The sequence below is a fragment of the Saccoglossus kowalevskii genome, chromosome 7 (assembly GCF_978046115.1).
Source record: "Saccoglossus kowalevskii chromosome 7, keSacKowa6.1, whole genome shotgun sequence".
In the NCBI taxonomy this organism is placed as follows: Eukaryota; Metazoa; Hemichordata; class Enteropneusta; family Harrimaniidae; genus Saccoglossus; species Saccoglossus kowalevskii.
The window spans coordinates 21,768,411-22,020,290 of NC_140647.1; the positions used below are offsets into that span (position 1 = coordinate 21,768,411).

Consider the following 251,880-nt stretch of genomic DNA (forward strand, 5'->3'; position numbering starts at 1 on the left):
ATTGATTTTCTGACATCTTGTTTTCTGTAAAGATTTTATTGGTAGGTTTGCAAATGTGTATCAGACTGTGCAATCTCTCCATGAGTTGGTTTTGAAAACCAGTATGGGATTCTGAGATACATTACCAAAGATATTATTACAAGATAAATCATTTGCTTCATTGAACACATACAACAATGCATATTTCCACTGAGATCAGTGACCTTTGATGTGTATCACCAGTGATCAGTCAGGTAGAAACAGTCAAAATATTTTATCAGATTTTCTCAATTTTTGCATGATATTTTCATACAGGACATCTGTTGTTCAAACTCAGGGAAGACTTTATACTGATGAATAAGGTGACCAAGTTTGATAAAGTTTGGAATAGAATTAGTGAAGTTATTCTGCACACAATAACAATTATTAACGACGACAACAACAACGACGACGACAACGCCGGACAAAATTTTTCCCTTAATATACCTTTCCCTTCCATCTTTGATGGTACGGGCAAGGTAAAAATACAACATGTATATTTCTGTAGTTATGTGTTTTAGGATATATAAATATATATAAAAAGATTTGGAAGACATCCAACAGCTAATAGTAAAACTTTACAAATAATACAAATACATTTTTAAAGTTCCAATTTGAAATCATTCATAGAGCTTTTCTTAGAGTCTTGGGATGGTATACATTTGGTGTTCTAAATTTACACAAATTATGGGAAATATTTGCTAAACATTCAATATTTAATGATTTCAGTACAAACGAATGTTACCGATTTGATTGTTTGTTCAAATTTTATTATCTAATGCTTCCGAGTACTGTTCCGAGGCGTATGGATTCATAGGGATTTGTCTCTGGAGTATACAATTCATGCATTCCATCATAACAGTTCCAATACTTTAACAAAAGCTTTGTAAATGCTCCCAGAATGCAATTTTAAACACTCATAACAAGCAATATAAAAATTGAATCATAAAATACCAATGCTCTCAAATATTAAAATAAGGTAACTCATCATTTCCGATATTTCCAAAAAAAAAATAGCATACATCATTCATTACATGAAACTCAAACCACCATGTCTGGGATATATAAAAGAGGGGAGCCAAGGGGGGTAGCTGGTACGGTTTTACGAGAAATAAAAAGGGCTTTTCACAATTTACGAAGAAAAAAAAGACGTTTTTACAGTGTTAACAAATGGAACATTGAATGGTCCGAAGAGCTCTCCGACTCAAATTCTCCACCATTGCTGCGCCGTGTGAAGAGACGCATGCGCATATTACCCTCGTAATGCTCTTCATTCGGTTAGAGGGCCTTTTACGTCTTGACATTCAATTTTGTAGTGAATTGTGTCATCTAGTCGTTTTACAGTTTCTAAAATGTAATTTCCCTGGATTATTCTTTACGATTTTTTATTTGGATGTGAATTTTTGTACGTACGAGAAAAATGACACATTTTTACAGTGTACGAACAAAATATTTGATTGATTACGTTGTACGTCTAGCCTGTGATTACAGAATTACGGAATTTATTTTTTTTATTTACGTTGTACGAACAAAAAAATATTACAATTACGTTGAACGAAAATAACTCTTGCCTCCCCCCCCCCCTCATAAAACTTACCCTGATGTAATAATGGGAGTTGCAAACTAAGAAACAAGGACACAACTCGCATCACCGGATCAGATTATATACAACTGACACATGGACTAAAATTGACACATGATTATTCTGATTTGGAATCCAACACATTTGCATATAGGAGGTTCACCTGCTAACGAGTCAAAGTTATGTAAACACACAATCACAGATTGATTTTGTTCAAAATTTAAATTAAATAAAAAACTATTAATTATTTAAAAATAGATAATATCACACTAACATTTAGTGGGAAATGTACCAAAGGTTTTTTAAGTAAGAAGCTAGTTGCCGTGTAGTAACAATTAACACAATGCACACTGTTCAGCGGATATTGACTACAATCGCATGTATTATCCAGTCAAATTATACAACACATTTTATTCTCCATTTGTGAAACATGTCTCTGACAATTGTAATGCTCCCAGCCCTACCCCATGAAAATCCACTATTGAAATTAAGTGTTAGTATTCCATATTAGTTTGGAATTTAATTACGTACACATTATTTCATAGCAGTATTTTTATCTTAATATCATGAGTGTTTTTTCTATTTTTTGTTTTCAGGAGCAATTGACAGATACATGTAACATGCTTATATTTCAGGGGAGATCTGCACCCAGCTGCTATGTAGTAAATTTTTTGACAGATTTTAAAATTTTGGCCTAGAAAATGAGCCCCCTCAACCATAATGTGCAAGTCCTGAATTGCCCATCATACAAACTACTTTAGCTAATCCATGCCAAATAAACCACTACACGAGGGCAAATGCAGACAATTTATGGAAATTAGCTAGTTTGATCTGTCCACGAATTTTCGTTATTTACCACAGTCCTCAAAACACAGCTTTCATCTAATATTTGCCTCAAATTATTACTAATCACCTTTACTCTTGAAATCTACGTGAACCTGTAAGAACTTGGGAGCTATAGTATAAACGAATAAATACAAACTTTTTGTTAACATTTGCTTTAGACATGGCATGAGATGTACATCACAATAATAGATTTTACTGTTTACAGGTTTATCCTATCTGGGAATGGGATAGGAATGTTACTTGGACATGAATAGGTACAAAATACTACCATAACTCTACTCAATATATACAACAAGACATTTAAACAGGAAACTAGGTCATGTGACCATGTCACATGACTGGGGATCGATCACAAGATCCACCACTCACAACCACTGTGAACAATGACGAACTTGTAATAAAATATACCATACAAAAATTATAACTGGCAGGCTATGTAGGTGAAATATGAAAAAAAAAAATTAAAAATATTATTGCCTCTATTTACTGCCTGGGGTTGCTAACGCCTTGCGGGCCATGATCTTAAGGTACAGTAGTGCATTGTGGGCAGCTTCTGCACGGCAATCGTCTACAGTTTGACCGGTACCATGACAGACTGCCACAGGAGTGGTGGACAGCTGGACAAGACATTGATGTTGGCCACTCTGGCTTAATTCTTCTATAGGAATATACCGAACTTCAAAATTTTGTTCTTCTGCTAACTCTTGGAGTAGTGTGCAATAATTGGTATCTATAGAATAAAGACAATTATAAGAAATGATGTTTTTAGAATATTATAAATTATTTGTTTTTGTCGTAGAAAAATAACAACCATAGTAGCATACGTAAATACTGTAAAATGACTAATTTTTACTGGGTTTAATTTCACTGATTTACTATTTGAGGCATATTCAGTGGGTTTTAAATTCACGGTTTTATCATTTAGATAATGTGTTCTATGCTCAATTTTATATATATTCACTAGGTTTTAATTTAGTGCATTTATATTGAATACTGGTAGAATAGAATAATTGATGTAATTTTGTGAATTAGTTTCCTGAAAACTATACTAGCCATGATACAACACTTTACCAATCCCTTACCTGGTACACTAAGTGAAGATGATTTCAGCCTGGTTACTTTCTCTCCTGATGGGTTATGAAGTGATCCCCATAATGTTAAACTTTTACTTTTAGATATGTTGCTAGGCACCTATAGTGAGAAACAAACAATCCCTGTAACAACACATCAACCTATGTGATTCACAGTATCACTGAGTAGATATTCAATACTCTGTCTCTATGAGGCCGAGATTAGAAACAAGGACTGAAATCTGGCAGTGATACCAGGATCTGAACCTTAGAGTGAATTTGCTTTCATTCTACTCATAACAATGCGAGAACAGATTGTAATCTTTATTTCTATGTAGCTGAAGATATTAAGTATATTTCTAATCCTGTTCTACAAGCATTTACTCAGCTACGATTCACTTTATACTGGAGTTGAGATGCATTGTTTCACATTTATAATTCACACAATTTGTTATCAGAATCCTGGATGTGAAGACAACTCTGAAAATTTTGCCCCTTCTAAAAATTCAACCAAATAATTATTTAGTAGATTTTCATAATTTATTGACTTCTAAAATTTTGAGCAATCACAGAATTGTGCATTTTTTGTTTTATGTTACTTTTTACGTCTTGTTCTTATCAAATTTAATTTAGGCCTTAATTACTGAGAACAATCGCTGTTTAACTAATAAAAACTGTGAAAGAATCAAAAGCATCTCACAAATGATGATCTACACCTAGACATACGCACAGAAATAACTTACTGAGATTTTAACAGCATTGCTTATTTTCCAGTAATGGTTTGTTAAAAAAATGTTAAATCTTTGAATCAATTTGCTATCTCAAGTGATTACAGCAAATGCATGTCACCTAACATTTTGTAATCTCTGATTTTTTTTCTCTGAAAATCAGTCAAGATTTTAATGTCATTTTAAATTTGTTCTAAAAACCTGGACATTTTTCAAAACTAATTATTAGATTGTGATAAATTTTTTTTGGTAGATCAAGATTTGATACAAGATTGAAAAGTTGTCAAGTATGGGTATGATAGGTATGCATGACTTGACTGCATTTAATGAGACGAGAACAAAGCAAGAAATGTATAAACTGACTTGACTGGAACAAGTGGAAATTACTGATTGAATGATTCAATTTTACTCTTATAAACTAATGAATATGTAACTATAGTAACTATTTCATGTTTGTTTACTGGAAATGGTGCACCACCGTGAACTACATGTTCAACACTGGTGAAATATTTTGTGAATGAATTTTATTGATACACTCAACCATAAACTTGTCAAAGCAAAAGCATGTGATTTTGTCACCATAATTCAAAGACAGAACCTGTTCACATGAATGGTACATGCTGTCACATGGATGGAACATGCTATTCACATGCACAGAACATGCTGTCACATGGATGGAACATGCTAATCACATGCACAGAACATGCTGTCATATGAATGGAACATGCTAATCACATGCACAAAACATGCTGTCATATGAATGGAACATGCTAATCACATGCACAGAACATGCTGTTATATGAATGGAACATGCTAATCACATGCACAGAACATGCTGTTATATGAATGGAACATGCTAATCACATGCACAGAACATGCTGTCACATGAATGGAACATGCTAATCACATGCACAGAACATGCTGTCACATGAATGGAACATGCTATTCACATGCACAGAACATGCTGTCATATGAATGGAACATGCTAATCACATGCACAGAACATGCTGTCATATGAATGGAACATGCTAATCACATGCACAGAACATGCTGTCACATGAATGGAACATGCTAATCACATGCACAGAACATGCTGTTCACATGGGCAGAACATTCATTCAGAACAGCATTGAATTTAAAAAGATCAGAAAACTTACCCCTGCACCTGTGTCAAGTTCATAATCAGCTGGTCCAATTTCAGCATCAGGAGGTAGATCTTGAATTCTTTGCAGCATAGCCCAGGCAGCAGCTCTCTTCGCAATCTTTTTTGACCTTCCTTTACCTGCGAATACACATTACTTGCATCAACTTAAATTTTACATGAACAAGTATCACCATTTTTTTAAAATAAAGTTTACTACAGTATATGTACATATAGTAATATAAATGAGTTTTTTAGTGTAAATTTTATAATCTTTACCTTGTTCTTGGAAACTATGCACTCTACATGCAATGATGAATTCCCGGGAATGTGGGGGACCACATTCACTAATCTGGATATAGTCTGGTCTTCTCCAGTGCCTGGCTACAACAAGCTCCTGTAACTGCCCAACGGGGTTGCCTGGTATGCCATCATTGTACACAGAATTTCCATCAGCCTCTGTGGACCCATTACTGAACATATTTAAATAGTACAAAACAAAGAACATAGTCAAAATACCGAAGTACAAATTGAGAGGTAATTTTTCGGATGCTCAAGGGATACATTTAAGAAAAATATAACTAAGCGTATGAATTATTTCATAGTGAAAATCCAGTGAAGCATGATACTTAGTGGCATATATGTATAAAAAAAAGGTACCTGGCATCTTGTGAAGGTGTTGATGGTTTGGGAACCGATACATTAAATTGCTCTAAAACATTTTCAGCTGCATTATGCTTCGCTTGTTTTTTGCTGGTCCCATCGCCATTTGCTGTGTGCTCTCCAACGGTTACACGATATACAAACTTGGGCTGGTGTGCAGCACCCTCGCAGGCTATAAGGTCATAAATTGGGGTTAAAGAGCGCTTAGTGCACAACTCCTGTAGGATGCTAATTGGAGTTTTCATTGGTTTAATTGGACCATCCATCCTGTTTTACAGAGAAAAATTAAATATAGTTATTGTAACAAATAATTACACATGCTCTGTAATTTATGCATGATTAAGAGTCAGATACATACAAGGTAGAATTTGTTTGAGGGTTGACAAGGAGTATATTCGTAAGCTGTAATCAATTCTTTTTATTTTCGTAACAATGTAATTTAAATACATAAAAAAAAACGTAAGTGTAAAGCTATTTTATGCACTGTAATTTGTACAAAGTACTTATTTTTTGTAAGCGTATAATGCATTTTCCAAATTAAATGTCGTAATTCATACGCAATTTCCAATTTTGATTCTTAAACACAAACTATCAAAATTAAAAAAATGTGATTAGGAATTTGCTTTATCCATTTTTTTACTGTAAATAGAACCTTTATTTAATTTCTTTTAAAAAGGTAAAATGATGTTTTTATTTCCTGTAACCTGTACCAGCTATCCCCCCTTGCCCCACCCCCTTTCTTGATTTTCAATAGCAAATTTTGTTGTGTATATACCAGGGCTTATATGTAAAGTTTTATACATCTAAGCTGACTATTAAATGAAATGATGATAAATACAACATACACTGTAACATAGAGAGAGCATGACAAATTTGTAATACAGATCATTGGAAGGTACAAAACTGACTGCATTGTATTATTGCTAGTGATCTTCCAACGGTGGACCTTAGCATGTACGAGTACCCAGTGAATAAAGTTTTATGGAAAATGAATTACAGTGTCTTGTGTCTACAAACATTGTGACAAAAATCAAACAAATCAATCAATTAAGTAATTAAGCAAAATATTCCAGAGAGTGGATGATGAGAATTGTTTTTAATGTTGAAAATACCAGAACGACTTAATGAAATAGACACATGTATCAATTGTGACGCTTTTAGCAGGTATTAAAAGGTGTAGGAACACTGGGGTTTTGATTCATATCTACTACTACTCCTGGTACTACTAATTTTATTGCATCCTTAAAAATACAGTGTTTCTATCATTTTTTAGCAACAAAGATGAAATACAAACAGCAAATATGATTTGCAAGAAGCTGAAATGTTATAAAACGTAAAAATAAAAACATACATGTCACTATCACTAGAAAATATTTCTAATTGAATGAAAGCTGATGATCTGTAATGATTTGTATTTTTTTATAAATACATTTATAATGGAAAAGTAACATAATGGCAATGTACATAATAAATAATGTGTTTTGATAAGGATTAATAAGATGGAAATTCAAATTGTGTACATTTTTCATTTTTTGAGTGATTAATCTTGACTCTGTTTTCGCAATCAAACCATTCAAGTGTCCACTGAATTCTGTGATGCCATGGTAACTTGATGATTAGGGGTTAGGCTTCGCACTTGTGATTTATAAATATGCCCATTTAACTACATGTAGTACATAAACACTTATAAACACTAACGACATGCACACTGTTTATGCTTCTTCAAGAAGACTGATTTAAATGAATTTTTTAAAAAAAGTATATTTATAAAAATAAAAAAGTTTACGACTCGGTTAGCCTCGCTCAACTCGTTCATAACCAGTCTTGTGATTGGTTGTTGACACATTCTGAATAGGCCACTCCTCCAACTGTGCCGTGCTTTCGGAAAACCGTTAATTATTCGTAAATGGAGTCAATTTTTGTAGTTTTCTTGATTTATTCTAGTGATATCGATAAAATAAAAGTAAGTCTTTGGCGAAATTTGAAAGAGCAACTAATTATTGTTCAAGCTAGTATTTTTCATAGATTTTATTTTTCATTCAACTCGTCTGTTTTTTCGAGTTTAAAACATATGGACTCACTGAAGCCTTCATCCCATTCCCTTGTCTAGCGGTATTTCTTACACTAGATACCAGCCAATACCCCCCCCCCCCCGCAGATAGGGACTGTGTACAGTTGATTGATTATAGTTCCTGGGCTACCTACGAATAAACATGCCTTTGCCGACTTCAGTGTAGCATTATATAAATTATTGTTAGGAGGCAGTAAGATTGAAAATTTGGATGACGCCATAAACGGTAATGCAACATACGATAATATACAATGTACGCTATGTCCATTGCTCGTCTATGGGTATGCATTAGTAATTTTAAATACCCATTGTTGAGCAAACAAACGCGGCGTACACATACCGGTGCCAATCGTACGCTGTCATTTGCAAACTTGCATCTCGGAGGCAGATCGTAAATGAACGCAACCATGATATCTGATGCAATTAATTTACCTGCTTCTGAACTTTAGTGCAGTGTTTTTGTGGATATTCTGCAAAGTTATTCCGTAATATGAGCGGTCGAACAACGCAAATCAATCCAGGATAGTAGTCGCCATTGCTGTGAGATCATTGGTCGATTCACTAACGATGAGGGCAGAATTTACTAAATCAAAATGGCTGCGCCCATGACCCACATTCGCTACTTGACTACTTGAGAAAATAACCGCGTTCTTCCAAAACACCGAAAAATTGCTATAGTTCAAGTGTTGGATCACCTCCGTGCTCAGAGTAATTGCTGTTTTCAAAGAAGAGTATAACGTAGCAAACGCGCAATATAATACAGTTAAAATAACGCCACGCCACGCCACTTCGGTCGACGATCACTACCCATCATGGCTTCACTGACAAGGCTTGTTGTGGGCAGGGTTGCACCGAGAACGAGGATGTGCCAAGGCTATTCCGTATTTCGGCGTTCGATAAACTTTTCATGTCACGTTCAAAGCCGGTTTATTTCGAGAAGAAATAATAACTTTAATACCGTTGATAAACACTTGTTTTGTCAGGAATCATTTTTTGGTTATCAATGTGGAGATAATATGTTAATTAAGTTAAATTGTCGTAGACATTTTTTTAAAAATACTGTGAATACAGCGGGACACAACAAGTGGTCTAAAGTCAAACACGTAAAGGGACCGAAAGATGCAGCCAGGGCTATGGAAATCAGTAAATTACAACCGAAAGTCAAATACGCTGTTCAAAGTGAGTTTTATTGGAATTAAATATTATAGTATCAATCTCTGCGTCTGGTTGGGGTTTTATAATATAAGGGGTTGACCATTATAAACTGTGGGTGAGGTGTTTATTGGGCGTGGTTGAGGAATCGCGACAGGAAAAGATCAGAAAACAATCGCACATATGGGCATTGACGTTTGTTGACACAAGTCTACTTGGAACTTGAAGAATCACACCTTTTCTGTTTTGATAAAACAATAATATTCGAAAATAACATTTTTGAGGACACGAATTGCACCAGATATTGTAAAATGACTAATATTCACTGGGTTTAAATTTCACTGATTGAGCATTTCAGGCATATTCAGTGGGTTTTAAATTCACAGTTTTAATTATCATTTAGATAATGCTCAATTTTACATATTCACTGGGTTTTAATTTAGCAGAAAGATTAAAAAAAGCAAATTGGGCCAGGAAATTGTTCCAGACATTGAATGTCCCTGTTATATTCCTGAAACCATATTCTATGTTTGGAACTGTGCAAAGGGCTGTAAATTACCCTACAGGTTCACAAGCTATAAAATAGCCCTTTGACCCCAACCAAATGCCCTTAAATAACCTTGAAGACTTGCTATTGTATCAATATTACTCTATCATTTATGTGTTTTGGGATTTATATTTTTTGTTGATCCTAAAATTGACAATTTTGGACCATTGTATATAATAAATAAATTTGAGGACACAAATTGTACCAGAAATCACTAAATACAAAAAGAAAGACCAATTCAAAAAAAGCTATGAAGTCCCAGCTATTCATTATAAAGTACGTCATTAGTGGGCATTATATTAAAGCGAAGGAGTCGTCACCTGCGCATGCGTCAGATGGCCATAGCATGTCATTGTTTACAAACAAGCGTTTTTTGCGTGGTTGTTACTGTCGCTTGTGCAGGCGACTCCCTCTCGCTTTAAAATCTTTATTATTATATTTACCTGAAAAGGAATGCCACATTATCTTTACGGTGTTAATAAAGAATTCTATTCTATTCTACTAAAGACGTACAGTATTTATGTATTGGTTTACATAACTGTTTACTCGCCAAGAGACATGTCACTAATGATCAGTTTTGTTATTTTGTTTTTAAGGTAAATTCGCATATTCTTGTCTTTGATTATACTTGCTCGTCATGGCAACAAGTCAAGTCAACTTGATCAGGTTGTTTTCATTTGTCACTTGAAATTTTTAAAACATTTATAAATATTGTATATAAAAAAACTTTCATGCCTTCATGAAATTCACTGTACAATCAATCATTGTGACATCAATGTGACTATGCAGCATTGTCATTTTTTTTTCGAATGCAATTCTGGATTTAAACCAATGATGTAACAGATAAAAAAAAGAATGTCTAGATATTAATTATGTTATTTACGTACATGCTCCCAATTTTCAAATAAAATTTGTAATTTTCTGCAAAACTTATAATAATCACATTTTTATTATTAAATTTCTAGCGGGTGGATCTGATGTAACTAATAATGCCATATTAGCAAGTTTACTAGAATATGCCCATGCAAGAGGAATACCTAGATCTTCTATTGAATCCATGATCAAATCAGCTGTTAGTATATTTTATTTCTTTTCTTATTGTTTAACAACGTTGGTTGCTATGGCTGAAACAAATAAAGCTATGTGGTTTCAATAACACCTACATTTCTGTTAAAAACACACATAAGCCAAACATTGAATTACACGTGGGATCATTCAAATATGACTAGACAAGAGCATGCACTAAAAGGAAAAGAAAAAATTATTTCCCCTTTCTTAGCAGCTACATACATGGTGTATTGGATTGTAGAAACACAACTTACTATAAAAATTACTTTATTTTATTTTACTTATTTTATTAATTTTCGCTGAAAAGACATTTTGGGTGTTTCATTCCTTCAGCAAAAAGTATTTCAACCGGTTGAGACACAACTCTACTATATATTTAAATATGTGTACTTCTAATAAATATGGTACAGCACTATGGTAATTAGTATTCAAGACAATATACCTGTAACAGCCATATCGTTCAGATTATATAATCGTCAATTGTAAATCACGAATCTACAAGAAATAGTTATCTTTACTTTTGTTTCTTTCACTTTGCAGGCTGGTTCCAAGGCAGCACCATCGACATCAATCTTGTGTGAAGTGCGAGGACCAGCGGGTTCCTGCCTCTTAGTTGATGTGTTGTCCGATAACACTAATCGTACAAGAACTGAACTGAAAACCTTGTTACGTAAATTAGGGTAAGCTCAGATTTTTCCATATCAATTTATTATGGTATGATATTTATTGTCATAGTGGGTGAGGTTTATTGTGTTGGTTGTTACCTGGTGACAAATTTTCCATTGGTTACTGACACATAAATATTCAGCACGACATGTTTTTTTGTAATGTCAGATATTCACTTTTCCAATTTGTCACTGTGGGACCATGCTTATTACAAGTCATCTGAAGCTGTTCTTTTAGGACAGTCAGTGTGGAATGGAGTGCTTTTGTTTGTAATGAAGTGGTAAGGTGTTATCAGTGATCTGAGTTTGAATCCTGCATTAGGTATTGTGATCCATCTACATGGACAGCTTTTTTTCATTCAGAAATTGTCATTAAATTTGCGATTTCGAAAAATTAATTAAAAACATGTGACTCGTACCCAACTGACACCAACGCAGTGACCAGAAACATTAATACTATTTTTTCTAAGTATAAGGGTGAGCTACTTTTAATATATCATTTCATTGAATGTTTGTTCTCTTTCAAAAACTAAACATAGATGTTCCTTGGCAGAGCAAGGTTCAGCCTTGTATGCATTCTCACATAAAGGGGTTATCAGAGTACCTCAGTCATCTATACTTGTAGATGAAGTTCTTGATGTTGCCATAGAAGCAGGAGCTGAGGATGTGATGGAGACTGAATACGAGAATGAAGAGCAAGTTTGGATGGTGAGTGATGATGGTCATGAATTGTAGTGTACTTTTTTATAATACCTATTAAAGAACATTTAAATAACGAGGTCCATGAGACTCTGCTCCTGGAATAAGATTTTCGTTACCAGGAAAATTTTAAGTCTTCAAATGGCTATGAAAAGCCTTGTTTGTTGAAATGATGTAAATTATCATAGACAAATACAATGTTGGTCTGATTGCATATCACTGGTGATTTGTAGGCCTTATGTTTTGGTTTGTACAATCTTTTATTTGGATGAAATTATATATTTGAGTAAAAAATTCCTGGTAAAATACAATGTTTTTTTCAAATGATATATATTGATCTGAAAATCATGGTCTTTATCACCCAGTGGTATTTGGAAGGTTATAGTAATTATCAGCGTCTAAGCCAAATTTTTATCTCATTAAAAATATCATATGGAGCCCTATTGTATATATTATAGATGCTTGTAAAAAAAACTTGTGGGAAAAAAAAAAAAAGATGCTTGAGGAATTTGCCATATCTTTCTTGTTAATTATATTCATTTCTTTTGTTACAGTTCATGTGCGAACCAAAAGAATTAAGGAGTGTCTGCAATTCACTAAAGTCGCTTAATTACAAACCAATATCTGTCAGCCTGGAATACATTGCAGAAAACACAGTAATACTCAAAGATTCTGAATTAGAGAATGCAGCTCATATCATATCACAGCTTTCAGATCATCCTGATGTAGTTAAAGTATATGACAATATAACCAGCGAAAGTTAACACATATTCTACAATCCCTTTTTTTTTTATATCATATATTTACTAATGTGACAACATACCATGACTTACTATTCTATAAATATTACTCTTATCATTCGCATGTTTTGAGATTTATCTTTTGTTGGTTGGTGCAAGTTGATCATTAGTTTTGGTCCATTGTGTAGAATAAATATTAGAGTGTGTTTATTTTTGGATTTTATAAAACCCATGGTGACATACAGATTTTAAAATAAAGTGAGATGAATCTGCATTCTTGAAATATACAAAGTGTAATTGTACAGCGTCTGTAGTTTCCCCAATCAAGAATGATATAAATCTATTTAAAATCAGGGTTTGAAATTTGTGGATACCCATTTTAGAAATCACAATGTTTATATTCCAGGGGCATTGCTACTTGCCTCGAGATGCATGTAGAAATACTAGTAGACCAGTGATTTGTAATATTTGTTTATATTAAAAAATCAATGAAAATTATTGAAAACTGGGACTTGTGGATTGACCTCTGTGTGTGCATCTGTGTCAATATCTTAGACATGCCTTGGCCGACTACTATCAAGATGGCAAAATTGTGGCCATTTCTACATTCAAGAACCAGATCTTTGCTATTTGCAGATGGATTATGTTAAAACTTGGTACATACATTAGACATTATGGGACCATTATGGGACCATTATGGGACCTTGATGCACGCCATTTTGTTTTCAGATCGGATTCAAAATAGCCAACTCGCGGCCATATCTCTGAACGTGCTTTGACTGATTATGTTCAAATTTCATAGATTCAAAATGGCAGATTGGTGGCCATTTTGTTTTAATGTTTGCTGTTCCAGAGCAATATCTCATTATGAACAGAATACTGGTATGATGATCAGATACAAGATGACTGAATGTCAAACATTTTAATTTTAAAATATCATAATCAAGCATTTGCTTCTGGATACATGTTTATGATCCAACTATATAACTATATATCTTAAATTTGCTAACTAATGGGACTGCCATGGATGGCTTGTTTTTTAAGTTTTGACCCCTGTAAATCTGAAAAAGTTCAACAGGTAATTACTGAAGATGAGAAAGATTTCACGAAATGTAGTGCAAGTTGTTTGGAAAGTCCGAAAGTAGTTTTCAAAGATTATATTTGGATTCGAGGTCCTTATTGAGATTTTCCTAAACATACCAGAATGGTGTGGTGTAGATCGCCGTCTCTACAGAAAGTGAGCATGTGTATTGCTCTGTGCTAATACACTTGCAGCAGGATTTTTCGAACTAAAGCCAGACACCAGGTCCTACGGAATCCTATATTGTATGATAATGTAACAAATATCCAAAAATGGGTATTCGTTAGCTTTTCTCTATTTTTTTTGTAATTTTTGGTAAACTTATTTTCAACTCTTGAAAACTATTAGGTATGTAGGTACAGTCAGATTCGTCATTTCGAGGAGAGTATTTTTTTTTGACTTCTTGAAAACCAGTTGCTTTTATGTTATATTTAAGCACATTGGGTGCACCTTTATTCTCTATTTTTGGTAAAGAAAGATACATTTCAATACTTGTATTATTTTTGTGAACAATCTTCTCAACAGCCAAAATCAAAATAGTTTTTGTGTGCGTTCTTGTAGAATAGTGGAGCTATTTCAACAGTTTGTTTTTGACTTCCTAACTGGTGGATTTAAATGCCCAAGAATTGAAATTGCATAGTGTTTATAGGCAATTTAACGAAAAGACAAAGGATTTATTATTGATTGATGGTTTAATTTATTTATTTATTTATTCAATAAACTCGCTCATAAAACTTATTCATTCAAATAAGCTAATTTGGTTAACTAATTACAAATCTGGAAACTCCTGTCATTACCTAGAGCTAGATAACTGATTTTTTCAATGAGATGCAAGCCAATGTTGTACATGTGTGGAGGCTAAAGCATGTAGACAGCATATAATGGAACAAAAATGGCACAAAAAAAGGTCCTAGTTTTCTTATCTCGTACCACTGTTCGAGAAGAAGATTTTCTACTTCAAAATAAGTTATTTAAAAATAATAAATTAACAAAACAAAAATGTATTAATAATTAAAATAAACCAATTTAAATGCTTTTAAACATTGTATCTTTCAGAAACAAAATCAAGAGTATGTTTATTCACATTTTGACAAAAGGTATCAGAAAAATTGAATTTAAAATCAATAAAAATAATATTCAATACTGCACAAGTCACAAATAGGTAAAATTTCACAACAAAAATTGCTACATATTTCAGGGGACATTGGAAAAACTTGTAGTTAATGTAATATGCAAATTAGCAAGTAAAACCAATTTGATCTGCAATATTGCTCCTGACAATCCAAAAAATTTATGGTCACATCACCACGATTAGAATGTCGGAAACATGCACAATGAATATACACCTTTATTCCAAGAAAATAATACACAATTCATACTAATTGAAATTACAAGGTTTAAATTTCAGCTAAATGGAAGTTTACTGTGAGCCCAATTTGTTTCTTAGACCCATCCAGCAATATCAGCAGCTTATTGGCTGACAACACAAGCTACATTGCAAGAAATGTGGCCTTCAAATCTGATTATCTAGTGGCTACCTGAGAGCAGCTTGCAACACAGCTGTATTAAATTATAATATTTCTGGTTAGGTGTGCAAAACCATTTCACAGCCACAGAAAATAACATCTGTCCAATATATACAACACTGGTCTGTTTCAATATATAACTCTATATATTATGTAATTTCATGATTTAAGACATGACATATCCCTCACTAAAAGTGGTTATTCTAAAGACTTGCTTTATTTGTTACAAAAATATGTACATACTAAGTAAATTCCCAATCAATTTACATTGTCCATAAACAGCCTTCTGATTTGCATAGGAACTTCTATTTAGTGACGAGTTTCTAAGTCTTAGAGAGCAAGTATGGTAAATATAACAGAAATTTTCAACATCATTAAACTGTCAATAAAACATTGTACGTTTTGCTTGAATACAGATAAAAATACTTATTTACACAATGAATGCATTAGCAGTTGATGACAAATAATACCTATTATTCAATACTCCCCTCACATCAAAACAATATCTTGTAAATGTCAACTAGGGAATTTGATTGCACAGATTATTTTATCCAGTGTCAGCAGTTACCAATTCAAACCACTGTCTCAGAGCATCACTCAAAACAGCTGGCAAAGCATTGATGTCTCGTAATATAATGTAAAACGGGAAAGGGAAGTATTCCATGTATGATCGTATATCCATAATCTGACCACCACTCTTGAAAACTGGTACTTTGATATCCAGGATAGAGTCCTGTAATGCAAATGTTGGAAATGTAGAATTAATTACTGCTTGTTTTTCAGCATCATTAGCATGTGGTTTGTTGCAGGTGTTGTACAGTCAAACATATGTTAGTGACCACATTTATATAAAGATACATGCCTATGGTCACCACTTTTAGGTAGCTTGAGAAGGTTACACGAGTTGCGCACTCCGTAGTGCTCTGAACCCAACACGCACCTGACAGAAAGATGTTTTTGTCAGTACAAATCAAATTTCAAAGAGTAACCATTCAGGGCAGTTTGTTTGTTGACATAAGGTGCTGGTAAATTTCCACCCAATGTTTATCATCTTGTTGAAAACAGTTTGATTTTTGCCGACAATGTAAACACAGCTTTGATTGACGGAGTTACCATGACCACCAAAATAGATTTCATTGACACTCATTGCAAGAACGCGTGAACTTTGCAAATTTTAAATTTGTTCATGCTTGATCAACTCCAATAAATGCACATCTTACAGCAGTACCATCTCATTATTTTATGGACAAATATGCCAAATGTACAAGTTGGTGAACCATAAAAATATAATCCAATCTCTATATGAAGTCTACATTTCTATAATTTTTTTTTTAAATGCATTCCCTTGTGTAGTCGCTATACATACGTTTGACTGTACTAACAAAATAAAAGATTAATGCAAGAATATGAAATGTTCATGAAACTCAAGGATATATAGCATCATCACAATTCGGAGATCCTCTGAAAATGTCAAATTTTTCAAGATCAATCAAATAGAATGTATTGCATCCATCTTGGTTGTCTAAGCATACAACATGATCACTACATTAATACGTACCTTATTATTCGGATTGTCCAGCACAACAAAAACAATAAATATGTGAGCCTCTTTCGCAGCTCTGACAGCCGACTTGACAACTTCAGAACCTTCCAAAAACAGCCCTCTGCCATCAGACACAATCACTAGTAACTGAGAGGTGTCCGGATGAGAAGTGCCGGAGTGTTGTCGACTTCTAGCAGCAAGCATGACCCTAGTAGCATTGTCCAGTAGCTGGGAATATAAACAATATAAAATAAACAATATAAAATGACGGTTTTCTTGTTTTTAATTCACATGTTGTACCTATTTAAAGTCTTATGATTGATACCAACCAATACATCATTGCATTACAACACTTAAAAATCAACATAAATTCCGGCAATGCCGTACCTGTGCTATTTTAGTTTTCTTTTGTTCAAATGTAAATTGCTGCAGAATCCTGGCTCCTGATTGGCTTGTGAACTGTTCATGAAATGGATGCAAAAGTTGCACCGATTCACCAAAGCTGAAAACAAAAATAAAGTTGTCTTGAGTGAGGAGTCAAAAACTTTACTAACAGCAATGAATTTGCAATATGCCTCTGGATTGATTTATTCAGTCAGCTGAGGAAACTGTGAAAGTCTTATTAAACACGTACATACCTACACACAGAAAGCTCTCCTGCTTCGAGCCATGTTAATGCATTACTGATTACAGCCAGAGATTCAAAGGCCAACTGAACAGAGAAACAAATTAATATTAATGATATTTTATACCACATTTACATATTATGAACTGTTTCATGTAAATAAACAATGTATTTTACACGCGTTGTGTACGTCGCTATGAGTCCCATATCGAACAGGTGGCACCGTGATGACTGCCGCCCTTATATAATATATTGTGATCAGCAGACATATAATCCAACTGAAGGACTCAAGAACTTCATATAACTTTAGGTTAGCTTTCCCATTCTGGAGGTACTTTTGGTTGCAGATCTTCATTTTTGGCATTTCACTTTAGTGCCGATAAAGCACATTGTTGTACATGACATAGGAAAGTTGTAAGTAATAGACTTAGTATAAGTTCTACTGGAAAAAAAAGATGACCAAATTGTATGCGTGCACTTTATGATGTAGATTGAAGTAAAAATATAAACCATTTGCCAAAACACCTCACCAACTTGATTCACCATCGTGGTACATTGGTCTGTAGGGAGTGTATGTCTCTAACCTGTTTGGAGTGATTATCGGCCATACTTGATGAATCGTCCACAGCTAGCATTATTTGATAGTTTCTTTTACTTGGTTTAGTTCTCCTGAGCCAGATTTTATCTTTCCGAAACTGACTAGCGATGTACGGAATGACTTTTCTCATATTCAGTCGTTTACCAGTACGATAATCGCCTCTGTCGATGAAAATAAATTACAATGCTTAACAGAGTGCGAATCAGAGAAAGCTTAGAAAACTTGTGTGTGCCGAGGATATTGGATATTGCATACGAAGTAAAAATTATTTAAAAATAGTACAAAATGTAAGACTAGCCTATTGAATAAAAAAGCCTTTTTCGTTAAAAAAAAATATAGCTCAGCTGTTTGAAAAAAATCTGATCTAAAGAATGGTTGATTATAATAACAGAAAACTATAATAGCAGACAAACATTGTCGAAAACTGAATCATCATAATACCTTAGTTTTGTTGCCTGCGAAGGTTCGAGTACCAGCCTCAACTGTTCACATAGCTCTTGTGATAAACTTGTTGTCAGAGACTCGTAGCGATGCCAAGCTTCTTGGGCAAGTTTCTCCTAAAAACATTCAACATTACAAACACATTAACAGAACTAAAATCTATGTTGGCTACGAGAAGAAACCATTTTCCGGAATGCAAATATACAAGATAGAAAAAATCTGAATATATTTATAAAATATTTCATATTTTGAACAAACCTCCTCAGTTGACCCAGGCTTGTAAGTCCAACTTGTGAGCTGTTGTTCCAGATCAGATCTCAGTTTTTCCACATTAAACTCTGATGTACTGTTTTCAATATCAAGTAATGTGTCTCTAGACGTGTGTATGGTAGATTCCATATGCTTTCCTCCAATACCCTCCTCCTCCCTGTCATCCTTCTCTCCATCAATTTTAACATCTGTGTCATCATCTCCATCACCTTGTGCCGATGAATCCTTTTCTTTTTCACTTTTTAGTTTTGTTGATGGCAAGGTGTCTATTTTATCAGCGTTCTGCGTATAGTAAGAGATTTAAAAAATTACTGAAAATGGACGAAAAACCTTTTCACCACCAGTTCCTGATTTTCATCACAAATTCACAAAATAATCCTGTTTATAGTCTGCACTTCCCTTCAGAAGATTGGGACAAAAACAGACACATTTTTTGAGTAAAAACTGAAAATTGACTCAAATTTTGCCTGTTGGCTTCAAAATTAGGGTTCATTTACTGGAATATTGAAGAATATAAGGAGAAAGTGCAGATACATGTATGTTTGATGGGAAAGTCTGGTGGTGAAAAGGTTAAGCAACATAAATACCAAACAAGTCGTAGTTTTATAATTCATGTATACATCGAGTACACAATAAAAATAATATTTCACCAATAGAAATGAAACTGTTGAAATGCATAATAATTTAGTTAGCTCACATAACTTTGAGCTAAGCAAAATAAAAATCCAAGTTAAATAAAATTTAGACTGTGTGCATTTGATGTGGGTCCCATATTACGCATGGCAATCTATATTCATGTGGGTTGAACACAAACTAAAATATTCCCTAAACACAAATTGGAAGGAAATAGGTTAACTTGCTTCACATTTGAGACATAATTTTGTTAAAACTGGTCAGAGCACTAACCTTATCTGGAGTATCCTGCAATGGCTGCATATCATCAACATCATCTTGTTCCATGTCCTCCACGTCATTATCACTTTCTACATTGGGTACAGGTTGTTCTTGTTGTTGCTCCTCTGTCGCTGCGTCTAACGTCTGTTTATCATGATGTACTGCAGGGTCTTTTACATGCTCATACAGATCAGACGACATTTGCTCGTCCTTTGTAAAAAAAAAAAAAACATCAGGAAAGTTTTTATAAGGGTAGGCAACTGGTGAGAATTGCATGTTGAAGTCATGTATGGTAAATAGTGAGGTGATCATGAAATCACAAAGAAACGTTCATTTTTGTCGTAATAACTAAATATGTGTAAATGAGTGAGAATGTCAAAGAATTGGTTAGTGCTCATGTCAGGTGTTTTTTTTTTTTTAGTGTGGTAACCTTTCATGCCTTTCTGTACAGCATGATCAGCTTCACTCATTTTAATGGTGTCACACCACAATCAAAACTTTCAAAGTATTCATTGAATTCTCTGATGCCATCAGAATTAAGTTCAATTGGCATGTGCTTCAACTCAGAATTGATTTTTTTATTAGTTAACAATTCATATATTTATACCTGTTGTTCCTTATTCTCCTGGTTTCTACCCTTCTCTTCATCAACAGTCTGCAACCGTTTCTCTATTCTCTCATCAGCTGATCCCAAACTACGATCCATACTGGATTTTCCTGGCTTCTTTTGATGCTGTAAAAACAAACGTGAGAGCTATTTGATCACATTGTTCACATGATTTTTATAAGGTGCAAAATCTATACGAAAGTACCTTCAACACAATTGGAGATAACATACATATACAAAATGCGTTACAACAAACACATTCAAGCACATTTAGTTGGCACGTCATATAGTAGAGATGCACTAAAATAAATACATACCAATACATTTGATACTACAATACAAATATCTGCTGAGAAAAATACATGTCCATTATAATGTGACTGACCTGTTTTTGTTGGTTGGTGCCTTTCTTTACAATATCTGATATCATATCGCCTTCGTGACCTTCATCATGTTCTTGTTCAGCCGTACCTGTACTGTGTTCCTGTAAAACATAACATGATCAGAGATATCATATCGCCTTCGTGACCTTCATCATGTTCCTGTTCAGCCGTACCTGTACTGTGTTCCTGTAAAACATAACATGATCAGAGATGATACATTTCATAACAGATTAGGACTTAAAAAACAAAATTATGTAAATACTTACCTCCTTCTTTTGATCCTCTTCACTTTTCCCAGCATGCTGTTCTACATCATCGCTGAGCTGAACTGGATCCTGTTGGGTGTGAGTTTTTTCATGATCCTCTGCTGCCTCAGTTGTTTCCTTGGCAGCAGTGATGTCTTCCGGTTTTGATTCTTCATCAGTTGGTGGAGTAGTCTCTTCCTCATCATTCATAGGGTCATCCTAACAAAAAATGTTAATACTTTTAGAATAAATCTAAGAGAACGCATTGGATCTGACCATATAATGAATGATAAGGCAATATTTTACATTAAGTAAAAAAGAGAAAAAGATCCTCAGGCAATCATTCAGTAATACTCACTGATGGATTAATAGAATAGACAATCAAACCATACAACACTGACCTGTGAATGTGTTCCTTTGTCCTTTGGTTCTTCCTCATTCCCTTCATCATCATCATCTGCTTTTTTATCAACGTCCATTTCATTATCTTTTGCCTCCTCATCTTTCTGTTCATCTTCGACATCAGTTGTACTTTCAGGATTCAATTCATCTGCACCTTCTTGTTCCTCATCTTTGCTTTCTTCATCTTTAACTTCTTCCACATTTGGTTTTGTTTCAATATCAAATGGATTTTCTTCACCTGAGGATTATAGATAAAAACTAAAGATTATGCTAATGACTTTGGACATGCATAGAGTTTTTGCATGTCAGTTTACATTTAATTTAATTTAATACCCACTTCAGAAAATAACAAACCTTCATCTTCTCCATCCTGATCGTCTTCATTCTCTTTATCTTTTCCCATCTCTTCATCTAGATTCAGATCCTCAGATAAATCTAAATCATCTGCGGTGTTCTCTGGTGGATCTCTATTAGCTTTGTTTGGATCTATTTCATCATCATTAAACTCACTCTGAAAACAATGGAAGGTTTAAATTGAGGATTAGGCAAGATTTTTTTAAATATGATGGCTGGGAATTCTAATAAGTGAGGAAAATAGATGGTCTATACTGATTATGTTAATAGTAAATATCAATGCGTATTTTTTGCAGACTTTTTAAATTCCTAAGAATTTCCAAATAAAATTACAAAAATTACTGTATTTAAATTTTATTTCCTTGTAATTATAACCCGGCAACTGATTGCAAATGGACCACGATTTGTTAAACATCGACTTACAACAAGACATTTCTGGAAAATTCTGTTTAATTTTTTCCGTCAGATATGGTGTAATAAATCTTTGTCTGATGCATTAACTATGATAAAATCTGAAATATTCGTACCTCATCTTTTGGTTCAAGATTACGTGGTTGAACTTCTTCATTCTTATCATCCTCTTCATTTTCTTGCTCCTTTGAATCTTTATTTCTGTCATCATTGTCATCTCCAGCACCTGAAATGCGCAATATGAAATGGTTAGAACCAAGACATTCTTAGTATCCTGCATACAATATGCACTATTTTCAGCTTATCAAGTTATATTTTTAATATTTGCATGACAAAATTTAATATTTGCTTGGAAATATTTACAATGGACGACTTCTACCTTGATTATCATCCTTAGCAACAAGCTGAGACTCTTCCTCATCCATTCCAGGTCCAAATTCATCTTCTTTCTGCTCTCCATCTTCTTCCTCGTCCTCCTCATCACTCCCCCACATTCTTTCATCTAATTTTTCCTCGTCTTCTCCATCAACTTTACCCAACTGTTTATCTAATTCATTCTCATCATCTCCATCACTTTCATCTGAGCCATCTTTTTGATCTGTGAATATATACAATAAATATTTACCGTAAAAACTCAATCAATTCGACCATGTAAAAAATAAATATTTTTGGGGGTGGGCCAAGTGATTGAATAAATGTAGAAAATATGTTTCCGAAGTGGTCGATTTGTTTGAATAATTTTTCAACGTTTTAAAACTGGGTTTGAAGTGTGTATCACCGGTAACTGAATAAATATATCGTTTTCCCGAGATTAGAGTAAAGGTGTAGTACTAGTCTGAGACTTGACCCAATTTTAAAACAAACTACAAGCGCGTTCAAGAAATCTGACGTAACCAGGCCACCTGCTGTTTTGTTGCCGTGGAGACGACAGTTTCATGTCACGCTCCCCGTAAATGTAAACAAACATGGTAACGTGAAAAACTCACTGGAATAGAATAGAATAGAATTATGCTTTATTGCTAATTGCTGTACTATTTTTTTGAAATTATCTACAATCCAGCAGGTGATTTTATTTGGGTCAACCAAAAAAAAGAAGATATTTTGACGTGCGTAAACAAGACCATGTCCAATAAAAATGACGCTTTCACGCTACACATTGGCGACTTTGTATCGACTTACTGGAAATGCCGAAGACGATACAATTTGCAAGTCGGCATTAATTAATTTCTTACCCCGTTAAAATTAATAATCTACTTGACTTTTAAACAAACAACTCTGCAGGACAATGTTTCGAACATTACTGAAACGACTGTGCTGAAACAATCCAGCAGATAATTTTATTTGGGTCAACCGAAAAAAAGAAGATATTTTGACGTGCTGCGTGACTGTGTAAACAAAACTATGTCCAATAATAATGACGCTTTCACGTAACACATTTGCGACTTTGTATGACTTGCTTGAAATTTCAAAGACGAGAGTCAAGTGTCGGTCTGAATTTTGTTGTCCCTAAACCATGGAGCTTCGTTTCGTCAGTGATTGCTAGCAATGACTTAAAGTATTTGTTCGTTGTCGATATTTTTGGCGTCGTGATGAGAATTTTCTTAGCGATTATTTACAACTGATGTACTGGGTAATTTGTAATGACAATCAACAGAGTATATTTCACCATGGACGTACTAGAGATTTCACACGTCTTTTGTACAACCACGGTTGACACCATGACTGCACATCTGGCGGATATCCCGATTGCTTATACCATGGATGTAAATGCTTATACATGTACATTGTATTTACGTGATAGATGTGTGAAAATATACCTTTGTTGAGAGAGTGGTGTAAAAATCGGGCGGTGTCATCACCGGGCGAACTAATTGAATACAAACATCAGACTGACTGGACAGATGGCCGAACTAAACGGATACATTTTAAAATCAACCACGACGCAAAAAATAGGTGGCCGAACTATTTGAGTGGCCGAATGATTGAGCTTTTACGGTAATAATATTGTGAAAATGTACAAAAATAATGAATTAAAGATACAGAAATCAGTAGTTTTCCAATGTATATTATATTTGTTAATGACATTTTAATAACACTTTACCAGTTTTGTCCATTTCATGCTGCTTCCCTTCAAAATCTTCAGACATTTCTATACCCTCCTCTTCATCTTTGATGTCGGGTTGATTATCAAAGTCATCCTCTTGTGCGTTTTCATCACCAAGCTTTTTTACATCTTGTACCTAAGAAAATAGTAAATTTAGTATTACTGAAACTAAAATAAGCAAAATTTAATTTTAATTACTAGCATTACATCAATTTAGAAATTCAAAGAAAACAAAGATAATACAAGAGATGTAACAAGTAAAGAAAATGTAAATATATATTATACAAGAAAAGATCAGTGTATCAATCCATGTTGAGCACCAGTTGTTCAGATATGTTGCTCTACTATATTGTTCACAAACTGAGCAGAATTCATTCCACATGAAACAGATGATTATACTCTTGACAAGAATGTATTTCTTTGTCTCTCTCCATCTACACAACAACTTTCTGATCATAAAATACATTTCATTTAGCAGATTCTTAAATTACGGTTATTTTACCTGATCTTCATTTTCAATCTGATCACTGACGTCTTTAACGCCTTCACCTTCTCCGATACCACCACCTTCAATGTCCTCAAACTGTGTTGACCCATCACCACCTAACTCATCGCTGAACTCGGCTGGCAGACAAAAACCCTGGTAGCAAGTAAGAAATAGTATGCATAGTTATCAAAAGCACATTTGCTCTATGCACTTATTTAAATGATAGAGGAGAGTGTGTGATCAAATTAAGTTTTATTTTAACAATCCAGTAGACAAATTGGTTAATGTGCACTTCTGAAAATATAAAAAACAATGCACTTATTTTTTTAAACAAATATTTGCAACTAAAATGTTTAGTAATATAAATATGACAAAACCACAGATTGTTGTGGACAGCCATCTTGATTTAAACCAGATTAATTTACATTTTTCAAACTCCTATAAATAGACACAATGTAACAATAAACAAACAATAGTGTCATCGATTGAGTAGTTAATACTTTCACATTGTTTAGTCCTTCAAAGCATATACTATTATATTGATATTGTTTTTTAACTTACCTTTGTCGCTAGCTCTGAAAATATTCCAAGCAGCACTGAGAGCAACTTGGATGTTGTTCGATGAGATGTTAACAATATGACTAAGTGATGATAGACCACACCCATATATTGGTGTATAAGAGGAACCACTTGTAGTAATAGTGACGCACATTTATTGCATATCTGCATCAAGAAATAAATAAAATTAATGTGTCTATTGTACCACGAATATTTAATTGGGGTAACATTTTTGTGTGTGTAGAGAGCTATATGAATAGAAATAGTGACTTTTAAAATTACGAAACTTAATGCATTTCAAAGAAGTGAGATAAAAGTTGTGATGACCTATACAAATGTATGCTTCACGGCAATTTTGCTAAGTTGATCACTGTAACAGATTTTTGAAAGCCAAAAGAAAAAACTTTGGGTACCCAAAAAACTTTTCAAATTATGAGCCTCAATTACATGCATTCTGACCAATTTGAAATTCAAAATGGCCACATTAGTAAGGCTTGACGCTACAAAGAAATTATGATATTACTGCTTCCATGGAATGACTTATTATGTACCCCCCTTTTTTATTTTTTTTGTCTATACTTTTATAAAAAGGTGACAAACAGGGAATGCAAGTTATGTAACATGCCTCTAAATCTTGGCGTGACTGGCAATCATCTCGAAGACTACACAACCTTGTAACCAACCCAGTCAGAATCTTGTTAACATTTGTCAAATCCAATGACGTCTTGTCCACATTCAAACCGCCACATAAAGACTTCACTAAAAGAGCTTCCTGGAGCTGGCTGCCAAGGTCGACTGCCTCTGTATGAAGATTAAAACATAAGATGAAATATAAAAAAAAAATTCTACCTCACCAGTACTATAGTACTTGATATTAGCACAATAAATTGATATAAGCAGCAATTTTGTAACCTGCAATCAGTTATGAAGTTAGAAAAACAGACTGCAATGTTCAAAAGCATGGAAATAAATCCATGTTTAGGATTGAGTTAGCATATCAGGCTAGATATCCACGGAATGTCATTGTCTTTCACAAACTTTTGTCTTTACGAATACATAAAATCTGCAAATTATGAAAATTTGTAGCAGGTAATATTAAACTCTTTCCTGTATACACAACCATAGTACATTTCCCTAGATTTTATTTTTAACAAAGGAGAAAATAATGACAGTCTCACCTTCATTTTTGTCTTCCTTATCTTCATCTTCATCCTTTCCCGCATCTTTGATGTTCGATTTCACCAGCTTCTGAATTGCTACTAACAGCTTAGTTACAAATACCTCTACGTCTTCCTGGAAACCTTCAAGAATGCAAACAGGAGTTTCATCTTGGGCTGATTTATCCACAGCATCCGGTTCAGTTTTTATTTTGTCTGTCCATACCTTGAATTCGTTTGACTTTGAGAAGAGCTTGGTTCTCACACAGACAAGAGGTTCAATAAGCGGAGATGAAGTTTCAACAAAGGACGATACAAAGGACGATACAAAGTAGCTTTCTATATTGCTGAGCAGTGACAATACATTGTCAATCTGTGCAAATGACCCATCCAGTAGTGAAACATGAGACCTGTATTGACATAAAAATTCAGTTTGATGACAAAACAATTACAGTAAAACACCAAAATCCATAAAATTAAATACATGCGATGCAGAAATTCAGAAGCGCATCATGATAATACATTTAATATTTTACTGAATGAAGAGCCTGGCAGGAATGTATGTAGGTCCTTTTTATGTACAAGATCAAAAATTTCGAATTACTCCAGAAGTTCACTTACCATGTTAATATACTAGTTGATTTATTTTCCAATTCTAGTTTCTTCGTCAAAGTGTCTAGGGTTTCTTTTTGACTTACAACCATGGAAATACATTCCTGCATAACATAGGATAAAAAGAAATAGACAACTTCAGATGTTGCGAATACAACTTGTAGATAAGTAACTTGTATTATACATCTCTTTCACTGCAATCATGTAAAAGTTCCACATGAAAAAACCATAATGGGGCAGAAAAACATACCATGATTATACTACAATACCGCAGTGGATCAATTAGAAGCACATCCTCAACAGAAATTAACAAACGAAAAGCTGCATTTAATGTATTCTGGATCATTGAGAATTGGACCATAGACAACTCTAGTCATAACCAAGACATATTGCTACTCAATAGAGTGAATATTCTAAGGTTATTTTAGTCTGCAATCTGATAATACACTAGCTATAGTTGATCAATACTTTCAGTCGATCTTGTTGTAATATGTATATAATTTTGAATGTAATTTCTACAATTACACTTACAAATGAAATACAGTTGGTTGTAAATTCAAATGGTATTAGAATGATTATTCTCAAGAAATGTTAACACCTTTACCTGGAGTAATTCATAGACTTCCTTGTAAGTTTCACTGCCTTGCCTGACAGTCTCAATCTTAGCAAGGTGTTGGGATGGAATGGGTGATGGGTGCACAGCGCCATCTTTGGAGTCGGGACAACAACAGAGAACAAGTTTGAATTGCTGCAGTGCATCAAAAGCTTGGTCAATGATGTCTTTAGCTGTTTCTATCCATTGATACAGCTCAGTCTGTGGTGGTAGAGTGGCAATGTGTTTTACAGTGGCTTCATGGGTAGAAGTCTTCAACTGCTCCAAATTTAGGAGATGATTTCTGAAGAAAAATAACAAGAAGTCAGTACATGATGTTTACTCTGTGGAGGTGTACATAACATTAGAATCAACACAGAAGATTTGTTTTCAATTTTTGACTCCCGTGTGCAAAGCACACAATGGGAGTCTTTGCTGTTACCCTGTCTGTATGTGTGTATCCGTCTGTTCCACTGATATCTCAAGAATCATACATCGGTTTCTGATGAAACTTGGTGCATAGATGCTCTGGGCCAATGCGCAAATTTTGCATGATAATTAGCTCATTTTTAGCTGTTCCATGATTGTTCCACTGATATCTAAAGAACCACTCATTGAATTTTGATGAAACTTGGCACATAGATGCTCTGAACTTGTGCGCAGATTTGATTAGTTTTTAGTAAAAATCCGTACATATTAATTACCTAATTTGCATGATAATTAGCTCATTTTTAGCTGTTCCATGACTGTTCCACTGATATCTAAAGAACCATTCATTGAATTTTGATGAAACTTGGTACATAGATGCTCTGAACTTAAGCGCAGATTTGATTAGTTTTTAGTGAAAATCCGTGCATATTAATTACCTAATTTGCATGATAATTAGCTCATTTTTAGCTGTTCCATGACTGTTCCACTGATATCTAAAGAACCACTCATTGGATTTTGATGAAACTTGGTTCATAGATGCTCTGAACTAAGCCAGGTTTTGATTAGTTTTGGGTGAAAATCTGTGCATATTAATTACTCTCAGCAGACGGGAGTTCTTTCTAAGCTTTCTTTGACTATATTTAGGTTTTACAAATTAGAATTTGTAGCATACGGTTATGCATACTGACATTCTGTAATTCACTCATTTTGGCTTTATGACCTTTTTTTAGGTTTCGATATTGATAATTTTGTGTTCATTTTATTAGGAAATTTGTTAGAAACTTAAGGTATTCATTATAATGAGGCTACAATGTATCATTTTTTTTTATTATTAAGACAGACAATGGTTTAGTAAATTAAGAATACAATATACATACTGAGCCAACAAACACGCATCTCAATTGGCACTACAGACTGCAAATTGTAAGTATATTTACCTGGTGAGTATAGCCCCATATAAAACATCAGAAATATCATATCTTTGCTGATATACTTGTTGTACGAGATGCTCCGAGAATCCTTTGCACCTGTCAATATTACCAACACCCAATTCCTAAAAACAGACCAGACAAAAATAATGAACAATGTGACTTATGTTTTTTAATCGTGTTCACAAGAGCCCAGGGTCCTGAACATGGAAAATTGCCAAAAAATAGGAGTGGGCCAAAAAGTTGGTAAAAAAGTTGACGTGACATTGCAAAAGTTACAACACATTGCCTGCAGACACCAATTTTTCTCTCATTCAAGCTTTCAATGGGTGATGGGGTAAAAATAGATGTTACCTTGGATGGTGTTGTCATGGCAGTGATCATGGCAGCATTTCTAGCGATGCATCGGTAGTAATAATGTCGACAACCGTCCCAAATGGATTTGGCCTCTGTAACGACTGCACTCCTGAAATGAACAAATCAAGTGAAATGAGCTCGAGCATTTCAGAGAAAATGCTGTTCAACTGAGCATGCGACAACTAAGCATGTGACAAATATGCAAATTAGACCACTCACTCTGACTAAAGTTTTGGGTTCAGTAAACTTGGTACGCAGTACACAATGAATGATGAGAAAATTTACACCATCTAGAAAATTTAATTCAATAGCAAAACAAAAAGTGCCACAAAACGGCAATGGTCATTTAATTCAAGAAGAAAAAAGATTTCTATGGTCTTTGTTCAATCCAAACCAAAAAAAATTAATCAGATTATGGTTACTAATATATTTCTGGCAATACAATAACAATGCAATGCAATTGTGCACAGCTACAAACATGTATTTAGTAGACATCACGATTCAAGTTCCAGCTTGATTTGAGAATTTCCAATTGTCATGGTAACGAATATCTCAATACATGTACATATTAGATGTCAATATGGCTTACCTGTCTTCATATCCTTGAAATGCAACACTGATATCCATGGCAACGGTGAATAAGGCATCATGTTGATTACTCAGGTGTATGTTGGTCAACCCCTTTCTGTATGACAACCCAAGTTGACTCAGGTACTTGAACAAATCAGCCAGAGCTTTACGTTTTCTGAGGTTAATGTATTTTGCTTCTGATTTCTGTTTCGCCTTATCAACATCCTGAAAAAGTCACAAACAAAAATATAAGGCTCATATATGAAAGAAAGACTTGTTCTCTCGAAAAAGCTGACATATTTAATAGTAAAAATGTATAAAACTTACAGGGTATTTTTAATAATTGGGAAATATATAAAGTTGAGATAAATTTAAAATGATTAGACATTTTCTCTTCATAGCATACTGTAAAACATGTTGAAAAGTGGCATGCAAACTTAGCGAATTGTGGTAAAATGACGTAATAGCGAAATGTTGATTTAGCGAATTTCTCTTGTCATTGTTGATTTCCGTAATAATATATCAGTATCACTTCATTTATCTATTCATATTGAAATAATGACCACAATGAATAAGTTCATTTTTTTGGGTTAATTTACTTTTCAACAAGTCATTGTCAATGACACGTCCCCGTTCCGTTCATATTTGAGTGACATATACATTCAAAGCAGATGACCGAAATGCACCTGCATATGTACAACACATTGTGCTAAATCTGAACAAAATCCATCCATGCATGACTGAGATCCGGTTCTGGAATTGTGAAAATACGTGATTTTGATGCATTTTCGGCCTTAAAATGGCCATCATTCCGCTATTGTTAAGCAGATCATGAAACAAATGCACATATCTATTTGTGACATGATGTACCATGTGTGTGTGAAGTTTGAACTTGATCAATCCAGACATGTCTTGGATACGGATCCAGAACTGAATTCTTTAACAAAATGGCCGCCAGTCGGCCATTTCGAACTTGATCCGAAAAAAAAAGACGTGCATCAAGGTCCTATTATGTTTAATGTATGTACCAAATTTGAACAAAATCCATCCATGCATAACTGAGATACGGGTCCGGAATGGTGAAAATGTGCGATTTCAATGCATTTTCGGCCTTAAAGCGGCCCCCATTTGGCTATCGTTAATGAGATCATGAAACAAATGCACATACATATTTGTGACATGATGTACCTTGTGTGTGTGAAGTTTGAACTCGATCAATCCAAGCATGTCTCGGATACGGATCCAGAACTGAATTCTTTAAAACAAAATGGCCGCCAGTCGGCTATTTCGAATTTGATCCGAAAAAAAAAATGACGTGCATCAAGGTCCTATTATGTTTAATGTATGTACCAAATTTGAACAAAATCCGTCCATGCATAACTGAGATCCGGGTCCGGAATGGTGAAAATGTGCGATTTTGATGCATTTTCGGCCTTAAAATGGCTGCTATTCGGCTATCGTTAATCGGATCATGAAAAAAATGCATGTGCATATGTCCCATATAATGTGTGATGTATGAGTGAAGTTTGAACTTAATCGGTCCATGCATGTTCGAGATACAGGTGATCACGGACGGACGGACGCACGGACGCACACAGGGCAAAACATAAGTCCTCGTTTTCGGACTGCGTCCGAACGGGGACTAATAAAGTGTATCTATCATGTCAGTACGTTTTTTTGTGTTGTTTACAAAGTGTGTATGGAGAAAAAAGACAATGTTTGGCGGACATTTTGAATTTATAATAAAGTCATTAGTGACATCTTGAATTAGCGAATCAGTTCTCTCGCTACATTCGCGAAAAATACATGCTTTATGAATGTTATCAAAAATTACGTCATGTTATTAATTATTCATTAAGAAACAAGCAATGCAAACACAAATACGAAAGCGATTGATTTAAGACAGCACTGTGGACAAAACAAATTCTCAAAGACTAAATACACTGAATGAAAATCGTATACGAAATGATACACTTTTTGAACTATTTTACAAACCTTGGAGACATCCAATGCCTGCAGTTGATGTACAGTTTCTATCACTTCACCTGTAAAACTATCTAATGTTGACATCAAGTCTGGATACTGACATGATTTAAACATTTTACGACACAGTTTTGTCATCTTGTTGAACAGAGATGGGAGTCGATAAAGCAAAGATTCTTCGCTAGATTCCACACTTGGTTCAAAATACATCTGGTGAAACAAAATGGAATATAAGTGAACTTGAACTAGTGAGTATATTTTACCGACATCAATAGATACAAAGTATAATATAATCCCTGGTAAATACTGTAAAAGGATTAACTATTTACTTGGTTTTAGTTTTGCTTATTTCGCTGACTGGAAAATGTGCTTAATTAAAACCCAGTGAATATGTAAAATTTAGCATAGAACACATTATCTAAATGATAAAACCATGAATTTAAAACCCACTGAATATGCCTGAAATGGTAAATCAGCGAAATTTAAACCCAGTGAAAGTAAGTCATTTTACAGTAATCTCTACAACTATGAATTCACAATCGTATATTGTTGGTTTGAATAATGCCGTTAATTATTGGATTTTTGGACTAGGTAAATGGCTACTTGGGTTGGGTATTAATCTGTTTAGTTCTGATTTACACAGAGTTGCTTCGAAGGAAGCAGTTCTCTGAATACATGATACTATACATTCTTACAACGCCGTTCTGCACATTAACTTCGGCAATCTCTGGAGGCTTACAGCAGGCGTTGTGTTAGGGTAAATATAAATCCAAACAAATCATACTAACCTTCAAAGCATCATGGGATAGACAACTTGTTATCAATGACCCAGAGATGCTGGGAATCCCTTGATGGGTGACGCCGATATTACCGTCTAAAAATGTATTCCTAGCTTGTTCTAACAACGCAGTCTAGAAGAACGACAAAGTGCATAGTTAATAGACGATTATAGAAATTATGAACATAAAGATATTATCGTTATTAAATATTCAATGCTGCACTACTGATGAACTGTTTTATCTATTAAATTTTACAAAGTTTGCATTTCAAACAAAATAACCATACCTTAGTCGCCGGTAAAATTAAAACATAAATTTGGCAACAGACATGATAACATAGATGGCAAAATACCCGGAACAAACGTATTCAATACTTAAGGTGAAAGTGAAGACACGTTTTGACAATTTTTTGTCTATACATTCATACATTATTATTTTAGTCAAAATGTTAGGAATATGCAGCATTACGACACAACCTTATAATGTACGTATTCCTGAGTGTCTGCTACTAAATCCTAACGACATACTCGGGCAACATCTTAGAATTACTGTGATTGACAGCTGTCTGGATATATTGACCTGGCAACACCTCTTTAGATATATATACATCTTGCGTCATTACCATGGCAACATACCAATATATCTCACCTCGTATTTCTTGCTGAATTTATGCAATGTCCTGTGTGATTTCTCTACATACTGCTTCATCGCCCAGAAATTGATATCACTCCATCTAGCTATCTTTACAAAACCCTGGAACCACAAAACAATGACACATTATTGAACTCTGAAATATTAATTTTAAGCTCTTTGTACAACATTTTTCCAACATGATTTTGAAGTGTTAATAAAAGCTTTGAAAAAAAACTAGCACATTCATCCACATGTACATTCAGCACATGTTATTAACATATTGTCCTAATTAAATTAATAATAATATAAGTGTTCATACTTGGGTCCTTCATTCTCTAGTAAGCAAGCAGGAAAATTTAGAGGGCTGATTTAATATATCAGGATGCCTTCTATGGTGGCCACAGAGGGCGCTAGACCCTTTAATGAGCTAAATTTTTATTTAAACCCCTGGGAGATAAATTTGTAAGAATATACTACGCTTGCGTCATACAGGAGTCTGAAGCACTCAAAGAAGCAGTTAAATTTGAAGCTTTTCTATTTGTTTTTCAATGATTTACAATTTTCTCTAATGTGTCAAATAATGCAAAGAGTAGTTCAAGAATTTTTTTTACCTTCAATTCTTTTTCAATTGGACTTCTAAGAGCTTGAAGTCTTGATTTCACGACTGGTAAAAACTGTTGATAATACTGGTGCACATTCCATAATATGTTGGAGACTGAAACTGAAAATGGGAAGAGTTGTTTTGTTATATGTCTGTAATGATTTGAGGCTATGACATTTAGTTTAGTTATTTGCATAATGATATTGATACATTGTATGGAACATCTTGTGAGTATTTAGACTCAGTTCCAGGCCTAGCAGTTGAGCAATAAACACCTTGGCTACAAGTGCTCCTCTCCAATGTGTTATTCTCCTCTCGGATTTGGTGACCAATACTCACTTGGTTCACTCTACCATGAGAAGTCTGTTCTCAGTTTACAATGTCATAATTCTACATAAAAAAGACAGTCTCTACAATAATGTAAATCCCACGTTGAGCACCAGTTGTTCAAGTTACCAAAAAAACCTTGGCTTCCTAATCTGTTATATACATACTATACACTGCGCTTATAGATTTGATTTCAGGTGAGAGAAAGGAAGCAGAGCAATGAGAAGTCACTGTTAACCAATCATATTACCACCATGAACAAAACTTTTAATACCAATGCCATATATATCAGTGTTCTCCCCAGGCCTTTCAAGCACTGCGGGCTCGCGACGCTTAGACAAACAGCCGCGTCGCTTTTGTTTCGCCCGTGATCCTTGAAATCCTGCCTGTCATGCTTATTCACGTTGTATTGTTTACTAGTGTCAGCCTCGTCTAGCACATCTTTAAAACAATAACATGTATTGATCGAAAGGTTATCCCGCCTTTGTACATAGTTAGCCTTACAAAAACAGTGATAAAAACGGAAGTCTACAAGAAGTTACCAAGTCTATCAAGGGTGCGGAGCTGGCAAACCCAAAATACTAGGGTAGTAATAATTTGCCCATTGCGTCGGGATGGTCTATCCCGAGTTGCTGCACTGCAGTTAATTGCGTTTTTACTACTTCATCGCCAGTGACACAAATTACCAAGAATTAAAAAAACAAGTGAAATTAAGTTGCATTGGAAAAAAAAAATGTAAATAAATCGAAGTAAAAATTATTCAACTGCAGACGAGACGGACGAGGAAAAAACAAACCCTGACCTCTAGAAATACCCCATTCATAGTGCGTCATTATCGAGGAACGCCACCCTAAGGCGACGTAACGCATGTAGTGACATCACAACCGATGCATGCTGGGTTACAAAGGAGATTTTGATTGAGGTAACAAAGATGGCGGCGCAGAGTGCATGTTTTTCCGCGATGTTTAAAAACAACATTTCGTTGGTGATTTTGATGTAATTTCTAAGTTAATCATCAATGAATCGTTTTAATTAAGCAAACATTTTAAGTTCGTGTATTTTTAAACAAAAAAGTCAGGGACTGATGATCGCAACAGCAGCGGTGAATACCCGTTCAACGCAATGCCCTCAGCTGACAATGTTACGGTGATCGTAGCGTTACACAAATAATAGATAGATCAATGAAAAATCGCTGACTTTAGTTTTGAAATGCCGTTGTAGAAAAAAATGTCATTGATTTATTAATTTCTTCATATTTTGATAACCCGCAAGTTTGCAGATTTTACAAATTTAACAAACAATTCCCTCCAGTCGTATGAACTGACAGTAACATTGGCACTAAAACTGACTGTACTTGTACACAAAATAATGATGAACCAGTTACCTCCACGGATAAACAATATATTTACTGACTGGCTACAAGTATTTCCATTTCTTTCCTGTTCTATTTCAAACTTTATTTGACATGATGCACACATAAAACACAATGAATGTAAATGATATAAAATATATGAGATATGTATCTCTTCTTTATTTTAGATGTATTGTAAATTAGCCGTGATGCTTGGCTTAGAGTCTGGGGAGAACACTGTATACAATTATATATCATAAAAAAAACAGATGATGCAAAGTATTCCGTCAACTATAAAATACAGTAAAAGAATTAATTTTTACAGGAATTTAATTTCATGATTCAGATTTTATAAAAATAGTCAATGGATTTTTAAATCCACAGAATAACCAGTGAAACAATGAATTCTGTGTACCAGGTTCACATGGATCTAAAACACAAAATCGAAACTTGATAATTCATTATAAAATTAAATTGCCTGCCTCTTTTAGATTTTACCTTGTTCTGGTGTTGGTTCACGATGTACAGTCTGGCAATGGAAGGAGAGCAGCATTTGTAACCGCGTGGAAAATTCTCCAATACCAGAGCCTTCCATGAACTGTTGCAAATTTGTAACAAATTTATTGACGCCAGTTAATTTCTGTTGACTAACTTCATTCGTTTCCATAGAAACAAGTTCAATTTCAATTTCAACTTCAGTCCTCTCTTCGTCATCTTTATGCTGCAGGTAGTACTCCACTAATTGGTACAGCTGATACCACCATTTGGAGGCTTTCTGTGCATATCGGTATTCAACCATATCAAGACACGAGGACCAACAACTTTAAGTAGTAAAAAAAACAAAACATTAAATATATTGTAATATCACGAAAATGACATTCTCTCACAATAATTTTTGCCTGATCAGAAGAGTCTTAGAGTGGTAGATGATGTATATGGATATTCGCAAAGCAATCCCCATTATGGATTCTTGTTTAGTGGTGGTACTTTGTGTAAGCAATACAGGATTTCACAAACCTAAGATGACATCCAATGAGTGAGAAATACACACTCAAGCATGACAATTTCTAGTATAAATTGTTCGTATATGTTATGTGACTATTTGAGCGTTTGAGAGCATAAAATGGACAAATGACTGTTGCTGTTGACTGATCATACATTATTTGTGTTGTATCCCGGAGTGATGTAACAGTTAGTGAAATAACAGTTCTATGCACGTCTTATGCCCATTACTGTATGTAAATACAGATTTGAAATACCCGGTACTCACAATTAGTTCAGAATAATATTTTGTAATCAGATATAATCATAGCGATTCTGATGTAATTATTCATCATTACTAAATGCAAACCTGAAGCAAACTCTATATTGCTAGCAGATTCAAAAAATCATATCAGAAAACAAACTAACAAATTTTAAGTTGTTTCATATTGTACCTTAATTCCAGTTTTCTCCACTGTATTATCATATATGTGACATTCTCACAGTGAGTTTGTAATGACACTGCTCTACATGCATTGGACTCCCATTCCTGTAATAACAATTATGTCATTAATCTTATATTTTAAAAACTCCCAAATATTAATACTACACTTACACCGTTTTGACATTTTAAAATTAATTATATGTGTATACATGTAATCTGGGTGCAACACTGATATTGTTAACAGATCTTGGAAAACTGCTTTTTTGCTTAATGCAAGTGAGGATAACAAAGCACGCTACAATGCAAAGGCTCATGGGTAGACAATGACCTTCTATGGCCACATGTGCAAGTGACATCTGGCTCGCTCTAACAATCTGACACACAGTGACATGGACATGAAATGCAAGTTACTTTTAATATGAGTGGCCGACTTATGATCCACTCTAGATATCTACCCGTTTCTAGTTTACAGTGAGGACCAAAAAATTGCTGGAAATATTACATAGTTGCAATGGAGATTGATTAGTCATCATTTTCTTGATCATTTTATTTTGACTAATGGAAAAAAAACCTATACCATACCTGTGCTTTTAGAAGTAACACTTCTAATCCCGTTATGAATTTCATTAATGGACTGGTAACTGGGAACGCCATAATACGGTTGACCACTTCAATCAGCTACAAATAGAGAATATACTTTGTTAGGATACGAGTTAGAAATATTGCACAATTGCAAATTTAATGCATACCAAATTGCTGGTTTTTCCATTAGACACCGACAAAATTAAATCATTGACGCCAATAATGCTAACACACCCAAGACCACGTAAATATTATCCATTATTCCACTGGATGTGTTAACCCTTTCAGTGCCTTATTATTTTTCCCAAAAATCTTGACAATTTTGATATATTTTTTTTTAGGATAAGGCCAGACTTTTTTTTATTCCTGGTTTCTAGAGTTTTTATAAGGCAATTTTTTTGAGGAGGGCGAAAAATAAATAAAACTAATTCTTTTTAAGTGAGGTCATTGATAGGAGAGAAGAAATGAAATAAAATTTTATTCCATGTCTAACCTCGTTTCTCATCTGCGCGAGACTTCGGTACTTTGATCATGATACTCCCACGAAAATGCAACTTGGGTTTGTTATGCAGCGCGCAGAAAAAAAAATGAAGATAAAAATAAGTCTTTTTAGCAATTTTTTGCACTTACAAGTCGGCAGGCGCGAGAAATTATGCTGAAATAAAATTTTATTTTTATTTCATTTTCGGCTCCTGTTCATTGGGCGGGTTCGCGAAACAAGGGATAATAAAGTCTAGCCTAGATGGGTCAAAGGTTACTGGCATGTAAGCAAGATCTTTGACTGGCCTGCTCCGTGGGCTCCGGTGAAGTTTTACAGGTAATAAGTACAGGACAATTAAGCGAATCACTTTATCTGGGATGTAAAGTTCTGGTCGCCGGATGGAAGTGAGTTTTTGTTGAAATTATGCCGCCGAAGACCGTGAAAAGCAAGGTTTCCAAAACGAAACAACAAAATGTCTTACAGGGTTTTGCGACCCAAACATCACGTGACCAAGTTTCGGGAAAAATCGGAACACGAGAGCAAGGTGAAAGCGATGGTGAATCTCCCAATATGCATGATGAGGTCGATCCGGACTTCCAATCGTATATAAAAAACGCTCTTAGCAGAATTGAGAAGAAGGTGGACGCGCTTAATGAGGAACAACACGCTATAACTGAAAGATTTGAGAATATGGAGAGGAAGCAGGCGGATTTCGAGAGAGCGTTAACTGCGTCATCAGATGAAATGACCACATTGCGCAATAGCCATGAGGCGGTAGAAGGCAGACTCGGTGAATTCGATAGAAAGATCAAGGAGTTGGAAGCCAAGACCAGGGAAAATGAGGAAGAGGCGCTTCGGCTTGCTAGATACTCAAGAGCTTTCAACCTTAGGTTTGGTGGATTCCAGATACAGCAGGGCGAGAACTGCATGGAAATAATTGCGGATTTATTAAAGGAGAAGTTGGGGTTCGAGAGCGCAGCCGCCATGATTGAAAATGCACATCGAGTTGGGATAAATGGTCGCCGGAGCGGTGCGAGGCCTGCACCTCATATAATCGTTAAATTCATGAGGAGAACGGACCGCATCGCTGTTCTACGAAAAGCCAAAAGTTTATTAAAGCAAGGTGAAATATTTGCAACTGAAGATTATACGCAAGCTGATTACAAAAGGAAATGTGAGCTGCGTCCAGTCATGCAGAAAGCGTTTGAACAAGGTAAACGTCCACGTTTTGCCAACGGTAGACTTTTCATTGATGGGAAATTATTTAAGGACTGAAGATATTTCGGCTGACAGGCAGTGTCCCAGATTTGGATGATTTAATGAACGCGGTAGGCTATTCTCGCTTGTCGTGGTGTACGGGGCAGTAGGAAACTTTCGTACGAACTTTTGTTTCTGTACTGTTATTTTGAACTGTTGAACGGAAATATGGTTGGTGAATGGTGAGTTTTGAACTTTTGAACAGTAATGTTATTTTTGATTAATGTTAACCTGAACTTGTAAAGTTATGCGGTTTGAGTGTTGTTGTTTTTGTTTTGTTTTTGTTTGTGAAAAGCGTTTGTTTCTTTTAAAGTTGTTTGGGAGCTCGCGGGGCGGGTGTTTTTTCATGATGCAACAATCCATTGGCTTTATTCAGATGTGGATGCATCCGATATGGGGAAATTTGGGAGTTTTTGTGGCCCACCTTTTACAGGCAAGTTTTTGGCCTGGGGGGCAGATTCCTTTGTTTTGTTTTTTGTTGGATTTTTATGAGAAAAGAGTCAAATTTTATTATAAGTGGTGTACCAGGGAGTATGTTACAATTCAACTGCCATGTTTTCTGAACTTAAAATTTTGTCATTAAATGTGAGGGGCTTGGGTCGTTGCAAGAAAAGGAAAAATGTGTTTAGGTGGGTTAATAATCAAGGCCCTAGTATTGCTTTTTTGCAAGAAACGCATAGCAGTACAGATGTGGTTAAATTTTGGAGTAAGCAGTGTAGGGGAAAGATGTTTTTTAGCCATGGTGTTTCCAACAGTAAGGGGGTGTTGACTATCTTTCGAAACATCGACTATGAGGTTCTAAATACAATATGTGACCCAGGCGGCAGGTATTTAATTCATGATGTTATGCTATATGGGAAACATTTTCTTTTGGTTAATTCATATGCCCCAAATGAAGAAAAACTGTACATAAATTTTCTGAAGAATTTACTCAGTGAGATCAGGGGGAGCATGTCAGACCCAGATATCCAAATTGTGTGGGGGGGCGATCACAACATTGTATTGGACATGGTTAAAGATAGGAAAGGTGGTAACCCCCAGAAATGGGTTCGTGTTTCGGAAATGTTTCATGGCTTTTTGGAGGCGGTTGATCTGGTAGATGTATGGAGAATTGTAAATCCGGAGAAAAGTAGCTTTACATGGAAACGCTTTAATCCTGTATTGATCCAAAGTAGACTAGACTATTTTCTGGTAAGCCAGTCACTTATTAGTGATGTAGTTCAAACAGAAATTGTTCCCTGTGTGCTGTCTGATCATTCGGCGGTCGTCATTAGCTTGAAATATGACGAAACTGTACGTGGTCCCTCATATTGGAAATTGAATACTAGCTTATTGAGAGACACTGATTATATTGAGCTTATTGAAACCCAGTTCCCTAGTTGGCTAAAAGAAGGCGAGGATATTGAGGACCCGCGTATGGTATGGGACTGGCTTAAATATTGTATTAAGAAAACCTCAATAACTTTTAGTAAAGAAAAAACAAACAGTAAAAATAGAAAATCTGGAGCGAAAATTAAAAATTCTAGATGATCAAATTTGCCTAAACCCTTCTGCTGAAGTATTACATGAATTTAGTCAAATAAAACAATCATTACAACAGGAATACGACGAAATAGCAGAGGGGCAGATTGTTAGAGCGAGGGCCAACTGGCATGAAGTTAGGTGAGAAAAATACTAAGTATTTTTTGCAATTAGAAAAAATGAACGCTAGGAGATCTCAAATAAACAAACTTACTAGAGCAAATGGGTTAGAGGTGAGGTCCCAGAAGGAAATAAATAATGAAATTAAAATGTATTATGAAAATTTGTATGCCTCTAAACTTGACCAAAATGAAAGGGTGAGGAAGGAAAATGCTTACTTTTTTGATAATCCAGACATTCCAAAACTCACTGAAGATCAGGCAAACATTTGTGAAGGCCTCATCTCTGTCGAAGAAGCCTGGGAGGTGATTAAAACTTTTGTACCAAATAAAACTCCAGGTAATGACGGTCTGCCAGCAGATTTTTATAAAAAATTTTGGCCATTGGTTAAGAAATTTATGGTGAAGGCTCTAAATACGTCCTTTGAGAAAGGCAGGCTATCCACATCTCAACGACAAGCTGTAATAATATTGCTGGAGAAAAAAGGAAGGGATAATAGCAAGATCCAAAATTGGCGGCCTATATCACTCCTCAATCCAGATTATAAGATTGGTACAAAATGTATAGCTAAAAGATTAGAAAAAAGTCCTTCCACAGTTAATACATATAACCCAATCGGCTTTTGTCAAAAATAGATTTATAGGAGATGTTGTGAGATTGGTTGACTGTGTAATGGAGTACATGGACGAGGAGGACATCCCTGGTTTGTTACTAACAGTAGACTTTGAAAAAGCTTTTGATACTGTGGAGTGGCCTTTCCTCTTTAGAGCATTGGAGACTTATAATTTTGGCCCAAGTTTTATAAAATGGATAAAAGTATTTTACTCTGACATCTCCAGTTGTGTTATGAACAAAAGCACCAGTACAGGATATTTCTCTCTGGGGCGAGGAGTTAGGCAGGGGGATCCAATTTCTCCCCTTTTGTTCATTTTGGGGTTGGAGATATTTCTGTGCTCACTGCGGTCCAATCAGGATATTGAAGGGGTTGTGGTTCCGGGTTTTGGTTCTTTTAAAAGTGCAGCGTTTGCAGACGATCTGACATGCTTCCTTAGTGACCTCCCCTCATGTAGAAAACTGTTTGAAATATTGGGCAATTTCAAAAAAATATCTGGGTTAGCAATTAACCAGGATAAGTGTGAAGCAATGTGGATTGGAAACAAAAGCAAATGTAAAGAGAAACCCCTTGCGGTAAAATGGCCAAATATGATTCAAATTGTTGGTGTTTACTTTTCAAATGACAGAAAAATGGCAACGGATAGAAATGTCACAATCCCCATAGAGAAACTAAAAGTATCTTTACACTTCTGGAAAATGAGAGACCTAACACTGCTTGGCAGAATCCAAATTATTAAAGCTATGGGTATTTCAAGAGTTCAGCATGTTCTTAGTCTCTCAGATTGCCCTAATAGATACCTGAAAGAAATAAACAAAATGCTATTTGCATTTCTTTGGAAAGGGAAAGATAAGGTGGCCAGGAAAACAATGATAGGGGACATTTGTGTAGGTGGCCTAAAAGTACCAGATATTTTTGCAATAGTGAAGGCTCAACGAATAGATTGGCTACGTCGTCTGTTTGACAATGATATAGTCCACCCTTGGAAATGGATTTTGCAGAAGAAACTGTCTCGAGTTGGGGGAATAGAAACTCTTTTAAAGAGTAATTTTAATATTAATGTTCTTCCCATTACTGTGAGGGGTTTCTTTCGTAGTATGTTAGAGTCGTGGCTAGCAGTCACGGCTCCGCCAGATGGTGAAAAGCATCCCCTAAATCAAAGTATTTGGAACAACAAACATATTTTACAAGGAGGCAGAAGTATATTTTTGGGAGATTTCAGTGAGGCTGGTTTCCACTATGTTGGAAATCTTTTTGATAATAAGGGCCAACTTCTTCAGTGGGGTGAAGTGGAAAAAAGGGGAATACCTCGCAAGAGATTTTTGGATTGGTTTGGAATTGTGGCCGCACTACCACGAGAATGGAAAAGGGAAGTAGATATAAACAAATTTGCTAACCCTGAGGATGATATGTTGGGTATCAGATTTGTGGGCGTTCAAATTCATTTGAAACAATGTAAAACTAAGTTGGTGACCCCTGAAGTGATAAAGCAATATTTTATTTCGCCAAGATCTGAAATTTATCATGTTAAAACATTAAACTCCAATATTACTGAATGGGAAAGTATTTACTTAGCACCATTTAGACTTACAATAGAGTCAAAGCTCAGGGAATTTCAATGGAAAATCAGCCACAATATCCTGGTAACCAACTCTGTTCTTTGTAAGATGACCCCACCAAAGATTGAATCTGGAGCCTGTACGTTCTGTAAGGGGCCTGATGAAAATCTGCTTCATCTTTTCTATGAATGTCCAGTAGTAAAATTATTTTGGGATACATTCTTTGAGATATGGGGGACAAAACTGAGTTTCCCTCAGGTGAACGACCCAGAATGCTTCTTGTTTGGTGATAGTCTTCTCCCCCTCCTGTTAAACTTTTTGCTTTTGGTAGCCAGGAGGTTTATTTATATTTGCAGATGTCGGGGTAACAAACCAAAATTTGAGGAATTTAAAGACTTCGTGCAGAGGGTACAGAAAACTGAGTACTTGATTGCAAACAGAAAAGGTAAATTGGGAAAACATTTAAAAAAATGGGGAAAATTTATGAAAATTGTAGCAACGACCCAGCATATCAGCATGAATTCCTGAAAAAATTGTAATATTTTTGTGAAGACTTTGTACTTTGTTGTGCAATGTAATTTTTTTTGGTACACATACATGTAACTACGTAAAGTGCTTAATATGTAAATTGACTCAATAAAAAATGTTTTAAATAAAAAAAAAAAAAGTCTAGCCTAATGTTGAATCGAATTAACAGAATTTCAGACTATGGCTCTAAAACGATAACAGCTATTGAGAGCATGACAATCTCTTGACTAGTATTATAATCTGATTGACAAAATTAATCCCACCTTGCTGTCAGATTTAATAGTATTGATAATGTAGTTTTCTAGGTGAAACATGCAACGTCTTGTAATGAACCTAGTCTAGCGGACACATGCCATAAATGATACATTGAAAACAATAACTTGGCTGTGTCACAGCTCAATTGAAATAAATTGTAGATTCTAAGCATAGTTAAACTATCAGTCTTGTATCAATCATCGAAGTGCAGTATATTTTTACCTGTTTCAGTGTGGGATGATCAGGCCATTCAGCCAATAGTTCATTGACCCTGACAACAATCTTCTCTAAAACTTGTCTACACTGGACACTTTCCTCAACACATGGATCATGGTAGATATCAAATGGCTTGTTGAATAGTATATTAGAGGTAGATTCCACCTCAGATTTATGATGTCCACTGTTACTGATTGTGTTCTTCAGTATATGTGTCATCAGTAAATGCGATCCGACTAATTCCTTGTCTAGAAGATGGTCTGTAATGACAATGATTCACGGCATATCAGAATTGTGCACATATTTTTTAGGAAAAATACATTTATGTGGTCATACCATGTAGATAAAGTGATAAAGTATGAATAACTTTGATTTAATCAAGTTACTTCATTATCACATATTGAATATGCATAATATAAGGTTATTACGAAGATACCTCAAAGTATGCACGAAGACAGTACAGCGGCAGTATCGAACAACGTGCAGCGACAGTGTACTGTCTGAGTGCATACTTTGAGGTATCTTTGTAATAACCTTATTATTATACATCTTTTCCTACCAAGGATACATCATGGGAATGCCAAAATCCAAAAAGTTTAGAACAGAATCAGTGAACTTCTTTGTATGGAGTCTGGTCAATCCCTGGTGGCAGCCATGTTTGTTTTTAGTATTAGAGGACACTTACGCGCATAATCATTCAACATTTGGAATTCGCATTTCCTAATATGGTAGGATGAAAATGCCCTGTAAAATACCGCAAAATTACGGCACACTGTGACTTATGGCGTTACGGCGACAGATGTATAATAAGGTCACTTAATTCTAACAAATGGATCAGCATAATCACAAATTAGAAAGTGATGGACAACTGTGGTGGTATTTTGCGAAATCACGAGAAAAATATGTACGCAGGCAATATGCGTAAACATCAACCTCATCGTCGTTCAATACAAACACCTTAATAGTTATTTTTATAGCCGAACTAGAACCGATGAAACCAATAAGCAGATAAAACTAAATAATACAATTAAGGATGCTGTATAGGTTTTTGGTATTGATTTTCTAAACGGGTGTTTCCATATAAAATATTTACTGAACCATACAAAGCTATATATTGATGGAAAGCTTATTTCACACTGAATGTGAAATCGACAAGATAGTGTGTGTATGGACGTGTAAAGTCACGTGATCTCTGTGTAAACACAGAAGCCATTTTCGGTAAAAGAATTATTGAACCAATGAATAAACGAATTTAGTGGAACATTGGCAACAAAACAGTTTTTCAGACGACGCTCACCACCATTCTGCGTTGATTGAGATATATATCTACATGATAGTTGGAGAAGAAATAATAATTTAGCTATCTTGAAAAAACAATGCGATCTTGTTCTCTTCGGTATTCAGAAATTAGAACGTAATTTCGAAACAAATAGGAAAATAGAAAAATCCCAGCGCCGCTTGAGAGGCAACATATTGAAGAGTGTCTGTGCGAAAAATTAGTATAATTCGTCCACTAGAACTCGAGATCAAAAGCCTGCAGTTGCCGTGAATCGCTGTTTTGTTTAACCGAGAAAACGGCAAAAACAACTTAGCAGCAACGTATCGTCGGCTAACTCAAAATCCGTTTGTCCCTTGGATCAAAACAAACTCATAACGACTAGTCATGGTATCTGTCTGTCATAATCACGCAGATGTTGTGGATATGCGTGGTTGCAATTGGTTATAAAGTACGAAATTATGCTTCCGAATCCAATAGGAAACACTGTTTCACGGCGTGACAAAGTCGCGCCAAAATGACGTCATGATTTACATATTCATTATTAAGTTGTGGGAGGAGACACTCCTTTTCTGGAAGACTCATTACCATACATTGCCCTCTATGGAAGGTCATTCTCTTGCTCCGCTGCTGAACCAGTAACCGTGGCTGAACACACCACCAGAGTCAACTACATGTAGTTTTCTTTCCAAGTTTTGTTTTTACAACGCGAGATGTCTCGACGAAGATCTGTATTATCTGATTTGAATGGCAATGGGGGTGAGAGAAGTCACAGCGAGTACTGAACTGAATCGGGAGTTGCGATCGCTTGGGTTTAAAATTGTCTGTCGACCGGGCGGTGAATTTTCAGTTTGTTTGCTTTTGCGTTATTATTTTGTAGATTTGTGAAATAACCTGTTCGCCATAAATCGAGTTTTCCGTTTTTTAGTTCCCAAAACTGTTGTGACAAAATTAGTAAGAAGATTCTTCTTCCATCTTCAACGCGTAATGCATAGTACCGGAACAACCGCTGGCGGGGACCACTCCCGGTATCTTACATTCAGTTCACTTTCTATATCATGTACAACAAATCTAACTTAATTGAATCCGTCAAGTTATTTATTGAGAATGTGAAGATTAAGAAAAATAAAACAGGTAAAACAAGGATGCTCACACACACAGACGCGTACGTTTTCTTTTACAGCTGCTTGTCTCAGGCTTTACGTGTGGCCACGTGTTGAGGGACGGTGGTGTGGCCACGTGTTTCACTTCCGACTCATTGTGGTCGGAGTCCATGACACGTAATTTGGTCACGAAAACTAAGTCTGCCATGTGCTCAAATTTTCTACATTCTGTTTATACCTCCATGGTCTAGTCGATAAAATCGTGGAAGGTACTAACGTTAGTACCTTTCATGATTAAATTTTAATAATAATCGCTTTACATACTGTCAACGTTCTTCTCCAAATTTCTTTGGATTCGTTTTCTTTCGTCATTGTCATAGTCGACCCCAAGACGGTTTCATAATCGACTGTTTGAAGAGCGAGAAATTCAACGAAATTAATACTTGTATTACTAGTCTGAGCTTGTACTGAATGCAAGAGACTGTTTATATTTGCTATGGGTGGTGACTATTATGCAAATTATCTGTCTATTATGTCTTTGGCTGATTAATTAAAACATAGCTTTCAAAACAATGACATGTGCTTTTGTTTTTAATTAACAAAAATTGATTTTTACACCCTATAAAAACATCCAAATCACTTTTTTTCCTACTGAGTGTTTGCTCCTTGTAGTCAAGCATTGAAAAATACAAAAAAGTAGAATTTTGGGTTTCAAAGCAAAAAAACCTACACAGCATCCTTAAGGGCAGTGGTCAGCACGTGTTCAAATTTTATGTAAACAAACAATTTATTTTACACAAGTTGTATACGTAACTATGGGTTCCATATCAAACCGCCATTTAAATAATGGCCACCAGTATTTGAATACAAACTTGTCAGATTTGTTTCTAAGAACTGAAGAAGACACATACGAAGCTCATATACGTTTTATTGTACTTCTTACCTGTCACTGTGCGAGTATTATTCATCAACTGGGCAGCGATTTTATATCCAACCAGAAATGGTTCCTGGTAGCCAATCATGTCTTGGACAACACTATCACGTGACTGAAACCATACAGTCCTTGTAAGCCCACAGTACACCATTTGATGTAGTTTACAAATATCCATTATATCGTCAATATCTAATTTCTCAGTTACCATGGTATCTGCAATGCCATCATCTTTCTCCTCATCTGACTCCTTGGCTTCCAGGGATGGTGGTTCAGTTAAATCTTCAAAATCCTGAGCAAGATACAAATGAGGATGTTGAAATGCATCAAACAAGGTCTATTACTCTACTTACAAATACATTTCAGATTGCTGTGACGGCAAGTCCTAATAGGGAGGTGTTCAAAATCAAAGCAGTGGTTGTCAGCCCAGTATCCCCGGAGTTATTCAGAGAAATTTAGAAATTCCAAATGCTCAAAGATCAGATTTGAGTTTGCCAGTTTGCTGTTGCCAGATAGCATGTTCACCATCTTCAGGATAAGCATTGAATCACATGTATCGTAGTCTTCTTTCTTCATCGTTGCACAACGGTCTGTCTTTCCCAAGGCAATGTTCTCACTAACAACAGCTGCATACACTGCCATAATATATAGGTTTCTGCGCAGCAATGCTGCCATTGCTGTAGTTGTCATTGACAGTAATGGTGATGTTGCCTGCTTGGTATCTGGTAGTCTCGCACTGAAAGTTGCAGTTTAATGTCAAGAATTTTGTAGTATGTTTGATACCGTTGTGATTATAACCATGTGAGATGATTCTGCCACTGCTGGTAGAACTTTTAAAATGCTTTCATTATTTTTCGGAAAAAAAGTAAAGCATCATTCGGTACAGCAAAACAATTGACATGGGTGTGGTGGTAATGTTCAGTTCCCCAAGTTCCTTTTCTATAAACAATACATCCATTTTCAACACAAGAGTTTGTGGTTCTGATGTATACACTTATCGTGTTTGCAATGGTCTTGTGTTTAAAAAATAAACACAAATGCTGCTGGTATAATAAATTTACCAGTTGAACTTGTTTGTATACTGACAGAACAAATGTAGTTTTCAGGGTGACCTCATTAAAAAACTTGTAAATGAACTTGATAGAGCTCTAGATTGTCCTCAGAGAATAAGGTAAATGTAGCTCCTAGAGAATACTGGGCAGTAAACCATTGGTTTGATTTTGATGGCAATGCTAAAATCTTTCGTAGAGAATGAAAATCAATGCATAAACACCATTTTTTACTTGTATATGGGATACAGAATAAATACTCGTCAACAAATGTTGCTACTGGATAGATAAAGTGACAATTTTAACTTTCAGTCTCCATCTTACCTTATGGAATGTAGGATAACTTTTCTTGAATTCTTTCTCTTCTCGTTCTTCTTCAGTTAATCCATCACCATGGAGTTTACTCTTGTATTTAAATAACTGAGCATCTTCCTCTTCTTTCAATCTTGCCAACTCTTCAGTTTGTTTCCATGACTCCACCAGTGTCCCTAGCAACTGTGTCAGTAGTTCCAATGTCTGTTTATCTAAACGTCCTTTTAGTATTGCATGGTTCTTTGTATGCAGCACTGCAATTTTCAACAATCTAAGAAAAAAACGAGATGCATTTACAATTGTCAGACCTTTCATTTAAGTTGAAATAAGCTGATAAAAACATTGAAAAACAATTATTAAAGAAAGCACTAAAGTCAACTGTTATCACTATTCACAATATTAGAATAATAATTTTTAATTTTTTTTTGCAAAAATGTTGATCAAAATCAGTAGAGTAGACATTGTAAAAATAGGACTACTGTAAAATACTTTATTTTAGCTGGAATTAATTTTCGCTGAAAAGACTTTAGGTATTTTGTATGGAATTTATTTTCACTAATTTTTGACAAGTTGAATGTAAAATACAGGAAAAAAGGTATATTCGCTGGATTTGATTTTCATTTAATCATTCCTTTAAATAAAATAATGAAAATTAAATCCAAGAAAAAATAAAGTATTTTGTCAAAAATTAACATGGAAATTGAAGAAAAATACACAAAAAGAGGCAAAAAGTGGCAACTAAATTGTGGTGGAAAGAATCATGGCACTTCAAAGGTTAAATCACAAAATTATACAGTTAACATCACAATGCATTTATTAAAAGTATGCTATTTTTGTTATTCCATTCATGGAATCTGAATAATTTACTCCCTATCATCACTACCACTCAGTGTAATGAAACAAAACGAAGCCAATTTATATATATCACCCATTTTGAAAAAAACACACATCCCAGATTGCAATGTAGCTTCAATTACACACTTCAGTACACAATGTGCAGTAAACTTACTTGGCCTTGTAATGATATAGGGGAAGTTGTAGCACACCACCACCATCACCAGCAAACTGTCTGATATGTTGTATATTTTCCACTAATTGCATAGTGTTCTCTTCACACAGTGCTTCAGCTATGTGTATACTCTGTGGCAATGTGACTGTGACAAATGGAAATCTACTTAGTGTAACCAATAAATCCTGTGTATCATGAATCTAAGGTGAAACAGATCAGTGTTAATGTATATAGACAAAAATTACATTTACTTTTTTTGGTATGAGAGAAATTGTGCTTCGGCCAATAAACTTTGAATTAGCATGAACGTCGCCGGAGTTTTTTTGTTTTTAATGAATTTTGAAGTACATACCAGCTTGTCAAAGTAACTGGAGTTTTTTGACCCCAGTTGGTAACTTAGTGGCGGCCATTTTTTAATTCAACCAACATTATCAATAGGCATTTATTGAGCTTGGGCTAGTATAACTATGGACCACTGAGTCAATCTGTATTCAATCGATTATGTTTTTTAATAAATGTATGTGAAGAATATATTGAATACCAAGATAGTTTAATAAAATTATGTTGAATATAATTTGGAAATAGTCTGAAATAGATAATGAAGAGTTATGTCCACCCACTAGAAATCAAAAGTCCCTTACATGCCGTTACCAAATGAAATGACAGGCTTACCTTTCCTGTGTCTGATACAGATTTCTCGATCATCGTCATGCGTTCTTTACAGTACACTGCATGTGCTACTAGTCTCATACCATGTGATAATTGGGACACGCCTGACAGAAACGGGAGAATAAGGTCCCGATATAAAGGGTAATCATCCTGTAGTCGCTTCATAAACTGATGCACTGAACTCTGCCAGGATCTCTCCTCGTTGAGAATAGCGTCGATGATGGAGTGTTTTCCTCTACCAAGTTTGCGGCTATTGATTGCCCTGCAAAGTTTTTGTAGAAGCGTGCGTACCGAGTTGGCCGAGCCAATGCTCGATGTGAAATGTTGCACATCTTGAAGTAAAACCTCAAACTGTGAAAAGTGGAGAAAATCAGATGAAAAATGCTACAAGGCGGTCTGTTGGTCTCCAAAGAACAACTAACAATGAATAAGTACAAATGTATTAGTTTACCCTTTGCAATAGCTTATTAACACATCAGAAAGACTTCATAAAAAGGATACAAAATATTAAATATTTTCTTCAAAGGAAATCGCACAAAATATAGTCATTGAGCATTTCCAGATGTTAAGTCTTCCCTTGTGAAATACTGATATTCCTTAAACAAGCAGCATGTCAGCTGAGATAGCTCTACTGTTAGCAATGCACATTTCAATTAAAGAACTGAAGATATCATTAGAAAATGAACAATATGTACAATATCAAAGCAATGTGACTTGCTGTTTTCAACAAGAATTTGAAAATATCACTTTTTACCAAAAATGACAAAAATATTCACCAAAAATCGAAAATTTGAGATTGACATGAACAAATCTGAGAACATTCTGACTCGCGGTTTCGAAGAAGAAGTTGAAATTGTAAAGTTGACGACGACAATCAGTAATATGAACTGCTCCGCTATGTCGACAAAGTCGACAGTGGAGGTAAAAAGAGGGGCAATGTAATTTTACATTACCTTTGATGGTGTTGGTCTGATTGTAGTTTTCTTTGTAAGTTCTGTAGTAATTGTCTTCAAACATTCTTTTCTGTGGTTCAAGTATCCAATCCTGGGTGGCAAGGTGGACTCTCTGTAGTCAGTCAATGATAATCCTGTCAGTAACTGTGATGACTGATTTCTCACTTCAAGTTCATCACTCAGTTCTTTAATCTATGAAATATGTAATATATCTTTCATAAATCTGAAGTGCAAACTGTTGATACCATGCTTTGACAGGCCATAGTTCAAAACCTATTCTTATAAAATTTCACTAAGGCCAAAAGTTGAAAAAATGTCAAAAAGTCAAAAATGAAAGATGCTATGTGAATTTTTGAACAATAACAGTTTTGTTAACCGTTTATTAAATTTCGAGTTACTAACTCGAAGTTTGAATCATCGTTAATTCAAGTTCAAGTTCCAAAATTTGAAAGGTAAACAAATCAACAAAATATATGTTGCCGGTAACTCAAAGTTTGATTAACTGTTATTTAAAGTTTGGGTCACACAATGTGGATGTTCAACAAAAACCAAAATGCATGTTGCTTGTAACTCAAAGTTCTGTTATTTGTTAATTGAACACAATTTGGGCTTATTTTCTCAAAAGTGGGCATGGTTTCACAAAAGTGGGCGTGGTTTCACAAAAGTGGGCGTGGTTTCACAAAAGTGGGCATGGTTTCACAAAAGTGGGAGTGATCATTTTTGTAATCTATGTTATCGTAACTCAAACAAATCAGCATCTCCTGTTAAACAGACCATTGAATGAACCCAACATTAATTACCTCATCAGCTGTATACTGAAGTTGAATGGCAACTTTTTCTGCTGGATCAACAGGTCCCTGAACAGCCAATAACAGTGTTTGTAGCAAGCCAAGTTTGACCCAACCTATCCCACAATTCAACTGGTCAGTCAGGTGATCATGTGACTTGTTCCTACTTCCTGATTGGTTGGAGACGTAATCAGATGCTTGTTGATTGGCTGAAAGTTCAAGCTTCAAACAATCAATGCATTCTGTCAGTAACTCTCTGGCATACACAGGTAGAAGTGGTTTACTTTCCACTGTCTCATCAAGTCTTGAAATAATACTCGGGTCTTCATAATTAAAAGAACCAATAACTTCTTTCAGAATTTCAATTGAGAGATGACAATTTGCTTTGTCACTGTTCAACACCGACACAGCATGTAAATACTCCGGTGTACGCTCTTCTGATACAAATGAAGAGAACGCAGAGAAAAGATTGGCAAAACTTGCAATCAGCATCTCCCAGTTACTACGCCTGCGATAAAGAAAAGAACAAGCATGGTTTGAAACAAGATGTGTGTTTGGTTTTGAACACGACAAGGTCAAATGCGAGGCTACTTTGTAGCTCCAGTTGTCATGCATTCATACATGCCCATATATGGATGCAAGCCAATAATGCAATTGTTTTACTGCTTTCAATGAGCAACATAATTATTTTCATATTCACATCAATATATCTCAGGACTAATGTATATGTCAAGCTGCTTTGAGTGCCAAGTCAGAATTTTTCACCAATTACAAAAAAAATATATATACATCATTTTTTTTCCCCCGCCAATTTCGAACAAAACCTGTAGATTTCAGGAAATTATGTCCATTTGGTTCAAAATTAACAAATAATTCAACAAGCAGCCTCTCTGCTGAGATAGCTCCGCTGTTAGCAATGCACATTTCAATTAACGAACTGAAGACATCATTAGAAAATGAACAATATGTATAGTATCAAAGCAATCGAACTTACAGTTTTTAACAAGTGGAAAATATCACTTTTTACCAAAAATTACAAAAATGTTCACCAAAATTAGAGAATTGAAGATATCATTACAAAATGAACAAATCTGAGAGAGGTCCACATGTAGTACCTATATATGTACCAGTAATATCAAAGCAATTATTGGACTTGCGGTTTTCAACAAGAAGTCGTAAATATCACTTTTTACCAAAAATTACAAAAATATTCATCAAAATTAGAGAATTGAAGATATCATCATGAAATGAACAAACCTAAGAGAGGTCTACCCAAGGTACATATACATCAAGTATCAAAGCATTCAGGCTTGTAGTTTTCAAGAAGAAGTCGAAAAAGTAAAACACGAACGACGGACAATCACTCATATGATAAGCTCCGCTCGACAAAGTCGACAGCGGAGCTAATAAAAATACATATAAATATATTGTGGCACTCGAAGAGTTAAATTGAAAGTCACATGATATTGATACCTATATTCTAGTGTGTTATCACTCAGACAACTTCCATTACACCAAAAGTAGTCAGCCAGATATTGAATCTGATCCAGCTTCTCTTGAAACATTCCAAGATGAAGACCTTCATGAATTCCTGCAGCATCTTTATTTTGAGTCAGTTTTTCTTTATTTCTGGTAGGCTTGCGGCTCTGACACAACAGTTTAAATACAAATGGGGATAACTTTGACAGATACAGTGATCCTGGTCCCTAAAATAAAACCAGTTGAAAAATGATTGTATTTAGGACTTTTTGAGTTATTGTGAACACAAAAATTGTTAACACTGACGTCAAAAATGCCTACATTCCTTCCCCAAAGTATTCTTTCAAATGCTACTGCTACAGGCAGAGGATTGACATTAAATATTTTGTTATGTAAAAAATGAATACAAATATTAAAAACTGCTAGAAATATTATCATCAACCGACCATTTTAAGAAATTGACTTACATTTTCAATGTCAAACGGATGGCTATTTGTCAGGTTCATGGCAACTGTATCCTGCAATGATTTCCATGACAACCATTCCTCAGAATGTTTGGTAACACATGTGAACCACAAATATGACAAGTACTGCAGGACAAGACCAGAAGTATGGCAAGCAATTGAATCCTTATTAAGTGTCTGCAATGCAGTTTGGTATGAAGCGAGATGTTTTGGTTGCGAAGGCAGGAAACGCAGAGAGTAAGCCAAAAATTGATGGATGTATTCTTGTAGGTAATCTTGCGGAGTTCTGTGAAAAAATGAAAAACAATGTCTGTCATACACTAAGGCATGTACATTTATTAAGAACCAAAACATGTATAAACTCTAACAGCAAGTCAGTGGCATAGCTTGTTCATATACATGTACATGTCAGTTGATGCACAAATGCTTCCGGGAAAAGAGAGATGCCTGTCTACCCAATCCAGTCTCATTTGAATTTTAACAAATTTCAAAAGAAAATTAATGGCTTTATAAATTTATAATCATGCCTTTGCTGACTTCAGTGTACATGAAATCAGGTCAGGTGAGGTCAGATCAGGTGAGGTCAGATCAGGTGAGGTCAGATCAGATCAGGTGAGGTCAGGTGAGGCGAGTCAGGTCAGGTCAGGTGAGGTCAGATCAGGCGAGGCGAGGCGAGGCGAGGCGAGGTCAGGCGAGGCGAGGCGAGGTCAGGCGAGGCGAGGTCAGGCGAGGCGAGGCGAGGCGAGGCGAGGTCAGGCGAGGCGAGGCGAGGCGAGGTCAGGCGAGGCGAGGTCAGGCGAGGCGAGGTCAGACGAGGCGAGGTCAGGCGAGGCGAGGTCTGGCGAGGCGAGGTCAGGCGAGGCGAGGTCAGGCGAGGTCAGGCGAGGCGAGGCGAGGTCAGGCGAGGCGAGGCGAGGTCAGGCGAGGCGAGGCGAGGTCAGGCGAGGCGAGGCGAGGCGAGGTCAGGCGAGGCGAGGCGAGGTCAGGCGAGGCGAGGTCAGGCGAGGTCAGGTCAGGTGAGGTCAGGTCAGGTGAGGTCAGGTCAGGTGAGGTCAGGTCAGGTCAGTTTTTATTTAGCTATAATAAAACCATCTTGAATGGTTTTCAAGATTATCGCATTATTTTCTTCATACCTGTTTATCGTCCTCAGCAATGAAACCAATATTCTGTGTTCCTGAAGTAATGAAACATGTTGATATATTGGCCAGAGTTGAACACCGGTTTCTATGGCAACACTTGATTTCACACAAGTCATCTCTGAAGAGGAATCGTCAACATCCATGGCAACAAGCGTACTGTCTGGATCATCATATAGTTGATTCTTGATCAAGCAAGATTCCACTTCAGCAATTTTATCTAGTAGGGTTTCTGTAAATATTTAAAAATTAAATTCAAATATTGTGGAAAAGTGCTCCTGCATAATCTAATGCAGATATTATATTTTTATGCTCCACTTTTTATTGTAAAATTTTTTTAATTAAATCAGAATCATAAAGAGATTGTTATATACATGGGCACTGAATGCAAACAAGTTTTCAAACATTACCTATATTGTCTGATGCTATCTCATTTGAATGGTATGCATCCACTAAAATCTCAACAAGGCTACTGACAACTTTACCGCCATCACTGGAATTCATGAACAGTATTCTTTTATCTTGTTCTTTTTTGATCTTCAGAGAAGCAATATTGTTACTTCCTGCGTACACATCAATGCTGTGACAGAGTCCATACACATGGTGGGTCAAGTCAGCGGCAACAGACGTCTTGTACGGTATCGGCTGTCCTAATATAGAAAATAATAGCTGCTGTGACTGTCCAATTCTGTCATCGGCACCGAGCAGAGGATGAATACGATGCACGATAGTGCTCAACTTTGCTGGCAGTCTAGGAAAAAACATTCAGATTAGTACTGATGATGGGCTAATTTCATGCCAATTTAATTTGAGATATTTTTTCTAAAACTTTATTCAAATTTGTATTTTCGGCAAAATTCCATGCACCATAGTTGAAATCCATTTGCGTGTTACCGTAAAATCTGTATCTCTAATATAAGTCGCACCCATTCCTTTCGAACAATTGAGAACAAAACAATTACCATTTTTCATATGTGTAGATGCTCTAATAGAAACCGCATCCCCTCTGTTGTATTGTACTATTTTAATAGAAGCTTTTAATACAGATTTTACAGTACTGTAGACTAATTGAAACCTGACTTATTGCGCTGATTAATCATATTATCCCGTCATACTATAATGTTCAAATTCTGCTTAGCTGCACACCAAACACAACTAAACCTAAAAAGTATTCAGAGTTCTCTCAAACACAGCAGATGAACTTAATAGCTGTACAGAAAATGACTCAGAGGTCTGGTGTGCATCTCAGAATGAGATTAATCTTAATGAAAAAAGCAAACATTTCTGTCAGTTTTGAACAGAAGCAAAAACAAGTTCACAGTAATTTACAAAATGATTTTTTTTATACTTACTGAGTGTTGTCAACAGTTAATATTGCTGGTATGGTAAACAATGTATTCTTGTAAAACCAGCTCCAGTGGAGCTTCAGCTGGGATAATGAAAACAGTCGCTTATCTTGTATTGTTTGGTTTGCCACATCCCATAATTTATCTCTCCAAAGTAAAGCTTCAAATACCTATTGTAACAAAAGTTAGGAAATGTTCAGTCATTTACATCAATGATGTACGGACAATGTCTGCCATCCTGGATTCTAATCAATGAAACATTTTCCAATTTTTGAGAGTAGAAACGAGATTAACGATGATAAAAGTTTTACCTTTGTCATTTGTCTACATGTCAAAATACTGTCAGACAGGATGCAATCATCAAAATGGTGGTCAAAGGTCACGAAGAAAGGATGAAGATGTGCTAGGACTGGTTCTGGCAAGAACTCCATAGTAACAAAACCTGTTTGATGAAGAAAGTAATTTAATAAAGTTATTATATGCAACATACATACATACATCAATAAAAAGTGTGCCTGCTGGCAAAGGCAGACAATGTTTGAAGGTGACTGACAAACAAGCCAATGGGAATAACTTGTCTGTTAATTATCCTCCAATTACTATAGCACATCATGGGAAGATCCAGAAGTCATGGAATATTGAAAACCGGATGGCAAAGATGTGCAGCAAACTGAAAATACTGAAGATACAACTGTATGTAGGAGTATCTGTAATCTGCTCATAGTGACAATGCACAGATTCAAATGTAAAATGTCGCCTGGGCACCGCCAGTACTGCCAGGACACCGCAACCAAAAGTAATTTTGCCTATCTGTCCCAATCTGGGACACATGAATGTGAATACTCACTTTCTATATAGAACTAGAGACATAGACACACAGCATGTACATTGTACACTTGCTAACCTTTATTGAGTGCATACGATAACTGGATAGCACTGAGTGCTTGTTGTTTCTTATCAACCATTTTATAAACCATATCTTCCATATACTCTCTCAATGATCTCTTCATCACAATGTACAGTCTGAAACAATAAAATCAATAATTAAAAATTAATACCACATTCAATTTAACATGAACTAATAGTTGTGTTAATGCTTAATAGACTTGATTGTATGAAAATAATGTTGATTCCCGATTTGCATGATATACTACCATATATAGGCATGAATACATCAATTTGTGTCACAGCTCACATGTGAGAAAGAAATCAGGCAATACCTGTATGTTATTGTATTGAGTTGACTGACATCAATACTACTGCCAGTAAGCTTAAGCTTCAGTCGTGATTGCATCGATTCCATACTGGTTAGTACTTGCGCATTCCATTGTGAATCGTAAGGAAAACTGTACAGCATATTTAAATCTAAAAAACAAGAAATGCATTATGCATTAAATTCAAGTGCATAGCAGAAAAACTGCAGTGGGGCTGTGTATTTAGGTTTAAAATTACACAATACATAATCAGAACATTTACTGTGACCTCGACTGCAGCATTTTCCAAAGCTGTTAAAAATAGACAGTGGAAGATGTAACTAGATGTAACTAGATGTAACTAGATGTCTGTTGAGATGGACAATTACCTTTTTCAGAAAGCCCTGCTTCTCTGTAGAAACTCCACAACTTCTGCATCAGTGGATGGCCAAATACTTTCTCCATACAAAATACAAAAGCATCAGGGAAGTACTGATGGAATGTGACTTGATTTAAAGAAGTAGCGGGTCTAGTTAATGCTAGTTTGTGTTGTATTGTGTCACTGAAGTACTGTATTCTTAGTTTCCAGTCACTTAATGTAGCCATTTCAAAAAATATCAAAGTCGCTGGAAGTAGAAGCGACTCAAGAGAGTTCTTCTCAGTTTCCGATGTCAACTGTTTTCCGCTTAACTCTGTTAAAGATGTACAATACTTTCTGCAAAATACAAAATATCACAAAGCAATACTTAGATGGAAACATAATTGTTTAATAAAAATTCCAACAGTCAGTATCGGTCAGCGGATGTTCAGCACCAATATATAGCAAATTTGATCAAAATCTGTTCTGAAGTTTTTGAGATTTTGATCACACAGATTTAAATAAGATAATATGTAAATTACCTACTTAATATGCATAGACACAACTCTAAAACTAAACTAATCAGTCTGGACATTAAAAGCCAAGGTACTAAATTTGATCAAAATTCATTCTGAAATTTTTGAGATTTTGCTTAGACAATATTGACAACTGAAATATTACATAATCTTATAATCACAATTTAGTATTAATAGCCATATATGGGCGTTGCACAACGTAGGAAACAAACAGCCATATTAGGGCTACAATATTATATTATATGTCTTTGATGATATACATGTATTCTAGTTTCCAAAACAATTATATACTGTAAAATGACTAATTTTCACTGGGTTTAAATTTCACTGATTTAGCATTTCAGACATATTTAGTGGGTTTTAAATTCACGGTTATATCATTTAGATAATGTGTTCTATGCTAAATTTTACATATTCACTGGGTTTTAATTTAGCGCATTTTCCAGTCAGCGAAATAAGCGAAATTAAAACCCAGTGAATAATTATCCCCTTTACAGTATATCATCAGTTAAAGGGGCACTTCCAGTTAAGCCTAATCTTACAACAAATTTACTTTCTGGATTAAAATAACAATGGATAACAATAGATAGATTAACTTTGTAAACAACGTAAACAATAGTGTCCCATGATTCTTTGGTGCAATCCATGGGCGGGTTTCCCTTTAACAAAATCCAGCCGTTCGTTTTGAGCTCGGGTTTCTGGAAGTGATTTCAACATAGCAGCAATAAATACATGTTTCACTTGCCCACAAAATACCCTTGATGTCCCTATTCTAGATCATGCATGAAATTAAATAAACTTATTTCATAAATGAAGCAATAATGCCTGGTCATAAGTACAGTTCAGAATAATAGTTGATAATCACACGTTGTCATAGCGATTCTGATGTAATACATTCATCATGACTGTACACATATGAACACGAGGGAGATACAGTGGCAGAGAGTAAAATGCCCTCCAAACATCAGGCAAATCAGTACCACAATATCTAGACAGTAATGTTTACCTTTGAGTACATGTCATTGCAAGCTGGTTCATAAGATGAAACACTACCACGCCTTGTCTCTGAATCATGGCCAACTCGGCATTGGTTGCACAGTCTAATACAGATGGTATGAAATCCGGCCACTGACCAGCATCCACTAATGAGGAAGAATTATTCAATTTCTCCATGGAAACGAAATCAACATCGCTGAGATGCTGGTCGATAATTTCCTTAGCAACCTTAAACAAAACAACAAATTATTCAATTGTTTAATAATTGCAGTTCAAATCAAGAAGATATCAAAATGGCACCAATAATAATGTACAATACGATGGTCGGTAATACAATGGTTGGTATAACACTCTTGCATTGTTGTACCTTTACCATTTTTCTTTCAACGAAGGTATGATGCTATAATTCTCATTGTACTACAGATAGATATTTTTACAGATATCCAAAATCTACCATTATATTATTTTCCAGTGCCGTTTCATAGGAACATTGCCGGTGGCGTTTGTTTAGACTTGGCTTTCAAACCCGACAAGCCAAAGCTCCAGGCCACAACCATTTTTAAATGTAATTTACAAATTAAAAATGAAGCATGATTTGAACTAAAAGAAATGTGTGAAACACGAAAATGATCAAATATAATTAGTTCTACAATCATTCTACCATTGAACACAGTAAATTATTATTTGATCACGAGCATGTAATTTCATTTAAAATTGGAACATCCCTGTCGTATATAGCGAGACATAACGCCTGGTCATCAGTACAGTTCAGAATAATATTTGATAATCACGCGATGTCATAGCGATTCTGATGTAATACATTCATCATAACTGTACAAGAGCACAGGTCACATTAATTGCACCACTATATGTTGATTGGTCAGCCAATGTTTATCTCATGGGAACAAACTGTTTAAATACAAATAAACTTGCACAAAACTCACTTTTCTATTTGCATATGACCTTTGACTTCCAACATAAATATTGCTACATGCAGCGACCATTGCAGATGCAGCATCATTTCCTCTCTGGAGTTCCTGCACAGTGAGAGATGCAGCATGTAGAAGATCTAACAACGAACATGGATCTGGGCCTGAAATCAAATCAATTGTAAGATATAGAATGCTATGAGCTTCTGTCAAATTGGATCTAATACAGTACTACATGTATATAAATTGACTAATTCACCATCAGCAATTTTTGATCTATTAAAATGCAGCAAAAACAAACCACCAAAAAACTTACGTTGAGAGCCGAGTGATTATTCCACTTGCTTATCACTTGCCCACATCAAGATCTAGATGAGCTAATTAACACTTTCCCAATGCATACTATTTTGAAGTTTTAATAGCACAGCTTCCCGAATTACTCGACGATTATTAAAAATCAGCAACACAAAGAAATGTTTTTCCGATTAAACTTGTTGCCCACACTTACTCAGATTAGAAAATAAATTGACATGCATATGTGATCTAACCCAATCAATTGGCATTCATTTGTGATCTAACCCAATCAATTGACATGTATATGTGTGATCTAACCCAATCAATTGACATGCATATGTGTGATCTAACCCAATCAATTGACATTCATATGTGATCTAACCCAATCAATTGACATGCATATGTGTGATCTAACCCAATCAATTGACATTCATATGTGATCTAACCCAATCAATTGGCATTCATATGTGATCTAACCCAATCAATTGGCATTCATATGTGATCTAACCCAATCAATTGACATGCATATGTGATCTAACCCAATCAATTGACATGCATATGTGATCTAACCCAATCAATTGGCATGCATATGTGATCTAACCCAATCAATTGGCATTCATATGTGATCTAACCCAATCAATTGGCATTCATATGTGATCTAACCCAATCAATTGGCATTCATATGTGATCTAACCCAATCAATTGGCATTCATATGTGATCTAACCCAATCAATTGGCATTCATATGTGATCTAACCCAATCAATTGGCATTCATATGTGATCTAACCCAATCAATTGGCATTCACATGTGATCTAACCCAATCAATTGGCATTCACATGTGATCTAACCCAATCAATTGGCATTCACATGTGATCTAACCCAATCAATTGGCATTCATATGTGATCTAACCCAATCAATTGGCATTCATATGTGATCTAACCCAATCAATTGGCATTCATATGTGATCTAACCCAATCAATTGGCATTCATATGTGATCTAACCCAATCAATTGACATTCATATGTGATCTAACCCAATCAATTGACATTCATATGTGATCTAACCCAATCAATTGACATTCATATGTGATCTAACCCAATCAATTGGCATTCATATGTGATCTAACCCAATCAATTGACATTCATATGTGATCTAACCCAATCAATTGACATTCATATGTGATCTAACCCAATCAATTGACATTCATATGTGATCTAACCCAATCAATTGGCATTCATATGTGATCTAACCCAATCAATTGGCATTCATATGTGATCTAACCCAATCAATTGGCATTCATATGTGATCTAACCCAATCAATTGGCATTCATATGTGATCTAACCCAATCAATTGGCATTCATATGTGATCTAACCCAATCAATTGGCATTCATATGTGATCTAACCCAATCAATTGACATTCATATGTGATCTAACCCAATCAATTGACATTCATATGTGATCTAACCCAATCAATTGACATTCATATGTGATCTAACCCAATCAATTGGCATTCATATGTGATCTAACCCAATCAATTGGCATTCATTTGTGATCTAACCCAATCAATTGACATGCATATGTGTGATCTAACCCAATCAATTGACATTCATATGTGATCTAACCCAATCAATTGACATGCATATGTGTGATCTAACCCAATCAATTGACATTCATATGTGATCTAACCCAATCAATTGACATGCATATGTGTGATCTAACCCAATCAATTGACATTCATATGTGATCTAACCCAATCAATTGGCATTCATATGTGATCTAACCCAATCAATTGACATTCATATGTGATCTAACCCAATAAATTGACATTCATATGTGATCTAACCCAATCAATTGGCATGCATATGTGTGATCTAACCCAATCAATTGGCATGCATATGTGTGATTTAACCCAATCAATTGGCATTCATATGTGATCTAACCCAATCAATTGACATGCATATGTGATCTAACCCAATCAATTGACATGCATATGTGATCTAACCCAATCAATTGGCATGCATATGTGATCTAACCCAATCAATTGGCATTCATATGTGATCTAACCCAATCAATTGGCATTCATATGTGATCTAACCCAATCAATTGGCATTCATATGTGATCTAACCCAATCAATTGGCATTCATATGTGATCTAACCCAATCAATTGGCATTCATATGTGATCTAACCTAATCAATTGGCATTCATATGTGATCTAACCCAATCAATTGGCATTCATATGTGATCTAACCCAATTAATTGGCATTCATATGTGATCTAACCCAATCAATTGGCATTCATATGTGATCTAACCCAATCAATTGGCATTCATATGTGATCTAACCCAATCAATTGGCATTCATATGTGATCTAACCCAATCAATTGGCATGCATGTGATCTAACCCAATCAATTGGCATTCATATGTTATGAACTAAAGTCTTAATTACCTGATAAGCTAGATTTCATCTGTGTATGCAGGTTTATGAGTAACTCACAGGGCTGTTTACCAACAAGACCAACACCGTGCAATAACGACTTCAAATCCATGGCATCCAAGTTCCCACCTTCATTCTTGTAAAGAAAAAAACGTGCGTTGAATATCATTTTATACTTGCACTGTATATAATAATCCAAGAGCAACAGCTTACACCGATTGTCTGGCCCGAGGGCAACAGTTTACGCGCATTGACTGGTCCTGAGGAAATGTGCGCGACATATGCATTCCCAGATCAAGATTATATTTCATTTGCAGCACAGCAGACCATTAACATATATAAAATGTATAGTACTTATGACTGAAACTCAGAGAATGGAATTGCTTTGTTGTCTGCTGTTGAGTTTAGTATGTATGCGCAGTAGAATTGTTATTGTGCTGTTGTGTGAACTATTTTTGAAGGGATTAGATGACTAGTTTTCCCTGTGTTTTTGTAGTAACAACGCAAGATTGCGTAAACCCCTCTGACCAATCACATTACAGAATCTGTATGTGCGTCTTACAAGTCCATTTGTTTTTGATAAATATTCAATAATTCCAATTATACCTCTCCAAGGATGTATATTTCAACTCCTCTGTTCCTCATTGCTCTAGATATTTCACCATGTCTTGGGTCCATTGCTAATATTAATCTATGTGAAATAAACATCAATTAGATTAAAACAATAAGTCTTTAATTAATTGCAGTAAATCTTGTTAATAATGCCTGGTCATTAGTACAGTTCAGAATAATATTTGATAATCACACGGTATCATAGCGATTCTGATGTAATACATTCATCATGACTGTACCATGTATGAAATCTATGACAAAATATACATGCTGAATCAAGAAGCAACAGCTGGGCCCATGGAAAGAATTTAGTGAATGTGTTCTCACCTAAAGTTTGGATGCGGTTTTATTGTCGGAATTTCACCGTCAATGACACCTCTTTCATTGATACTCAAGACTCCATTTGGTTCTAATAATGCATTCAATCTATCCAGGACAGAAGGACTGCAAAAAACAAATGAAAGAGTGAATTAATAAATAAACAAGTCATTGAAAATGACAGTCCCTGTTAAATATTTGAAAGGTTTTATTGTGCTCGTCATATTAAAGCGGAGGGGTTGTCACAAGCGTGTCCTTGAAACTTGAGTCCCAAGTGGCATATACAACGATTATTTATTCACATCAAATTCAAACAAGTGTTGCGTGACGACCCCTCCGGTTTAAGACAGCAAAGAAAAACATAGATCAAAAGTGAAAGCATGTCCAAGTTATCACATTTTAAACAAACAAGATGGATGCCAGTTGGTCATATTTGATCAAATTGCAAATTGAATTGACATGTACATGTATCCATTTATGACATGCTAAATATCAATGAAAATGATACATGGGTGACAGAGATATATTAATATGGCCAAAAATAAAAACAGCCGTTATTCAGCCATCTTTGCTCTGATTATGAAACAAACTGACATGTATGATGTATGTATCAAATACGAATGAAAATGGTACATAAATCTTTGAAATATAGTAGCAAGGCCAAAAAGTCGATGGCTTTGTCCGAACGGAGACTAACAAGCCATGCATGGCACAGTCCCAGTGAGTTATAAAATTTTGTTTATAGTAATATAGTTGTAATAGGAGTTGTAATAATAAACATTGTGTGGCCTCCAGGGCAGCCACAGGTCACCAGTGGCCTCCAGGGCAGCCACGGTTCACCAGTGGCCTCCAGGGCAGCCACGGTTCACCAGTGGCCTCCAGGGCAGCCACGGGTCACCAGTGGCCTCCAGGGCAGCCACGGGTCACCAGTGGCCTCCAGGGCAGCCACGGGTCACCAGTGGCCTCCAGGGCAGCCACGGGTCACCAGTGGCCTCCAGGGCAGCCACGGGTCACCAGTGGCCTCCAGGGCAGCCACGGGTCACCAGGGGTCTCCAGGGCAGCCACGGGTCACCAGGGGTCTCCAGGGCAGCCACGGGTCACCAGTGTCCTCCAGGGCAGCCACGGGTCACCAGTGGCCTCCAGGGCAGCCACGGGTCACCAGTGGCCTCCAGGGCAGCCACGGGTCACCAGTGGCCTCCAGGGCAGCCACGGTTCACCAGTGTCCTCCAGGGCAGCCACGGGTCACCAGTGTCCTCCAGGGCTAAATTGGTTCAATAGTGCAATATATTTTAACTTAGAAAATGCATACCTGCAGAAATTGACATTATCAATGAGTAACCAATCACCATTCTGTAAGGTCTGTACTAACAATCCATCGATCCATTCAAACTGACCACCACCTTTCCCTTGACCACTGCCTTCTCTTCTAAACCTAGATTTCAATTTTGCATATCTTGCCATCACTGAGACCAATACATCTGGATGACATAACAAGATTGATCAAACAAATTTTGATAGACATTAATATGATTTGACATTGGTTGGTAAGTCCGGGAATCATACTTGTTTTATTCATGGAAATAACAGAAACTGAAATAATGCTGGCCTGAAAAAAAAAAAACGGCTAAACAACAGGATTGTGAATTGATCATTTTACAATACTGCCAGATTACTGCAGCTTTTGTATTTACCAGTATTTATTGGGGTTACAAGAAACTGACCTGGATACAGAACAAAATGATTTTGACATGCTACTTCGTTTAATAAGTAGCTTGTTATTATTATCAAAAAAAAAAAATCATTGACAAGTAAAACATAAGTGATCATTTCTAAAACAGCTTTATTTGGGTCCTTGATGTGCCCGATTTCGCACAAATAACATACAAAATAAAGGAATAATTTAATATACACACCTTCAGTAAAAGTAACATTGAACTTCTGACAACACTTTTCTACAAGACTCAGCATTTTGTCCATTTCCTCAAAACTAGTTTCTGATATACAGTTATATTCACGTTCTTCATCCTGTGATGTCCTTAGTTGGCTTTGGTTGAGACCAATCAATGTAGACCATCTCGTGAGTACATCTTTAGAATATTGTTTAGATTTCTTTTCATTTTTCAGAAGTAACGTTTTCAAGACATCAAATACAACTGACTTCAAAGAGTGTACCAACTGTTCCCAGTGTCGATTCAAATCAGCCTAGAAAAAATTGTCCCAATATTATATTCTCATTTCTGGATTGCATACTAAAGCCCACAAGTCATTGTCAATGACACGTCCCCGTTCCGTTCATATTTGAGTGACACATACATTCAAAGCAGATCATGACTGAAATGCACCTGCATATGTACAACACATTGTACTAAATCTGAACAAAATCCAGCCATGCATAACTGAGATCCGGGTTCGGAATGGTGAAAATACGTGATTTTGATGCATTTTCGGCCTTAAAATGGCTATCATTCAGTTATTGTTAAGTGAATCATGAAACAAATGCACATATCTATTTGTGACATGATGTACCATGTGTGTGTGAAGTTTGAACTTGATCAATCCAGACATGTCTTGGATACAGATCCAGAACTGAATTCTTTAAAACAAAATGGCCGCCAGTCGGCCATTTCGAACTTGATCCGAAAAAAAAAAGACGTGCATCAAGGTCCTATTATGTTTAATGTATGTACCAAATTTGAACAAAATCCGTCCATGCATAACTGAGATCCGGGTCTGGAATGGTGAAAATGTGCGATTTTGATGCATTTTCGGTCTTACAATGGCCGCTATTCGGCTATCGTTAATCGGATCATGAAAAAAATGCACGTGCATATGTCCCATATAATGTGTGATGTATGAGTGAAGTTTGAACTTAATCGGTCCATGCATGTTCGAGATACAGGTGATCACGGACGGACGGACGCACGCACGCACGCACGCACACAGGGCAAAACACAAGTCCACGTTTTCGGACTACGTCCGAACGGGGACTAAAAATGAGCCTGTGTCGTCGACTGCCTGCAAGTGCTGTCCATGTCTATCAAATAGTTGACAATTTGAATCTTTTCTATATGGTAACTGTGTCGTGCAATCCAGAAATAAGTTTTAGTGTCCTTAAACCTTTTCAACATCAGACTTTCTGGCCCAAATTTTTCTGCACTTTTTTTTTATAGTCCTCAAAATTTCTTGAAATGAACCATAATTTTGGGGCCAACCGACAAAATGTGAGTCAATTTTCCATTTTTACGCAAAAAAAATTGTCCCAAACTTCTGAAGGAAAATGCAGACTGGTGGTGGTGAAAAGGTTAATTGCCAAGGCTGAAGTCAAATTCTTTTTTTTTTGACTTAGTTTCCTGTTTCAAAATTGTGTTAGCTGTGACCATTAAAACAGAGCGAAAAATAAATCAACACAAATTACATGTTTGGATCAAGTGACTGACCTGTTCAAACCCTCCCAATAACTCTGTGGTATCCATGGAACTATTCATTGGTATCACTTGCAGCCTGTGTCCTGTTAACTGTGATACAAGCTGTACTAGTGATGTCTTGCCACTTGAATGGGGGCCAACCTGTAAAGACAATATACATTACTACTAATTGTGACTGCTGTGTATACAAGAAAACAATAGATGTTAAGACCCTGGCTGATTAATAAAGTTAGTGATTTAATAACTCTTACCTATCAGGTCGACAGTACATGCAGATAACAGTTGTACTTAATAATATTACAAGCACATGTACTTGTGTAAACATTTAAGAATTGTGAAACAAAAACAATTTTTTCGTCAATTTTACAAACTCTGTATTTAATATTCAATTAATGTGTAATCGACAGAATTTGCTGAAAAACTGCCAAAATTGGTATTTACGAGAGAGACAAATCATAACAAACAACAGCTAGCATAGCATGTGTGTTATGTAGCCCCCAAGGAGTGTTATAGTAATGAGGAATATCTAAAATATAATTATAATTGCATTACTGGTAATCCATCGTTTCACTGTTACGGTATGAGAACATTGGTAAGTCCAAAGCATACAGCATAATTCACCAACATATGAATGTTGCGTTAATTAAATATAAAACCATGCATGGCACAGTCCCCGTTAGTTATCACATTTAAGATATATAGTTTTGTTTATAGTAATATAGCTGGAATATAATCATGTCAGGAATATGATTTTTTAACATTAAAATGATTGACATTTGTATCTGATTGTCAAACAAGTACTTGTCCATATTGAGAGATATTGCTCTGGAACAGTATTCAAAATCAGCCATTTTGAATACATGTATATATATATAACATGATGTATAACGAATATATAAAATTTGAATATAATCAGTCAAAGCATTTAAGAGATATGGCTCTAGAAGCCCAATCAATAAAACAAAATGGCCACCAGTCAGCCATTTTGAATCTAACCTGAAAAATAAAATGATGTGCATCAAGAACCCGAAATGTCTAATGTATGTACCAAGTTTGAACAAAATCCATCCATAAATGCCAGAAATACTTGATATTTGATAATTTTTTAGCACAAAAATGGCTACCATTTGGCCATTTTGAATAGGACCACCAAACCAATATATCTGTCTGTCTTTGACATGATGTATAATGAATATTAAAATTTGAACATAATCAGTGAAAGCAAGTCAGAGATATGGCACAAGAACCACATTCATTAAAACAAAATGGCCGCCAGTCGGCTATTTTGAATCTTATATTAAAAACAAAATTATTTGCATCAAAGTCCCATAACGTCTAATGTATATACTAAGTTTGAACAAAATCCATCTGTAAACAGCCGAGAAATGCTTGATTTTTAGGATTCGACCATCTTGAATCAGATCGTGAAACAAATTGACGTGCATATATGTATAATATCGTGTATGATGTATGTGTGAAGTTTGATTGTGATTGATCCAGGCATTTCTAAGATACAGGTCTGGACGCACACGCACACACGCACACATGCATGCACGGAGGTCAAAACATAAGTCCCCGTTTTCGGACTGCGTCCGAACGGGGACTAAAAAATTACGTACCAAAATTGCCATCCAATTCATTTGAATGCATTTCATCAACGCTTCCATTGGTTCCAACAAATGATGTAATAATTTCAATGATGTGTTCGGCAAGATCGACAAACAGTGAGTGCTTCTTTCAAGAAATGAATATCCAACCTACATAAGGCAAACAAAATATTTATTTTTTTCTACAGTAATTACATTTGTGCAAAGTAACATTGGAATCTGCAGATGCATTTCTGAAAAATGAATTTGTAATAATGCACACAGGAAAATAGCACCTGTTTGGACTTCACCGAAACGAATTTTTTTTTATCAACTATCCATACCTGAAGAACGTCAGCTGTGATATGAAAGTGTCTTGTTGATTGGTACGGCATCAAACCACCTTTCTCCTGACAAAACACATCTTGGAATAGCTGTAATACCTAAGTATAAAATATCCATACATTTGGTGATGATTTGGAATCAAACAAAACTGATAGAGTTGACTATTCAAGTACATTCATACCATTACAGTGAGGTAACTCAACATTTAGCTGGCTTTCAAATCTGCCAGACATCTAAATCTAATCTGCGAAAATATGTCTCGTATAAGTAACATTGATAAATACTACACAGAATACATTAAAAGTATTGATGGCAATGATATTCACTTCAAGTTCAAAAATTTAAAGATTTTATGAAAAAGTGAAGCTAGCTACGAGCCAGCTTGGAACTCTTGAACTGTACTGTACATGCCCAGTGAAAACTGAATCATCGTCATAAAAGTATCAAATGCAACATATACCTTTATCTTATCGTCGTTAGTTCTAAGCCGTTGACTGTATATCAATCCAACGTATTCGCTAGGGTTCCATGATCCGCTGTGTTGGTTCTCTATCATCAGATCACACCATCTGAATAAATCTCTGAGATTGAACTCCCATGGTCCTCCTCTCTGACCCCACAAGCATTCCACCATAGTTTGGTCATATAACTGTAATGCAAGTATTAGTATAGTTATGACGACATGGGTCATACACTAGTATAGGTATTCAGAAATAAAACAACTTACCGGGTACTTTAAATGAGGAATATTTTTTTACCGGCCCTGAACCTGTATAACAAGACAACTAAGTTTGGTGATGAAAAATCCATTCACACAATCAGAATAATATAAATACATTATTAAACACTGTTTTAATAGATTAGGTCGGTCATCTGCAGGTTACTTATAATAACTTAAATTACCATTTTTCAAGCAATTCAAAAACATTCAAATGTGTTATTTGCATACAATACGTTACCTTATTGTTGAACTCAATCATATTACGTATCATATCTACATTTAATACTGGATACATTGTTGACGTAATAAACAACAGATCAGCCGCTGACAAAGGCTCTATATGCACCTGTGAATATTAATGTACAATTCTTAGTTTAGTTTATTCACGATCATAATTTGTTTAACTTCTAAATATGCGCCAAGAAAACACTGCAAATCAGGTTTTATGTAAACATGGATGTCCATCAAAGATGTAAATAAAAAGTAACAAAAATTCAATTCAACTCTGAAATCAAATGATAATGGTTTCACAATTCACGTTACTACTCTGAGTTAAGTATATTAATTACTTCAACTCGCGGCTCATTAAACTTCTGAAAAAAAAAAATTCTTCTGCCCAAACTTTCAGCGACCAACAAGATTGGTTACTATCATCCTACGTACACTAATGGATTTTTCAAATCAGTTTGGATGATGCAACAGTTGTTATGTAGAACAAATTTTGTGTAAACAATGTATTTTAGACACAGTGTAGCTAGTTGCATGGGACCCACATCAAATATACACAGGGATGACAACCATGGCACTTTTAATCGTTCACCGACTATTAAAGTGTGGTAACAGACAATGACATAAAACAACAAATAAAAAATTGTCTGAAGGTGACTGACAAACAAGCCAATGGGAATAACTTGTCTGTTAATTATCCTTCAATTAATATAGCACATCATGGGAAGATCCAGAAATCATGGAATATTGAAAACTGGATGGCAAAGATGTGCAGATACAAATACATGTATAGAGATTTAGAGAAGAAATATTGAAATCCACACTCACCTGAGTAAATCTGTTGAGAAATGAACGTGGCAATCCCTTTCTTCCACCACCCTGATTGAGTGGATTCTGACATGCAAATATGCGGGTTTTCTTATGTTCGATTTGAAATGTCTTGCCTAACTCTGGTACAAACACCTCAGCTCTGTGATCCAGGCAAGCATTGAGTCCTTCTAACACTGATTGTGAGGCTAAGTTTAACTGTAATGAAAAAAACACATAGATCTCACTGTTAACGTCAACATCACAAGTTTCTCGTTTCACATTTCATGCCACATAGTCGGGTAAGTTACATTTCCTCTTTTTTTTTCTTAATTAAATTGTCACTTAATTTTCTGATGCGCAAGTTCAGAGAATGTTGCAGAGTAGCAAATCAATTCTACAATGTCAAAATGGCATCAATGAGTCTAAAAATGATATTCAAATCTAGCTTATAATCTAGTTCTGGTTTATGAAAACTTCTTATAGAGCAAACACAGTATAGACAATTTTTTAAAATATCTTACCGGCAGTATTTTTTGTATTGAATGACTTCTTTAGCTCAAAACATTATCAACACTGAACATCATTACTTCCATCCATTCACATCACAACATCAACATAACTGTATCACTTACCTCGTCTAACACAACCCAATGTCCAGCTTTGAGAGCACTCAATAATGGTCCATCTCTCCAAGCAAAGCGTCCACCTTCCTCTCCTTCCACTGGTAAATCAGCACCAAATAAATCGGTAACATCCTGTGAATGCAAAGAAAGAGCTAGCTCACTATCTGACTATACAATATTAATTTAAAAGCAATACTTCACTTCACAAAGGGTTAGCCATTTTAAATCAGGGGGGGCAGGAGATTTGTGGTTATTTGCAAAAACTTGTTTTATTCAAATTTTCTCCAATTCTTTTTCATTACGATTGAAACAAAATAGTTTTTTTTTGTTTACCCCCAACCCCAACCCCAGAATTTTAAATGGGGATTCCCATTTTTAACACCACAAGAAATTACCCACTGGCAGATTTTTGAATCTATCAAGGTTTTCTATTTTTGGTAACACTTCATAATTAATTTAAAGAATCAGATTAAACTTACGGTTTGTTCTGACAGGTTAATCCTGACATACTGATGTGAAGACGCCTTAGCCATAGCAGTCACCAAGCTCGTTTTACCAACCCCCGGTGATCCTTCCAATAGAATAGCTTTAGGTAACTGCATTGCACGTAGTAGTCTTTGTGCATTCAGTGCAGTGGTTGGCGCATGTAACGCATAATTCTCGACTGTTAAAGCATCCATCAAAGGTCCTAGAATAGGAACAATACACTTGTTATAGCAAGATAAAATCTAAGCTGAAAAGCCAATTTCAACCTAATTTTATACGGTTGTATTATTGCTCTTCTGTTCTTTGATTGGTCTTTATCTACATTGTATACTACACATTCATGCATTTCATTCAAAAGGAATACAACTTTAAGTGGTAAACAAAGATTAGGGTCATGACTAGTACTGCCTGTAAATATCTGTAGCTTCTATCAAAACGATACAATGTAACAGTCTTATTAGAATATCTACACATAAGAGAAATTGTGAATTTTTAGTTTTCAACAATTTTTTTTTAGTCCGGCTTCTATTAGGGATGCGGCCAAATAATTCAACTTTTACTGTACTTCAACTTCTCATCCTGACCCACAACATCATCTGCTGGCGCCAGTTTTCATCAACTACAGAGACTTTTAGCAGGTTATGTTCATTAAATCTTGCTAGTCATTTTTTGTTTGTTTACTAGCTTGCCTGCAGATAGAGACCAAGCTTTTGGCAGCTTTAAAATTTGGTTGCTAGGTAAACATTAAAGATTTTGTGGGTCTCCTGCAATTTAATATGACAATATTCAATTCAAAAACATAACTCTTAAGTAAAATATTTAAAAAAATTGTCTGAAGGTGACTGACAAACAAGCCAATGGAAATAACTTGTCTGTTAATTATCCTCCAATTACTTACTATAGCACATCATGGGAAGATCCAGAAGTCATGGAATATTGAAAACCGGATGGCAAAGATGTGCAGACAACAATAAACCAATACATTGAAATACAGTAGAAAAAAAGTTATGCATGACCCCTAAATGTCACACATCCTGGTACTTTTGTATGTGGTGACAATAATCACTGTCAATTATAATTTCTCAATTATCATTCCAAAAAAACTGGAAGTTGGTCATCGAAATTTCACCAAACACCTTTTAAATCTATGGTTTAACACCACAAAAAATAGGTAGATAATATTGGAAATTATTTTTGTAACAGACAATGCCCATAGGAAGTACCAGGATGTGTGACTTTAAGGGGGTCATGCACACATTTAAACTCACCTTTACGAATAAAGAAAGGATGAATACCAAACTGAGTCTCAGTCAAAACGATGGGATTTGTGGTTTCCATCTTGCCATGCGTAACATTGAGAACTAGACTTGATAGATCAATTTGGATTGCAGCCATTGCATACATCTGTGTTTGTAAATATTTCAGACAAGACCTCCTGGCCTTCTCTGATGTCTGTGATGAACCACTAGTTGTACCTGTGTAAGTATGTCAACAATATTTGTGAACATTCAGTAAACAAATACACATTAGTAGTAGATGGCCAATTAATAGATTTGTATGACAGTGCAGCGAAGAATAAAATAAACAATTATTACAGCAAGTCTCAGAAGTATTGGGGCAGCCAATTTGCAAACTTGCTAGCGAATTGGCTAACTGCTTGGGTTTTGACAAAACATTTGGCTTTCGAACTCAGTGAATATGTAAATTTAGCCATCAAATGAATTTCTTTACAAACCACCAAGTTTAAAACTAAGTGATTATCCTCGCAAATAATAATTAACCCAGCGAATAATTATCTTTCAACAGTAATTCTATTTATTGATCTCAATTTCACTGAAGTTGTGGGCCACCAGAAGCATCTAGAAGTGGTGCATTTTTACCTGCACCAAGACCATCCAGAAATACAAGACAGGCTCCGTGGATATAGGCGACTGCAGGATCAAGGGAATGATTTTCATCTTCTATACTTTCCACACATACGGTATTGACAAACGTCACCCAGGATAAGATATCCCGAATACTGATGGTACATCTGTAATTCAAAAACAATGATATTGAGATGATCTAAAAAACAATTAACTTCGGTAATATCAAAACAATTCATGCGACTAAATAAACACCTGATTGTGTTAAGTAATGACATTCTCCAAGCTTGAACTGATTTCTGCGTTGGTGTGCCGGAGAGTTCAGAATCACCATCTACCAAAGGTGACATTTTACAATTCAAACCAAGGGTTTGCACCTAAGCTAAATTATTCATTGTTTATAATATCATTCATTTATATATTGAAAAAAATAAGTCAAAATTCAGCAAATGCGATAAATACCGCTAAAACATTGTCAAACTGCAAAAAAAGGAGGTTCGTTATTGTGGAATGATCAGCATAAAAATTTTTGAATACAAAAAACAAATGATCTTTTTGACTTTCCACTGTTTTTTAGTATCATTTAGTTTTTATATTAAAAATATTCATTGACAAATATTCAAATTCACCTGTAGCAGACACTGATTTGCCATGTTCAGTCAATATTCGGAGAATGACATAAAATAACAAATGAAAGATTGTTCGAAGGTGACTGACAAACAAGCCAATGGGAGCAACTTGTCTGTTAATTATCCTTCAATTAATAGTATAGCACATCATGGGAAGATCCAGAAGTCATGGAATATTGAAAACTGGATGGCAAAGATGTGCCGACAACAAAAATCTAGTCGTGCTTACCTACAGCTACTGTTTTGTGTAAGTAAACTCTAACAATATTCCACATTATCGGATTCTGTTGAAAATTGGCCCATCCAAAAAATTGCCCTGAGCGATTTCACAGCTGATGGGCCCTTGTTTGGGGTTCAAAATATGATAATTAAATATATTTTTGGGACTTCTATTTCCATTGAAAAATCCACTAATGTTGACTTTCAACACCGACAGTTATACCACCAAATCAAAGGAAGATATTGCAGAAGCTAATTTAAAATTTGATACTTTTTTTCTCATTGCTACAGTTCATGTTCTACACACAACAGGGGTTGCCAGACACCCGAGATGCTGAAAAAACGCCTAAAATTTCATTACAATGTCACAGAGTGTCATCTGAGTAGCAAGACTATTTCAGTGAGTATTGTTTATGATTACGAGTGTACCTTTTACCCACTTCGTTGTTAGCAAACCATTCAATGAAATCCATCATGGCATTTCCAAGTCCACTGCTACCATCTTCTTGATTACATAGCTGTATTCCCGGTGAGATGTTATGTTCAATAATGTTGATTAGATCATCTCTATCATTGGACTGAGGGCACCAGATCTCAGTAAAACGATTTCGCAGTGCTGGGGATAACTGAGTGAACAAGGGACAAAGATGGATGAGTGCTTAGAAAGACAAAAGATATTGTTAATTATCGTTATAGACGGACATGCTACCATATTGTTATTTTGATAGTGCGCCCTCTATCAGTAGTTGATATTTAGGGTCAGGGGTCAGTCTTAAAAGTCAGCCATTTTCTGTGGTATTTACTAGCTTGCCTGCAAATGTGCACTATACTTTTGGAAGCTCTCTGAAAATTGGTTGCTATGCGAAGATTCATGATTTTGTGAGCCTCCTACATGTACATGGCTTGCGCAGTTTCCCATAACAATATTCAATTCAAAAGTCACACAAATATTATAATAGATTGTTTGAAGGTGACTGACAAACAAGGCAATGGGAATAACTTGTCTGTTAATTATCCTCCAATTACTATAGCACATCATGGGAAGATCCAGAAATCATGGAATATTGAAAACTGGATGGCAAAGATGTGCAAAACTACAGAGTTACACAAAACAACTAAATTCCCACCTCTTTCTTTCCGAAATCTCCACCAGGATTCATCGTAGCAACAACTCTAAAAGTATCCATGGCAACAATCTGTTCTACGTCGCTATGAATACTTTCGCCACTGCCCTTCTCAGCTAACAGCAATGTTCTCTCTGGTTCAAGCACACTATTGAGTCGTTCCAGTACGGAGTCATCAGCCAATGAGATCTCATCTACTAGCAATGCTGTACCTTCCCTCATTGCTAAGACGAGGGGTCCATCGCACCACTCAAACAACTTCTGACACTCTTCAGAATCCTGAATAAATGTAAATAATAATTGATTTGTCTTCATTTGATTTGATTTCAAAGATGCCACAGCGAGGCGAGGAGGAAAGCAACAATGAAGATGTTATTCCTAATCAGAATTGAACACATCTTTCAAAGATCTCACAATAGTAATACATTTTCTCTATTAAAAGTACATCCCTGATCAATATACACGCAAGTAGCATTTAATGTATACTGATCAGAAAAATTACTTATTCTGTCCTATCATTTCCATACATGTTATTAAATCACACGTGTTACTAATAAAGTAAAAATACAGTAATGTACCAATTTATGAACCTCATACTAACAATATCAGATTGTCGGTGCCTGACTGGTCGTAGTCCTCCAAGAAAGTCTGACGTCTCGGTGTGTAAATGACAATTGACAGTGTACAACCTTTGTTTGGCGAGGGCAGCAAATATCTGACATACAGTAGTCTTGCCACATCTGCAGGAAAAAAGACGAAAAAACTAAACATGGCAGCTTTAACTTACTAATATCAAACCAAAGTAATTATTAAGTGCATAACAAGAAGGGAAAAATGGCAGACATGGAACATTTACTTTGGATAGTTATAAATTATCATATACACAGGGCCACAAAAAACATTTTTAAACATATTAAAAACGATCATTGAATTATTTAAATCTTGTACATTGCAATTGCATCACATTTAAAGTTCTTCCTAGGTTTACACGAACGCTACAACGAGGTAACACATGAAAGAAATAGAAGACGTTGCTCAAAAATCAACTACATGCATAAGTAAGACAAATTTAAATTTGTCACAATGATAACCCAACATAACAATGGATATCTTCTTCTTACCCAGTCTCCCCAACCAAGAGTACAGGCTCACCAAATCTCAACGCCTGTCCTACCAGCACAGCCAGTCTTCTCATACCAAACGTCCACACGATATGACTGAAACCGTCAGGTGGTGTCTGCAACACTTGTTGTAATATTGGCAATGTTGTGGCCGATGTTTTATCACATAAAGTGAACAGTTTGTTTGGATCAACTCTCCTCTTGATGTGTTTCTCAATTACTTCCTGTATCACCATCTGCTCTTCTGGTCTTCTCACTTTACCAGCAAGTAATAGGTAGCCTGTTGTAGGGATGATAAAATTATTCTAGACTTTATAAGAATTGTTTTTTGAAAAAAAATATATGCCCACAGTTTGAACTATAGACCATAAAGACTTTTAAAGATTCAATGTTTAAACCAATACATTCTCACACAGCACCCTCTTGAGATCAAATGACAAACATCCCATAATAATCAGCTCCTCATCGTGACATGAAGTTAGGAAGTTTCACTTGTGCATGAGCGCAGTAAGTAGTTGGCAAGAACCAAAATCAAAAAATAATGGCAATGACACCTGATGTTGTTATGAAATATATATGTAAGTGCGCCTGTCAAATATCTGACTGACATTGTCGCAGTAGATCATGAGCTCGTGCTGATTAGATACGTGCGATGAAATACAACATACAGACAGGAACGCAAGTTTAAAACTTCACCTTCATCAGCTATGTGTCTGTCCCAGTCGTAAAACTTTTGCGTTGTTGTTTCTTGTGTACTTGCTAATCGGTATCTCTCAGCCCATCTAAACAGATCACGTAACGTAATGTATCCTTGCTTACCAGCAAACACACCAGAACTACGACGTCTTGCCTGAAAAATAATATAAGCGTTTTTAGTGGAATTGATTCAGAAATTGTCAAACATGAATTCAGTATACATGCGATTGTGTTGTTATCTTACCTGTAGTTCTAACATGCAAGACACCATTCGGCTACAATACGACAAGGGGATCAGGCATCGCTCGTGCAAAATAGTTTCCAGTTCGTTACTTGGAATTTCGTCAAAGTGCAATTCCACAAATCGGTTCCTGAACGCCCGAGATAATACCTGAATCACAATCAAACATAATTAAAATAATGAAAAATTTGTTACGACATTATGAATCTGTCCAGTCTGAATATGTCTTATTGCGACTACGAACCTGTCAGAAAGCAGCCATTCTGAATAGGAAAATGTCAGATTGTGATGGCGACAAGTCGAAAAACGACCTGTCAGGATACAGCCTGTCTGAATGATTTCAGATGTAATATACAAGTCACTTGGTGAAAATAAAAGTGTGTATTGCTATAAACCAAAAAAAATGGTAGGTTTGGTAGTCACATGACATACCGCTATATACACAATATATTGTTTCCTCAACTGTTATCTGTATTAGATAATTTAGAGAACACCTTAGTATGAATTTCAAACACTGTATGAAGGTGACTGACCCAGGGTTCTCCCCAGAAAAAATGCATAGCGCCGGGGCTAGTTTGCATAATAATTTGCATATCATTTACATATTTTTCCTTTATTGATTAACAGAACTTATTTACAATTATGGATATTAGTGAGCTCAGTCACAGGGCAAATATTTTTTTTAATGGAATCAACACATTATGTTTCACAATTTAGAAGAGTTTGAAACATTCTCGAAATACAAATGCTACAGACTAAAAACAAACACAAATACATTATTGTTGCAATTTAATTGTTTTGTAAAACGTTGAAGGAAACGCATTCAAAACGTTAAGCCAGATTTATGTTCACGAATCTCATAATTGTATTCACTCCAAAAACATTCTCCTTCAAAAAATCGAACACGTAATTAATTGACGTATTGTTGTAATTTATTATTCGTACCATCAACTTCTAAAACGTTTACAATTACAGTAATGAGCGAACAAATAAAGCTTCAAAACGATCATCAAAGTTACGACGTGACATAACTTACTTGGCCATGTTATACACCAGTTATAGCAATAATTCCTCAACAAATTTTACTTCTTTTTTTTTTGATATGAAATGTAAGTAAAATCCGACTTATTTTTATCGGGAGCGATTATTTTTGATCACTTGATCGCTTCTGTAAAAAAAAACAGACCCGCCATGATGTTTATGAAACATTAGCATGTGTCCTTTGACCCGATGGATCAAGAATTCCATTAACCAATCAAAATGCCGCATGGTAATGCCGGTAGAACCTGAAGTTTTCCGAATGGTAGTGATCATAAAAATTACATTGCGGAAGTAAAGCGATGTCGTAGCACGATGTGTTGGCATCGATTTCAATTGAAAACTGCATGACAGCTTTCGAAAGAGGTGATTTGCACTTTTTAAAAGGTAAATTAGGTCTTGAAAGAAGAGTTTTTACATGATTCGCAATGATAACAGTTCAAATGTATTTTACCAAATCACGCAATAAACACGTTTTTTTCTTGAGTAGCGTGAACTGATCGTGAACTCCGATTTGACCATGTTATATCGAGGTGGAATTGATTTTGAAATAATTTTAGCTTTCAATCTAAAGACTGTGTCTATCGCAGAAAGTATTAACTTACAAACAAAGAGGTGCTAATTCCACAAATTTGACTAGCCACTACCTATCGTGCGACTAGGTCTATTGTTTATAAATTATAATCCACGACTGGCAGGATGCGTGTCGGTAGGTACATATTTATACCAACAATCAGACAATAGTCCTCGTCGGAAGCATTTCCGTGGTGGTCACTAATTTTGAGTGACGGTCGGGGCCGACGGGCGTGGCGAACAAAGCTTTTTCACATCTGATATTGGCATGTCAAATATGAAATCAAGCACCGAGGTGGGAACACATAGCGCCGAGGTCCCAAGTGAAGCGCCGAGATTCACAGGTATAGCGCCGCGAACCTCGGCGCTAAAAAGCCCTGGGGAGAACCCTGGACTGACCACCAAATCGTAGTGATCAACAAGATGTTAATGAATCCTTCAGTTAATATGGCACATCAGGGAAAGATCCAGAAATCACAGTTTTGATAAATGGATGGCAAAGATGTGCATAAACCGGAAATGCAAAGATTTAAACATTAGAATAGGAATTTCCCCACCTCATTGTTGATTATTTGACCCTCAAAAGCAACCGGAGAACAGAAGTATCAAGTCATGGTGAGATGTTAAGTGAAGGACATATTTATTATTATACCGTACTTATCCGGGTAAGAGCCCATGCCTGAACAAACGCCCACCCCCCACTTTTGACACAATAAAGAAGTTGAGGTCATATTCGGGCACACGCCCAGGGGGTCTTTTTCTACACAAAACAAAACAAAAAAACTATTTTCTATTCGTTGACTGTGGTTGTATTAACAGTTGACTTTCTTGAAGTCTGTCGTGATACTTATAAAAATTGTTAATTGCATAAAACAAGGGGTGAACGCAAAATAGCTGTGACAGCTTTCTGCCAGTCAGCAAGTCTATAAAAATAAATATTAAAGCAGAAACGGCATTTCTCTTTTTGAAATATGTCGTGGCCGTAAAAAAGGGCCGGTCGTTTGGTTTGTGCATCTTAAGAAACGATTCAAGCAAATCGTATAAGGAGAGCCGCTAAGCAAGTGTCGCACTCGTTGGGCTTTAGCGTGGTCGACAGTGAAAACAATGTTGCAATATTGTAGCAACCCGTACCTGGGAGAATGGTTGAAATCACGTTATTTTGGCTTTATAAATATTTTGTAGCAGCTTGCAAATCCATAACTGGGGCCAGCAATTTTGCAATGTCACGCCTAAGACTGCCAACTTTTTTACCATCTTTTATCACCGCTATTGCATTTCTGTCATGAAAACTATTCTTCTGTCGTTGGATAAAAAAAAACTTCCTATTTCAAGTCCACCGCGATATCCATATAGCGAGACATTCCAACCGCCGAAACTTGCTGAATGATAAGTTTCACCGTGATTAATAAGCGTCGAGTCTAATAAGAAAGCAATGTCACGATTTGACCTTTATGATGAAATACTAGTAGTGATGTCATTTTTAGCCAATCAGTAAAGCAGATGCATAAAGGTCAAAGATGATTGCTTGACTGTAAACAAAAGCATTGTGTGCCATCGCAGCAGAGCGACCTCATTTTTCTTGTCTCTTTAATTATGATTAGACATGAATGAAAAGTGCCAAGCTGACAGACTGCGAAATCCGTGGATTAAAAGTGCTAAGTCCAAATTGTGTGGGACGACTTGGACATTTGAGGGTTTTGAGTTTGACGTAGATGGCAATGAACGTACAAATAAAGATCTGAGAAGTTTTTTCAAACAGCTACGAATTTTTATAATTTTTACTGTGTAAATTTGTAAATTATTGATCTTGTATGATGGTTGATTCGTAATTTGTCGAACCCAGAAATCATTTTACGCAGTTTAACCCCTGACATTTTAATTCATTTTGAGTTCACGCGTATTGGGCGTGTTTGTCAGCGGGAAAATCCTAATTCAAATGATTCCTCACTGTCGATTTTAATTATTTCTGGTTTATTTGTCACATTATAAGCAATACAATATTTTTGTTTTACTTCTAGTGTTGCATATTGTTCATTTATTTCCGTTGCATGTTTTCATTTGCCGTTCTATTCCCTGCCGCAGTTCGATCTGCGTGTTGTCAATTTTCACGAATTTTCGTTTTTTTTTGCCGGGGATCCCCTGGCAAATGCTCACCCCTTCATTTTGGCAATTTTTCATGTTCAGGACCCTGGGCTTATACCCGGATAAATACGGTAACAATTGAGGAATGTATCAGAAACTGATGTGCAGAATAAATTAAATCAAGTACCTTTCGTCCTCCATATAACCCAGGTGGATTCTGGGTAGCAAACAACATAAATCGTGGATGTGCTTTCACAGTCTCTTGTGTTTCTGGTATGAATAGTTCTCTGTTGTCATCAAGCAGCTGAAATAAAAGATACAAGATTTTATGATATCACCTGACGTAATATAAAGGCTTGGTTTTGCATGAAATGAGCATTTTTTAAATTAACGTTAACGTTATTATAATTTTATTTCAAAATACAAAATCAGAAGAAATACAAAAGAGCTGTTATTTCCTTTAATAAAATTAAGCATGAAAGGCACATCTATTGAATATAAATTAGGATCCATGTTTCTCATAATCTTGTGTAAAAAGCCTTTTGTACATGCAGTTTGTAAACACATAAAATACGGCACACTATATCTCGAGTCTGAGATGTGATTGGTCAATTCACAGAGTCAGGGTTTTACACTGTTACACAGAAGCGAGATAACCCAGTTTACAAACTGTTTCCATAAAGACGTGCATTTATAAACAAATTCATAAAAAATCATCCCATACATTAGGTAAATAACTATATTGTCTTCAAAGAAAGACCAGGTAATAATTTGTTTGAAATATGGACATGGTAGGTGAATTATTACAAAACAAAATGGTGACTAGTGTTGCAAGTCATTTCATTTACTCTGTTCAATGCTTCTAATACATCAGTAGGGGCAAGATTCAACTCGTCTAGTATAATCCAGTGACCTTTCCTCATTGCGTCAACCAGAACTCCTAGGGAATAATTCAATGTATACAGCAATTATTATTTTACATCATACAGCACTGACATAAGGTTGTATTTTTTTGGCTTGTGATTATGACATAATATCTTGGTATCAATTACTTGATTACTTACCAGAATGAATTACTCACTTTACAACTACGGTAAATTTTTCACCGCTATCAATTTTAATGATTTAATAAATTAAGGGCATTGGGAAATTTCAAAGTCAAAATCTTGAACATAGTATCGAAAATTTATAAAGGGTGTGAAACTAGATTGATAAGAATGAAGATCCCATTTGAAGTCACTTTGAAGTCACACAAAATTGAAAACTCTACATTTCCATTTTGTTTATCTAATGTGCTTGCATATTCACAAAACATGTATTACTCGGCTGTTCCCCTGTTGCATTCTGCGATGTCATCGGTTGTTTGAATGATTACCAACACAGAACTCTCTTGGCATTATTATTCTTTTTTTCTAAATTACATATATTCACAACCATTAAGTGGCACTGTTTTCAACACTAGAGGGCAGTATGTTATATTTTCCCCCCGATGACTTCAAAAAGTCACACGTTTAGAATCATCCTAAGTATGTACTGAAACCCACCTTCTTTGAAGACTAATTTCCCGGTTTCATCAGCAGCGTAAAATCCAACATATTCCTGTAGATCGGTGTGTTCATGATTATTAACTCTAACACAATGATTACCAGTGGCATTTGCTAACCAATTAACCAAACTAGTCTTCCCAACTGACGTCTCTCCTTGTAATAAAACTGGATATCTCCTAAGCACAACAACGAAATAAACAAAGCAGGATACCAGTTTATGATCATGGACACACTCAATGGGCATTCTTTAATCGGAAATACTTTGATTTGATGATTAAATTATGTGGCTTACGATTTGACTATTACTGTAAAATACTTTATAATAGCTGGAATAAATTTTCGCTGAAAAGACTTCAAGTGTTTTGCATGGAGTTTATTTCCACTGATTTTTGACAAGTTGAATGTAAAATATAGAAAAAAAGTATATTTGCTGGATTTTATTTTCACTGAATCATTCTTTCAGCGAAATTAGCGAAAATTAATTCCAAGTGAAAATAAAGTATTTTACAGTACTCAGTTACCGTAGTTCAATTTTGAAAGGTTACACCACTGAGATATTTATTTTCCAACTATCTCAAAAAAATAATTTACACATTCAAGTTTATGAGGTTTTACAAGACCGATAAGTGTGACTTATTAACACTATAGTTCCCGAATGAGTATGACAAATAGTCGGCATCACCGACTCTAGTAGGCCAATCTACTTTGTCAAAACTAAAGTTGTCAGTAAATTTGTGAACAAGCATTGAAATTAAATGTAAACAGGTTTTACTGTACCAGGATTAATAACAAGCAGCCTGTGTGCTGAGATACTCTGCTGTTAGCAATACATGTTTCAATTAAAGATATCAATAGAAAATGAACATTACGTATAGTATCAAAGCAATCAGAAGTCGGAAAAGTAAAACATTGACACGGACGCCGACGGACAATCAGTCATATGATAAACTCCGCTCGACAAAGTCGTCAGCGGAGCTAATAAAATCAGTGAATAATGAGGTGCAGCATCAGTGACACTCACCTCATCAGATAATATAAACGCATCAATTCACACATTTTACCCTTAATACTACACCTTAGTTCAGGTAATCAGCTGTAATAGACATGCATATTAACTTACCCAGCAGATACAATCCGAACCAGATCTCTAAGATTGGCTCTTACGGAGGATGTGAGAATGTAATCTTTAGGGGTAACCGGTTCCTTGTCACCCATGGATACCCAGTATGCCTCAATCTTTAAGTAGTGGCCATCTGTCGGTGGCGGCAGGGGCTGTTTGAGAACACTCTTGATATTACTCCGACCAATGATATGTTGGCATATCAGCTGCTCAACGACGGGGTGAGATGATCTGTCCAGCTGAGTCAAGAAACTCAGACAGAAGCTCTGAGAAGGAATAGGAAAGAATATTACGGCAACAGTAGATTTTTGGTCTAAGAATATTTACATTACTAGTATTTGTTACTTCACAAAATATTAAATATTATAAAATATTAATTGTTTAGTGGTTTATATGATGTATACACACAAGTTTCAGTCACTATGAAAATATTACAGCAAATTTAAAATTTGGCAAGATACATCTCAACAGATGTGTTAAACATGAAGACAGTATACAGTATTCGTATTCTTATAATTATCTCGTTGCCATGGTTTTTTTATAGAAATGTTATTCTTTTGATGGGATGATTTTATGTATTTATATATGTGGTTAACGTAAAAATAAGATAAAATTAAAACAGTATACTGTATCTCACCTCGTACAGACATCTTGGTATGTTACCATATGGGTTGGTAGCTGCTTGTCTCAACGCTCGGCAAAGTGTACGTAAGCTGTGTGAAAACAATGATTATTATATTTAAAAAGCATTATTTGGTAGTATTAACAGTGTAAGATGTATGTAACTGCAAAAGTTGTACATTGAAATTATTATGGCAACAGAAGTAAAATTCAATGGGAGGTTGAAACATATGTGAAGTTCATATTGATAGTTGTTACAAGGAATTGTGGGAAATACCATTATAAAGTGGGTTGGTAGACAGCAATACATACATGTAGGGTAATTCACTAATTGTTTGGACAGGTCTTAATGTTAATTCAACACAAATTGAAACGATGTTGTTCAAAATATTTTGTGTCATTTTTCAAGTGTACAATACTAAGGACTGTATACTGTCCTGATCCTGTTTGAAATCGCAACATTTAAAAAAAAAAATACTAAATGTAACTTGAACATTGTGATAAACTACACGTAACTAAACAACAGTTGATATGAATATTTACCTATAGTGTGGTCTATGTCCTGTACCATCTGTCAATTTCTTGATGGCTTCGTGTCTGACTGTCAGGTAAAATCTGGGAAAATATTAAAAATCCAAAATTATGCACACAAACCTAATATATACAATAAAATCACAGTAAATTGTTGAATTGTTACTGCTATCAATTTCCCGAATATGATTGATCATCATGAGGACAAAACTTGACGAAAGTCACCATGACATGCTGTCTTTAGATCCCCATAAATTGCTCACTGCTGCAAAATTGTGATTCCCAGACTAGCACAAATTTTGTTCAGAGTATCTATTTCAATGTAGTGATTTGTGAAATCTTGACTTACTTGACAATGCCTTCGACTTGAGCTGCAGTCAAGGTGAGTCCTTGGAGGTAAGTGTTAACAAGAACATTGAGATCTGAAACTTCCTCTAATTCATCCACAAAGAATTCAGTAAACCTAGAGAAAACAAATCACAATGTCAATGGTGGTACCTAATTCTTTGTTTCCTATCAGTAGCTGGATTCAGGTGTTACCTTACCTGTTTCTTATACCTGGTGGTAAGTCTTTCTTTCCTATATCAGTGGCTGGATTCATACAGGCAAACAATCTGAAGTTGTCATGCCTGACAATAGGCTCTGTATCCCTGGAATTGAAATGTACATAAATACACTGATTTTGATTATCATGACTTCAATACCTGGATAATAGTCTAACATGTACAGGTAAAGGGTACACACACAATAGGTCAGTATCTTTACGAAATACTTCAAACTGATTTTGGAAATTCCATTGGGAGCAGACAAAGTCATTCACTACACTATTTTGCCAGATACTATTGAATTACTTTCGAATGGTATATTTACATCTATTCATATTAATTTAGAGGGAAAAATAATTCTCCAAATCATTGCTAGCAAGTTCTTTTTTTTTTTTTTTTGACAAACTTGTCAAAATTTCTGGTAAACTGTTAAGTTTTAGTAAACTCAATTTTTTTTTACCACTCCTTAATTTGCATACTTTCTTGTACCAATAACTATTCAGCCACTACTATAAATGCTATAGTATATGATATGATATGATATGATATGTGATATGATATGATATGATATGATATGATGTGATGTGATGTGATATGTGATATATGTGATATGATATATGTGATATATGTTTTAGTCATATGGGCCTCTGGCCTAAAAAGACATTAATCAATAAACTTTCAAATAAATGTTACCATAAACGACATTTTCCAAATATCAACTTAGTTTAGCCATTGTTTTCAGGAATAAGTAACACAAGTTCGCAACACTAGGTAAATTGAACTTTATTTTTTACCCACAAATAATAATAAACAAACTCAATGAATACAGCTAAACTAACAAAATAATTAAACTCTTACCCTCTTTCCATCAGAACAACGGATCCTGATTTGCTTTCCAATAAACCACTTAAACATTCCAGTGTTTCGGCAGTGGCTAAATTTATCTCATCTAATAGCACCCATTCCCCATTCCGAAGTGAATTCACCAAAGTACCCTGTAACAGAATATGAAATCAAATTGAATGCTCTGTTTTGAAGTGAATTCACCAAAGTACCCTGTAACAGAATATGAAATCAAATTGAATGCACTGTTCTGAAGTGAATTCATTAAAGTACCCAGTAACAGAATATGAAACCGAATTGAATGCTCTGTTCTGAAGTGAATTCACTAAAGTATTCTGCAACAGTATATGAAAACAAATTGAATGTACTCTTCTGAAGTGAATTAACCAAAGCAATACGAGTATGAAATCAAGTTGAATGCACCATTCCACACCAAAGCATCAGCAATTAAAATGGTATATTTGTTGATACAGAATCTTTTTCAGACTATCAGTATTCTAACATTAAAACCAAATGAACAGGCTAATTTTCTATCAATACCTAAGTAGCCAGGTGTGATTTTATTTTTAATAGTAATTTCAATTTAGTACGAAATTCTGAACACAATTAGGTGTGATTATCCCCAAGTTGCATGCCCTTATACTAATCTACCCTTGAGATAATGTAAAGCAGACACAAAGTGTGCTTTATGTACAATCCAAGTAATTTAGCTTACCTCAATAAATGAAAATGCCAAAGCACTTTCTGCGTATTTAACTTGTGTTTGTAACTGATGAATTCTTTGACAAGTACTGTGCCATTTAGACTTCATAATCTGATCTTCTTCGGTATCTGTGGATAAAAAAAAAAGAAAAAAAAAAAAAAGAAATTGTATAAAATTCAAATAATGAAGTACCGTACAAAGATTTATTTTTTTCTATTAAAATTATTTAATAACACGACATATTCAACTCGTATTAAAGAATGATTTTATATACATGCATTAAAGGTTCTTTAGGATCCACAAAACATTCTCTTTAAAAGATAAAACAAACATTTATCTATTCTCCCATATGTTGGACACTTTACTCATACACAATATAGCAAAAAGAAATATGTGGGACACAGTTTTTAAACATGTTTTGACTCCAGCGTACTGGTCCAATTTTAGAGTGTAGTCATGTAGGAATAAAGAAACTTACTGCACTTTTTTTCAGCTGCTTGTGCAACATGTAGCATTAATTTGAAAAGGTCCTGCCATTTCCTCTTAGCAAAGCATTCTTGCATGTGACCAAGGAATTTTATATTTTGTTTTCTGGAGAATGTCTTACAAAACAGCGTTTCAAACTCTTCCCTGAATGGAGCAACTATTTGTCTCATATCAACAGGCTTGAAACTGAAATGAGAAATTATTCATTAGTCATCATTCTGAATGCCTTAAATACATTTTTTTTTGTCATGGTCAAAGTTATTATAAGTTAACCTTTTCACCACCAGATTTACTAGCCCAAATTTTTCTGCACTTTTTCCTTACATTCTTCAATATTTCTGGAAATGAACCCTAATTTTGAGCCAACAGACAAAATTTAAATCAATTTTAGTTTTTACAAAATTGGGCTATATTTGTCCCAATATTCTGAAGAAAAGTGCAGAAAAATCTGACTATAAATTGGACTATTTTGTGAATTTGTGATGAAAAGAGGGAACTGGCAGTGAAAAGGTTAATCAACATTCAAATATATGATTATGTGTTTAAAATTCCTGACAAATCATCTCTGACTGCCAGGATTTGTTAGCCATCTAGAGAGTGGTTATAGGTAATAGCTTTGACTTGAGTTGTGTCGCGAATATGAACGAGGTTGTTTGATTCTGACAAACAAATTGCGGTAGTGTTGATAATTTTGCAATGTCTGTTCAGGCAGTATACTTCACTGCTATTCATGGAAAATCACTGAAAAAATGCAACAAAATAATGCATTTGCGCACACCATCCACATTTAATCTCTTTCATGTACTGAACAATGTTTTATTGGATATGTAAGTTCTAGTTTTAGCGTAATCTCGTAAGCACGACAAATGCTATGTAGTTAAAAGTGAAATCACTGTTTTTCACAAACTATGAAATACTTTTATCCACTCACCCTCCCAAGAGATCAGCACTGTCACTTTGCTGATTCATGTTGATCACCTGTAACCTATGACCTGTGACCTCTGCAAGGTATTGCACAGACGATGTTTTACCAGTACCCGTCTCTCCAACCAATAGTACTGGCTCGTTATTAGCTACACAGACTGCAACTCTTTCCATCAGAGCCATAGCGTGCCTCGTGTGGGCAAAGGTTGCTGTGGAAACTCTGAAATATAAACAAGTCACTTAATATTATCGTCGTCATATTACATTCAATGTGGGTCCCATGAGATGTTTACAGCATATGTAAAACGCAACATTGTTAAATTGCTACTGATCGAATTTCACAGAAACAAACTGTGATGAATATATCAAAACATCACAGTTTCTTGTCATGTCGGTTTTCAATATGGATTTCATGCGACATGTACAGTATATGTAAAATCAGAGGTACATTACTTGCGGTTTGCAACTCGCATAGTACTGTATGGTGACATCATGTCAAGATCCCATTCAAGTGTCTTCTCGTAGATAGCGAGACTGAGGCTACGACCTTCTGACATGACGCATATCAATGTTCAATGTTTGTAATGAAAAAAATAAACTTTCCTTGTCACTATCATAGTGAAAAATGTAATACATTGAAAATGTACAGAAAATATAGTTCTCGTAATCCGTCATATCGTGGGCAGCTATTTTGATCCACCTGGACATCCCAGTATCCTAGTTACCTCGGGCATGCGCATTCGCATTTTTTCTGAGTTGGAACGCTTATGCGAGAGCGAGATTGAAACGGGATCTTGGTATCATGTCACCATGGTTACAAACCCCAAGTAATGTACGTCTGGTAAAATACAATAAAATTGGAACATACATTGCATGACGACTGTGGTGCCGTAACTAAGTCAACTTTGAATAGTAAAGTTTGAAAATACCTTTGTAGGCTTGCAAACTGTTTTTTAAGCCTCATCAGCTGAGCTCTGCCAACTACCATACTGGTACGCTGAATATCAAGGCTAGGTTTGTATTTCTCACAGTAGAAATCTGCTTTCTCTTTACTAATGTTAATCTTAGAACCAATTGCCTCAGCAACACTTAGCCTCGTGGAAGGTTTTGATAACACAGCACAGAAGCAATCTAAAGCCTGTATTAAAGCATGTGACAGAAGAAAAAGATTGTTACTGTCGGGGCAAGATGCAAATCATAGGTGTGTTTGTTAATTAAGTTGAATTGTCTAGTTAGACATCAAAATGTTTTCTATAATTATTATTCCATTTGCTGTATTATTTCTGTGCAACAATAGCTTTGATGTTTAGTTTAGATTATTTATATCATATTTGATACTTATGACGTTATTACCGCGGTCAGTGATTGGTTTAGAACCGACCTATCACAACTTGATTTTTGTGTCATGTGTCACTTGAGAACCTCGCGGCTCCGCCATTATTATTTTGTTGTTTCAAGCTGATGTACATGTTTCCCGTTTTTGTAGTTCAATAAATGTTAATCCTGACATGAAACTTTCCGACTTCATTAATTGTTCCGACTCAATAGTATACAGCGACTATACTTCGAGCCTAATCACTGCCACATATTGGTTATCCCCATTGGTTTAAAAACAATAGTGCCTAACCAACTAGCGAATCAGGGAACACCTAACATGTGACATAAATCAGAAGACAGTATGTAATCAGGTTCAGAAATTTAATTTTTTAATTACTTGCCTCTTGGAAGACTTTATTAGCAGTTGAAGACAGAGATACATCAAAATCGGTTACAATTCTGGCACACCATTTCATCAAGTCCCTAAAAAGAGCAAAATGATATTGAATATTATACATTTGTTGATGTATCACCATGAGTGTTTGCCATCTATAGGAACATATGTCCACAATCTTATCAGGAAATGCAGATGATGGACATATGGACCTATTCCTTAAAAAGAGGTACTGCAGAAAAGTTGAATAATTTGACTTGTGAGCATCATTCAGACATTCATTTAGAAATGTAAGGATGTTTTTAAGTTTTATCTCACCTTGTTGATATCAGCCTTCCTTCATAATGATGAATGTTGGTACTGCTATTATCATCACTATCTTCAGTGTCAATATTCAAATCATGTCTGCCAGCAGACAACATGCAGTATATGTCAAGTAACTTCTCTACGACTGTTGTCAAACTTGGATATAACTTCACAATTACCTACATTGGACAAATTGAATTTGAAAGTTTGTTGGGTGTGTGGAATTGCAACCTCACTGGTTGTGTAAAATGTTGCAATATCTCATTGATTGCGATACTGTGACCTGATTGGTTGTATGATACTGCCATCTCATTGGTTATGGTCATATTACAATCGCAGTGGCTGCGTGACATTGCAATCTCATTGGTAGAGATATAAGCAATCTCATTGGTAAAGATATAAGCAATCTCATTGGTAGAGATATAAGCAATCTCATTGGTAGAGATATAAGCAATCTCATTGGTGGAGATATAAGCAATCTCATTGGTAAAGATACAAGCAATCTCATTGGTGGAGATACAAGCAATCTCATTGGTGGAGATACAAGCAATCTCATTGGTGGAGATATAAGCAATCTCATTGGTAAAGATTTAAGCAATCTCATTGGTGGAGATATAAGCAATCTCATTGGTAAAGATATAAGCAATCTCATTGGTAAAGATATAAGCAATCTCATTGGTAAAGATATAAGCAATCTCATTGGTAAAGATTTAAGCAAGCTCATTGGTGGAGATATAAGCAATCTCATTGGTAAAGATTTAAGCAATCTCAGTGTTTCTCCCAGCATTCAATTTGTGTGCGGGGCCGCCACGCTGCTTTTCCTGCCCGCCACTGTGGTCTCAAGCTGCCACGGTGATTAGTAAGACCGCCACAGTGCTCTTTTCATTGTTCATCCTGTGAACTGTATTACGAAATTTAGAAAGAAATACGTAGCTATCAGGGATCTTGCCACGCATCCGACCAGGACTATTGTCCGACGTACCGACCGACACGCATCCTGCCAGTCGTGGATTATAATTTGTAAACAATAGACGTAGTCGCACGATGTGGTAGTGGCTTACAAGTTAATTTTGTAAAATTAGCACCTCTTTGTTCATAAGTAAATACTTTAACGATCGACGCAGTCTTTAGATTGAAAGCTAACATTTTTTCAAAAACCCCGATATAACATGGGCAAAGCGGAGTTCACGATCTCTTTACGCTACTCAAGAAAAAAAAACTTGTTTATTGCGTGATTGGGTAAAATACATTTGAACTTTTATCATCGCGAATCATGTAAAAACTCTTCTTTCAAGACTTCTTTTACCTTTTAAAAATTACTTATCACCTATTTCGAAAACCATCATGCAGTTTTCATCTGAAATCCATACCAACACATCGTGCTACGACATCACTTTACTTCCGCAATGTAATTTTTATGATCACTACCATTCGAAAAACTTCGGGTTCTGCCGGCATTACCATGCGGTATTCTGATTAGTTAATGGCGTTTTTGACCCATCGGGTCAAAGGACACATGCCGGTCAACTAATACGTCACAATTATCATGGCGGCCTTTGTTTTTCACCCAAGCGATCGAGTGATCAAAAATAATCGCTCAAATTTTACGTTTATTTCATATAAAAAAATAAGTAACATTTTTTCATGGCATGACTGAGTATGAGGAATTATTGGTATAACCGGTGTATAACATCGCGAAGTAAGTTAAGTCACGTCGTAACTTTGATGATCGTTTGGAAGTTTTATTTGTTCGTTCATTGCTGTAAACGTTGAAGAAGCTGATGGTACGAATAATGAACAATTTTTTGAAGGAGAATGTTTTTGTAGTAAATAAGATCATGGAAGTCGAGAACGTATTCCTGGCTGAAACGTTTCAAATGCGTTTCATTTAGCCTTTTACAATTTATTTGTTTGTTTGTTTTTAATAGTCTGCAGCCTTTCCATTTCGATTCAACAATTTTTCATTTTTAAATTCAAACTCTTCTAAATTGTGAAACGTAATATTTTGACTCCAATAGAAAAAATATTTGCACTGTGACTGAGCTCATTAATATCCCAAAAGAATAGTGTTTATAACACTGTATGAAACAAGTAAACATGTGCCACATTGTTTTTGAAAATATATGTTGTTTGTTATGTGGATGTAAATGTGCTTTGGTCAATCTCTATTATTATGTAAATGATATGCAAATCATATGCAAATTAGTCCACCACAGTGGTTTAAATTCCTGGGGAGAACACTGAATCTCATTGGTGGAGATATAAGCAATCTCATTGGTAAAGATATAAGCAATCTCATTGGTAAAGATATAAGCAATCTCATTGGTAAAGATATAAGCAATCTCATTGGTAAAGATATAAGCAATCTCATTGGTAAAGATATAAGCAATCTCATTGGTAAAGATTTAAGCAATCTCATTGGTAAAGATATAAGCAATCTCATTGGTAAAGATATAAGCAATCTCATTGGTAAAGATTTAAGCAATCTCATTGGTAAAGATATAAGCAATCTCATTGGTAAAGATTCAAGCAATCTCATTGGTAAAGATATAAGCAATCTCATTGGTGGAGATATAAGCAATCTCATTGGTAAAGATTTAAGCAATCTCATTGGTGGAGATATAAGCAATCTCATTGGTAAAGATATAAGCAATCTCATTGGTAAAGATATAAGCAATCTCATTGGTAAAGATATATGCAATCTCATTGGTAATGATTTAAGCAATATCATTGGTGGAGATCTAAGCAATCTCATTGGTAAAGATATAAGCAATCTCATTGGTAAAGATATAAGCAATCTCATTGGTAAAGATATAAGCAATCTCATTGGTGGAGATATAAGCAATCTCATTGGTAAAGATTTAAGCAATCTCATTGGTAAAGATATAAGCAATCTCATTGGTAAAGATATAAGCAATCTCATTGGTAAAGATTTAAGCAATCTCATTGGTGGAGATATAAGCAATCTCATTGGTAAAGATTTAAGCAATCTCATTGGTGGAGATATAAGCAATCTCATTGGTAAAGATACAAGCAATCTCATTGGTGGAGATACAAGCAATCTCATTGGTGGAGATACAAGCAATCTCATTGGTGGAGATACAAGCAATCTCATTGGTGGAGATATAAGCAATCTCATTGGTGGAGATATAAGCAATCTCATTGGTAAAGATACAAGCAATCTCATTGGTGGAGATACAAGCAATCTCATTGGTAAAGATATAAGCAATCTCATTGGTGGAGATATAAGCAATCTCATTGGTGGAGATATAAGCAATCTCATTGGTAGAGATATAAGCAATCTCATTGGTAGAGATATAAGCAATCTCATTGGTAGAGATATAAGCAATCTCAATGCTAAAGATTTAAGCAAGCTCATTGGTGGAGATATAAGCAATCTCATTGGTAAAGATTTAAGCAATCTTATTAGTGGAGATATAAGCAATCTCATTGGTAAAGATATAAGCAATCTCATTGGTAAAGATATAAGCAATCTCATTGGTGGAGATATAAGCAATCTCATTGGTAAAGATATAAGCAATCTCATTGGTAAAGATATAAGCAATCTCATTGGTAAAGATATAAGCAATCTCATTGGTAAAGATTTAAGCAATATCATTGGTGGAGATATAAGCAATCTCATTGGTAAAGATATAAGCAATCTCATTGGTAAAGATATAAGCAATCTCATTGGTAAAAATATAAGCAATCTCATTGGTGGAGATATAAGCAATCTCATTGGTAAAGATTTAAGCAATCTCATTGGTAAAGATACAAGCAATCTCATTGGTTTGGTAAAGATACAAGCAATCTCATTGGTTAACTAAAAACAATCTCATTGGTTGTGTGATATTACAACCTTGTTGGCTGCTTGATGATTTACTAAAATTAGTAAAATACGACAAGCTGAACACATTATTCTACCCACCGTTTGTAACTCATCTCTTGACAAGGGTTCTACGTTTATCTTGCTCCACATTCTCTCTAACAATGATGAGTTGGAATTATGTTGCTTAAAAAGTCCACCGGTTCCACTTAATAGCCTACAAGATTAAAAGTAATAATATAAAGCATTATCGAACATCCGTCACCTGTAACTCCATAAGTTACAGCGTGTCGTAATTTGGCAGTATTGCACTGGGTATTTTCATTCTACCATATTAGGAAATGCGAATTCCAAATATGGAATGATTGCGCGCATAAGAGTCCTCTAATAATAAAAACAAACGTGGCTGGCACCAGGGTTTGACAAGACTTAACACAAAGAAGTTCGCTGAATCTGTTCTAAAATTTTTGGATTTCAGTATTCCCATGATGTATCATTGGGAGGAAAAGTTGTATAAAAAAAGGTTATTATAAGGAAACCTCAAAGTATGCACTCAAACACTACGCCGTAGCATCAACCTCTGCTGCGTGTTGGTCGATATTCGATATTAAGACTGTTATTATACCTCTGGGTAGCAAAGAGTTGAAATCCAGGAGCGGCTTTCACTGTATCACCATGGCCTGGTACGGACAATGTGTTGGATTCTAATAGCGGTACTAACACAGATACCACATCCATAGGTGCATAGTCAATGTCTTCCAGTAAAATCCAATATCCATGCGTAACAGCCTGCACATGGACCAAACAGAAAATATTATCATTGCATTTAAAAACGCATCATTAATATTTAATGTACCTGTCAGAGGCAGATCAAGAATTTTATTTTATTGGCTTCTTTTCAAGAAAAAAATAATAAACCAAAAAAATAAAATCTTCACATTTGAGGTCGTTTGTATGAACCGAACCAACACCTATGTGTCTTTGAGGAGGGCGTATCATCATATCTTACCTGTGTTAGTGCCCCAGGCTGCCATACAAACTCGCCAGGAACATCAGTACACCGATAAGTTCCAAGGAGCGCCTGGAGATATGAACCAAGATGACAACTATGAGTACCACATACTACATGAACATAAACTATGAACACTATATACTCTGAGAACCGAATATTAGTACAAACATAACTATGAAATAGAAAAAAGATCAATTTTAAGAAATAGGAGAAACGATCAAAAGAATGGCTCAAAAGTAAAAAAACAAACCTAGCAACCAGACTACTAGTCGCATTTAAGCAGCATGCAACAAGACCATTACTGGTTGCATCTTACCAGTGTAAAGGGACAAATTAAATTATTGAATACCTTACTATCTGTCTGATCACCAAGCTGTACTTTCAATAAATATGGAGACTTCTGTCTTCCAGTGACCGCTGCCATGAATTCAACTAATGCAGTCTTACCACATCCTACAGGTCCTTCTAATAACACTGGTTGGTTGTTAGCAATGGCCAATGACAAACAGTGCAGGTTTCTTAACATAGATGACACTGGTACAAGATGAGATGGAGTTTCCTGGAAATGAAATACAACATAATGAGGTTATTTGGTTACACTTTTAAACATAGTTATTAATTACTCAAATATGAATGACCCCAAGGGGTCACTCATCCTAGCTCTTCCAAGGGAGTGCAAAAATTATTATGAATCAGAATTTCTCATTTTGTTTTCCAAAGAATGCAAGCAAGAAATTAAAAATTATTTTCGTTTTATAGTTCAGAAGGAAAATTTATGCAATGTTATTTTCATTTTTAATTACCTTGCTTGTACAGGTAATTTCTCCTTGCACACATGTATACTTATGAAAGTTTCTGGTAGAATGGAAACATACAGGGCATACTTTCAAACAAAACCAATACAAACATTGTGTGGTCTGGACAATGGTTGAGAATATATAAACAAATCTTTCAAAAATGTTTTTATCATTTACTAGAAATATGGTACACACGAATTCTTACATACTGTAAAATACTGTATTTTCACTTGGAATTGATTTTCGCTAAGGAATGATTCAGTGAAAATAAAATGCAGCGAAAAAATACCCTTTTTCCTATATTTTACATTCAACACATCAAAAATCAGTGAAAATAAATTCTATACAAAATACCCAAAAAGTCCTTTCTGTGTAAATTCCAGCTAAAATAAAGTATTTTACAGTACTCTTATTACTTACTGTGGTTTGTGATGTAGTGTTGAGAGGCAGGAGAACCCCACATACAGCGGTAATAGTATTCACAAGATCACTACTAACAATACTACCCTGTGTATGAGTTAATATTTCACTATTGTTCAATTCCGCATTCTGTCTCGGATTAGTGAGTAATAATGCATCATGCATGCTGTAATCAGTCATTTCTTTACATCTGAAATGAGAAGTGCAATCTATAACCTATATTTATGATTATATTTATGAAAGATGGATGTCATTTATTCATCTGAAAAATACATTACGAGTAGATGAAACAAATATGACGGGGATTGCAAAAATTTTGCTCAACAAGTTATTCACTGTGACTAGAAATGCGGGACAAACTATTTTGAAAAATTTAAATTTAAATCAACCACCACAGCTCAATGCTATAGGGGGATCACAAAGTCCTTCTTTCCACAGAAACAGAGTTGGGCACTATACTGATGAAGTTTTTTTAGCTTTACAAAATAACAAAAACTGTGCTGTGCTTTTAAATTTTCCTTAATGCATACATTGTCTCACTGACACAAACTGCAATACACATTTAACATATACTTCCTATAAATCAAAAACTTTGTGTCCTACCTCAGCGTATATTTTCTGATTTCTTCATCTTTGAAGATCTTTGTATTGAGTTCTTTAGTTTGTCTATCATTCATTCCCACAACAATAGCAATGCTTTGACTTGCAAACCTGTAAATGTCCAATCAAATTCCTTGTTACAACATTATTTGCAAACCTGTAAACAGCCAATCAAGTTGCTTGATACAACTATACTTGCAAACCTGTAAACAACCAATCAAACTGCTTTTTACAACTATACTTGCAAACCTGTAAACAGCCAATCAAATTGCTTGTTACAACATTATTTGCACACCAGTTAACATTAAATCAATCCCTTTGTCACAACTGTAAATTCCACTGTCTACATTGGATAGTTTTAGATAGTCAACTTCAGAATATTTTGTGAAAATTACTTCAAAACTATTTTAAATCAGCAGAATATCATTTCACTATTTTGACTGTATTCATAGGGTTTTATAATTCACAGATTATGAAACATTAAGGTCTACTGTAGTGAATTTAATTTAGAATATTTCAATTATCAGGAAAAATAAATGAGTTAATTAATTTACAGCATCAATATGCACTACTAACTTAAAATAAGTGGTAACACAGGAAAATGTTTTTAAGAGCGAAGCAAATTGCCAATTATATTTATACTTGCACAAAATCAACTCATCTTAAATGAAGCTGTGGGAATCTGAGCTTCCCTTGGAAAAGCATACAAAAGTGACCTATATAGATACTGTACAATACTGTATTTTAGTTGGAATTAATTTTCACTGAAAAGGCTTTTAGGTGGTTTGTATGGAATTTATTTTCACTTATTTTTGACAAGTTGAATGTGAAATATAGGAAAAAAGGTATATTTGCTGGATTTTATTTTCACTAGATCCTTCCTACAGCAAAGTATTTTACAGTATTAAATTCAAGTAAATTTTTGGAGATATTACCATTTTGTTTCTGTATTATCACTGTGTAGTAGTTGCATAAATGCACTCCAATCCCAGATATCTCGGAAGGTGTTTGGTGCGTAAGTCAGGTACCTATATGCTGTTACTGCCAAGTCATAATGCTGAATAATGTGCATGGATCGACTCTTCTTGCTCTGATAAAACACAATTTGGTACACATGAATACTCCAGTCATACAGTAATAACATTTATTCAACATCTATGTTGCTCTAACAAATTAGTCAAGAAGTCTATGACATGCACTACGCTACAGTCTCATAAATGGACTCTTTGAATGCATACAACAGTGACCATAATGTTACCATGCATTTTGTACTCACCTTTTTCTTTGGTGGTTGACCATCGATATATTTGTCATCAGATAGTGATTGAAATAATGGTGGAGTGGACTGGAAATACTTTACACTAAACCTATAGAGAGAGAATAATTATTTTAATAATGTACATGTATACAATGCAACATTTATATATTAACTCCTGGAAATCCTAATTTTGTGGTCCAATGGCCAGTCAATAGTTGTATACTGTTGCCTTCGTGGCCAGTCAATACTTGTATACTGTTGCCTTCTTGGCCAGTCAATAGTTGTATACTGTTGCCTTCGTGGCCAGTCAATAGTTGCATACTGTTGCCTTCGTGGCCAGTCATTAGTTGTATACTGTTGCCTTCGTGGCCAGTCAATAGTTGTATACTGTTGCCTTATCGGCCAGTCAATAGTTGTATACTGTTGCCTTATCGGCCAGTCAATAGGTATATACTGTCGTCCTAATGGCCAGTCAAGAGTCTATATTGTTGCTCTATGGCCAGTCAATAGGTGTATATTGTTGCTCTATGGCCAGTCAATAGGTGTACACCATTGCCTTCATGGTTACACGTTTGTCATACCTTCATCAATACAATTCATACAATCAGGATAGCGAAAAAGGAAAACCAAAATTAATGTCACCAGACAATTTTTTGAGATACAATAGTTCAAATTTCCAAAGGTTTTTACACTGGTTTCTATGAAAGGATTATTTCTTTATATCTCAACATTTTGGTTGTAGACATTATTATTACTCGTATGAATCCCAATCTGGTGAAAACATTTCATATGTGCAGTGATTTTTACTATGCAGTACATGAGGAATGATTGGATTTATTTAACAGAATCCTACCCTAAGGTGTCCGGTACAATGTACAGTAACTTGCCAAGTGCAATACACAATTGTTCATGGTAATTCAGTTGAATGTGGCCATCTTGAAAAACGGCTTTGGAGGCTCTTTCAAGTAGGTCCAGCACGAGAGGACAAAAAGCTTGACCAATACAGATAGTACAGTCGGGTTGTAGTAAATACTTTGCTAATATATCCAGGAGTTGTGATCGATCGTGGGGTGTCCATATCTAGATAAATTGTAACAATTAGGATTAAATACATTTTATAAAAATTTGAAGAAAAAAAAATTTCAATTGCATATTAATTCAGCATATTGATATTTGCCACACAAACTCAATGAAAATGTGTACAATTTATGTTGGATTGAGTGATACTTGACCATGTCATGGACATCCAGGGTCAAGTTTTTCATGGTGAGGTTATCCAGCTCCTTATTTACATTCCTCCGAGGCAGTAAGTGGGTGTACCCAATTTCAACCAATCACGACTGGCCACTTTGCATAAGTAAACAGTTTACATTTCCCATTGCATTTCATTTATTACAGTAAGCAACTTATTTTTATGCAGTGCCAGCATTTTTGTTCTTAAGCTTTCCTTGGATGGAAGAACGCCTCTTAGATTTAACAACCAACAACTCGTACATGTATCTCCTGGCTACATGCTGTCTGGAACGCCCAGACATCATCTTCAACATTTCGTATTTGTGCAATTACAACTGCAACAATCAGTTGTTTACATATTGCCTGAACCTTTCCCTGTGTTAACTGGTATACAAGACTGCCATACCATTTGCAATGTGTTGCACTCAATTTCAAGTGAACATCAACCACAGGATGATCCTTTGAACAATTCATTTGACAAATTCTACACAAGAACATCTAGAATGTAGTCGGACAATCTTTTTCTGAGCCAGGCTAGTTTTACTCCCAGTTGTCAGCTTCTTTCACCCGGCACAGATAAACATTTCTCCGCTCAAAATCAAACTATGGGCTACAAAAAACGAGCTGTCGTCCAACACCCGCTTCTCACAGCCAGCTAAGATAGCATGTCATTGATGGATCTGCTGCGGGATACAGACAACGCCAAATTAGAAATTTCACTGCTTGGTCAACAACCACGGTTAGAAGAGCTTGTTAAAACATTGAAGGTCAAATTCGCAATTACGCAACAGGATGCATGCCATTAGCTGACTCAACCTCTAAGAGCAGCGATGACTGCTAAAGACATCCACCATTCCCAAAATATCGCCACCAACAACAGCATACGCCAATGCAGTGTTCTCCGCAGGAATTTTTACCACTGTGGCAGCCTAATTTGCATATAATGTGCATATCATTTACATAATAATAGAAATTGACCAAAGCACATTCACACCCACACAATAAACAACATATATTTAAAAAACAAAGTGGCAGATATTTATTTGCTTCACACAGTGTTATAAACACTTTTATTTTGGGCATTTTTGTAATATTAATGAGCTCCGTCACAGTGCAAATATATTTTTTTTTGGAGTCAAAATATTACGTTCCACAATATAGAAGAGTTTGAATTTAAAAATTTAACATTCTCGAAATGTAAATGCTGCAGACTAAAAAGAAACAAATAAATTGTAAAAGGTTAAATGCAACTAATTTAAAACGTTTGAGCCAGGATATTGTTCACGACTTTCATGATCTTAATTACTACAAAATTCTCCTTCAAAAAATCGACCACGTAATTATTTGGCGGATTCCTGGTTATTATTCCGATCATCAGCTTCTACAATGAACAAATAACACTTCCAAACGATCATCAAAATTACGACGTGACATAACTTACTTCGCGATGTTATACACAGGTTATACCAATAATTCCTCTTACTCAGTCATGATGCCATGCAAAAATTAAATACTTTTTTTTTATATGAGAAAAACATAAAATTTGAACGAGTTTTATCGGGAGAAGTTATTTTTGATCACTCGATCACTTCGATGAAAAACACAGACCCGCCATGATAGTTATGACACATTAGTTGACCGGCATGTGTCCTTTGACCCAGTGGGTCAAAAACGCCATTAACGAATCAGAATGCCGCATGGTAATGCCGGTAGAACCCGAAGTTTTCCGAATGATCGTGATCATAAAAATTACATTGCGGAAGTAAAGCGATATCGTAGCACGATGTGTTGGTATGAATTTCAGATGAAAACTGCATGATGGTTTTCGAAAGAGGTGATTAGAAATTTTTAAAAGGTAAAAGAAGTCTTGAAGGAAGAGTTTTTACATGATTCACGATGTAACAGTTCAAATGTATTTTACCCAATCACGCAATAAACACGTTCTTTTTAAATCAATTTTTACATTTCATGTACTTTTATTATTTACTTTATTAATCTGAAAACCTAAAAAGAAATGTTAAATCTTTCTTTACGGTATTAATAAAGCATTATTCTATTCTATTCTATTCTATTCGTTGTTTTTTCTTGAGTAGCGTAAACTGATCGTGAACTCCGCTTTGCCCATGTTGCATCGGGTGGAATTGATTTTGAAAGAATTTTAGCTTTCAATTTAAAGACTGTGTCTATTGTCAGAAAGTATTTACTTACAAACAAAGAGGTGCTAATTTTACAAAATTGACTTGTATTGTTCAATCGCGGGACTATGTCTATTGTTTACAAATTATTATCCACGACTGGCAGGATGCATGTGGATCGGTACGTAAGTATAATAACAATATGGCAATAGTCCTGGTCGGAAGCGTTTCCGTGGTGGTCGCTAATTTTGAGTGCTGGTCGGGCCGACAAGCGTGACGAGATCCCTAATGAAAAAAGCACTGTGGCGGTCTTGCTAATCACAGTGGCGGTGTCAGACCAGTGTGGCGGCAAATCGTAGCACTGTGGCGGGACCGCCACGCTGTTTACATCCTGGGGAGAACACTGCAATGGATCCAACATGGCGGTCCTTACAGATGATGTGATGAGTGAATGGGATGTTTTGAAGAAACAGATGCTTGTCATGAAAGATGTGAAACATATTGATGTGGTAAAGAAGATAGTGAGATTATATCAGTCTGGATATCCAATCATACATAAGCTGGCATGTAAATTATGCCCTAAATTATCTTGCCAACGAGTACTGCAGGTGAGTTTTACATTTTGTTTTGCCATCACTAAATATTATTCATCATCTTAATTTTTACAGCAAATTAGTGACAACTGATACCTATTTTTTATTCAAACAAAATTAATGTTTTACTCAGTAATTTTTTCCTTCAGATTGTGAGAGGTTTCTCAGCATTGAACAGAATAAAGACTACATTTAGAAATAGGCTAAATGAAACTAGATTAAAGCACCTTTTATTTATAGCGTTAGAGGAACCACCAGTAACTGTAGTGTTTGATTTTGACAAGGCAGCAGATTTGTGGAGGAAAAAAACAGAACAGAAGACTAAGCATCATTTAAACTAGTAAAGAATATCATATGTAAACTTGTATATAATGTATAATTTTATGTATTTAAAATTAAATTTCAAAAACAAGAATAACTTACGTCTTGCAGTGTGTTAACATTTTGAAAGCGTGAGCAATTTATGCGAATCATTATGCTAATTAATATGTTAATTAATGCAAATTAGTCCACAACACTGCCATAAAATCTTGGGGAGAACACTGCTACTCTCGTTCCATAATGACAACAATGTGACATCATATTGATTTTGTGATAATGACTGCGTCCAGTGTGAGGTGGTGACCGTGACCCATTGAGAATACTCAAGTGAATTAATGAGCTTAATTTCTTTTATTTTGAATAATTATGTCTCAAACCTTACTATGGCAAGTACTGTAGAATACTTTAATTTTCGCTTGGAATTTATTTTCGCTATTTTCGCTGAAGGGATGATTCCGTAAAAATAAAATCCAGCGAATATACTTTTTTTTCTATATTTCACATTAAACTCATCAAAAATCAGTGAAAATAAATTCCATACAAAACGCCCAAAAAGCCTTTTCAGCGAAAATTAATTCCAGTGAAAATAAAGTATTCCACAGTATTTAATAAATGTACAATCTATCAACTCTAGTTGGGAGTCGTCTTTTCACAAAACAATGCATGATTTTTAATCGTTTATTTACGCTATGATTTCATTGCAGGCATCAACATGGACGGTACTCTATGGCTGTCACCATAGCTCTACTGTGTCGACAATACCATAAGTATTAGTTTATTATACCATCAGATCGACACAAGCAGAGCTCAGGACCCACAGAAAAAAATGGGTCTGTATCATATTCTACCCCATTTGGGAAAGACTTTTCATTATACTCCCATTCCTTCCCGCCCCACATCTATTTTAGATGCCCTAGATAACTAGTGGTGGGGATAAAATGGAAAGATTTTCCTCTATTTGATCTATTATACAGACAGCTACTAGGTAGAGTGACTGTAGTAGTAGCATACCAAATTTGATATTAATTTGACAAATCTGACAGCTTTGAGTAGCCATTTATTGTTTTAATGATAAAAACAACTGTCAGTCTTGTTCACTCTAGACCCAATCCCACAAACAACGCTGTACATTTACCTGTTTTGCTTGATATCTGTTCAAAGCTGAACGGAGAGTATCACTCGTTACTGTTTGTGTGACTCTGTCCAACGCAGACGCGATGTTTATTGTCAGGTTTTCCATGATTTCTTCGTAAAGCAGTTGAATGTGGTATGTCGTACTCTTTTTGTTCTTGAATCAGCATGAAATAGCGACTGCCAATTACCAACAAATGTCCATAATGACTCCTGAATTGTGAAGCATTTCACAACGAAACACATGTTCTCCTCAACACGTGTAAGTGAAAGGTTATGGAGCACGCGCAGTTGAACATCTCCCATGAAGCACTTCCGCCGGACGTAGTCTGCTTCCATAGATCGCCAAATAACAGTGTTCCGTTTCAGGTTTTATTTGCGGCACAGTCTCTTCACCATACGGTGGCCCACAAGTGACAACATATATTTAATTTATTTATCGTGAAATAATAGAGTTTTGCAGTGAAGAAATAGTGTTTTGCCGTGAAGGAAGTAATAGTATTTTGCCGTCAAATTGTGGACCTTTGCCGTAAAGTAATAGTTTTTTGCGAAAAATATAGATTTGCCGCAAAGTAATAAAGTTTTGCCGTGAAATAATAGAGTTTTGCCGTGAAGTAGAAGTATTTTGTTGTCAAATTGTGTAGTTTCGGTAGTTTTGCCGCCAAGTAATAATGTTTTGCCTTGAAAAATAGGGTTTTGCCGTGAAATAACAGTGTTTTGCCGTGAAATAATCGTATTTTGCCGTGAAATAATATAGTTTTAACCGTGAAATAATAGTTTCGCATTGAAGAAATAGTGTTTTGCCGTGAAATAATAGAGATCTGCCGCGATTAATTAAATATATGTTGTAATTTGCGGGCCACCGTACCATCACCACCATACGGTGGCCCACAAGTGACAACATATATTTAATTTATTTATCGTGAAATAATAGAGTTTTGCAGTGAAGAAATAGTGTTTTGCCGTCAAATTGTGGACTTTTGCCGTAAAGTAATAGTGTTTTGCGAAAAATATAGATTTGCCGCAAAGTAATAAAGTTTTGCCGTGAAATAATAGAGTTAGAAATAGTTAGAGTTAGAGTTTGTAAAATAGTTAGAGTTTAGCTATTTTTAATAGTTATTTAGGACTACGATTACCAAATATTATCTTCTATCTATCATATTTATCAGTCCGAGCAGTGTTTATTTATTTACCGTACCATCAGGTGCTTACACGTAGAGTGTGGACAGTCGTCTCGCATACGGAATGCTCGTTTCTGCCAGATTATCGTAAGCGCTGATTGAGTGCCGTACACATAGACACGACACAGTTCCTCAACGTTGAGGGACTGTGGACATGATCATTCCGTAGGCAAGACGACTGTCGACAGTCTAACTCACGGGTGGCCTTTATGTTTCTAGGACAATCTTAAAATAATCTATATCAATAAGAATGTTATAATAGTCCGAATATGTTGTTTCCACATACTAAGAAATAATGGATGGTCCTAAGAAATATCACAAGTACAATCTCAGACAACTAATGAGAAACAATGAACCTACCAAATATGACAAATACTATTACTAGTGATTTTTTTTTTATCAGAAGAAATACGTATTATGAATGTGTTTCTAATAAAAAGATATACATCAAGGGAAATCATAATTTAAGTTTATCTGCCTATGGAAATCCAGAAATGAGAGAATGAGTAATAATTTCCGTTTGATATACACAATAAGTGTGTGTTTTTGTTTTGTTTGTTTTTTTATGTTTTTTTTCGTTCCAAAGTCTAATAAATACTATTATTATCAATTTTAACTAACACAACATAACTCAAATTAAAGACGCTAGAAAAAAGATGCATTTGTCAATATGTAAACATTTTAATTTCATCTCAAAACTGTGTATAGTCTATGACAAAACTGTGTAAAGTTCTACAGAAAAAGTATTCCTCTAAAATAATGATATATAGCGCCAGCTTTGGGCAGCTTTGAAGTTAATTTCGTTTTTTCAGTCGCCACCAATAGGTGCGAGGGTACAAACAAAAGAAACTTTTTGCTGGAAAGAGACTGCATTTTTTGAGGCTCTTTTACACGTTCGCCACGACGGCACCGATAGATTTGATATATTGTGTGGAAAGCATTCACCATGTGTGTTAAGGAACGATGTTGCAGCGTAATATCATGTCCTTTATCAGGTATTTATTTGAATGTAATAAGACAAACCTGAACTTGAATCAACAACAATCTGAACGAGTTCCGATAATTGGAACCATCCATGCCCCATTATCTATGATCCGTGACTTGAAAGTTGTCTACAATCGGTGAGGTAATTATTCGAGTCGACCGTAAGAGCTTTAAATTACCTGACGACATTAATTTGGGAGTTTCGAAAATAAGAGGACTCGAGTGCACCGCCCTCTTGCGACGATTGTTGTGTTCATTACGAAATTCAATAAAGTTGTTTAATTTTTCAATAATGGTGAATCTTTACAACTGAGTAACATCAGCACAGCTTAGGATTCTTAGGGTGTGGTGGGGGTACTCACCTGGATTTTGAGTGGGAGTGCTCCACACCCGGACCCAAAATAATCAATATCAATATTGAGGACGAATTAGGATCCAGTTATAAGCCAGTTGTAGATAATCAGAATGTAAGGTGTACTTTAAATGCACAATGGTTTGTGCTGTTCTAGCTGTTTTAATCTGTGCATGTAGGCATGAAACTTGATGTAGTTTCCGTGCACGTATAAGGAACTTTTAGAAATTTGAGCAATTATCAATGTTTACATATAAATAGATTCCATAAATAAGAAAGAAAAAAAAACTTAGATGAAAAGTGAAAATATACCGGTATGTTCATTTTGTCAATTAGAATCCTTTTACCCAATGACACAGAGAATTCACAGAGAATAGTGGATGTAAGTTTGTGTTTTGATCACGCATAAAAACCCAGTACATATATGGTTCGGCATGGTCTGATGAAATGAAACATTTTCTAAAGATAATATGTTACACTGAGCTTAGTCCTAGTATCCATGGTAACTCTCTAAACCTGCATGTATGCTGTGCAGGCATGATTTGGTTACCGAGGGTAGTTTGTTTATTTCAATCCCTCCCGTATAATAATAACGTGTGAATCCTGTCAGCCTATAAGGTGTCAATGGATTCCGAAACTCCAAAATATATTTATGTTTTGATACTGGTCATGAGGCTTTAAGTCAGTCATTGTCTATCTGCCATTTTAGTCAGTCATTGTCTATCTGCCATTTTAGTCAATCATTTTCTACCTGCCATTTTAGTCAGTTACTGTCTACCTGCCAATTTAGTCAGTCATTCCATATTTAAGACAAGTACAACACTATTTCACTGGATACATTTTAACAAACCTGTAAATTTTTGATTGAAATTTTTTTTCAGTTTTTACAAAATAGCTATGAATAATCAACAAATAAATAAATCTGTGCCTAAAAACCAACAAGTATTTCCATGCATTTTAATTATTATTATTATTATTATTTATTTCAGACAGAGTCCATATAAAGTAAATTACAGAACAAAAAGAGAAAATGAAATAGAGTTACTGTTTATAATAAAAAAAAACAGACATTAGGTTTATGCTACAAAATCAAAAAATCAAATTATTCCAGTACCACACCAACTGTGAGTTCCAATGTATGTCACTACTATATATTACAGAGACAATGCCATTTGTAGATGTATAAACGCGTTCAGTAAATAAAGATACTAGCTTTCTATTAAGACAAGGGAATGTTTGTACTCTATTAACAACACACATTGTACTGACACTACAATCATGTGGATATCCAAAAAAATTCCTGAAAGCATTGTTATAGGAAACCCTCATGGCATTAAGCGTAGACTTTCGAAAACAACACCATAATTGACAGCAATAAAAACTAGAACAATAAGTTTTGAAAAGCAATTGCTTAACCTCAGTGCTACAGTTCACAAATTTTCGCAACAAAAGATTAGCACGAACGCAAAACAAACATCTCTGGTGATCAATGTCAATATTGTCTTTAAGATCGTAAGTAATTTTGTGTCCGAGGTAGTTAAACAATTCAACAAATTCTAATTTATGACTACATAGATAAACCGGTGGTATATTACTCAGTTTATGACGACTTGGAAAATACATACACTTTGTTTTCTTAGTGTAATAAATAATATCATGATTGTTAGCATATAGCTCACATGTATACAAAAGTTTGCACAAGCCTTTGATAGAGGGCGCAATGAGGCACATGTCGTCTGCATAGCTTAAATTATTTACAGTTTTAGCACCAACCAGACAACCACATACAAGCTTATTTAATTCACGACCTAAGTCATCTACATAAAGGTTGAACAGGGCCGGGGACATAATACCTCCTTGACGAACTCCGTTAGTGACCTCAAAGAAACGTGACAGGTTGTTTCCCCATCTAACACAGTAATGTTGGTGTCGATACCAGTTCACTAACAGCCAAGTAATATATGGGGGGGATTTTACGGTGCACAAGTTTTTTAAATAATGTCCAATGGTTTACTCTATCGAAGGCCTTGGAAGCATCAAGAAAACACACAAACATATTACTTCCCATGGTGTTGTAATGACGAATTATTTCTTTGAGAACAAGAATACACAAATCAGTTGAGTGTTTCTTCTTAAAACCAAATTGGTTGTCTATAGTTTCAATGTAGGATTCACACCTCACCAGCAGTACAAGCTCCAAGACTTTCGACAACACTGATGTTATTGCTATTGGACGATAATTGTCCGGGCTGGTGACGTCACCGTTCTTGCTCTTAATTATTGGCACTAAAATTACATCTGTCATATGTTGCGGAGTAGTTCCATGAATTAAAATCCCTGTAATACACATGGACAAGTGTACACTCAGTGTAGGGCTGGCGTATTTCAAATTCTCGGCACAGATCCCGTCGGTACCGCCCGATTTCTGAGGAGGAAGTTTCTTTAATATGTTGTTAATTTCCGAGCTAAATACATGTATAATATTCTCATCCAGATTATTAAGATGGTCCAGCACTTCAGTTTTATGTTTATCAGACTTAATTAACAGAGTTCAGTATACATACAAAGTGGTCAGCCCACATATTTACAATATCGGATTCACCTGTCACACTACCAACCGTGGATGGGAGGAATGTGGCATGTTGGGTCGTGATTTCTTTCCAAAAAGAACGTTCATCTTTATTTAGCAGGTGATACGCAAGTTTCTTAGCAATTATTTGTGACTGTGATCTTTTACAATTACGCAGTGCGAGTTTAAACTTCGCCCTCGATGACGTCATCATTTGAAAAATATAACCCTGCCTCGGTTTTCCTGCGGCACGCCACACCGAAAAACAGTTACGGGCCAAGGTGTGAGCATCCTTAACAATATCGTTCCATCCAGGTACTGGTTTAAAACACTTATAGGAGTTCGTATGTCTAAAAGTGATGTTCGTAGCTTTTTTAAGTGAATTTACAATGTCATCATAATACGCATGTACCCCCCCACTCCCTATACTTAGGGGGGGCCTATGCTTGTTCCCTCATTTTTTTACCCCCCCCCCCTATCTAGGGAAAAGAAGAAAATTTAACCCCCCCTTTCACGGGCTTTTCCGATGAATTTCACCCCCTATCTAGGGAACTTTTCAGTCTAGAACTCCTTTTAAACCCCCCTTTTTTGTATATCTCGGGAAGTGTTTTGAAATACACCCCTTATTTTGAGAATCTCGGGAAAACAAGCAAAAAATACCCCCTTTTCTACGATTTTCTCGGGAAAATGTTCCCGAGACAGATCGTCAAAAAGTACCCTCTTTCCCAAGAAAATGGGAACGCGCATGCGGCCCCCTATGGATCCTGAGTGGGGGGGGGGGGCGCGCATGTATCATAGTATGGTGATCTCGATTTTGACAGTTAATATCAGTACATGCCAATGCATCCACGGGAATATTAAGCCTTCGCATACAAAGTTCGCTATTATGGGTATATTGCTGTATTTTATCAGCGGTTATTTTTGACCAGCTGACACGCTTATTTCTATTAATACCATAGTTATTATTAGTTGTAGTTGTAACCATGTTCATAGCCCGACAGGTAATCGACATGGGCATGCAAGATTTAGATGTTGTCACCATTGTAAACTCAAGTGAAAAAATAATTAAGAAAAATTTAGACTTTATTCATAAAAAAATAAACAAATCATTTGAGAACCAATGGATCTGCATGCATAATGATAATAAAAAACAAACCTTGGCTAAAAACAAACTAAGAACATACAGACTTTTCAAACAAGATTTAAAAATTGAAAATTACCTAATTAATATGCAGAACCAAGGTCTTAGAAGGTTAATTGCAAAATTCAGGACAAGCAACCATGACCTTAAAATTGAGAAAGGCAGACATAATAATGTGCCGCTGGATAAAAGAACATGTGATGTGTGCAGCCAAAATATAGTTGAGGATGAGCAACATTTTGTAATGAAATGTCCAGCTTACAGTCACCATAGGGACAAATTATTCCTGACTGCACAAAATAAAATTCCAAATTTTGATAAAGAAAATAGTCAGAATAAATTCATTTTGATTATGGCAAACCATACTCTAGCACCAGCCTTAGCTGTCTTCTTAAAAAACAACTATGGAACAAACTAGCAACAACTATCAGTGTATTAGGCCACATTTTGTGTTCATTCTATATTCTGTATTCACCATTGGCTGCAAATTGTATTTTTTTGTTTTTGACTTGTTTTATTTTATTTTTTTTAGAAAAGTTTTTATTTTTTGTTTTCTTTTTTAGATTGTAGTTTTTTTTAATTTCTTTCTGTAAGACCCTTTTTATCCTTTTCTAAGGATTTTATGCGTCTAATAAAAAAATAAATAAATAAATATGATCGGACGCAACATAGTCGTAACATATATTAATGTCTGTAATTTACCGATGCGCGCTTACAGTAGAAATACAATGATCTAACCAAGAGGTAGTCTTATGTGCTTCACTCAGGTACGTAAAATTATCATCAGAGTTACCGGGAAATTCAAGATCAGAAATCAGTAACTCTTCCTCGTTACAAAGCTCGCGTAGCTCATTACAATAACGTGAATACGACCGCGGATCTGTATTCCAGTCCCCTATCACAAAGACGTTTGGAGTATCGACCTCCTGGATAATGGCATTTATTTTACCGAGATAGTCAACATACTCGGCTTGGTTCTCAACACTGTTGGTCGGGAGGTACACACACAAGATAATATATATATTTTTTAAATAAGTGCTTTTTTATTTTCTGGCTACAAGTCTGCTGGTCATCATGCACATCAATCAAAAATGCAGTTTTCCTAAAAACATAACAAAATAAAAACATGATTTTAGTGACAATTTTAAAAATAAAAAACTGTACTTCTGTAGATCTTGGACAACTAATTGACCTTTTCATTTTATTGCATGGTTAAATTTTTTGTGCCAGGTTTTTACTCTCATCAGATAAATTGTCTCACAAAAATTTCAGAAATACAAGTGATAATTTAGAAGTGTAAAATAAAATTCACACATAGTGGATGGGTAATTTTCTCATCCTTTCTAAACTAATGTATAATCCTAACCCACATATTTAATTCTTGGTGAGAACACTTTTTATAATCAAAATATGACATGTTTTAATAATACAGTATATAATAAATGTAATTTTTGGTTTATATGCATTTTAATTCAAATAGAGTGAATATGGTACATGTATATCACGGCTCTAACAGGAGCATTTACTGTAGAACACTTTATTTTCGCTTGGAATTAATTTTCGCTATTTTCACTGAAGGAATGTTTCAGTGAAAATAAAATCCAGCGAACATAAATTGTTTCCTATATTTACATTAAACTTGTCAAAAATCAGTGAAAATAAATTCCATACAAAATACCCCAAAAGTCTTTTCAGCGAAAATTAATTCCAGCTAAAATAAAGTATTTTACAGTAACTTTTTTATTCAGCCATATAAAATTACTGCCAGCAGGTTATAAAAATATGCCAAATACCCAACGGTCAGAATAACCAAATATAGTGATTAATTTTTTCATTCAGTGAAAATTTGGCTAGAATTAGAAGAAAAAAAGACAAGTACCGGGTACTGTATTTGGTATTTTCGCTAGATGTTATTTTTACTGAATTTCGAAAATAGCGAAAATTTATTCCAAGCGAAAATAAAGTATTTTACAGTAGATGCACTTTTAATAAAGTGAATATGGTATACCAGTTGTTTGTTATATAGTGATTCTGTAGAATGTAGTGGAGCTCTATAATTCCCGCTTTGGAACTTTACTGTATTCATTTTTTTGTTTTTTCACATTATTTATAAAGTCCTGACAACAATAAAAAAAACTGTGAAGTCAAGCCAAACTTAATATGAGGAGTGAAACAGAGTATACCTACCATTGATCATGAACTTGTGAAATGTCTAGTCTCATATTTTATACAATCGTTTAATCTTGCATAGAACAATTGAATTTCAGATACATTGTCATTTGCTCAATTTCATGAAATTTAAAAATGTACCATTTCAGAATTTTAGTTTTATTAATAAATCATACAGAACTGTAATCTTATTAATAAACCATACAACTGTCATCGGGGAAAATGTGATGAAATTAGCGGTTAATTCAGATGACTACATTGATGATATTCTAGTGGTCACATTCTTGGCATGAACTGGAATAATACCCACTGGAATAACATCAACAAAATTCATAAGCTTAATATTGATTGGGTGCAACCATTTTAAAAGGAAGGGGAGGTCATGCAGTTACAGATATTGTAATAATAGTGTACAAGTTTAAGTATGCATGACATGGAATGATGCAATAATGTGAAGGAAAGTGTGCTCATGCAGTCACCTGAATTGAAAATCACCTACCCATGCACCCCTGCTTGAGAATGGAATAATCAAATTGATTCTTTTGCTTTAAGCTTGTTAGGTTTGGTGCACTGTGTATGAAGTATCGATGGAACCCGGGCATAATTCACAGAACTCTCGACTAAATTGGATGTAAACGTGAGCTGATCAATTGACTGTCGCAATATAGACATCAATAGTAGAATACGTAAGTGCAAACATTTTTTTCAGTTAGACAGGAAACTTTTAATTTGTGATATTGCAGTATGATCATATCAAGTGTGTTATGAAAACTATTTTCAGTTTCTTTTTTGAAAAGAATTTTTTTGGATTATCTTCAGCATTCGTGTGATTTTAGTTTACTGTGAGCCGCTTGATATTCGCCGCTTTTAACTGTCACTACTGGTATATGATAATTTGCGGCTTTCATGGAGACAAAATTGTCACTGTTACCGGTACTCGCTGTCTTAAAGATTGTCACTGTCACTGTCATTTCATAAAAACTTGTCTCACAAAAATATTATTTAAGTATCTGATATCATGGAATATATGTCTGATATATTTTAATGCCTCATAACCGACCGTGTGAATATTATACTGAAAGATAAGAATTGTTTTCCAGTATACATCATGTACTCATGTACTTAAATACAAACATACACATATAACGAATAGATTTAATTATGATGAAAGTGTGAAGCATAGATGCTGTTTAATTAAAGTGAAAAGAGTTTAGTGAATTGAGAGGTATATGCGCAGTTTGCTTTATATCGTTTAAATAATTAAAAACAAGCATCGTTAACGCTTTCCAATTACTAACTGTTAAATAAATGTCGACAATTTATTACTTTTTTTTTTAAATATTTTAAAATCCATTATATCAACCGTTTCATCTACAATTTGTTCGAATTAGTGTCGATCGTGTTATAACAGTAATCAATATAAGTATATATCCAGTGTATATACATTCCAAAGCCCAAACGACACAAATTTTAGTCTAAATATAGTCTATTTAAATTTTGTTTTTTCTTTTAAATTTTGTTTTTGTGGAAAAATTTGCTGGGCAACTTGTCACTTTGTGACAAATAAATCCATCCTCCTAAATATGAGTTAATTTGATGTTCAGGTACTCGCTTTTCTAATCAACGAAATACAATATTATACTGAAGTTGACAACTCTATCAATAATGTCATTTCTCATTATATATTGCAAAAAGAACATAATTCAGTCAGTCTTTCTTACCAAAATATTACAGTAGTTTGCAGTTACCGGTATAAACAGAATGATTCATATTAGTGATCTCCCCATCTAACTGTCTAAGCATGGTGGCTAATATGCATATTATAATATCTAATTTGCATATTTGTTACAATAAAATAATAAACTTATGATATTCATTCGCCCAAGTTTAAGCAATATAGCTTTCTGTGGTGATGCTTGGTAATCAAAAAGCTGGCGGAGAATGTTGCATTTCATACAGTTCTGGAATGAACCATTATTTTGGAGGTGGGGTGCAACGGGATGACGAGGGTATCAGGGAAAAGAAATTAATGTACAGGCAAAACATCAAGTAGTCTGTACAAACAAAGTAATTAACATCAGGGGATAATAAGAAAAATATTAGACTATGGGAAAAATGTCTATAACTCTAGAATAGACCTCCCCTAGCGAAAATAATGGATGGTTCCTTACCTTTATATATACCTAATTAGGAATATAACTGAAATATTAATAATTTATACATGTAGATTAGTAATTAAATATACTTGGTATTTTAAGCCCTAGGGCAAGAGTAGATAGGGATTTAACCGTATGACCCACGAATGGTGTGGTTCACTCATCACCGTGAAATATGACCTGAATAGATGTGGTACCTGCTCAACTGAATAACTGTCAGGCTGACTGTCTTATACTGCTAAATCTTGTGTTTTGGAGGATGGTTAAAATAATTGGTTGGGGATGGGGATGCATGCTGTGTTGGTTATTTTGACGAAAAATTTTTTCATTGAATTTTCTAATTCTTTTTTTCAGTTAAAGATGTTTGAGCACAGTTCAAATATTGCACTATTGAGCACTGCACATGTAGTAGTAAATTATTATTTTTTTCATCCCTTGTCACTGAGAAAAAATATGACGAAATAATTTCACTATTGAAACCAGTGCAAATATCCATGACATTTTTAACTCTAGTTTCCTGAACGATTGTCCGCGGATCCCAGTTGTGAAAAATCATATAATCTTCAAATCAGATCGTTAATTTCCTGTTTTGGAGGTCAATTTCATCACAAAATTATAATCAAGACACCTTCTGATTTAGCAACTGACTTATGAGAACAAATTAAAGCCCCCATGTACAGTCAATGTGTCAACCATATGTTTGATATGGGTCCCATGTGACATAAACAACGTGTGTGGAATACATTGTGTGACTACAGCTTCCATATGGCTGCCTTTAATCCATTTCAATCGTGAGAATTCATTGATAGTCAAGTTATTTCATTTCCATATTTGCATGTGTCCAGGTGATTCAAATATAAGATACTTTATCACTGGCTATAAACAAAACGTACAGTCAAATATAATATTATACAACTAAAAAAAAAAATTGTCATTGGTAGTGTTTCTTAGCATTGCATTAAAGATGCGTTAATTATTTAACTGAATTCTGAGATTAATTAGGACATCAACAACGGGCTTCATCGTGTCTACAATGTCAGAGGTCTCATTGTCCAGGGAGTCTTTGTAGGAAAATTGTTGAGTAACTAAAAGATATAATTTAATTGAATGTCTAATTCCCCAAAGAATATTGGACTCAAATAAGGCTGGGCAGAACCTTGCTTGAGTGTGCAATTACTGTGGAATACTTTATTTTTGCCTTGGATTAATTTTCGCTATTTTCACTGAAGCAATGATTCAGTGAAAATAAAATCCAGCGAATATACCTTTTTTCCTTTATTTTACATTCAACTCGTCAAAAATCAGTGAAAATAAATTCCATACAAAACACCCAAAATGTCAATTCGGCGAAAATTAATCCCAGCTTACATAAAGTAGGTATATTAAAGTACCAGTACTATTAATTGTTCAAACTTTCATAGCTTCAAATGAAACAGTATAACTCAGAATTTTCTTTTTAAATGTATGTGTATTTAAATAGCTTTTACCTTGATACATGGCTTATACTTGGCAAATCGGGAGTTATAAAAAATGGTTATATTTTGCAGATTCCTGCAAATCAAAATATATCCTATTCTGACATAGAATTGTTAAATGAGATAGATATCAGACTTTTCTGGACTTTTCATGTATTTAATTCATTTTATCTTAATAATTATAAAAAATTATTTTAGCCAAAATTAATTTTCCATCGGGAACTGGTGGATGGTTGTAACATCGATATGTAATGAACCCTAATTCAATCTAAGTACCCATGCAGTTTTATGAACCCCACCCATGTCCAATATGAACCCTATAAACCATACAGTCTTATACCATGACTCAAATCATGAACCCTGTGGGAGCAACCACCCATATATATCATAACAACCCAACCTATATATATTACCCGATATATGAACTGCATATCGTAGCATGTAGACTCAACTCGTATTGTGTTGGCCCCAACCCTTACCATATGTACACCAACCCATACCATATAAATTGCAACCCATAACATATACACCCCAACCGATAACATATACATCCCAACCCATAACATATACACCTCGACCCATATCGTATACATACGAACCCCTAACATACACACCCAACCCATGACATATATACCCAATCTGATTAAAATCTGATGTAGTGTACGGGCTTTAATTATTTTGGCTATAAACTTATTTTAATTGTATTTTGTATTACTTTTGTTATTAATGCCTTTTTATTTTATTATTATTTTACTTTGATTTTGATTTTGTGTTTTTTTTAATTTCGCCCTACATACATCTGATCCGACGCCTAAATAAGTTTATAGCCAAATTAATTAAAATAATTATCAGATTGATATATACCCAACCCATAACATATACACCCACATCAATAACGTATACACCCAACCCATAACATATACACCCCAACCCACATCATATATACTCCAACCCATATCATATAAACCCAAACACATAACATATACACCCACATCAATAACGTATACACCCAACCCATAACATATATACCCAAACTCATAACATATACACCCAACCCATAACATATACACCCAACCCATGACATATACACCCCAGCCCACATCATATATACTCCAACCCATAACATATACATCCCAACCCATAACATATATACCCACACCAATAATGTTTACACCCAACCCATGACACCCAAAGCCATTATATATATACCGACATTGTATACTGGACTCAATAATGCGCATAGTGATACAAATAAATAATTCAAACCACCGAGTAAGAACATTTTCCCTATATTTCACTAGTGACATGTACTCGACATCTTTTCAAATTTATTGTTCATACTAAAATGAAAAACATGTATGAACATGTTATTTTTTTAATATTTGTTCCAAAAAAGAAACCAATCAACAATCTGTCGAGCGTTATTGGGAATAAGTAAATACAATTAGTGTTTTTCGTTAAAATTGCCATGCAGCTGCCCACTATGCACACAAATACACGACTTAATAGCAATATAATATTTATATACTGTAAAAAAAAAAAAAAAAAAAAAAAATTTCGTCTACATTTATATCACATGCCTGGATCTATCCCGCAAATGTCTATTTACCAGTTGTTGCTTTTTACTTTTATATTTTTTTTTTCGAAAGTATTAATTAAAGTTCTCTTAAAAACACTTAATAATTGATGGTGTAAACACTTAATAAATGATGGTATCTGAATCTTACCATATTAGGAAATGCACTCCAAATAAAGAATGATAGTATAATCTGGGTATCCGCCTCCAACCTTATTAGAAAATGCAAAAATAATATTACAGAAAATTTGAATATTATGTACAATCATCAAATTAAATTAACTATGTTTTTGCTTCATTACAGTACTTGTCATGTGTTGAGAGCTTGTCTTTTTTGTTGAGGTAAAAATCTACAAAAATATTCATATTGTTAGTGGATTCACGATGGATTCAGAAACCAATTCAGAGCAAGGTGTTGTGAATGCGCTGAAAACTATTCCTGGTAGTGAGAAAGGCGTGGAGTTAGGATTGATGCAGGATGCATCTAAAATGCCTACCTATGACGGCACATATGATGAGGTAAGCCTTGACTATTTTTGTTTGAGAAGTAATCTTATTATTTATTATGGTAGTAGATTTACATCCAATGATGGATACAGAAATAGATAAAAAAAAAAAATTTTCAAATATTGTTGTGTCAGGTGATAGGGTCAAACATTGAATGTCACTTTTTTTTTTAGCAAATTTGCAAGTGTAACTACTGATATATACATGTAGTAGATTTTGCCACAGATACCATAAGTCAGATTTGGATTTGTATAATGTAGGTAGCTGGGTGACTATCTTCCACACATGTAAAGTGACATTATGGCAAGAATTGAGTCCTAAGAAATCATAACAATGCACGCTAAAAATTGCGAAGGCTCATGGGTAGACACATGTTTGTAAAAAAAGACACGATATGGCCGTCTACCATATGTGCAGGTTTTAGCCCAAACTGAAATTGGATTAACCCAGTGAATATTTCTTCTTCTTGAGTATAACACTGAATACTTGTAACAAAAGCTTTGTGTATAAATCTGTGTCTTAAGACAACATAATAAATTAATTACTACATTACCAACAAAAGATTCCGTTAGCGCAGTACGTAAGATCTTCCTAGGTTTTAATAGTACATGTATGTTCATCCTGACAGGAAATTAAGCCAGGTGCCAACAATATAATATGACTAAAAGCTCAGGCTCAACTACGAACATAGTACCTTATATCACTTAGTAGCGTCTGATGTTAATAAAATTTTTACACATAAATTTTCAGAATTTTTTTGCAATTTGATGATTTTATGGCATTTATGAAGACAACATTTTGCAAGCTAGTATATAATTTTGTGTTTTTCAGTGACTCACACAATTCTCAGAAATTTATCTCTCGTTAAATTGATGTGGTTTACTATTTACGCAGGATATATATAATACAGAGTCGGTGAAACTTTCTACTGTCGTTGTATTCTAAGCATGTATATTTAAAAAGGCTTGAAGATATCTTGTTTCATAAATTTGTCCTCTGAAAATTTTTACGAATGCACTGATATTTTTTTTATATTATATGTGCATGTTTAAATTTGTTGTTGCTTTATAAGTCATCTTTCAGATGAAATCCAAAAATGTGCAGACCACTGTATTTACTCTATTAGTAACACATGTGCTTACGCTTATGTTATTGTTATTAGTATTATTACAAATACTATAAGGGTGCATAGAAAATCTCTACACATAGACGACCCTCACAGTACTAATTGAAGATTTGTTTTCATCCAGATTACGACACGATTATTCCATTAACCTTAAATATGTTTTAAACAAGTTTATATGTAATATACTAGTACTGTATTATAAACATGATTTAAAATCAAAATATTGTTGATATTGCTACAAAAAATAAAGATGTGTTTTTCCACATTGAACAGGTTTTCAATAAATGTTTGTAGATTTTGACATAGACCTATTTTATTTGGTTTCTCTTTAAATTGGTGAACACCAAACATTAATATGACTGAGAATTTTTCAGTTTACAGATGTTTTCAAAGTAATATGGTGAAATTTTTCAGTCAAGGGGTTCTACTTTCGTCATATCACATGTATAGTGTTGATTTCTTTCCAGATTGTTTCACTTTATTTTTTTTTTTATCTTCTGTCTGCAGGTTTTTGATTCTCTGACACTAGTAATTTTAGGTGACTCGCGTGTGTGTGAGGTCACACACACGCGAGTGCCGGCCGTACGTGCGTAACATTAAGTGAACTACTAACAATATTCTCACCTGTCAATCTTATTTATTTCACATGGTTTATCAAAGATCTCCCAAAGTGGTGTTTCTCTAAATATTAGCCACAAGACCTAACGATTCCCTGGATGCCGTTGAGTTATTCATGACTACAGTATGACACTGCATAATAATGAACCTTGATTCTTCTGCATGCATCTCTCTCATACCCTTTTGATAACACATTAAATCATGTTGTCAAGTCAGCCGACAAAATTGGGATTTCCTGCTCCAGTCCCAGGGGAATGTTCTTTTTATTTATCACTAAAGTAGACTATAAATTGAATCATTTTACGTCTAATTGAGGTCTACAATTATGTTTTGTATAAATACGAATCAATCACTGTGTTTTCACAGGGCATTGATTTAATTATGTGTGCTTTGCCTTGTACAGGTGCTCTGGATAGTATGATTTGAAATTTCAAGTGCCCTGCCAGCTCTGAAAAATAAAATCTTGATTGCTTGAGTTATGTGTGGAAAACACAGTACTGTAAAACCATTTATTTTCACTATTTTGATGTTTTGAGCATATTCACTGTTTTAATTTCACAAATTTGTCAAGCAAAGAATGAGTTATATTGTTATTTTACATGTTAACGTAGATTGAATTTAGCAAATTTTACTTATCAGCGAAATTAAAACCCAGTGAATAATTAATGCATAAATAAATAAATTTTCGATAGTTTTCCTGTAATTTCATATTTTATAGATTTGACGAAATGTAGGCAATAATTACTTGAAAAGTTGACAATTTTTTGCAATAATTTAAACATTTCTGTGATTAATTTGGACTTTATAATGCTTCTAAATCTGGAATTCCTAAAAACATTGGGCATCTAGATTTGACATGTCTACAAATATCTCAATGTTATTCAAGACAGACATGTGTCTATGTTATTTCAAATTTTAACATGTGTCAATGTTATTTCAAATTTTAACATGTCAACGTTATTTCAAATTTTAACATGTGTCAATGTTATTTCAAATTTTAACATGTGTCAGTGTTATTTCAAATTTTAACATGTCAACGTTATTTCAAATTTTAACATGTGTCAGTGTTATTTCAAATTTTAATATGTGTCAACGTTATTTCAAATTTTAACATGTCTCTATGTTATTTCAAATTTTAACATGTGTCAACGTTTTTTCAAATTTTAACATGTGTCAACGTTATTTCAAATTTTAACATGTGTCTATGTTATTTCAAATTTTAACATGTGTCAACGTTATTTCAAATTTTAACATGTGTCAACATTATTTCAAATTTTAACATGTGTCAACATTATTTCAAATTTTAACATGTGTCTATGTTAATTCAAATATTGACATAATTTTTGTGTCAATGTTAATTTAAGACTGACGTATGTCAATGTTATTTCAAATATTGACATGTCAGTGTTATTTCAAATACAGACATGTGTAAATGTTATTCAAGATTGACATGTGTCAGTGTTAATTCAGAATATCGACATACACGTATGTCCCTGTTCACTGAAACTTTATTCATCTGTTAAAATGCAATGAGGATGAAACATATCTTTTGTAGTAATATTTTTTTTTCATCATTGAAATCGTTTCAACTTATACAAGGTGTGTAAAATACATTGTTCATTTACATGAAATTTGAGCTGCGGTATGACTAGTTTGACAATTGCATAATCAATAACTCTTTGATGTTTGCTATGAAATCAGTAAGATAAAGTTGAAAAGAGCGCCCTCAATGTAGTTGACACTGCAATTGACTAGTACCGGTATATTGCGTTTACATATGGCACTGGTTAATTCATCCACAATAGTACTAATTCATAAACACTTCTACATGCCATTTCAGCAAATTTAGCTCAATGATGAATTAATGTCACAATCTTAAGGGAAAAGTCAGGACTAACAACATATTGCTCTCAGATGAAAGAGTTCGGCAAATGTAAGAAAATGCAATTTACAGTTTTTTTATATCACTTTTTATTCTCTAGATATTTAGTTAGTCCATCATCTTGATTCTTCAGCAAAGGATTATGGGTAAAGTATGAAATCATATCCAATGTTGTGAGAAATTGATTTCATCTATAACTTCAAAATTGAACTTCAAATTGGTTGAAAGTTTAGAACATGCCAAACATGCATAACAAATAGTTGTCATGGCTACAGAACTGAAAATATTCATTTTTGTATTTTTCTACCGAATGCTGCCGTAAATTTTTTTCATATTTTATACAATTTATGTCATTTTATTTTCACTGACAAAAATAATGATTTTTATTTATTTTGCGTTTTTGGCAATATATTTACTTTTTTGTTTATTTCTAATTTCCATTATTGTAATTGTATACATGAGTAATATCGAGGATATGATGTCACACTTTACCCACAATCCTTTGCTAGAGAATCAAGATGGCGGACTACATAATACTGATAAAAATTTGAATACATGTACATTGTATCTAGAGAATGAAAAGTGATATAAAAAAAAAACGTAAATTACATTTGTGAAGCTCTTTCATCTGGGATTATTAATTTAGCTAAAGTGCCAACAATCTTGTTGTGAGAATATACATTCATCTTGAATTAGCTATGACATTACAAATTAGATAAAATAACATGCATGCTAAAAAGACGTGTGTTACAGTATATTCTTTAGTAAATGATTTTTTTTCATGATGTTAGTGAAAGGCTTGTTTTATTTTAGTTAATATTTGAACTGTATATTTACTCTCCATTAATATTAAGTGCTTGTGTTACTACTGTATCTGTCAAAGTTTTAGGTTATGTTGGTCATGGTTAGTAACCATGGACACTCGAGAAGGCGAAAGTTTGTTTGGATACTGACAACTGGAGTTATAATCCCATATTTTTTAAAACTGTGGATGTGAATGTATAATATTTAAGAAAGTGCTTCTGTTTTCTGGCTGCTCTTAACCTACATCATATACGCTATACACAATTTAAAACATAAACACTACTCACAGCCGGGGCTCAAGTTCATGATTTTGTCTTCACAAACATCATCTATTGAAGTTCAAAATATAATTTTGAAAATAGTATTTATTTCTGTGCAACTAGTTTTTTTTTGGTCGTCATCAGAATGTAAATATTCCGCTTATGTATAGTGTATATACCGGGACATACATCCAATGAGTGCAGTTTTAAAACAGTAGCCCCCTCCCTGCAATTGTAGTAATATTATGAGGTTATTACGAGGATACCTCAAAGTATCCACATAAAGACAGTACAGTGATAGAGCATGCATATTGACAGATTGGTACCTTATAATGTTAAATCCAGTTGACAATAATGCGCTGCAATACTGACATTACATACATAACACATAAAAGGTAGACACCCACCTCTCACTATAATGGAATATCCCAAATTCTCTGCTTGTTAATTTCGTTTCTGTAACACTGCAGTTTACAACATGCTTGTACTGTTATTTTGACACTGGTTGATTCAAATTCCTCCTGTAAATCCATCATTTATTTTATCCTGATTCTCGGCTAATAATTATCACAATGGAGACGGAGAGTTTACAGTTGGGAGAAAAGCAACTTATACTAGCTAAGAAGGTAACAAATGTCCATCAATATTTTTGTGTGTGATTTTGGACATTAATGGACCTGTTCAATGTGATTTGTTTTTGTATATTGTATAAGCACTGAGGGAATATTATAGAATTGATTTATTTACATAGCTTAATTATTTATGCAGGTCAACAATTAAAATACATATATATATATATATATATAATTGATCAACTCTTATGCGCATATTTACACTAATATGTTTTATTGCTTGTAATAATTCTGTGTATACTGTATATAGCACTTTACAAATTTATTATTGCAATTTGCAAAAAAAAAATATTTTTAGATCTCAGCTTTTGAGCGGTTTAATAATAATTCTGCAATCGAATCAATGAACCTGCCAATTGCACTTTGTTTATCATATCATATTATTATCAGACTGTATAAAAACCTTAAACGACAACGTTTTGGTAGCATGTACTATCGTAACCATGGAATTTTGATCTGTCGTGTCTTAACGTCAGGCACTTTAGAGATACACGCTTTTTAAATATGTTTATAGAACCAGCTGTTTTTCAGGTATTCTTCACAAAATAATACATTTTAATCCATTGGTTCTGCCTGTGCTGTAGCTAAATCCATATTAAGTGGTTTATACTTTATCAGGTTTCTGTGATACAACACAGAAAGGTTTACACTAATACCCTTTCGTTGACAAGGCTTTTCTGAATAATTTGAGCACTAAACAGCTGATCCCTTTTTCACATTTTGTCTGTGGTTATTGTAGTTATTTTGTCCTCGTACTTCACTATACACTTAGGTGAACGGACTTCAATCATTGTACATATTTGTTGTTTATTCTGATTATACCCAAATAGCGCAATTGAAGCCCTTAATTGCCCTCTCGCGTTGAAATATAGATGTTGTAACTGTGTATAATGTCATTTTCTGTTTTCCCCTTGACATATGTCAATCACAACTAATTGGTGTCAACAACATCAAATGTCACATTGCTGAATAATATTAGCACAGAAATATGAAATATTATGCATTGCCCCATGTCAACAATGAATGCACATGAAATATGTGTACATAAAAGAAAAATATAACTTGTCTTTTTTTAAATAATAAAAACATAACCCAACGTGGGTTATTATGTATGAATTGTAGCTTTACACAAAAAGACAATATTTTGGATTATTCTAATATTCACTGATTGTAAAAAAAAAATACCCGCTCTGATATATATCATAACTATTCAAAATAGCATGAATTAAATTTCCATTTTTGGTTGTCATGGCAACTATCGATAATACCACCTAGACAGAATAATATGGTTGATTTTAAAGTAGAATTTATTTGATTATAATAGTGTGGGTGGCAAGTACTCGAAAACGTTTTTATAGTAACAACATTTTGCAAAATTTACCATGATTTTGTGTTCCTGCTGCAATTTTTTTTATAAATATCATTGACACCAAAAATCTGTGAAAATTTATCTATTGTCAAATAAAAATGTTTTTTTCTGTATTTTTTACCTTATTCAGAACATGCATATCTCAGAGTATTCTAAGTTTCAACTGTATTTCATAATTAAATATTATTAATAAAAATTGTTTTAATATTTCATATTTGATATGAGTGAGCTGCATACACACTACATATCTTATATCTTGATTTATGTATAACCTAACATATGGTGTATTACTAGGTCATATTATTTTTTATGTCTTTGGGCCTAAATGAGAGACTACTATACTATCATATGAATATACTGGTAACGCTGTCTATTGACATTTTCACTACCAGTTCTCTCTTCCATCACAAATTCACATAAAAGTCCTTTTTATAGTCTGCACTTCCTTTCAGAAAATTGGGACAAAAATACACACATTTTTTGCGTAAAAACTGAGAATTGAATCAAATTTTGTCTGTTGCCTCCAAAATTAGGGGTCATTCCCAGAAATATTGAAAAAAATAAGAAAAAAGTGCAATAAATTTGGGCGAGAAAATTGGGACAAAAATAGACAAATTTTTTTGAGTAAAAACTGAAAATTGAATCAAATTTTTTCTGCTGCTTCCAAGATTAGGGATCATTCCCAGAAACTATTGAAGAAAATCAAAAAAAAGTGCAATAAATTTGGGCGAGAAATTCTGGTGGTGAAATGATTAACGTACTGCACATTGAGTTTGTGCAATGATATATGTCATTTAACTTTGATATCTTCATTTTTGGAACTGAAATAAAAAAATAAAAAAAATGCTTCAGACTTTGAAAACAACAAAAATTCAGCAGGTAAAGATTGATCTGGAAATTTAGATCTGTCTTTTTTCTCTGACTCTGTTACTGGATATTGTCTGAGGTTACTATTATTTGAAGGCACTTTACAAGGTTTACGCTAAAGTCAATTGGATTGACCGTAGGATTTAGGTCAAATGTTTTTATTACACTTATAAATCAGCAGAGTATCGACAGTGAAGAGATTAAAAGGTGAACATGATTCTAAACTTAATTTAAAAAACTATACATTTATTTATTGAAATAAGTATTTCGTTTAGAATTTTTTAATTACGTGTATTATATTTGCTCTATTAGAAGCACATTTCAAACAGAAGTACACATGTACTGAAAATTATATAAATACTGGTGCATCATATATCATTATAAAATATATTATATCAAATTATAGTTTGTTATATTTTTTGTTATTAATTACTTTTGCATACCTTATTTATCTGGCAATAGAGCATATTCTTCATTATTTGCATTATTTGCGTTATTTTTTTTTATTTAAGATTCATATCAGAGAATTCTATGAAAGTTTCATTGATGAGATACAGGCACCTTTGTAGAAAGATTTAATAGATATCACAGGTTTAAAGTTTAAAGTTTGAAGTTACCGGGTTTTCATGCATATTCTATAACAAGAATTCAGTAAAAGACAAAAAGTTGTCACTTATAAGTTGGCAGAAATCATATTCTAGTGGTGATTTATGTTTGGAAACGCTATCAGATGCTACCCACTGTCAGACCAGCTGCTTTAACGATCATATACCATTAATGCATCAGAGAAAAATTACATTTATTTTTGGAAAAAGTTGTAACATCATTTTTCAAAATGACTTATGCCTCATATACAACATCTGCCGTTCAATACGATGAATGCGCGTACTTATTGCTGTATTACATAATTTATTTTATTCCTGAAAACATAATTCAACAGCGGCGTACTCTTCAGTAGAATTAACTCGATAAGCGCCATTTTTTCAGGGTCTATACCACAAGCTTTCACTCATTTTGAATTGCCGCATGTTGAGCTTTAACATCACAGTGCTGTAAATCCATAATTCTCTCACTTCTCTTGCAATCAATTTATTCTTTACATCTGACAGCATGCTGTGTTTGAACTTTGACCCATGTGTACATCATGTGGTCTATCCCTCACTGTATATATATATATTCAATATTCCTTTACTTCATTGTCTGTATTGATTGACTTTCTCACAAATGTTTCCGGCACTTATTGATAATTAGTTGTATTGATAACATATAATATCAAAACAAGTATTGATATTGCAAGCTTATGTATAATTGTAATGTTAAAAAGAATAATGAATTTATTAAAATAATGTTTCACTATTTATTATAATAAATAGAAAGCATCCTAGGATATAAAATTTTACAAATGGAATTCATACAAAATAGTACAAAATCTTTTATCAACTATTTTCATTTTCTCAAAAATATTGACCTGTATGTTCAACTTCTTTGTTACCAAATTCTGTTGAGTACTAAACTTAGTTGTAAATATTTTTTTTCTGAATTAAGATTTTTTTTTATAAATTTAAAAATTTTTTTGTAAATTTTTTTTACATATCACATATCTGTACTATTCAGGGAATTGAGCAATAACATTTCATGTGTTTCAATTGCATTTTATGTTTTATATTTTGTTTTAGATCATAATTCATCATCCACAGTTGAACAGTTAATCTATTAACATGGAAGGATACTAAAAGCTAAATAAAAAAAATCACACTTTTTAATTTGGCAAAATAATTAAATTACAAAGACAGATCATAAAAGAGTGGGTGATATTTATTTCAAAATAAATCAATCTTTTATAGGCTAATATTATAATAAATGTACTGTCATTAAATAATACTCGGTACTAATATTTAAAAGTTTGTGCGACAATAATGCATGGCATATTTTTTAACAATGCATCTACTATGCATATTTGTTCGCTATAGTAAATTACTACTTTATGGATTTCAATATATGTTCATACAATTTAGATTGACTTAAATACCTTTATTTGTTTACTAGACCCCTTAACTCATTGAATAAATAAAGCAGGTTGCATTTTGAATCAACAGGTTGTTGTTTGTGAGAATATCTATCAATGGCCATTCACAGGAAACTTGGGCAATGACCAAATTATGTATCATATATTTCTTCCTATGAAAACACTAGAAAGTGATAAAAAAATCATAAAAAGGAATATATATTGATGTCAAATTTGAATTGTTGCCATGTTTGCACCAATTTGCTGCTAATACTGGCTTTCCTGAGTTTAACCCTTTCACCACCAGATTTCCCGCCCAAATTTGTCTACACTTTTTGCTCATATTTTTCAATATTTCTGGAAATGAACCCTAATTTTGGAGCGAACAGACAAAATTTGAGTAAATTTTCATTTTTCACTCAAAAAATTTGGCTATTTTTGTCCCAGTCTTCTGAAGCAAAGTACAGACTATAAATGGGACTATTTTGTGGATTTGTGATGAAAAGAGGGACCTATATCGTATATTCATTTATGCACACAGTTAAATTGTACACTCGTGCATATTATCAATTGAACTTCTCAATTTTGAATAATAAAGTTGTTTTTTATTATTATATGATATTAAAACAGTACAAATACAAAATAACATAACAACGTAAGAATTAAAATGAAAAAACAAAACAATGAATAATAAAGTTGAACCTCCAATCACCAAAGTCCAAATTTTATTACCTTTCACAAAACAAACCTGTATCATTTATTTCAAAAGTTTTTATCAAGATTCCTAGCTTAGAGAAAATTATGCCTCTCTGGTCCAGAATTAACCAAGAATTTATATAAAAAATGCCTAAAATGTTCTAAATGTAGCAGCAAATTGTAGTTCATATAAATTGGAATCATTAAACATGATATTGAACATGTGCTTATTCATTCATTTTTTTATCCATTCATTGCATTCCAATCACAGGGGACACAATATTCTTTAAAACATTTTCTGGGAAAATGAAAATGAAAAGTAAAAACAAAACAAAACAGAAAGTGAAATCTCTGGCAGTTGAGTGAATAAATAACAAAAAGATTTTTTATAAAGTCAACAGCATTAATAGTTAATTTGTCTCACTATCCAGGCACAATTGAAAAGTAATACTGTTACTTTAGTATCCTCCCCAAGAGAAAACTTATTTATCAGTACACTATAGATAAGCTGTCATACTGAGTTGATTTTCTTTTAGAACTCAGAATCTTCTTAATTCATTCCATGTAAGATTTGTCTCTAGTTTGTCAGGGATTTGCATCAAAGAATAAAATAATTCAGTGTTTCAAATTCTTCTACCCAGCAGAGGCATACATACACTTAATGTTTTCTCTCATTCTTCTTTCATAAGCTAGTCTAAGAGTTGCTTTAAATCCCATGGCCCCCTGTATTTCTATTATTAGACTGTATGACAAGGTTTAGTCTGTTTGGATTTTTAATTCTAAGCACGCATGAACATCATCGAATATGCCACTGGTTTTGCTAACATTTCATTTTCAATTTCCTATACGATGAAAAAATGTTTCCATCAATCATAGACGATAACTTTTTTTTCGAAAGATACAACTTCCAAATCCTGTGTTTGAAATTGATCTTTTTTTTTATCTTTGGACATTCTAAATTGCCAGCAAAATAAAAATGACCAGTTGTTTATTTGATTACTTTGAGAAAAGAATAGTCTTTGATATTTCAGTCTGATGGCAATGTAACCATGATAATAGTTAGGACTCAACGGAATGTAATTTTACTGAACGGTCTTCTCTAGTGTTGCTGTCATGACATTTAATGCATAGCTGATTTGTTTGATGAGATGCACCGGTAATAAATATATACCATGATGTACTTCTTAACACAATTGTCTATTTTTCTTTCTAAATGAGCCGATCTAAAATGTAACTATCAATTCTTGAGGTCTTCAAGGAAATACTTATAATAGCTGTCACATCTTTAAGGGTTGACTCGGGGGACGTTCTTTTGACTCATGATTTTTTTTTTTTTTGGAAACTTTTCCGCATTATTAGTTTTGACTGGATATTTTGAATGTAAGAAGAATAAAATTGGTGTACCTAAACTGGTTTTTGAATTATGAATTCTCAATTCAAAATGGCCACCAGAGTAGAATTTATGCTATGGATGAAATCATTGATCTAGGTTCCTTTTTTTTCCCTTTTTGTTTCCTTTTTTTGTTCTTTCATTTATTTGATAGAACCTTTAGCTCTTCAATATTACAAGGATTTGTGAGGCTTTTTAATTTTACGCATTTTTTTACTTGGCAGCATTAAAGCCAGCAGCTAGTTATCTGAAGATGAAGGATTGGGCATGATTCATCTTGTAGTCATAGCAACCACATACTTGTTAGGATATTTTGTATGTAGATTGATTAATTCCGGAGTTTGAATTAGCAAGATTTATCTATTTGAGTGCCATTATCATCTTTTGGCACCGTTTATTAAATATTTCTGTACAATCTGCTCCTTACGTGAAATTTCGATAAAAATTGACAAAACTTTAATTCCAAATCTATAATACCAATGTCAGATACTGTCTGTGAGATTAACATTATGTTGAAAATTTTGTAAAATGTGTAAAAATGTACACTGATTTTTTTTGCGGGGAAAATATATGATTGTCAAAGGGTTAATTAATGCATTTAATTTAAATATTATATGTTTGCTCTGGTTGATATCTACATATGCATGCATATGATAATATATGATCTAAGACTAAGGCAGCCACTCACAGAGCTAGTTGGTACCAGTTCAGTGTATAATGTTATTTGGTAATTTGTATTCAATCATATCCTTATGATAACATTTTAAAAATATTAATTTATCATTATGTGAACAAAATAGACATTTTTTTTATAAGGATATCATTTTTTATAGCATTATATCATGAATGAGCACTAAATTTTACAACTATGAATAATATATAGCTCCATGGTTATGGGGTAGTATTGTTTATTTCTCCAGTCTGGGCTACATGTCCAGAACGGACTCACACAGACACAAAAGGCATTCTATTTATTTACATTATAAATCCAACCTGTACTGCACTCATTTCTCCTGTTTGGCCTTTTTTTTTTATCTAATAACCAATATAGGGTACACAACTTGTTTTCTAGAATTGCTACAAGTAACTCTATACTATGATTACTGTCATGTGATATACTATCATGAATAATTGATTGATCACCTGGTGTCACAAAACAATTTCATTTCACGGGATAGTCACATGATTGTTATATATCATGTGAGGTTGTTGGAATTCAGGGCATCATATTGGTTTCATTACCTGCACCATAATTCTTCATTGCTGAGCTTTATTATTTTAGATTAAATTCACTGTGTGATGGTTTCATTACATTTTCATTGTTGAGCTTTGTTCAGGACATTATATATTTGCGTTGCAACTTCCTGGAGACATCAAAAGCCATTGCCTTTGTGCCCTTTTTTCCCAAGTTATTCCTATGTGCAAGGCCATTTTATAAATTATGGTCTCAACCCTTTTTTCACTTCCAGATTTTTACACCCAAATTATTCTGCACTTTTTTCTTTTATATTCTTCAATATTTCTGGAAATGTACCCTAATTTTGGAGCCAATTAACAGACAAATTTTTGTCCCAATCCTTTGAAGGAAAGTGCAGACTTAGAAGGGAACTATTTTGTGAATTTGTGATAAAAAGAGGGAACTGGTGGTGAAAAGGCTAAAAATGGGTGCTTTCTCTACTCTGCAAAAATGCACTATTTGAATATCAACATGAAAAATGCTAAATTTCTTCATAAAATTGGATTATTAATGGTATAATAGGTAGATACAAATTGATGTTTAAATCATGTCTTCTCTAGATAATTATATCAACTATCTGGTGATGTATTTGAATTGCTACAGTGATGCAATTATATTGCCATTAAATGTTATATAATAATTAAAAACAAATTAGTTCAGATTGGCATATTAACGTTACCAGTATATGTGTAGATAATCAGTCTATCCTAAGCCTGAACATTCTCTAATGTATCAATTCTGCTTGGATGCATTAATTTACATGCAGATCACGATTATGGGTAAATTGGAATGGTGATAGGTGGTTCCGTTGAATAGACAACTAATTTCAGGATGTTAGTAGAAAAGTCAATGGGATGTGAAAACAAGAATAGCCAATTAGATTCATCCACTTTAGTCAAAAATAAGCATGTTTAAGTCTGTGTCTAATTGTAGAGAGATATCACAGATGATATCAAGTATAGTTCCAGCTTGACAGGTAGGCTAATTGTAGAGAGATATCACAGATGATATCCAGTATAGTTTCCACCCTGACAGGTAGTCTAATTGTGGAGAGATATCACAGATGATATCCAGTATAGTTTCCACACTGACAGGTAGTCTAATTGTAGAGAGATATCACAGATGATATCCAGTATAGTTTCCACCCTGACATGTAGTCTAATTGTAGAGAGATATCACAGATGATATCCAGTATAGTTTCCACCCTGACATGTAGTCTAATTGTAGAGAGATATCACAGATGATATCCAGTATAGTTTCCACCCTGACAGGTAGTCTAATTGTAGAGAGATATCACAGATGATATCCAGTATAGTTTCCACCCTGACAGGTAGTCTAATTGTAGAGAGATATCACAGATGATATCCAGTTTAGTTTCCACCCTGACAGGTAGTCTAATTGTAGAGAGATATCACAGATGATATCCAGTATAGTTTCCACACTGACAGGTAGTCTAATTGTAGAGAGATATCACAGATGATATCCAGTATAGTTTCCACCCTGACAGGTAGTCTAATTGTAGAGAGATATCACAGATGATATCCAGTATAGTTTCCACCCTGACAGGTAGTCTAATTGTGGAGAGATATCACAGATGATATCCAGTATAGTTTCCACCCTGACAGGTAGTCTAATTGTAGAGAGATATCACAGATGATATCCAGTATAGTTTCCACACTGACAGGTAGTCTAATTGTAGTGATTTCACAGATGATATCCAGATTCAAGATGGTAATAATTCATGAAAGTCAAGCATTTGTGCTATTCCTGGACCAGTTCTTGGTTGTGTATGGATAGATTTTGTTTAACTTTGCACATATTTGGACATTCTGGCACCTTTTGTACACATCATTTTGATTTTTAGATCGTCTGATTTGTTTAAATGAACGTTGATGATGTGCCTTAACCAATCATGTTCAAACTTTATATATACATCATGTCATACATATGCAGAGTTATTCATTTGACAATCCAATTCATGATGACCAAATGTCAGCCTTTTTATAGTACATGTAAATCCAAACAAGATTTGTACGGGGAGTGCAGTACATTACCAAACTGCCTATGAACATTGCAATATAGTGAAGAACAAATTTCTTTATTGCCACTATCAAATGATCTAATGTTATGAAAACGATTTGCTACATTTTGTGACAATCGTACTTCCCCTGGCGCCACTTGATTTTTATACTAATTAAATTTTGTCTAGGTACGTACTATGGCTCAGTTGTTGCCTGTTTCTTATTGCAACATTGCTGTGACCATTCAAAAGAATTTAATTTGTAAAGTATCTGTATGAAGCTTATTTGCTGTCGCTTCAACCAGGATGGGGGGTTGATGGGGTCATTGGAACATTGATAACGACTTTCCCAGGGACGTTGCACGTTACCCGTACTTCTTTGTTCATGCTGTAATGCTAGAAACGCATAAAAATCAAGCGTTTGTTTCGATTCAAAATGGCTGACTCAATTTGTGTTCACTATTGAACAACTGCAGTGACTTAATTGTATTGTGATTTAGTTTTTTTCTTGCAATTTACCCATAATGCACTATAACAATTTGAGAGAGGATTATATATACAGTATTCAGAATATTGACCTGCACCTGTTTAAGTTTAACGAAAGCCGGCAAACAAAGCAAACATTATAATCAATTCTGGTCACAGACATCTGAAATCATGTGTAGTGTATGATACAGGCATTTCTTATCTTTTCATTAAATTAATGGCGCTGTGTTGTCAATATGAATGCACCTACATGTGATATCTCTAAAGTCATTTGAAAGAAGAAAAAAACGCTTCGGCTTACACTGACATGACTAATATAATCACAGAGCGGTTGTTTCTTTATTATTCATTCTCTCATCCATAATGCATTCAGAACTGTCAGAGCTCGTCAAGTGTGCACATGACTGGTGTTTTTCTTTCTATCGATGTTTAAATATTTGATACAGGTTCATTAGGCTTGAGATATTTGGCTTGTAAAAGAACCGTGCTGAATTAACGACTTGGGTTTCTAATTTCGCTCATTTCAAGAAGCAAGGTGTACACTCATTTTCCGTTGATGAACATTAAAACTGCAATTCAGAATTAGATTTACTTATTAACATACGCTCTCTTAAATTTGATGAGGCTATCATTTGTGATATGTGACAATTTATTTTTTCAAATGCAAATAGGACGTTTGGGATTCACGTTCATTTCGAAAGCAATATAGATATATATATTTTTTCTGTTTGGATTGTGAAAAATTATTCGTACAAATTGATCAATGGACCGGGACCTTTTACAATAATGGTTTCTATGGCAACAATGATGGCGCATCAATTCATAGAGGAATTCTCCGGACGTACTACAAGAATGTAATTCAGCCATGAGGTGTAGTGAATGAAATCAATTTACATGTAAAATCGGTCAGAATTTTTTTCAGAAAAATTACCCAAATTGACAATAGTGGGACGATCCATTTGAAATTTAGGGAAAGCAGGATGAAAATGACATGTTTACTTTTCTATATAAAGTAATAATATTGTAGTGAATGTATAGTTACCAGTGAAACTAACTTGACGTTGAGATATTTAAACATAAATCTTTGCAGTTATATCAGTCTATTATGAAACAATTCTGAAATCAATCATTAGGGACATCGGTTGAATCCCCTCTCAGGGACATCGGTTGAATCCCCCCTCAGGGACATCGGTTGAATCCCCCCTCAGGAACATCAGTTGAATCCCCCCTCAGGAACATCGGTTGAATCCCCCGTCAAGGACATCGGTTGAATTCCCCCTCAGGGACATCGGTTGAGTCCCCCTCAGGGACATCGGTTGTACTCCCCTCAGGGACATCGGTTGAATCCCCCCTCAGGGACATTAGTTGAATCCCCCCTCAGGGACATTGGTTGAATCCCCCCTCAGGGACATCGGTTGAATTCCCCCTCAGTGACATTTTTTGAATCACCCCTCAGGTCTGGTGGTTGTTGTGTTACATTTATTGTCACATTCTCATTAAAGCAATTATGTCAAATAATCTGTATGCTAATCATAAAGAATCATAACAAAGGGAAACATCAATTAATTACATAGAATATAATAGTAATAATCTAAATTATCTTTTCTTCGCAATTTTTGTCTCGTTATATCATTAATGGCAAGACCTAAAAAAAATAATGTTTGTCATAGTGTTCCGGCTTTGATTCAATGTGCAAACTGGAAGGAATACCCGTTGACTTCACAATAATTGTATACAAAGTAGTCAAATAGAACTAGTCAGTAGTCAACGTATGTGTAGCTATGGCAACAATTTTGTTTTTATACTCATTTATACATTTGACAGCTGCTTTTTATTTTTCAAAAAAATTCAATTGTTCATAACAATTTAAAAAAAAAAAGTTATGAGATATAGAGTATTATCAAAATGAGGAACTAGGAAGCCATGATAAAATTGTATGTAGCTTAGTAGGATCTTATCATTTCCTTGATGTCATCTTTTGTGTTTGCAATTGTTTTTTTAGTGACATTACAATAATCCATTCTGTAGAATTATATGATTTTAATATTAAGATTTTAATACTTCTTGTTTGTTAGTTTCTCATAATTGTATCTTGTAGCTTATGAGAAATTTGAAATAAAATAATATTTATAAAAATGACATGTGCATGTTTTATGATCAAGATACGTAAAAGCACACTTCAGCTACATGTCCATGTATATAGTGATAAATATTCGGTTAACAAGTAATCCTCAGCTGCACATACACAACTAAAAGAATAGAAACACTCTGAGAAACATTTATGGGGAAAATTATATAAATGATGAAAAATAAAAAATAAATTTAGATATGTAGGAAATTATGTCTATTTGTTCAAAAATTATCAAAATTTGTGCAGACAACTACATAAAAACAGGGACAATGTTGCACGGAAAATTTTCTTGAAAAAATAATGGCGCTCAAAAAGTTAAATTTGTTTGGTCAATTTATGCAATGCAGAGACATGGTATACAACATAGTAGTGGAATGAGCATGGTTGTTGTCACCATATAAAATATTGTAGTTTCCTAATTAACAGTATACACTGGATTGATACATATATTAGCTGACCTTTCACCTCAGACGTTACCATGATTACGTTGTGTGTATATATATGGAAAGTGCTTTCAATCTTACTCACCTGGAAACAATTAATATAATATATAGCCATAAAAAATTCAATAATGCATGTTTTAAATATGCTGTCATGTTTTATATATATATAGTGCACTAATATTACTATACTGCAGTCTGTCTTTCATCCGTCTGTCAGTGTAATCATTTATGGCAACTAAAAGCCACATATCAAATCCGTTTTTGTACATATAAGGCCAGGAAAAAAAAATTCTGTGTTTCTTGTTTCATGGAAATTTAAAAATGAGGCATTTTTTTTTTTTTTTTTTTTGGAATACTGAGCTAAAATGGGAGGAATTTGAGACAAGAGCGAGTACAAACGCATTTTGGAATGCTTTAAAAGGAAAAAAACGTCTGAGGCGCATAGTTCAAAATGATGCGCACAGAAACGAGAAACAGAGATATTTTTTTCTCAGCCTACATAATATTTATTTATTCATTTATTTGCACAAGTCCTATTTACAGGCTCCTCACTCACACATACATCAAAATACAATAAATAACATATACGATAAAAAACATATACATTTGAAATATCTGAATTTAACTTTAAAGAATTAACTGATGTACCTTCGATTTAAAATGGCTCAAATTACTAAAATTATCAAGTTGTGAACCACAAGTGGAGAATATTTAAAAATATCAATACGGCAGCATGGTAAAACGTAAACTACGATAATAATGATAAAGCTTCAACTTAATTATCATGGGCAAATTTTAAATTGATACACTGTAAAATGACTAATTTTCACGAGGTTAAAATTTTGCTGATTTACCATTTCAGGCATATTCAGTGGGTTTTAAATTCACGGTTTTATCATTTAGATACCGGTAATGTGTTCTATGCTAAATTTTAAATATCACTGGGTTTTAATTTAGCACATTTTCCAGTCAGCAAAATAAGCAAAATTAAAACCCAATGAATAATTAACCCTTTACAGTAATTGCTTTGTATGTGCCATTTGAAGCGTGTCTCAAATAGAAATGCACAACAAAAATGTTAGTTCTTTAAATACAAAGTTTAACCATAAAGTGAAGTTTAACTGAAATAAAGATATTGAATAAATTGATGTACTCACTTTGTTATTCTATGAACATATTTTACAAGAGGCACCATGTGTTACTTATATCATAGAGTGTGTTTACATCGCGTGTTAAAATTTGCATATAACAATAGCGCATAACAAAGCTTGTGATAAAGGAAAGAGTGGTATAAACAAAGATCAGTGATTACTTGAAATCGATACCAGGAAGTGCAGGGGGGGGGGGGTAAAAGAAAAGTTATATAATATTTTATTATTTAATAATTTATTAAAATACATAAATTTTTCCAACTCCCTGTGCTTATATAGCAAATACAGTTTTCTGATTATTTAACATTTTCACCACCAGTTCACTCTTTTCATCACAAATTCACAAAATAGTCACATTTAAAGTCTGTACATTCCTTCACAAGATTGGGACAAAAATAGCAAAATTTTTTGAGTAAAAACTGAAAATTTACTCAAGTTAGTTTTGTCTGTTGGCGCCACAATTAGGGTTAATTTTCAGAAATCTTGGAGAATATAAGAAAAAAGTGCAGAACAATTTGGGTGAGAAAGTCCGGTGGTGAAATGGGTTAATTATAGTTTACTGACATACTAATCAAAATACCATAGTTGCTCTAACATTAGGGCATTTGTTTGCATGAATTACAGAGATTTTTTTGCAAGTCAAAATAAGTCATATTTTAACGATTCAAAATACAGCCAATGCAATTTTTCATTTCTATATGCAATTTGATTGGAGATGCACAATTAATAGTGCAAATACAGTAGTTTGAATTAAATAAAATTCTTGGTACCAATCCGATACAATTTTATCATTCTGATGAGCATGCAGAGAGTAATATCAAATACTGTAAAATACTTTATTTTAGCTGGAATAAATTTTTGCTGAAAAGACAATTTTGGTGCTTTGTATGGAATTTGTTTTCACTGATTTTTGACAAGTTGAATGTAAAATATAGAAAAAAAGGTGTATTCGCTGGATTTTATTTTCATTGAATCATTCCTTCAGCGAAAATAGCAAAAATGAACTCCAAGCAAAAATAAAGTATTCTACAGTAACTGTTAATTATACGTAGATCTTCATCATCAGATTTCAGGATTTTTTCTCTTTATACTCATTTTTAAAATTTTTCTCTCGCATCAAATCTGTTGGAAATGCATCAGAGTAACAACTTATCATCCACTCATACGGTGATGTATGTTCCGTAGACTTGTTGGCACCGATTGTTTAGCAGGTACATTTAAAGATTGGTATGTGTTGTTCAATTTTGCAATACTAAATCACTCAGACACAGTGATAACAAGAGTAAAATAGCCCTATAAATTCAAAAGAGATATGGAAGGAAGCGTTTAACTCAAGATTCTAGTGTGCATCTAAGTCTTATCTTAATGGAAAATGCTTATCATCAAATATTGATTTTGTGATATCGTCCATCTTTGATTGTGTAACTGAGAATCTATCATGCAATTTAGTTACTTTTATGACACCCTTATGTGCAGAACATGCAATCACAACAGAATCTACAGAGCTGTACAGTGATATTGGCTATTGGCAAAAAACTCCTCTGACATTGATATCTTGCGAATACCGTAACCACGGTTTCAAATATTATATTACACTTATTACTTCTCACAACAAAGTATTCTCTTCATGGTTTCAACTAAATTTAGCAGACAATACAACATTACAAACACAAATTTTTGATATTTTGGTGAGCAAAAAAAACCCCGAACTAGTTTCCATGGAAACAATAACTTTGCCCAGAGCATCAAACTTAACTTTGGCGGCCATTTTGGATTGAAAAATGGGAAAAATAATTACCTATTATTGATGTTCATAAAACTATTACGGTACCCCAAGATTTTCTTTGAAATACCAAACACAATGAATAATTCAAGAAATTATTTTCTTGTGTGTTAGATGCTTTCAACCTTTAAAATATTATGTATTCATGTGTACCAATTAATGTTGTCTGCACGGTGACTGCCCAAGGTTAATACTCAATGTAACCATCAGTTATAAAGTACAAGAAAATGTCTGTGTAAATTATGTATACCGGAACTAGTCAATAAATTATGTACATACCTACGCAGGGCTTTTAAAATATTCAGTGAATGGATCAATATAACTCTTTTACAACCATTGTAACGTGTAATTTTTCAATTTTTATTTCTTCATTTATTTTTTTAATTTTTAAAAATGTATTAACAGCAATTAAAAACAAAAATAAAAAACAATAAAAAAATATACATAAAAACAGTTGCACCAAAATATTGCGAGAAAAAATTGATGGCATACAAAGGGTTAAATTATGAATTATTTTGACTCATATCCATAACTGTTATTTTCTACTAATCGAGCACTTTACTGTATGTGTAGTTTCAGAAAAAAAAAAGATTTCTATTTTTCATTCTGCAATGCCTGATATATTCATCACAATTTCTTATCTGTGACAGCTAGATTTGAATAATACATTGTACAAGACTTTGTGAAATATATTCCACTTTCTTAAAATTACATCTGATAAAAAATAATACTATACATAAAAGAAATCGCCAGCAGCCATTATGAAATGTACAGCATTCAGCCATGATGGAAAGCATGATGAGATAACAATCATTTGTTGGGATTCTCTGTTGATATAATTAATGTTGCATCCTGGGAACAGTCAAAGGAGTAAACATGATTAACGTATGCTGTCTGTATCTGTTGTGTAATTTGTCATTATCTTGACACTGCACTGATGTATATTTTATGGTTTAATTTCTTTATATCATACTGTTTGTATTATCTATTAATGATAATGTTGCAGCATTATTTTGGATTACTATAAAAGTTTAAAAAAAAGCTTTTTTCTAGTCAACCTTCCCGCCATTCTTAAATGATTATTGTCGTTGGTGATATGGTTGATGGTCAAGTATTATTCTCTGCCACAGACAACATTTTACACTCCAATTTAAACACTTTTTTTTCAAGTATGCCATATATTACTCATAGTTTTGCATTTCATTTTTTTAGTATGTATCAACAAATGTAAAACGTTGGCAAAAAAGTAGGCTCAGTGTGAGTTAAAATATTCATCAGAGAAATACATGAACGTGATGGGCAATGTAATTCTATCCAAGCAACCAGGATAAATTGCAAGAAACAAAATAAACTTTTCCTAGTTGAGTGAGGTCATAGTGATCTATTTGTCTTTCCACTGTTTTTTGAGTATCAGTCAAGATGCAATTGCTTAATAATATTTCAATATCAACACAGTAATAATAAATACTGTCATTGGTAATTACAATGCATAAAACTGTATAATAATGGTTAAAGCGGAAGGGTCGTCACCTGCGCATGCGCGGGAATTGAGTACCAAGCGACAATAACAACACACGCTAAAAACGCAAAGGCTCCTGAGTGGACGCTTGTTTGTAAACAATAACACACTATGGCCATCTGACGCATGCGCAGGTGACAACTACCCCACTTTAATTTAAGTCTGTGACATGATATTGTTATGATACAAGTTTGTCTAGCCAGGTAATGCACAGTAGTTAAAGCCAATTAATCCAGCGTTGCTTTTCTCTTTAATATACACATATCGTATATAGTGCGTACTTTTGATAGTTTAAATATCAAACAATTACTTGGGGATTTAATCATTTTAGATGTTTTGTAATCACTTTGATAAACATGCAAGTTGCACTTAGAACATGGAATACGCTAAATAAAGCCGTGACAAATGAGCTATCTCAAGTGTCAGGTGTGAATCTGGTTGTAACAATGACAGCAAATGAAATTGTATTATCAATTCAATGAATTCCAATGAATGTGTTCACAGCCTCAACCTCATTATCTGGTTATATGTGTGTCTTTGAATTGCAAGACTTGATGCTTGCAAACTAGTCTTGCGTTACATCTACCTTGATCGATATGTTACCTTTTTAATATATTCAGCAGGAAATAAGCTTTTAGGAAATCCTGGAAGTCTCTTGTTATGCTACAGTGCCAAGTAATTCCCATTAGCACACAGTTCCTGTTCCTGAGTGTGCTTCCTGATATATACCAGGTATTACCAAGGGGTTCATATTGAGTCACATACCCATAATATGGCATCTTGGAACCAAAAACTTGGTTCTCTTTTTCAAAAGATTTTTTGAAAAACATTAATTGATAATTACAGTTTACAATTAAATTCATCCATGGGATTCTTCTATATATCCATCCTGTCCATCGCTCAATACATGTAGGAAATTGCATTCATATATCCATTTACCCCTTCCATACATATCTCTCCATCTATCCATCCATCCATCCATCCATCCATCCATCCATCCATGTGTTCATCATCTGTATCCATCCATCCAAGTGTTCATCATCTATATCCATCCATCCATCCATCCATCCATCCATCCATCCATCCATCCATGTGTTCATTCATATATTTCTCTCCATCCATCCATGTGTTCATTCATATATTTCTCTCCATCCATCCATGTGTTCATTCATATATTTCTCTCCATCCTTTCATGTGTTTATCATCTATATCCATCCATCCTTCCATGTGTTCATCATCTATATCCATCCATCCATCCATCCATCCATGTGTTTATCATCTATATCTCTCCATCCTTCCATGTGTTCATCATCTATATCCATCCATCAATCCATGTGTTCATCATCTATATCCATCCATCCATCCATCCATCCATCCATCCATGTGTTCATCATCAATATCTCTCAATCCATCCATCCATCCATCCATCCATCCATCCATCCATGTGTTCATCATCTGTATCCATCCATCCAAGTGTTCATCATCTATATCCATCCATCCATCCATCCATCCATCCATCCATGTGTTCATTCATATATTTCTCTCCATCCATCCATGTGTTCATTCATATATTTCTCTCCATCCATCCATGTGTTCATTCATATATTTCTCTCCATCCTTCCATGTGTTTATCATCTATATCCATCCAACCTTCCATGTGTTCATCATCTATATCCATTCATCCATCCATCCATCCATCCATCCATCCATCCATCCATGTGTTTATCATCTATATCTCTCCATCCTTACATGTGTTCATCATCTATATCCATCCATCAATCCATGTGTTCATCATCTATATCCATCCATCCATCCATCCATGTGTTCATCATCAATATCTCTCAATCCATCCATCCATCCATCCATCTATCCATCCATGTGTTTATCATCTATATCTCTCCATCCATCCATCCATTTATGTGTTCATCATCTATATCCATTTATCCATCCATCCATTTATTCATCTATGTGTTCATTCATATATCCATCTATCCTTCCATGTGTTCATTCATATATCCATCTATCCTTCCATGTGTTCATTCATATATCCATCTATCCTTCCATGTGTTCATTCATATATCCATCTATCCTTCCATGTGTTCATTCATATATCCATCTATCCTTCCATGTGTTCATTCATATATCCATCTATCCTTACATGTGTTCATTCATATATCCGTCTATCCTTCCATGTGTTCATTCATATATCCATCTATCCTTCCATGTGTTCATTCATATATTTATCTATCCTTCCATGTGTTCATTCATATATCCATCTGTTCTTCCATGTGTTCATTCATATATCCGTCTATCCTTCCATGTGTTCATTCATTTATCCATCTATCCTTACATGTGTTCATTCATATATCCGTCTATCCTTCCATGTGTTCATTCATATACCCATCTATCCTTACATGTGTTCATTCATATATCCATCTATCCTTCCATGTGTTCATTCATATATCCATCTATCCTTCCATGTGTTCATTCATATATCCATCTATCATTCCATGTGTTCATTCATATATCCATCTATCCTTCCATGTGTTCATTCATATATCCATCTATCATTCCATGTGTTCATTCATATATCCATCTATCATTCCATGTGTTCATTCATATATCCATCTATCCTTCCATGTGTTCATTCATATATCCATCTATCCTTACATGTGTTCATTCATATGCCCATCTATCTTTCCATGTGTTCATTCATATACCCATCTATCCTTCCATGTGTTCATTCATATATCCATCTATCATTCCATGTGTTCATTCATATATCCATCTATCATTCCATGTGTTCATTCATATATCCATCTATCATTCCATGTGTTCATTCATATATCCATCTATCCTTCCATGTGTTCATTCATATATCCATATATCATTCCATGTGTTCATTCATATACCCATCTATCTTTCCATGTGTTCATTCATATACCCATCTATCTTTCCATGTGTTCATTCATATATCCATCTATCTTTCCGTGTGTTCATTCATATATCCATCTATCTTTCCATGTGTTCATTCATATATCCATCTATCCTTCCATGTGTTCATTCATATACCCATCTATCCTTCCATGTGTTCATTCATATATCCGTCTATCCTTCCATGTGTTCATTCATATACCCATCTATCCTTCCATGTGTTCATTCATATATCCATCTATCTTTCCATGTGTTCATTCATATATCCATCTATCTTTCCATGTGTTCATTCATATACCCATCTATCCTTCCATGTGTTCATTCATATACCCATCTATCCTTCCATGTGTTCATTCATATATCCATCTATCCTTCCATGTGTTCATTCATATAACCATCTATCCTTCCATGTGTTCATTCATATATCCATCTATCTTTCCATGTGTTCATTCATATACCCATCTATCCTTACATTTGTTCATTCATATATCCATCTATCATTCCATGTGTTCATTCATATACCCATCTATCCTTACATGTGTTCATTCATATATCCATCTATCTTTCCATGTGTTCATTCATATACCCATCTATCTTTCCATGTGTTCATTCATGTACCCATCTATCCTTACATGTGTTCATTCATATACCCATCTATCCTTACATGTGTTCATTCATATACCCATCTATCTTTCCATGTGTTCATTCATATATCCATCTATCTTTCCATGTGTTCATTCATATATCCATCTATCCTTCCATGTGTTCATTCATATATCCATCTATCATTCCATGTGTTCATTCATATACCCATCTATCTTTCCATGTGTTCATTCATATACCCATCTATCCTTTCATGTGTTCATTCATATATCCATCTATCCTTACATGTGTTCATTCATATACCCATCTATCTTTCCATGTGTTTATTCATATATCCATCTATCCTTCCATGTGTTCATTCATATATCCATCTATCATTCCATGTGTTCATTCATATACCCATCTATCTTTCCATGTGTTCATTCATATACCCATCTATCTTTCCATGTGTTCATTCATATATCCATCTATCTTTCCATGTGTTCATTCATATATCCATCTATCTTTCCATGTGTTCATTCATATACCCATCTATCTTTCCATGTGTTCATTCATATATCCATCTATCATTCCATGTGTTCATTCATATATCCGTCTATCATTCCATGTGTTCATTCATATATCCATCTATCCTTACATGTGTTCATTCATATATCCGTCTATCCTTCTATGTGTTTATTCATATATCCGTCTATCATTCCATGTGTTCATTCATATATCCATCTATCCTTCCATGTGTTCATTCATATACCCACCCATCCTTCCATGTGTTCATTCATATATCCATCTATCCTTCTATGTGTTCATTCATATATCCATCTATCATTCCATGTGTTCATTCATATACCCACCTATCCTTCCATGTGTTCATTCATCTATCCATCTAATAATTGTTGTAATTAATAATGAAATTTCACCAAACATAAATGTTTTAATTCAAATTCATTTGGACATGCATTGGGAATTGTCATTGTCCACTGATTGTCTATAAAGGCGTATAATAATTTAATGAAAAATGTTTTGCAATTCATTTCACGAAGTTCATCTCCTCACTGGCTCTATAAATGAATTCAAATCACTGATGCATATCAGCTCTAATTAATATTTGAAAAGAATTTAATTTTGAATTATATATAGATCGTAGGTACTTGCACGTTTTTAATAATGCATGAATGTCAACTATAAAACATCAAACTTTAACCCTCAATTGTAATCTATTGAAAACCATATTTTTCCCGTGCCGAAATTTTGGTACTTTTCAATTTTTCACAATTCTATGTATTTTTCTATAAATTTTTTTTTTAATTTTAATTTCATTTACTTACATTGGTCATTCGATATGGGACTCATATAACGATGTACGCATTCCATGTAAGATACCTTGTTTGTTTGCAAAAAATTTACAGACATGCTGCCTGACCATCACTCTTTAAGTGAAGTAACATAATGTGTATTATGTATTGTTGATTTAGAGATTGTACACGGTCTTGAAATTTACTAATAACGAAATCTGTTTGAATCAAGGTATTCTGTGGCTGATAGTATCCAGTAAATGTGTTTCTCAGAGATTGATTGGATCCTAGAGGTAACCTTAGTTGTCATGGTTACTATTAGCCAGCTGATTGTCTCACTGTTGACAGCTTGGTTGACAAAGTACTTTGAAAGCTGATTTCATGGGTCAGTTATGTGTGACATTTGTCAAGAAAAACACCCATCTGAGAATATATGAGAAAATGTTTTGATTTCACAATCTGCATTCATGGCTCTAGGAGAGTTCATAAATTGTTCACCATTGAGCAAGTAATTGAGCATATTTGCAATGCATTATGGGAGGGAAATTCAAGTTTTGAACTATTGAGCAAATTACTGAACATATTCTCAGTGCATTATGGGAGCAAAATTCAAATTTTTCACAACTGTATGTACGTTATTGAACATATTTGCAATGCAGTATGGAAGAAAAATTCAAAAATTTCCAACTGAGCTTGTTACTGAGAATATTTGCAATGCATTATGGGAGAGAAATTCAAATGTTTTACTCCTTATAGTACATTTATTTGCAATGCATTATAGGATAGAAATTAAAATTTTGCTCAAGCTGAGCATGTGTGCAATGCACTATGGGAGAGAGATTCAAACTTCTCCCAAATTGGGCACACAGTTACCAGTACTGAGCATATTTGCAATATATTTATGGGAACATAGCACATATGTGTTCTCAAGTATTCTAACAAAATTTAATAATATTCATGAATATTGGTCAAGAATGTATATGTCAGTATGTTCTGGAAACAGCAGACTAAATATTAAAAAAAAAAAAAAATCAAAAAAAAAAAAATTTCTTGAATATACTGTCGACAGGCCTGTAGTAGGAGAGCATGTACTGTGACCAACAAAAATGTTGTTTTGAGAAATAAATTGTACCAGCATCAAAAAAAAAAAGGTGGAGTGTCAAATACAAGCAAGTCACGATTTGAATGTTAAACCTGTGAACCCACGGTTTGATAGTCCTCCTAGTTTTTCTATTACTTTATAATTAATATGGTGAAGTGAATTCTATTCATTGAGTGGCCTGATGAAAAAAATTTTCATAGCAACACCAACATTGTGTGATCCCCATGACAACATTTTAGTAAATGGAAGCCATTAAATGTAAAACTGAAATCATATTCAAGAGTATAACTAAAGTGACCTATTGTGAAATATTGAATTATTGATGTTTTTACTCTTCAGTTTTATTGATCATAAAATTTGAAATGATGTATGAGAGCAGAGGTACATTACTTGGGGTTTGCAACTATGTTGACATGATACCAAGATCCCGTTTCAATCTTGCTCTCGCATAAGCGTTCCAACTCAGAAAAATTCGAATGCGCATGCCCGAGGTAACTAGGATACTGGGATATCCAGGTTGATCAAAATAGCTGCTCACAATATGACGGATTACGATAACTATATTTTCTGTACATTTTCGATGTATTACATTTTTTCACTATGAATGTGGTAATACATGTTTTATTGTTTTATTACAAACCGCCTATGTCATGTCAGAAGTTCGTAGCACCTGTCTCGCTATCTACGAGATGAGACTTGAATGGGATCTTGACATGATGTCACCATACAGTACTATGCGCGTTGCAAACCCCAAGAAATGTACCTCTGATGAGAGACATTATTATACATCTGGTAGTGGAAACAATAGTTTTTATTTCACACGAGACACTGTACTATTGTGTTTAAAAGTGTTATAGGCATTTCAGATGTCTTATTTTAATAAAAAGTTTGATTCACGTTACTGTAAAATATTTTATTTTAGCTGGAATTAATAATTTTCACTGAAAAGATCTTTTGGGTGTTTTGTATGGAATTTATTTTCACTGATTTTTGACGAGTTCAATGTACAATATAGGAAGAAAGGTATATTCGCTGGATTTTATATTCACTGAATCATTCCTTCAGTGAGAATAAATGGTTTTACAGTATGTTACTTAGATATACTGTATGTGTTCTGCTTCAGCAGAATATAATAAAATTTATCCATTTTGTGTGCAATTCAGTTCTTCTAACCTCATCACCACCAGTTCCCTCTTTCATCCCAAATTCACAAAATAGTCCTGTTTATAGTCTTGATTGATTGATTGTTTTTAAGCTAAACGTGTGATTATCTTAGCTAGCGTGGCTAACACCTTGGCACTATATATTGCGGCATTACAGATTGAGAGTATTGGCTAGCTGGCTCGACACGCACAGCAGGCGTTGTTTCCCCAACCCACCCTCCCTTTTTGTTTATTTTATGCTTGTAGTTTTTATAGATTTAGTTTGTAGTTACAGATTTTGAGCTTTGTAGTTTATAGTTTTTGAGGTACTTCACATTACCTCATAGGGATGTATCCTTCCATATGGGGCTTTTCATATGGTGGCTTCTGCGCATGCGCCAACCAAGCGCCAGTTTATGAAATAAATTATGGTCAGCAGTCCCTGACTGCCCAACCTTATTCTCGGTCTATTGCTTCTTTGACTTAGCCTAGTTTTGACAGTTCATTTAAGTGTGCAATTCAGTTCTTCTAACCTCATCACCACCAGTTCCCTCTTTCATCCCAAATTCACAAAATAGTCCTGTTTATAGTCTGCACTTTGCTTCAGAAAATTTGGACAAAAATAGCCAAATTTTTTGGGGAAAAACTGAAAATTGACTCAAATTTTGTTTGTTGGCTCCAAAATTAAGGTTCACTTCCAGAAATATTGAAGAATATAAGAAAAAAGTGCAGAGAAATATCATCTGACAGACAGCCTTTTGATATTTGTTTCTTTTAAATTGCAGACAGAAACAACTGCAGACAATGCAAAGTTGGTTGAAAATGATAAAGATAACGAAAAAGGTCAGAGCAGCTTATCCGGAGCTAGCATCAATAGTATAAACAGTATCATAGGCTCTGGCATTCTGGGTAAGTTATAATCACTTATTTCTAGCAGTGAATGGCCAGAGCTGTTTTTCAATGTCTATTTTTATCTTCTGCTTCGACAGTCAGAAAACATGTACTGCATCTATCTGAAGTAATTTCTCTAATGTACTTGCACGACTAAAGCTAGCTGATAAAATAGGATGTAATTGTATACATATGAAATCAATTTATTTTGAGAATCGATGGCCGGTTACTGACTACTGACCATTTTTGTTCTAACTGTCACGGACCATTTCTCGAACATGCCTTCAGGGCCAATGTCATTGAAACTCATGCGGGCATAATTTTCTGATGCATTTCATTCTGTTAAGCGATTTGATTCAAAATGGCCGACTAACGGCTGGTTTTTTTTCGAGAGTACTTTCTGTGATATGGCATATTGGTTTATTTTCCATCTATTAGTGATAGAATCATGGTAAATGACTTGAATGACCCCTCCCCATTGAATCTTGAGCTGTCCATACTTATAATACCCAGTGTAAAGTAAAGATATTTATTATAACTTTTCATGTTATAAACATTCCTTTTATGGTGTCTTAGACAACAAAACTAAGTGATTCAGTTAATTGAAATTTCATCACATATATAGTCAGTTATTACTAAATACAATCAGAAATCATACTACATTAAATTCAATAGCTTATTATACAACCCCGCCCCCACCTACTTTCTAATAGTCAACTTTTGGTGTGTGTGTATGTTTTTGTTGTTGTAGGAATGCCATATGCAATGCGTAGTGCCGGATTACCACTGGGTTTTATTCTTATGTTTGGAGTTGCCATAGTGACAGGTAAGTAATACTAAATATTCTCAAGACACCCCGTATTTGTTCGATTAGTAGCAGATGCGATAATGTAAATTTCACAGGTACATGGTCAAAATAAGTGACATTTTAATTATCCAGTATACAATAAAGTGAAAATTTGGGTTAGAGATTCTTTTTTCTTTTTTTTTTTTTGTAGTTCTCAATTCAATCAATCATACATGGAGAACATTACACCATAATGTGATGAATAAAATGCATATTTTAACAAAACCATTTTGGCTAAGGTGAGAAAAGTTACAGTGGATGTAAAAGGGGTTATTGATCCATTCACTGAATATTTCAAAATTCCCTGCAAAGCTGCATACATAATCTATTGAAATAGGTAATATTTTTAATGCTTATTATTAATCCAATCTTCAGTTTATTCCTTTAGTGTGCTACAAGCACAAGAGATGTGCTTCTAATGTAGACCAAATCTACTGTGTAGTTATTTAGAATAGAATAGAATAGAATAGATTTATTCCACCAGAAAAAAGAGACAATTGTACAGGGAACTTTATCTGAATGAATAATAATAATATATATATTATTCCTGGTGGGGACCAGAGAGGTAGTTCTAGCAGAACTAATCTAGTCCCTGGCCCCAAAACCATACTTAACTGTTAAAATATACGTTGTTGTGAATAGTGATACACAAAAAAATTATATTGTTAAGTTAAAAATAAATAAATAAATACATAATTAAGTAAGTAAAGAGACTACAAACTCTCATAATCAATAATAATGAAGAAAACAAAAATAGACAATACTAGTACATATACTACAATAATGCAAGTATTTATACATTAGTTAAAAGATATTTTTTTAATGCCGTTTTGAACGAGTTTCGTAAAGTTAATATTTTTAACGAAGTTGGGAGCTCATTCCAATGTTTTACAAGAGAAAATGTCAGACTTTTCTTAGTTGAACTTAAATTAATTTCTGGTGTGGCAAGTTTCTCAGAGGTTACTGATCGTGTATGGTATGGATGTGATATTGATAAGGCGTAATGATCCAGAGAGTGTGCATGGCGGCCATTTTTCAAATCGTATGCAAATAAACATGTATTGTACTTACATAATTTATACACATCAAGAATGCCAAGTTGCAGGAAAAGTGGTGTGGTACTTGCTCGAAAATGAGAGAAAGAAATTAATCTGACAAACTTTTTTTGTAATTTAAAAATTGGATCAATATATGTGCTAAAAGTGTGTCCCCATATTTCTATACAATAAGCAATGTGTGGGAGAATCAACGAGTTGTAAAGTAATATCATAATGGATTTTGGTAAATAATGCCTCAAGTATGAGATTATCCCAATTGTTTTACTGATTTTTTTAACAATGTTATCGATATGGGGTCTCCAACAAAGTGTTGAGTCAAGCGTGACACCTAAATAAACAGCTGACGACACCATTCTTAATGACAAATCATCAATTGATAATACGCCCTCAATAGTTGTTTTTCTTTGAGCTGTCTGAAAAATCATGAAATTTGTTTTGTCAATGTTTATCGTTAATTTATTTGATTTACACCAGGTAGCAACTTTATTTAATTCAATATTAAGTGTGTGAAGGTTTACAGAACGGTCTTTTACGGAATAAAATAGACTGGTGTCATCAGCAAATAGTCTGAATGAAAAAAGGGGGGATGATCGAGAAATGTCATTAATATAAACTAAAAAAAGAAGAGGGCCTAGGATTGACCCTTGTGGTACCCCTGTGGAAATAGTTTCACAGTCAGAATCATTGTTTTTAGTACTGACATATTGTTTCCGACCGTCCAAAAAAGTTTTAAACCAGTTCAAAGTTGACCCTCTAATCCCATATTGTTGTAGTTTAGCTAGCAAAATACTGTGATCAATGGTATCGAAAGCTTTTCTCAAATCTATAAAAGCACCAAGTGTGACAAAACCTTCATCTATTCTTTTTGAGATTTCAGCTGTGAGATCAGCTAAGGCGAGTTTAGTGCTATATTGCTTTCGGAACCCGTACTGATTTTCTGAAAGAATTTTAAATTTGTCCATAAAGGCACACAACTGTTTATTGGCGAATGATTCGAATAGTTTGCTGAAGACAGGTAAAACGGAAATCGGCCTGTAGTTTCCAACTTCATAAGCACACCCTTTCTTGAAAATGGGAGTCACCCGTGCTTTTTTCAGTTTGTCAGGGAATACACCTTTCGACAAGGAACAATTTATAATATAGGCGATAGGTTCGGCAATATATTCAGCAGCCACTTTCACAAGTTTTGGGTGAATACCGTCATAACCAACGGATTTACGAATGTCAAATTTGTCAATTTCATTTAAGACATCGTGTGCACAGACAGGGCGAAAGAAAAATGACTCTGATTGTCTGTTGCCAAGGTAGTCATTAAAATTGGTGTTACAGGTAATCTCCGAAGCAAGCTTTGGGCCAATGTTAACAAAGTAAGAATTGAACAAATGTGCAATATCCTTACTGTTTGTAACAAATTCTTCTGGTTTGGTGGTTGATTTTAATTTTTGAGGGGTTCCAGCTTTGCACATGTTTCCATTCATTATTTCATTAATGGCCTGCCATGTTTTATTATTATTGCCAGCGGAGGTGCAAAATCTGTCACGAAAATACGACTTTTTGGCAGCTTTCAACAGTTTACAGAGAATATTACGGTACTTTTTATACTGATTATGTACTATTGAGCTGACAGAATGTCGTTTTGTTTTAGAAAATAGTTTGTGTTTATTTTTAATAGAGACAAGCAGTCCCTTAGTAATCCAGGGCTTTTTGAGTGATTTGGACGAAAAACGAGTTTTAATCCTTGGGACATGTTTAGCGACAACGTTGTTAAACAGTTTGTAAAAGGCGTCGTAGGCCAAATTTGGATCTGATATTTCATAAATTGGTATCCATGACGTTTTCGCAACATCCGCTTTGAATGATTCAGGATTAAACAAAGAAAAGTCATGTTTGTAACTATTTGTTGGATTTGTGTTAAATATATGACGTAAATGTTTAAAAACAGCAAAAATTGGAAAATGATCACTAAGATCCGCCTCTAGGGTACCGGCTTCAATAAAATAATCAAAAAAATTCACAAGACAGTGATCTATTGTTGTAGATGTTGATTCGGTTACTCTAGTTGGAGAGTGTATAATTTGTTGAAAATTATTGGCATTGAGAACTGTGTCATAGGCAGCATGCGCATTATTGCTGCTAGCAACATCAATGTTGACATCGCCAAGAAAAATACATTTTTTATTGGCACAAAAAGTTTCAAGACAATGCTCAAAACTATCAAGGAAATCTTGCACAGAGGTATTGGGCTTACGGTAAATTACACCTATTATAACTTGTTTGTTGTCCAATGTAGTTTCAACAAATAAACACTCACAATGACTTAGAATAACTGAGTCAATAACAGTATAAGGCAATGATTCGTGTATATAGAGACCAACACCACCTCCTGAAGTAGATGTGCGGCAATTTGAAATAAAATTGTAAGATGGCAGATTATAAATTGAGGTGTCAGAATTACTGTGCAACCACGTCTCACTGAGACCAATGACTGACAATTTCATTTTCAGAAGGTGTAAAAGAGTTGAAAGGTCGTCAAAATGTGCACTAATGGATCTAACATTCAAATGTAAGGCAGAAAAGGAATTTACTGACAATGACTCACTGTTGTTAAATTGCTCGATTGAATAAGATTCACAGTTGTAATTACTGGATAGCAATGAGTCTGTTACGTCAGGATCCATGAATAATTCAGCTTTTCACGCTGCAAACAGTCACATTAACATATTTTGCAAAGACTGTCTTCGTTTGGAATGTAGACAACTGGTGAATTCTCGTCTTTCTTTGTTAAAATTTTGCCATAATGTGTCCATAGAAATTTCCAGCCACACTGTTTCCTTTTGGTGTTTACCTTAGTAAATAAAGCTTTCCCAATAGGCGTTAAGTTCTCATTTATATATATATCATTTGTAACTTCGTAACCGAGACTAACTACTGTGTAGTTAACTACTGTGTAGTTAGCTAACAGTCATACCCATTGCAGGCAAGACTTTGTTTGACCATTTGTCATCATAGTATTTGATGGTTGACCATGAACTTATTTCCTGACACAAAATCCTATAGGATTGCTATTTGTCCTATAGGAATTCTATAGGAAACTTTTGTATGGGTATGTCAATTACAGTTGAGTTAACATATGGTATAATAATTAAATTCATGTATTATATTCACATGTGTCTAACTCAGAATAATTCAACAGAGATATGAGATATTAACCGCTTTATTTAATATGCTTATTTCTACATGTTTTACTGCTACATTTTGTATTTTCACTTTCTTCAAGAAATATTGTATACTTTTAATTATTTCAGCAATGTCTTGTGTGACTCAAAAATGGAATTCATTCTCAACTTTAAATATCCATAATAAATGGCATACACACAAAAAGCATTATTATACATCTGTAACGCCATAAGTTACAGCGTGCCATAATTTGGTGGTATTTTACGTGTTATTTTCATCCTACCATATTAGGAAATGCGAATTCCAAATATGGAATGATTACGCGAATGATTGGCTGCTACCAGAGTTTGACCAGACTCTACACAAAAAAGTTTGCTGATTCTTTCAAAACATTTTGAATTTCTGCATTCCCATGGTGTATTCTTGGAAGGAAAAGATGTATAATAATAAGGTTATTACGAGGAAACCTCAAAGTATGCACTCAGATAGTACATTGTCACATCGACCTCCGCTGTGATGAAATAATTATAGTAAGGGGTGAACTTTTGGAAACTGGAAGGAAGAGGGGGATAGCAAAATTGAAAAAAAAAAATAGCACAAGAAAAAATCATGGAAAAACATCCTGCAGGAGCAATAACAGAAAGAACATAATTCTACATACCTGTTTCTTACAGAACAAAGATAAAGAAGAGATAAAGAAATTGAAGCAAATTCATTTAAAAAAAAAATATTTTGCATATATTTCTGCCACTTCGTTCCAGAGTTTCTAATGATCACCCAAAAGTAAAAATATCTAAATTGCTACTGTTGACATCACGAATGTAGAACTGAGACTGAAGACAGTAGGACTTCAGGCAATTATACCCATCAAGACCATCTGGTGAATGTTACATACAATTGAGCAATGAATTGGGTAGCAATAAATATAAATTATTATGCTAATCTGCAAAACATAATTTATATTTGCATATGTACTAATTCAGAATGTGCTAATAATTCATTTTTTCAATGAATTTGTCTTTTAAAGCCACTGTGTCAATTTTTGTATTAAATGTCAAGTTTGTCTCATTTCATTTGTAGATTACTCGCTCGTCCTTCTCATTAAAGGCGGCCATCTTTCAGGTACTAACACCTACCAAGACCTTGTGAGGGCAGCATTTGGTAAGCCAGGCTACATTTGGTTATCAGCAATACAGTTTCTATATCCATTCATTGGTATGTACCCATATTTTATTATTCAGTTATACAATTTTTTTTTTCACGATCTCACAGCAATAATTCTTACACCCCGTCCCCAAGTTTTAAAATGGGAAACCCCTTATGAGACATATAATTGTGCAATGCTTTTAACCTTGTAACCTTTTTGATGCTTCATCATTACTGTAAGTATCGTCATGGAAAATTCACATAATTTGTATCTGATCTATATCTATGGAAATGGTAATCCACAAACCCCAATTCTTCACATGATGTTGTTGATCCTTAACACTATTCTGTTACAGACTGTAGATCCTCTGTCAACATTGATGACAGAGTCGAGCTGTTCATATACAGGTGATTGTCCATCAACAATTACATTTTCAACTTCTTTTTAAAAACTACCAGCTCAATTACTTTAATACTTGGTATTTAGGTACCATGGGTGGCACTCTGTCAGATTTGTTCATTTCATGACGATATCTTCAATTCTTTATTTGTAGCAAATTTTTTTTGTAATCTGGGATAAAAAAATTCTGTTTTCAACTTCTGTTTAAAAACTACTGGCTCAATTACTCTGATACTTGGTATTTTTATAATTAATTATAATTTTTTCATAATTTTGGTAAAAAATGCTATTTTCAACTTCTTCTCGAAAACTACCATTTCAATTGCTTTAATACTTAGTATATACATGTAACTACCATGTGTTGTAACAAGATGAGAACAATTGTAATTGCCATGGCAACAACATGATTGTGATATGGCAAGAACATTATGGGAGCACTGATAACCCTGGCAAATAGTTAATATCTCACAGTACAAAACTTCGTTTTGAGGAAAACACTCTACTAAGACAGCAAAGATGTTTCGGCCGTGAGGTCGTTTGTTTGTTTGTTTGTAATTCAATCTATGAAGGATTAGAAGCTTAGTTTGTAATTAGGCCAGACTTTTTTTACTCCTTGTTTCACGAGTTTTTATAGGGCAATTTTTCATCTGCGCGAGACTACTACTACATCTACTTTAATCATGATACTCCCACGAAAATGCAACTTGGGTTTGTTATGCGGCGGGCGGAAAACCTTATTTCATTTTCGGCTCCTGTTCATTCGACGGGTTTGCGAAACAAGGGATAATAAAAGTCTGGCCTTACAAAAGGAAAGTTTATTTCATAGAGGGTCATAAGCTCTCTGGTGTGTTTATGTTTCATGTTATTTTTTACAAATATCATCAAATTTTTAGGAGTACGTGTACTACAATCTTTTCAGTCAGTATATGAATTGAAAATAATGACCCGATCTATTAAATTAAAGTACCACCATTGTCCTTTTGTAAAAAAAACACTACAAACAGGTAAAGTATTGCAATGAAATTTATTAAAATGTGACTCATGTAAATAACACACATGTACAACAGAGATGGTATACCAGCAACGGCAAGGCAAAAATCAAGATATACCGGTAAAATAAAATAAAATTACAAACCATAACCTAATAAACTCAAACAGACAAAAACTAAAATTACAAAGCTATAAACTAATACTCACATTAAAACAGAAATAAATAAATTGGGCGAGGGGGGCTTCTCTCCCATCCCACAAGCGAGTCAGATCCACCTAGGCAAAGGATGACCAGCTAAGCCGAAAAGGGGGTCTGAGGTAGCCATCAAGAAACCAAGAGATCAGAGGGGAGCGTGTGAGGCCGAAAAATGGCTATCAGACCCTGAAATGGGGGGCAGGATGAAATCTATGGGTCCCACTTGATGCATACAATGCATGTAATAAACTTTGTTTATTTACACAAATTATTACACTTTCTGTGCAGTGACTAACGAGTGAAAATGAGGAGAGTGGGAGGGGGTTTGTTTTCAGGAGCCTAGTTCTGACAGTGAATTTGTTCATTCGTGGACATGATACATTTGTATATGTGAGTTGATTTGTGTTCTTTATTATTCCAGCCATGATCAGCTATAATATTATCATTGGTGACACAATGACTAAAGTGCTCATGAGGATATTCAGAAGTAAGTCAATACAGTAAATCCATTTAATCCATAGAGCAGATGTGCTTCAGGTCAAAGGTTATGCAGGTGGTTATGCTGATGTGCAATCTATTTGCATATACATACTGACATTGAAAGTACTGTAAAATACTTTATTTTAGCTGGAATTAATTTTCACTGAAAAGACTTTTTGGGTGTTTTGTATGGAATTTATTTTCACTGATTTTTGATGAGTAGAATGTAAAATATACTAAAAAAGGTATATTCACTGGACTTTATTTTCACTGAAGTGAAAATAGCGAGAATAAATTCCAAGCTTATTCTCCAGTAGTCACGATTTTCATAATGGAAGGACTTTAAGGTTTTTTTTCTTTGTTAATAAAAAAACAGTTTCTGGTCCTGATATATGTTGAAGAAACAATTTTTTTGTTCTGTTTTTTTCTTATGACATTTAAAATATTTTGGTGAAGATCAAAAAACAAACAAAAAACTCCTTATATTGCTTTATATTGTCAAAGTTTATACTATTTTGAAATTACAGGAGTAATATAATTTATATCTAAGGGACTTTGACTTAATCAAACCACATAAAATTCTTAAAATAATAAATGATTACATGAAAAACTAGACAAATTGCAGTACTGTAACAATAAAATGAGAACAAACTTCAAGAAACATTCATTGATGAAAATGACAAAATTCGTCATGATGGCAAAAATTGAAAGTCATTTTATCCTTGAACACAATAAATGAAGCCTGCATGATAAATACTATATACTGTATGGTCGTGCCCTACAGACATCTGTATTTTCTGTAAACTAACTTAATTTAATGATTCAGATCTAAAATAATCAAGAAAAATTCATCAGTAAAACACTGATAATTTGATAATGTCTTGCAATTTATTTTTAGATCTTCGCTAAATCAATATTTTTTTTTTGTAATAAATATTTCAGAGGGCCTCAAGACAGGGAGTTTATTTTGTTTCCATGAGCTCAAAAATTATTATTTTAAAAATTTCTAGCTGTGATGTTTTACAATACTGTCGAGTGTTAATTATGTTCCTATTGAATGTATCTGGACACTGAATTGTGTTGTGAACCGACAGCTGCATTATCCCCACGGTATCCCATGCACTCATACTCACGAAGGGTGTTCAATACTTTTTCTAATGTATCAGTAAAAAAATGTGTTTTCTTGCTGACTTAATATATTTTGCTATCCTACCTTCACTATTCTCACTGCTATTCTACGTGTTTTGTTGTAGTACCGTCAGCAGCTCGTAAGTAGCATGTTTGTACCTGTTACTGTCTTCTAATTTTTTCTTTTCATGCTAATAAACATATTAGATTTTTTTATCATAATCAACAAATCTTATCAATTATTTGTTTCCATTTTCTGATTACTTATTACATTCATCCACAGTCCCACAATGAGGGACTGTGATTCATCATAACCATATCATTTCCACCAATATAATCTAACCATCATGAGAAGATGGCAAAATAGTAATCGAGGATGGCCATAAGATATTTTTATTGTATGCAATTGCTGTCAGCCTTTTGAGCACTATATTTTTCCCGCCAATATTTTCCTGCAACATTTTCCCTAATTTTAAGCAATATTTCTATAATTTTTTGGATCATCTTTGACCAAATCTGTAAAAAATGTTTTATTTATATGCGAATGGTGTAAAAAAATAAGGCATATGTATTTTTGGACATAAAACATGAATATCAGTTTATTTGGATTCGACTTTGACTAAAATATTTTCATGTTGTGTGGCGTAGAATGTTTTCAGGATTTCTGTAGGTTATTTGATTAAAGCATCTTTTTTTGGCGATGTCTGATTGCTGAGTAGAAGACATGCAGTGATAATATAAGTAGTGATGTGGTGGTGTTGTATGTATGTGGTGGTTTGAGTCATGCACACAGTATGTTTACTTTGATTAACATGGTATTCAGTGTTATTTCTAGACCTACTCTATGCGTAGAACTTAACTACTTGCTAGGTTTTACTCGTACTTATTTCACTGATTACACTAAATTGAAAACCCAGTGAGTAGGCAAAGTTAATCATAGAATTTGTCTTTCTAGGTGAGTGAAACTAAAACCAAGTGAACTCAATGAGTATTTATCCTTTCACAGGCAATCCAACTATAGAGGGCAGTATATATACTCACTAGAAAAGCTACTTTGATTTGCATGTATACTACTATAAGATGCAATTGTTTCCCTGCAGTTGGCTTCAAATTTTGTTACAGAACATTAATTGAACCTAGAAACTACAATAACATGTGTGGTTGCCATGGTGATGGGTATAAATGATACACTCCATTTCAAACATTTTGATAATTTTCTATTTGCATGTTTTTCATGACATACATTACCACTCCATCATCTTCTTCTTTTTTCTCCAGTTGGCTCGGAGCATGTGTTAGCCAATCGCTATTTTGTTATCAGCTTATCAACAGTATTAGTAACTCTTCCAATATCTGCCTATAGGAATATATCAAAGCTTGTTAAGGTATGACAATTCAATCTCACTTGATGACCTAAATATGTAGTTGATGAATATCAGATTGCATTATGTAGTTGACCAATCAGATTGCATTGTGTAGTTGACCAATCAGATTACATAATTTAGTAGCCCAATCAGATTACAATATGTAGTTGACCAATCAGATTGCATTGTGTAGTTGACTAATCAGATTACAATATGTAGTTGACCAATCAGATTACATTGTGCAGTTGACCAATCAGATTACAATATGTAGTTGACCAATCAGATTGCATTATGTAGTTAAACCAATCAGATTGCACTGTGTAGTTGACTAATCAGATTACAATATGTAGTTGACCAATCAGATTACATTGTGTAGTTGACCAATCAGATTACAATATGTAGTTGACCAATCAGTTTGCATTGTGTAGTTGACTAACCAGATTGAATTATGTAGTCGACCAATCAGAGTGCACTGTGCAGTTAACTAATCATATTTCAATATGTAGTTGACCAATCAGATTCCATTATGTAGTTGACCAATCAGATTGCATTGTGTAGTTGACCAATCACATTGCAAAATGTAGTTGAACCAATCAGATTACAATATGTAGTTAACCAATCAAATTACATTGTGTATAGTTGACTAACCAGATTGAATTATGTAGTTGACCAATCAGAGTGCACTGTGCAGTTAACTAATCATATTCCAATATGTAGTTGACCAATCAGATTCCATTATGTAGTTGACCAATCAGATTCCATTGTGTAGTTGACCAATCAGATTGCATTATGTAGTTGACCAATCAGATTACAATATGTAGTTGACCAATCGACTTGCATTATGTAGTTTACCAATCAGATTACAATACAGTGTATGTAGTTGAACAATAAGATTGCATTATGTAGTTGACCCATCAGATTGCATTAGGTAGTTGACCAATCAGATTGCATAATTTAGGTGACCAATAAGATTGCATATCTTCATTTGGTAGGAGAAAATTTATTTGTTTAAAGAATTTTTTATTCTCTATTCATTTGAGCTCCATCCTATCAATAATAGAAACAAAATGATCAAAATCTCTGTGTGGTAAAATGTGATACATTTTATTGCAAAAGAGAAGTGCTGTGACAGACTTTAATACAGGTACATGTATATATATAGTGGTGAATAAAATTCTGTGAGCAAAATTTTCCCCACTGGATTATTAAGGAATCAATACATTGTTATTACAAGAAAACACTACATACTTTGCGGAATTGTCTGGAAGACATTTCAAATCCGATATGACGTGCCATTGACACACAAATATTTGCTGTGATGCAACTATTTGTATTAATTCATTGGCACATCACCAATGCACAGAACATATTGTACATTGATATAGCAATCTTGAAAAAACAACTAACTATAGTTATGGAATTTGTAATTTTGTAAATTCACATTTTAAAAACATTAAATGTAGAAAACAAAACAAAAATCACCTATACAGTCACATGCTATTTGTTTTTCTTGAAGACAAGTAGACTTGATTTTGAGGTATTACATTTTGACCCCTGATTCTTACAAAATCAAAAATGATAGAGGACACACTGGTCTATATTATTTCGTCATTGTCAGCTAAATGTTATTGTTTTTCCTGCCAGATTTATAACAGTAAATGCATTTCTCTATTTTTATGCATATTTTTTCTCAGAGTTAAAATTAAAATTATATATATCCTAATTATCATTTTTCCAGATTTCTGTCATTTCAATCGTCATGGTTGCATTTATCGTTACTGTAATCATTATAAGACTAGCCACCCTTGGACCGCAAATGTAAGTCGCTGATTTTATTTTAATTTTTTAACAGTTTGGATATATGATTACCATATAAAAAATAGACCACTTGCAGGTTTCAGGTGCATGAGATATTATTTTTTATCCAATCAGCATACCTTTATGCTAGTTTGGAAAGGCATTGTTCACCGCATGCACAATGCTTTAATGTATGAGACAGGTAAAGACAAGGTTATTTAAAGTTCGGTAGTCGTCACGCAGCGCGTGTTCGAATTCATGCAAATAAACAAAATATTTTAAATGCTTTGTATACGTCGCTATGAGTCCCATATCGAACAGGACGCGACACGGCGACTGCCGCCCTTTAGTATGGCAGGTGCTATTTAACAGATTCTTTACAGAGGAAATTTCAGGTTCAGGGTGAACCATTAAAATTGAAAAAAAAATTGTACAAGAAATAATCATAGAAAAGAAATCCTGCACGTCTATTTCTTTAAAAATAAACTTAAAGGAAATAAAAAAGTTACAGTGAATTCATCATGCAAAAAAATTAGCACAAAACTAAATGAAGGAAAAAAATAGTTTGCATATTTATTCTACCACCCCCACCCCCACCCCGATTTTTTAATGGTCCAGCCCTTACTCATAAGGATTTATGTTTCAGACCACCTACATCGCATGCATGGGAATTTGCAAATATACATTTCACACAAGCAATAGGAGTCATGGCATTTGGTAAGTCAGATTTAATAATACGCGACGAGTCATCACATGGTTATGGGTCCCATGTGACATACATATGTATGTACATAACGCATATATATATCTACATTGTTTGCTTACAAAAAATTCAAATGCAAATAATGACTGGCATTGATTACATAGTGTAAACATGAAATGACAAGGGCTTCTTTGATTAACTTTTACACTTCTTGTTTATTTTTCAGCGTTCGTTTGCCATCATAATTCCTTCCTTATCTACGATTCCTTGGAAGAACCGACAGTAAAACGATGGTCAATAGTGGCTCACTATTCAGTTTTCATTTCACTCCTTGTAACTGCATTGTTTGGTGCCTGTGGTTATGCAACTTTCACCGGATATACGCAAGGTATGTACAGTGTAATAGAAAGACAGGCCGTGGTGATCAACGGTCGTCTAGTGTTAAATACTTTATTTTAGCTGAAATTAATTTTCGCTGAAAAGACATTTTGACTGTTTTGTTTGACATTTATTTTCACTGAATTTTGATGAGTTTCCATGTGATTTTATTTTCACTGAATTTTGATGAGTTTCCATGTGATTTTATTTTCAATGATTCATCCTTTCAGCAAAAAAAATTAATTCCAAGTGAAAATAAAGAACTTTATAGAATGTGGTCAAACAAATATTCAGTCCTTGGCACAATATTACCAACATCAGATGAAGTTATTTGTTCATTTCTATTCTACTGTAAAATTTTGTGAGGTGAACCATGGTTGTGTGAAAGGTTAACTGTCATGATCACAAATTTGTAACTCTCTGAATGCCATAAATTTTCCCGCCAACATGTTTATGCAAAATTTTGCATATTTTTTTGTATTTTTAGCTCTGCTGTTGACTTTGTTGAGCAGAGCTTATCATATGAGTGATTGTTCGTCGTCATTTTACTATTTCCTTGAAAACTACAAGCCTGATTGCTTTGATTCTTTGGTTTGACCTGTCTTAGATTTTGATGAATATTTTTGTCATTTTTGGTAAAAAGTGAAATTTTTGACTTCTTGTTAAAAAACACAAATTCGATTACTTTGATATTATACATATAGATACCTCAGGTGGACCTCGCTCAGATTTGCTCATTTTGTGATGATATATATTAAATTCTCAAATTTGTTGTTAAAAAGTGATATTTTTGACTACTAGTTAAAAAACACAAGTTTTAATGCTTTGATATTATACATATAGGTACCTCAGATGGACCTTCCTCAGATTTGTTCATTTCGTGATGATATATATTCAATTGTCTAATTTTGATGAATATTTTGTCATTTTTGGTAAAAAGTGATATTTTTGACTACTTGTTAAAAAAATGCAAGTCCCATTTCTTTGATATCATATATATAGGGTACTATAGGTGGACCTCTCACAGATTTGTGATATCTTCAATTTTATTAATTGAAATGTGCATTGCTAACAGCAGAGCTATTTCAATCGAGAGACGGCTTGTTCTAGAATTTCCTTGTTAATTTTACATTTGTTTAATTTCCCATTGGCAAATGATCTTTACCAAAATTATGGAAAAATTATGAAAAAATTCATCCATTTTTTTCATTTTTATGAATAGTGACCTAAGTTTACTTTGACCCTCAAATTGTTACTAAGTAACTACAAACAATGTTTATTGCAGGAGACATTTTAGAAAACTACTGTAGTGGTGATGATTTGGTTAACGCCGCTAGATTTATATATGGAGTAACTCTTATGTTCACGTTCCCTATAGAATGTTTTGTTACAAGAGAGGTATGTACTAGTTCAACTTAGTTTCGTAGTCTACTGTATTCACTTTATTAAAAGTTTGTAAGACAAATAATACAAATAACAGACTAGCGAGTTGGTCTGAAGTTTGGTGGGCAGGCCTTAGACCAGGAAAAAAAAATTCTGTGTTTCTCATTTCTTGGAAATTTTAAAATGAGACGATTTTTTTTTTTTGAATACTGAGCTAAAATGGGGGAAATTTCAGACCAGTATGAGTACAAGCTCATTTTGGAATGTTTTAGAAGAAAAAAACAACGTCCGAGGCGCATAGTTCAAAATGATGCGTGTAAAAAACGAGAAACAAAGATTTTTTTTTCTCAGCCTTATACGTACAGGTCACAGACCACACATGGACATTCCTAATAATATACTGAAGTCACGGAAACAGCCAATCAGTGACGTCACAGAATTCTGTGCTGCCTACATAGTTACATCACAATTCACCAGACCATTCTTGAGTGTACTCAGGATGGCTGGATTCCAGGCTAATTTCACAATGGAATTGCACTTAGACCCAAATTTGAATTTTTCATATACTACATGGATCATGAAAAATATGATTTAATTAGTTTACCTGTGACACTAGTTGTTATTTACGTAAAGTAAGACTTGAGTGACATGAATTCTTTGATACTAACCTATTAAAACCATGTCATTGAACAGGTCTTATTGTGAGAAAAGTAAAATTATTTATAATTAAAGTAAAAATTGGCAAACAATAATCTGGTAATAGAAAAAGTTACGCTATACCAGTAAATGATAGAATATGGTAAAAACGGATGTAAATTGAATCAGGGATGACAAACTCTTCCAGTTGACATGTGACGTATATTTATGGCATGCAAATAACAGCTAGGTGATGTCATCATATATTTTTTGTTTTTGACTTGTTTTTTTTTTTTTTTTTTTTTTATTTAGAAAAGTTTTTATTTTTTGTTTTATTTTTTAGATTGTAGTTTTTTTTTTTTTTTTTTTTTTAATTTCTTTCTGTAAGACCCTTTTTATCCTTTCCTAAGGATTTTATGCGTCTAATAAAAAAAAAAAATATGAATTTACCAATATTGAAGCTGGCAACCCGAGCTTTAATATTTTCTCTTATTTCCCCACAGGTATTAGACAATATTATATGTAACCTTGGTTATGCAGAAAAACCACAGACATTAACAAGACATCTAGTAGAAACACTTATATTAGTGGCCTTGACTCTAGGCATCTCTATGTCAACAGATTGTCTAGGAATAGTCCTAGAATTGAATGTAAGTATAATGTCTTGTTTCTATGGAAATGTCAGAAGTCTGTCTGTCCTTGTTGTAACTATTGTTGTTTGTTACTTTGTCTCAGTCATTTATTGTCACAGCTCTAGATGTCTGCATGCTTGACACCAATTATTATGTATGCCACAGCTTTATAAAAAATAAAAAAATATTCTGCTTCAATTTAAATTTAGATTTTTTGACCAATCAACTACTGTAAAACAGCGAATTTAGAGAGAGATTTGCTAATTCAAGATGACTTTATTATAAATTCAAAATGGCCAAGGCTTGGGGATTTGTATACAGTAATCCAGAACATAAAAATCTAAGGCGCTTCCTAATTACACTTGACAGTTTTTCTTTGTTTTTATGGAGATGATAATTGCACATTTATTTTGGCATGCGACAGACAAGTATTGTGAAAACAGGAAATCAACAAAGACTAGAGAGATTCGCTGAATCAACATTTCGTTATTACGTCATTTTACCCAAATTCGCTAAAATTGCATATCGCTTTTTCAACATGTTTTACAGTAGTTTATTTGCATAAATAATATACATGTTTGTGTACTTCTCATATTTTCTTTGTCTATTAGACAAAAAAAAAGATTGTTTTTGATCCTGAAATGTTCAAAAAAACTGTCATTTTTTTTTTTTCATTTCAAAACAATATTGACAGAAATATAAAAAAAAAATGGCTGGTTCAGAAGCAAATCTACTTTTTCCTGCCTAATATACACAATTACAAAAACACATAGCTAATAATTTCTCTATATTTTCATTCTATCATTGCAACATACCACAGGGTGTACTGGGTGCGGTTCCTCTTGTATTCATACTGCCTGCTGCTGCTTACTTAAAACTAGAAGAAGGCAAACTGTACTCTTTGCATAAATTACCTGCAATACTCATCTGTATTATCGGTGTCTTTACCATGGTGATGGGAAGCGTAATGTCTGTGATTTTCTCCAAGAATTGTAGTCATGGTAGCGATATGTGGTATTGCCACCAAAATAACACCATGCATAACATCTATGTTGATGGAAATTACACTGATACCTATTTCTCAACTGCTCTTCCATAGCTTTTAAATGTGGTGTAATATGTCTTTTCTGCCCACTGGTATTCTTACAACTTGCATTGGGTATTACTATTGCTCCATAAATTATTACACACTAGTGAGGACGTTACTGTGCAATAAATTAACCTCTACACACTGGTGGTGGCGCTATTGCTCAGTAAATTAACCTCTGCAAACTGGTGAAAGCGTTATTGCTCTGTAAATAAATTTCTACGCACTAGTGAGGGCGCTATTGCTCAGTAAATTAACCTCTACACACTGGTGGGGGTGCTATATTGCTTTATAGTCAATTTACTTCTATACCAGACTATTTATCCTGGTTTTAATGCTATCGTCCATACACAATGAAAAATAGACCACTTTCCCAGAAGTAACAAGACTTAGATGCAGAAATACGCCTGCTTTGTCATCGATAAAAATACAAACATGTTTGCTGATATTCAATAGAAGGAATTTTATTTTTGCATCCCCGATTGGTAAACCCAAAAGCACAATATCACGCATGCATATTTATGTAACACTTCAAAACAGTATGCACACTCATGCAAAACGCTGCATCTTCCACTTCCGGGAATGTGGTCTAAGATCTGGGGCATCTCTTCACGTGCTCATTATATTTGTCACTGAGGGCGCTGTTTAATTCACAATGATTTGCAAATTTGATAATGTACTCTTGCTCTTCTTAGGTTTTTTGCAAAACAATTCTTAACTGAAATATTGAACTTATAATATAGCTGTTGAGCAATATACAACCATTTTGTGTACAGTAGTTTTAAAAAAAAGAAATCATCATTGACCTTTGAACGTATACATGGTGATAAGCATTCAAGATTTCATTGAAATCATTTCTTGTAAGAGTATGCAATTCATATTTCTATGCAAGTTCTAATTCTGACAAATGGCCACCAAGAAGCCATGAATGGACTTGGGTAATCATCAAATGTATGAAAATGAAAATCAGCGAGACTTTTCAGACATCCAATCCAAATAATTTAATTTGGGGTAATTCACAAACAGCATCAAGTACTGTAAAACACTTTATTTTAGCTGGAATAAATTTTTGGGTGTTTGGAATTTATTTTCACTGATTTTTGACGAGTTGAATGTAAAATATAGGAAAAAAGGTATATTTGGTGGACTTTATTTTCACTGAATCATTCCTTCTGCGAAAATAAAGTATTTTACAGTATTACCTGATTTACTCATGAAGATGTTAGACTCGCTTGTGTTAGTTTGGAAATCATTTTGCATGGTCAGTTAAATCTTCTGTGCACATCACCATAGTTACATAGCTCTCATCTCATCTACCATTGATACTGCTTACAATTTCAGGGATGCTTTGCAGCAGTACAACTTGTATTCATTTTGCCAGGTTTGTGTTACTTGAAGTTACAAAAATCCGAACATTTAGGAATGGATAAATTTCTTTCTGGTGGCTTGGTTTTTACCGGTATCCTTGTATCAGTCATAGGAGTTATAACATCTATAGTTTTCTATACACCATGTAACCATGGCAATGATATGTGGTACTGTAACCAGACAACATTGAACAATACAAACATGTCTTACCCTATAGGATAATAACCACACTGGTGTAAAGTGCAGTAACAAACTTTGGGAATTTGTACAAATACTAATGTGTTAAGGGTTTGACCATTAGAAACATTGGGGTTGAATTGTATTTTTTCTTTCCCCATGATGTTGCTGTTAATTTGGTGTTTCCCTTCAAACGTTTTTGCCCGAAATTCACCATCAATCAATAGGTGATTTTCCGTACAATTGCGAGATCTCGCGAGATGCATGAAAGACGCGCGTCGAACGTCTGCCGCAAAAATCGAACGATTTGATTTTGAACTAGAATTTCTTTATTTCGTAGCTTACATTGACCGGCCGATCTTCGACAGAGGAATATTGCTTCCGAATACCCTTACTTAATCGAAATTGCCTATCATCAAATGTGGACAGCACATTATTAAGCGATGTTTGACGCGACTACAACGCTATGACCTTTGTTTGTCCTGTTTTTATGTTCGATTTAACGCATAACGCGTGATTCTCACAGTAAACGGAAAATGGTCTATTTGCCCCACCCTAGAGATTCTGTTGTCAACTCCTTCCACAAAATAGTCCCATTTTTGAATTGAACTATGCATGCTAGCCGTTACAAAGTCAAATTCACTCCACAATGTCACTTTTAATAAAATTTTCAACTTGAGACGAAATATCACTACAGGCGAAAACGAAATCCATTGAAATGTTAAAGTCTGTTTACAATGGTGTTGTCATATTAATTTGATTTTAAATGTAAATTATTTATGTCCATGTTTGTATACATTGTTTTATCAACTCACTATTGTTTGTATATATTGTCCAGATTGTCTACATGTGAAAATAAATATTTATTTCAAGGAATATTTTTTTGCTGTCATTATTAAAACTCTGCATACATACACTGGCGAAGAAAGAATTGTGCTGCTGCCAGGATTAGTAAAATGGTCACTAGTCGGCCATTTTGATTCAAAGCATGGTAAGAAACGGTTGAAGACGCGTTCAAATTTTGCAATTTGATGAAAATAGCTGCCAGTTTGCTTAGTTTTATTTAAATAAAACATTAAACCCATTGTGTAAAATTTTTGTACCAGATTTAAGCCAATTGTGTAAAAAATCTAAAAAATTTAAAGTGATGGGTGGATGAAATGCGTATGCTTGTTTTTTGCACTTCAACTGACGAAGAATATACGTTATTCCAAAATTTTAAAAAGGCAAAAATGTAGAATTTATTTTTTGGAGATCTGGCTTACAGGTAATTTCAATAATAAAATCATAGTTAACCTGTGACCTTGCCCTTTGTTGCGTATTGTTTCGTTTATCAATTTTCTTTTAAATAAATATGCATTGTCAATTTATTTTGACTACAAACGTGTTGTAGGATTGGGAAAGCAGTCCACAAAAACTTTAATTATCTTACAAAAACATTGGTGCCTAATTTGAACTGATAAAATAGAAAATATACTTGTTCTGTCTGAACTGTGTCTACACTATCAAATACTGTCACACTCGTCATCAAAGTTGTACAATTTAAGATGGATAATTTTGTTTATAGTAATATAGCTGGAATATAACCATGTCAGGAATATGATTTTTTTTAACATTAAAATGATTGACATTTGTATCTGATCGTCGAACAAGTACTTGTCCATATTGAGAGATATTGCTCTGGAACAGCATTCAAAATCAGCCATTTTGAATACATGTATATATATATATATATAACATGATGTATAACGAATATATAAAATTTGAATATAATCAGTCAAAGCATTTAAGAGATATGGCTCGAGAAGCCCAATCATTAAAACAAAATGGCCACCAGTCAGCCATTTTGAATCCAATCTGAAAAATAAAATGACGTGCATCAGGAATCTGTAATGTCTAATGTATGTACCAAGTTTGAACAAAATCCATCCATAAATGTCATTATATCTGTATATCTATGATTTGATGTATAATGAATATTTAAAATTTGAACATAATTAGTGAAAGCAAGTCAGAGATATGGCTCGAGAAGCCCAATCATTAAAACAAAATGGCCACCAGTCAGCCATTTTGAATCCAATCTGAAAAATAAAATGACGTGCATCAGGAATCTGTAATGTCTAATGTATGTACCAAGTTTGAACAAAATCCATCCATAAATGTCATTATATCTGTATATCTATGATTTGATGTATAATGAATATTTAAAATTTGAACATAATTAGTGAAAGCAAGTCAGAGATATGGCACGAGAACCACATTCATTAAAACAAAATGGCCACCAGTCGGCCATTTTGAATGTTATCTGAAAAACAAAATTATTTGCATTAAGGTTCCATAATGTCTAATGTATAATACAAGGTTTGAACAAAATCCATCTGTAAACAACAGAGAAATGCTCGATTTTTTTAGCACAAAAATGGCCGCCATTCGACCATCTTGAATCAGATTGACGTGCATATGTATAATATCATGTATGATGTATGTGTGAAGTTTGATTGTGATTGGTCCAGACATTTCTAAGATACAGGTCCGGACTGACACGCACTCACGGACAGGTCAAAACACAAGTCCCCATTTTCGGACTGCGTCTGAACAGGGACTAAAAACTACTTTAATTTTTGCACAGGCCATCTGCTGTTGGCACTAAGGAAAGATTTTGTACTGATGAATTAGGTGCCCATGTTTGGTATAGAATTAGTAAAGTTATTGTGTACACATTAACAATTATTAATGACAACACCCCCCTCAATATACCTTTCCCTTTTATCTTTAATGATCCAGGCAACTCTCGTCCCCCTAGCGAAGTAAGAGTTGTATTGATATTCATGAACAGCAATTTACACATCACATTGTGCACCTTCTCCGTGGGTCCAACAAACTGGTCAGTTCTGTAGCCTAATATTCCCAATTGATACCCGTGACCAAGGCCCTCTATAGTCCAAGTAATAGCATGCAGTTTGTCTTAAAGGGCACTGTACTGTCGTAAATTTAACCCTGTACTCACAAATTAAATTATCAAAATCTGACTCACAAAACTAGCAAGGATAATGAAAATTAATTCACTAAAACAATGTTTAGGATACATAACTGACTTGAAATCACACACAATTTAATAATGATAGTGTTTATTTCTATGATCACAAAAATAAAACATCAATAGAAGATTGAAAAAGATTAAAAGATATATTACTAATATTGGCACTCCACCATAGTAACAATAAAAATGACCATCTTAAATTAAGTAGTAATTAGCAAAGGCCAATTACACAAGAGTAACAGACAAATTAAAAAAGAAAATCACAATTCTCTTGCAACATGATTCTAAAATGCACTTTGAAAACGTGTCAAAAGTCGATAAATAAAAATGAACAAATATTTAGATGCAAAATGGTGTAAAAAGAGAAGCAGGGCTAATCTGCACTGGCTCGGAAGGTTGTAAATGATTAGCTAGTTTGAATTTCTAATTTGCATAACATTACTGAGAATGAACGTGCATTCAACGCCACAAGTCTTGTTTTTTTAGCCAATCAGAATTCATCTTCCGAGCCAGTGCAGATCAGCAGAAGAAGCAAAGCGTCTGAGGTGTGGGTTAACCCTAATGTACCTGCATTGTTTATGTGGCTATGAACTCCAGTATTAATAATTTTACAATTTAAATACAGGGGTGCGAACAAAGGACCAGTATTATTTCAGTGTCTTGTACACGTGTGGATCAGTATTTTGAAAAAAAAGAAAGATCCCCAAAGTTTCTACTAGTTATCACAAGCACCAGGAAAAAAATCAGTTTCAATTTAAACAATTCTTAAACAACATCCTAACTGGTTGGTTTGCCACATCTTGATTTCAAAGCCTCAACTATAGTGCTCATCAACGAGCTAACGTGATTGTGTGCTTGGAATATTTCCTCGCTCGAGAGCTCACTCAAATTCTTTTCCGTGAAATCATCCCGGAGATCTGAAAGTATCTCGACTAATCTCTTTTTTGCAGGGGGTGGCGATGCAACATTATTTATTTCGCAAGTTTCACTGATATCTTGTTTTGGTGTCTCTTCCAGAGCATCGCATGTCTGTCTTGTTTCGCTAGATACTTTTTCACTACTTTCATTGCATGCCGATTCTGATAGATTATTGACGTCTTTAAGTAGCTGGTCAGAGTCTTCAAGAACTGCTTTGTTGCCATCTTCGTCTAAAGCAATTGAAACAAGATCGATATTTAGTTGTGAACAGAGTTTTGCAATAAATTGATGCTGGTAGAACTGGGAATGTAAAAGCTGCAACTTTTCTCTCTGATTATTATTTTTTAATAAAATATTCCCGAATTTGCTAATTTGTAATGAACATTGCTGAAATGTGGACACTGAAAGCATAGAATGTCGATATACCGATGTTGTACATTAAATTATTAGCAAGTGAAAAAAGATGGCCAGTGGGTTGCATCTGGGTCATCAGAGGGCGCCATTTCTCAGGAATTTGTGGACAACATGAGCAGAAGAATGGGTGAAATGTCAAATATGTCGCCATCTTGAGAGGCTAATAGTTTGTTATGGTCCCAAACGGTCGAAAGATTTCAACAAAATGACAACTACTGGTACACAGCCCATGCAATTGTGTCGAAAACATTTAAATAAGGTTTGGTAATCTTAATGTGGTTATATTATTACAAAAATGTTCCAAATCACTTTAATAGCATATTAAGAGATGACGTTGTAGAACTTGGCATTGCAACAGAGGAAGCTACAAGCAGATGGATGTTGGTTCAACATACAACTTGATAACAGTATTCACCGACCTTTTAGCAAATTCTGCACGGATCCAGTCTGCTGTATTTGAGATTTGGAGCTTTTGTTAGTTCTGTCAAGCTGCAGAGAAATGAGAGAAAATAATTATTAGACCCTTAAGCAGTTGCATTATGAATTGTTCATGAAAAAAATCATTCACAAGGCTTCCAAGATGACCAACTGACTGGGTGAACGATCCGAGATTATCATCTGGTCTTACCTGTTTCTGAAAATGTTGCATTGCATTTCTGAGTGTTTCAACTTTTGGTGATCTGATTGGCAAGTTTTGCACCTGGGAAAAAAGGCAAGGCAGGCTTATGTTAGGCAGACATTACAGATAGCTGGCAAAAGTGGTAAACCCTTCAAAGTCCACTATACTATACCAAACATGAGTTTTTACATGTTTTTGTTCTGCAATTTTAAATACTGTACGACAAAATAAAATTCCACCTACTCTAGAAATTTCACCACCTGATTATTTAGCAAATGTTCGTGATTTAAGGATTATAATGCATGTAAGTTTCATTGACATTGGTTTTTCTGCACTTTATTCACAAAATAATTCTGAAATTCTTTTTTTCGACACTAACTGTTGTATTTCCAAGTGATCGTGTTTCAACGAAAATGTTGCTTTCTGATAACAAATAATGAACTATATATGAAATCTAATAATTTTTGTAATCACCAAGTTATACTCTGAATTTGACTGATAAGAAATTTCAATGTATTTCACATTCTAATACTATGTACAATAGCTCTGCTTTCCTACAAGAACATTATGGTAGCCAAGTCGAGCAACGCACACACATAAATTGTTCATAAAAATAATTAGCAGTACAAGAAAAATTCAGAAACTACCAAAAACTACAAAATTATTTGCCAAAAAAAAAAAAAAATATTGGCACGAAATGAACAAATCTGACATAAGTCCACCCAAGGTACCTAGTATCAAAACAATTTAGCTGGTACTTTTCAAGAAGAAATCAAAATTCAATTGTTGACGGACGGATGGACAATCACCTATATGAACAGCTCCGCTGTCACCGTAACAAGTGGTCAAAATTTTAGACAATTAAATAGAAAAACGCATGAAAATATTGTAATAAAACATCAGCGGGAAATGTGCCTTTAAAAGGCTACAGAATCAGTGCTCACCTGTCCACATGTTAAAGAACAAAGATTACCAACAGTATGAATATTCCGAGCTCGAACAAGTTGCCCTAATCCTCGTGACCTGATTGAAATAACAAAAGAGCAATTATTTAAACTGATTATAAACACAAGGTATAAATACTAACACCACTTGCATTGTGATAGGAATAACAAATTTGATGGTCAGTTGAGATCACACCACATTCATTTAGAAATTGAAACAGAATTGCATGTGGTACTATAAAGATATCAAAGGTAACAGAGCTGGCAGATCCCCCCCCCCCCCCCAGCATCTTTATACCAAGCATTGGTTGAACAACTGTATCTGCAATAGCATACCAGATATTATATTTATGCATTTTTAATGAGGCAATTAACATAACCGTATATGGTAATTAAATATGTGGATCAGATCACGAGCCTAATGTCTTCAAATGAAGCAGTGGTTAAATCTGCCTGCAATAATACTAATCCAGATGCTGGTAAACACTATATATCCCCACATTTCCCCTCACCTACCATATTGAGGAAGTTAGTTGAGGCAACACTGCTTCCACGGGTGATTTGCATTCATTCAGGAATGGAAACACTTGCTCTTGACTGTTCCATTCTTCAGCTTCCTGGCTACTTGCTTGACTATTGTCTACTCTAACAAATCGACGCTGAAAAATAAAATCAACATGGTACAATTAATACTAAATTTCCCAATTCATACCCAGGGCAAATTTATAGAAAATCATCATCACCCCAAAAAATAAAACTTACTCTTCTAGTGTTAGAGGTTGGTGTAACAAGTCCTTCTCTCAAGCTTGGACTAGATTTGTGACTGGAAGCTGACAATATTGAATCTGACACTGGTTGCCTGGATGGCGTTGTGATATACTGGAAGTAAATAAACACATTTATTACCATAAACAATAAGTTTCACCAAAATCTGGTGGGATGCGACTGAGCTCAAATAATGTTTTCAATTGCAATTGTTCATTGGTTATTTAAATTATTCTAGTTTTTTAAGGCATGATATATTTAGTGGAGGGCCAGCGAATCTGAATGTGTAATATTTTTAGTTGCACATAATATGATTGGCGGAGAAATAAAGCACCTGTCCTTGCTAATATATTGGTTAAATTGCACCCAAAGTTCACACCCAATGGAAGCCAAGGGCAGCTGTACGACTGACATCACCATGGTAACCCTCACCTTAGACTGAGATGTCATTACTTTGGATGGTGTTGTTGTAACCAAGGGAGACGGCGGCAATGAAGTCTTCGTCATTTCCAGGCACCGACTGACCGTTTTGTTACCTGACGATGATGGGCTGTCTTGTGGGGTTTCATTGTGTTCCAGTGGTTCAGCAAAGCTAACACGACGCATCTTATTAATACGAAAAGATAGAGATATTTGAAAGCAACTCACTTTCCCCCTTCACCATTACCAGGACTGCCTTATCCATTTTCCTCTCAAGTATGTGCAGTGTACAGTATCAGAGCAGAAATGTATTTAACAATCAAGATAGCAAAGTACCTAATCCCCAAAAAATTATCAACATGCAACCAATCAACACTAGACATTGACGGAGCTGGAACTTCACTTCAAGGCACCAATCTTGGGAACTTTTTTTTATAATATTCTATACGTTAAGACAATTAGATCAAATTTGCACATGAAATTGCACGCCCTCAATTTAGAAGTTCCGACTCTGTAAATTTAGGAATGAGCTTATCTTGCATAACAGCATTTATTAAAGGATTCTATGTAATACAAACGTTAAGCTCACCTTGTTAGGAGGAGACGGAGAGTCGGAATGGCCTCTCTTCAATATCCCACCACCAGGTGAAGTTTTCGGTGAAGACTCCTCACTATTAATCAGTGTATGAGCTGGCGACTGCTGATTGGCCAGTTTGGCCAATATGGCCATCGCACTTTGTGGCGAGCTTGGTTTTCTCAGCAGTTTTTCTCTTGCAGAAGGTGATGAGTAATTAGATAGTTTAGGGAAGACAAACCGCCTGTTAACAGGTGATGTGCTGTGCTGTGGTGATGAGAACTTCACATCAGTTTTCGTTTTGTTTGGCAATGATTCACTGGCTGGGATTGAATTTTTCTCTGGGCTTTGGCTGCTTTCAACAACGTCATCCATCTTGTCTGTCTGCATGCTACACTCGTCCACATCATTGCTCACTTCATCAGCATTCTTGCTGTTCAAATTCTTTTGTTTACTTACAAATTCAGTTAGTGGCAAATAGTCTTCGTCATTGTCATTGTCATTTTTATCATTTGCAATTACATTTTTATCTCCTGGTTTCTCTGATAATACATTTTCCTCAGTCTTTACATGCATGCCTGATGACCGCAGTCTCTTGGTAACCATTGGAGATTTTCCTTTCTTTTCACTAACAGAAGAACCGACTGTTCTCTTGTTGGTCAGTCTCGTTGCTGATTTTTCACGTGGCGATTTCATCACTTTATTCAGAAGCTTCTTGGCTATGGTTTGTTGAGGACTTCTCTTATTCTTCTTTCCAACTATGCGAGTTGATTTTCTCGTGGGAGTCTTGTCTGCCATTTTGTTTTTATTCTTGTTACTAATTTCAACAGTGGCTTCTTCAGAATCCGATTCTGGAGGAGTGTCTGGTTTCTTCAACTCTTGCGTTTTAGGTATATCCGATTTATCAACGTCTTCCACTGGCAGTACTTCCACGTCTGACAGTTCACTATCCACCTCTAATGATGCTGGATCAATACGGAAAAATATTTCAGTTTCTTCTTCTTCATCTGCTGAAGGACTTGCGAAAGTTAAAATTTCATCAGCATTTTCAGATGAAATGGTTTTGCTTTTTTCATCTACCTGCTCTGCCTCTACGTTTTGTGAGAACTGACTCTCGCGCTCTTGTGAAGAATGCCCTTTCATAACCTTGTTTGACCTCGAAACACCTTTGTCTTTTTCAACTTCTGAATATTGGCTCAGCCTTCTGGATTTCCTCCTTTCTGGTATCTGATTGGATGAGCTCTCCTTCCAGCTGGAGGGAACAGTTTCAGAATGCTCTTCGACAGTAGGCAACGACTTTCTACTGGTGGATCGTCTGCTACTCCTTCGAGGTGTCATATCCTCTTGACTGTCCTCGGAAGAAATCACAACATTAACTTTATCTGATTTTTTAGATCTACGTTTCCTTTGTATGTTAACAAGAGGCTCAGAATCCTGTGAAGACACATCTCCTACATAGTCTTGGGAATTAATTTGAGCACATTCTAAATCCATTGGCATTTCATTCCCTGATTCAACCTGAATTCCCTCCTTCCTAGTTTGCTGTTCAGGAAAAGGGACGACTCCTTCTATGTCATCTTTATTTTCCAGACTTCGTACTGAAGATCCAAGAAGACTTCTCCTAGGAGTTGACCTTTTTTGCAACTCTGGTTCATCTTGTGCAACATCCCCACAAGGATCTTCCATTTTTGTTCGTTCAATCTCTCTGGAAGCATCTGGTATCGAATTTTCCTTGTCTTCAGCTTGTTTATCACTAGGAATGGATTCTGATTGTATTGCTTTTTTAGGACTATATTTTTTGATTTCTTCCTGACTCAATCGTTTCAGTTTTAGCACAGGTGTGGTGAGCAACTTTTGTTTGTCAACAAGCAGAGATGTCGCAGTAAGCATGTTCTCACTTTTCACTTGGGAGTCTGGCACTGTTTTTACTTCAGTTTCATCAACTTCACTGTTTCGAAGTTCTTGGGTCTCGGGAACAGACTTTGCCTGGGTGTCAGATTTTTCAACAGAAGTGTCTTTACCTAACTTTCGTTTCTTTGCAATACTGGTCTTGATGGCGGGATCCGAAGCAGGATGGCTGGCCCTGAATCCAAGACTTCGTCGTCTCGCATCACTGATCGTCTGTGCCTCAGTAGGAGGCGGCGTTGCAGCAATAATGTCCTCATTTGTAGAATCCAAAACATTTTCTTCCTCATTGTAAATTTCCTTCCTTTTACTATTATCTCCAATCTTCTCACTTTCTTTTTCTTCGGAGAGTGTTTGCTCAGTTTGCTTTTTGGGAGATTCTTTTAGTTTTTGTGTCATTTCAACTAGTTTGTGATCAATTTCACTTCCTTTCAGGGGTTTCACAGCTGTGTTTATTCCTTTAATACCGGATACGCTCCGGGTATTGTCAGTGTTTGAATCAGTAACTTTAACAAGTTTAACTCTCCTTGCATTTTTTTCTTTTTCCTCAACATCAGAAGATGCAGATTCTGAACCACTTTTAGTCAGTAGTCCAGCAAAGCTCACTCGATTCTTCTCTTTCTGGAAAGATTGAGTTGCCAGCTTGTTTACATCAATGTTTTCCTCATCTAATCTTGGACGTTTTGCTTGAGTACTCGCAACTTCTTCATCATCACAGGGTTCAAATCTGGAGAGAGAAAAAAAATAAGTTTCTGCCAGATACCAAAAAAAATCAAAATTAAGGAGCACGCACTGCCAGGAACCAAGGCAATAGTGAGCTCACAGATGTGAAACATTCACAATGGTGACTCAGATGTCAAGGTGCTGCATTTTTATGACAAATGACATTTTGCTCATTTCCAAAACAATTTTAAGATGGTGGTAAACCAAGTTTTTGTCTTGGATGCTGCAAGCCAAATTTCATGTCATGTTGAAGTTTTTCCCTATAGTGGGATAAAGCTACCAAATCACATGACTAATACAGTAAGTGAACACTTTGTGTAGTTTTACTAAATATAACCACATGAAGGCTGTATCGCCATGTTTATGGAAAACATAGTTCACGACATCACTCGCATCAACTGGCTCTACAAACATGTGAAATCAGGCAATCATCTGTTAACATTTTTGGTTAAAAAACCTAAACAAGCAGGCTGTCGGCTGATATCACCACGAAATTAACAAATCTGAAAGAGGTCCACATGTAGTACCTATATATGTAATATCAAAGCAATTGGACTTGCGATTTTTAACAAGTTGAAAATATCACTTTTTACCAAAAATGACAAAAATATTCACTCAAATTAGAGAATTGAAGATATCATTACAAAATGAACAAATCTGAGAGAGGTCCACATGTAGTACCTATATATGTAATATCAAAGCAATTGGACTTGCGGTTTTTAACAAGAAGTCGAAAATATCACTTTTTACCAAAAAATGACAAAAATATTCACCAAAATTAGAGAATTAAAGATATCATCACGAAATGAACAAATCTGAGTAAGGTCCACATGTAGTACCTACAGTGTTCTCCCCAGGATGTAAACAGCGTGGCGGTCCCGCCACAGTGCTTCGATTTGCCGCCACACCGGTCTGACACCGCCACGGTGATTAGCAAGACCGCCACAGTGCTTTTTTCATTGGGGATCTCGTCACGCTGGTCGGCCCGACCGGCACTCAAAATTAGCGACCACCACGGAAACGCGTCCGACTTTTGTTATATTGTTATTATACTTACGTACCGACCGACAAGCATCCTGCCAGTCGTGGATAATAATTTGTAAACAATAGACATAGGGTAGTCGTGCGATGTGGTATCAGCTTTAAACAATACAAGTCAATTTTGTAAAATTAGCACCTCTTTGTAAGTAAATATTTTCTGACAATAGATGCAGTCTTTAGATTGATAGCTAAAATTCATTCAAAATCAATTTCACCCCGATGTAACATGGGCAAAGCGGAGTTCACGATCAGTTTACGCTACTCAAGAAAAAAAAACGTGTTTATTGCGTGATTGAGTAAAATACATTTGAACTGTTATCATCGTGAATCATGTAAAAATTCTTCTTTCAAGACTTCTTTTACCTTTCAAAAATTGCTAATCACCTTCTTCGAAAACCATCATGCAATTTTCATCTGAAATCCATACCAACACATCGTGCTACGACATCGCTTTACTTCCGCAATGTAATTTTTTATGATCACGATCATTCGGAAAACTTCGGGTTCTACCGGCATTACCATGCGGCATTCTGATTGGTTAATGGCGTTTTTGACCCACTGGGTCAAAGGACACATGCGGTCAACTAACGCGTCTCAGCTATCATGGCGGGTCTGTGTTTTTCACAAAGTGATCGAGTGATCAAAAATAATTTCTCTCGATAAAACTAGTTCAAATTTTACGTTTTTTTTCATATAAAAAAAGAAGTATTTAATTTTTGCATGGCATCATGACTGAGTAAGAGAAATTATTGGTATAACCGGTGTATAACATCGCGAAGTAAGTTATGTCACGTCGTAACTTTGATGATTGTTTGGAAGTGTTATTTCTTCGTTCATTTACTGTAAATGTAAACGTTGTAGAAGCTGATGGTCGGAATAATAACCAGCAATCCGCCAAATAATTATGTGGTCATGAAAGTCTTCAACATAATCCTGGCTGAAACGTTTCAGTTGAGTTTCATTTAACCTTTTACAATTTATTTGTTTCTTTTCTGCAGCATTTGCCTATCGAGAATGTTTCATTTTTAAATTCAAACTCTTCTAAGTTGTGAAACGTAATTTTTTGGCTCAAAAAAAAAAAAATTTGCACTGTGACAGAGCTCATTAATATTACAACCAGAACGTCAATGACGTAGATGCTCATCCGGAATTTGGATACGAGAGTAGAAAATTTTAGCTGTTTTTGTTTTTTTATTTTCCTGTTAGTCTTGAATTGACATATTGTCATAGGAAAAACCAATGGTGCTGCGTGTAGTTAGCATCTGTATGAGTTAAAGTGTAGTAAGAAGACCTTCTAAGGTTAAGTGTGAATATATGTTGTGCCAGAAACTTTGACCATTTAGGGGGAAAGTACGTGAAATCAAATCAAATGAACCCTTATTAAAACAAGCGACCTGACGGTCACAATAGCTTCACTGTCTCCATAGAGCTTGGTGATACCATCATGATTATTGAAAAGGTTATTGAATGACTCTTACAGTGGATAAATGTAAATAGAGCTAAATGAACAAATCTAACAAAATCTATGCAAGGTATACAAACAAAGTGATTGTGTTTCAAGAAAAAGTCGAAAATAACATAAAATGACGCAACATAAAATGAACAAATCAGACAAAAATCGTAAACGCTGAATTTAAAATCGCTCCGTATCACTCATCATTAACAATGCTTAGACAAAAAAAAAAAATCTTGTGTTTTCAGTAATGGGCCCCCAAAAGATAGGGCAAGGTTGTTTTTTTAATGGATCTCCGCAAGTCTGTGCATAGTTTATTCACTATGTTATTGTAACATTGCATAATAATAGTCTGATTAACGAGCATAGCACTACTTAGAAAAACAAAAAAAAACTTTTATTTTTGTAACAACGTCATACAATAGGATATTATCTTTAAAAAAAATTAAACCAAAAACATTTTGGTGTAAAAACAAATTTTCAATCTAATGTTTTTGTTTTAATCAACTAAAATTGCATTTCTTATAACCAACAATAATATCGACGGATAACAACAACACCTTTTAATGAGAGAATCAGTTAGTCATTCGATAGATTTATTTCGGACACCAAGAGACAACAAGATGGTGGAGCAACAGCAAAGGTGACAGATTGAATTGAATCGACAGTGTCCGGATGTATGGACGTATGATGATCACCTTTACATTTTCTATAGGTGAAGCGTGAACGGCACAGTTTTATACCACGTTTGCCTAAATAATTAAAACAGAGTTTATTACGTCTGACAATGTCTAAGCGGGATTCACGTGTACTTACGATTTGGCAATCGTTCGACGAATGCCGGCTTTTACAGTAGCTGCAGGGTCGCAGAATAAATCGTGATTTCGCTGATCGAGTTGCAGATTTACTGTAGTGCTGAGTTGTGGGAGGCGGTGAAATTGATCCATGGTTGGCGGTCGTCGCTGGTGGGTTTGAAGGGCTGTGTTGAGTTGAACCGTGAAACGCGGATATTTCATGGCGGTTGTTTTGAATGGCCTGCGCCACCATGTTGAACGCGGCGACTGATGAGGGGTACGTGTCCGGGTTAAGAATATTGTTTTCATGTCCGACGTTGAGAACACATATTTCTTGAAGCATGCATTTACTTAGCGTGGCTAATGTCCAGTCCTTGTTACCGTTCGAACGTATCAGTTGTTGAAAATTAAGCGGTAGTTTTGACAGCATCGGGATTTCAAGCTCGTACTGTTGTTTCTAATGAGTCATGAAATTCTCGTAAACTTGTTGCATTGTAATCCGGTGGTGGTTGGGACCATAGAGATTTCATATGTGCATTGATGATTCCTCGAGGTTGACCATATCTATCGTGTAACAGGTCGAATGCGAGTTTGTAGTTCTCGGCAGTAGTTGGAAATCCGTTGATCAATCGTTTGGCTTCACCATCTACAGAGTTTCTGAGGTACGTGAATTTTTGGATATTGGATATACGAGGGTCGTTGTGGACAGCGGCTTTGAAATTGTCAATGAATTCGGGCCAAGTGAGTAGATCGCCGTGAAAAGTGGGTATTTCTAAATGCGGAAGACAAACTGACTTGTAGTGGGTTTGTTGATCCGGTTGTAGGGCGGCCATGTTGTGATCGAGGGGTGCTTGTTGGATGACTGGTTGTTGAAATCGAATAGTCTGGAATTCTTCGACAAACATCGAATGTCGAGCGAAGCGGGCGAGTATTTCGACTTCATATGACTCAGTCTCGGTAAATTCGGCGTGGTCTTCATCGTAATGATCGATGACTTGTTGGTCCGCGTTGACTAGCGCTGATAGCCGGTTGTCGACAGCTAATTTCCGTGTGAGTATTTCCCGGTACGCGGCGTTTTTGTCATTGGCATCAGGGTACTGCGTGATTAGCTCTTCAATCGGTGTGAGGACGGCTTGTAGTTGTGCCCTTGCTTTGTTCCTCCGTTGAATTAGTTGCGTTGCTCTTGGGATAGCAAGAAGATCCACATGTGTGATCGCAACGATCCACTATTTTAAATTTCGTGATAACGAATGCATTGTGGAAGAAATATTAACTGCGCATGTGCACAAGTAAAGCGCTGCTGATTACGCTAAGCATTCTGGGTAATTCCATTGGAAAACGTGTGGGGAAGGTTTTAAATCAATGTATCAAGAAAGAAAGAATGCACCCATTGACTGCCTAAATGAACTTTATTCTCTTAAAAACATACAGATATATCACAAATAGCTAACCTAGAATCAGTCAATGGCATCCTTATAAATGGATTTTGTAATTTTTGGACGACAGACGCCTCGCCATGGCATAGGCTCATCAGGCCTTAAGGCCGGATGAGCCAAAAATGACCAAAATAAAAGTGTTTATAATACTGTGTAAAGCAAATAAATATCTGCCACTTTGTTTTTGAAAATATATGTTGTTTATTGTGTGGGTGTAAATGTGCTTTGGTCAATTTCTATTATTATGTAAATGATATGCAAATTAGGCCGCCACAGTGGTTTAAATTCCTGGGGAGAACACTGACCTATATATGTAATATCAAAGCAATGGGACTTGCGATTTTTACCTAGAAGTCGAAAATATCACTTTTTACCAAAAATGGCAAAAATATTCACCAAAAATAGAGAATTTGAAATGAAATGAACAAATCTGAGAAAGAACCATGAAGGTACTTGTATATCAAATTTGAAAACATTCTGACTTGCGGTTTCGAAGAAGAAGTTGAAATTGTAAAGTAGACGACGACGGACAATCAGTAATAGGAACAGCTCCACTGTGTCGACAGCGGAGCTAAAAAAGATAAACTTACTCTTGGGTCTGACTGGCCAACAGTTCAGCCATGTAACTTGTATCCAAAGATGCATCTAAATCATTATACATAGTGGGGACCACTTTACGGCTACGCAAGACTTCCTTCTGGTGCTCAGTCAGTACAAACTTTTTATGTTTAGGGGATGGTGATATTGCCACAAATACCTGGGGAGAAATCGGGAATAAAATAAAATGTAATTGTCTTGTGTCCACGTGCATCAAAACTGTAGGGTTTTACAAAAACTTCTGGGACTGTACAATTTAAACCTCAGGGGACAGCCGAGCAGATTTGTTTATTTTTGTTCCAAACAAGACGAATTTGTTATTATTGACAAGTCAAAACAAGACAAAACAAAATATTTCGTACATTCTCAGCAATGGATTCAAATTTTGACAATATCAGCTTGCATCAAATGTTTTGAGGATTTATTCACAATACGAAAGAAAAGACAATAATATGCTCCCACATTGCTGAACTTTAATAATTATAGACAAACTAATATTTGCATAACACGCAACACTAGATATGAACTTGTACACGATGTTAGCGTCTCACCGCTGCAGGCATATGCACTAAGGCCAGACTTTTATAATCCCTCCTTTCGCAAACCCGCCAAATGAACAGGAGCCGAAAATGAAATAAAAATAAAATTTTATTTCAGCGTAATTCCTCGCACCCGCCGACTTGTAAGCTCAAAAAATTGCTAAAAAAATATTATTTTTGTCTTCATTTTTTTATCGCCCGCCACATACCAAATCCAAGTTGCATTTTCGTGGGAGTATCATGATCAAAGCACCGAAGTCTCGCGCAGATGAGAAACAAAGTTATACATGGAATAAAATTTTATTTTATTTCTTCCCTCCGATCAATGATCTCACTTACAATTCTTAGAGAATCACACAAATCTAATGGAAAAAAAAGAATTAATTTTATGTTTTTCCCGCCCTCCTCAAAAAAATTTCCTTATAAAAACTCGAGAAACAAGGAATAAGTCTGGCCTAACTACTGAATGATACAGACTGACATGAAAAATATACACACAAAATTGCATGTAATGAATTGTTAATTGTACAGCTATTTCAAACAATATAAACAATATACAGTATTTATCTATACACATACAAAGTCATGTTATCATGGTCATTGTACACATTAATTAATAAAGCCTAGAAATACTGAACACACCAATATTTCTGCAGTGGAGTTGTATCACATAATACAAGGCAGAATTTGAGATGCAGACAAAAAATGACAAACAAACAAACAAGCTTTTTAATTGGTCCAACTGTTAGCCAATCAGATACAATCTAGTAAGGCATAGAAATACAGAACACAAATATTTCTCCAGTAGAATTGTAGCACATAATACAGGGCAGAATTTGAGATGCAAACAAAAAATGACAAACAAGCTTTTTAATTGGTCCAACTGTTAGCTAATCAGATACAATCTAGTAAGTAGATTCACATTGACGTTTATGAGCATAATTTTATAACCACTGGTATCCTCACCTGCCGGCTGTCTTCATCAATCGATAACGGTAATTTCCTCCTGGCATGTGCGCCGGATGGAGCAACAACCACTTTGGCTTTGCTGGCACTAACTTTCACTTTACTCATACTACCAGGTGATCTTTTAGAAATACTTAGTGGGGACCTTTTTAGTTTGCTACCCCTATCTGGTGACAAGGCAGTCTTCTTCAAAAAACTTCCGACCAACTTCTGCGGAGATCCCCTACCAAAGGTGGGAAGTATTGAATGCAGCTGTGGTCGAGACACAACCACTTGAGATGGTTCAGTCTACAAAAAAAAAAAGCAAGAATATCAATGTATTGAAACCATGCAGTGCAATGTACTATAAGATTTCTTCGTAACTTGCATATAATTATGCATTAACAACTTATGGAGTAAAACATTTAGCAACAGGATACTTGGTATGTTGCCTTTCTTGCAACAAAACAATCAGTCCATTGAGCAGTATTTCAATGTATACATTTTGCATTCAGAGGCAGGTCTCACTAACCCTCAGACTCACAATTGAATTTTGACTTCACTTTAAAAAAAAAAAACATCCACACCCCCCATACATATACTTGCTGTTAGAAGCATTTGAGCTTATGTAAATGTTGTGTTAAAATAGGAAAGCATAAATAGTTAAGAGTGAGAGTTTGGTGTATAAAAGTATAAATTTTGTGAAAACAAGCAGCCTCTCGCCTGAGATAGCACCTCTGTTAGCAAAGTACATTGCAAATAGAGAATTGAAGATATCATTAGAAAATGAACAATATGTATATAATATCAAAGCAATCAGACTTGCAGTTTTCAACAAGAATTCAAAAATCAATTTTTACCAAAAATGACAAAATATTCATCAATATTAGAGAATCAAAGATATCACCACGAAATGAATAAATCTGGGAGAGAACCACCCACAGAATCCATGTTGCAAATATGAAAGCATTTGGTTTAACAATTTTGAAGACAAAAATGTAAAAAAGTTGAAGAGCTTCGCGACGTTGGCCTTGTCGACAGCGGAACTAAAAAACTTGATTGTAGGACAGCAATCATTTGAGCTTCGATGACAATACTGAAAAGAAATGTGTTTCGACTCCGAATATTATTAATATTCACTTGTACAAATTAGGTGATTGCTATGCAAATTAGGTGATTGCTATGCAAGTTAGGTGATAGTTATGCAAATTAGGTGATTGTTATGCAAATTAGGTGATTGTTATGCAAGCAATTTAATTCCAAAAATCTTCATGTACTTACATCTGTTCCAAGACTATAGGGGGTTTCTTCGACTATTTGTATAACTTCCTCCTCTGCCTCCTCCTCCATCTCTTCTTTATCTTCCTCTTCATCTATATCTGGTAAACTTATTGCTGTGGTTTCTTTTACTTTTAACAGACATGTCCTGTGTGTATAGAGGAGAATTGATGATACATAGGTACACAATGGCCAACCATGACTGCAAGTTGTGAAAGCCTTAAAAAGTTTGGGACGAGGTCAAAAGATCGATGTCGGATAAAAAACACATTTGCTTTAAGTTTGGGGGTGAGGGGGTTTTGACCTCAAAAAGTTTCCATCCTACAAAAACAATTTTATTTTTTAATGCAGTCAAAAATATCTTTGAGTATTTGTAGTTCTTTTTTTTTTCTATCCAATCATAGACAAAAATAACAGAAAATGAAAAAACACACATCCAAGACGAGAAAATGGCTTGGTCCGAGTGTAAATATGCGTGTCAAATGAGGTCAATTTCAGGGCATGGACCTAGAAGCATGCGCAGAACCCAGAAAAGTAGTTTGCACATGCAAATGCGTCCTATGCCATACTACTGTCCGATTATCAATTTGTATTTAATGGTGAATGTAGTCTGACGCCATAATCAATATTTATAAATTAAGTTTGGGAAAAAACTAAAGGAATTAAGTCTTTTATCCGACATCGATCTTTTGACGTCGCCCCTTACGTTACATGAAATCCAACAATTTACTCAACAGATGATTCTATTTATATTTTTATTTCATCCATCATTCCGTCTGTTATAAGATATACGATTTCATTTTTGTCGCGCGCAGTTATCTAACATGAAAACATTTTACTTTCTTTATGCTCTGTTCTAAGTTAGTTTGTAATTCCAGACATTGTTTTGATAACCACTAGTTGAGCCCTGAGAGACTAGATCGGTTTCTGTAGCAACCGCGACGCTATATCCAAACATTTGCTACATTGTTTCCCATTGCGTTCTCACGGTACTTGTCTGCTTACCGCCCAAAATACCCACCAAAGTTCTGCCTCGTGTTAGTCGCGTGTCACTCCTAATATGGAATGACAGTGTTATGTTTTGTTTGTATGCGCCAATCATTAGCGTTGTTTTATTTTCGGAGCGTTTTGGCATGATATACGAACACGCGTTTGTCAATTCTCCGATTAGCTGTCACCAAGACAAATGCCGCTCTAACGTTGACAATCACATCAACCAGGCAAAGCGCTGACGTGAGCAGTCCGATTCAGGCCGTCGCTGTAATTCCTCCTATAGTAGCTTCGCAACTTGATGCTCGTTATGCACACCCTCCTTTCTATGCTCTCTACGATGTCAACTCCTCATGAAACTATTATTTAGCGACCCATATTTTATATCAAGAAGTATTTGCTGTACAACGTATTGATGTTCATACTGAGTACGAATAAACAAGTTTGAATTATACCTCACATCTGTTCAACTCGAGAAAACACTACGCAATCGATGTCCGTTTCAATAACAATTCCGCAAGTTTAGTCAGTTCGTTTTATGTGACGAAAAGAACACCTCAACGCCAAGTTTTGCGATATAAACTTACCCACCACAATTTTGTATCAACAAATCCAAGAATCATTTAGTCTCTTGGAAGAACACTGATTACTGAACAATGCTGCAACATAACTTACTTCAACGAGTCGCTGTAAGACAGTGTGTCCGCACAGGCAAAAGTAGCATTCCAAAACTGTACTGTACGATTCCTAATAGATCGTTTACAATCACTTAAAGTAACTTCCAGCAATGGCGACATCACTTTCAGAAAGTGGGTAGAGAATGGAGCTTTGTGGCGACTTTCAATCAACATTAATAAGTCGCCCCAAAGCTTTTCTAGTTTTTGATTAATAGCAGGTGTAAACAAGCCTCCTAGCGTTTGTGGTCTGAAAACAATATAAAAATGAAAATAGTGAAACCTTGCTCTAAAATTTGACACTGTAAAAATGTCTGTTTATAAACAATCCAACTTGTACAGTATATGATGAAGATCCCATTTGAAGTTGCTTGAATCTCATGATTAACCATTTTCCTAATAGAAATGGGGGTTTGAACAAAACATAGTTTTCGTTCTATATTTTCCCAGAGAACATGCATTACGGCCTCGGTTAACCTCGTTTATTTCACTTACTGTGATGTCACTGGCCAAAGACGAGAACGTTATTGGGATAAATATAAATCTACGAAAGCTACTTTTTATAAATCCTTGACATATTACACAATTATTTACACCGTTCTTGATGTTGATTAGGAACACGTTAAAATTCAATTCATCTGAGCAGTCACATCATGAGATTGTTTAAAAAAAAAAAAAAAAGATTGATTTTTACTTACTTTGATGAAGCCACAAACAGAGCAGCAATTGGTTGAGACAACTCTTCAAGAATACTTTGAATCATGGTTGCCATGGTGATGTGAGAAAACAGGGTGGAGAGCAAGTTGGTCATACCATTGATAGATGACGACCAGGCTTGAATATCAGAACTGTAATGTTTCTGGAGGATAATAACATTTTGGTGACAGAATAAATTTGCTGCCCAGAAGATGAAGCTGTTCATTTAGAAAGGAATAAATTGACCCTTACCAGTTTGATATATACATGTCACATCAAAGTGTTCAACTTCAAAGTTTAGACACCCTTTCCAAAACTACCAGTATTGTATTGAGACAATGCTAGCGCCATTAAAAGAAATTTGTTGAAAGCCAGGAGAAAAAAAGTTTTGCATTATGAACCTCCATTGTATATTTTTTGACAAATTTTAAATAGGCGCAGAATTGCAGAAATCACAAAATCAGTTTTCTTAGGAAAAGTTCCGGGACCCCAGTAGTTATTTGCCTTTCCCCCCTTTAACAAAACTACAAATGTGCAGGAATGCATGATCAATTCTTTCCCAGAATTCAAGTGTAATCAAAATCATAATGTACTTACCTGAGAGACGGAATCCTGGCAAGTACTGTATGTATTTAAGGCAGCAAGAAGGTTCTTTACTAACTGTATAAATGCAGTTATATTTCCAAGATGCTTGTAACGTTTTTTTGTTGGGTTTCCAGGATTGAATGGTGCTAAAAATGTAAATAATTAACAATGAGTTTCGCAATTACCTTAGAAACTTGCACACTCTGGTGTGAAAATGTTCGTCATTTTCGTCTGCGTATGGGATTGATTTCACAGCAAGAGCATTTAATAGCTCATCGGAACACCAGGAACCCAGCAAGTCAGCCCAACCATTCTTGTATGAAAACCCGACTGGTGACGCTATGATTACAAAGTATCTATAGACTGCCTATTATTTATCACATGGTTCAACATACACTATACTAAAAACAGATTTATTGATAACAGAATTGTCGCCGCCATCTGTTTTCATCATATCTACTTAAATGAAAATGGACATCTGTGCAAAGGTTTCTGCATATTTCTGGTTTATATACCGTCAGCAATTGTCAGAGAAAGAAAACAATGCTGGATACAAGATTTACCTCTGTTACTGCTAGCTGACTGCTGGTAGGAGTAAGAAGAGAAGTCGATACTACTCAACATGATTCCACATAGGTGACCCAAAGCATCAACCACCCTCATGTCCTGAAAACAAAGCGCCAATCCAAGTTACAACACTGCTGATAATAGAGCACTGCAAAGTTTGTATTCATACACATTGGATGATCCATCATATAATTTTGTGACCGACCCTGCTACCATTGTGCGACTAGTAAATCACTGCCCCCTAAATACATGTTGGCCATATGGAAAACAATATACATAAAATATAAGCCGCCTTCACTGAGTATTATTTTCCCAGATTGCTAGGTAACTGAAGGAAAACATTCTATCGAGGTATATCAGCTACAATGCCTTTATCCTTCGTGAAAGTCTAGAGTTCCTTTTGAACAATCTACATTGTATAGGGTATAGGTTAGAATTATTAAATCATTGGTTGAAGCCTAGTCGTATCTTTTTCGGAAACCTAGTTTCAATGTTAGGGCACCAAACATGGGGTGCAATCACTCGCATATATACACCGCCCCCCTCCCCACCCAACTCATACACAATCCCCAGCAACTAAATTACAATATTTATCCACACCTTTAGTATCTTCATATCTACAAGTTGGAGTATTTTTGTACAAAGATCTTGGCAGCAAACATTAGCATCTGCTGTCGCAACCAATGCACAACATCTTGCGAAGGTGTTGTATATATCAGACCAAGTCTTCAATAGTGTTTTCATGGTTCCCTGCAAACAGAGCACATCATTTCAGCAATGATTTAAATGCTAGTTATTTCTAACAAGCCAAACACACAAAATGTTCATAATTTCAGTAGTCAAGGGAGAGAAAAGGGAGGGATGGCAAGGGAGAGGGTAGAGGGGGATAGGGTGTTGTGTTGTGTTGTGAAAAGGGGGAGGGGCTCTAAGTTTGCTACATTTAAAGTTCATAACTGATATGTCAAACAGATGATGAAATCAGTATTTTTTGTTGGCAGTTTACCATTGATTTTTTGTGTAGCGAAATGTTAACCAGAAACAAACTTTATGAATAGAAATATATGAAATGTTGTAAATGCATTTAATTATTCACCATTTTTACTGATAAGTAAAATTCATTAAAAACAGTTAAATCTATGTGAACATGTAAATAACAATAGAGCTCCATGCCAAGTTTTTGAACTTAAAACCCAGTGAAATTGCTCAAAACATAAAAATAGTGAAATTAAATGGTTTTACAATTATTACCTGAGTTACATTGCTTATAAATAACTTCTTAACTGGCAGTACAAGTGCAATGTACATGGCACTAAAGTCATGGTCCAACGAATCACCTTGATTCACTTCATTAGTCTGAAAACAAATCAAAAACGCTCATTAGGATAGACTTTGGAAAAACAGCAAGCATTTTGTTTGAAAAATTTGAATTTATTGGCAAAAATCACACAATAAATGTATTTAGCATTCCGTGAATAATCTAGTACTGGACTTACCACCACAACATGTTGCAACATTGGATTAACCACAATACTCCATATTCTCCATATTGTCTCAGAGTTATCAGTGGTCACTGTCACTGTATTTAACAATTCCAGCACAGACTGAGCAAACCCCAAAACCGCTGTCGGGTTACTCATCCCACGCTCTACCAAATGTTCGAGGATGCAAAAATAGCTAAAAAAGAAAAAAAATTGAGATTATTTATACTAGAAAATATCAAATTTTTAAGGATCTTACAGAATTAAACATGAATATATTGGGTTCCATATCTGATATTGTAACAGTGTGAGGATTGACTTACCTCTCAGAAATTATATTCTCAAGGAAACTATAATGGAACATCTGTTGAATCAAGAACAGAGCTGGTGTGCCCTGTAAAAACATCAAATACAAATTAGCTTTACAAGGAACTAACTCTCATAATTATAACAATTGTATTCAACAAATAACCCAATATTTTAAGTGAGAATATTCCAAAATTGGAATGAATTTTGTATACACTGCAAAAAGATAATACAAAAGCTTCAGTTATGTCAAAATAGTCCAAAATGAACGCTGGAAAGATTAGAATCACCTCCAAAGTTTTACATCTTCAAGGAAGATGACAAAGATGATACTCAATTATATGTTGAAATCTGGAATGAAATGCAGAGAAGCATTGCAAGTAAGTATCAACTGAATATATCCTATATGCACTGTTCCCTTTAATTTTTTTGAATCTTGAAAATACTGTGAAAATTTGCCCATTTTCCCTTTGAAATGTTTTCTGCATACAAAATGCAAGGAAAGTTTCTCAAAGACAAAATTTCACTGAGGAACTAAATTGAATCTGAGAAAATTGAGCGAAAATACGGCTTAGAGGGAACACTGCGGCTATATGGTAGCCACAAACAGCAATGTATTTTACACATCGTATACGTCGCATGGGACCCAATTGCAACATGAATGTTTAATCAACCAATCACTTATGAGATGAGACGAGAGATGCCGATACTTACATGCATGAGTTCAGCGTTCCCGACGTGATATGCGGGTGAACTCAGTGCCTTCTGTGGCAGCTTGCTGACAATATCAATCAGTTTCTAGAAATCAAAACAACGCAATAATTGTTATAAAAATTAGAATATTATGAGGTTATCACATATTCGTAGAGTTACTGTAAAACATGTCTTTTTCGCGAGCATGTCTTTTTAGCAAGATAACGATTTCGCTAATTTAAGATGTCGCGAGCGACTTCATTATAAATTCAAAATGGCGGCCAAACTACTTTTTTCACCAAATACACACTTTATAAACACGGAAAACGTAATAATCTGGAGCGCTTCCTAATTACACTTGACAGTTTTTCTTTGTTTTTATGGAGGTGATAACTGCGCGCATTTGTTTTGGCACATGACAGACAAGTATTGTGAAAACAGGAAATTAACAAAGACTAGAGATTCGCTAAATCAACATTCCGCTATTACATAATTATACCACAATTCGCTAAAATAGTATGTCGCTTTTACAGTAGTTTATAAAAGAAGTAGTATTATCTACAAACCAAAGGTGACAATATTTGTATCTTTCCAAAAAGTGGCAGTGCCATACTATGGTTTTTCTCTTCGCACTGTTTCAATAGATAGACAATCTTATTTTTGCCGATTTCACAGACAGCAAAATACAGTAAATAAAAACTCAATTTACACAAACTCAACCTTCCATAGTTTCAGTTTATTCCACTACCATATATGCTACACTACTTTATAGCAAATATCCTTAACAATTTGCCACTACCATCCAAATTTAATTCATTTTATAACCAGTATAACCATCAACAATATAAAGGTATCCAACTGGTGCAATAAATGATGAAGTTCCTATTTGAAGTCGCATAAATCCCAAAATAAACCAATTTTGAAATGGAAATAAGTGTTTAAACAATGTTAGTTACGCTCTTCATTTACTTAGAGCCTTTGTATGTTTGGATATATCAAAAATCTCCAATGATTTGACAATAAATATGGTAATACAAACTATTTAAATGTTGAGCTTCACCAATGAATGATAATTTTTACTCTCCCTCGCTGGTATCTTGTGTTGCAAAATACTTCAATAAGCGAACTAATAATTACCAGTATGTATGTTGGTGTGAATCTTTCCGAGTTAATGATCGCTTGCAGACTTGCTAAATAGAGGGTGAAAATCTCTACTGTATCTTTCTTGGTTCCCATATCAAGTAATGTCTTCATGTGTGAAGACAGGCACTGCCATATAAAAGTTACAAGGGTTTCTGTATAGGAAAAGGATTGCATAAAAACAGTAAATACAATCGTATATGATCTGTCACTTTGGAATAAGTAACCAGTCATTATCGTATACAATTATTTTTGTAGGGCCTTACATTTGACCTTTAACCTTTTCACCACCAGATCCCTCTTTCATCACAAATTCACAAAATAGTCTGCATTTTGCTTCAGAAGATGGAGGCAAAAATAGCAAAAAAATTTGAGTAAACAAGGAAAATTGAAACAAATTTTGTTTGTTGGCTCCTAAATTACGGTTCATTTCCAGAAATATTGAAAAATAGAAGAAAAAAGTGTCAACAAATTGCGGCGGAAAAGTCTGGTGGTGAAGAGGTTAAATGATGCAAGTATGATACTTGACATTGGTAAAGGAAATTTCATCATTTTCATAACAGATGAAATCTTGTCTTTACAGTATTTTACATTTTTTAAGGATGCTAAACATACCTGGTATTTGGTTCCCATAGGAACACATTGTTTCTCTGACAGCATGGATGAGAACAACACTCACTTTGATGAACACTGATGAAGAATTAATCAGGGGATACTTCAAAGGACCTGGTAAACAAAGAAAGTAATTGGCGAATCAATTACAAGTTGGCTAGTCTCCAAACCTACTAGAAATTTAAATGTTGTCAATTTTATTTTTCATTATCTAATAACTTGAGGGCATTCATGAGAACAAAATTTTGTTACAGTCCTAGAAACCCGTAAAAGTCACTGTGACTCACTGGAACCCCAGTCAAAGTCACCGTGACTCACTGGAACCCCAGTCAAAGTCACCGTGACTCACTGGAACCCCAGTCAAAGTCACCGTGACTCACTGGAACCCCAGTCAAAGTCACCGTGACTCACTGGAACCCCAGTCAAAGTCACCGTGACTCACTGGAACCCCAGTCAAAGTCACCGTGACTCACTGGAACCCCAGTCAAAGTCACCGTGACTCACTGGAACCCCAGTCAAAGTCACCGTGACTCACTGGAACCCCAGTCAAAGTCACCGTGACTCACTGGAACCCCAGTCAAAGTCACCATGACTCACTGGAACCCCAGTCAAAGTCACCGTCACTCACTGGAACCCCAGTCAAAGTCACCGTGACTCACTGGAACCCCAGTCAAAGTCACCGTGACTCACTGGAACCCAAGTCAAAGTCACCGTGACTCACTGGAACCCAAGTCAAAGTCACGATGACTTCTTAGGACCCAAGTCAAAGTCACGATGACTTCTTAGGACCCAAGTCAAAGTCACGATGACTTCTTAGGACCCCAGTCAAAGTCACGATGACTTCTTAGGACCCCAGTCAAAGTCACGATGACTTCTTAGGACCCCAGTCAAAGTCACTGACCTGCTGTTTTGAGGACCCCAATGTTTACTGCAACAAATTTTTGTCATCTTCCTCAATTCTGATCAGTTATGTCTTGTGTAACTAAATTATGATAGAAATCTTCTTTTCACAATTCCAGTGAAAAGTTGAAAGCTGCACATAGGCTTACCAAGTGTAAAATCCATTTTGACTACATCTGCCGGCAGATCAGTTTTTCTAAGTAAATGGGCGAGGATTTCACAACCTTTCATCTGTAGTGAATTGCAGGCAGTAACAACAGGACTCATAGATCCATTAGTAGCTGCAAGATTCATGTAAGGAGTACCTGGACTGCTAACAGCTCCTACAATAAAATGGATGGGTAATCATTAATTCTATGCACACAACATAACAGTAATCATTAAATCCAGGTATTCGGCAAAAAACTTTTTCATTGCTCTGCAACCATCACTATAAAACAATGGCAGAAAACGGTACTTGGGGATGACTGTTGAGACTCCCCTGAACAGTGTAACAAGATTAGCCCTACGTGTGTAACATGTATATATTTGTTTGATCTGGATTACTTCAAAGTTGAGTTTGTGTTGTTTTCTCGAATTTTCACCGGCTCGACCGGCGTTCCACAGCAATGCGCACAGAGCCCATAGAAATGCATGTACAGTGTGTTGCACGACTTAGAACATAGAACGTCTTGTGACGTAGAAACGTGCATGAACTAAACCTTATTGTATACTGAATAATTTAAATGTGCCATATTTTAACCATACACTCATCTGTCATTTGATGGAGCAGAGGAATTAATTATAGAGCAAACATCAGTTTTAAGGTTGTACAGCAAGATCATTCCTTTAACTTTATTTAAGTCTTGGTACCATTATATGCAATATTTGATTAATATATGCAAACATGTTGACATTTTTGATTCAGATTAATTTGGTCATCTTGAATTACAGGAGTTGGCAATTTGAAACGCGTGAATTTTTGTGAATTCTTATTCAAAGGGTGAACTTTAAGCAAGCATATGAGAAGACAAAACATCCTGCTTTTTAGCATACACATTTTCACACATGCTATATACACATTCAATGCTTGGTCAATTTTGATGAAGTAAGGGTATCTTAACGTAACGTTCCCTGTACAAAGGTCAGCATTTCGGCATGTAGGAAATTCAAAACAAAAATACAAATTGACTTTTGCAGAAGACATTTGGTTCGGCCCACAACTTTCGTACAATACACAAGATAATTTAGCGAATGGTAAATTGTCTATCGTGGCCTTAGTATTAATTAATGCAACAGGATTATATATTGGTTCGTACCATTTCGCTGTTGGGTTGGTGTAGACAGTCTACCAGCCGCTCCTTGGTGCACAATTGGTGTACTTGGACACTGGATGTTATTGGTAGATGACAAACCTAAGCTGAACTGTAGCAATGGAACACATATCTATGTAAACAAAGCAAAAACTAAATTGAGACAAATTATAGAAAGGGTTGAAAAGCGACATGTCATTACCGTCAACTTGACAATATTTCAGCAGTTATGATTGGCTTATTGGCTTTTGTCAGATAAAAATTATGACCATACCCCAAGTCATGAAGTCAATGGTTTTCCACCACAAAATTTATTCAAAAATGTTTTATAACAATTCAAAAATTTAGTGGCTACTCAGTGGCTAAAATGTGTTGAACTATTCGTAGAATGTTCTGTATTATTTGTTCTCTGTAAACATTACGAAAATAATGGAAAATTTAAGAGTGATTTCCTTTACATAACCTCAACAATATGTCAGCAGTTATGATTGATAATTTCAAGTGACAATGTAGTAAAGTACTTATTGGCAGATAAAAATTACGACATTGCGCAAAGTTATTGAATCAAATTGTTTTCCACCTCGAAAACTATTATAAATTGTTAATGTCCTATAAAAAAGATTTTGAAAAGCCCACTCAGTTATAAAGACATGTCAACTATTTTATGACAATGTTCTATATTTGTTATGAAACTAATAGTGATTTCTTCTAAATAATGAACCACCAAAAAACGTACCTGGTCAAAAGTCATAGCAAGCCTGTTTTCAAAAACCTGTGCAAAATGCCACCAAGCATCCAACTTGGCAACAGCAACTGCCTCCTGTTTAGAGACTGTGACTTTAAACGGCTGCAGCAGTAACTTCATTCTTTTGTGGTTGCATAGTACTTCTACAGAAAACAAAGACACGTTTTTATATGCAATCAAAGTACTGTAAGCTTGCTCATCTTAATATACACGACTCGACTAGCCTAGCCTAGCCTAGCCTAGCCAAGTCGTGGCAATTTTATTATTTTTAATGCTAACGAATACACAACTAGTTTGTAGCATCTTCCGTGTTGATGCCATGACTGTCTATTCTGTCACGCCCCTCCACATTTGTCATGTTTCTGTGATGATACATATGCTAATGAGTAGCACCACTTGTAAGTGGCCGACCAATAAGAAAGGCAGCTTTTTGACACGTTGAATTTACTTTTTCCTTTTCGAAGTGCTCTACTCCCGGGTTCCGTAACATCACTGCATATCATGAACAAGTTATAGCAATGGATACGCTTCAGAAACTACCAGTCGTGGTAATTTTATGACGAACCACAATTTAAGAACGAACTATGGCTGGCCCAGTCTAATAACTTGTAAAGTGGACTCCAATTCACAAATTCTGGCACAACAAAAGCTCTAATTCAATGCTTCACACCCTTTCATACTGGAACACACATGGCTGAATATATTGGATACTTATGATATCCACATGGTAGAAACTCAAATTTTTTTCACTAATATAGTAATATTTTATGAGCCAAAATATAAAAAAAAATTAAGCAAATCTCAATACTCTTGTGACTTCATAGTACTTCTACAGAAACAAGGTTTTTATATGCAATCACAAAATACAGTCAACTTTCCCATTATGGAGTGAGTCACAACAAAGATCTTATGGGATGCAGACTTTGTTAAAATGTTATCTATACAGTCGCACAAAAGTTGCACACCATTGTACTCTCTACTATATCAAATTCAAGACAAATTTATTATTCACAAAAAATGTAGTTGTCACAGAAATTCAAAAACAAAAGAAGTTATCGCTGTTGCAGGGCAACAATACCCTCAGAATATACCGAAATGCGAGACCTTTAAAGGGTTACCGAGAATACTGAATTCACAGGAATTGATGAATCTTACCCATATCAAGAGCAAAGTTATCAATGAGATGTTGCCAGGCATGAAATGCAGCACACTTTACTTGTACGATAGAGCTTTTGAATGCTCTCTCTACAATGGTCAGCAAACTGTTAATCAAACTACCTCCTTTATGTAAAGCCTATATACAACAAGAACAAAGCAATGACATTAGCTACAATACATCATACTTTTTGGATTTTAAAGTCCCATGGCATAAAAAAATTAACACCAAGTTGGAATTCCTGCTGGGTTACCAGTTTTCAAGTAGATAGTCTCGTGGTATATTGGGAAGTCTGTAAAGTTAACGGAAACTTGGTACCATGCAAAAAAGAGTTGAATGTAAAAAAATAAAGATCACATCTTCGCAGTTCATCTCTACAGTGTTTCCACATGCTTGTCATTCTATCAGCATTTTGACTACTGTAAAATCTGTATTAAAAGCTGCGGCTTCTATTAAAATGGTACAATGCAATAGTCCAGTCTTCCAACTAATTTTATTAGGTGGTAACCTCAGGTTAAGCATGTGCCTTAGATTGAAAGAAGCAAAATGGTAAATATTGTACAAATAACCCAAAATAACTATACCTTTCCTAGTAAATCGATTAAATATTGCCAAACAGTCAATACATGGAGTTCTTGCTGGTTTTCAAACAACTTTGTCATCTCTTGACTAAATAAACTCTTGATATCGGAGACTAAAGTCTTGACAAGCTCTTGTTGACGCGACATCAATGCAGAAAAACCCAGGCGCATGGCATGAAGGGCACGTTCTCTAATTTTGTGTGCAGAGTGTAAGAGTAGTGGGAGAACTAGATTGCCCCATCGTAGGGCATGCAGTTTCATGCTATTTGGCAGCTGTTCCAGTAACCTATAAAAAGAGGAAAGAAGTAAAAATATACTTAAGTTCCCTCAAGTTGGTACCTGAAGCCATGCACACAATTGTGTATACATGTAAATAACCAACTCGCTTTGTGGACAACCCATGCTTTGTTATTTTGGTTTATCATTGCAACTTTTTCAATTATTTGCTGATTTTTGAAAATGGGAGACCTGGCACAAGATATCGTAGTCACTGTGTGTCTAGGGCTACTGATGATTTAGGCTTCACCAGAACCAATATAGGCGAAATAATTTCAAGACGCAAGATCTCAGAATATTTGAATTGTGTCTATCACGAACCAGTGAGACTTTTTGAAATACAATAACTAAATTTGAAAGCCGCTTTACACACACCGGTTGTGCCAGCATCAATACATGTATATGAAGAGGATGTAATCAAGAAATTTGACATGGATGAGACCAGTAAACTAATAAATGTCTTTCACTTACGTTATGATAGCATTTATAGCTTCATGCTCAACAGACATTGATTGATAGCCACCTTTTACCAAGGCATGTTCTACTGCACAAAGTATACCATGAAGCTACAATGTAACAATATAGAAATCAAATTAGTGAATAAGGAATATGGTGCAATGATGATGAAATTAGCAGGGTATTAAAAGCAACATGCTGACAAATTTACTGAATTTTGTAGTGCTGTATTAACGCTAAAATCATACCTCATTGTTGATGCTATCATGTGGAAAGTTCTGCTTAGCAATACACCACAATGCCCGGGTACATGTACTCTTATCTGTTGTCTTCAATAATGTGTTACAGAGAGCTGCAAAAGATAAAATCAGTGTCACGCACAAACAACTATGGCAGTATTCAATTCAGTATTCACATTACATAGTCCTTGCATTTCCTTGTATAACTTCAGTGATCAACTGGAAGGTGCTGCTAGAAGCAGCTTGCGAAGAAAAAAATGACAATTTAATCCATGTCTCTGAATCTGAGTAATAAGAATTCATTTCATTAATTTGTATGCCGGCTAACTCTGCTAATTCCTATGCCGGCTAACTCGGCTAATTCCTATGCCGGCTAACTCGGCTAATTCCCAAGCCAGCTAACTCGGCTAATTCCCAAGCCAGCTAACTCGGCTAATTCCTATGCCAGCGAACATCGCTAATTCCTATGCCAGCTAACATCGCTAATTCCTATGCCAGCTAACATCGCTAATTCCTATGCCAGCTAACATTGCTAATTCCTATGCCAACTTGGCTAATTTCTAAGCCAATTATCTCATCTAATTCCTAAGCCAGTTAACTTGGGTAATTAGAAACTCGCCTCTACTAATTCCTAAGCCAGCTAACTCCTAAGCCAGCTAACTCCTAAGCCAGCTAACTCAGCTAATTCCTAAGCCAGCTAACTCAGCTAATTCGTAAGCCAGCTAACTCAGCTAATTCGTAAGCCAGCTAACTAGGCTAATTCCTAAGCCGGCTAACTAGGCTAATTCCTAAGCCGGCTAACTAGGCTAATTCCTATGCCGGCTAACTAGGCTAATTCCTATGCCGGCTAACTAGGCTAATTCAAAGCCAGCTAACTCGGCCAATTCCTATGCCAGCGAACATCGCTAATTGCTATGCCAGCTAACATTGCTAATTCCTATGCCAGCTAACATTGCTAATTCCTATGCCAACTTGGCTAATTCCTAAGCCAGTTAACTTGTGTAATTAGAAACTCACTTCTACTAATTCCTATGCCGACTAACTCAGCTAATTCCTAAGCCAGCTAACATTGCTAATTCCTATGCCAGCTAACATTGCTAATTCCTATGCCAACTTGGCTAATTCCTAAGCCAATTATCTCTGCTAATTCCTAAGCCAGTTAACTTGGGTAATTAGAAACTCACCTTTCACGAGGGTCAACGAGTCTTTTTGAGAGATTGATCTGGAATAGGAAATAAAAATGCTTACTGTTAAAATACTGTCTTCATAACAAGAGAAGCACATTCTTCAGCAAATAATTCAATATCTAAAAGTACTGCATTTTTATTGGGTGTGGTGAACTAAAGATGTCAAAAGAAAACGCGTCTCATGAAGCGTACAATCGGCATAACTGCTATAGTATATTAATACATATGCCATTGACCATAAAGGTAACAACTGCATCCAATCGACTTTCAGATGATGTAATTGTACATTTAGACTTACTTTGAGATGTCTTGATGGTGTACACAGAATCCTAATGACTGCAAAGCAGCCTGGGAAAGCTCATTGTTATCATCCAACATATCCCTCTCGTATACACACACTAAGTTACTTGTTTTACTGCAGATCTCTTTGGATAAAATTTCATGTTCATCATCTCGAAGTCGACTGAGATAGTACAAAAAAAAAAAAATGTCCTCTTTGTTAATAACCTGTACAGGGTATTATTTATAAACAATGCCACCTGTTGGTGTAGCAAAATCACTTCAATGGGAGTTTGCACAAAGGCTGTTTACCTAACATTATGTCCACGCTTGATTTGTTGTTTATAGAGTTCAGGATGAGTTTATTTTAGCTAGTTTATTTTTACTGATTTTTTAAATAAAGTCTATGTCAGCCATATGGAGAAAAAGTATTTTTACTGTGGTTTAAATTCACCAGCCAAAATAGAGGGAATACATTGCAATTGAAAATAAAGTACTCTCTACAGAACCTTGATTTCGCCATTTAAATGATGTACTATCATACATTTTTAGATCCAATAGAATTGGAACTGATAAACGCACATCTTGGGAATAGAGTAGCGAGTTCAACTAGCAGTGGATCATACTGCTGTATTTTCGTCTTGCAGCAGGCTACTGATGCGATCAAAAACCAGGATTTCAGTGTCATATACGCGGCAGTACTTTAAACCATCTGATCTCTTGTTTAGAAATCACTCTAGTTTAGGCATCAGGAAAGAGAGAAAAGGACTTACCGGTCTCAAAATTTTACGATATTTTTAATTCAATTTAAACATAATTACTGGTAGATGGTAGTTATCTTTTCAAAATGTTTTAGATTAAGGATGCTGTCCACGTTTTTGGTATTGATTTTCTAAACTGATATTTTCATATAAAATATTTACTGAACCACACAAAGCTATATATTGATGGAAAGCTTATTTCACACTGGATATGAAATCGACAAGATAGTGTGTGTATGGACGTGTATAGTCACGTGATCTCTGTGTAAACACAGAAAGCCATTTTTGGTAAAAAATAATTGAACCAATGAATAAACAAATTTAGTGGAACATTGGCAACAAAACAGTTTTTCAGACGACGCTCACCACCATTCCGCGTTAATTGAGATATATATCGACATGATAGTTGGAGAAGAAATAATAATTTAGCTATTTTGAAAAAACAATGCGATCTGGTTCTTTCCGGTATTCAGAAATTAGAACGTAATTTCGAAACAAATAGGAAAATAGAAAAATCCCAGCGCGGCTTGAGAGGGAACATATCGAAGAGTGTCTGTGCGAAAAATTAGTATAATGCGTCCACTAAAACTCGAGATCAAAGGCCTGCAGTTGTCGTGAATCGCTGTTTTGTTTAACCGAGAAAACTGCAAAAACAACTTAGCAACGTATCGTCGGCTTACTCAAAATCCGTTTGTCCCATGGATCAAAACAAACTCATAATGAATAGTCATGATATCTGTCTGTCATAATCACTTAAATGTGTGGATATGCGTGGTCGCAATTGGTTATAAAGTACGAAATTATGCTCCCGAATCCAATAGGAAACACTGTTTCACAGCGTGACAAAGCCGCGCCAAAATGACGTCATGATTTACATATTCATTATTAAGTTGTGGGAGGTGACACTCCTTTTCTTACCATACATTGTCCTCCATGGAAGGTCATTCTCTTGCTCAGCTGCTGAACCAATAACCGTGGCTGAACGCACCACCAGAGTCAACTACATGTAGTTTTCTTTCCAAGATTTTTGTTTTACTACACAAGATGTCTCGACGAAGATCTGTATTACTGTAAAATGACTAATTTTCACTGGGTTTAAATTTCACTGATTTACCATTTCAGGCATATTCAGTGGGTTTTAAATTCACGGTTTCGTCATTTGGATAATGTGTTCTATGCTAAATTTTACATATTCACTGTGTTTTAATTTAGCGCATTTTTCCAGTCAGCGAAATAAGCTAAATTAAAACCCAGTGAATAATTACCCCCTTTACAGTATTTGATTTGAATGGCAATGAGGGGGATAGAAGTCACAGCGAGTGCTGAACTGAATCGGGAGATGCGATCGCTTAGGTTTAAAGTTGTCTGTCGATTGGGCGGTGAATTTTCAGTTTGTTTGCTCTGTTATTATTTTGTTGATTTGTAAAATAACCTGTTCGCCATAAATCGTGTTTTCCGTTTTTAGTTCCCAAAACTGTTGACAAAATTAGTGTGATGATTCTTTTTCCATCTTCAACGCATGATACATAGTACCGGAACAACTGCTGGCGGGGACTACTGCCGGTATCTTACATTCAGTTCACTATCTATATCATGTATAACAAATCTAACTTCATTGAATCCGTCAAATTATTTATTGAGAATGTGAAGATAAAGAAAAATAAAACAAGTAAAACAAGGATGCTCACACACACGCTTTTACAGCTGCTTGTCTCGGGCTTTACGTGTAGCCATGGTGTAGCCATGTCCGGGCCCAAGTGTTTCACTTCCGACTCATTGTGGTCGCAGTCCATGACACGTAATTTGGTCACGAAAACTAAGTCTGCCATGTGCTCAAATTTTCTACCTTCTGTTTATACCTCCATGGTCTGATCAATTAAATCGTGGAAGGTATCTTCCATGATTAAATTTTCATAATAATCGCTTTACATACTGTCGACGTTCTTAAAATTTCCTTGCATTCGTTTTCTTTCGTCACTGTCATAGTCGACCCCAAGACGGTTTCATAGTCGACTGCTTGAAGAGCGAGAAATTCAACAAAATTAAATTTGTGGACGATCGTAAATGGAGTGTGTGTAACTTGTACCTCTGACTACTAATACAAAAATGTACTCGTATTACTAGTCTGAGCTTGTACTGAGTGCAAGACACTGTATATATTTGCTATGGGTGGTGACAATTATGCAAATTATCTGTTCATTATGTCTTCGGCTAATTAATTAAAACATAGCTTTCAAAACAATGACATGTGCTTTTGCTTTTAATTAACAAAAATTGATTTTTACACCCTATAAAAACATTCAATTCACTTTTTTTCCTACTGAGTGTTTGCTCCTTGTAGTCCAGCATTGAAAAATACAAAAAAGTAGAATTTTGGGTTTCAAAGCAAAAAAGTTGTACAGCATCCTTAAGTTGTTCCTGTCTATACTTACCTACTTACTACATCTAATTTGTAGATTAATAGGGACTCTATTTTTGTGGGTTTTTTTTTTTTATGATAAACTTTCTTCAAAAATAAATTGCAAGTTTAAGTAAAAGAAATTCACTGTAATATACTTACTCGGTCAATGCTAGATAGGCATCAACTCTATCATCAATAATGGACGTCTCATCCTCTAATGTTGACAACAATGGAGACAACCCAGAGTTATAGCTTCCTTCAACTGTAACCATCATCTTGACCTCTATTGACTTATCAAACTTGATAAGAAAATATTAAAATAAAGAGTCAAATTAGTGAGATATGACATAACACAGAATATGAAAACTGTGCTGGATTAACAATGCTAAGATGTACAAAATACAACACTTTGCGAAAATTTCCTAAATTGATCCAAAAAATATCAGGATTTGTTATTGCCACATGCTTTTAGGTAAATCATTAACATGTTCTTTTTGATAACTGTAAAACTATTTTTTTAGGGAAAAAAAAAACAGTTTTCGATTACTTTCAAATAGTCAATAAAACTTACTAGTAAAAGAAATAAAAAAAATAACTGTCGACATTACCGAAATAAAACTCTATACGATAGCTACGATCAAGTTCGTCAGTTTTGGATCAATAATATAGAAGCAATGTTACCTTTAAATATTAAATGTGGAATAGGTGATCCAAATATTCATTTTATCCTAAGACGGGAAAACCTATGTATACACGAACGATGTTTCAAATGAACTTTCACTACGTGCCCCACTACAGACAGAGGCATGCACCAACGTGTCTCAACCTTTCCCCGGGAAAGGGCCACTCGTAAACAATACCGGTATTTGCATGCAACTTGTATCACTTGCCGTGCTGACAAGAAACTCGAATCTTGAGTTTGTATAAAAAACTATTCTTGAAAACGATAAATATAACCCAGAAAAATTACACCGTGTGAAGAAATCACGTCAGTTTTCAGAGGTGGGTGAATCATAAGTGTGTCAGCCATATTGTGTTTTGGTTCTGGAAGATCGGACAAGCTTGCTTGCCTTGCTCGTCTCGTAAGGAAAGTCAAGCAAAATGAACATGGTTACGAATTATGGGAACTCACCAGTTATTAAATTCCAATCATGCAAGACTGACAGTCTCCATTTTGTCCACAGTAGCATAAAACGTACACACCTCTGCAATGAATGGACCCGACAGGTAGTCTAGTTCAGCTACGAATTGCATGATTTCGCGCGAAATGACGTCACAAAAATCGCGCCAAAACTTGTTGACATCGCTGTGCACGGCGGGAAGATTGGGTTCAAGGGTCATTAACATTCGTGCTGCTTATACTGTTTACCATACTGTTTTATAGAGTCTATGTTTCAACGTGAACTATAAAGGTATGTTTATTCGAGGATTAATGACAATTGTTTTTTTTTATCTTAATCCAGTTAATGGGTTGTCATGAAACTGCGACTTTATTTGACTACGAATTTGACCTTGACATCTACAATGTGTTGACAATTTTTGTATTTTTTTAAATTCTTTTTAAACTTCTACGCTGTAGTGTAATGGCCCTGTCAAGGTCAGATAGTAAAGTGATACATTTTGCATTCTTCTATTGATTGGGGCGACAACGTCAACTTGAATTTTTAATAACAGTAGTTTGCAAGTTTATGCGATCGAGTGCGACAATATTGGGGGAAAACAACTGAAGACAGTTTTGGGGATAAACAGCTTTAAAAGAAAACTACCCCCAAATAGTTGCATCAAATTGCTAAATATTGAAGTCAGGGAAATTCATTATTATAATTCATTAATTGTGCAAAAGTAAGTATAGCACTACTACAGTTTTCACATTCACATTCAAGGATTACTTCTCTCATGGTGTAGTTTGCACTAGTTCTTCTTTTTTGTATCTCCTAAACATACCGTAAATACCTAAAGGTAAACTGAAAACATTTTTAAACTGAACTTCTGTAAACCAAACACCTGTCTAAACTGAACCATTCGTAAAACCCAAAAAAATGTCTAAACTGAATTTTTTGTAAACTGAAAACCTGTCTAAACTGAACTTCTGTAAACTGAAAACCTGTCTAAACTGATCCATCTGTAAGCCAAAAATCTATTTAACCGAAACCTTCTGTAAACCCAAAACCTATTTAACCGGAACCTTCTGTAAACCCAAAACCTATTTAACCAGAAAATTCTGTAAACTGACAATCTGTCTAAACTGAGCTTCTGTAAACTGACAACCTGTCTGAACTGAACCTTCTGTAAACTGACAACCTGTCTGAACTGAACCTTCTGTAAACTGACAACCTGTCTAAACTGAACCTTCTGTAAACTGACAACCTGACTAAACTGAACTTCTGTAAACTGACAACCTGTCTAAACTGAACCTTCTGTAAACTGACAACCTGTCTAAACTGAACTTCTGTAAACTGACAACCTGTCTAAACTGAACTTCTGTAAACTGACAACCAGTCTAAACTGAACCTTCTTTAAACCAAAAAACCTGTCTAAACTGAACCATCTGTAAACTCACTCATATAGTGCTGCATTTTAAGTAGTCCAATCATCTCACTTGTTGTAATGAATTTATTGTGTTACACGTAATTCTTACTACCAATTAAGACTGGTTGTTTAGAATTAAGCATATGAAGTACTATATTAGGTGTGTGTAATAATTGCTGGTATCCCATCACACTAAACACACTCTCTGAGTCAATGACCTAGCACTAATATAGGTCAATGGAGTTAAATATTAAAATGAAATTGTGATTGTTTACAAGTAAATTGTAAATTGTTTACCTTCTGTAAACTAAAAACCTGACTAAACTGAACCTTTTTGTAAACTAAAAACCTGCCTAAACTAAACGTAAACTAAATCTGTAAACATACATTAAACTGAGAACCTGTCTGAACCAAACTATCTGTAAACATACATTAAATTGAGAACCTGTCTGAACCAAACTATCTGTAAACACATTAAACTGATGTAAAGATCCTATGTACAAGGAATGAAATGTTGTTGGTGTGCGCTTCTGTAAGAGATGCTCATTTCTAACGAAAAAATTCGAACAAAATATTCTTAATATAATAATTCTTAATATACATCGCTGTGTATGAATGTATGTTTTGTTACTGTTCTTCTGTTGTTTACAGACATCACACTCGTTGTGCAGTAATTCATTCATGCATAAGTTGGCAGTGATTGATAAACAATAGGGTGTAACTCTCCTTGAACCATTACCACACATAATTTGGTTGTGTCATCTTTTTTTATAAACATATGTTTTGATGAGCCTGACAACATTATATGTGTAGTTATAACAACAACATCACTAAATATAGATTGTGACAAAAATGTAGAGCTGATAATATCAGAACAAGAAGCACTTAATCTTTAATAATTCTTAATTGTTGTTACTAAGTTGGTTCTTTGCCAAATGTCTATATTTGGGGCGGGCAAGGGTTATTTTCGTTCAATGTAATTGCAATATTTTTTTTTGTTCATACAACGTCAATTGAAAAAATAAATTCCGTAATTCTGTAATCACAGGCTAGACATACAACATAATCAATCAAATATTGTTTGCGTACACTGTAAAAATGTGTCATTTTTCTCGGTACATACAAGAATTTACATCCAAATAAAAAAAGTGGTAAAGAATAATCCAAGGAAATTAAATTTTCGAAACTGTAAAACGACTAGATGATACAATTCACTGCAAAATTCAATTTTCACTGTAAACTGTAAAAACGGCTTTTTTCCCTTGTAAATTGTGAAAAGCCCTTTTTATTTCTCGTAAAACTGTACCAGCTACCCCCCTTGCACCCCTCTATATTCTCACAACGCTTTTGAAAACAAACCAATACATATACGTATATAATAAGTTTGAATAAAAAAAACAGCATATTAAAATAACACAATAACAGCATTTTAAAGAATAATAAAATCAAAGCATTTTTTACTTTTTATTAAAACATTTCAAGACCTAGAATGCTCTCACCTACATTGTGTTTAAACATATGTAATCAATTTCTATGTGTGAATTAACTATACAAATTCATTATAGCAGGTTTGCAATACGTGTTATTACAGCAAGTCTCAGAAATATTGGGGCAGCCAATTTGCAAACTCGCTAGCGAATTGGCTAACTGCTTGGGTTTTGACTAAACGGTTGGCTTTCGAATCTTGCTGGCGCCGGTTTGTGATCGCGTCCACTCTTGGCGAGTCTATATTGCATTAGGGGACATGGAATGTTTTTACGCATCCTCAGGCTGGTACATGTCTGGATTCCCCTGAATGATTTGAGCTGAAAATAACCACAGTCAGCTGGCGTGATAATATTATAAATGCGAATAATCTACCAATATTTATTATATGAGGTTAACCTTCTTGAACACTGCTTGACACTAAATAGACAAGTTGAGAAACAGTTTCCTACAAATCAGGGAGAAAATAACAAACTTTCACACTCAAACGATTCGTTGGGTAACATTAAGCCAACCGCTGAAAAAATCGACCTCATTCGTCGTTTTTGTGTGGACACGGAAGAGCATAGAACACTTTCCCTGGTATATTTGAAAGCGAAATCGCCATCCAATTGTAAGACCGTTGCCGAATAGCTCTTAAAGTATGAGGATCGTCCCCTACTGTTATATAGATTCGCCTTAAGTGAGCGTGACCACAAGACAGCGCCAGCGAGATTCGAAAGCCAACCATTTAGTCAAAACCCAAGCAGTTAGCCAATTTGCTAGCGAGTTTGCAAATTGGCTGCCCCAATACTTCTGAGATTTGCTGTAAAGCAGGAAGGTTGTCAAATGCATACGCGCGGGAATCGAGTCCCAAGCGATGATAACAACACACGCTTAAAATGCGAAGGCTCATGGGTAGACACTTGTTTGTAAACAATGACATGCTATGACCATCTGACGCATGCGCAGGTGACGACTCCCCCACTTTAATTTTTTTGTTATAAGCAAGGAATTGGTATTAAAGTTGACTTGGGTAGATTCCTTATTTGTTGAATCGCAGATAAACATATTTTTCAACTGTGTTAAATTTAAAATATTCAAAATAAAATTTTAGTGTAATTTTAAGTTATTAAATTAAGACTACTTTAACTAGAAAATTACACATGAAAATCACAAAAGAATTTAATAAATTAGGTGATATGGCAAAATTACGTGTTATTGGGAAAATGTCACAAGATTACAAGATTTATTGCTTTTATTGTCCCTGCAGTTCATATTTACTGTACTGCTCCCACAGATGATTAAATTGTCTATTAAAATTAATATTATTATTATTAAAAAACTTTCCACACAAAACAAAACAATTAAAAAGATGGTTTTACATGTAATATGGAAAAACCAACTTCATTTCCATAATCTGGAACAATCTATTTTTCACTCATTACCAGTAGTCGAGGCACACAGAAGTGGAGTGATGACCCCTGCATTCCGTTGACACTCAATGTTTATAAGCCATTGATCAAATGGGCCATTGCATTTTATATCTACACCCCCACTGTTTCACTGTTTCATTTCATTCCATTGTGCATATGTTTTCCATCGATGTTTAAATCATTTTTATGTTTTTATTTCACTCCATGGCTCACTGTAACAGTTGGATTTCCAAGCAATAGCTGTATACAGTATGGATGACATGTTCCGGTTCGCCATACTCAGTGAAATTTCTAGACCAAATCGCAGTAATTCATGTAGTACGACATTTCACTTCTCAACTGTGGGCATATGTTTGTTGTTAACTGTAAATTTAAGTTCAAACACAATGTTGTGATTTACTTTGGGGGAGAACTTTTATTGCTCGGCCTGATTACTGATTGGACACTATTGAAGTCGTGTCAAAATTAAATTAATTCTCATGCAGTGATGCCTAAATAAGAGTTGCTGTGATTGGTCAACAATTTTCAACTGCATAATCATGTTTAATCAGAACATTTTTTTTTTATTCACACTTGCTGAAGCTAGATTCAGCTTAAAGTGAAACCAGAAACATTTAGCTATAACTAGTGTTTTGTGTTACCACGGTACCTTTCATCAAATATGGTTATACATTCAAAGATTTATCAGTTTAAGAAAAAAAAAATTCAAAACATCAGTGATTCTATAATCAAATTCAGTGTACCACATTGTTTTTAGCTTCATTTGTTATTGACCCCCCCCCCCTTCCTCCCCCATTTCAATTTCTATTTATATCTCTGCTGGAAAATTCTAGGTACCAGTCATTGTTCATGGAGGACAATTCATTAACATACACAGTCCCTGTCATGAATTTGAAAACATGAAAAATTGTGGCTAGAAAGTAGTGTGACCTTTGCAGTTTAATCACATTTTATAATTTTCATGGATTTGAAAAGATAATTATTGATGATAATAATAATAATCTTCATCATAAATGTGCACATAAGCTTGTTATCACCTAGATGTGACATCACGCCAGGGAGATATTCATTTTTATAAATTGCAAAACAGCACATGTATGTGATAGGGTAGCAGACTATTTTGGAGCTTACAGTCAGATTTACAAAAAAAAAGTATTTTTGTGCAATAACATAAACAAATTTTCATCTTTCGTAATAATTGTCAATAATCTCATACATTGTACATACATTTGTGTTCACAGTCCGATTTTTATTGATCCTATTTTTCCTCTTCCTACTTTTTCTTTTCCTGCTTTTCTTTTTTTTTTCCAGCATACGGTATTGGAAATCATTATCAGGGGGCGTGCCAAACAAAAGTGCAATTACTAATGTGTGTAATGACCCCTATACTCAGTTGACACTGTGTTCACCAGCTGCATAAGCCATTGATCAACTATCTGAGTTTATTGACCTCCTGAAATAAGTCAGTCAATGACCTGCTTTTGTAATATATATGCCATTAGCCAATGACTGTGTAGTTGGAACTGGTATAAAATTTGATTTGTCAGTAGATGACACAGAATCATTTTCTGAGACAGTCGGTCAGTGTTTACTTGTATTTGGTATAGATTTTAAGGTATGTCTCAATCTTTACATTGCAAATATTTCATTTAATATGACACGATTGTTCACATTCACAGTAATTTTTGTTTTAGTGAAATGCAGTATGATCATATCACAATAAACAATCACTGCCAGTTTTTACAATTCATTTTGGCTGTTGGGAGGAGGAAGGAGGCTTTCAGCAGACAATGTGTAACTACTCTCCTAGAATGTATTTAAGTTAATTAATAAAGACAACCACCCTCACCTCCACCTGGTGTTCTTTTACTTCTCTATGTTCAATGTAGTACTACCAGTAGTATATGTAGAAAAAATCACTATTATTTTTGCATCTCATGAAAATATATTTCAGTAGTTCATGTTCATAAACAAAATTTAATAAAATAGAAGTTTGAATACAGTTTGATCTCAACATGTTACAAAAATAGAAATTGATATGTGTGTGTTTTGCTTGTTTGGTCTTCTCAAATTCATTCTCAAATTCATGCTGGATATTTGTGCCATCACATACCTTTGAGCACTCAGCCATGCTTATGTTGTACAGTACAGTACAGTGTAGTATTATTCTATTCTATTCTATTCTATTCTATTCTCATATTGAATACATCCATGGTGAATTTAGTAGGGGAAATTCCTACAATGACTATGGTAGTTTATTCTCATCATGTTTAAAGGTCATTTGGCCATTTTGTACAAGGCCATTACAGAATTAAATAGGTTGATTTGTCTTGTTCTTGGCCAGCTATTAAGTTTGTTTTACCATGCCCGTATCATCAAAGATGGATAGGAAAGGTATATTAAGAGAAATATTTCTGTCGTCGTTGTTGTCGTCGTTGTTAATAATTGTTATTGTGTGCACAATGACTTTACTAATTCTATTCCAAACTTTATCAAACTTGATCACCTTATTCATCAGCATAAAGTCCTCCCTGAGTATGAACAACAGATGTCCTGTATGAAAATATCATGCAAAAAATTGAGAAAATCTGACTGATCAATCTTTAAAATATTTTCAAAGAATGAATAATCACGGTGCAGTTCAAGTTTACCGTAATAAAGCTGGCTCATATATAATTTTGGTAATATTGATGCCTCATTAGCTTAAACAGTTTATAATTGAATGTAACAGATGTCTGTTTCTGAGTGGAAACATGAAACTAATACATTTGTAATTAAATGCAATTTGATACTGATAAGATTTGCTTAGCTTGAAAGTTAAAATCAAATTTAAAAAAAAGAAAACATGCACTAAGAATGTGGATGATAATTTTAAGTACTGTAATAGTTCATGAGAAAAAATGTCTGTTCTTTTCCTAGTTGTTTATATATTATTAAGTACATGTATATGAACAATAGACCTTAGGTGCAACAAAAGTTGAAATAAAAATTAAAGTTGCCTGTTCATTGAACAGGTTGCAGAATAAAAGTGCCTGTCCTAATTGATGATGTACTTAGCAAGATGAAGCAAGACATATTATTTGAAATACAACTTTCATTCTTGGTCCATGGTTATTTGATATGTAAAAAGAAAAATGAAAGCAATTTTTTGCTCAGGATTTCCCCCATTTAATCAATGAATAAAAACTCGATAGGGACATGCAATTTTTACAATTACCTGTCTCAGCAAAAATCTGCCTGTCTGAGACAGGTGGACAGGCTTTATTATTGATCCATGTGCAAATGGCGGCTGTGAACTAGTTGAGCATGAGAGAATGATGCAATTCATTTCTGCTTCTTAAAATCTGTCTTATTCTCATCGTTATAATTGACATTATAACGAGATAAAATCAACACTATTTGAAAAGGAGATCTTGTCAACCATGATTTGAAAGGATTTGTTTTTTCTTCTGTATATAGCGAAATAAATTTAGAAATTCATTATTTTTGGCAGATTCTGCAAAATGTTGGTTATAATCTCATGCCTGATCACGCTTATCATTCTCTACAAAACAATTGATTGGTTGCTATGGTTACCTACTGTTGATGGCATATCATCCAAATATGTTCTTGTCACTGGATGCGACTCTGGATTTGGTTATCAACTCGCCCAACAATTGGAGAAGAAAGGATTCTATGTGTTTGCCACATGCCTGACTGCATCTGGAGAACACAAGTTGAACTCAGTTACCTCAGAGCGAGTAAAGACGATTAGAATGGATGTTACAAGCAGTTCAAATATTAAAGAAGTCGCTGAAATGGTTAAGAAATTCCTCCCAGAAAATACAGGTATAATGAATTCAATGGATTTGCAGCATATGACAAACAAGTAGTAAAGTTGCATTCCACTTTTGCAATATATGTGACACATTCATCTCAGAACAAGTTGAAATCATAAAAGGATGCAGTTTTAGCGTAAAATGTGACATTAAAAAGACATCCTATTTAAGAGGCTCACTCCAATTCATATTCTGTAGCTGATTTTTGCATTACACCCAATCCACAATCTTGATTCTTTGATGGTGTATATATTCGTCTGTGGATGATACCACACAGATTAGCAAATTGGGAAAGCAACTTTGATTACCTAAAATATATGCATTCTTGTCAGTCTTTGTTGATTAAAGGCGTGTATTTTTGAGAAAAAATACTGTATATTACAATGCATCATCTAATTTTTCTTGCTTTCTAATAATTTTATTATTTTGATTTTTTCAGGTTTATGGGGCTTAGTGAATAATGCTGGTGTCACTGGAGTGGGTGGGCCATGTGACTGGCACACTAAAAAACACTATTCAGATTGTTTTGATGTCAATGTTTTTGGTATGATTGAAAGCACTATTGCGTTTTTGCCATTGATTAAGATCAGTCAAGGTAGAATTGTCAACGTCTCCAGCGTGATGGGACGCTTTGCTGTTTCTGGGCCATATTCAGTATCCAAATTCGCCGTTGAAGCTTTTTCAGATGGCTTAAGGTAGAGCACATTTAGGGTGTGGTAGTGACTCAAATACGAAAATATAATATATATATACCATCAAGGTTTGATAAGATGAGGGATAAATGAAATTGTGAATTGATAACAAAATCACAAGACTCCACATTTCTAGAAATTCTTATGCGAATTAGTGTTTGTGAAAATGCTGGTCTGTGTTCATCTCGCGCCGTTTTTGATAGTGTCTTTGCATATTCGCAAAGTGAAATATAAGCGTTTTGCTTGTTTGAATATACATAGTGGTAATTCGTTTATTTCAGTTTATGCAATCAAAACCTTTCTAAGCGATGCTTGACATACACTTGATTGACTCACACTGAACGTGATCGCTTTGAAGCGCAAGAGTTCACTTCACACAAGATTTTTACCACATACCCTCACTTTGTGAATCCACAATAATTGTTTGCTTTGCAAGAAAAATGTTTAAAGGGCGGTGGTGATCGTCTCGCGAGATATGAGACTCAATTGAACAAAGATAGCAACTTTGACTGTTGCACATACCAACGTGTACAAGCTGAGACTTTACCAACCTTTAACTATGTACCGTACTTCCACGAGTACAAGTCCAGGACCTGAACATGTAAAATCAGGAACATTTTTTGGTGGTTTTAAAATTGAAATCGTTTTTCCAACCAGGAAAATTATTTATTACAATACGGTTTACATACCATCTGAATTTACGGTGTGCAAATGGATAGGGTCTGTGGGAAAACAGATGAAGGCAAGATCTTTATCATTATCTTTGGTGTGGAATGTTTTCCATCGTACGCAAACTCTGGATACAAAGCAATTGTTTTTCATCATGATTTGACCTGAACAACGTCTTCCATTAATCAATCAAAATGCTGTGTCGTGTAGACGAATTTTTCCAATTAATGATGAAGTAAACACAATGTCAACACAATGCTGAAGTGAAATACCACGATGTTCAAATGCGATCTGGTAACACTGATTTTGACAAAAAGAATGATTTTTTTCCCTAAAAGCTGTTGATTTGCAATTTTCGAAAGGTAAAGTGAAGGTGGAGGAAGTATTTGAACCTTTCACGATCGTATACAAGTCATGTTGAAGAATAGTTTGCTCGTTCACACCCCATTCACGACAGTCTCAATGAACACCATTATTCGGAAAAGTGAAACAATGTTCAATGACTAGGTTTCATGACTTGACAATCACGTTGATGGCATTTCAAAAACTACTACTCAAAAGAAATAAGGATTACTTTCGTATCGGGGTTCATTCTGAGTAAATAACAGAATAGAAAAGGTGCAAACCATTTTCAGTACGTTCGCTCGCCATGCACTCCATGCGAATTAATGGAGTTTTCTTGTGAAAGCAGACCCCAAACTACATTTACCTAACTAATCATGATTTTTATGCAATGAAATACACTTTTTACATGCATATTTTAATAAATGTCGTCGACGCCCAGTAACAACACCCTGGGCCTATACTCGGAAATGCCCTCAACTCGTTAAATCTCTAAAAATAAGGGTGGGCTTATACTTGGGGAAGTACGGTAATTCTTTTGGTGATTGGAATGTATCAAAAGGTCAAAACCCCTATGCATAATTTACATTAGAAGAGCACATTCGATTGTTGGGAATCAATGTTTATTAACACAAATATTGCACATGCGCGACGTGATGACTACCACCCTTTAAATGTGGTACACAATAAACTTAAACATGTCAATATTGGTGAATGTAGTTTAAGGAAAAATTTGAACATTGAAACGAATGCTGAAATATTATCATACGAACGGCAATTCCCATTGTTTTTATTGCTAGATGTAGAATATAATAGAACCGGTAGTTGCATGTTATGTATGAAATTGACCCAAACTGTTTGACCCAATTGTTCTTGTCTTCAGGATTGTGATGCGATGTTTCGGAGTGTCTGTAAGCATTATTGAGCCTGGATTTTTTCGCACTGAGATGGTTACTTATGATAACATCGTGAAACCACTGGACCAAGTATGGAAGAATTTGAATACTGAAATACAGGAGGAGTATGGGGAGGAATTCTTTGAAAACTGTAAGTAAGATCCCGACACCGAGGCATTTTCAACACATGGCAACCACAACCGATAAAACCACCATTTGAAAACTCTCAAAAAAATGTACTTGGGCTAGTTCTTGACTCTCCTGAACAGTGAAACATGATTATCCTTACATGTTGTTCAGGATTGTCTGATTTGCGCTGTTTTCTTGACTTGACTCGGCTCTTCGACCAGCGTTACACAGCAGCTCGCACAGAACCGATAGCAATACATGGTACAGTTATGCATGCATTGACAACATGACAAAATGTTCTGTGATGTAAAATGAGGAGGTACATGCACAATAACACCAGAACATCTGAAAAATATATTATTAAGAAAACTGGGAATTAGAACCACTGTAAATATCCCAATGTTCACTGGTGCAATATTTTACCTGATTCATGTCATTTGTTCCAAGGAATTATAGTAATCTGTTCAATTTTTGTACACATTCATTCCTGCAAATTCATGTAACAGCTCTACCGAAATCCCTCAAATACTATACTATCATTGTGCTTCTCGTCAGGCACGACGTTGAACCAACAGTGAGATCGGTAGAAATCAATTGACATATTTCAAACCCAGGAACAATGAAACTACAATTGTTTGCTCACAGTTATACATATCAATATCCAAAATAACATCATGGCTGTCTCTGTTATACTAGGTATTCATATTTCGCTACAATAATATTGATGACGTAAAAAAACAAAAAGTGTTGGCCGCACTAGTCATCGGACTATTTTGATGCTGCATAATAAATCAGACAGTTGTTGATAGACTTGATTTAAATAACCAGAACTGCTAATCATAAATGTTGTAATAGTGTCAAAAACAAAACAAACTGATCTCAACTACAGAAGGCCTAAATCACAATAAGAAAGACCTATTTTTGAGAGAAAGATCTGATATTATGGTATGCCCCACATACAATTAAAACTACAAAATAATAGACCATTTTCCGTACACTGCGAGAATCACGCGTTATGCGTGAAATCGAACGTAAAAACAGGACAAACAAAGGTCATAGCGTCGTAGTGGCGTCAAACATCGCGTGGGATTCAACAAACGCAAAAGTATTTTGGGGACATTTCCATGCTTAATAATGTGCTGTCCACATTTGATGATAGGCAATTTCGATTAAGTGAGGGTATTCGGAAGCAATATTCCTCTGTCGAAGATCAGCCGGTCGGTATGAGCTACGAAATAAGGAAATTCAAGTTCAAAATCAAATCGTTCGATTTTTACAGCAGACGTTCGACGCGCGTCTTTCATCTCGCGAGATCTCACAAATGTACGGAAAATCACCTATTCTTTCTGTTATGCAGGGTTTACAGAACTATACTCTGGTCACAAGTTCGTCCAAAAAATCCCCAAAGACACTACACACCCCCTGTATAAACATAAACCTGACAACAGAAAAAATGTAGGCTTGTCTATATTTTTACCATGATGTTTGAATTTGTTTTCCACAGTGAAATCCAACACTGCCAAGGCATTGGAATTATGTTCTGACAAGACATACTTGGTAGTTGATGCAATGGTACATGCACTTACATCGGTGAGACCAATGACGCGATATTCCGTGGGATGGGATGCAAAACTTGTGTGGATCCCGCTTTCTCTACTGCCGTCTTGTATATGTGATCCCATTCACCTCTATTTAAACAATTTTTCTCTGCCAAAGATAATGCAAAAGAGGCAGTAGTGGAAGTTAAGTTATGGTTAATACTGCAGTCATTCCATTTTTTTAGTGCAGGTGACAGCTGAATATTAGAGTCTTGTACGTACCATATTTGCTCACATCGAAGCATACCCTGTAAAATTGATATATTGTAAACGAGATCATTAAAAATATGTCTTACTATGAAGACACACCTCTGTAATTTTACAACTATAAGCCATTCGCCCAATGGATAGAGAACTTATCTTTCACCCAATGGATAGAGGGATATCGATTGAAACCCTATCCAAGCATATCTGAACAACATAGTTTTGATAACATGGGCCAGCTTGGATATGGTTTTCACCATTCCCACTGATTCACACAGTACTAGATAAAGTAGCTGCTACATCAAACGTAATAATAGCATGAATCATTTCTGGTAAATAAGCTGATATGCCTTTCAGAAGACATTTCAATACTGACACAACCATGCGGGAATCCCAATATTTCAATTACACGCTTGGAGGCTCTCCTGCAAAAAACTAAAAAAGGCTTGTGGTTAGACTGCCTTTGAGAGATGCTTTCGATCAATTATAAATATTTGTGTCTGGTTTTAAAAAAATGTACGGATAATATATTTGCAAATTGGGCCAATGATAAAGTAATTGTCAAAGATTTTAACTCAATTTGTTGTAAGGTAGTATGGCTTCACTATTAGATTGTTAACTCAGTGAATCTGTTAAGACGTGCCTTATTAATGTTTGTCAAAAGGATTATGTGGCAGCCAATTTTACTTGTCTGAAATGACCTGTACAAATTTGGTGAAACATTGGACATAGTCACGCACAATTTTGTTTTTGTATGTTCAGGGCTATATGTGATACCAATCAACCAATGAGATGTGGTGTTTCAGAACCGGTAATTGCCAGTGAACCATATTTAATAATTGAACTATCAATAAAAGGCAGGTATACACTACCACTTAATGTTGCTCAGTTCACTATATATATATGTTTTCTACTGACTGTAGGGGTTGATCCAAATTTTGTTTTTTTAAATTGAGTGTTTTTTTTTGATAGGTGATTATTATTATATATATAAATATATAAACACACTGGTACTTGTTTTTTTACAGTAGTTAGGAATTAACCTAAAAAATGAAAAATGTTGGCCAATATTTTTTCACATATTTTTTCTTTTTCACAGCGTCCTCTGTTGACGATTTGATGAAATCTGCAAAATTTATGTTCTATCAATTCTTTTAGCAAAAAAAAAACCATGGTCCTTTTTTTTTTTTTTGGAAAGTACAGTTTGACCAGTAACATTTGTTTGGCTTGCCTTTGTAGTCAAGTGAAGACAAATTCAGTAGTAACAAAACAATTTTTGTTCATCATTGAAATAAGTCTTATGGATGTAATAACATGAATCTTAGCTGAACACTATCAAACTTTTATATATATGGTTTATATGCATGCATAGATGAACTATATAGTTTTTCAAGTCAATCTACCAAATTTCTTTTATAAACATTTTTTTCAATTTCTATACATTACCAATGCTGTGTGCACTTCTCCATCACAGTGGCTTTCATTAACAATATCCTAGTACACATAGTAAGCATGTTAATGAGGTCTGACCAGGCTGTTAGCCGGGAATTTGCAACTGCCAGTCCAAAACAATTTATTTTATGAAAATGTCGATGGTTTTCAATATATTTTGGTAAAATTATCAAAGAACAATAGAAAATAAAAAAAAAATGGGAAAAAGTTGCCAGTCCAAAATCAAAGTTGCCAGTCTGTTTGGTGGGTGGACTGGTGGCTGGCTAACACCCTGGGTCTGACTCTGTTTTGAAATTCAGGAGGATGGAATGTGTCCCGCATTTCACCGTATCCGAGTTGCGTCAGATTTTAGAGCAGCATGTGATAATTTTTGAATCATTAACCTTTTCACCACCAGACTTTCTCTCCCAAATTTTTCTGCACCTTTTTTCTTATATTTTTCAATATTTCTGGAAATAAATCCTAAATTTTGGAGCCAACAGACAAAATTTGAGTCAATTTTCGGTTTTTACTCAAAACATTTGGCCATTTTTGTCTTAATATTCTGAAAAAAAGTGCAGACTATAAACAAGACTATTTTGTTAATTTGTGATAAAAAGAAGGAGCTGGTGTTGAAAAGGTTAAGTCGAAATGCATTTGTGCTCTTATTATATCTATTACACAGCTCTTATTACTAGTATATCTATCACACAGCCTAGTATTCATAGTACCGTAGATGTAACCATCTTGTTGCAACTGCCTAGTATTCTTATAAATATGTTTAATTTGTGTAAAAAAAGTGTTTAGGAGATTACAAACAACTAGTCTGACTCACAAATTGTACTATAACGTTCAGGTACTGGTACTACGGGTGCTGTCAGAACTATCAGCTCTGTGTACACCACAGAAACTAGTTTTTGTTTTTAATTGATTTTTTATTGAAGTACAAAGTATACAAGATACAATATTACAATGCTTTGAATAAATAGAATTACACGTGTCTGAGAAACCTTCAACAAATATACATTGCATATAATATTGTCAACTGAATGCATTTATTTTCCTAATGGGTCAAGAAATTTACCCCATTTTTCAGATGAGAACCCAGTTTTGATCTTTTGTTTGCAATTACATATTCCACATTTTGAATGTTTTGCACAAATGATTTCAAGTTTACAAAAGTTGGAATTTTTTGTTTACACCTGGATATGTATATAAATCTCTTTATTACCAAAATCAGAAAATTTAATAACCTTGGCCTTGAAGGGTCTTCAAGTATTATTTCTTCAGCAATAAGCTGTTGTTTTAATCCAATGAGATTTCCCAAACGATTTGGAAATTTGACCCAAATCATTTCAACAAAAGGACATCTGACTAGGAGGTGTAATGTTTCATCTTTTTAGTTGCAAAATGTACATTTACTAGACTGAACAACACATGGCATTATTTTGTGAAGCCTGACATTTGTCACACAGAAAATAGTTGGAAATAGTAAATATTCTGCATCAATATCTTGAAATAAACATAAAGGAACATTTCCTTCGCCAGATACATAGCAAATATATTTTATCAGACTGCTTGGTGAAATCAACTGGTTGTAAAAATCTAGGTTACCAGCAGGCTTGTTATTTACCTCTTACCACTCACCATCAGTATCACATTCAGATTCTATTGTGTTGGGTTTATTACCACCATTTACAAAGTTGTACCAATTATATGCTTCTTCATTATTTGTATTTAACGAAGTATCAGTCACTGTTGTACATTCCAAATCAGATAAATATATGCAGCTACTCTCAAAATATTATGGGCAAGCCATGTGTAGTTTAACTATGTTTTTGACTTCCGTGTGCGAAACACAAAAGGGAGTCTTTGCAGTTACCCCGTCTGTATGTCTGTATGTATATATGTATGTATGTCACTTTTTTTGTTCCATCGTTATCTCAAGAACCACTAATCAAATTTTGATGAAACTTGGTATATAGATGCTCTGGGATAATGCGCAGAGTTGATTAGGTTTTGGTAAAAATCTATGAATATTAATTACCTAATTTGCATGATAATTAGCTGATTTTTAGCTGTTCCAAGACTGTATCACTGATATCTGAAGAACCACTCATTGGATTTTGATGAAATTTGGCACATGGATGCTCTGAACTAATGCACAGATTTGATTAGTTTTGGGTAAAAATCTGTTAATATTATTAATTACCTAATTTACATAATGATTAATCAATTTTCGGCTTTTCCACTGATATCTCAAGTACTAATCATAACATTTCAATAAAACTTGGTACATAGGTGTCCTATGACACTGCACAGACCTGATGGTTTTTAGGGTAATATCAGTACATATTAATTACCTAATTTGCATAATTAACTTTCAGCTTTTGATATTTCGAGTAGTAATGATCACGTTTCAATGAAACTTGGTACATAGTTACTTGAGGACTGTGCAGAGACCTAATTAGTTTTTTGGTAAATATTTGTGCATATTAATCACCTTATTAGCATAATTAGTTAATTTTCAGCTTTTCACCTGATATCTCAAGTACTAATCATCACATTTCAATGAGACTTGCGACATAGATATTCTAGGACTATGCAGAGACCTAATTAATTTTGAGATAAAAAATTGTGCCTATTAATTACCTAATTTGCATAATTAGTTAATTTTTTGCTGTTCTTATGGCTGTTGCACTGATGTCTAAAAACCACTCATTGGATTTCAATGAAACTTTTAAATAGTACCCATCACATTTCAATGAACCTAGGACTATGCACCATATTAGTTTTTGGTAAATATTTATGCTTTTTAATCACCTAATTAACATAATTAATTAATACTAATATCTCAAGTATTGATCATCACATTTGAATAAAACTTGGTACATAAATGCTCTAGGACAATAGACAGCCTGATTAATTTTAGGTTAAAATCTGTTCATATTAATTCTCTAATTAGCATAATAATTAATATTTTTTTGGTTCTAATCACATTCCAATGAAACTTGGTACATTGTGCAGACCTTATTAGTTTTACACCTAAATCTGTTCATATTAGTTACCTTATTTGCATAATTAGTTTTCAGCTATTCCATCAATATCTCAAGTATAAGTAATTTTGAATTAATTTTTAATGTGTCTCCAAAACTCTCAGCACACGGGAGTTCTTTCTAAGCTTTCTTTTATTTTGTTTTCAAAGGCCTCGGCAAAATCATTCAGGATATATAGCGTTGGGAAAATCTTTTGAAAGTCTTCGGATTTTTTGAGGTCTGGGAGTCTTTGAGTTGGCTTTAAATTACAGGAAAAATCTTGAAAAGTCTTTAAATTTATTCATAGCTATTAATTCATTTTAAAAGACCCGTTTTCTCCAGGGAACTACCATATCCTCAGAACTTTGATGAGCTTTGGTGATGATGTTGGCCTGAATTAAGGGTCAAAATGTCTTGGATAAATGCAAGAAGGTTTGGAAAAAGATCTGGAAAAGTCTTGGAAATCATTTGGCTCTTTGGTGCTATGGACCCTGTCATTGTATGCATCATTATTGCTTAGATACAAGCATGTTTCGTTTGTAGCTTATTAAATTGCATTTTTAAATAATAGAAAGTTGCCTAAAATTATGCACGTTTTGCATAAATATAATCACTTGTATCATGTGCACTCTGAATTGTTTGAGTAATTCATTATTTTTAATTTTTGTACAGTAAGTTAACAAATGTACTACAAATATATATATGGAGGCTTTTTATGCATCCATTTTTAATTAAATCCGTGTATGTATATTAATAATTTCAATTTATTAACTTATTCACTCCAGTAATGATGGAGCTAAAATGACGCAGCTGCAAAGGATTCTGGGAAAACACCATAGAGGGTGCTGTATAATTAACATCAACAATGTCATGAAAATGGATTACTATCTGTTTTCTTTATTTTTATATTTAATAATAAATTCTCAACACTTATGAATCATGTCTTTTTATATTGAAAGAGAATGAGGAGGAGAGTTTTTGATTGTGTATGGATTACAAGAACGTTCTCTATTAATGGATCATGTTTTGGTTAACACAACGCCCACAATACCTGAAAATCTTACTCAATTACCATCCTTGTTTCAACATCTGAAAATCTTACTCAATTACCATCTTGGTTACAACAATACCTGGAAATCTTACTCAATTACTATCTTGGTTACAACAATACCTGGAAATCTTACTCAATTACCATCTCGGTTTCAACAATACCTGGAAATCTTACTCAATTACCATCTTGGTTACAACAATACCTGGAAATCTTACTCAATTACTATCTTGGTTACAACAATACCTGGAAATCTTACTCAATTACCATCTTGGTTACAACAATACCTGGAAATCTTACTCAATTACCATCTTGGTTTCAACAATACCTGGAAATCTTACTCAATTACCATCTTGGTTACAACAATACCTGAAAATCTTACTCAATTACCATCTTGGTTTCAACATCTGAAAATCTTACTCAATTACCATCTTGGTTACAACAATACCTGGAAATCTTACTCAATTACCATCTCGGTTTCAACAATACCTGGAAATCTTACTCAATTACCATCTTGGTTTCAACAATACCTGGAAATCTTACTCAATTACCATCTTGGTTACAACAATACCTGGAAATCTTACTCAATTACCATCTTGGTTTCAACAATACCTGGAAATCTTACTCAATTACCATCTTGGTTACAACAATACCTGGAAATCTTACTCAATTACCATCTTGGTTTCAACAATACCTGGAAATCTTACTCAATTACCATCTTGGTTACAACAATACCTGAAAATCTTACTCAATTACCATCTTGGTTTCAACAATACCTGGAAATCTTACTCAATTACCATCTTGGTTACAACAATACCTGGAAATCTTACTCAATTACCATCTTGGTTTCAACAATACCTGGAAATCTTACTCAATTACCATCTTGGTTACAACAATACCTGGAAATCTTACTCAATTACCATCTTGGTTTCAACAATACCTGAAAATCTTACTCAATTACCATCTCGGTTTCAACAATACCTGGAAATCTTACTCAATTACCATCTTGGTTTCAACAATACCTGGAAATCTTACTCAATTACCATCTTGGTTTCAACAATACCTGAAAATCTTACTCAATTACTATCTTGGTTACAACAATACCTGGAAATCTTACACAATTACCATCTTGGTTTCAACAATACCTGGAAATCTTACTCAATTACCATCTTGGTTTCAACAATACCTGAAAATCTTACTCAATTACTATCTTGGTTTCAACAATACCTGGAAATCTTACTCAATTACCATCTTGGTTTCAACAATACCTGGAAATCTTACTCAATTACCATCTTGGTTTCAACAATACCTGAAAATCTTACTCAATTACTATCTTGGTTTCAACAATACCTGGAAATCTTACTCAATTACTATCTTGGTTACAACAATACCTGGAAATCTTACCCAATTACCATCTTGGTTTCAACAATACCTGAAAATCTTACTCAATTACTATCTTGGTTTCAACAATACCTGGAAATCTTACTCAATTACTATCTTGGTTACAACAATACCTGGAAATCTTACTCAATTACCATCTTGGTTTCAACAATACCTGAAAATCTTACTCAATTACTATCTTGGTTTCAACAATACCTGGAAATCTTACTCAATTACCATCTTGGTTACAACAATACCTGGAAATCTTACTCAATTACTATCTTGGTTTCAACAATACCTGGAAATCTCACTCAATTACCATCTTGGTTACAACAATACCTGGAAATCTTACTCAATTACCATCTTGGTTACAACAATACCTGGAAATCTTACTCAATTACCATCTTGGTTACAACAATACCTGGAAATCTTACACAATTACCATCTTGGTTTCAACAATACCTGGAAATCTTACTCAATTACCATCTTGGTTACAACAATACCTGGAAATCTTACTCAATTACCATCTTGGTTTCAACAATACCTGAAAATCTTACTCAATTACCATCTTGGTTTCAACAATACCTGAAAATCTTACTCAATTATCATCTTGGTTTCAACAATACCTGGAAATCTTACTCAATTACCATCTTGGTTACAACAATACCTGGAAATCTTACTCAATTACCATCTTGGTTTCAACAATACCTGGAAATCTCACTCAATTACCATCTTGGTTTCAACAATACCTGGAAATCTCACTCAATTACCATCTTGGTTACAACAATACCTGGAAATCTTACTCAATTACCATCTTGGTTACAACAATACCTGGAAATCTTACTCAATTACCATCTTGGTTACAACAATACCTGGAAATCTTACTCAATTACCATCTTGGTTACAACAATACCTGGAAATCTTACTCAATTACTATCTTGGTTACAACAATACCTGGAAATCTTACTCAATTACCATCTTGGTTTCAACAATACCTGGAAATCTTACTCAATTACCATCTTGGTTACAACAATACCTGGAAATCTCACTCAATTACCATCTTGGTTTCAACAATACCTGGAAATCTTACTCAATTACCATCTTGGTTTCAACAATACCTGGAAATCTTACTCAATTACCATCTTGGTTACAACAATACCTGGAAATCTCACTCAATTACTATCTTGGTTTCAACAATACCTGGAAATCTCACTCAATTACCATCTTGGTTACAACAATACCTGGAAATCTCACTCAATTACCATCTTGGTTACAACAATACCTGGAAATCTTACTCAATTACCATCTTGGTTACAACAATACCTGGAAATCTTACTCAATTACCATCTTGGTTACAACAATACCTGGAAATCTTACTCAATTACCATCTTGGTTTCAACAATACCTGGAAATCTTACTCAATTACCATCTTGGTTACAACAATACCTGGAAATCTCACTCAATTACTATCTTGGTTTCAACAATACCTGGAAATCTCACTCAATTACCATCTTGGTTACAACAATACCTGGAAATCTCACTCAATTACCATCTTGGTTACAACAATACCTGGAAATCTTACTCAATTACCATCTTGGTTTCAACAATACCTGGAAATCTTACTCAATTACCATCTTGGTTTCAACAATACCTGGAAATCTTACTCAATTACCATCTTGGTTACAACAATACCTGGAAATCTTACTCAATTACCATCCTTGTTTCAACAATACCTGGAAATCTTACTCAATTACCATCTTTGTTTCAACAATACCTGGAAATCTTACTCAATTACCATCTTGGTTACAACAATACCTGGAAATCTTACTCAATTACCATCTTTGTTTCAACAATACCTGGAAATCTTACTCAATTACCATCTTTGTTTCAACAATACCTGAAAATCTTACTCAATTACTATCTTGGTTACAACAATACCTGGAAATCTTACTCAATTACCATCTTGGTTTCAACAATACCTGGAAATCTTACTCAATTACCATCTTGGTTACAACAATACCTGGAAATCTTACTCAATTACCATCTTGGTTTCAACAATACCTGGAAATCTTACTCAATTACCATCTTGGTTTCAACAATACCTGGAAATCTTACTCAATTACCATCTTGGTTTCAACAATACCTGGAAATCTTACTCAATTACCATCTTGGTTACAACAATACCTGGAAATCTTACTCAATTACCATCTTTGTTTCAACAATACCTGGAAATCTTACTCAATTACCATCTTGGTTACAACAATACCTGGAAATCTTACTCAATTACCATCTTGGTTACAACAATACCTGGAAATCTCACTCAATTACCATCTTGGTTACAACAATATCTGGAAATCTTACTCAATTACCATCTTGGTTACAACAATACCTGGAAATCTTACTCAATTACCATCTTGGTTTCAACAATACCTGGAAATCTTACTCAATTACCATCTTGGTTACAACAATATCTGGAAATCTTACTCAATTACCATCTTGGTTACAACAATACCTGGAAATCTTACTCAATTACCATCTTGGTTACAACAATACCTGGAAATCTTACTCAATTACCATCTTGGTTACAACAATACCTGGAAATCTTACTCAATTACCATCTTGGTTACAACAATACCTGGAAATCTTACTCAATTACCATCTTGGTTACAACAATACCTGGAAATCTTACTCAATTACCATCTTGGTTACAACAATACCTGGAAATCTTACTCAATTACCATCTTGGTTTCAACAATACCTGGAAATCTTACTCAATTACCATCTTGGTTACAACAATACCTGGAAATCTTACTCAATTACCATCTTGGTTACAACAATACCTGGAAATCTTACTCAATTACCATCTTGGTTACAACAATACCTGGAAATCTTACTCAATTACCATCTTGGTTACAACAATACCTGGAAATCTTACTCAATTACCATCTTGGTTACAACAATACCTGGAAATCTTACTCAATTACCATCTTGGTTACAACAATACCTGGAAATCTTACTCAATTACCATCTTGGTTTCAACAATACCTGGAAATCTTACTCAATTACCATCTTGGTTACAACAATACCTGGAAATCTTACTCAATTACCATCTTGGTTACAACAATACCTGGAAATCTTACTCAATTACCATCTTGGTTACAACAATACCTGGAAATCTTACTCAATTACCATCTTGGTTTCAACAATACCTGGAAATCTTACTCAATTACTATCTTGGTTACAACAATACCTGGAAATCTTACTCAATTACCATCTTGGTTTCAACAATACCTGAAAATCTTACTCAATTACCATCTTGGTTTCAACAATACCTGAAAATCTCACTCAATTACCATCTTTGTTTCAACAATACCTGAAAATCTCACTCAGTTACAATCCTTGTTTCAACAACATCTGAAAATCTCACTCAATTACCATCCTTGTTCCAACAGTACCTGAAAATCTCACTCACTTTCCATTTTTGTTGGTAACCTATTAACAGAGAATCTCGACTGCATTCAGAATGCAGACAGTAAAAAAGTCATGCACGTAACTAATATGCCATAGCATTACTGGACTACAGGTTGAACAGATTTAAATAATATGTGAAAAATTGGATTAATCGTCCCATTGTCGATTAGCTCAGTCAAGTTTTAATGGCCGCTTTTTTTAACCGCACGGGTGAATTGCAGTGATTTGTTATTGGGCGAATCTGCGACATCGAAGCTCCAACTAACCTAGTTTTTCGGTGAAATCGGAAATGAAAACAAAGAATATATTTGAGATAGGTTTGAATTTCTCAAAGCTATTTAGATTACAAATTTACATCATTAAAACCCAAAAATGCATGCTTGTTTTGTTGTTTTTTTGTTGTTTGTTTGTTTGTTTCTTAACCTAGTGACTGTCAAGAACAAGAACAGTGATTTTTTTACAATGAACTAAGTCGTGAACTCTGACATGACAAAGACAAAGTCATTTTAATGTAGAAATTCACCACATTTCCAAATCACTTCCCGTTCTGAATACATATTCGCAGGTATACTTAATTGTATTGTAACTGTATTGTATTTGGATATGGATTCAGCAACAAGTTTAACAACAGAAATATGTAATACAGCGGTGATACAAAAACTATAATGAATAAATAAATAATGTTTTGATGCAGCTGGTGTATCGTTTTTTGAGTTCCTTCTTCATGAAATATTGGTGAATAAATTAAGTTGAATCTCGTGTACTTTACAAATAAACATTGATTGTCATTAACTTGGCTCGTAACTGGACTTGTCCTTTTGTCTATTTTAATATGTGTACGAGGAAACGATATCTGTTTAGTTCATGCTTGTGATTACATCATCGCTTAACGAATCTTAACTTTTTCATATTTCTTCCCTTATATTCTCTATATGAAAGTATGTTTTAGTGCCACCCAAACGGGTTGGGTATGTGAACATGGTCGTGTACGGATGCTCCGGCCACGTATTCGTTTATAAAAACAAAGTAATATACACGTGTTGGCGTTGTGGGGTGGCAGGTGAATACAACAGATTGTGTACATAATTTATACACAGGCGACTACCACATCAGATAACTTATCAGAAGAGGTATTTTGACACAAGAAACTCCGTTATAAAAAAAGGTCAGTATCGGAAAATTCGCCGTGTTTAATAACTTATTTGCTAATTGGCGAGACCCTGGTGCATTTCAATTATAATGCAGAGTGGCATTCAGTTTTGCTATTCCCCCAACTCACCCTCATCTACTATCGAAATGTTTTTGTCTCATTGTTCTAAAAGAGTGTATTTACGCCAGTATACACGCTCATACTACGTTGTTGCCACGGCGACACGCGCAACTTTGCCAATGACCCGGCCAATGATGACCCACAGTATACGAAATACACGACACTGGTCAACAGCTTAAATGAACACCTTGTTTGTACATTTACTATATTTGCATTGGACTTTGGCCAACCACATTTACACGTAAACGTATGTTCTTGAAAAAACCTCGTATATTTCGGGTAGATGTAAAATGTAAACATACAATGAAACGTACAAATCGGAAAGAAAACACCCAAGCTTGCATTGTTCTATATTTAGTTTGTATCTTGTATGGCACATTTTACATGTAAAAGGCGGTGGTTGTCGTGCCGCGTCATGTTCGATATGGGACTCATAGCGACGTATACAACGCGTATAAAATACATTGTTCATTTACATGAAATTCGAACACGCGATGCGCGACGACCACCGCGCTTTAGGGCTACAGTGTTTACCAACTGAGCAGTACTTATTTAAATATTTCCATGTGATTTGTTACTGATTTTTACAAGAATTATCAATTACAGCTGTTAACAGAAATGGAGGTACAGACATTGGTTACCGTTCTCCTATTTTCTTATATCGCGTTCAAATTATACGATTACCTTCGTCGTTTACAAGCCATCCCGGGTATTTCAGCTCGATGCGTTCTCGTCACTGGAGCTGACAGTGGCTTCGGTTACCAGCTCGCTCAGCGTCTGGATAAAACGGGCTTTTTCGTCATAGCAACGTGTTTAACGGAGAAAGGAGCAGAAGACCTAAAACGTGGAACGTCTGGTTGCTTACGGACAGTGTTGATGGACGTGACTAACAGTGAGAGCATTAAGCAGTGTTTCGAGGAAGTTCGGAGCTCCATGCCACTGGGAACAGGTAATCTAAGGCCAACAAAAATGTGTTTTTTGACGGCCGCGCTCGTAAGTTTTGTTTTCTCTTTTATTTACATTGTAAAACCAGGTCTATGTTGAAACAAAGAAAGCAATAGAGGGAATGTATCTATCGCTGGTGGCTATTAAAAGTTTATTTTTAATCAACTTTGGACAAGAAACAGATATTTGTTGCCAAAAGTTCATTTGTCAATTTAAATCCCGAAATATCACTACACAACACACAGATGCTCCGGGATTGGTTCGTTGACCTATCTGTTGAAGGGGACCTACCTCTCTTGGATAATGACACGTTCATTCCACTATTGATATGTAGGTCCAGTATCATTCTTTAGCAGCAGCCCCAATTCGACAGATCTATATCTCTCTCTGTATTTTCAGTAACAAGTATACATATAACAAACAGTGTACAATTTATTTCAGGACTATGGGGTCTTGTAAACAATGCCGGTGTAATGGGTACTGTTGGGATGTATGAATGGCTCAGTCGGGCAGAATACCAGCAATGCCTGGATGTCAACATAGTCGGACTTATTGAAGTCACTACGACATTCTTACCTTTGATCAAGAAAAGTCGTGGTAGAATTGTTAATGTTTCTAGTGTGTTGGGGAGGATCTCCCTACCCGGAGGACCGTACTCTATCTCAAAGCACGCAGTCGAGTCATTCTCCGATGGATTGAGGTATGTGTATGGGATGACACTTGATTTGTATTTCGTGAATATGGTGTTGAAATTGAAATCTTGAAGGTTAAGGACATTTCTTTTTTTCCAATATTGTATTCACATATCCGTGACCAGAATGTCGTATACATAATTTCTGAATTCTTTTTACATTTAAGTGTTCAGTCACAGTGTGAAATTTTCATCTTTTTTCTTTTCATACTCGAAACTTTGTTCTACAAAATCCCGAACGCTTCCCGAGTACCTGTTTATATGTGTTGTTCGCTCAATGTTCGAAACCATCAATATTATGTATTCTACATAGAACCCCAAAACAGGGACTCTGGGACAATTTTATTCGTTAAACCGGATGAAACACATTAGATAATATTTATTTTCATCTTCAAAGATGCTATGATTTTCAAAAAGATGTGAACGATTTTTATGAAACTGTTACCCCTATACCCTGGGATCCGATGATGACCAGAGAAGCCATTTCACCCATGAGGGTCGTGTCTTTCTGTGACAATGGCGGATTAACGCAAAACAATCTGTTAAAACCAATATGTTGCAGATATATATTTCGAATAGCACAAATATCATCGTCACTACAAAACGCTTATGTAAATTGTAAAACATAATCAATTCCAGGTAGCATGGGTATTTTCGTGGTAGGTAGGAATGGAACACTTGCGGTGGTGTTCGTCCACAAAGGCACTGTGAACGGTCAAGTTGATAAATATTTTATTTAAAAAAGAAATGACTCACAGAGATGTGAGATGTGATATACGTGAATAGTTTATCTTATTTATTTCCCAACAGACTAACAATGCGCGCATACCAAGTGAATGTGTCCATTATAGAACCTGGCTACTTTGCTACGAATATGTTAAGGGCTGACACACTTACGCAGGCATTGGAAGAAAAGTGGGGGCGACAAAGTCACGAGGTTAAGGAATCTTATGGAGAAGAATGGTTTGCTAAACGTGAGTGTCTTCACGTGGTCATCACGTGCTGAGCTACTCGTATTTACTGTCGGCGCAGTATCATTTCACATTTTTGGATGGATACACCTTTCCTAAAATAACGCCCTCTAGCGGTGAAGCGCTTAACTTGACTCATCCGTTACATTCGCATTTTTAGACGGCGAGAAATTGTACATTTACCACGCTTCTTGGTATTTAGATAACTAATATTAATCATGAATATTTGAATATTACGATTTGCATTGACCTGGTGTGTATCGTGGTCATTTCTAGCAATACGGTAATCTATACAAGTTACTTGTTCAATTTCAACAGTCAAGACTCATTAGAAATAAATAGTTTACAAGATTCAAATAAAACCATCATATTATTTATAGTTTGGTACGTGTGCACCTGATCAACTGAATAACATGAAGGTTTTTTTCCCCAAATACTGGCCCTCCGAAGACTCTGTGTTTTCCTGCTGCTGCCATTTTCACCGCGACTTCAAAACACAACTTAGACACCTTCACCCAAATTTCCGGCAACGTCGGCGAAAGTCTTATTTTAGGAAGAGGTTTACAAACAGTTGTCGACCGTAGTTAAAGTACAAATGTTATATTTTTATTTTATTTTTATTTGGTTTACAGTAAAAGACTCTACCATGAAACTAATTGAAACCAAATCAGAGAAAACTCACCTTGTAGTGGACGCCATGGAACATGCGCTGACGTCAATCAGACCAAGATGTCGGTATGTGGTTGGATACGACGCTAAGTTACTCTGGATACCGTTGTCATACCTACCAGCAGAAATCACAGACTTTGTCTTAAGTTTAGGAATGCCCAAGCCAAAATGCTGCCAAGACCTTTAGTTATAAATTAGAAACTGTTGTATTCTCTTGTCAATAAAATACAATGTTAAATTTGTAAGTTGTGACATGACGTGCATTGATTGGCAATCCATATGGACTTAAAAAGGGCACGGTCATAATGACCCAACGCGGTCATGATGACCTAATATCTCAACGTTCGTACAAGGAAACAGCTATAGGGGGGGTGAATATTCGGAGTCATTTAGTTCAAGATTGGTTGGTTCTGTATCATTGACCAATTTAATGGGGTCAGTTAGTTTCAGGTTCTAGACACGAATCCAGATTCAAGACATGGGCAGATGGTCCCTTGTTATTGGCAATTAGTAGAAGGGGTAAGTTGGCCTAGACACAGTCCCGCTACAGAGGGACAATGGTGTAGGTCTCGCGCTGTGCCATGATGTCGCCCCCATCTTTAACAATTGGCAAAAAATACGTACATACATATAAATCATATGTTAGAAGAGCCAAGTGGATTAAAGGTCTTCAAACGACGACTACGTGTCAATTCTAAAGGACCTGATTACAGGTAATGTACAGTCCGTGTAGTATACGTGTAAATATAACTCCATGATTATATTAACGTGTGTGGTTCTATGCTCCCGGGATTTTGCAAACATAATTCAATGAGGTATGGGTAAATATTTATTTGTCTGGGCCTCGTTATTACCCCGATTCACTAGATATATGTGCATAGTTTGATGACCGCGTGTTATCGTGTGATAGCCAAAGACACAATATAGGGCCCACACCAAACGCGTTAAATAAATACACTTGTGTCATGGCGAACCAAGCCACAACAGGCTGGTAACTAGTAATGATTCCAGCATTATGATTGGCCCACGACTTCCTCGTTGCTTTCTCGTAGCCTTCGACCGAATTTGAATATGGCCTACTAAAAACCGGCATACAAGCTAAAGTGCAACACAATGGATCAAATGTCCGGTTACTAATTCACACTGAGCCCTGCTTCAAAATTAAACTGTTTATGTCTAATTGGAAACACCAATGCCACTATCGAGTACACTGCGCACATTGAAACATGTTTCAAGTAGAATTGTGTTTAGGGTGTGAGCACACTAGTAGTATATAAGCCGAAATACCACTGGGGTGAATAAACTTTTACATTTAGTAAAACGAGTTAAAAATAGATCTGTGATTCAGATATTCCAGAAATGTTACTAAGCACGTTACTATAACAACATATATATCCTTCGAAAGTCTAAATCATTACCTTCCATACTTAGATCACAGATTAATACGTCATCACAGACCAAAATCTAATATTGTATAGGGTATCTTCTGAATGCCATAACTGTTAAATTTATTATATTCCGTATACTAGTATAACTTCACAGGTTTAAAGGCTTCAAACAATATAAGGGCGACAGTAATGCAGCTTTAAAAAGCGGTCGTTTTCGTGACTCGTCGTGTTCGACCCATGCGATATTGACCTGGGTATAGTAACAGGTTTTTTTTTTGTTTGCTCAAAGCATTCACCACCATAGACCATATTTTTTTACTGCGTAAACTAGGTCGCTGGGATTTGATGCCGGGGCTTTGAATTGGTTCAAATCGTATTAATAAAATAAATAAGTCTCTATATTTTTATTGTATAATATGAACGATACGCCGAAAGGTGATGGTAATATCAGGGGGAAATTCTCTCCTCTCGGGTTCTCCACACGTGCCAGGGGGGAAACTCGTCTCGTCTCTATATCTCGTCCCCATTGAGGTACGGGATCGGGGAAGTCACTTTAGCTTTACAGTCAGATAAGACACACACAACGAAATACGTTTCAGCTCTCGTCTTAGTCGGTCAATCGAACACTATATAAGACACAGCGCCCTGGGGAAAAATCCCCAAGACTATCGCAAGGCTGACCCAAGACTCTCTTAGACTGCGTCAACACTCGCCCCAAGGCTCTCCAGGACTCTCCAGGACTGGACTCTCGACTCTCCAGGACTCGACTTAGACTGCGTCTCTCGTGGTGTACTCGTCAAAACCAACTCAATCTCTCTTTATTCATTTTCAAAACTCTAACCAATTACAAAACAGTGAAAAGACTCTAGGGCGTAACCTTCAATCATAAAGCCAATCACACTAAGTACTGAATACGTCATATCTTTTGATTAATGTTCACTACATTAATAACTACGGATACCAACTGTCAGAAAGAGTAGTCAGAATAGCGACGGTTATCTCGTAATTAGTTCCAAATCACTGAGCCAAGTTCCGTCCAAAACTTCAAATAGGCCTACACGATGACAGACATAACACAGCAATTCAGCTAATAATCAGCTAATTAAGTCGGTCAACAGATACGCGAAAACAAATTCATGACAGTAATTCTGATATTAAGATGTACGATGATGACATGACTACTGACTGTGCTGCGATTTTACCAGATGAAGTGCACCATAAAATTAATGATGATCTTGAAAATTTGTCATCATACTTGTCATGAAAATAGCAGAGTTTATGGGCATTGCGTCGTAACAAATGCTGGTTAAGCTACGTTATTTTAATATAACATGCAATGGAAATTCCATATACAAAGAATAAAATTGCCACGGCTGGCATCTTAGGATCTTCAGGGAACCATAGATATTATAGAAACATCACATCCATCTGATAATTAAACAGTTTGCAAGTAAGAAGAATTAGACGATTTGTTCCTAGCTCATCTCTTTTTACTATTTTTAAACAGTTTTGTATTGCTACATTTTGAATATCGTGATGTTTTAATTAATAGCGCAGACGCTGGTAGTCTTTACATATTGCAGGATCCAGCAGGTCGAATAATTTTAGGGCGAAGAAAGACGCACATCAAAAAATGACAATATTAACAAATTGGCATGGCTAGGTCTACATTTCAAATCCGTCTTGTTAAAAATAGAACGCATTAAAAGAAATTCAATTCCTTCTAATATTAAAGAGCGGTGGTCGTCGCGCCACGCATATGTGACATTTGTTTTGATAAACGTTGGTTTCCCCTCAATCCAATGCGCTCTCCTAAAGAAAATCACAAGTAGGAGTTTTGACCTGGGTGCAACTTGCAATGATTACCACCGGTCATTTCTTCAATAACTTTCAATCACCTAGAAATACATTGTGAAACTTGGTAACATCTCAGGTTGGTCTGTGCAACAGTCAAAGTCGCCATCTTTGTTTACATGAGACCCATATCTCGCGCATGTGTGGCGCCACGACCACCGTCTTTCACAACTGTCACGTAATTTAAAAACCGAAATATGCGAAATACTTGTGTAGTCAAGCAGAATTTTAAATTAAATTTTATATTTTGTGTAATTTTCAATTTACAAGTACTACTATTATGCGTTTGGTTTTATGAAAAATGTTGTTACGCAATATTGCTCTTCTTCCTCGGCCCACTAGCTTAAATAAAACTAACCGAACTGAGTGCTTGTGGGGGACGATACGTTGCGGTTATGGAAATGTAACGAAATATAATATGCAAATTTATCTGCTACACAATCAGCACCAATCACCACAGAAGAACGACTTAATGAAAACTCACAATTTATTCACTAACGGAAAACCCGCTGGCAATCCGGAGACTTACAACTCGATATCAACGATATAACACAAATTGTAAGAATGATACAGAATTGGCAGTATGCCCTTGATATACATCGATAAACTCTTGACCGTGTAAGAAAATTAGTGGGAAAACTACTAATTGGATGAATATAAAAATTGAAACAAAAGAACACACTGCGGTGGTTTCTACCACGTTCGCATTCATGTCGTCGTCTCACTTCAGAATCCGTATTTTGCAACAATGTATAAATCAGAATACAGTATTATTGAACTTGTATAAAACGTAATGAATAAAGCGATTAACAAATAGTGCATGTTTCAATTACAATGCTTCACAGATAAATGATTCAGAAATTACTTCGACAGTACTAGCATATTACTTTATTTGTGTTCACGCAATTAAAACGCCCTCTATATTACGACTGTCACATTTTAATGCTGTACGAACATTTTTTATCATCTATAATATGAAAGTTTAAGTATTCTAACTATTCGAAACTTGTTTTTGTTAATAGTAATTACTTCAATTATGGTAATGCAAATAGTTGCTACTGTCGCTGCCATTTGTATCCTTTATAAGCTTTTCGATTGGTTGTCACGGTTACCGACTATCGATGGCATCACATCTAAGTACGTCCTTATTACCGGCTGCGACACTGGTTTTGGAAATTTACTCGCCCAAAAATTGGACAAAAAAGGATGTAAAGTGATAGCGGCCTGTCTCACGGACAAAGGAGCACGTGACCTAAAAGCTGTGACGTCACACCGTCTAACGACATTGAGTATGGACGTAGCAAGTGACAAGAGTATCAAAGCAGCTTATGAAAAAGTCAAGAAAATCCTACCAAAAGGAACAGGTAGTACTAAAAAGTCAGATATTGTTGTTTGATATTTAATCAAATAAAATTGTGCTGAAATTAAAGTTCTATTTTTAATACACACATTGCAATATTCGTGGCCAGATGAAATTATGACAAAATTCGTAGTTTGACCCGAATTATAAATTAATTATAGTCATTGTATATACATGTAATACAAATTATCATCGCCCGGAATTTAGTTAAATTAAGGATGTGGTAGACTTAAAAGTCACTATTTATTTTTTTGTTTATTGTCTAGTTTGGTAGCATTTGTCTACCTGCAGGAAATGGGTATGTTACCCACTCGAAATTGTAACCAATACATCCAAAAATAGCTTTTTATAAAAAAAAAAATTGAGATATGTGTTTATGACAGCAGACCACTCACTTTGATTTCTGAATAATCGTCTTTGCGCGCAAATAATAAATATTTTTATAATTGATTTAACAACATTTATTTTCAATAATAATATTAATTTGTTCGTCGCGTGACACTGAGCAAAATGTTGATGACAGCAGACCACTCACTTTGATTTCTGAATAATCGTCTTTGCGCGCAAATAATAAATATTTTTATAATTGATTTAACAACATTTATTTTCAATAATAATATTAATTTGTTCGTCGCGTGACACTGAGCAAAATGTTGATGCAGTGTGTGTTGATTTCATCTTTCAGGCTTGTGGGGCCTCGTAAACAACGCAGGCATCATGGGTGAACTTGGTATGCCTGATTGGTTCAGCAGAGATGAGTATAAGCCTTGTTTTGAAATAAACGCATTGGGTCTGATCCAAGTTACAATGACCTTCGTACCTCTGCTAAAGAAGGCCAAAGGTCGCATAGTAAACGTTTCAAGTATTGCTGGTTTGATGACCTTCAGTGATAATATACCTTACAGTATCTCCAAATATGCAGTCGAGTCTGTCTCAGATGGCATCAGGTAATATAATTTTCCGTATTAAAGGGCGATAGTCGTCGCGCCACGCATGCGCGAGATATATGGGTCTCATATAAACTAAGATGGCGACTTTGACTGTTGTGCTGATAAACGAGTACGAACTGATACATTTCAAGGCTTTGATTAGGTATTTTTTAGGATTGTGGGAAAATCAATGTTTATTAACACAAAATGTCGCACATGGGCAGCGCGACGACCACCGCGCTTTAATAACAAAAGGCAAGGCATATTCGTCTCATTTGTGCGTGGTGGAATTGTGCGACTTAGTTTGGGATTGCACTGTTGGAACTACACGAGGATAATGCCGCATTAAATTCTAACTAGCCTAAGTAGTCCGAGTTTCGTTGAAATCGGTCAAGCAATGGAACCGTTGAAAATTAAAATGTACGACGCACCATATTATGGGAAATAACACATACCATTTTCAGTGATATGTCGTCAGAAATAGGACTTAGCCCTTCAAGACGGCAAAGTATTTGACATTTTGTCCAGGGCATATAGAGCATATGCATATGTATTCACATTTCGGCGATGGCCGTTACACATTGTCACTAATGACTCAGGAACTGTTTTATTACATGTAAAAATAAAAGTCAGAGAATAAAGATCAATAGTTACAGCTACGTTATGTCGCCACCTACGCTACATATTTAGTGTCTACAAATGTGAAGTGCTAGTTATTTATAAGTGGCGCCCTCTCGCGACGAAGCCTGGCGTAAATACGAAAATTGAGATCGTTCACATCGTCTATATTGTGATTTATGATCACTCGTTAATAAAAATAATATTTTGGGGATATTTAATATATTCTAAATGACGAACAACTACACAACTAAACGATAGTGACTACGCCATTTTGACGTCACGGTCACAGAAACGCTGCATCTATATTTTTTGAGAAAGTTGGCTATAAATCGCATGATAATGTCCATTAGTTTATTATGTACAATCATGGAGCTATTGGCCCAGGACAAAGTTACATATTTGTTTATGTTACAGTTAAGTTTTTTGAGAAACTGATACAAATATTTTTCAAAAATCGCTATTTTTATAACAATTCCATAGAACACTGTGTTAACAAAATGCATCTCTTGAAATTTTTTAAAACCTAGATTTTAACAATAATTCAGGACAACAAAAAGTACCAAATCATTAATAATACGTAACTAGGATATCTCATCAGGCAACAATTTGAGATATGACATAATGTCTCTGTCATAAGAACTTATATATGTAATACCGCCAATATGGCAACAATTCACTAATTAAAAATACCCCATTTTTTTAAAAATCAATATTCCTTATATTGCAAAATGAATAAGTTCTTCGTATTTAAATTTATGAGTAGGCTTCTACCTTTAAAATAAGTATTTATTGTTCTTGTATATTATCAATCCAATTTAAATATGATGTATTTCCATGGCGTGAATTTAATTTAATTTTATATATTTTATTTTATTCTTATTATATATGTGTCTTATTTTGTATATGTTTATAATTATTATTCACATCTATACTCATACTTGTGGGCTTTCGCGATTCCAAAAACTGTTGAAAAAACTTCCAGCAAATAAATAATAAATTCAAATAAAATAAAGTCAAAGAAAGTATATGGAAAAAATAAATAATAAAAAAAATTTAGTGAAAAAAAACCCCCAAACTAGGATCTTATTTTAATCTGATTGTTCTATTATATAAAGCCACAGCTTTATGTTATTTTATGAATCATAATTTTAACAAATTCCTTACGATTTTAGGTCGTGGTTGCGTCCTTTCGGGGTATCTGTGCATATTATCGAGCCAGGTTTCTTTAGAACGAATTTGACAAATTGGGATATTCTCGAAAGAAAAGTTCTCCGACGATGGGAGGCGCTTGACCCAGAAACAAGGAACGAATATGGAGAAGAATGGTTCCAAAGATGTACGTATTTTTTTTTAAATCTTTCCATGTCGTAACATTTTTTTTAGCCAGTTGGCCTCATGGTATAAACATGCATGCGTCATTATTATTGTCGAAAATTTACTCAGGGATCACTTTCGTCTGCAAGATATAAGTAGGCTCTCGCAGGCGTCTACACGTCAAGTCATGATCAGCTCCTCTCCTCCAAATACTGACCGAGGCTTGTTTTTTACCTAGATAAATATGCGAGTATATCCTCGAGCGCGGACATCCGGGCATTTTCACCGCCTGGCAACCCGCGGCGGTGAAAACAAAGGCCCAAAACTCGCAGAAAACGGTACTTTGGGATGACTGTTGAGACTCCTCTGAACAGTGTAACAAGATTAGCCCTACGTGTGTAACATATATAAATTTGGTTGTTCGGGATTACTTCAAAATTGAGTTTGTGTTGTTTTATCGAATTTTCACCGGCTCGACCGGCGTTCCACAGCAGCGCGCACAGAGCCCATAGAAATGCATGGTACAGTGGTGCGCGTCGTAGTTTTCCAAAATAGAAGAGATCATATTGCAGTGTGAAACTTTGAGATAAAGAAATTCATTTCCTTCCTTGCAAAATTACAACATATGATCACGTGTGCTGATTTAAGAAAGCCGATTGGTAACACATTTGCGAGTTGAAGAGATCTCGTACAAATCTAGCCTGACAGGGTCGCGTGAGTTGCGCTCTCAGCGGTGCTCCAAATCCAACACAGTGAGTGACGTCTGAAGCCGTTCGGCCGGCGAGGGCGCTACTCACGCCTACATGTCAGGCTAGTACAAATCATACTACAAATGAGTGTACAAATACGTTCACAATGAACCAATGGCCTTGGCGATTAGATATGATGATACAATGTCTTGGAAAGTGCATAGATAATGCACTGTTATGATGTATTCAAAAATCAATACCAGCCTACCCTTTCCCGCCGAAAGTTCATGTTTCCAAATTTAAACATTTTACAAACCTTCGATCTTTGCAATCGTAGCACGTGGAAGGATTAGTTGATTGATATAACAGTTCTGACAGTCTGTTTTCTTTTTGCATTATATAGTTCGTGAAGGAGCAAAGAAAGCTTTATGTGAGCGTACCAACACCAAGACATACCTGGTGCCCGAGGCGATGGAACACGCCCTCACCGCTGTGAGACCACAACTGCGTTATCATGTTGGTATGGATGCGAAGGTGCTGTGGGTGCCGTTGTCAAGGTTACCTGCTAGTATTCACGATTTTATCCGGCGCTTATTACGAGGCAAAGCAAATATTCCAAAAGGAGCCCAGCCATGAATCATTGCCAGGTGCTGAAGGAGGTCGACACCCACGTACTATTAAAAGACCGTGATTATCGACTACTGCAGCCTGAGAGCATCATGGGTGCTAGCTGAGAACCACCTACTAGTGTTTGTTTTTCTAATTAATTTCTGGTATTACTGAAACTTTTTTTTCATTGTGTTCCAAATAAAGTTGTTCTTTGTCAATAATTTTGAATTTCTATGGTGACGACGTTCGATGAAGTACATGTGTTTGATGTGTCGGTGTGAGAAGCCGGTGGTTAGTTTTATCAAGGAATATGGAAGTTGATAAAACAAGACTAGTCCTTGAAATGCACTAAATGTTCAAAACCACCATATTACAACATACATACGTACTATCAGAGGTGCATTGCTTGGGGTTTGCAACGCGCATAGTACTGTATGGTGACATCATGTCAAGATCACATTCAAGTCTCATCACGTAGATAGCGACCTTCTGACATGACATAGGCGGTTTGTAATAAAACAATAATACATGTATTACCACATTCATAGTGAAAAAATGTAATACATCGAAAATGTACAGAAAACATCGTAATCCGTCATATCGTGAGCATCTATTTTGATCCACCTGGACATCCCAGTACTCTAGTTACCTCGGGCATGCGCACTCGCATTTTTCTGAGTTGGAACGCTTATGCGGGAGCGAGATTGAAACGGGATCTTGGTATCATGTCACCGTAGTTGCAAACCCCAAGTAATGTACCTCTGGTACTATATACTAGTATTTAAATCCAGAAGGTGAACCCGATGAGGTGTCACTGATCATATCAGTACCGGCGATCCGAGTATTAGGTGTCACCAGCATTCCATTGATTCCAAGTTTCAGTGAACAAAGCTCGCTAAAACCCTGTAAAAAATTGGTAGTACTTTACAAGACTTATTCGGGCCATCAATAAAATAAAGTTTACTTGCCCCCCCTCTCCATTAAACAATTCCGTTTTGTGAGATACTACCTCGTGCTAACGAGATACGGATTTTCATGTTATTAAAACATTAAAAATATATGAATATTTTCATAAAAGAAATGACACATTGATGTCACATGCCAGTGAATATTATTACAAATTCGTGAAAATAGTTTAATTAAACACGGCCACATGATTTACATAAAGTATTTAACATGTTTGTTTTCTTTCACGATTTATGTTCAATTCAGCGTCACGTTCGGCGGTCGGTTCATCTTCGTCCATCGAAACAATTGTCACATTTACATAATCACGCGAGAAATTCCCCGTCAACTGTACATTCGTGACTGTCTCTTCTTTTTGTCTTTGTTCATCTTTGAACCGCTGGTGTGCACTAATCACAGAAATGTCAGCATTTATTGAAAGCCACCTTCTCCAAATCTTGTAGAGCACAAACCTAATTTCCAAGGCGATGATACAAAATGATAACATATCCATGGGAACGTAGATTGTGTATGACACACGACCAGCCACGGTGGATCGTTCGTAGATTGCATCCGGGTCATTGCTTAGTGCCGACCATGATATCCACGTCAGCGTGCACACGAGGAAAGAAATAGTCAATACGAACACGGCTATGTGGAGTCTCTCCGCTCCTGTCAGCTTCACGCTCTTCCACTGAAATACACCGTGATAAAATACACATATTTGTTATCATGTTATTAGGGTACAGAAAATGACACAAAGTGACCAGGCAATTTTTCAATAAATAAGAGACCAAAAAGTCACGGAAATCGCAAACTTTGCAAGTTATCCATGTTTTTGCGTGTATTTATTCAGGGCTCATACCACTAATTGAATTTCCATAGACGACAATGTTAACATATGACAAGATTGCTATATGAAAATGACGAAGAAAGTTGAAAATATGGCTCAAAAATGGGAAATCAACATGCTAGTAATCAACCATATGAAAAAAACTAACATGTTGGCCAACTCAAACTCTTGCAAATCTCAGGTAAACAAGACACACCTACTGTATTTGGATTGCACCAAGAGAAATCACTGAAAAAACACCAAGATTAGAACATCCATTAACACACAGAATAAACCCACAGGTACACAGCCGCTAAGTAGTAAACAAAAGACCACATGTTGGTCTCACCTCTGACCCAGGTGATTACGCCCTCAAACAGGGAGCACCTGAGAACAATAATATTTAAAAAATTTCATTGGTTCTTGCTGGGCATTTAAATTGAGCTACGAGCAGCCATTGGTTAATTAGTGGCATGAGACCTTAAAGCATGTCTTGTTCAGTGGCTGAGATGAATAATCGTTAAACATTCCCAGAAAAATTGACATTTACTTCATTGAGTTTCCAGAGTTAAGATACTACATGAATTTCCTTTAATGATACAACGAGCAGCTTCTCGGCTGAAAATTAGAGAAGTGAACATATCATCACGAAATGAACAAATCTGGGAGAGGTCTACGTATAGTATCTATATATATATAAATTATTAAAAAATAAGATCGAAATTGCAAAATACTTAAAAACAGTACGAAACAGAGAGGATACTGGCCTTATTTCTAGACTAAGACCGTAAATGCACATGATAATATCACGGGGGATATTCTTCTCTCTGGGGTTCTCCACACTTGCCAGGAAATACGTTTCAGCTCTCGTCTTAGTCGGTCAATCGAGCACTCTATAAGACACAGCGCCCTGGGGAAAAATCCCCAAGACTATCGCAAGGCTGAACCAAGACTCGCCCAAGACTGGACTGCCTCAAGGCTCGCCCCTGGACTGGACTCTCGATTGCACTCTCTCTATTCGTCTATCGTGCTGTGCTCCCCAAGACCAACTCAAACTCTCTTTATTCATTTTCACAACTCTAACCAATTACAAAGCAGTAAAAGACTCTAGGGCGTAACCTTCAATCATAAAGCCAATCACACTAAGCACTGAATACGTCATATCTTTTGATTAATCGTTCACTACATTAATAACTATGGATATAAACTGTCAGAATGAGTAGTCTAAAAAGCGGCGGTTATCTGGTAATTAGTTCCAAATCACTGAGCCAAGTTCCGTCCAAAACTTCAAATAGGCCTAAACGATGACAGACATAACACAGCAATTCGCTAATAATCAGCTAATTAAGTCGGTCAACAGATACGCAAAAACAAATTCATGACAATAAACTAATCATTGAATCTGGAAGACATCAAAAACCAAAAATAAAAATTGAAAATAGAAAATGTGCAAAATGTAATATTACTGAAGATGAGCTACACTTTTTCACATCATGTAGTCTTTATACTGAGGCCAGAGTAAGATTATACACAAAATTTTCAGAATCAATTGAAAACTTAGTTCAAGCAAATAATACAGAAAAAATGTGTTTACATTTTAAATGCTGAGAACAGACCATTTATAAAAGAATTAATTAAATACATAAAAACAGCATATACGACAAGAAAACAATATTATCAATGTTAAACAAAAACTCACGGAAATGTAACATTTTATTTCTTTACTGTATCTTTACGATAAGTATATATATACCTGTATTACATTTGTATTCACCTAAATTGAATTGGTTTTCAATGAGAGGTCGAAAATATCACTTTTTAGCAAAAAAAATAAATCTTCCACAAAATTAGAGAATTAAAAAATAAAGTCAAAAAGTAAAAAGTTGACACAGGAGACGGAAGACGACTGACGACGGACAATCAAAATCGGTCATATGATAAGCTCCGAAAAAGTCGACAGTGGAGCCTATAAAAATACAGTTGAGTCGGAGCAAAATTTGATACGTACAAATGCCAGGGACACTCGAATTGGAGCATACCCGTGATCGCCTCTGACTGCGTACAAGCATTTGCAACAAAAAAAAAAACAAAAAAAAAACTTGATTCCAATCCAAGTACAAAAAACATCCAAAGCAAACCCTATTTTCGAGGGGCAATCTGAGCGGATTTCTGAGCGTCGTTTATGCTGAGATATGTAGGGGATATTCGCAAAAGAAATTAAAATTTGTTTTATCATTTTGGTTTGTTTTCTGATTTTAATAATCCCAAACACCGTACGTGCAATCCAAGTGCCCCTTCCCCGGCAACAAACAAGCTCCTCTCCGATTGGGTGGACTGTTAGGTGTTACAGTCGGGCAGCCAATCGAACACAATCTTGCTTTACATTGACCTCGGAATAGTTTTTGTTTCCTGCCACCAATCGGGTGAGTTCAAACACATATGAGTGGTAAGCGCTCATTGGCACGTGATATATTACCTTATTCAGATTGGCTGGAATCTTAGTGTGTACCATGTATTTATCGTGACATATCTCACATCGATAGCAACCCTGGCAGGAAATCCATTTACGTAGACAGTCTTTGTGACAAAATTCCACCGAACCTGCACACATGCATGGACTCATCAGTTCCCCGGTATCACGCCCCCCACAGCAAATCCTGCACATTTCTCTTGTGGACGTACCACTGCTTGAAAAGGATAAGACGTCGTCCCCGATACAAAAAGCTGTCTGTGTATGTTGCAATACATTCTTAGATTGAAGCGATTCGGGGGCCGGTGAGTTCTCGGTTTCCAAGGAAACAACTACAACAGACGCGTAACATGCATTCTGATCCATGTCTGTATATGACCTTTCTTCATCGTGCTCTTCCCTGTAAACATCATTAACAGAAACACAAACTGTTCCGCTATTCTTACTGATTTTGAGTGCCTGGCCTCGCTGTCTCTCGCATGCTGTTTCCATGGTACCGCAACGTGTACCTTCCACGCCATTCGAGATACGTCGATGGTTTGGCACATCTTCAAGACTTGACGCATCGGCTTCGACTGTTTGATGTTCCCTCGCGTACCCGACATCATGTTGCGGACTGTATATAGTTTGAGAGTGGTATTTAATGTCAACGGCGGCCAGACTCGGTTCGCATTCAGGTTTCATTTCCCTGCCGGCAATGTTCGTTGTGTCCGTTTCCACGATGCTTGGCGACCCGACCGCGGAGCAGTGGGGTACATTTTGTGTTGGCACTGGTGGAGAATGGTTGCTAAAGTGCCTGTTGGACTCATTCAAGTTGCTCTGTGTATCAGACATAGTCCTACATTCTTACTCAACGACACTGCAGACAACTGCAAGTGTTTCTGACGACACGTCGCATTGTTCTAAGAGATCGAACGTCACGGTGTTCTGGTCTTGGGGTTCTTCTCGCGTGGTGCTGTTTCCCGGCATTTTCAATGCCGTTCCACTGAACGCCTCCAATCGTTCCAGAAATCCATGTTCGACTTTCGCGTACATGCTACGAGATAAAAGCTAACTAGTAACAATGAAAATGAGGTAATAGAGTAACGAGCAGCCGACTATGCATAGCCTATGGAATGTATGTGGATATCTTCAAGTTCTCTAAACCTATTGTTCTAAGCATGCATTCGGGGCATATTCCCGACCGTGGTATATTGTACTGTAATAAAAAATACTATGACGGACCTGTTTGTTGTCATTTCCCCAATTCTTACATAATATGCAGTGTGCACTTCCCCCATTTTTTCTACATTATCCCCATGTTACCACTGTTTCCAACTGTATTATATGTATAAAACCGATCTGAGATCAGCCTACTCGGTAACTATCGTCGAATATTAATGAAAATATACTAGTAACTGTTTATGGCTCATGAATCGTGGTATCCTGTATTAAATTGTACCCCTGGTAACATTTGAAGTAATGATATGGACGTGTTTAATATTATTTATTTAAGGAAAGAGTGTTAAGCTGAACTTTGCAGATAAATGGCAGTTGGTAATCGTAGTCTAAATTATTGAAAATAATTAGATGTTTCGATTATTAGCCCTTCGGTATTAGTATATGAATAGGTGTTTATAAAAGTGGAGATATTTACTGACGGCAATATGCGATACTATGTGGATTCGTCGCGTAGGTAGATAGCTGTCATGTTGCGCTCACCGCGTGGGATATGCATATCCTAAAATGTAAAATCCTGGCAAAACTAAATGCATTAGAAACACTCGACGGATTTTTGCCGCTTGAACTCGATCATGTTTTAGAGGAGAAGAACATCAGTCTGAAATCGCAACAATTTTTAACGGCAGTAAATTCATCAGTGATTACAGATTGTTCATCGACAAATTATTCATTTGGAGTTTTTTGGACTACGCATGTAACAGGAGATAACATTGCCAGAACATTCACATCAACATCATGTTATATTACATGTCCATTGAAAGAAAACACACAGCTTAGGTATGCTGATATAAAATGCAGACACACCAGTCGTCTGTGTAGTATGTAGTGCGCAGTGTGATATACAACACTCGAATTGTTGCATTGTGTCATAAAATGTACTGTCCAGTGTGTAGGCTTGACATATTATATGTTGTGTGTGACGTCATTGGTATTTTATAACAGTGCTCGTATATCCGCTGTCGTCATCATACTTTACACATTCAACACACACACATACGATACATTTACAGTGCAATAGACCATTTTCCGTTCACTGCGAGAATCACGCGTTATGCGTAAAATCGAACGTAAAAACAGGACAAACAAAGGTCATAGCGTCGTAGTCGCGTCAAACATCGCGTGGGATTCGACAAACGCGAAAGTATTTCGGGGACATTTCCATGCTTAATAATGTGCTGTCCACATTTGATGATAGGCAATTTCGATTAAGTAAGGGTATTCGGATACAATATTCCTCTGTCGAAGATCGGCCGGCCAATGTAAGCTACGAAATAAAGAAAATCTAGTTCAAAATCAAATCGTTCGATTTTTGCGGCAGACGTTCGACGCGCGTCTTTCATGCATCTCGCGAGATCTCGCAATTGTTCGGAAAATCACCTATTGCTGAAGTCAGCCAACTGTTTATTTTATTGGAAATCACCCCTAACAATACTAGTATTCAAGGCTACCTGCCCCGACAGTTAGATGATAAATACTAGTAATAGTTACCTAAATATACACTACAGCCTATAAAACAATAAGCAATCATACGTTGCTACAATGATGATACGAACATAAATAATATAATTATGTAAATGAACCCTACACTCAATACACAAATATTATTAATATACAAGGAAATAAACAATTATGGCACAACCAATCGCGCACATTCCCACGGCATAAGCAATTAAGCTGTGTGCTGTACTCAAAACTAACGATTTCCCAGAATCATGGAGTTCAGGTTTACTGTGCCATTTTTTTTAAAAAATCAGGTTCAAAATCAAACCCCTCAAATTACACAGGTGTAGCGTTATCCAGCTGCCTGTTTACCAATATATTGAATCAAAGAAAAACAATATTCCTAGATGATAATAAAATTATCTTGAAAGCACAGTTTGGGTTTAGAAAAAGTTATCTAACAATTTATTCGTCTTTAAAACTCATTATTTATTTGGGAATCACTCCTTGTATGAATGGTAAATTCAAAAGAAAATAGCAACAAGCTTTGTTCTCACTGAAAGAAAAGGTGATAAATCTAATCTACATTTCAAAAAAACAACGTTGTCCCTCTTCGTCAAATGAATTAGACCAATACTAGTATATACGGTAATGATATTTGGGGAGACGAGAGTTCTTACAAATCTTTCATGGAAGATGTTCATTTGTACTTTTTACGATTCATCCCAGGTGTGAGCAAAAACGCTTCCATAATGAGAATATATAGAGAATTGGCTCAGTTTCCGATAGATGTTTTTTATCAAAAGACAAATGATTAAATAATATATAACCGAGTAATAAACACTCCAAACGAAATTGTAAAGAAAGTAGCGTTATTAAATAGTAAATGTTATTGCGTATCAACTTTTGAACTAGACAAAATTAATGAAACGCAATTATTAAGCGATACAGATACTATAATTATTATTGATACTATAATCACAAAACAAAAACAATTTTCTAAAAAAAAAAACTAGAAAAAAATATTCATCATTCATTGGAACAAAGAAATTAATTCAAAGAAAAAAAAACTAGAGGATATACAGAGAATTCAAGAAAATGTTTGAATCGAAAACAAAACAGGGAGGTATACTAACCCGAAATTGCCAACAGAAAAAAAAATCTGCAATCTTTGCTCAGGACGAATGCCATTTTATAACAACGTGTTCTTTTTATAGCGATCAAGGAAATAAATTATATGAGGAAGCCGGAAAGCAAATAAATGGTACCGTATCACAAATTTGACAGAAGAACAATTTTTTTTTATGTATTTTCATATATTTAATTGACAGGGATTCTTGTATTTTTTAAATGTAATTTGTGTCCACTTTTTATCTTTAACTGTTAGTCATTTTGTTATTTGTATTTTTTAGTGACTGCTGTACTATTCAAAATCGGTGTTGTATCCATAAATAAAAAAATATATATAACCAAGCCTTTCATTGGCTCTTCCACATCATGTGACGTCAGTAGTTTTATCGCTATATCCACCATATACGAACTTATCTAAACGCTCCTATGATACAAGACATAATACACGGCTTGGACTTGAATACACCGCTAGCGGTTTTTCTCATCACTTTTTTTTGGCGCCCGCTGCAAATAATCGTCATTCCTTAAAATTGTGTGCGTACAGAGTGACACGTCATATTTATAAATAAGGAGGCTATAAATAACACCACCACTTATTTATTTTTTAATCTCAAATTTAGTATGATTATCAAATACTAGTAGGTTAAATTCACAGTGCAACCAAGTTGAAATCGCTGATGATGGTAATTACCAGTTCGAAACCTCCCGAGTAGTCCGGTACACATACAGCGCTCGTACGGGAGAGTCACTCTTAATTTCGTCATTTAGTTCATTTGTGATAATTCAATTTCCTTTGTCGTTTCATGAATGGCGTGGTTGACGTCAGAGATACGGTTGCCATGGTGACACTATGTGCAGGCTTAAACTTACACGTGGAGGAAAGATAAATTGTTTCTTTAATGACAAATTACATTATTCAAATAGTATATTTAGACTCGACTATTTACTCGATAGTCCAGTATTCCACGTGATGTGGGTGGTCAATATCGACACGGTTTTTAGTAACCGTGATATCGATAACACCGATACGAATGATATTGGTAGTTATGTTTGTCGCCTCTAATGCTACTTGTTGGCACGTACAACTTTCGTCAAACTAATATATTAAATCCATCTTGATATACGGGAGTCGATCTGCAGATACAATCGAACGAGTAGGTGAAAGTGGCACGGGAACTGTCCGTTTGCAAAATTAAAAAATAAATAACATTTTCGATCTCAGAGTTTGTCTTAAACTGTAGGACATAGTTATATCCGCTCTCAGACAGTCGTCTGAGCGATTTACTAATTTAATCTTCATTGTTATTGGGTGGCCGTCGCAGGTACATATACTCAGACGGGAGGGGCAATGATACAATTTTTGATGTCCAAAATTGGTTTGAGAAATTCAACTTCCACGGTGTAACAACACTACCAAATATGACCAACTTGAACGAATACGTGCCATCATAATAACACAAATAAGAC

At 34.9% G+C, this 251,880-nt stretch overlaps 7 protein-coding genes and 1 long non-coding RNA gene across 10 annotated transcripts; 4 read left to right on the forward strand and 4 right to left on the reverse strand.

Annotated features, from left to right (window-relative positions):
- Positions 1-2,626: 2,626 nt before the first annotated feature.
- LOC100373584 (RISC-loading complex subunit tarbp2-like) lies at positions 2,627-8,651 on the reverse strand. Its single transcript, XM_002739166.4, has 6 exons — positions 8,552-8,651; positions 6,046-6,315; positions 5,665-5,858; positions 5,402-5,526; positions 3,529-3,637; positions 2,627-3,176 (listed from the first exon to the last, which is right to left on the reverse strand). The coding sequence occupies exons 2-6, from the start codon at positions 6,312-6,314 to the stop codon at positions 2,926-2,928; spliced, it is 948 nt and encodes a 315-aa protein (XP_002739212.1). The 5' UTR covers position 6,315; positions 8,552-8,651; the 3' UTR covers positions 2,627-2,925.
- Positions 8,652-8,763: 112 nt separating this feature from the next.
- LOC100371482 (uncharacterized) lies at positions 8,764-13,495 on the forward strand. The gene is made up of 5 exons (XM_002739152.4): positions 8,764-9,298; positions 10,784-10,890; positions 11,427-11,566; positions 12,091-12,259; positions 12,805-13,495. The coding sequence occupies exons 1-5, from the start codon at positions 8,932-8,934 to the stop codon at positions 13,012-13,014; spliced, it is 993 nt and encodes a 330-aa protein (XP_002739198.1). The 5' UTR covers positions 8,764-8,931; the 3' UTR covers positions 13,015-13,495.
- Positions 13,496-14,744: 1,249 nt separating this feature from the next.
- LOC100373436 (midasin) lies at positions 14,745-105,336 on the reverse strand. Its single transcript, XM_085501857.1, has 97 exons — positions 105,068-105,336; positions 100,504-100,730; positions 99,669-99,759; positions 99,328-99,482; positions 98,396-98,503; positions 97,775-97,982; positions 96,925-97,134; positions 96,573-96,644; positions 96,189-96,352; positions 95,666-95,780; positions 93,977-95,560; positions 91,750-91,916; positions 91,439-91,520; positions 90,650-90,858; positions 89,728-89,940; positions 88,785-88,982; positions 88,323-88,440; positions 87,623-87,759; positions 86,765-86,869; positions 86,569-86,682; positions 86,232-86,303; positions 85,705-85,780; positions 85,068-85,333; positions 83,945-84,123; positions 83,249-83,340; positions 82,588-82,704; positions 78,711-78,857; positions 78,467-78,620; positions 77,771-78,050; positions 77,251-77,389; positions 76,653-76,928; positions 75,955-76,151; positions 74,693-74,844; positions 74,081-74,287; positions 72,806-73,014; positions 72,336-72,458; positions 71,722-71,919; positions 70,904-71,011; positions 70,405-70,593; positions 69,944-70,042; positions 69,633-69,770; positions 68,026-68,154; positions 66,502-66,790; positions 65,898-66,066; positions 64,598-64,714; positions 64,265-64,349; positions 63,671-63,794; positions 60,940-61,088; positions 60,133-60,223; positions 58,495-58,731; positions 58,133-58,277; positions 57,817-57,935; positions 57,224-57,354; positions 56,919-57,082; positions 55,977-56,317; positions 55,564-55,798; positions 54,434-54,716; positions 53,961-54,193; positions 52,755-52,995; positions 50,750-51,097; positions 50,078-50,277; positions 49,081-49,339; positions 47,720-47,999; positions 44,404-44,657; positions 37,848-37,943; positions 37,276-37,370; positions 36,534-36,660; positions 36,338-36,479; positions 34,172-34,281; positions 33,576-33,680; positions 32,937-33,059; positions 32,161-32,358; positions 30,185-30,390; positions 29,593-29,704; positions 29,248-29,363; positions 27,893-28,184; positions 27,298-27,392; positions 26,698-27,086; positions 26,043-26,320; positions 25,523-25,684; positions 24,977-25,114; positions 24,472-24,610; positions 22,750-22,968; positions 22,487-22,596; positions 21,960-22,116; positions 21,605-21,843; positions 21,225-21,422; positions 20,961-21,059; positions 20,576-20,701; positions 19,981-20,178; positions 19,063-19,356; positions 18,805-18,920; positions 18,350-18,524; positions 17,779-17,852; positions 17,528-17,642; positions 17,156-17,368; positions 14,745-16,330 (listed from the first exon to the last, which is right to left on the reverse strand). The coding sequence occupies exons 1-97, from the start codon at positions 105,170-105,172 to the stop codon at positions 16,145-16,147; spliced, it is 17,865 nt and encodes a 5,954-aa protein (XP_085357983.1). The 5' UTR covers positions 105,173-105,336; the 3' UTR covers positions 14,745-16,144.
- LOC146740858 (uncharacterized) lies at positions 51,726-52,711 on the reverse strand. Its single transcript, XR_014929911.1, has 2 exons — positions 52,500-52,711; positions 51,726-51,891 (listed from the first exon to the last, which is right to left on the reverse strand). It is a non-coding gene; the product is annotated as an uncharacterized LOC146740858 (long non-coding RNA).
- A 1,736-nt stretch (positions 105,337-107,072) lies between the features above and the next one.
- LOC100373283 (putative sodium-coupled neutral amino acid transporter 11) lies at positions 107,073-169,379 on the forward strand. 3 transcript variants are annotated; one of them, XM_085501300.1, is made up of 14 exons: positions 107,073-107,239; positions 114,012-114,145; positions 118,971-119,185; positions 149,451-149,574; positions 150,308-150,382; positions 155,719-155,853; positions 157,792-157,857; positions 160,257-160,363; positions 162,081-162,160; positions 162,786-162,856; positions 163,069-163,230; positions 164,506-164,618; positions 165,743-165,889; positions 168,300-169,379. In XM_085501300.1, the coding sequence occupies exons 3-14, from the start codon at positions 119,051-119,053 to the stop codon at positions 168,546-168,548; spliced, it is 1,464 nt and encodes a 487-aa protein (XP_085357426.1). In that variant the 5' UTR covers positions 107,073-107,239; positions 114,012-114,145; positions 118,971-119,050; the 3' UTR covers positions 168,549-169,379. The 3 variants fall into 3 exon arrangements, with proteins under 3 accessions (XP_085357426.1, XP_006822117.2, XP_085357427.1); XM_006822054.3 differs by lacking the exon at positions 168,300-169,379 and adding an exon at positions 166,692-167,134; XM_085501301.1 differs by lacking the exons at positions 107,073-107,239; positions 114,012-114,145; positions 118,971-119,185; positions 168,300-169,379 and adding exons at positions 124,313-124,489; positions 166,692-167,134.
- A 2,235-nt stretch (positions 169,380-171,614) lies between these two features.
- On the reverse strand, positions 171,615-206,198 carry LOC100372990 (uncharacterized). The gene is made up of 34 exons (XM_085501299.1): positions 206,055-206,198; positions 205,082-205,221; positions 201,780-201,944; positions 201,479-201,516; positions 200,304-200,407; positions 200,071-200,165; positions 199,327-199,609; positions 198,742-198,880; positions 197,578-197,729; positions 196,848-196,974; positions 195,699-195,872; positions 194,653-194,763; positions 194,035-194,192; positions 192,919-193,002; positions 192,222-192,292; positions 191,914-192,094; positions 191,669-191,773; positions 191,021-191,170; positions 190,417-190,519; positions 189,866-189,999; positions 189,271-189,431; positions 188,574-188,822; positions 186,912-187,056; positions 185,652-185,939; positions 184,140-184,306; positions 176,213-178,829; positions 175,636-175,809; positions 175,201-175,317; positions 174,955-175,097; positions 174,439-174,517; positions 173,504-173,575; positions 173,295-173,364; positions 172,111-172,691; positions 171,615-171,921 (listed from the first exon to the last, which is right to left on the reverse strand). The coding sequence occupies exons 2-33, from the start codon at positions 205,195-205,197 to the stop codon at positions 172,321-172,323; spliced, it is 7,143 nt and encodes a 2,380-aa protein (XP_085357425.1). The 5' UTR covers positions 205,198-205,221; positions 206,055-206,198; the 3' UTR covers positions 171,615-171,921; positions 172,111-172,320.
- A 5,663-nt stretch (positions 206,199-211,861) lies between these two features.
- LOC100372839 (uncharacterized) lies at positions 211,862-233,855 on the forward strand. The gene is made up of 10 exons (XM_085501858.1): positions 211,862-211,966; positions 213,845-214,179; positions 214,609-214,864; positions 216,756-216,919; positions 218,402-218,630; positions 219,462-219,510; positions 230,941-231,283; positions 231,721-231,979; positions 232,781-232,944; positions 233,574-233,855. The coding sequence occupies exons 2-10, from the start codon at positions 213,855-213,857 to the stop codon at positions 233,795-233,797; spliced, it is 2,013 nt and encodes a 670-aa protein (XP_085357984.1). The 5' UTR covers positions 211,862-211,966; positions 213,845-213,854; the 3' UTR covers positions 233,798-233,855.
- Positions 233,856-233,956: 101 nt separating this feature from the next.
- On the forward strand, positions 233,957-242,595 carry LOC100372688 (dehydrogenase/reductase SDR family member 9-like). Its single transcript, XM_006822050.3, has 5 exons — positions 233,957-234,323; positions 237,875-238,216; positions 238,898-239,159; positions 240,935-241,098; positions 242,169-242,595. Exons 2-5 carry the CDS (start codon positions 237,889-237,891, stop codon positions 242,399-242,401), a joined length of 987 nt encoding a protein of 328 aa, XP_006822113.1. The 5' UTR covers positions 233,957-234,323; positions 237,875-237,888; the 3' UTR covers positions 242,402-242,595.
- The last annotated feature ends 9,285 nt before the right edge of the window (positions 242,596-251,880 follow it).

Bases quoted from the DNA above. Each gene is read 5' to 3' on its own strand.
- LOC100372990 (XM_085501299.1), bottom strand. From the start codon at position 205,197: ATGATGGTTACAGTTGAAGGAAGCTATAACTCTGGGTTGTCTCCATTG. The intron at 198,881-199,326 runs GTATAGTTATTT...TGTTGTATATAG, and splicing joins TAATCGATTTACTAGGAAAG to GCTTTACATAAAGGAGGTAG. The intron at 184,307-185,651 runs GTGAGGATACCA...ATTTCTCCCCAG, and splicing joins TTGATGAAGACAGCCGGCAG to GTATTTGTGGCAATATCACC.
- LOC100372839 (XM_085501858.1), top strand. From the start codon at position 213,855: ATGTTGGTTATAATCTCATGCCTGATCACGCTTATCATTCTCTACAAA. The intron at 214,180-214,608 runs GTATAATGAATT...TGATTTTTTCAG, and splicing joins ATTCCTCCCAGAAAATACAG to GTTTATGGGGCTTAGTGAAT. The intron at 216,920-218,401 runs GTAAGTAAGATC...TGTTTTCCACAG, and splicing joins GGAGGAATTCTTTGAAAACT to TGAAATCCAACACTGCCAAG.
- LOC100373283 (XM_006822054.3), top strand. From the start codon at position 119,051: ATGGATTCAGAAACCAATTCAGAGCAAGGTGTTGTGAATGCGCTGAAA. The intron at 157,858-160,256 runs GTAAGTCAATAC...TTTTTTCTCCAG, and splicing joins GCTCATGAGGATATTCAGAA to TTGGCTCGGAGCATGTGTTA. The intron at 164,619-165,742 runs GTATGTACTAGT...ATTTCCCCACAG, and splicing joins AATGTTTTGTTACAAGAGAG to GTATTAGACAATATTATATG.
- LOC100371482 (XM_002739152.4), top strand. From the start codon at position 8,932: ATGGCTTCACTGACAAGGCTTGTTGTGGGCAGGGTTGCACCGAGAACG. The intron at 9,299-10,783 runs GTGAGTTTTATT...TTAAATTTCTAG, and splicing joins AGTCAAATACGCTGTTCAAA to CGGGTGGATCTGATGTAACT. The intron at 11,567-12,090 runs GTAAGCTCAGAT...AACTAAACATAG, and splicing joins ACCTTGTTACGTAAATTAGG to ATGTTCCTTGGCAGAGCAAG.
- LOC100373584 (XM_002739166.4), bottom strand. From the start codon at position 6,314: ATGGATGGTCCAATTAAACCAATGAAAACTCCAATTAGCATCCTACAG. The intron at 5,859-6,045 runs GTACCTTTTTTT...AAATATGTTCAG, and splicing joins ACACCTTCACAAGATGCCAG to TAATGGGTCCACAGAGGCTG. The intron at 3,638-5,401 runs GTAAGTTTTCTG...TTCTCACTATAG, and splicing joins AACTTGACACAGGTGCAGGG to GTGCCTAGCAACATATCTAA.
- LOC100373436 (XM_085501857.1), bottom strand. From the start codon at position 105,172: ATGGAAAACCTGACAATAAACATCGCGTCTGCGTTGGACAGAGTCACA. The intron at 88,983-89,727 runs GTGAGTGGATAA...TTCTCATTTCAG, and splicing joins AGTGCTGATCTCTTGGGAGG to TTTCAAGCCTGTTGATATGA. The intron at 85,781-86,231 runs GTAAATATTCAT...GTTTTCACACAG, and splicing joins GGACATAGACCACACTATAG to CTTACGTACACTTTGCCGAG.
- LOC100372688 (XM_006822050.3), top strand. From the start codon at position 237,889: ATGGTAATGCAAATAGTTGCTACTGTCGCTGCCATTTGTATCCTTTAT. The intron at 238,217-238,897 runs GTAGTACTAAAA...TTCATCTTTCAG, and splicing joins AATCCTACCAAAAGGAACAG to GCTTGTGGGGCCTCGTAAAC. The intron at 239,160-240,934 runs GTAATATAATTT...TTACGATTTTAG, and splicing joins TCTGTCTCAGATGGCATCAG to GTCGTGGTTGCGTCCTTTCG.